Below are 254,642 nucleotides of genomic sequence, written 5' to 3'. Positions count from 1 at the left end.
CAAAGTTTTTCACTTCTTAAACTCAGATACAACTTTTTAAAAATGTTCTCTTAAAGATTTTATTTATTTGAGTGAGAGAGCATGAGCAGGGGGAAGGGGCAGAGGAAGAAGAAAACTCCCTGCTGTTCAGAGAGCCCAATGTGGGGCTCTATTCCAGGACCCTGGGATCATGACCTGAGCTGCAGGTAGAGGTTTAAGTGACTGAGCCACTCAGGCACCCTAAATATAGTTTCATTTATTCTGAAACAGCTTGAATGACATAGAATTCACACACCACCCAGTTGATCCATTTAAAGTATACAACTCAGTGGTTTTTGATATGTTACATTATTTCTTAATTATAATAAATAACATATAAACATAAAAGTTGCCACTTTAACCATTTTGAGTAAAGAATTAGGTGGCATTAATTACATTAACAGTATGTAAACAACACCATCTGTTTCCAAAATGTTTTCATTACCCCTTTGTAACCATTAAGCAATAACTCCTCATTCCCCCTGCCCCAAGCCCTGGTGGTCTCTAAACTGTTTCTCTCTATGGATTTGTCATTTTAGGTACCTCATGTAAATGGATTCATACCATATTTGTCCTTTGTGTCTGTATTATTTCACTTAGCATAAGCTTTTCAGGGTTCAATCAGGTTGTAGTGTGCATCAAAACTTCATTTCTTTTTATGTCTGAGTAATATTCTGTTCTATGTATATATCACATTTTATCCATTTACCTGTTGATGGACACTTGGATTGTTTTTACCTTTTGGACTGCAAATAATGTTTTAATGAACACTGGCATACAAGTATCTGTCCAAGTGCCTTACTTCACTTTGGATATATATTTAGGAGTGGGATTTCTGAATCATATGATAATTCTGTGTTTAGCTTTCTGAGAACCACCAAACTATTTTCCATAGCAACTATACCATTTTACATTGCTAAGTATTTTATTCTTTTGATGCTATTGTAAATAGAATTTGGGCTTTTTTTAAGATTTATTGATTTAATTTAGAGAGAGAGAGTACATGCTCACATGATTGGGGGCTGGGGCAGAATCTGGAGAGGGAGAGACTCTAAAAGAGACCCTGCAGAACAGAGAGCCAGATGTGGGGCTTGATCCCATGACCCTGAGATCATGACCTGAGCACAGATCAAGAGTTGGACACTCAACTGACTGAGCCACCCAGGCACCCTGCAATTGTTTTCTAAATTTGCATTTTATTTGTTCATTGCAAGGGCACAGAAATATAAGTGATTTTTGTGTATTGATTTTGTATGCTATAGGTTTGCTGAATTTGTTTATTAGCTCTAACAGTTTTTTGTGGAATCATGAAGTTTTTCTACATGTAAAGCCATGTCTTCTATGTGCAGAGATAACGTTACTTCCTTTCCAATTTGGATACCTTCTATTTCTCTTACTTTATTTCTCTGGTTTGAACTTCCAGAACTGTGTTGAATAAAAGTGGTGAAAGCTGGCACTTGCTTTATTCCTGACCTTGGAGGGAAAGCTTTCAGTATTTCATGAGTGAGTATGAGGTTAACTGCTGGGTTTTCATAATATGGCTTTTGTCATGTTGAGGTATTTCCCTACTATTTCAGGTTTATTGAGTGTTTTTATATATTTTATCAGATGCTTTTTCTGTATCAATTGAGAAGATTGTTGCCTTTATCCCTTTCTTTCATTAATGTGATTGACTGCATATTTTTTAATATGTCACACCATCCTTGCACTCATAATATGGCTTTTGTCATGTTGAGGTATTTCCCTACTATTTCAGGTTTATTGAGTGTTTTTATATATTTTATCAGATGCTTTTTCTGTATCAATTGAGAAGATTGTTGCCTTTATCCCTTTCTTTCATTAATGTGATTGACTGCATATTTTTTAATATGTCACACCATCCTTGCATTTTAGGGGGAAAAAATCCCATTTGATCATGGGATGGTCTTTTTTGTGGGCTGCTGAATTTTATTTGCTACTATTTTCTTGAGTATTTGCATCTATAGTCATAGAGAATTTTTGTCTATCGTTTTTTTTCTTGTAGTGCCTTTGTAGAGTTTTTGTATCAGGGTAATGTTGTTCTCATAGAGTGAGTTTGGAGGTATTCACTCTTCTTTAGAGTTTGCAAATAAGTGGTATTGATTCTTATGTCCACATTCAGTGAATTCACCAGTAAAGCCACCTGGTTCTAGGATTTTCTTTGTTGTGAGATTTTTCTCCTCACCTATTCAATCTCACCAGTTCAGGCTGCTGTACCAGAATACCACAGAATAAACAAACATTTATTTCTCACAGTCTGGAGGCTGAGAAGTCCAATCAAGGTGCTAGCATACCCAAGGTCTGCTGAGGCCACTCTTTCTGCTTTGCAGATGATGGTCTTCTTGTTGTATCCTCATGCCAGGGAGAATAGAGAGAGAGGACATAAGCTCTCTGGTGTCTTGTCTTATAAGGACACTAATCCTGTTCAGGAGGTTCACCCTAATAACCTAATCATCTCCCAAAGACTTCGCCTCCTATTATCATCTCATTAGGGGTCAGTATTTAGCATATGAATTTTGGGGGTACAGAAACATCAAGTCTATAGCATAAGTCTATTTGGGGTTTCTATTTATGTGCAAGTGTTTGATTTTAATTAAAACTCCTATTTGAGGGGCACCTGGGTGGCTCAGTGGGTTAAGCCTCTGCCTTCAGCTCAGGTCATGATCCCAGGGTCCTGGGATCGAGCCCCACATCTCACTCTCTGCTCAGCAGGGAGGCTGCTTCCTCCTCTCTCTCTCTGCCTGCCTCTCTGCCTACTTGTGATCTCTGTCAAATAAATAAATAAAATCTTTAAAAAATTTTTTAAAAACCCTCCTATTTGAAGGCCTTTAGTTTTGAAGGACTGGAAGGCATTCTATTACCTGTTCTTTCCATTCCTTAAAGGTTTCCATAAGTTTTGGCAAACTCACGTTATCCTCATGACTATGTTTTGGAGGGAATCCAGGTATGTCAGTAGATTCACCATCAATCCACCTCACCAGCACTTAGCATCTTTCTACAATAGGTTGAAACCAGCACATTGCAACTTATGTAAACTGATGGGGCAAGGATTTAGAAGACAGAAGTTGGCTTTTTCTAAGTGGTTGGAACCTCACATTAGCCATATAAGCTCTCAACAGTGTTGTAGTTAATATGTGTTCAATCTCATTAGCTAAAGTCTTATAAGACTGAAGCAGCAAAATACTAGTCATTTAAGGATAGAATAGTTAACAGAAATTGAATGGTCACTGGAAGATGTTTTCTGGAACCTATTTGTTCTTCATATCATGAGCTATAAAAAATCACTGTCATACCATACCTAGTAAAGCTGAATATTTCCATAACATCTGTCAAAGAGGCCTGTCCAAAAGAAGAAAAAAAAATCAATTGATGTTATCCCCACAACAGTACACATCTTCAGGTTTCTTTAAAAAAACAAAAGCAAAAACAACTTCAGGATGTGTTCTGCCAGGATGTGTTTGTGGGTTTTGTGCATTATCATCGACTCTAAAGGTACACCTAGGTGCAGAAACAGTAGGTGGTTACAGGAGTTTTACTGTGAAGCCATAGAACAAATGCTCCATAGTAACCCTCGAGCCATTTAATATATTCCTCACTAGTAATTCTAGTGTTCCCTGAAGATCTAGTATATACCAAACGGACTGTATATAGATAATGCATTTCTTTAGGGAAGGTGTCTTTCTGTAAGTATCATTGAAAAACTGTTCGGGGGCGCCTGGGTGGCTCAGTCATTAAGAGTCTGCCTTTGGCTCATGTCATGGTCCCAGGGTCCTGGGATCGAGTCCCACATCGGACTCCCTGCTTGGCAGGGAGCCTGCTTCTCCCTCTCCCTCTGTTACTCATCTGCTTGTGTTCCCTCTCTTGCTGTGTCTCTCTCTGTCAAATAAATAAATAAAATCTTTAAAAAAAAAAAAAAAGAAAGAAAATATGCTTTGGGTAATATCAATGTAGTTCATTAGTATATAAATATTCTGCTTCTGTACATCTCCATCCCTCCCTCTTTATGTCATTACGGTCACAGATTATAACTTTATACATTGTATACCATTATCATAGATTTCTAATTGTTCCGTGAACTTTCATTTTAAATCATACAGGAGGGACGCCTGGGTGGCTCAGTGGGTTGGGCCGCTGCCTTTGGCTCGGGTCATGATCTCGGGGTCCTGGGATTGAGCCCCACATCGGGCTCTCTGCTTGTTGGGGACCCTGCTTCCCCCTCTCTCTGCCTGCCTCTCTGCCTACTTGTGATCTCTCTCTCTCTGCCCAATACATAAATTTTAAAAATCTTAAATCATATAGGAAAAGGGAAGACATAAAGCAAATCAAAAGTACAATAATAATCCGTTTTAAATTTACCTGTGAAATTACCTTTACTAGTGTTCAGTATTTTCTGATTCTTTTGAGTTGCTTTCTAGTGTCCTTTCATCTCAGCCTGAAGAACTCATTTTAGCATTTCTTACAGGGTTGCTACACTGGTGAACTCCCTCGGCATTTCTGTATCTGGAAGTGTCTTAATTTCTCCAGCTTTCTTGAAGTTTTGCTAGATATAGAATTTTTGGGTGACATGTTTTATTTTAGGACTTTAAGAATGCCATTACACTGCCTTCTGGCCATTATGGTTTCTAACGTGACATCTGCTCCTAACCTGGTTAAGGATCTCCTGTACATGAGAAGTTACTTCTCTCTTGATGCTTTCAAGAGTCTCCCTTTGTCTTTGAGTTTCAGCAACTTGACTGTCATGTATCTAGTGTGAATCCCTGTAAGTTTATCTTGTTTGGAGTTTGCTGAACTTGGATGTGTCTTTCATCAGACTTGGGAAGTTTGGGGCCATTATTTTTTCAAATTTTTTTCTGCCCCTTTCTCTTTCTCTTCTCCTGGGATTCCTACAATGGATATGTTGGTGTGCTTGGTGGTGTCCTCAGCTCCTTAGACTATTCACTTTCTTCATGTTGTTTTTCTTTCTGCTCTTCTGGATAATTAATGTCTAATCTTCAAGTTCAGTGATCCTTTCTTCTACTTGCTCAATCTACTACTGAATCCCACTTATGAGTTTTTCATTTCAGTAATTATACTTTGCCTCTCCAGAATTTTTGGTTTTGGTTGCTCTTTATAACTTCTCTCTTTACTGATATTCTCATTTTGTTCAGACATCATCTTACTGATTTCCTTTAGTTCTTTGTCCATGGATTTCCTTTAGCTCATCAAACACATTTAAGACATTGATGTGTGGGCCACCTGGGTGACTCAGTGGGTTAAGCCTCTGTCTTCGACTCAGATCATGATCCTAGGGTCCTGGGATGGAGCCCCACATCAGGCTCTCTGCTCAGCAGGGAGCCTGCTTCCCCCTGTCTCCCTCTGCCTGCCTCTCTACCTACTTGTGATCTCTGTCAAATAAAGAAGTACAATCTTAAAAAAAAAAAAAAAGACTGTTGATGTAACATCTTCGACTAATAACTCTAATAATGGGCATCTCCAGGGATTATTTCTGTCAAACTCTATTTTCTGTGGATACTCATTTTTCTATCTCTTTGTTTGTCTTATAATTTTCTGTTAAGAAGTGGACATTCTGAGCATCATATTATGGTAACTCTAGAAATCTAATTCTCCCACTTATCAGGGATTGCTGGGTTTTGCTTGTTGGTAGCTGAGATGATCCTTTGTGGCTTTTTCATATGGCATTGCAAAGTGTGTATTTTTTGTTGTATGTGTTCATTGAAGTTGTCTCTATAGTCATCAAGTGACCTAACAAAGATTTCCTTAAATGTGACTCCTGAGAGAGAGAAAAAAATACATCTGTCTTTAAATTCTTTGGTGGCTGGGAGGCACTTCAGCTCATGGGAGTTGAAATAACCACCAACTTTCATGCCTGACACACACTGATCAAAAACAGCAATCAGGATGTACAGCCCTGACTTTTTGAGGACAAAGTTGTTCTTGCCCATTCTGGCTCCAACAAGCCACACCAGGACCATGGGCTGCTGACCCTGTAGCTGCCTGTTCCAGGACTAGAGGTTAAAAAATGGTATCCCCTTTCTCACCAAAGCTACAATTGACAAGATTTACCACCCTCAGCATCACGTTACCTGATTTCAAGCTTTACTACAAAGCTGTGATCACCAAGACAGCATGGTACTGGCATAAAAACAGACACATAGACCAGTGGAACAGAGTGGAGAGCCCAAGTATGGACCCTCAACTCTATGGGCAAATAATCTTCGACAAAACAGGAAAAAATATACAGTGGAAAAAAGTCTCTTCAATAAATGGTGCTGGGAAAACTGGACAGCTATATAGAAGAATGAAACTCGACCATTCTCTTACACTGTACAGAAAGATAAACTCAAAATGGATTAAAGACCTCAACGTGACACAGGAATCCATCAGAATCCTAGAGGAGAACATAGGCAGTAACCTCTTCGATAACAGCCACAGCAACTTCCTTCAAGATACGTCTCCAAAGGCAAAGGAAACAAAAGCAAAGATGAACTTTTGGGACTTCATCAAGATCAAAAGCTTCTGCACAGCAAAGGAAACAGTCAACAAAACAAAGAGGCAACCCATGGAATGGGAGAAGATATTTGCAAATGACAGTACAGACAAAAGGTTGATTGATATCCAGGATCTATAAAGAACCCCTCAAACTCAACACACACAAAACAGATAATCATATCAAAAAATGGGCAGAAGATATGAACAGACACTTCTCCAATGAAGACATACAAATGGCTATCAGACACATGAAAAGATGTTCATCATTACTAGCCATCAGGGAGATTCAAATGAAAACCACATTGAGATACCACCTTATACCAGTTAGAATGGCCAAAATTAGCAAGACAAAAATAACATGTGTTGAAGGGGATGTGGAGAAAGGGGAAACCTCTTACACTGTTGGTGGGAATTCAAGTTGGTACAGCCACTTTGGAGAACAGTGTGGAGATTCCTCAAGAAATTAAAAATAGAGTTTCCCTATGACCCTGCAATTGCACTACTGGGTATTTACCCCAAAGATACAGATGTCGTGAAAAGAAGGGCCATCTGTACCCCAATGTTTATAGCAACAATGGCCACGGCCACCAAACTATGGAAAGAACCAAGATGCCCTTCAACGGATGAATGGATAAGGAAGATGCCATCCATATACACTATAGAGTATTATGCCTCCATCAGAAAGGATGAATACCCAACTTTTGTAGCAACATGGATGGGACTGGAAGAGATTATGCTGAGTGAAATAAGTCAAGCAGAGAGAGTCAATTGTCATATGGTTTCACTTGTTTGTGGAGCATAACAAGTAACATGGAGGACAAGGAGAGATGGAGAGGAGAAGGAAGTTGAGGAAAATTGGAAGGGGAGGTGAACCATGAGAGACTATGGACTCTGAAAAACAATCTGAGGGTTTTGAAGGGGTGGGGGGTGGGAGGTTGGGGGAACCATGTGGTGGCTATTAGAGAGGGCACAGATTGCATGGAGCACTGGGTGTGGTGCAAAAACAATAAATACTGTTACCCTCATCAAATGCTCTGCTGGATGCTACAAGTGTTCTACATACTCCAGAATTACCAGTGTCTAATTTTTCCACAATTTCTTGCCAATCTGATTACTGTTCCAGTGGAGAGAGGGATTCCTGGCACTTCCTACTTGGCCATCTACCCTTATGTCACTATAGTGGATTTTTGTGTATTCATTTTGTGTCCTGTAAACTTGCAAAACTTATTTATAATTTCTAGTGGTTTTTAATGGATCCCTTAAGATTTTCTATATATAAGACCATGTAATCTACAAAGAAAGAGTTTTGCTTTTTCCTTTCCAGTCTAGACACCTTTTATTTCATTTTCTTGTCTAACTGTCTTAGCTATAGCTTTTAGTAAATATTGAATAAAAGTGTTGAGCCGGTATCAAAAGATTGGGATCATTCCCTGCATATTTTCAGACCACAATGCTCTGAAGCTAGAACTCAACCACAAGAGAAAGTTTGGAAAGAACCCAAATACATGGAGACTAAACAGCATCCTTCTAAAGAATGAATGGGTCAACCGGGAAATTAAAGAAGAATTGAAAAAAATCATGGAAACAAATGATAATGAAAATACAACGGTTCAAAATCCGTGGGACACAACAAAGGCAGTCCTGAGAAGAAAATATATAGCGGTACAAGCCTTTCTCAAGAAACAAGAAAGGGCTCAGGTACACAACCTAATGCTACACCTAAAGGAGCTGGAGGAAGAACAAGAAAGAAACCCTAAGCCCAGCAGGAGAAGAGAAATCATAAAAATCAGAGCAGAAATCAATGAAATAGAAACCAAAAAAACAATAGAGCAAATCAACGAAACTAGGAGCTGTTTCTTTGAAAGAATTAATAAAATTGATAAACCCCTGGCCAGACTTATCAAAAAGAAAAGAGAAAGGACCCAAATAAATAAAATCATGAATGAAAGAGGAGAGATCACAACTAACACCAAAGAAATACAAACTATTATAAGAACATACTATGAGCAACTCTACGCCAACAAATTTGACAATCTGGAAGAAATGGATGCATTCCTAGAAACATATAAACTACCACAACTGAACCAGGAAGAAATAGAAAGCCTGAACAGACCCATCACCAGTAAGGAGATTGAAACAGTCATTAAAAATCTCCAAACAAACAAAAGCCCAGGGCCAGACGGCTTCCCGGGGGAATTCTACCAAACATTTAAAGAAGAACTAATTCCTCTTCTCCTGAAACTGTTCCAAAAAATAGAAATGGAAGGAAAACTTCCAAACTCATTTTATGAGGCCAGCATCACCTTGATCCCAAAACCAGACAAGGATCCCATCAAAAAAGAGAGCTATAGACCAATATCCTTGATGAACACAGATGCAAAAATTCTCACCAAAATACTAGCCAATAGGATTCAACAGTACATTAAAAGGATTATTCACCACGACCAAGTGGGATTTATTCCAGGGCTGCAAGGTTGGTTCAACATCCGCAAATCAGTCAATGTGATACAACACATCAATAAAAGAAAGAACAAGAACCATATGATACTCTCAGTAGATGCTGAAAAAGCATTTGACAAAGTACAGCATCCCTTCCTGTTCAAAACTCTTCAAAGTGTAGGGATAGAGGGCACATACCTCAATATCATCAAAGCCATCTATGAAAAACCCACCGCAAATATCATTCTCAATGGAGAAAAACTGAAAGCTTTTCCTCTAAGGTCAGGAACATGGCAGGGATGTCCATTATCACCACTGTTATTCAACATAGTACTAGAAGTCCTAGCCTCAGCAATCAGACAACAAAAGGAAATTAAAGGCATCCAAATCGGCAAAGAAGTCAAATTATCGCTCTTTGCAGATGATATGATACTATATGTGGAAAACCCAAAAGACTCCACTCCAAAACTGCTAGAACTTGTACAGGAATTCAGTCAAGTGTCAGGATATAAAATCAATACACAGAAATCAGTTGCATTTCTCTACACCAACAACAAGACAGAAGAAAGAGAAATTAAGGAGTCAATCCCATTTACAATTGCACCCCAAACCATAAGATACCTAGGAATAAACCTAACCAAAGAGGCACAGAATCTATGCTCATAAAACTATAAAGTACTCATGAAAGAAATTGAGGAAGACACAAAGAAATGGAAAAATGTTCCATGCTCCTGGATTGGAAGAATAAATATTGTGAAAATGTCTATGCTACCTAAAGCAATCTACACATTTAATTCAATTCCTATCAAAGTACCATCCATCTTTTTCAAAGAAATGGAACAAATAATTCCAAAATTTATATGGAACCAGAAAAGACCTCGAATAGCCAAAGGGATATTGAAAAAGAAAGCCAAAGTTGGTGGCATCACAATTCCGGACTTCAAGCTCTATTACAAAGCTGTCATCATCAAGACAGCATGGTACTGGCATAAAAACAGACACATAGATCAATGGAACAGAATAGAGAGCCCAGAAATAGACCCTCAACTCTATGGTCAACTAATCTTCGACAAAGCAGGAAAGAATGCCCAATGGAAAAAAGACAGCCTCTTCAATAAATGGTGCTGGGAAAATTGGACAGCCACATGCAGAAAAATGAAATTGGACCATTTCCTTACACCACACACGAAAATAGACTCAAAATGGATGAAGGACCTCAATGTGCGAAAGGAATCCATCAAAATCCTTGAGGAGAACACAGGCAGCAACCTCTTCGACCTCAGCCGCAGCAACATCTTCCTAGGAACATCGCCAAAGGCAAGGGAAGCAAGGGCAAAAATGAACGATTGGGATTTCATCAAGATCAAAAGCATTTGCACAGCAAAGGAAACAGTTAACAAAATCAAAAGACAACTGACAGAATGGGAGAAGATATTTGCAAACGACATATCAGATAAAGGACTAGTGTCCAAAATCTATAAAGAACTTAGCAAACTCAACACACAAAGAACAAATAATCCAATCAAGAAATGGGCAGAGGACATGAACAGACATTTCTGCAAAGAAGACATCCAGATGGCCAACAGACACATGAAAAAGTGCTCCATATCACTGGGCATCAGGGAAATACAAATCAAAACCACAATGAGATATCACCTCACACCAGTCAGAATGGCTAAAATCAACAAGTCAGGAAATGACAGATGCTGGTGAGGATGCGGAGAAAGGAGAACCCTCCTACACTGTTGGTGGGAATGCAAGCTGGTGCAACCACTCTGGAAAAAATGGAGGTTCCTCAAAATGTTTAAAATAGAACTGCCCTATGACCCAGCAATTGCACTACTGGGTATTTACCCTAAAGATACAAACGTAGTGATCCAAAGGGGCACGTGCACCCGAATGTTTATAGCAGCAATGTCCACAATAGCCAAACTATGGAAAGAACCTAGATGTCCATCAACAGATGAATGGATCAAGAAGATGTGGTATATATACACAATGGAATACTATGCAGCCATCAAAAGAAATGAAATCTTGCCATTTGTGACAACATGGATGGAACTAGAGTGTATCATGCTTAGCGAAATAAGTCAAGCAGAGAAAGACAACTATCATATGATCTCCTTGATATGAGGAAGTGGTGATGCAACATGGGGGCTTAAGTGGGTAGGAGAAGAATCAATGAAACAAGATGGGATTGGGAGGGAGACAAACCATAAGGGACTCTTAATCTCACAAAACAAACTGAGGGTTGCTGGGGGGAAGGGGGTCGGGAGAAGGGGGGTGGGGTTATGGACATTGGGGAGGGTATGTGCTTTGGTGAGTGCTGTGAAGTGTGTAAACCTGGCGATTCACAGACCTGTACCCCTGGGGATAAAAATATATGTTTATAAAAAATAAAAAATTTTAAAAAATGAATAAAAGTGTTGAGGACATCCTTGTCTTTTTCTTGAACTTAGAGGAAAAACAATTAGTATTTCACTATGAGGTGTGGTGTTAGATGTGGGTTTTTCCATAGATATTCTTTATGAGTCGAGTAAGTTGAGTGTTTTTATCATAAAAGGATATTGCATTTTGTCAAGTCTTTTTCCTACATCTATTGAGATGAACGTGTGGATTTTGTTCTTTATCCTATTAATGTGATGTATTATGTTAATTGATTTTCAGATGTTAAATCATCCTTACATTCCTTTGGATACATCCCATTTGATGATTATGTATACTCCTTTCTATTTATAAATGGATTTCATTTGCTAATTTTTGTTTTTAGGTTGGTTTGTTTATTTTAATATATAGCCATGAAAGATACTGCTGTGTGTGTGTGTGTGTGTATGTGTGTGTGTGTGTGTGTGTGTGTGAAATGTCTTTCTCCATTTTGGTATCAGGATAATGCCTCAGAATTCATCAGTGAGGGGCGCCTGGGTGGCTCAGTGGGTTGGGCCATTGCCTTCGGCTCAGGTCGTGATCTCAGGGTCCTGGGATCGAGTCCCGCATTGGGCTCTCTGCTCAGCAGGGAGCCTGCTTCCCTCTCTCTCTCTCTCTGCCTGCCTCTCCATCTACTTGTGATTTCTATCTGTCAAATAAATAAATAAAAACCTTTAAAAAAAAAAAAAAAGAATTCATCAGTGAAGTCATCTATCCTGGGATTTTCTTTGTGGGAAGTTGGGGTTTTTTTTTTTTTTATTGCTATCTCAATTTGCTTACTTACTATAGATCTATTCAGATCTGTTTCTTCTTGAACCAGTGTTAATGGTTTGTATCTTTCTAAGAATTCATCCATTTCATTTAAGTTATCTAATTTTTTGGCTTAAAGTTGTACCTAGTATTCCCTTATGATTCTTCTTTAGTTCTATAATGTTTATAGTTTAATAGCCCCTATTTAATTTCTGATAATAGCAATTTCTGACTTCTATTTTTTCTTTGGTTAGCCTAGTTAGTGTTACAAATCTGATTGATATTTTTAAAGAACCAACTTTTGGGGAGCCAGGGTGGTTCAGTTGATTAAGAATCTGTCTCTTGATCAGGTCATGATCTCAGGGTTGTGAGATTGAGTTGCACATTGACAGGCTCCGCACTCAGCAGGGAGTCTGCCTGAGATTCTCTCTCTCCCTTTACCTCTCCATCTCCCCTCCCCCATGTTCTCTCTCTCTCTCTCTCTCTTTCTCTCTCAAATAAATAAATAAATCTTTAAAAATAAACAACAAATTTTGGGGGACATCTGGGTGTCTCAGTTGGTTAAGCATCTGCCTTTAGCTCAGGTCACGATCTTAGGGTCCTGGGATCAAGGTTTGTGTCAGGCTCCCTGCTCAGTGGGGAGTCTGCCTCTTCCTTTTCCTCTGCCCTTCCCCTGGCCTGTGCTGACTCTCTCTTTCTCTCTCTCAAATAAATAAATAAAATCTTTTTTTAAAAAAAGCTGCACAGTTAAAAAAAAATCTTTTTGTTTTGCTGATTTTCTGCATTGATTTCCTGTTGTCAATTTCATTTATTTCTGCTGTGACTTTAATTATTTCTACTCCTTACTTTAGGATGAAATTGTTATTCTTTCTCTGGTTTCCTAAAGTGGAAGCTTACATTATTTTATTCTTCGGTTTTTTTTTTTCTATCACATGTGTTTAGGGACATCAATTCTCTTCTAAACACTGCTTTCATTGAATTCCACAAATTTTGAAACTTTGTATTTCATTTTCACTCAGTCTAAAATGTTTACTTTCTCTTAGGACTTTTTCTTTGACCCATATGTTATTTTAAAGTGTGTGGTTTAATCCCCAAGTATTTGGGGATTTTCCAGCTATCTTTCTGAAGATAGTCCTTATATCAGTACCTTAGTCCTTTTGTTGTCTGAAACTTGCTCTCTAGCAGATTCCTCAAGAAGGCCTCAGTGACACAGTATTATTCCAGTTCTAGTGTATCACTAATGGTCTGTCCAACCTTTAATAGTTGACTCTCAGCTTGACTGACTTTAATAAAATTCTTGATTCACACATAGTTTACCTTTTTATTTTATTTAAAAAAAAGAAACAGACACTTTACCCAAAAATTCTATATATGTATTTTTCATTCAAACTGACACACAAGTGTTTAAAGTCTCACATATATTAACTTTTATTATTTCAGTAGCATGGGATTGGTATTTTTAAAGCACTCAGGGATTTGGGGGTAGCAGATTGCTGCAATCATTGCATTTGGGATGTGAATCTTTCCTGCTTTTTCTTCTCACCACATCTATCCATATTTCATAGTTTGTTTTCCAAGCTGTATAACAAATTCACAGACACTTAGCAGGTTAAGGGGTGCCTGAGTGGCTCATTTGGTTAAGATCTGACTCCTGATTTCTGCTCAGGTCATGATCTAAGGGTTATGGGATCCAGCCCTGTGTTGAGTTGCACCCTCAGTGGGAGTCTGCTTGAGATTCTCCCCTTCTCCCTTTATCCCTCCCCCCATATTCTCTCTCTCTCTCTTTCTTTCCTTTTTAAAATAAATAAATCTTTTTTTTCAATGTAGGTTAAAAGAACAACACTTATCATTTCAGTTTCCATGCTTCAGGACTCCAGTATAACATAGCTACAGCTTTGATCAGGGTCTCACAAGGCTGCTGTCATGGTATCAGCCAGGGCTGGAAGCTCATCTGAGTCCTCCTCCAGGCCCACAGGTTTTTGGCAGGATTCATTTCCTATTAAACTCAAGGTGACTTGCCTTTTCAAGGCTCAAGGAGTGTTTTTCTGGCTTTACAACATCAAAGGGAAGGTTGGTGTAGTTACCACAAAGGACAGCAGGTCAAAGTAAGCAGAATAGTCTGACTTGTACAGACCAATGGCACTAGCTGGTTAATGATAGTGTTCCTAGGAATGAAATCAATAGGAAGCCTACCAAATTCTTACTTGATCTGTATAAACAGAAAATTCTAGGTCAATTCACAAGTCTAACTCAAATCATAAAATAGAGAGTCACAGCCCCTCAATCAATTCCCAAACTTGAGCCAGTTCACGGATCAGGAATAAAGAGTGGAAATGGATCCCTTTGAGGAGGGACTCCAGTATTCTACTAAAATTTATCCATCTAATCTTTCTCCAAGCCTTCCCCAAAAGGGGCTACAGCCACTTATCAGGACAACTGCAGTGGGGAGAACGAAATGATCAGACCTCCCAGAGACTACTGGACGCTGACTGTGAAGAGACATTGACTCCGGGAGACCTAAAATGTCACTGCAGCCCTCTGGTTGAGTAGGGGCTCAAGGGAGTCAGGTGATCAATGGAGTTGTAACTCAGGTTTGTCAGCGGGCCCCCAAACCCATCTTGTGGTTATTTTCCTGGTTTCAGAGTGCATAATTTGAGCAGACATACCTCACAGCCAGAATCCCCACATTTGTTCTCCAACCTGTGTGTAGTGAGGGTATTACAGTGGGAAAGGCCAAGTGGAAAACATTAGAACTGTACATACCCCAGAAAAATAGCACATGAAAAGAATGTGGCATTCTGGGAGAGACCCAATTTGCTCTCTTTTGCAGGAGATGGATGGGTCTTAGGAAATAACATCAGATTATCATAGCTCAACCAGGTGGTGACTCCAAATGCAGCTCTTGTACCAGCTGTGGTTTCATCATTGTGCAAATTAACATCCCTTGGTGCCTGGTATGCAGCTATTGATCAGGCAAATGACTTTTTCACCATACCTGTCCATAAAGCCCGCCAGAGCCAGCCTTCGGCTGGCAAGACGAGCAGTACACCTGCACTGTCCTACCTTAGGAGGATATCAATGCTCCAACCTCCTTTGATTTTGGAGGCAACATGCTCTTCGTTTGGGTGTGTTACTCTGGCCCATCTACCAAGTGACCAAAAATGCTGCTAGTTTTTTACTGGGGCCCAGAACCATAGAAGGTTCTGCAACACCCCAGGCTGCTGTGCAAGCTGCTCTGCCACTTGGGCCATATGACCCATAGATCCAATAATACTTGAAGTGGCAATGACAGATTGGGATGCTGCCTGGATCCTTTCACGGGTCCCTATAGATTTAGTGCATTGCAGTTCTTTAGGATTTTGGAGTAAGGTCCTGCCATCCTCTGCAGATAGCTACTCTCCTTTCAAGAAATAGCTCTTGGTCTGCTTCTGGGTCCTAGAAAAGACTGAATTCTTGACTACGGGCCATCAAATTATGTGTGACCTCAGCTGCCCATCATAAACTAAGTGTTATCTGACCCACCAAGCCATAAAGTTGGGCATTGGCAGCAATACTCCAGCATCAAATGAAAGTGGTATATATGTGATCAAACCCAGGCAGGCACTGAAGGTGCAAGTAAATTACATGAGGAAGTGGCCCAAATGCCCATAATCCCCACTCCTACTACATGGCCTTGTTGCCTCCATCCTGCACCTATTGCCCCATGGGGAGTTGTATATGATAAACTAACAGAGGAAGAAAAACTCAGGCCTGGTTTACACATGGTTCTGCATGATATGCCAGCACCACCCAGAAGTGGACAGTCATAGTCCAACAGCCCCTTTCTGGGACATCCCTCAAAAACAGTGGTGAAGGGAAACCCTCCTAGTGGGAAGAACTTCAGATAGTGTACCAGCTTGTTCATTTTTCTTGGAAGAAGTGGCAAGATGTGCAATTGTACACTGATTGGTGTCTGAGCCAATGATTAGATTCAATGATCAAAGACTTGGAATACGATTGGAAAATTGGCAACAAAGAAATTTGGGGAAGAGGTACATGAAAAGAACATCTCTGGGTAAAAAAATCATGAATATATTTGTGTCCTATGTGAATGCTCACCAAAGGATGACCATAGCAGAGGAGGATGTTAATAATCAAGTGGATAGGATGACCCATTTTATGAATATCAGTCAGCCTTTCCCCAGCCACCCCTAGTGTCACTTGACTGGCTCATAAACAAAAAGGCCATGATGGTAGAAATGGAGGTTATGCATGGGCTCAGCAACATGGCCTTTCACTCATCAAGGTTGACCTAGCTATAACCACTGCTGAGTGCCCAATCTACCAACAGCAGGGAACAACACTGAGCTCCCAATATGATACCATTCCCCAGGGTGATCAGCCAGCTACCTGGTGGCAAGTTGATTACACTAGACTGCTTCCATCATGAAAGGGACAGTGTTTTGTTCTTACTGGAATAGAAACTCTGGATATGGATTTGCCTTCCATGCATGCAATGTTTTTGCCAAAACTACCATCTGTAGAACTAAAGAATGCCTTATCCACTATCATGGTATTCCACACAGCACTGCCATAGTTCAAGAAACTCACTTCACAGCACAAGAAATGAAGCAATGGGCTCATGCTTGTGGAATTCACTCTTACCATGTCCCCACCATCCTGAAGTAGCTGGCTTTGGAAACTCAGTTACAGCCCCAGCTTGGTGGCAGTACCTTGCAAGACTTGGCAAGGTCCTCCAAAAGGCTGTATATGCCATAAAACAGCAACTAATCAACTAAAACATGGTGCTATTCCTCCCAGAGCCAGGATTTAGGGGTTTAGGAATCAAGGGGTAGAAACGAGAGTGATACCACTCACTATTACCCATGAGCAAAATTTTTCCTTCCTATTCCTGTGACTTTATGTTTTCCTGGACTAGAAGTCTTAGTTCCAAAGGAAGGGGTGCTTCTACTAGGAGACAAAATGATTCCATTGAACTGGAAGTTAAGACTGCCACCCAGCCACTTTGGGCTCCTCGTGCCTCTAGATCAACAGGCAAGGAATGGAGTTACTGGGGAGATTGTTGTGACTACCGAGGGGAAACTGAAGTATTCCATGATGGAGGGAAAGAAGAGCATATCTGGAACTCAGGACACCCTCAGGCCGTCTTTTAGTATTTCCACGTCCTGTGATTACGGGTAATGTAAACTACAACAACCCAACCCAGGCAGGACTAGTCATGATCCAGACCCTTTGGAAATGAAGGTTTAAGTCATCCAACCTGGTAAAGAACCATGACCAACTGAGGTATCAGCTGAAGGCAAAATGAATACAAAAATTGTTAGTAGAAAAAGGAGGTGGGGCGCCTGGGTGGCTCAGTGGGTTAAGCCGCTGCCTTCGGCTCAGGTCATGATCTCAGGGTCCTGGGATCGAGTCCCGCATCGGGCTCTCTGCTCAGCGGGGAGCCTGCTTCCCTATCTCTCTCTCTGCCTGCCTCTCTGACTACTTGTGATTTCTCTCTGTCAAATAAATAAATAAAATCTTTAAAAAAAAAAAAAAAAGAAAAAGGTGGTTATAAACCCCAGCTGTGACCCTATGGCCACTTACAGAAATGAGGACTGTAATTGCTATGAGTATTTCTGCCTTATTTTGTATTCAATACACTTGTGTTTATGTTTATATGTGTAAACACATATAAAAATATATGATATATATTAAAAAAATATCTTTGTTTTCTCTCCTCTCTTATCCTCTTACCATGTAACATAGATATACTGACTTTATATCATGGTGCTAGGTATTGCTAATTCTACATTATATTATTTGAGCTATGGAATATCAAAGTAAAGAATATCACTCAAGGACTTTACCTTCTCTTCTGGGGAATGTAGGCTAGTGGGTTTTGGGTTGTATGCAGGATATGCTAAGTATCATGTTAAGAGGAATTATGACCTTGTTACTGTGTTTCTTTGGAGATTAAGGAGATGTGTGTAATTGACAAGGGGTAGAATCGTGATGGTTAATTTATGTATCACCTTGACTCGGTTTAAAGAATGTCCAAAGAGTTGGTAAATGTTATTCCCGATTGTGTCTGTAAGAGCGTATCTTGGAGAGATTACCATTTGGTTCAGTAGAGATCCACCCTCATTGGTATGGTCAAATACCACCCAATCCATTGAGGGCTCAAATGGAACAAAAATGCAAAAGAAGAGTGTACTCATTCTCTCTTCTTGAGCTGGGCCATCTTTTCCTGCCCTTGGATATTGGCTTGGGTATTGGGCCTTCACACTCTGGGACTTACATCAGCAGCCCCTTGGTTCTCAGGCCTTAATCTTAGACCAAATTATGCCACCAGCTTTCCTGGTTCTTTAGCCTACAGACAGCAGTGTGTGGAATTTCTTGGCCTCCTTAACCGCATGAACAAAGTCCTATAATAAATCTCCTTAGTTAGATAGATAGATAGAGACATTGATCTCCTATTGCAGACATATATATCGGATATAAACAGTAGAAATGTAAATGTATCTCCTGTTGGTTCTTTTTCTCTGGAGAACCCTAATACATGCAATTTCCACGATTCAAGCAGTCAGTACTGGGACCTTGATCAGGGTCTCACAAGGCTACAATGATGGTGTCATCCAGGGTTGGAAGTTCATCTGAATCCTTTTCTAGGCTCACATGTTTTTGGCAGAATTCATTTCCTGTTGAACTAATGGTTTGCCTTTTCGAGGTCCATAGGAGTGCTTCTCTGCCTTCACTTTTCTTGTTTCTGGGAAGTCCTCTTCTAAAGACTTTACCTGCTTAGGTCAGGACCATCCAGGCTGATCTCCCTTTTAATTAACTCAAAGTGACTTTAATTATAGACCTAATTAAATCTGCAAATTCCCTTCATCTTTGCCATATGATGAAACCAAGTCATGGAAGTGAAATCCGGTCATATCCGCATTACCACCCACACTCAGAGTGTAGATTATAAAGAGCATGTACACCAAGGGGAAGGAATCTTGAGGATCATCTTAGACTTCTGCCTACCACAGGTGGATTTAAGAGCAGACTTTTAAAAATATATTTATTTATGTATTTTAGAGAGTGAGAAAGAGAGGGAATGGGGCACCTGAGTGGCTCAGTCGTTAAGCATCTGCCTTTAGTTCAGGTCATGATCTCAAGGTCCTGGGATCAAGTCCCACACCAGGCTCCCCGCTCAGTGGGAAGCCTGCTTCTCCCTCTCCCACTCCCCCTGCATGTGTTCCCTCTCTTGCTGTGTCTCTCTCTGTCAAGTAAATAAATAAAAATCTTTAAAAAAAAAAAGAGAGAGAGAGAGAGAGAGGGTGGGGGGCACCTGGGTGGCTCAGTGGGTTAAAGCCTCTGCCTTCGGCTCAGGTCATAATCCCAGGGTCCTGGAATCGAGCCCCGCGTCGGGCTCTCTGCTCAGCAGGGAGCCTGCTTCCTCCTCTCTCTCTGCCTGCCTCTCTGCCCACTTGTGATCTCTGTCTGTCAAATAAATAAAATCTCTAAAAAGAAAAGGGGGGGAATGGGAGGGGACAATGAGGAGGAGAGGGAGAGAGAGAATCTCAAGCAGACTCCTTACTGAGTATGGAGCCCAATATGGGGCTCAATCTCCCAACCCCAAGATCATGACCTGAGCTGAAATCAAGAGTTGGACGCTCAACCAGCTGAGCCACCAAGGTGCCCAGGAGCAGTTATTTTTAAGTGTATAACGTAATTGCATTTTGGTGGGGTTTTTTTTACAATTTTATTTATATGGCAGAGAGACAGAGAGAGAGAAAAAGAGAGTGAGAAAGCAAACAAGCTGAGAGGCAGGCAGAGACAGCAGGCTCTCCACTGAGCAAGGAGGCTGATACAGGACTCGATCCCAGAACCCTGGGATCATGAGCTGAAGATCTCTGGGCTGAAGGCAGAAGCTTAACTGACTGAGCCACCCAAGTGTCCTAATAATTGCATTTTGGAAAACATGCTGCTTTCTCTTCTGACATCATCATCATCATGCCTTGAATTTCTGATGTGAACAAGGCCTCGGGCTAAGTCTGAGGATAAACAAGTAAAGCACGATTTGTACTTTCCTGGCTGTTTTATACTGTGTATATAAAACGGAAAGGTGGCAAGAGACAGCAGATGTGTTAAGCAGTAAACCAGAAGTATAAAATAAAAGTGCTTTCTGGGTTTAGAGAAGGAAATGATCACAGGAGAGGAGTGAAAGAGGGAGTTAGCAAATGAACTGGATCTTGAAATTGATCATGGAATTGAGCAAACATTTATTAAGCCCTATGTGACACTATGGGGCCAGAAAGATGAATCAATGGCCTTTGCCTTCCATGAATGTATGGTCTGGTGGGAGAGACAAACCCTGAGCCAAACAAAAGTGGGCAGAATAAAAACTTGGTGCACTGGGGTGCCTGGGTGGCTCAGTTAGTTAAGTGTCGTATTCTTGATTTAGACTCAGGTTGTGATCTCAGGGTTGTGAGATTGAACCCCTTGTGGGGCTCCATGCTCTGAAGGAAGTTGGCTTGAGATTTTCTCTCTCCCTCTGCCCCTCCCCCATCTGTGAGTCTGCTTTCTCACTCTCTCTCAAATAAATAAATAAATCTTTAGGGGGAAATGTTGGTACATTGAAGATAGAATACAGAGGAGAGAAATCCCATAAATTTTAAAAGATAACTAGGAGTCTTCCAGGTTACTGAGATTTAAAGTATATTGGTCAACTAATCTTTGACAAAGCAGGAAAAAATGTCCAATGGAAAAAAGACAGTCTCTTCAACAAATGGTGCTGGGAAAATTGGACAGCCACCCAGAATGAAACCGGACCATTTCCTTACACCACACACAAAAGTAGACTCAAAGTGGATAAAAGACCTCAAGACAGGAATCCATCAAAATCCTTGAGGAGAACACAGGCAGCAACCTCTTTGACCTCAGCCACAGCAACTTCTTCCTAGAAACATCCCCAAAGGCAAGGGAAGCAAGGGCAAAAAGGAACTATTGGGACTTCATCAAGATCAAAATCTTTTGCACAGCAAAGGAAACAGTCAACAAAACCAAAAGATAACTGACAGAATGGGAGAAGATATTTGCAAATGACATATCATATAAACGGCTAGTATCCAAAATCTATAAAGAACTTATCAAACTCAACACCCGAAGAACAAATAATCCTATCAAGAAATGGGCAGAAAACATGAACAAACATTTCTTCAAAGAAGACATCCAAATGGCCAACAGACTCATGAAAAAGTGCCCAACATCACTCAGCATTGGGGAAATATAAATCAAAACCACGATGAGATACCATCTCACACCAGTCAGAATGGCTAAAATTAACAAGTCAGGAAACAACGGGTGTCAGCAAGGATGCAGAGAAAGGGGAACACTCCTACATTGCTGGTGGGAATGCAAGCTGGTGCAGCTTCTGGAAAACAGTATAGAGTTTCCTCAAAAAGTTGAAAATAGAGCTACCCTATGACCCAGCAATTACACTACTGGGTATTTACCCCAAAGATACAAATGTAGTGACCTCATGGGGCACATGCACCTGAATGTATATAGCAGCAATGTCCACAATAGCCAAACTATGGAAAGATGTCCATCAACATGGGCAGATGCTACACACACACACACACACACACACACACACACACACACACAATGGAATACTATGCAGCCATCAAAAAACCCCGAAATCTTGCCATTTGCAATGACATGGATGGAACTAGAAGGTATTACGCTAAACAAAATAAGTCAATCAGAGAAAGACAATTATCATATAATTTCACTGATATGAGGAATTTGAAAGGCAGGACAGGGGAGGGTGTAAGGGAAAGAAAAAATGAAACAAGATGGGATCAGGAAGGAGACAAATCATAAGAGACTCTTAATACCACAGAATAAACTGAGGATTGCTGGGGGGGGTGGGGGAGGGATAGGGTGGCTAGGTGATGGACATTGGGGAGGGTATGTGCTATAGTGAGCACTGTGAATTGTGTAAGACTAATGATTCACAGACTTGTATCCCTGAAACAAATAATGCATTATATGTTAATAAAAATAATAATTAAATAATTAAATTAAACTTTAAAAATATCTTTTCAGGGACACCTGGGTGGCTCAGTTAAGCCTCTACCTTCAGCTCATGTCATGATCCCAGGGTTCTGGGATCAAGTCCCACATGGGGTTCCTTGTTAAGGGGAGAGAACTTCTTCTCCCTCTCCCTCTGCCAGTCACTTCCACTGCTTGTACTCTCTCTCTCTCTGACAAATAAATAAATCTTTAAAAATAAATTATCTTTGCAGAATAAGGGAAAGACAAAAAACAACAAAGCAGGGTATAAGGGGAAGAACAAAGGAGAGAGATAATGACAAACATGTGCCAGAGACTAAGTCTTGGGACCTTGTATGTCCTGCTATATAACTGACATAACCATGAGATTCCTGAGAATACTATAAGGGGCTTGGAGAGGAAGTGGAGGACACTAAAAGCACCACCTCGGGGTTTTTTTTTTTTTACTACATTCTGGTGTGAGCTCATGAATATCCCGAAGACTCAATTGCCACATCTGTCAAACTGGGATGATAATAGCTCCTATTTCTGAGGTGTTCATGAGATGGTTGAATGGGACATTCTGTGTGAAGACTTTTAAGATAGCACCACGGGGCCAGCATTCAGACAGTGATGAATATTTGCTGCTTTTATCAGAGGAGAAAGATCTCTAGAATTGAGTAAAATTTTGATTGGGGGGGGCAGGAAATGGGTGAAGGTGGCCAAAAGGTACAAACTTCCAGTTATAAGATAAATAAGTCCTGGGAATGTAATGTGCAACAAGGTGACTGCAGTTAAGAACACTGTATTTGTAGGTTGCTAAGAGAAATCTACTCATCACAAGGAAAAAAAGTTGTAACTGTGTGAAATGATGGGCTTAACTAGATTATTGTGCTCATGATTTTGCAATATTGACAATCAAACTATTATATTGTATTCATGAAACTAATACGATTTCATATTTCAATCATAACTCAATAAAACTAGGGGGAAAGATGCACAAAGTGCACATTTGCAGTGATATTAAGGAATGAAATTGCTTTGAAATGTGTTTGAAAAACTTATGGTAAATTTTTGTCATGAACTTTTATTCTTTTTAATTTTAATTTTATTTTGGTAAGTCTTCGCAAAAGATCTACAGTTTTTATAGATTTTCAGTTGTAGAACACAATAGTGTTAACTATAGGCATAATGTTACACAGCAGATTTCTAGAACCCTTTCATCTTAAAAAAGCATTACTAAAATTTTATACCTCTTGATTAGCAACTCCCTATTTCCCCACCCTATTTTCTCTTGGCAACCACTCTTCTGCTCTATGCTTCTATGAGTTTGACCAATTTAAATAGCTCTTATAAGTAGACTCATGCAGTATTTTTTCCCCTGCAACTGGCTTATTTCACTTAGTTTAATGTCCTTACAGTTTATCCATATTGTAGCATATGACAGGATTTCCTTCCTTTTTAAGGCTGAATAATATTTCACTGTATGTATTTACCAAGCTTTCATTTGTGTGTGTGAGAAAGAGATACAGATTAGAATTTTTTTTAAGATTTTATTTATTTATTTATTTGACAGACAGAGATCACAATCAGGCAGAGAGAGAGAAAGAGGAGGAAGCAGGCTCCCTACAGAGCAGAGGTCCCGATGTGGGGCTCGATCCCTGGACCCTGGGATCATGACCCGAGCCGAAGGCAAAGGCTTTAACCCACTGAGCCACCCGGGCACCCCTAAAGATTTTTGTCTGTATGTGTGTGTGTGTGTGTGTATGTATGTCATGAGTCAAGCCCCACATTGGGTTCCATGCTGGGCGTGGTGTATATATATATGTATGTATATATATATGTATATATATATGTATGTATATACACCACGCCCAGCATGGAACCCAATGTGGGGCTTGAACTCATGACATATATATATATATATACACACACACATAAAATTCTAATCTTTAGGGGCGCCTGGGTGGCTCAGTGGGTTAAAGCCTTTGCCTTCGGCACGGGTCATGATCCCAGGGTCCTGGGATAAAGATTAGAATTTTTTTTTTAAAGATTTTATTTATTTATTTGACAGACAGAGATTACAAGTAGGCAGAGAAGCAGGCAGAGAGAGAGGAAGGGAAGCAGGCCCCCTGCTGAGCTGAGAGCCCGATGTGGGACTCAATCCCAGGACCCTGAGATCATGACCTGAGCCGAAGGCAGCGGCTTAACCCACTGAGCCACCCAGGCGCCCAAAGATTAGAATTTTTTTAAAGATTTTATTTTTTTAAAAAGATTTATATACATATATATATATATACCACGCCCAGCACGGAGCCCAATGTGGGGCTTGCACTCACGACCCTGAGATCAAGAACTGGGCTGAGATCAAGAGTTGGACACTTAGCCACTTGAGCCACCTAGATACCCACAGTCATTACTTGACTTTTATCTAAAATTATACAGGGCACCTGGGTGGCTCAGTCAGTTAAGTGTCTGCCTTCAGCTCAGGTCATGATCCTGGAGTACTGAGATTAAGCCCCACAATGTGCACCCTGCTCAACAGAGAGCTTGCTTCTCCCTCTGCCCCTCACCCTGTTCCTGTTCTCTCTTGCTCACTCACTTGCTCTCTCTCTCTCAAATAAATAAATCTAAAAAATATATATATACATTCTTGGGATGCTGGGTGGCTCAGTGAGTTAAGCATCCAGCTTTGGGTCATGATCTCATGAGTTGTGAGATAAGGGCCCACATCAGGCTCCATTCTCTTGAATGGGGAGTCTGCTTGAAGATTCTCTCCCTCTGCCTTTCCCCTCACTCACTCACTCTCTCTCTCAAATAAATAAATATTTTAAAAATTATAAATTCCCATTCTTTTTAAAAATTAATCCATTTCTAGATACAAAGAAGAAATTGGTAAACATACCAAAACTCTACCATTTATGAAAAAAAATCAGGGTTAATGTTTGGTGATTATAGTTCTAGACATTACAGTAAAAGGAAATAATTGAGATATGAAAGGCAGATAATCATTTTTTAGGCTGGATTTCACCATGAAAGCTATTTTTTAAATGAACAGCATTAAATTTGTTTTGCTTAAATTTAAAGATCAAAAAACTAAAACGAAATAGAGGGAATTACTGAGTTTTAGTACAAGAGATGTTAATTCTTTTTTAAAACTCCTCCTTGAAGGGGAGCAGAATATGCTACTCTACCACTTTGGCATGTGGATTATCTTAAACTGAGGTCAATCAACATCCAGAAGCCCCAGGAAAAAGCTTTTTACCTCCCCCTTAACTGCCTGAAAGAATTTAGATAGAAGATCTGGTCTATCTAAACTAACACCAGAGATAACTACAAAGAATATGGCATAGGCATGGGTAAACTGGGAAGAGGGGTGGACTGGAGATCAAATTCCTCTCTGTCCCACTGTCTCCACAAAGCATGGCAAACATGTTTACCAAACTTCTGCTCTGTCTTCCTATAAATTTTCTTCTTTCCTGCCTTCGAAGTCCCACACCCCTACCCCTTCTCCTCTGCTCAGGACAGCATGTAAGTCTTAATTGCCTGACTGCCTGTGGATTTCATATTCTTTTAAGGCTCCTGTACATGTATCATTAGATTTGTTTTTCCCGGGCGCCTGGGTGGCTCAGTGGGTTAAGCCGCTGCCTTCGGCTCAGGTCATGATCTCAGGGTCCTGGGATCGAGTCCCGCATCGGGCTCTCTGCTCAGCGGGGAGCCTGCTTCCTCCTCTCTCCCTCTCTGCCTGCCTCTCTGCCTACTTGTGATCTCTCTCTGTCAAATAAATAAATAAAATCTTAAAAAAAAAAAAAAAAGATTTGTTTTTCCCTTGTTAATCTGTGCCATGTCAATTTAATTGTTAAGCCAGCCAAAGAACCTGGAAGGGAAGAAGGAGAAGTTTTCCTCCCCTACACTTTCTTGTATATGGGCAAACCTCACTTTATTGCACTTACCTTTATTGTACATCACAGATACTGCATTTTTTACAGATTGAAGATTTGCTGCAACCCTGCATTGGGCAAGTCTCTTAGCACCATTTTCCAAAAGCATCTTCTCATTTTGTGTCTCTGTGTCACATTTTACTAATTCTTGCAATATCTCAAACTTTTTTTCATTATTATTATATTTGTTACAGTGATCTATGATCAGTGATCTTTTATGTTACTAGAGCCATTGCTATTGAGTGTCACAAACCATATCCATATAAAATGGTGAATTTAATGGATACAGGTGTATGTTCTGACTGCTCCACTGACCAGCCACTCCCCTATCTCTCTCCCTCTGCTCAGACCTCCTTATTCCCTAAGACACAACAATATTGAAATCAGTACAATAAGCCTACAATGGTCTCTAAGTGTTCAAGTGAAAGGAAGAGTCGCATATCTCTCACTTTAAATAGGAAACTAGAAATGATTAAGCTTAGTGAGGAAGGTATGTCAGGAGCCAATACAGGTCTAAAGCTAAGGCTCTTATACAAAACAGTCAGCCAAGATGTGTGCAAAGAAAAAGTTCTTGAAGGAAATTAAAAGAGCTACTCCGGAGAACACATGAATGATAAGAAAATGAAACAGCCTTATTGCTGATAAGGAGAAAGTTTGAGTGGTCTGGACAGAATAAACTAGCTACAACATCTCATTAACTACATCCTAGTCCAGAAAAAAAAAAAAAAAACTAATTCTCTTCAGTTCTATGAAGTCTGAGGGAGGTAAAGAAGCTGTAGGGAAAAAAAGTCTGAAGCTAGCAGAGGTTGGTTCATGAGGTTTAAGAAAAGAAGCTGTATCTATAATATCAAACTATAAGGTGAAGCAGCATGTGCTGATGTAGAAGCTGCAGCAAGTTCTCCAAAAGATCCACCTAAGATCATTAATGAAGGTGGCTACACAAAACAACAGATTTTCAGTGCAGACAAACAACCTTCTATTGGAAAAGGATGCCATCTGGGACTTTCATAGCTAGGGAAAAGAAATCAATGCCTGGCTTCAAAGCTTCAAGGAACAGGCTGACTCTCTTGATAGGAGCCAATGGAGCTGGTGACTTTAAGTTGACCTCAGTGCTCATAGACCATTCTGAAAATCCTAGAGCCCTTAAGAATTATGTTTAAATATACTCTATACTCTGCCTGTGCTCTGTAAAAGGAAAAATAAAGCCTGGATGAGAGTACTTCTATTTACAACATGGTTTACTGAGTATTTTAAGCCCACTGTTGAGGCCTACTGCCTACTGTTGAAATAAAGATCTCATTCAAAGTATTACTTCTCAGGTAAGTAATACTTAAGGTGTTAAGGTGGCACCTTCAGTTCAGGTCATGATCTCAGGGTCCTGGGATCAAGCCCTGCATCAGGCTCCCTGCTTAATGGGGAGTCTGCTTCTTCCTCTCCCCTTGCTCCTACCCCTCACTGATTTTCTCTCTCTCTCTCTCTTTCTCTCATAAATAAATAAAATCTTTTTTAAAAAGTATTGGAGTCCCTGGGTGGCTAAGTGGGTCAAACCTCTGCCTTTGGCCCAGGTCCTGATCTCAGGGTCCTGGGATCAAGCTCAGCAGGGAGCCTGCTTCCCCTTGTCTCTCTCTGCCTGCCTCTCTGCCTATTTGTGATCTCTCTCTCTCTGTGTCAAATAAATAAATAAAATCTTTTTAAAAAAATAAAAATAAAAAATTTTAAAAAGGATTACAGCTCATTGAAAATGCATGTGGTCACTCAAGAGCTCTGATGGGTATGTGCAATGAGATTAATGTCGTTTTCATGTCTGCTAACACAACGTCCATTTTGCAGCCCATAGATCAAGGAGTAATTTTAATTTTAAAGTCTTATTATTTCAGTTCATGGATCTAACTGCCATGGTTATTCCTCTGATGGACATGGGAAAAGGTAATTGAAAACCTTCTGGAGGGGCGCCTGGGTGGCTCAGTGGGTTAAGCCGCTGCCTTCGGCTCAGGTCATGATCTCAGGGTCCTGGGATGGAGTCCCGCATCGGGCTCTCTGCTCAGCAGGGAGCCTGCTTCCTTCTCTCTCTCTCTCTCTCTCTCTCTGCCTGCCTCTCAGTGTACTTGTAATTTCTCTCTGTCAAATAAATAAATAAAATCTTTAAAAAAAAATAAAAAAAAAAGAAAACCTTCTGGAAAGGATTCGCCATTCCAGATACCATTAAAAACACTTATGATTCATGAGAAGAGGTTAAAATATCATCATTAACCAGACTTTGAAAGAAAGTGATTTCAGCCCTCATGGATGACTTTGAGGGTTTCCTTCCTCAGTTGAGGAAGTACTGAAGTTGTGGTAGAAATACCAAGAGAATTAGGATCAGAAGTGGAGCCTGAAGGTGCTCTTCGGTGGCTCAGTCACTTAGGTGTCTGACTTCAGCTTGGGTCATGATATTGGGGTCCCGGGATCGAGCCCCATGTAGGGATCTATGCTCAGCGGAGAGCCTGTTTGTCCCTTTGCCCCTCCCCACTCCTCCTCCTCATGATGTCTCTATGTCTGTCTCTCAATAAATAAATAAAATCTTAAAGCAGAAAGAAAGAGGGGCGCCTGGGTGGCTCAGTGGGTTAAGCCTCTGCCTTCGGCTCCGGTCATGATTTCAGGGTCCTGGGATAGAGTCCCATATCGGGCTCTCTGCTTGGTAGGGAACCTGCTTCCTCCTCTCTCTCTCTCTCTGCCTGCCTCTCTGACTACTTGTAATCTCTCTGTGTCAAATAAATAAATAAAATCTTTTTAAAAAAAAAGAAGAAGAAGAAGAAGAAGGAACGAAAGGAAGGAAAGAAGAAAAAGAAATGGAGCCTGGGGCGCCTGGGTGGCTCAGTGGGTTAAGCCGCTGCCTTCGGCTCAGGTCATGATCTCAGAGTCCTGGGATCGAGTCCCGCATCGGGCTCTCTGCTCAGCAGGGAGCCTGCTTCCTCCTCTCTCTCTCTGCCTGCCTCTCTGCCTACTTGTGATCTCTCTCTGTCAAATAAATAAATAAAATCTTAAAAAAAAAAAAAAAAAGAAATGGAGCCTGAAGATGGTACTGAATTGCTGCAATCTCATGATAAAATTTGAACAAATAAGGAGTGGCTTCTTATGGATAAGCAAAGAAAGTGGTTTCTTTTTTTTTTAAGATTTTATTTCTTTATTTGACAGAGACACAGAGAAAGAGGGAACATAGCAGGGGGAGTGGGAGAGAGAGAAAGTAGGCTTCCCGCTGAGCAGGGAGCCCAATGCAGGGCTCAATTCCAGGACCCTGGGATGATGACCTGAGCTGAAGGCAGATGCTTAACGACTAAGCTACCCAGGTGCCCCCCAAAATTGTTTTTTTAAAGATTTTATTTATTTATTTGACAGACAGAAAGAGATCACAAGTAGGCAGAGAGGCAGGCAGAGAGAGAAAGGGGGAAGCAGGCTCCCTGTTGAGCAGAGAGCCCAATGCAGGGCTCTGACCCAGGACCCTGGGATCATGACCTGGGCCAAAGGCAGAGGCTTTAACCCACTGAGTCACCCAGGCACCCCCCATTTTTTGTTTCTTGAGACGGAGCCTATTCCAGGTGAAAATGCTGTAAAGATTGTTGATATGACAACAAAAGATTTAGAATATTAAAAAACTTAGTCAATAAATCAGTGGCCATGTTTGAGAGGATTGACTCCAATTTTGAAAGAAGTTCTACTATAGGTAAAATACTATTTTTGTGGGTGAAATATTATTAAACAACATTGCATATTGGCAGACAAATCATTCATGAAAGGAAGAGTCCACTGATGGCATAGATTCATTGTTGTCTTACTTTAACAAATTGCCACAGCCACCCCCTCTTTCAGTGACCCTGGTCAGCAGCCATAAACATTGAGACAAAACCCTCCACCAGCAAAAAGATTATGACTCACAGAAAGCTCAAATTATGGTTTGCATTTTTTAGCAATCAACTTTTTTAAAATTATATACATAGGGGTTTTTTTAAGATTTTATTTATTTATTTGACAGACAGAAAGAGATCACAAGTAGGCAGAGAGGCAGGCAGAGAGAGAGAGGAGGAAGCAGGCTCCCCGCTGAGCAGAGAGCCCGACGCGGGACTCGATCCCAGGACCCTGAGATCATGACCTGAGCCGAAGGCAGTGGCTTAACCCACTGAGCCACCCAGGCGCCCCTATACATAGGTTTTTAAACACAATGCTATTTCACACTTAATAGTCTACAGTATAGTGTAAATATAACTTTTATATGCACTGGGAAACCAAAAAAATCATTGACTCTCTTTATTGCAATATTTACTTTATTGCAGTAGTCTAAAACCAAGCCTGCAGTATCTCCACCGTATACATACATAGTAGAGTTTTCCCTGAAGTAAACATACTTAAATTGCATGTGAAAGAGACAGACACAAAGAAAAAGTGATACAGAACAATTACCATAAAGACCCTACTTGGGGTGCCTGGCTGGCTCAATTGGTAGAGCATGCAACTCTTGATCTCAGGGTTGTAGGTTCCAGACCGATGTGGAGTATAGGAATTACTTGAAAATAAAATCTTGGGTGCCTGAGTGACTCAGTGAGTTAAGCCTCTGCCTTTGGCTCAGGTCGTGGTCTCAGGGTCCTGGAATCAAGGACCTCAAGACCTCATTGGGCTTTCGGCTCAGCGGGGAGTCTGCTTCCTTCTCTCTCTCTGCCTGCCTCCCTCCCTACTTGTGATCTCTCTCTCTGTCTGTCAAATAAATAAATAAAATCTTTAAGATTAAAAAAAAAGAAAAAAGACCCTAGGGGCACCTGGGTGGCTCAGTCAGTTAAGTGTCTACCTTCAGCTCAGGTCATGATCTCAGAGTCCTGGGATAGAATCCTGCATCAGGCTCCCTGCTCACCGGGGAATCTGCTTCTCTCCGTGATCCTTCCCCTTCTCATTCTCTCTCTGTCTCTCACTCTTTCTCTCTCTCAAATAAATAAAACCTTAAAAAAAAAAAAGACCCTACTTGGTTACATTTCTGAACTGTAAGGATAAACATTTTTTCAGACACTAAGCATAAATTGCAAGCCTTCATGCAAAGACAATTCCATGGGGAAAGAATAGTCTTTTCAATAAATGATACTAAGGTAATTGGATATCCACATATGAAAGGATGGTTTTTGGATCCTTACCTCATTCTATATGCAAAAATTGGATCTAAAGGGCCAAAAAAACCTATATGTAAGAACCAAAATCATAGAACTCTGAGAAGAAAACAGTATATTTAGTTAGGCAATAATTACTTAGCTATAAAACCATGCATACGTGACAATAGAAAAAAATAGGTTGGATTTTATCAAAATTTAAAACTTTTGTACTTCAAGTGACATCACCAAAAAAAAAAAAAGAAAAGGCAATCCACAGAATAGGAGAATACATTTATAAATCTTGTATCTGCTTAGGACTTGTATCTAGAATACTTAAACAACACTTGCAACTCAATAATAAGACAACTCATTTTTTAAATGGGCAAAGGATTTAAATAAACATTTGTTCAAATAAGATGTGAAGGGTACCTGGGTGACTCAGTTGGTTGAGTGACTGCCTGTGGCTCAGGTCATGATCCTGGAGTCCCAGGATCGAGTCTCGCATTGGAGGGGGTTCCTGCTCAGCAGAAAGTCTGCTTCTCCCTCTGATTCTCCTCCTCAGGCTCTCTCATTCTATCTCTCTCTCTCAAATAAATAAATAAAATCTTTTTTCCTCAGGAAATTAAATATAGAACTTCCCTATGACCCTGCCAATGCACTCCTGGGTATTTACCCCAAAGATACAGATGTCATGAAAAGAAGGGCCATCTGTACCCCAATGTTTATAGCAGCAATGGCCACGGTCGCCAAACTGTGGAAAGAACCAAGATGCCCTTCAACGGATGAATGGATAAGGAAGATGTGGTCCATATACACTATGGAGTATTATGCCTCCATCAGAAAGGATGAATACCCAACTTTTGTAGCAACATGGACGGGACTGGAAGAGATTATGCTGAGTGAAATAAGTCAAGCAGAGAGAGTCAATTTTCATATGGTTTCACTTATTTGTGGAGCATAACAAAAAGCATGGAGGACATGGGGAGTTAGAGAGAAGGGGGTTGGGGCAAATTGGAAGGGGAGGTGAATCATGAGAGACTATGGACTCTGAAAAACAATCTGAGGGGTTTGAAGTGGCGGGGGGGGGGGGGAGGTTGGGGTACCAGGTGGTGGGTATTATAGAGGGCACAGATTGCATGGAGCACTGGGTGTGGTGAAAAAATAATGAATACTGTTTTTCTGAAAATAAATAAATTGAAAAAATTTAAAAAAAAGAGAATTGAAACATATGTCCACCCAAAAACTTGATCATGAACTTTCATAATAGAAGTGGGAGCAATCTGGGGCTCCTGGGTGCCTCAGTGAGTAAAGCATCCAGCTTTTGGTTTTGTCTCAAGTCATAATCTCATGGGTTGCAGGATGGAGCCCTGAAACAAGATTTGTACTCAGCAAGGAGTCTGCTTGAAGATTCTCTCTCTGCCCCTCCCCTCACCTAAGTGCACTCTCTTTCAAATAAATTGATCTTAAAAAAATAAAAAATAGGGGCACCTGGGTGGCTCAGTTAGGGCCTCTGCCTTCGGCTCAGGTCATGATCCCAGGGTCCTGGTCTGAGCCCTGCATCGGGCTCTCTGCTCAGCAGGGAGCCTGCTTCCCCCACTCTCTCCCTGACTGCCTCTCTGCCTACTTGTGATCTCTGTCTTTCAAATAAATAAAATCTTTAAAAATAAATAAATAAAAATAAGAGTGAAAACAACTCAAATATCCATCGACTGTTGACTGTGCAAACAAAATGTGCTACAGTGGAATATTACTCGACCATAAACTGGGATGAATTACTGATACATGCTATAACATAAATGAGCCTGGAAAAACATGCTGAGTGAAAGAAGCCAGACACAAAAGACCAAACATTCATGATACCATATATACACAAAATACCTAGAATAGCCAAATTCATACATCAGTGTTTGCCAAGGGCTGGAGGGAGGAGACATTAGGGAATGGATAAGAAGTTTCTCTTTGGGGTGATAAAAATGTTACAAAATTAGATAATGGTAATGGTTGCAAAACTCTAAATATACAGAAATTAAGTTGTATACTTTTAGCAGGTGATTTTATGGCATGTAAATTATATCTCAGTAAAGCTACTTTAAAACAAAAAAAAGTTTCTTCAAGACCTCAAAAATAGGGGCGCCTGGGTGGCTTAGTCAGTTAAGTGTCTTGCCTTCAGCTCTGGTCATGATCCCAGGATCCTGGGTCCGAGTCCCGTATCAGGCTCCCTGCTCAGTGGGGAGCCTGCTTCTCCCTCTGCCCCTGCTTCTCCCTCTGCCTCTGCTTCTCCCCCTGCTTGTGCTCTCTCTCTCTCAAATAAAAAAAATAAAAAAAAAACCTTAAAAAAAAAAAAAAAAGACCTGGGGCACCTGGGTGGCTCAGTGGGTTAAAGCCTCTGCCTTCAACTCAAGTCATGATCCCAGCGTCCTGGGATCGAGCCCCGCATCGGGCTCTCTGCTCAGCAGGGAGCCTGCTTCCTCCTCTCTCTCTGCCTGCCTCTCTGTCTACTTGCAATCTCTGTCAAATAAATAAATAAAATCTTAAAAAAAAAAAAGACCTCAATAAGACTCACCTGACTTCACTGTGCCAAATTCAGTGACACACAGCAATGTCTAACCTCTAAGGGAAAGATTAACCTAAAATTTTTATACACAGTCAAAATGTCTATTCAAATACAAAAGCAACAGGCAGACTGCTGAAAAAGGCACACAAGAGAGAAATCTAGCTAAACAAGAAAGATTGAAACTAAAGAATATGACACCAGAGAAGTGAAGGTAAAAGAATTAGAAGTGAAAATTCAATCAACTTAAATATAGAACAAAGATAAAACAATAGGGAAAACACAGTTTGAATAGAATGTAAATGTTATAAACAAAGAAAGAAAATTGAGTCCTTTCTTTCAGAGATGAGGAGAAAAATATTAAACTACTTTCCTCTTCCCTTCTTTCTGCCTTTTGAGTTTGTTCTCTATATACATGTTTAGTTTTGTTTTTTAACATAGTCAGTATGGCTCTAGTTTACATTGTTCTATGGGAACGAACAACTCCAAAACCTCAGTGGCTCAACAGTACAAGTTTATTCCTTGCTCAGGTCACATATCTAATACTGGTTGTCCCAGGGTTCTGCACTACACACTCACCTTGTGACCTAGACTGACAGAGCTTCACCATCTTGGAGCTGCAGCCCTGAAAATACCTGGCCCTCACGTCAACACACTAGGGGAAAGACTGCTGGACGGTGATCACTGGGCAATAAAAGGCTTCAGTTCAGAGGCAAGACTTGTCACTTTGACTGGCTCCTCTGACTCACAGCCCATTGCCCTGTCTTATCTACAAAGGGACAAAAAATGTAAAGTCCAATGTCCCTGGCAGCAAAGGAGGACTGGATATGGGCAAGCTCTTAAAGGATCAACCTCAGCACAGGATGTGGCTCTGGCCAGTCAAATTTGCCTTCCTTGGACTTGAAGTACATTTCTAAGATGTTAAAGGGTCCTAAATGATAGAGAGTCTTCTGTCTCTAGTCATTTTGAAATAGACCTCCCTTCCTAGGGTCCTAAAGCCAGGAGCACTGTGTCTGGGGATTAGCTTCAGGATCTTATACTGGTCAGTGACACCCTTGCTGTCCTCATAGGACCTGTGGTTAAGTTTCAATTTTGACTGTGGTTTTCCTGTGTGTCTGTAGCCAACCTGTTTCACCAGGTCTCCAAAGATGTCCATGTTTTTCCATAAATTATTTATTTCCCTACAGCAGCCAAAGTGGATTTTTGTCATTTGAAACTGAAAACCCTTCCTGATTGTGGACTGCTATGCATATAGCAATCAGGACAATCACGTGACTGGGAAACCTGCCCATTTTCATTTACTTGTTCTGTGCTTATGGATGAGACTTATGATAGAAAAGCTGTATTTATGGGTTCGGCATAAAGGAATTTACTCCCATTCCCCAAGTGGGGCTATTCCTACCAGAATTACCCTTGTTAGATTGGTCTTTTTTTTTTTTTTTGAAGATTTTATTTACTTATTTGACAGAGAAAGAACACAAGCAGGGGTAGCAGCAGGCAGAGGAAAAGGGAGAAGCAGACTCCCTACTGAGTAAGGAGTCCAATGTGGGGCTTGATCCCTGGACCCTGGGATCATGACCTGAGCCAAAGGCAGCTGCTTAACTGACTGAGCCACCCAGGATCCCCTTGTTTGGCCTTTTGGAGACCTTTATTTCCCTTAAGAGTAAGAACAAAAGAAATAATGTATCCTATCAACTATGATAGGACATTCTTTCTCAAAAGAATTCTCTTCTCATCCCACTTCTTTCTCAAAACTGAGAACTTCGGATATTTTTAAAAGATATTTTATTTATTTATTATAAAGAGAGAGCACAAGCAGGTGGGGGAGGGGCCAAAGGAGAAGGGGAAACAGATACCCCACTGAGCAGGAAGCCCAATGAGATGACACAGGTCTCCATCCCAGGACCCTGAGATCATGACCTGAGCCAAAGACAGATACTCAATCAAGTGGGTCACACAGGTGCCCCCTTTGGATTTTTTTTCATCAGTAATTGAACACTACCTGTAGCTCTACCAGCACTTTAGGGTGAGAGATAGAAATAATTTCTCAAGTACTAAACTGAAGCTAACTGCCAACTCCATTTTGTGAAGAAAAGTATGGTGTCAAGCAACTTCCAGCTACAAAAAGGACACATAAAACCCACAGACCGGGAGGGAATATTTCTAAATCATATATCTGACTTGTATCCAGAGTATATAAAGAATATTTATAACCCAATAATAAAAAGGATTACCCTATTAAAACATGGACAAAGAATTTGATTTTGATATTGCTATATATCTATTATACACATACACACACACACACACACACACACACACACACACATATCAAGGACATATACATTAAAAGATATTAGGAGGGGCGCCTGGGTGGCTCAGTGGGTTAAGCCTCTACCTTCGGCTCAGGTCATGATCCCAGGGTCCTGGGATGGAGAACCTGCATGGGGCTCTCTGCTCAGCAGGGAGACTTCTTACCCCACCTCTCTGCCTGCCTCTCTGCCTACTGTGATCTCTGCCGAATAAATAATAAATAAAATCTTTTTTAAAAAATAAAAATAAAAGATATTAGGAAAATGCAAATCAAAGTCACAATGAGATGGCACATCACACCCAGTAGGATGGCTACAATTATAAAGAGGAACAATAACAAGTATTGTCAGAGATGTGGAGTAACTGGAACACTCTTCCATGGCTGGTGGGAATGGAGGGTGGTGTGGCCAATCTGGAAAACAGTCTGGTGGTTCCTCCTAATGTTAAAGCTAGAGTTACCACATAATCCAGCCAAACCACTGCTCAGTTGACAACCAAGAGAAATGAAATACTTGTCCACAAAATATACTTGTACCCAAATGCTATAGCAGCATTATTCACAGTAGCCAAGAAGCGGAAACACTTTGAATGTCCGTCAACCAGAGAGAGGATAAATACAATGCACTCTATCCACATTGTGGATTGTTATTCTGCAATAAAAAAAGATGGAGAACTGATACATGTTACAACAGGGAGGGACATCGAAAACATGATCCCCAGTGAAAGAAGCCAGTCACAAAGGCCTCATGTTACATCACTGCATTTGTATGAACTCCCCAAAAGAGGAAATCCATAGAGATAGAAAGTAGCTTAGTGGTCACCAGGGCCTGGGGGTAGAGGCCCTGGTGAGAAGGAGCTGCTAACCAGTATGGGTTTTCTTTTTGGAGTGATGAAAATGTTCTAAAATCAATTGTGGCGGTCATACAACTTTGAACCACTGAATTGTATACTTTTCTAAAAGATTTTATTTTTAAGCAATCTCTACATCCAACCTAGGGTTTTCAAACTTACAACCCAAAGATCAAGAGTCACAGGCTGTATGGACTGAGCCAGACAGGTATCCCATGAATTGTATACTTTATTTTGTTTATTTTTTTATTTATTTATTTTTTTAGAGAGAGCGAGACAGAGAACGAGTGCACCGGAGGTGGGGGGGCGGAGGGAGAGAATTTTTTTTAAGATTTTATTTATTTATTTCACAGAGTGAGAGATAGAGAGAGAGCACAAGCAGGGGGAGTGGCAGGCAGAAGGAGAAGCAGGCTCCCCACTGAGCAGGGTGCCCCATGAAGGGCTGTATCCTAGGACCCTGGGATCGTAACCTGAGCTGAAGGCAGAGGCTTTAACACACTGAGCCACCCAGGCGCCTCCAGAAATTTTTTTTAAGATTTTATTTATTTATTTGAGAGAGAAAGAATGAGAGAGAGAGAAAAAACACGAGAAGGGGAGGGCCAGAGGGAGAAGCAGACTCCCAGCCGAGCAGAGAGCCCAATGCGGAAATCTATCCCTGGACTCCGGAATCATGACCTGAGCTGAAGGCAGATACTTAACCAACTGAGCCACCCAGGTGCCCCCAGAAACTTTTTTTTTTTTTAAAGATTTTATTATTTATTTGTCAGAGAGAGAGAGAGAGAGCGAGCACAGGCAGACAGAATGGCAGGCAGAGGCAGAGAGAGAAGCAGGCTCCCTGCCAAGCAAGGAGCCCAATGTGGGACTCGATCCCAGGACGCTGGGATCATGACCTGAGCTGAAGGCAGCTGCTTAACCAACTGAGCCACCCAGGCGTCCCCCCCAGAAACTTTTTTTGAGGCTTGAATAAGTTTGTTATTCTCATTTTCAGCTTTTGAAAGTGATTATGTTGGAAGAAAGGAGATCAGCTTCTTGCCACTAAGAGTGAGTTAGAGTTTTGCCTTGGGGGATAACTGATTAGTTTGGGCCTAAGCCATATGTGGTGCCTGGGTGGCTCAGTCATTAAGTGTCTCAGGTCATGATGTGGGATCAAGCCCCACAACAGGCTCCCTGTAGCAGGCTCCCTGCTCGGCGGGAAGCCTGCTTCTCCCTCTTCCACTCCCTCTGCCCCTCCTTGCTGTGTCTCTGTCAAATAAATAAATAAATAAATAAATAAATAAACCTTTCATATATATATATATATATATATTTTTTTTTTTTTTTCCCAGTGCTTGACACCCTTCCCTTGTTCTCCCTCACCTTGTCCAAGGAGCATCTTCCAAAGACCAAAGTGAGAGCTTAATCATGTTTCCCTACCATCATGTCCAGGATGTGGGTAGAGGAAGGACCTCGAAAACCCTTTTCACTGAAGCCCTGGGACCTAAAGCATTATAGAGAACACTGAAAGGAATTAATGACTCTAGACATTGGCCAAAAAATCAAGGATTTCCTTGCTTGTCCCTCCACCCATTCCTTTCTCCATAGGGCTTCCCCTGGAGGACTGCATCTCAGAATGAGCCAATGCCCTTCAGTGTAACAAGTCTCTCATCTGGAAAGTTCATGTGGTCAAGATAACTAGCACTGGATAGAAGTTGCTGCTTTTTAGGAAAGACAGCTTCTAATACATGGTCGTAAGCACCCACCTGGGGTCTGAGGTCTGGGTGGTGCCCTGGATGGGGCTGGCAACTCTTCGGCAGGATGGCTAGGTCACTCTAATTTTAGGGCCTCAATATCCTTGTCTGTAAAATAAAAAGTTTGGATTGAATAATTTCTAACTCTTGGATTACAGTTTCTTTCATTTATTTATTTATTTGACAGAGTGAGAGAGCACAAGCAGGGGGAGTGGCAGGCAGAGGGAGAAGCACACTCCCCACTAAGGAGGGACCCAAAAGCAGACTCAATCCCAGGACCCAGAAATCATGACCTGAGCCAAAGGCAGACGGTTAACCCACTGAGCCAGCCAGGCACCCCCATACTAGTAATATATAATCTTATCTTATGAAAGGGCAAATGCTTTCAAGGCAGCATTGGCCAATAGGTCCCTAAAAGTGGGCTTCCCACTAACGTGAAGAATCCACGTTTGTCCCTGCCAACTTTCAGGTGAGTGTCTGGAAGGAAAGAAAATGTAGGTCTTCCTGACCTATATCTCCCTCTGCTCCGCATAAGAAACTACTGTTCAGAGGTGTGTGTATCCTTCCCATCTTCTTTTCCACAGAGTGACATGCAGACAGAAAGGCATGTTCAGAGACCAATCACAGTGATTTTAGGTCGTTGGCCTTTTCATTTCACAATTCCTTAGAGAGTTTTCTTTTTCTTTTTTTTAAAGATTTATTTATTCATTTTAGAGAGTGAGTGTCCCTACCCCCACGCATGCACACATGAGTGGGGGTAGGGACAGAGGGAGAGGGAGAGAAGTAGACTCCCTGCTGAATGTGGAACCCTACCTGGGACCCCATCCCACAACCCTGAGATCACCACCCCAGCAGAAATCAAGAACCCAGTGGAAATCAAGAGCCTGGCTCTCAACTAACTGGGTTGCCCAGTCTCCCCTAGAGAGTTTTCTTTATTGGCCGTAGAGCTCCACCAGGCGATTTTTCCCAGATGCAAGGTTTTTTGTTTGGTTGGTTTTTTAACTTTTTTAAAGATGTTATTTATTTGACACAGAGAGACACAGCAAGAGAGGGAACACAAGCAGGGGGAGAGAGAGAGGGAGAAGCAGGCTTCCCAAATATTTGGAAGCCCAATGCAGGGCTCAATCCCAGGACTCTGGGATCATGACCCTAGCCAAAGGCAGAAGCTTAACTGACTGAGCCACCCAGACGCCCCAAGGTTTTTTAACTTTTTATTATTATTTTTAAATAATCGCTACCCTAACATGGGGTTTGAATTCATGAACCTGAGATCAAGAGTCACATGCTCTACTGACTGAGCCAGCCAGGCACAGCCCAGCTGCATGTTTTTATTTCATGAACTCACTTATAATGCATTCTGGATGTATCCTTCCTAATGATGAAATTAGTAGCAAACATTCTCTTTTCTGTCATTAAAAAAAAAAAGCCACATATCCTTGCATTCGTGTTTGTGTGCACATATGCCTGATACCTAGAAACAGGGCTGTGACAAAAGGCAGCTCCCCAGATGCTGACCGTTGCTATGTATCCTTCCAGTCTGTTTTCCAGGCTGTGGCATGAAGATAGAGAAGCATACAGAGAAATATATGCATACATAGAAATATATCCCAGTGTCTGTATTGTAAAAAAGTGAGACTGAGGTTGGATTTTGGATTTTGACAGGTGCTGCCAAGTCACTTTCCCAAAGGCTATATCACACAGTCCCTGCCTCTCCACACTCCCTTATACTGGAAAGTGTTGATAATGTTTACATTTTACCAGCCTAATGATAGAAACATGTTCTTATTTTTAAAATATTTTATTTATTTATTTGAGAGAGAAAGAGAGCATGAGAAGGGAGAGGGTCAGAGGGAGAAGCAGACTCCCTGCTGGGTGGGGAGCCCCATGCGAGGACTCCAGGATCATGACCTGAGGAGAAGGAAGTCACACAACTGACTGAGACACCCAGGCGCCCTGACAGAAACATGTTCTAACTTACAATTTCCTAATTGCCAGTAGGACTGATGGTTTCAGTTTATGTTTATTAGCCATTTGCCTTCCTTACGCTATGCATTGCCTATTTATTATGGTCGACTTCTCTTTGTTTTTGGTTTTTTGGGTTTTTTTTTTCTCTTTCTTATCAATTTGCAATTAGACTATCACCATCGTGGATATTAGCCTTTTGATTATCACTCAGTTTCCCGTTAGCCTGGTTTTCCTAACAATTTTGCTACTACTTCCCTTTTGTTCACCATCATGTTAGCAACCCTTTACCTTGATGTTATCATCTCATTTCAAGAAAACAAAACAAAACAAACACTGAGCTCCTAATTTTCCCTCTTTTAAATATTAAGTTCTTGGGGCACCGGTGTGGCTCAGTGGGTTAAAGCCTCTGCCTTTGGCTCGGATCATGATCTCGAGGTCCTGGGATGGAGCCCCACATCGGGCTCTCTACACAGCGGGAGTCAGCTTCCTCCTCTCTCTCTGCCTGCCTCTCTGCCTGCTTGTGATCTCTCTGTCAAATAAGTAAATAAATAAATCTTTAAAAAAAATTAAGTTCTCGGGGTGCCTGGGTGGCTCAGTGGGTTAAGCCTCTGCCTTTCAGCTCAGGTCATGGTCTCAGGGTCCTGGGATCGAGCCCCACATCGGGCTCTCTGCTATGCGGTGAGCCTGCTTCCCCCTCTCTCTGCCTGCCTCTCTGCCTACTTGTGATCTCTCCTCTCTCTCTGTCAAATAAATAAATAAAATCTTTAAAAAAAATTAAGTTCTCTTATGCCTGGATATGAAATATTCATGCAAGTCAGCAAGGACCTTGAGGTTAGCCAAACAAGTGTTTCCCCCAAAAACATTCAGGAACAATTACTCTGAACCTACCTCGTACACAGCAGCGCAAAGCCACTCCTTCTGAGCACCTTTCTTTCCCCCTCTCTGTGCAGGAAGCGCACATTTGTTCAGGTGGCTTGTCCACAGGCTCCCCTGTGTTCAAAGAGTAGGTCCGCAGAGGCAGAATGCAGGTATTCACTCTAATGTCACTTTATCTAAAGCACATTTGTCTGGCTCTCGGCTTTAGATGCATCTACTTATTCTTGATGTCTGATGTCTATATTCTATGAGTGTATGTTAAGGATCCTGTATATCTAGAAAACTATAACGTGTGGCCTTTTAGCCTTTGCAGGGCCAAGGTGACAGGAGAGAGAATAGGGACTGCAGGAGGTGATGTCCCTTCTCCCTTCTGATGGGTAAGTAAATATTGGGACATATTATTGAGGCTATGCCTGATGTCATGTCTGGGTTATAGCAGGGTCGGAGTAGGTGGTAGCAATCATTACCATGCATGTTAATATAATTTTAAAATCACGTTTCCACAAGTACTTAGTTGTACGGATTTATCTCCTAAAGTACAGCTAAGAGGCATCTTAATCTGCACTGATATCATTTCCTGCTGAGTTTCCTGAAATGTCCAGGCTGAGATGTAGGCACAAGATGCCAGGATTGGCTCTTGTTGGCAGTTAGTAGACAGGAAAAGCTTCCATAAAACATAAAATTGCCATTAGCTTAATTTTTTTAAGGTCACTGAGGAAGGCTGTATTTGGCACCACTGGCTTGGCTCGGCCATTACCAGCAATAAGCTTAATGTGAACACATGGCAGCTGGAACTGCAAATGTTTTCCTTGAAGGTAAGTTGGGAATAGCGTTTCTTGGAAAGTTTAACTTTTTAGAGCAACACTGGAAGTTTTCATCTACAGACACTTAAGGGTTAATGGCCACTGGAGAACCTGTATTTAAAGCTGCCTGCTGATTCTCCTGCCTGTCTGAGATTCAGACTGCAGGAGGGTGGGGTCGGGGTCTGGGGCACAGCACAGCTCCCTGGTCCTCTGCATCACTCTTAGCTCTCACTGAGCTCTGCGGTACATACAGGTAGTGTAGGGACAGGGCCTTTGCGTATGATGCCGTTTAATCTTGGCAACTCACCTTTTGGGCAGTTAGGAAGCTGAGCCTCAGAGAGGTTAAGGGACCTGCTCAGGAGGTGGAAAAGCGAAACATGAACCCCACATCTCTGCGTGTTTTTCCTTGTACTCTTCTGCTCTCTCGGTGGAGGTGGCAGACTGCTGATCTTTCTTTCCTCTCCCAGTTTGGTCATTTCCATGTTCAGGCTTTCACCTAATGAGCTGATAAGAGCTGGAAAATAAATAATGAATGCAGCCTGCCTGCCAAAAACAGGCGCCTTACATCTGAGGTCTCTTAATCCTCACAGTTCTAAGAGGTAAAACTTTGAACTTTTTATTTGAATACTGTCATTGATTTTTTTTTTTGAAGTAGAAATACATACAGAAAAGTACACAAATCCTAAGTATCCAGCCTAATAGGGTTTCACAAAATGTGCCCTTCTGTGTGATCATTGTGGGATTACTAAAAATAAATAAATAAACTTCAAATCAGAATCCTTTTTCTTTTTAAAGATTTTATTTATTTATTTGACAGAGAGATCACAAGTAGGCAGAGAGGCAGGCAGAGATAGAGGGGGAAGCAGGCTCCCTGCCGAGCAGAGAGCCCTATGTGGGGCTCAATCTCAGCACCCTGGGATCACGACCTGAGCTGAAGGCAGAGGCTTTAACCCACTGAGCCACCCAGGCACCCCTCAAATCAGAATCTTTAGTAAAGGCCCCATAACTTTTACTAGAATACCCCAGATGCCCCCATTGCAAGGCAGGTCAGTAATACTTATTTTAATACCTTTTTTTTTTAAGATTTTATTTATTTATTTATTTGACAGACAGAGATCACCAGTAGACAGAGAGGCAGGCAGAGAGAGAGAAAGGAGGAAGCAGGCTCCCTGTGGAGCAGAGAGCCTGATGCGGGGCTTGATCCCAGGACCCTGAGATCACGACCCGAGCTGAAGGCAGAGGCTTCAACCCACTGAGCCACCCAGGTGCCCCTTAATACTTATTTTAAGTAAACATTCTTTCAGCAGGTGACGAGTTCCTAATATGCACCAGATGCACGGAGTGTGCTTGCCTGGCTAGGCTCCTTTCCCGCATATGCCTCCTTTTGGAGCCAGAGAAAGTGCCTGCCTGTCATTATGGTTCTAGATCAACTCTCAGATTTTCTCTGCCGCCAACTGGATATCCAACAACTCAACTCAACTCAGTTCTGACGCTAAGTACTCAGAGTCAGCGGCAGACCCCACAGGTTTAAGGATTCACTGCCACAGAACTAACCCCACTGCAGACGCCAACTGCAAGTCCTGGCCACCCACACTTCTGTTGGAGCACCCCTCCTAAGCTTCTGTGCTTGGCTAGAATGACTCACAGAACTTTCCTTATGTTTACTAGTTTATTATAAAGGATACAATTCAAGAACAGCCTAAAGGTGTTTGGAACTAATATGGAGCACCCACACCTCCAAGCACACCTCCTTCCCAGCACCTCACTATGTTCATGGATCAGGAAGCTTCCAGAACCTGCTGCTTAGAGACTTTTATAGGGATCTCATCACATAGGTATGATTGGTTAAATTATTGGCCAATGGTGATCAAATTCAATCTCCAGCCCCTCTCCCTGCCCCAGAGGTGGAGAGCTCTAAATTCCAACCATCTCATCATGCGGTTGTTTCCCCTGGCAACCAACTGCATCCTGAAGCCATCCTTGGCCTCCAAGAGCCACCTCATTAGCATAAACTCAGGTACGGACAGGCTGACTGGGTGGTTCAGTTGGTTAAGTGTCTGCCTTTGGCTAAGGTCCCTTATATTATGTGTTTTTTACCACAGTTATAAAATATCTAATTGTGAGGACAGTCCTGGCACACATGAAATAAATGAAAGTAAAGGAAGATAATGGCTAATTAAGTACTAAACTGTGAAGTGCTATTGGAGCTTAGAGAATGGAAATGCAATATTAGTTTGATTATTGGAACAGGTTTGAAAGAAAGGTAAAAACTGAATTCAACCTCGAAAGAAGACAGTGGCAACAATACAGAAACCAGTATATTATTAGAGAAATTAAAGTGAAAAAATAAGGTACCTTTTTTACAACCTAAGACAAAGAATTTTCAGTGAGGAATTAATGAACTGATAAACAAGCACATGCTGAGGCTTATCTTCAATCCTCCCTCTCATCTCCGTTTGTTCCTGCTGCTGTAACAGAACCCCACCGACCAAGGGGCTTTAGCAACACATGCTGACTCCTCACAGCTTTGGAGGCTGGGAGCCCAAGATCAAGGCACCAACAGATTGATGTCTAGTAAGGGTTCATTTCCTGGCTCATAAACAGCTGTCTTCTCGCTATGACCTCACGTGGGAGAAGGGGTGAGGAAGCCCTGTGAAGTCCCTTTTAGAAGGGCACTGATCCCATTCATGGGGACTCCACCCTCATAACCTGATCACCTCCCAAAGGCCTCACCTCCTCATACCATCACACTGAGGGTTAGGTTTCAACATACGAATTTTGAGGGGGACACAAACATTCAATCTATGGCACTTCTGTGGTTATAAAGGAATTCATGTAGTGTGTATTTTTAAAAAGCACTTCCTTTACAGTTATTCAAAAGGCATTTAGTTAGGATATCTTGGGGCACGTTCTTTTTTCTGCCGAGGTTCCTGAAATATCTCACAAAAAGTGTCACTTTGTAATGAGAATTTGGCAGAAATTTTCTGCTGGAGTAGTTGAAGTCTATGGGCCTTAATTATAAAGTTGGCTAATATAGCTCATTATAACACAGTAGTTTGGATGGAGGAGCCAGTAGTAAGTCTCACATGGATAAAGGGGAGTGCTTTTCAGCCCAGCTGATTTGTGGCTTCCTTGCGCTTTATTCTGGCCCCATCTCCTCAACATCTCACTCTTCTTGTTAAGAGCCTGGATCAGATCAGGTGACGTGTCATGTGAGGGCACAATGGCCAGCCCCTCAGATAGACAGGAACAACAGCCAGGTCCTCAGAGCCTGCCACTTCTTTGGTATATGCGAATAGAAATGCTGAGCTGGTGATGAAGAACCAGTTTTCTTGAAGCTGCTGAAACAATATTCATGCCTCCTCTCCAGTGAGCTCTGTTTGGAATGTGAGAAACTATAACCTCTCTTAGCTGGGGACCTGTCCCCACTACTTCCTTCCCCCACTGGCTTCCAGGGAAGGGAGGAAGCATTACACATTGCTGTGTATTACCTGTATTTTGTGAGCTTTCTCTTTAGAGGAAAAAGAATGTTTTGTTTTTTTAAATTCTCGTTCTACTGCTAGAACTAAAAAGTTACTCCTTAATGATACTGACACGAAAGAGGGTTAGAAAAATGGGCAGATGCTTGAACAAAAATCTTCTGACTTATTTAGGGATCTTCCATTTTTGTCGAGATGGAAGATGGGGCTTAGGTAACAAAGGATCATTTTTCTCAAATATACTCCTCCTTCCTTTAGGCTCTGGGAGTTTACCAACTCCCTCATTCAGAGTAGAGGCATCTTGTCTCCTGTTATTTGAATTGTTCCAAGGACTCTTTGTAGTTTGTTCTTTTTTTTTTTTTTTTTTTTTTGACAGAGAGGTCACAAGTAGACAGAGAGGCAGGCAGAGAGAGAGAGAAGCAGGCTCCCCGCTGAGCAGAGAGCCCGACATGGGACTCCATCCCAGGACCCCGAGATCATGACCCGAGCGGAAGGCAGCAGCTCAACACACTGAGCCACCCAGGCGCCCCCTAGTTTGTTCTTTTAATAGAAGATGTAATTTATCACATGAGTCTGGGGTAGTTTTACCTTCAGGCATGGACTCTTTCAGAGGTTCAAACAATATACCCAGTGTGGTTCCTTTCCAGCTGCTCCAGGTCATGTGCTACATGGTAGCAAGACAGCAGTCAGCAGTGCCAGGAGAAACACAAGCTATGACTTGCTCAGAAACTGTCTGGCCTGAACTGGGTCATGCGGTCATGCTTGAGCCATTCACTGGGATGGGGAGGACGAGAGATGCCAGGCCTGGATCCTGTCCAGGCAGGGGAGAGTGAAGCAGAGCTGATCTAAGCAGAGGCTGGAAAGCAGTGGATGTGTGCTCCTTGGGCACCTCACCGCACACACCCACCAGCTCCTGCTCAATAATTACCAATAATTACCAATAATTAGTTCGTTTTTACTGCTGAGTAGTATTTCATAGTGTGGACCTATCACAGTTTCTTTCACCATTCACCCATTGAACGAGGTCTGAGCTGTTCGTAGTTTCAGTCTAGTATGAATATAGTGGTTATGGGCAATTTTGTAAAGGTTCTCATGAAGACTTAAGTTTTCGTTTCGCTAGAAATGTCCAGTGGTGTAATTGTTAGGGTGTAGGGTTAAGAAACTGCAAAACTGGGGTGAAAAGGTGGCTCAGTCAGTTAAGTGTCTGCCTTCAGCTCAGGTCATGATCCCAGAGTCCTGGTATCAAGCATCAGGCTCCCCGCTCAACCGAGAGCCTGCTTCTCTCTCTCCCTCTGCTACCCCCCCTGCTTGTGCTCTCTTTCTCTCTGTCAAATGAATAGATAAATTATCTTAAAAAAAAAAAAAAAACAAGAAAGAAAGAAACTGCCAAACTATTTCCAAAGTGGTCGTACAATTTTACATTCCCATGAGCAATGTATGAGCCATCCCATTTTCTCTGCATCCTCGCCAGCATTTTGCATGCCCACTACTTTTTATTTCAGCTGTTCTCGTAGGTGTGTAAGAGATCTCAGTGTGGTCTTAACGTGTCTAATGAAAGTGACATTGAGCATCTTTTCCTGTGCTTGTTTTCCTTCCATATATCCTCTTCAGTGAAATGTTTATTCGTGCATTTTCCCTATATTCTAATTGGATTGTTTGTTTCTTACCATTAAGTTTGAGAGTTCCTTATATATTCTAGAAATGAGCTGTTTATCAGATATGTGGTCTGCAAATATTTTCTCCCAGTCTGCAGCTTATACTTTTACCCTTTTAAGAGGACCTTTCATAGAGAAAAGGTTTTTATGAAGTCCAATTGATTGATTTTTTTTTCTTTTGGATAGTGTTTTTGGTGTCATATCCACAAATTATTCAACAAGCCCAGGTCCTGAAGGTCTTCTGCTGTTTTCTTCTAAATGTTCTATAGTTTTACACTTTACTTTAAAATCTATGATCCATTTTTGAGTCAATTTTTGTAAAAGGGGTTAAGCCAAGGTATTTGGTTTTTTTGTCCATGGATGTCTAGTTACTCCAACACCATGTGTTTGAAAAGACTCTCTTTTCATCCATCAAATTGCTTTTTTATCTTTGTCAGAAACCAATTGGTTGGTCTTATGTAAGCAATCATTTTGTTCTTTATTCTGGGAACTACATGTTTGTCCCTAAGCCAATACAGCAGTTCTGATTACTATACCCATATAAGGAAACCAAATATCAGGTAGAGTGAGTCTTCCTACTTTTTTTTTTTTTTTTCAAAATTCTTTGAGATATTCTAATTCCTGTTTTTTTCTATGAGAACTTCAGAATAAGCTTTTCTATGTTTACCAAAATCCTTGGTAGAATTTTGGTAGGAATTGCATTGTATCTATCTATATATATCGATCAATTTGGACAGAACCAATATCTTTGTTGAGTCTTCCAATCCATGAACACAGTATGTCCTTTCATTTTTTTTACCTTTTTAAAATTTCTTTCAACAACATTTTGTAGTTTTCTTTATATATGCCCTTACATATTTTGTTGGATTTATACCCAAGTGTAAGTGAGGGAGATGTTCTGTTCCCCTCCCCATCCTGGGCCCTGTTTGCCCTTTCTCCCTGCATTTCCCCTTCCTACAGCTTTGTGTGGTTTCGAAGAAAGAAGATCCCTAGTTTGGTATGTCTGGGCTCTGCGAGGGTCCTAAGGCTTTAAAGCTTAGGAACTCAGTTTCTACAGAAGTTAAGATCTCTGCCTTGAGGGCCACCTGGGTGGCTCAGTGGGTTAAAGCCTCTGCCTTCGGCTCAGGTCATGATCCCAGGGCACTGGGATCGGGCCTCACATCAGGCTTTCCACTCAGCGGGGAGGCTGCTTCTCCCTCTCTCTCTGCCTGCCTCTCTGCCTGCTTGTGATTTCTGTCTGTCAAATAAATAAATAAATAATCTTTAAAAAAAAAAAATCTCTGCCCTGAGAAGTAAGAAAATATTCACAGCATGGGTAGCCTTCGAAACTGCTCTGCTATTCACCAGACACATTTGTGGCCAGTGCTGTAGCTACATGGCACGTCACACTTTGACATGTTCATCATACTAGCTGCAGAGCTTCAGCCGGACAGCCTTCATGATCTGGTCAGTAGGGAGGGATGGTGGGGTCAGTGATCAAGGATTCCTGATGCTTTCCAGCATATCCAGCCTCTTTTCCTTTGCATTGGTGTCACCCTCACCACTTCATCTTTTCCATTGCTTCATTATATGTTCAGTGACTTCCAATCAACATGGTTACTTTTTGTTGTTCCTGAGCAAGCCCCAAGCAAATTGTAATCTTCTTCAGCACAAATTAGTATCTGTGCTTGTAGCTTCTCACCAGCTCCTGCTTTCTGGGTCCCATATCTTGCCTTTCCTTTTTTAATTTTTGGGGTTTTCCTTTTTTTCTTTTTTCATTACTTTTTCTCCTTTCCTGCTGTGGTGAGATGTTGTTTATTTAGTCTCATTGTTCCTCCATCTCTGCACATAAAGGTCTCTACTAGAACACTGCAGAGGAAAACGATGGTTGTCTTGAATTGCTCTTGTGTTTCCATCTCTGAGAAATGTAAAGTCACTATATGCAGAAAGGCCTTCGGGTACCTGGGTGGCTCAGTCAGTTAAGTGACCTACTCTTGATTTTGCTCAGGTCATGATCTCAGGGTCTTCAGCTCAAGCCCCAGGTCAGGCTCCACACTGAACATGGAGCCTGCTAAAGATTCTCTCTCTCCCTCTTCCTCTGCCCTGCTTGTGCTCTATTTCTCTCTCTCTAAAAAAAACAAAAACAAACAAACAAAAAAAACCCTTGTACCATTTATAAGGTACTAACTCTTGGAATGTGTCCAACTGACCTCAGAGAGGGCTAAGAAGAAAAAGTAGATCTGACCTCAGGCTCTTTCCTTCCCTTGGTGTATATCGAGTTGCTGCAGCTTTAGGAGGTTTAAGAGCTAGAAGTTCAGGAGCTCCACAAGTCCTAAGGTGCTAGACAATTCAGGGAGGATGACAGCTTTCAGCATTCTTGGGAGAAGGCCCAGAACTTCTAAGTTTTTAACCAGGACCCAAAGGAGTTGCAACAGGCATATTCCTGGGGTCGGGGCGATGGGGGAATTGGGGGAAGGATTTTTATTTTGGTGAAAACTTTAAAATAAAAACTTTATTTTGGTGATGGCTACACTGGTAGTTACCAGGTTACCACGCCAAGCCTGCCCTTCTCAATTACACTCCAGTGATGCTTGGTCTGGCTGTCTGCAAACCACATTTCCCAGAACTCCTTGCCACCTGATTTCCTTTTTCGGCTCTGCTGACAGGAAGTGCTGGTGAGACCCTGGAAGGTGGGAGAAGGTGAGCATCTCTTCCTGTTTGCAGCTACTGTGGTCCTCCTCCAGTAACTGCAGGAAGTTCCAGCTCCCCACTACTTTGGTTCTCTGAGCACCAGCGCAAGGGCACCCCACAAATGTTCAAGGACCAGGCACACAGTACCATTTTAAGAGGTTCCAGCACCAGAGGTAAAATGGTTGTTCAATCCAGCACCAGCCTCTGGGGGCCTATCCTTCAAGGTCCTACATTCTGGTGATGCTAAATCTTCCCTAGTATTCTCTAACCCCTAAAGGTGATAGCTACTTCTTAATTTTGCTAATTTTGGGATCACTTCAACATCTACTTCATACCCTTAGACTGTATAACCAACTCCTTGTATTAAATGCCTTTTGTTTGAAATGCCTAGTGTGATTTCTCGTTCCTGGACCCTAATTGGTATAGTACTTGGTACCAGGATTAGGAGTTATTCCCCACCTCCCAGAACACACATGACTTTCTAATGCATCTAAAGTACTTGCCATCTCCTGCTCATCATGTCCACTCAGCAAGATGTCACCAATGTAATGGATAAGTGTGATGTTCTGTGGAATGCCAGGAAGATTAAGTTCTCTTCAGGCAAGTTTACGGTGAAGAGAAGGATAGGTGACATAACCCTGAGGCTAGACAAGTGAAGACATATTCCTATCTTTGAAATACCTCTTTCCTGACTGGAGCCTGATGGATATAGTAGCCATTTATAACTATTGCAATTTGAGGATGAACCACACAGGGTTCCAAAAAACATGAGATCTTGTAGAAAGTCTTAAATCTCTAGACTCAGAGAAGGAAATAAGATTTTTTTTTTTTTTTTTTTTTTTTTTTTACTGCTGGATAAACACGTTGTGGCATATTCATTCAGTATGTATTGAATGACATAGTACCCAATGCAGCAAAGAAAAGGAATGAATTATGCCTGTACCCAAGCAGAGAGATGCATTTCTGTGACATAATGTTGAGAAAAAGAACCCAGACAAAAAGAATACATACTATATGAGTCTGTTTCTATGATATCCAAAACAAAACTATCTCTGGTGATATAAGTCAAAATAATGGTTATCTTCTGCACAGGGACTAGTACCCGGGTGAAGGCACTTTAAACAAGGGAGCCTGTGAGTTGCTTGAAATATCTACATCTTAATTTGGATGGATTTGTACATTCTAGGGGCACCTAGGTGACTCAGTTGGTTAAGTGTTTGCCTTCGGGAGACACCTGGGTGGCTCAGATGGTTGGGCATCTGTCTTCTGTTCAGGTCAAGATATCCAGGTCCTGGGATCAAGCCCGGCTCAGGCTCCTGACTCAGTGGGGAGTCTGTTTCTCCTTCTCCCTCTGCCTGCTCCTCCCCCAGCTTGTGCACTCTCTGTCTCTCTCTCTCTCTCAAATAATAAACAAAATCTTTAAAAACAAAAGAAAAAAAAAGCTTCTGCCCTCAGCTCAGGTCATGATCCAGTGTCCTGGGCTCCTGCCACGTTGGGCTCCCTGCGAGAGGCCTGTTTCTTCCTCTCCTCCCTACTCATGCTCTCTCTCAGTATCTGTCTCTCTCTCCCAGATAAAAAAGATTTGTGCATTCTACATGTGTATGTTATATCTCAGTAAAAAAGTAATATAAAATTCTCAGCACAGACTAGATATTAAGAGTCTTTATAAAATAAATAGATGTGTGAGTTGCGCTTTCCAACTTGGTTTTATTTATTTTACCAGTAATAGCTAGAAGTTTAGAAACTTCTTGATGTTAAATTGTGTACCCAAGGGACATACAAAGTCTTAAAACACATTTTTTCAGAGTAATGTGGTTTAACTCTACCACAGAGAAAATACCATGGGTCTTACCAGTTTGTCAAGAAATACTATCAGAAATATTTCATACTGGGGCGCCTGGGTGGCTCAGTGGGTTAAAGCCTCTGCCTTCGGCTCAGGTCATGATCTCAGGGTTCTGGGATCGAGTCCCGCATCAGGCTCTCTGCTCAGCAGCGAGCCTGCTTCCTCCTCTCTCTCTCTCTGCCTTCCTCTCTGCCTACTTGTGATCTCTCTCTGTCAAATAAATAAATAAAATCTTTTTAAAAAAGAGAGAGAAATATTTCATACTGTCAGAAACGTATTTCGTATTTCTGAAACACTCAACCCATGTAGACATTGGTATATACAGATAAATATTTATTTATTTCTTTATTTGAGAGAGAGCACATGCATGCATGCGAGCAGGGGAAGGGGCAGAGTGAGAGAATCTTTAAGCAGAATCCCCACTGAGGATGGAGCCCAAAACAGACCTGGGGCTCAATTCTATGACCAATGAGATCAAGACCTGAGCTAAAATCAAGAGTCAGATGGTCAATCCACTGAGTCACCCCTGCAATTCAGTAAACATTTATTTTAATCAAGTTAGAATTTATCCTCCCTTATAAGTACCCAACTGGACGTACCCTGTGGAGGGTACACAAGAGGCAGGCACCATCTCTGAAGCAGATTACAGTCTCTGTGGGCTTGCTTTTTGTGGAGGCCAGAGTACAGATTCAGTCTCTGCATCTCCTCCTAAGACCGGACCCATGTCAGCGTGGAAAGTGGGACAGATGAAATCTGTGTTACCCGTTGAAATCTCTTGCAAAAACTTATTTCATTACTATGGGTTGACAAATGCCTTTAGTGCATCAGTGCATTGCTCATCCAAGGTGCAAATCCAAAAGAATGGGTATGTCTGTTGTACAGGTCAATTTCATGTTTATCGCAACACCCTGATACCAATAAGTTTCACAGTTATTGAGCATCTTTGACATGCTAATCCTATAATAGCTTCATATTTGTAAACTTATTTAAATTAAATAATCACCCTGAGTTGTTATGCTTTAACTTGCTCTAGGTTCACAAGTATTAAGTGTCAGTGCTGGAATTTGAACAGCCTAATTCCAAAGTGCACGCTCTTCATTATTACCATATATAATTTTTTAGATACAGCCACTTTGGAAAACAGTGTGGAGATTCAAAATTGAGCTACCCTATGACCCGGCAATTACACTACTGGGTATTTACCCCAAAGATACAGATGTAGTGAAAAGAAGGGCCAGCTGTACCCCAGTGTTAATAGCAGCAATGGCCACAATCACCAAACTGTGGAAAGAGCCCAGATGCCCTTCAACAGATGAGTGGATAAAGAAGATATGGTTCATATATACAATGGAATATTACTCAGCCATCGGAAAGGATGAATACCCAACTTTTGTATCAACATGGACAGGACTGGAGGAGATTATGCCAAGTGAAATAAATCAAGCAGAGTAATCATATGTAATCATCTCATACGGTTTCAGTTATTTGTGGAACATAAGGAATAACATGGAGGACATTAGGAGAAGGAAAGGTAAAGTGAAGGGGGTGGAAATCAGAGGAGGAGATGAAGCATGAGAGACTGTGGACTCTGAGAAACAAACTGAGGGTTTTAGAGGGGAGGTCAGTGGGGGGATGGGTGAGCCTGCTGGTGGGTATTAAGGAAGGCATGGATTGCACTGGGTGTTATACGTAAACAATGAATCTTGGAACACTACATCAAAAACTAATGATGTATGGTGACTAACATAACACAATAAAAAATTAAAAAATAAATTGAGATATAATTAACATAATACTGTGTAAGTTTAACATGTACAATCTGTTGATTTGATACACTTATATACTGCAATATGAGTATCACTACAGACTTAGCTAACACCTCTATCATGTCACACAATTATCATTTCTTTTATGTGGTGGGAACAATTAAGATCTAGTCTCTTACATTACCATATATTCTTAACCATTCAATGCAAGAAATGATGGGAAGCTGTGCATCTGGAAGCAGATGATTGGAGCTATTTTGATAAGATTAGTGCAGTTAAATCATAGCATATTGAGACGACATTTCAGGATCATGCAGAGGGCTGGAGCCACAGTTCCCTTCCCCAATAACATTACATTCCTATTACTTGCTGGCTTTCTACTCTGCTTATTCGGGTCACAAATAATGAGTGCATGACTCCTATGTACCACGTTTCTCTATTTTGTGTAGGAAATGAGAAAATAAGTAAGACAGCCTCTTCTGTATTTCTGGCATATATTGCCCTCTGTTTCTTCCTCCTGTTCATAATTTCATTCTGCATACTTTTGCTTTAGTTCAAACTGTTGCTTACGGATGGGAGGTGACCTCAAAGTGACTTTTTAAAAGTCAAGACTCTTTGCCTTTTGGCATCAGTTAACAATGGCCACAGCATCTGGATCCTACTTCTCAGTAAAATGCCTCTTCTGACAGCTCAGTGCAAGGTTTGTTTTTGTTTTAATTTGGGAGTGTTTCAAGTCTAACTTAGTTCCATCATTTACTTCCTGACAGCTTGATAACCAGGGAGCAATAACTCCCTTATCTGTGGGCTGTTTAATGATGCTATACTAGAGTCCTGGGAGCAATAGACTTAGGCCCTTTCCAGATGCCATATTTTAAGACTTTCAGCTGGAAAAAACTTCACTATGTGAAATTTATTTGGATTATTTTAAGTCAGGATTTCGTCTTATTTAAAAACAGCAGCGGGCGCCTGGGTGGCTCGGTGGGTTGAGCCACTGCCTTTGGCTCGGGTTGTGATCTCGGGGTCCTGGGATCGAGTCCCGCGTCGGGCTTTCTGCTGAGCAGGGAGCCTGCTTCCTCCTCTCTCTCTCTCTGCCTGCCTCTCTGCCTACTTGTCATCTCTCTCTGTCAAATGGATAAATAAAATCTTAAAAAATAAATAAATAAAAATTAAAAAAAAAATAAAAACAGCAGCAACAACAACAACAACAAAAAACGGACCTCTGGCTTGCTGTCTCCTGTATTTCTGGCTGCAGGCCATATGATATCTAATTTGCAGTTTTTCAGGCAGACAGAGGTTAGAAACAGGCAAACGTGGCCTCACCAGCAGATAAGTGTGTCAAGACTGTGACAGGAGTTGTGAAGACCGCTATAGAAATAGCTTTTTTTTTTTTTAAAGTCGCCTCCTGTTCTCCAAAGCATAGCTGTCTGTTCCTTTCTCTGTTGTCCTTCACCAGGTTCTCTTTGGGAGCTTAGGTCCAAGAGACACCAATCGGATACTCAGTTTCCTCAGTTTTTGTTGCCTACAGGTAATTATGCTAGAAGTCTGTAGTAGTAGATCTGATTATGCTTGAGTACATTATGCATTCTAGAGCAGAAGGTTTTTGCTGGAAAGCTTCACTGTCAGATACGATTTGCATTTTTTACTAGATACTTTTCTTTGCTCCTTGAGGACAAACATGTTAAGGACTCCTTTGTGCATAAACAGAATAGCAAAACACAAAACGGTCTATCTGTGGGCTTGAGTCTTTGTTAACAAGATTGGCAATGCTTTAAAACAGGGCAGGGCCTGTACAGTTTGCGTTTGGAATGGTGAGGGTGTGGGAGCAGGGTGGAAACAAGACTTAGTGCAACTCCATCTGTAATTAACAAAAATGCCAAGTCCTCAAATCAAATAGCAAGTATTGGAAATTGAAGCTATTACTCTTAGTTTTTTTGTTGTTGTTGTTTTTTTAATGTTTTATATTGGTCTTTTTGAGACCCTTGCCCTGCTAATGCTGAGCAATGTTACTGGGCCTATTGAAATCCTGCCCTGTGGGTAATTGCATCGAAGTCCTCTCCTGCTTGGGAATTCGGGGTTTCAAGACAGAAAGATGGACTCCCGATACCAAAGGCTGGGTGCTGTTTGCCCTTCTAGGTCCGTGAAGAGTCTGGCAAGGGGCCTGGAACACCTCCCTAAGGGATGGCCGTCGCCAGTCGGTCAGTTTGATTTACGCGGCTCTGAGCTACCCCGTTCCTGGCTGCTTTTGAAGGCTGCGCCCAGATCGCGTGAGGCAACATGAGGCGTGGGCGCTTGTGGGGGAAGGGCCGTGGGCAGCTGGGTGACGGGTGCTAAGGAGGGCTAGGGCCAGGCCGCAGGGCGGGAAACCCCAGCAGGGCCCCGGCGCCTACAACGCTGCCCGCCCGGGCCCGCACGAAATCTCCCGGCACGCTGCCCGCCCGGGCCCGCACGAAATCTCCCGGCGCGCTGCACGTCCGTTCACAGAGGCCGGGCGGCCCGGCGTGCAATGCGCCGGCCGACCGTTCGCGTGGCTATGCGGGCGGAACGTGGCGCTCAGATATGAGGCCAGCCAGCCGGCGCCTCCGGATCCGCTCGCCGACTACCCTTTTATTCCAACTGCCTGGGACTCGGCCCCACGAAGGGAAAGCAGCCCTCTAAATTCAACCCCGTAGAGTCGGCGCCAGCCAATAAAGTGCGCTGACTCGGACCACGTGACAGTAGCGGGGCGGTACTCTGGCTGCTCCGGGATCTCTATGGTTTTCGCGGCTCGCTAGAGGGCGTGTGGTCCACTGGAGGACTCCCTACATTCTTCCTCCATTACCTCACTGCCTCCGGTTGCTGCTGGGATACTGGAGGACTCGGGTCCCGGCTAGACTCAGTCCTCCAGCAGCCCGGGGAATACCTCTAGCAGTTCTTCCCTGCCGCCACCGCCGCCCCGCCGCTTCCTCCTCCGCTCGCGGCCGGCCTTCTTCGCCCCGCCCCGTCCGCGCCGCGCGTCCGGCCCGCCCGCGGGCCCGCTTCTCTCGGGAGCCTCCACCTAGGCGCATGGCTCCATGAAGCAGGAGAAGAAGGCAGAGCGCGAGAGGTCCCGTCCACCCCAGCTGCGTCTGGGCCAGGAGAAAAGGTGGGAAACTCGGGCTGCGCCGCGCCCTCTTCCTCCTCCCCCGCCGGGCCCGGCCTCCCTCGGGCTGCTGCCGCCGTGCCCGCCGGGCCTTCTCACCCCAGAGCGAGCGGAGGGGCCCGGAACGGGGTCTCTGGGGTCAGCGGCGGGGGTCCCGGGGCAGCGTGGGGGAGGGGCTGTCGGGTGGCGGGGGAAGAAGGCGAGCGGGGCCTGCGTGTCCCCGCCGAGGGCAGGGGGGTCGGGAGGCATTGCTGGGGAGGGGTAGGCGGACGCCCCTGCCCTGGGCCGCGAGGTGAGGTGAGGCGAGGCCAGGCGAGCCTCCAGCTCCTTTCGGCACTCCCTCCAGGAAACAGTCTCGGGTCTATGTAAAGTTTGGTGGTCTCCGGCGCCGCCTGGCGGCCCCCACCCACTGTCCCGCCGCCCCCTCCCCCGCCCGGCGTCTGGATTCCACCCCCGCGGCTCGGCCCTCGTTGCGCTACCCGTCGCTCTGGCGTCTCCCCAACTACCCCCAGAGCCTCGTACTCTCTTTCCCCACCCCTTTTTTTCTTACCTTTCACCTTTCTCTCTGCCTGCTTTGCCCCTCCCTGCTCCGGCCTCTCCTTGCCCACTCTCTCGTCCTTTTCTTGCCTAACTCTCTTTTCACACGCACGCTTTTTCTCCTCTTTCTCTTCTCTTTTTTCCAGGCCCCACCCTCACTCTCTGCTTCCTTATCCACCCATAGCCCCATTTCCATTGCCTCTTCAGCTTAAACTCTTTGGGTTTTATGCCTCTCTCTCCTTTCCGGGCTGTAGGTTTTGCCCTTCGTTCCTTGCCCTCCTCCCTTCCCTGTCCTGATCTGAACTCCTCACTTTGCTACACTCCCTTACCCTCATCCCTCTGGGCCTATCCTCTTTCACTGCCCTCTCCTTGGATAGTGTGGGTGGGGCTTGGAGTCTCCTGTTTACATCTTTGGGAATAGCTTAATTCTCTACTACTTTGGGGTGGGGAGAGTTGTTGAAGAGATTATGAAGAGATTTGTGCAAAACTAGTAGTAAGGATGGATGACTCTTAACAATTATCATGTCCACCTGGGGTGACAAGATGACCTGTTCTCAGGACCCTAGCATGCTGTCCAGTAATTCTTCAACACCATCTTTGCAGAGGATTTGGGAATGTGCTTGTATTCTGAAACCAGTAGAGAGACTTGAAATGGTATATCTTGGCCTGAGAGCAAGTTTTGATCTAAATTAGTGGTGGAGAAGTTTTAATGTGTGTCTCATGTTCAGGTTCAATAAAACCTTTGATCCTCTGTGTCCTCCCTTCTTGGTGATGACGCTAAGGATGAGGTGATTCAGTGCATGGGACTGCCATTGCTACCTTATATTTAGATTTGGAAATGTTTTGAAGTAGGGAGAGCTTGTTCCTAGCTGTTGTTTTCTTTTTCTTTTTTTTTTCTTTTTTCCTAGAAATTGCTCAGTGGAGTTTTAAAAACCGTATCTTACTTCTGGGCTGCCTTGATTTTGTTCATTCACTGCACCTGCATTTCTGTCTTAGGTACAGGAAGAAGGAATGGAATCGGAAGGAAGAAAGTTCATTTCCGAGACAAAATAATTCCTCTCCTCGGTTATAGCTGTTCCCCTGGCAATACAAACTATCTGCTTTCAGTGAGTATTACCTTGGACATATTTAGAATGTTTAGAATTTGTTACTGTTGTTGGTTTTAGTCCTGTGCTAGGACATTAGGATGTAGGTTTACTTTCTCACTTGTATTTTTTTGCTTCCTTGAGTAGGTCCTAATACTAATGAATTTCCTTCCGCTTGCTCTCTTAAAGTAAATTCGTAAAGACAAGTTTATTTTCCATAATCCCAGGAGAGTGACCTAGATAGTGATGTAGTATTATGCTTACCCTTTACGTTTTTTAAAAGTACATAAGGTCTGACTCCCTCCCTTCCCAACTAACTAATTTTTAAGACAACCAAAGATCAAAACTCTGAGGTTAATGCAGTTCCTAATCAAGGTCAGTTATTGGGTCTCTTCCATTTGGTTATAATCTTCAGAGATTTTTGGAACTTTTGCCCTAAATCTGCAGTGGTGATACTATTTTCCGGAAAATTTTTTATTACAGCCGTATCCCCTTGAGTTTATTAAATGTGGTATGCTAAAACTTGTAAGATAGTTTTTCACATTGCTTCACATCTTATTGGAGCCTTACAATCCCTCTGTGAGGGAGACGGGACAAATATTTTCATTTTACAAATGAAAGAACCAAGGCCCAAAAATATCTGGCACTTTGCCATAGATCACACAGTAAAGGGAGAGGAATCTAAAAACAAAACTTCTAACTCCTGTGTTTTTCTTTAAGCTAAGTTGAAATGAGAATATATAGTTCTGTGCATTTTTGTAAATCTGTATAAGTTTTAAAAGCAGTTATGTAGGTAGATCTGTATTTTGCGGGATCACTCTCATCCTAAGATCAAGTGTATTTTGCGGGCAAAATTTTCAGACAGCAAGTATTTGGATATGTGTATGTGTGTATTTTGAGGTTTCAAAAATATAAAAGTGATAGTTTGAAATGATTACCAGAATGTTTATCTGACTATTTCTTGAAATAGTTACATAAGTAGGCCAGAATTACAGTTCAGGTGCCACTTTCCTACTCATACAATATAATTATTGATTTTCGGTTCAACTCTTTATCACGAAGGAAACAACAACCCATTCCCTTCTTTATAAAGCTTGATTTGAACAGACATCTGGACACTAGGTAATAACAAGAAAAACCAGAGACTCTTTTTTTTCTTTGCCTCTTTCCTGCCTCCCAGATCTATTTGTTAGAAGGTCATGCTCCCCAATAAGTTGTTTTAAGCTTATCTTCAAAAGGTGAATCTAGATTTTGTTTTTTCATCTTCAGGCTTTTCTAGACATTTTAATCTGGTTATTGTTTGAGATCTAACTACTTTGACACAGAGGTTCCATTAGTACTCATATGTCAAGATTTCTACAATAAATAAACTATTTAGCAAGTTTCATCTTTTTTTAGTGTGTGTATGTAAGCTTAAGAGAAGACTCTGGTAGATTAGAAGTGTGGGCAAGTCAGGCAGCCCAGTATTCATTCTCTGTATTTTTTGGCATCTCACAGTGGACAGATCAGTGGATGACTTATTAGAAGCCATTGCTCTGCAAAGAGGAAAAACATCAAGGTCATTAGAGTAATAATTTCATGTTAGTGATAGGATCTTTTAGACTACAATGTAGTTCTTAAAGATTTAATTTATTTGACTACAAGGTAGTTGTTAATAGAATTTTGTTATGAGGGCATTTATTTCTCTAGAAATTTTAAGAATTTTAAGCTATTGTTCTTTGTAATATACCCTACCATAGTGGTAGTGTTAATAATACTAGACACTCTAATAAATAATAGTTATGTGTCAAGGAATGCTAGATGCTTTTCATGGCTTATTCATTGAATGGTCACAGATCATCCTCTGTGGTATCAGGAGTCTAAGTCCACAGAGATGTGACAACCTACCTGAGTTTGGGTAGCCAGTACATGACAAGTCAGAGTTAGAATTTGAGCCTAGACTATAATCCCAGAGCCTAGGCTCTGTCCTCTGATGATGGGTGCTGCTCTGTGAAGATGTCAGTGAACTTGAGAAGCATGAGGGAGACCCGAAGCAAGGGAGGAAGGCCATCCTCCCCAGTTAGCCAGATCCGTCGGGGTATCTTCACATCTTCCCCTCAATACCGGTCTCTATACCTTCTTTATAAACATTAGCAGTTTATGAGATACCATTTGTCCTAACTCCTGATATAATAAATTATTTCCCAGGCAAATAATATTCCAGTGCATAGGTCTTAAAGCATCCCATCATTCAAAAAAAAAAACTTATCAAATACAGTTTTAGAAGCTAGGTATGGCCTGTCAGAGGAAGGCCTTGAGCAAATCTAAAGTTAAATACCACCCAGGGCTAAGTCCAGGACTGACCAGTGACTAATGTGTTTTAGCAAAGAAAGCAGCTGTAAGCATAAATCAAACCAAGACATTAATTTAAGGGATATCTGATCTAATTTTTAGAATGAATCGGCCATATTGGATATTCATTTAGCTATGAATTAAACCATTCCTTGGTTTGGGCTGAATAGAGTTGATGTCAATAAGAATACATACTAGTGGGCGCCTGGGTGGCTCAGTGGGTTAAGCCGCTGCCTTCGGCTCGGGTCATGATCTCAGGGTCCTGGGATCGAGTCCCGCATCGGGCTCTCTGCTCAGCAGGGAGCCTGCTTCCCTCTCTCTCTCTCTCTCTGCCTGCCTCTCCGACTACTTGTGATTTCTCTCTGTCAAATAAATAAATAAAATCTTTAAAAAAAAAAAAAAAAAAGAATACATACTAGTAATTCAGTTTCCTTCAGCTTCTAACACACCTCACAGTTGGCACCTCACAGTAGAATCAAAGGTCTAAAGATTAGCTTGTGCCTTAAGCATTCTTTTTATAAAAAAGACAAACCAGTGAAATAACTCAGAGATCTGTAGATAAGATTGTTGGCATGTGGGGTGCCTGGGTGGCTCAGTGGGTTCAAGCTTCTGTCTTTAGCTTAGGTCATGATCCTAGGTCCTAGGAACCAGCCGCACTGGGCTCTCTGCTCAGAAGGGAACCTACTTCCCTGTCTCTCTCTCTGCCTGCCTCTGTGCGTACTTGTGATCTCTCTCTATCAAATAAATAAATAAAATCTTTTAAAAAATTTTAAAAAGATTGTTGGCATGTAAACTGTATGCAGGGCACTGTATTAGGTGTTGTAAAAGAAAACACAAAAAGACCACGCGGCCTCTGAGACTAAAGGTAATGAGTTCAGTGCTGTCTGGAATTGAGGTGGCATGGTAAGTAAGCCACCCAGTGTGGTGCAACAGAGCACTGCTCAGGTTCCCCCACAGAGGGAAGAAGAGTTACCATCTTCTGTTATGGACCCTAATGAAGGTCAAAATGCCTTGACTGTTGCATATCAGATAAAGGGTGTGGTGCCTTTTTCAACAGTAAACATGCTTCCCTATACTTGACACAGGTTAGGAGGTCCTGAAGGAAGAGGTAAACTGTAATTCCTGTTACTTCTTCAGCTTTTGTGGAAGTATGGGTGTTGTCTCCATCTGGTGGAAATCTAGTTTTAATTTGTTCATTCTCATTGATTGGTCTAAAGTAGATAGGCAGTAGGAAAATGAAATCAATGCTGCTGGCTTTTTAATTTTTTATTATTTTTTTAAAGATTTTTTGTTTTATTTATTTATTTGACAGAGAGATCGCAAGTAGGGAGAGGGGAAAGCAGGCTCCCCGCTGAGCAGAGAGCCTGATGCGGGGCTCTATCCCAGGACCCTGAGATCATGACCCCAGCTGGAAGGCAGAGGCTTAACCCACGGAGCCACCCAGGCACCCCATTGCTGGTTTTTTAAAGTGGCCCTCAAGAAGCGCCTGGGTGGCTCAGTGCGTTAAGTGTCTGACTCTTGATTTTGGGTCAGGTCATGATCTCAGGGTCCTGGATGGAGCCCCACATCAGGCTCCATGCTTTGCATGGTGTCTGTTTGTCCCTCTCCCTCCACACCTCCCCGTGTATGTGTGTGCACACAATCTCAAATAAATAAAATATTTTTTAAAAACAATAGCCCTTGAGGCACCTGGGTGGCTCAGTTGGTTAAGCACCTGCTTGGGCTGAGATCATGATTGCAGGTCCTGGGATTGAACCCTGCATTGGGCTCCTTTCTGAGTGGGGAGCCCACTTCTTCCTCTCCTGCCGTTCCCCCTTGTGTGCTCTCTCTGCGTCAAATAAAAAATATCTTTAAAAAAAAGAAATGGCCCTTGAGTTTAGCTTTGAAAGAGTAAACCAGCTAAAGGCTTAGAAGGGTCTCAGTGATATATGTGTTTAATAAAGGTGGTTGATGCGTTCAGTGCTGTCTGGGATTGAGGTGGCATGGTAAGCCACCCAGCCCAGAGCAACAGAGGAAAGAAAAGTTTTTATACCCAATTCCAATTATTTCAGACGAACCGACTTCATAGTTTCCATTCAGGAACTCCTATATCAAAGTACCAATGTTGGTAGTTTACATGAAGTTTGGGGAAAGGGTAAGAACAAATGCACATGCAGCTTTAGAAAAGGTAGAATGCATCATTAGGAGTAATTTGTTTTTAACTGGTTAGTCTGTTGTATTGAAATACTGTTCTGAGTTCTCTTAGGCTGTACTCTCAGAAGCCCAGCTTTTGGAGAAACCAGTATCTCTTAGGTCATTGGAGGGCAGTCCTGGGAGCTGAGTTGGGGACTGCTTTGTTGTGGTGAGATGGCTCACTTTGTTGGAGTAGGATTAAAAGAACCTTAAAGGGAAAGTTACATTTTTGTTGTCATTGTTTTAAGATTTCATTTGTTGGAGAGAAAGAGTGCACAAGCAGGGGAGCAGCAGGCAGAGTGAGAAGCAGGCTCCCTGCTGAGCAAGGAGCCCCATACAGGACTCCATCCCAGGACCCTGCTATCATGACCTGATCCAAAGGCAGACGCTTAACCAATTGAGCCATCCAGGGGATCCCTCAAAGAGAAAGTTTTGATCAAATTGGTAGACAGGGTTGATAATCTAAATAAGTATTTACTAACCGCACTCTCATTTCCTTCACATTCTTCCCCTGTAAGTCACTCATTATTTGCCTTAGGCCAACAGATAAGTAAAATATTGGCCTCCTTAAAAACATGTCTTTAGGGGCGCCTGGGTGGCTCAGTGGGTTAAAGCCTCTGCCTTAGGCTCAGGTCATGGTCTCAGGGTTCTGGGATTGAGCCCCACATTGGGCTCTCTGCTCAGCGGAGAGCCTGCTTTTCCCTCTCCCTCTACCTGCTGCTCTGCCTACTTCTTGTGCTCGCTCTCTATCTGTCAAATAAATAAAATCTTCAAAATTAATTAATTAAGGGGGGGCATGTCTTAAGCCCCCCTACAAGGTAGCCAGTGACATCCACTTCAGACTAATGGCAGTGGCAGGGGCACTGATCATTTTCACGGTCATGGTTTAAGATGTTGGCTTTGGGGGGCGCCTGGGTGGCTCAGTGGGTTAAGCCGCTGCCTTCGGCTCAGGTCATGATCTCAGGGTCCTGGGATCGAGCCCCGCATCGGGCTCTCTGCTCAGCAGGGGGCCTGCTTCCCTTCCTCTCTCTGTGATCTCTTCCCTTCCTCTCTCCTACTGTGATCTCTCTCTGTCAAATAAATAAAATAAAATCTTTAAAAAAAAAAAAAAAAAGATGTTGGCTTTGGGCATAGGTCATTTTTTATGCCATTTTGTTTTATTGTTTTTTTTTTTTTTTAAGGATTTTATTTTATTTATTTGACAGAAATCACAAGTAGTCAGAGAGGCAGGCAGAGAGAGAGAGAGGAGGAAGCAGGCTCCCTGCTGAGCAGAGAGCCCCATGTGGGACTCGATCCCAGGACCCTGAGATCGTGACCTGAGCCGAAGGCAGCAGCTTAACCCACTGAGCCACCCAGGCGCCCTTATTGTTTATTTTTAATTTGTTTAGTAATCTCTGTACCCAAAGTGGGGCTTGAACTCACAATGCTGAGATCAAGAGTTGCATGCTGCTTCAATTGAGCCAGCCAGCACCCCTCCTGCTCTGTTTTTATTGACAGGATTCTGTGAACTATTAAGTTAGTTTTAGTATACCCTTGAATATAATCCAGTGTAATTCAAGCCCTTGGGAAATGACTGAATCCAATGGATATTATTGGCAGACCTCATCTTCTCTGTGACTTTGGTGGAAGGACCCAAGCCTTGGAGGCTGACAGACTGTGGTCCAAATCCTAACTCTGCCACTTAGTGGCAGTTTTGATTTGGGGAGGTTATCCTGCTTCTTAAGCGCAAGTTTCCTCCTTTGTGAAGTGGTAGTAACATCGTCTGCCTTGCTGAATGGTTTCGAGGATTCAGTGTAATATTTAAAGCGTACCTGTTGAGAGCAAGCACTGATCTAAGTGCTAAGTACGTAACGGATTCCTGGCTCTCTAGGATTTCCATCCTAATGGGACAGTGAAATATGAGCCTAGGTGATAAGAGCAGCTAGATATATTGCCACCTACTAGGTACCAGGCACTGTTTGAATCACTTTATGCATATTAAACTAATTTAATTCTCCGAAAACCCCAAGAGGCAAGTAGGAAGTACTATTATTCCCATACTGAGGAAACTGAGTCATAGAGAGCTTGATCCCGGAGGAATCAGAATTTGAACAGACCATTTGGCTCTGGAGGCAGCATTTTTAACCCAAGACAGTTCTCCGTCTTTTAACAGTCTAAACAAGAAAGACAGCAACATCCACACTCAGAAACAAACTTGTCATTGGTGGTGGTGGGAGGTGGTTACTTGTCATTGGTGGTGGAGGGGTAGGTACTTACCTAAGGCTTTCTCAAAAAGAAACCTGTGTCAATTTAGACATTGAAGTGTACAAACTATTACCCCTCAGCTACAAGCAATTTTCATCTCACTAAGAATTGCCCTAAGTACAAAAATAGTATTTTGTTATAGATCAGCATATATCAAGAACAAAAATAGGGGCGCCCGGGTGGCTAAGTCACTTAAGCGTCTGCCTTCAGCTCAGGTCATGCCCACATCGTTCTCCCTGCCCATTGGACAACCTGCTTCTCCCTCTCCCCATGCTTGTGTGTTCCCTCCCTCCCTCCGTCTTCTCTCTCTGTCAAATAAATAAATAAAATCTTTAAAAAAAAAAAAAATCTTGTGAATTTTTTGTATTTCATTCAGCCTAAAGTGACAACTTATTTGTGTAGAGATAATGGCTTTGCAGATGGGCATGTAAATATCTAATTTGATTAAAAGGTTGTAGAATTGGGGCGCCAGGGTGGCTCAGTAGGTTAAAGCCTCTGCCTTCGGCTCAGGTCATGATCCCAGGGTCCTGGGATCGTGCCCCACATCGGGCTCTCTGCTCAGTGGGGAGCCTGCTTCCTCCTCTCTCTCTCTCTGCCTGTCTCTCAGCCTACTTGTGATCTCTGTCTGTCAAATAAATGAATAAAATCTTTAAAAAAAAAAAAAGGTTGTAGAATTTACAACCAAAATACTATATTACAGAGCAGTGCATAAAATGGCAAATTATGTTGTTTTTTTTTTTAAGGCAATTAATGTGTTATATGTCCAAATCACAGAGAGATTTAAGTGTGCTTTTCTCTCAAGTCAGCAGAATTTTACAAACTTTGGTATTATTGACATTGAAATAACTAGGATCTATTTTCCTGATTCTGTTGACTCAGAGAAGGAATATTGGTTGTGTTAAAACTGTCCATTTTTACTTTAGGCTGTTTAAGAAAAAAAATTCAGTAAAAAAAAATTCCTTCCTTCCATTTACATCATCAGATGGGGTGTTCTGGTTTCCTGGCCCATCCGCTGCCACACATTGTTAAGCTGAGTGGCTTTGCATGCATCTGCCTTGCTGTGACAGGGAGGAAATGGCTACCTCACAAAAGGCCTATGAAGCTTGGGTCATTTGTGTGAATAAAGGTTCCTACTAGGTTGTAGCTTTTTTTGAACTGGGGTTTTGAAAGGATAGAAAGATGTGTAGACATTGGAGTGAGTTCAGAGAACCAAAGAAAATGAGCAAGGCATCGGAGAATGAGAGCTGTGAGGATGGAAAGGTGGGAGCCTTGTGTTGGAAGGTGTGCTCTTTTCAGAATGGCAGCTAACTGCTTTTCATATTCACTCGGGTCTAGGGCTGAAATCACAGATTTAGGTTAGTGATGAGTAAAATGCTGAAAGGATGTGGTTAACAAGGAGAAGCATGAAGATTCCTCTGGGACTCTTTAAAAATAGGGTGGTCTAATTTGGAGGCCCTAATAGGTAGAGAACTGCAGTGATGAAAAGTCTGACAGGTCCAGTGCTATCTTGCAATCTTGAAATGTCCTCGTGCAGCTCCACAATGGCTGCCACCCGCCTGCCCTTCTGCCCTAGGGAGTCCTGGGCTAGAGGGGCTGCTCGTTGCTTGCCTCCATCTGTGATGATCATAAGGCTTTATAGAAAAGGAAAAATAGTTCTTTAGGGAAAGGTTAGACGTCCCTAGTCTGCAACTCAGGATCTCTTCCAGTCATGCTGGTCCACAGCCTTTTGTGATCTGGTGACTGGATGAGAAAAAGAATTTGGTGACTTTCTACATAGACGCTTTCTTTTTTATTTTTGTTTTCTCCTTTTAACTAACCTTTTGAATTAATGTGTAACTGTTCTCTTTTTGGTCAGGGTTCTGCAGCATTCCAGACCTCGAGCACTGAATCAGGATGGGAAAAAGACGTTGTGTTCCTCCACTTGAGCCCAAGTTGGCAGCAGGCTGTTGTGGGGTTAAGAAGCCCAAGTTATCTGGAAGTGGAACGCATAGTCACGGGAACCAGTCCACAACTGTCCCCGGCTCTAGTTCAGGACCTCTTCAAAACCACCAGCATGTGGATAGCAGCAGTGGTCGGGAGAATGTGTCGGACTTAACTCTGGGACCTGGAAATTCTCCCATTACACGAATGAATCCCGCATCGGGAGCGCTGAGCCCTCTTCCCCGGCCCAATGGAACTGCCAACACCACCAAGAATCTGGTGGTGACTGCAGAGATGTGCTGCTACTGCTTTGACGTCCTCTACTGTCACCTCTATGGCTTCCCACAGCCACGACTTCCTAGATTCACCAATGACCCCTAGTGAGTAAATCAGTCAGGTGCAGGGGACATTAAGAAAGCCATGATGCTGTCTTTCTTGGGTTGTTCTCTTGAGAGAGTCTGGCACTTATAAAAAGCTTTAGTATCATTCAGGCAGAGGATAATGAGAAATGTCTAGATAATATCTAGAACAATACCTGGATTCAGTAACAGAAGAGGTCTAGGTTACACTTGGCAGAGGTCTAGGTTTGTTTTTAAGGTAATGTTGTAGAAATTAGGATTTTGTTCTTGGTTCTTCTTTTGGTTTGTTGGTTTTATATTGCAGTGGGTAGGTAATTCAACCTCTTGAGTGAAGATACCACACATAACATCATTGTGGACCCAGGTGTTGAAGTCCAAGAGAATTGGAAGTGTCTGAGGGCCAGGCTAGAGAATAGGAGCACATTTATTGGGAGGTATGATGCTCTTAATAAGAGTCCCCTCACTTTGTTCATCAGTAATCCCATGGTGATCCCACATGGCTACTCATACCCCACCAAGAATGTCAGAATCTGCTTTACTGGTTTTTACCACAAGACTCCCATCATTTTTGTCCCGAACGGGGATCAGTGATTTAAACGGAGTATGTATAAAGTGAAGTAATCCATGCCTGTGTTTTCTTCTTCCACAGAATTGGAAGTAACTCTGAGCTACCTGGCCTTCTTTCCTTCCTTTTCTTTTTTTTAATTTAAATTTTAGAGCGTTAGCTTACAGGGCAATATTGGTTTGTGGAGTAGAATATAATGATTGATCATTTATATATAACCCCAGTGCTCATAATAACAAGTGCCCCCCCCCTTTTTTTTTTTAAAGATTTACTTATTTTTTGTAGAGAGAGAGCATGTGAGTGGGGTGGGGGGGTACGCACGGAGAGGGAGAGAGAATCTCAAGCAAACTCCCCAAGCAGAGTCTGACATAGGGCTCAGTCTCACAACCCTGAGATCATGACCTGAGCCAAAACCAACAGTCCGATACTTAGCCACCTGAGCCACCCAGGTGCCCCACAATTACCCTCCTTAATACCCATCACCCATAGGGACACCTTGGATGGCTCAGTTGGTTAAGTGTCTACCTTCTGCTCAGGTCATGATCCATGGTCCTGGGATCAAGCTCCATGTCAGGCTTCCTGCTCAGTGGGGAGCCTGCTTCTCCCTCTCCCTCTGCCGCTCCCCACTGCTTGTGCACATGCACGCATGTGCGCTCGCTCGCTCGCTCTCTCTCTCTAATAAGTAAAAAAAAAAAATGTAAATGTCATTTACATTTTTTTTTTAATTATGAGACACATTGTCCCATCCACCTCCATCCATCAACCTTTAGTTTGTTCTGTACCATTGAGTCTCTTACAGCTTGTTTCTCTCCTTTTTTTCTCCCTTCCCCATATGCTCATCTGTTTTCTTTCTTAAATTCCACATATGAGTGAAATCATAATGGTATTTGTCTTTCTCTGACTGACTTATTTCACTTAGCATAATACACTCTAGCTCCAGCCACGTCATTACAGATGGCAAGATTTCATTCTTTTTGATAGCTGAGTAATATTCCATTGCATATAATATATATCACATTTTTATCCATTTATTAGTCAGGGAACATTTGGGTTTTCTCCATACTTTGGCTGTTGTTGAGGTAGATAGATGTGTGTGTGTGTGTGTGTGTGTGTGTGCGCGCGCGCGTGTGTGTGCGTGTGTATACAATATAAATTTTTTTAAGGTGGTTTTTTTTTTTTTTTTTTAAGATTATTTATTTATTTATTTAACAGAGAGCACAAGCAGGCAGAGAGGAGGGAACCAGGCTCCCTGCTGAGCAGAGAGCCCAACACGGGACTCGATCCCAGAACCCCGGGATCATGACTCGAGCTGAAGGCAGAGGCTTTAACCCACTGAGCCACCCAGGCGCCCCTTAAGATTTTATTTTTAAGTAATCTCCATATGTAACTTGGGGCTGGAGCTCACAACCCTGAGATCAAGAGTCTGTTCCTCTGACCCATCCAGCCAGGTGCCCCTGAACTGGCTTTAAAAGAACACTGAAGAGATGTTTTTGGAGCATTCATTGACCTAAGATCACTCATTCATTCAGCTGTTAATGCCATATTGGAGCAAGCGTAGCCCCACTGGTCAGGGAATGGAGAGGGTATGAAGAAAAAGTCCTCACTTTTGGGAGACTTAACAAGTTGGCAAATCACACACACAAAGCTAAATAATGTGTTATGGCACATTGGACAGAAGTAGAGGGAAAGTTATTCCTGTGCGATTGTGTCAGAGGAAAGAATATGTAGAGAAATGTAACTTTTTAGGGACATATTTCCATGGGATACCGTGGTCAGAAAATTCTTGACTGAACAGGAGGCGATTCTAAGCCTTCATCCTTATGGGATCAGGTGTGTCCCACGCAAGAGAGGGTTGTGGACTTGGAAGAGTAGGTGTGGCTGCAGTGTTGTAGGGAATGGGCTGTTTTATTCAGGGGTTTATATTTCCATCGTGCAGTGAAATTCTTGAGGGGTTTTGAGTAGGTTTGGGGACAAAAACTTTCGTGCTGTTCAGGTGTGTACTATAAGAAAAAGATAGGCAGCAGATCTGCTTAGTAACAGTGACCAAAGTAGATAGCTTTAAAAATTTAAGTTGATTTTTTGAAGTATTTTGCTCAGTCTGAGAAATAAAGGCATAGGAGTACAGAGGAAATACCAGGATGAAGAGACAGCTCTGTAACCTGTTTATAAAAAATTCTGTTATCTCTAGTCTGATGTAGCTTGACAATGACAACGCATGACTTTGGCCAAGAAGTAGAAAGTGATAGCTTCTAATAATAGGCTTTCTTGCAGAAACATTGTTTTTTTTTCCCCCCGAACATTTAAGAGCAGGACAAGGGGCAGAGATAATTAGGGGAGTAATGGGGGGTTGCAGGGAATGGGGGGAAGTTATGCAGGCCCAGTGTCAAGTAACTGGGGAACATGGACACTCCTAAAAATAGAGTAAAGAAAAGGAGAAAGACTTGGAAAATTAGAAGTTGAGTCCTGGCCGGAGGGAAAGGAAAGTAGCACAGACATGTCAAAGTGAATTAAAAGTATCAGCAAGGATCATAGGAAGGGCTGCACAGAGCTCCTTTCTTCACACTGTCTTACTGTGGACTCCCCTCTCTCTCCATCCAGAGACTACACAGTCCCAGAAAGGCAGAGTCCTTCAGATAGCCACAACTCACAAAACAGTCCTTTTGGGGAATAACAGAAATGAATGGGGCAAAAGCAAAGGTTTTGTTACTACCCATGATTGATTTGGGGCTGGAGAATGTTTTTTGTTTTGCTTTTGTAGTCCGCTTTTTGTGACATGGAAGACAGGGCGGGACAAGCGGCTTCGTGGCTGCATTGGGACCTTCTCAGCCATGAATCTTCATTCAGGACTCAGGGAATACACGTTAACCAGGTAATGACACCAGACATAAGCTCTATAGATAAATTGGCTAGAATTGAAACAACTGCCTTACTTTATTTCTTCTAAATGGTAAAGTTTGAGTGTTCTCTTTTTGGTAATCAGGGTGTACGGGGGCTTTAATCTGGTGAGTCACTCAGCTTTTGAAGTGTAGACATTTAATAGCATCAAGTTATTTTTAGCATATTAGTGCGGATAGATAATCAATATTCTCTGCTTAGCTCAGGATTCATAAATTTTCAGGCACATAATGTTGGCTCTCGGTTCCAGAGCAGCCTCACTTATGTTTTCTGTCCCCCTCCAGTGCACTTAAGGACAGCCGATTTCCCCCCTTGACCCGAGAGGAGCTGCCTAAACTTTTCTGCTCTGTCTCCCTCCTTACTAACTTTGAGGATGCCAGTGATTACCTGGACTGGGAGGTGAGAACAGCCGCATTTGGAACTCTGCATCTCTCGTTGCATTTGGGTTCGGGTTAGTACATGGTAATGTATCTCCTTTATTGAAAGAGGGTACAAGAATGTTAAAGCTCAGTTTGGAAGCAGCTGGGGGCCACAAAGGTGATAGGAAAACTGCTGTGATCTTAGAAGTGGGAAGAAATGTGAAGTCTTTCTTTTCCTGTGTTTTCCCAGTCCACTCCTATTCCATAGCCTTCTCCCACGTCTAATAGGATATGATACTGGGGATAAAGAGCATTCCAGATCCCTCCTGTAAGCCCTTGAGTAAGAGTTGTGTGGAGTCATGAGCCTAGATGAAAACCCTGTGGTATGTTCAATGGAATAGATTAAAGGTGGAATAGTTCAGATTATTGGATAAGTGGTTGAGAGAATTTATTTCTATAACCCTCATACTTGGAGAGCTGAAATTACTTTGGCTTCTATACCTGAGGCAAAGAGTTAGTCATGAAAAAGGAGCAGGTCTCCTTTCCTCAGACTTGGATCGAGCTGGTCAGGGGACAGTGTCAATTAAACGTGGTTGCCTGAAGTTCCATTAGAGTAAGTAAATGCTCTTTATTTGATTATTTCTCCTGTAGGTAGGGGTCCATGGGATTCGAATTGAATTCATCAATGAAAAAGGCGTCAAACGTACAGCCACATACTTACCTGAGGTTGCTAAGGAACAAGGTGAGTTTTACAAATGGAATTTCAATGAAGGATACTATTCAGTGTCACCGTTTAAAGGCAGGAAAGTGGCATTTATTGTCTTTGAGCCCAACTGCAACAAAGAATGAGTACCTTTCTTCCTCTTAGTGTCTATCAAAGTTTTATAAAATGAGAAATAAACTCCCAAAATATGCAGGAGCTGGGGAAGAAAAGGGGTAAAGACTTCCCTTACCCTCTTGTTTCACTTCCTCTCAGTGAAAAGTTTTATTCCTTGGCCCCCAAAACTAGAGGTAATTGTAGCAAAATTCCACCCATCAATTGGACCATATTATAGAGTCCATTGTAAAGGGAAGTTGCCCATATCAGTGGATGTTGAATTTTTGATCATTAATTATTAGACAGCGTTATACTTGTTAAAAGGCAAAACATAATCTTCTCTATATTTAGAATACCTTTCAGTGTTGCTTGTGTGCTCTGTGATGTGTAACCCAGTTTCTTTTCTCTCTTCATCCTTCCCACCTTGCCTTCCTCCTCTCCTGTCTGTTTTTGAAAATAACATGTAAAACACAGTATTTATTGGGTGTAAACCTGGAATAAAGAGAAATATCCAGTTCAGTGTATCAGTGAACTAATTATTTGGAGAGTGATTGCCTTATTGGTTTCCATCATGGTTGTGTTTAAACTTCAGAAGCAGTGTGGAGGTAGGATAAAAAGGAAGCCTTTTAGCCACTTTGAGGCCGTAAGTCTAACATTTTTGTACAAAAAGGGACACCATAAATATTTCCTAACAGTGAGATGTGGCAGTAACAGATAATCCGATTACTTGTGCCTTTTGAAAATTTTTTGGCAAAATTTAAAAATTGGGTGTAATTTAGGGGTTTCTCTTTGGTTTTCAGTTTTGATGTGTTTGGTGTTATCTGTTAAAAACGTGCAGGAACAACACGATGTATGTGTGAACAACTTTCCTGTCCTTCGTGAAGGATTGGCATCCTTCCTGCTGTCAGTTCTCTGTAATAGATAACAGGACTCCTAGAAATCATCAAAGTAAAGGAAGGCCACGCAAAGACATACAGGCTACAGAATTTGAATTCTCTCCTCTCACAGAACAGCCTTGGTTACCAGCACTAGACCAGCAGGCCAGTCTTAAGTTGAGACCATGTTTACTCCTAGATAATTAAAGTGGGCTCACATCTGACAAGAAAGACACAAGAGCAGGGGGCCTGGGTACAGCCTTTATGGTGTTTGTCCAGTTATCATCTCATGTCTCCGATTCTACTTGGATGTCACTGAGGCAGACGGGGCTCTAGGGATGTGGGGCCATTGTCCAGAGCTCCCCTTGACCGTAGCATACCTGGCTGCTTCTCTTTTCTTGCCATTTGAGAACATACCCTACTCTTATGTCATCGTGCACTGACCTCAGTGTGCCTCTCTTCTCCTCAGACTGGGATCAGATCCAGACAATAGACTCCTTGCTCAGGAAAGGTGGCTTTAAGGCTCCAATTACCAGTGAATTCAGAAAAACGATCAAACTTACCAGGTAACCCACTGTCTCATTTTCCTTGTCATTTTAATTTAGCTTGGGTTGGATGGAGGATACTTTTGATGGAAAGGACTAGAAAGAATTTTCTCCACTAATGTCCCTCAAATAAAGAGATCTGGGTCAGGTTTAAGCTGGGAGGAAGCATGGCAGCAAAGGCAAAGATTTCCCAGTGTCCTGGGCATCTCTGAAGCTGAGTTGATGGCAGAGCTGGAGCAGAGTTCAAGCCACAATCAGGTCGTGGATGTCTTCACCAGACCCACTGCTTGGGAGACTTAAAGGGGGCAGACTGAGGTCAGCAATGAAGGCTGTCAGCGCAGAGGTCCAGGGTCAGTTGAAGTCACATGCAGTCAGGTGGCAGGAGATACAGGTGGCATGTTAACAGTGAGAGTGTTCACAGAGAGTTACAAGGAAATACCCCTCTCGTTGGGAGAGGGTACCTCAGTGTAGTAGAATGCACACGGACTTGGAGTCTGAATCCCAGCTCCACCACTGCTTAACTGTGTGACACCTAGGCCAGTTACTTACTCTGCCTCTCTGAGGGGGGAGGGGGACTTTCCTGTATGTAAGAAGTGAATGATAATGCCTTGGGGTTGTTTTAGAGTGTGATAAGGTAATGTATGAAGAATTTCTAGCCCAGGGCCTGGCAATAATTATAGGTGGTCAGTAGATGTCAGTTCTCTTGCCATCCCTACTGAAATCGGAAACACTGAGAGGTTTAGCTTCTATGGGCTTCTGTGGGCCTCTGTTGGCCCCCTCATCTGTAAAATACTGAATAATCATATACTAACCTCACAGGTCTATTTGGAAGATAACCCAGTGTTTTTGAAATGCTTTGGATTCCAAAAAAAAAAGAAAGAAAAAAACTTCAAATACAAAGCATTATTATTATTATTATTATTATAATTTATTTGAACAGCCATTTCCCTGTCAAAATTCAGGAATAATCACCTTGCAGTGGAGGAGTGATTACAGTGGGAAAGAGATGGCTCTGGGTAAGGATTGTCACACCCAGCTCCTGTGGTCTGTAGTAGGCTCCATAGGTTTGTAACACCCCATGCTTCGCATCCTGACTCATGGCTCTTTCCAGAGCAAAGCCAAAGTGCTATGAATTCTGTTCTGATGACCCTGTGATATGATATGGCATATTCATCTGGGAATTGAGACCCGTCCTTTATAGCCCCAGGATCCTTTAACCTGCTTCATCAGAATTTGACCCAGAATTAGGTATCTGTGCCCCTTTTAGTTATAAATAACTTGTTTGTTGCTTTTCTGCAAGTTAAGGTTGCATTTCTGTCAAATTTATCACATTTTATGCAGTAGATATGCAGTTTGCGCTGGGCATTGGTATAGCCATCTTCCAGTCTGCCACCCGTGTAATTTGACCTTGACATTCTTCATCCAGACCCCAGTAGCAGATTGCTTAAGAGCAGCCTGATAAGTAGTGTTTAAAGGTGGGATGTGCAGAAAATACATTCTCAGGGGTGAATTGTGATTGTGCTTTTTCATCTTGTTCATTTGTAATAACAACATTGTTTTCTTGTGCTGTCTTTCATTTTCTGTAAGTAAGATTGCTCTTGGTCTTCCATTTTTATTCTTTCAAAATGTGGAATAAGCTTTTGGTTTTCTCTGCTGAGTGACTTTACAGAATGAAGAGTTTGAGGTTCCTAATATCCTTTCCTGTTTCCTTATACAGGTACCGAAGTGAGAAGGTGACAATCAGTTATGCAGAGTATATTGCTTCTCGACAGCACTGTTTCCAGAATGGCACTCTTCATGCCCCGCCCCTCTACAATCATTACTCCTGACACACGGCTGCATGACCAGTCCCACCCCCCTGTGGCCACCAATGGCTATGACATCATTGGAGCAGATGCCTCCTCTTCCTGGTCCAGTTACTTCTATTACTGCACCATTTTATGATGCTAGCTTCCGTTGCCAAGTCTGCCTCCAGCTGACTGAGGGGGGGTGGGGTTATACTGAATGAAACAGAACTTGAGGGGCCCAAGCCTTATCTCAGCCTTTCCTCAATATGGGGTTCCGTTGGATTGGGGCTCCTCCATGACTAGTGAGAATTACCGTGTGGGTTCAGAAGACCCTTGGCATGCAGGTGCCACTGCTGATTTGCTGCCTCTGTGTTGGCCACACAGTGGAAGCCGGAATTGGTGGTTCACGAAGGCTTACCCCACATACACCCCTATAGCCTCCCCAGATCAAGTAGGTGTATTCCCCTGGCAGTCTGGGCAACGGAGACCAACAAGAAACATTTTTAGGTTGTTTTAAATTCCTTTTTTAAACTTCCAGTTTATTGCGTACCAAGAGTTGATTACAACCTCCATGCTTCATAAGTGGACGCCATGTTAGGGTTGAACGTGGGCACCATGAGTCCTCTGAGGCTCCTGGACAGAGACCCACATCAAGATCGGAAGCCCTTTGGATGGCGTGGCAGATCTCATTGCTCAATTAGCCTCGAAGGTTTTAATTCTCATCCCACTCTCAGCTGGATTTTCTGGCACTCTTCCTGCATTGAGTCTCCTGGTATTGAACAGAGCTCTGTGGTGTAGCCTGCTGAGGACTGGACTGGGATGCCCTTGGGAGGTCCTGAAATCATCGCTGCATGCAGTGAGAAAGGAGAGACCTCTTCCTTACCACCCGGCTACCTCACTCCTCTACTGGTAGCAGTGCCTATAGCTGGATCTAGGTTCTCAGAAGGCATAGGTTTTCCAACAAGCACCTGTGTTGGGCTTTAGAAGGACACATTGTCATAGGAGAGAATCCAGGGTCTCCAAGCTGTTTTTCTTTTCAGGCAAACATCCTGAGGGACCTTTAAGCAGAGGAGTTCCTTTGTCTAGTTTGCCTGGAGAAGTGGGAAGACTGTTGCTGTTTCAGTCCTTTCCAGGACTTTAGAACAAAGCAATGTAATTAAACAAAATGAATCTTTATCTTGCCTAACATGCTGGGAATCTTCACCCCACCGTGGCAAAGTTCCAAATAGCTCATTTTATTCTAGGTCATTCAGACTTTCATGTGGCATATTTCCCCTCCCCATTGTTGCTGATTCCAAATAGCTGTCAGCAGGTTTCTCCTCCCTCTTGCCTATTCCTCCCTCATTTGGTGGCAGAGTTCATAGAAGCTGGGGACTTGGAAAATGCTTTGGAAACGTCACAGAGGCACTGCTGAAAAGATTCACAGGAAGAGGTGGCCAATTGGAAGAAAGGACCTGGAGGGTGATACAGTGGTTTTCAAGAACATGCTTAGAGAACTCTTGAAGTGGATTGGGTGTCAATCCGGTGAACACCATTGTTTTGATTTAATTTATTTTTTAAAGTTTATGTGGTGATGGTGTGGCTTTCCAAAATGGGCAAATATCCAAATCAAAAGAAATTTTGAGTTTTCTTCTGCCAGAAATGGGGGAGGGGAAGCAGGGACATAATCCAAGAAACGACACACTTGCCATTCTAGGTATTGCTGTCTCATTTCTTGGGAAGAAATGGATGAGGGTGAGCAGATTTGCTTGGTACCATCCTCTGCTGTTCATGAGGATATGGAATGTGCAAGGGAAGTGGGCTGACTTCAGGATGCCCAGGTCAGGCAGCACCACCCTATCTTAACTGTTGTGCTGCGTTCTTGGCATCCTGCCACTTTTCCCTTGCAAGGTTAATGAAAAAAAGCTTTTGAAGATTAAGGGATTGTTTTGTGATTTCCTGCTGCTGAGAATAATAAATGTCTTGTTCACAAACAGATGTGACGATAGTTACTCTTAGGTGCCATGGATTGATGTCAGGGTGGTCAGCTCTGGTCTAAACCACCCACCTCCAATTTGTACAACAGTATTGATACATAGGGCTACACTCATTACTGTTCAAGTGTTCTCTGTTAAAAGTTGTGTTTAATTTCTAAAGATTAAAAAAAGCAAAAAAAATGGTGCTAAACTTTCACCCCTGAGCACGCTCAGTGAGACTGGTCATGCAAGCATTTACTACAGTGCCATGCTCTTCAAGCCTATTTTTTTCTTGTAGAAATGTTGCCCTATTTGTCTTCCCCAATGTATAGTATGTTTTTTATTTTATTTTATTGAGGGTGGGGTAGGCTACCTGCCGTTTAAGAAATGAACAGAAAATTTTAAAACCCACGAAATGGGGGAAAAAAATCAGTGCACAAGAATTGGGCTGATTAAGCCCAGCACCACACTGAAGTGGGCTCAGTGGTTTTGGAGTGAAGAAGCCTTACTCCCTGCACATTCCCTCATGCTCCCATACAAGTCCAGCAGTGGAGATGCTCAAGTCCCTCTGGTCTGGTCAGGGGGACCCAGGAATCGACCAAGTAAAACTATTTGGCCCCATAAGAAATGCCACTGTCCGTGTCTGTCCTGAATGGGGCCTAGTCAGGAAGCAGTCTGAAAGTGTATGGTCATGGTCACCTCAATAAGATGTGGGGCAGGTGGCTCTCAGGAAAAATACCAAGTCTGGATCATCCATGTGGCAGCTTTGCATAGGGAGATGACGGCTCCGAACTGGAACTGAACTGCCTTCCACACGCTTGACCAAAGCAGTGATGAGGGTGGCCAGTACATGTGGTGTGAGTGGCAGGTGTAAAAAGAAGGGAATGTTTTCTGCTTGGTGTTTACTTTGTCCTTGGGCTGCTCAAGCTGAACAGTATGTAACTGCTGTAAAGGAACCAGCCCATGTTGGCTGGTTCAGTTCGGAGTTTGTTTCATCCCTAGCTGTGAGTGCCTTTTGGTCTGGAAAGTTGGCTTGTCTCATAATACCCACAGCTAGGACATTCTCTCTGTAATTATGAATTGTTCTTGTTTTATGTTAACTAAAAGAGAATGTCTTTGATCACTAGGATTTGTCGGTGTTGGATTGTTTCCACTGTGAGGTTCTTAAACTTTTTCGCTTCATAATATTAAAGCAACTCATGTTAGAGAACCTTTCAGTGTGAAAGGTTTGTAGTTGAGACATTACATATATTTTATTGTTTATAATAAAAATCATCTATACAGAAGTCCTGGGTGTTAATTTTAATATTTGCACAAGACCTGTTTTCCATGATGTGTTAACACCTACACTTTCACTAACTGTTGATGCTATTTTCTATTGAGATTCTGGAGCCTAGGGAGCTATGTGTTTTGTTTTGTTTATTTTCATTCTTACTTCCCTGAAGCAAGAGACTTTGTATGGCCTTTAGTGCAAAGACTTCAGACCAATTCTTTGTATTACACTTGGTTGCCTCTTGGCTATATAACTTCTGAGTGCAAATCATTGAACTCTTTAACAAAGTATTGTAGAGAATAAATCATCATGGGTAAAAATTGTCTTTGTCCCTTTTTTTTTTTTTTTTTGGAATAGTGGCAACAATATTTTTAAGTTTATTTCAGTAATCTCCACCCAACGAGGGTATTGTACTCAAAACCGCAAGACCCAAGAGTTACACCAGTGTGTAGAGGAGTCTCCAGCTGAGTCAGCCAGGCACCCCTCACAGTTACCTTTCTTTTTTTTTTTTTTTTTTTGAAGATTTTGTTTATTAGAGTGCACACAAGCAAGGGGAGCGGCAGGGGAGTTGGGGGTAACAGGCTTGATCCCAGGACTCCGGGATCATGACCTAAACTGTAGGCAGACACATAACTGACAGCCACCCAGACACCCCATCATCTTATTTTTGAAGACAGCCACCCAGGTGGTGTTTTTAGTCAGCCTGTGTTTTGCATGGTGTCCATGATCCTCAACAGTTTGGGTTTTGTTTGTTTTGGTTTTTTTGCCCTTGTATTTTTTGTGTGGTTGGTAGCAATGCCACTGGCCTTTTAGAACCAAATTTCCTAAACTGAGGTTCATGTACCCTTTAAAATTTGGGTCTTTCTAGAAAGAAGGTTCATCATTCTCTTTAGATTTCCCTTTGAAACTGACCTTGTCCAAAAAGCTAAAAAACAAGCAGGGGCTGGGGGTTGGGGAGGTTGCTCAAATTGAAGATCTTCATTTGGTAATGAATTAATCCAACCAAAGACCTTGAGACATACTGGTGTGGTCTAACCTTAAAGGGAAATGTTTATTTTGGAGGGCCCAGAAAGCATGAGATGGGTTTGAAGAAAATGGCCCAGAATAATTTTTCAAACAAATGCACACATGCTGCGATCGTCGTCTTAAGTTATTTGCAAGGATTTGCAAGGATGTTATTTGTTTAAGATACCCAGTTCTGAGGCCCTTACACTCGGCAGAACTCCTAAGCCCTATGGCTATAGATGTCCATGCTGTTGGGGTTAGATAATTTGGAAACAGACTACAAGCAACTGTTTAAACGCAGAAGTTGGTGGTAACACTGGGGTGTCTGAGAAGGATTTTCTGTGTGTTTGGGATTTTTTTAAGATTTATTGAGAGGGATGCCTGGGTGGCTTAGTCGTTAAGCGTCTTCCTTTGGCTCAGGGCATGATCCCAGGGGCCTGGGAAGCCTGCTTCTCCCTCTCCCACTCCCTCTGCTTGTGTTCCCTCTCTCTGCCAAATAAAATCTTTAAAAAAAAAAAAAAGATTTATTGAGAGCAGGGTGAAGGGGCAGAGGAAGAGAGAGAGTCAGACTCTAAGTGTGGAGACTGACATGGGGCTCATGACAAGCCTGGGACCACCACCTGAGCTGAAACCAAGAGTGGGACGCTTAACTGACTGCACCACCCAGGCACCCCAGATTCTCTGTTTCTTAAAGAGAAGATAAATTTTGGTTCTAGAAATTACTTCCATATTATCGTATTGCTTGAAGTTAAATAGCATGGAATTTCATATCATTGGTTTTTTTGTGGGGTTTTTTGTTGATTTTGTGTGTGTGTATGTGTGCACACACACTGGTGGTGGTAAGATGTGTATAACCAAAAATTTGCCATTTTTTACATTTTTTTAAGATTGTATTTATTTGAAAGAGAGCACATACAGAGGGAGAGGGAGAAGCAGACTCCCCACTGAGCAGGAAGCCCAATCCACATCCCAGGACCCCAGGATCATGACCTGAGCAGAAGGCAGACACTTAACTGACTGAGCCACCAACATGCCCCTAAAATGTGCCATTTTAACCATATGAACTAAGCCAGCAGGTCAGAGATCAGTGGAGTTAATTCTAGGGGTAAGGGAGATGCTCTAAAGCTGCTTCCAGATCAATCTAGGGGCTGACCTTGGCTTGAATACCTGGCTTTGAGATACTATTCAGTGAGCTCCTTGAAGGACTTGACTCTGAACCAATACTGTACAAAGAACCATAGTAGTGTCCTAAGGAATGCACTGCAAGTGCTGTTCCTTCTGAGTCTGTTTTCCTTATTCTAAAATGAAGCTCTAACCAGGATTCTGGGATCTCTTCTGGCTCCTTGCTCTCTGATTCCTTGAGGTTCTGTATGCTAGAGCAAATGGGAAAACAAGTGACTCTTCCAGCTTCAAGACTATACCTATTGGTGGGGGAGCTAAACAGGAAAGAGGTCCCAAATTTACCATGAGCCATTCAAGTTTCTGCTGCCAAACTGACTTCCCACCTACTACACCAGTATGGCCATTCTTTCTTTGATCCCACCCTAGTTCCTGATGAAAGAAACTCAGAATGCTGATCCTGGAATCTTTAGGCTGGTGGTCTGATAGGCCTGACCTCCAATCTCGGTCCTGCTGTTTATGAGCCAGACAACTAGTTAATACTCTGAGCCAAATGTTCTACTTTATGACAGGACTGAAACTCCAAAGTAGCCTACTGGAAAGGCTTTGCCCCCAGGCTCCAGCACACTGTTGCAATGACTGGATGACTGACTCTCTGGACTGTTATCCAGTGACAGATGTAGGTGGGGACAACTAGGCAAGTATTCAAACCCTCTCAGAACCCTAAGCTACTCTGGACATGTGAAAGGAGGAAGTTTAACTATCCTCAGCTCTTTAAGTAACAACAGGCTTTCTGAAAGAGGTGGTTGCTGAAGTAAGCCCAGCTTGACCTCAAGAAGAGAGGGCTTTTCAGGTAGAATCTAACAGTGCCAGCACAGGGCACACTGCCCTGTCACATTGCCACAGGCCAGACAAGCTTTAGAATCCAAGAGCGGGACTTCAGGGCAACCCCCTCAAGTTTTCATACCTGGAAGTCAAGGGCTGTTGGCAGAATCACACAACCTTCTACCATCCCCATATATCCCCTTCCTTTCTATCTCTAGAGATTGTATTAATAGTAAAAGGGAGAGGGTTACATGTTTATTCCTTTGACTTCCTCAGTAGCACTTACCAGTGAACTTCCTTCCAGCAGCAGGTGCCAAGAATTTTTTTTTTTAATTTATGAGAGAATAGCATAAATTGGGAGATTCTGTACATTAACTCTTTTTTAAAGATATTTATTTATTTGACAGAGAGAGACAGTGAGAGAGGGAACACAAGCAGAGGGAGTGGGAGAGGAAGAAGCAGGCTTCCCATGCAGGGCTCCATCCCAGGACTCTGGGATCACGACCTGAGCTAAAGGCAGATGCCCAGTGCCGGAGCCACCCAGGCACCCCTATACATTAACTTTCAGTGTACATAGAACTGGGAAACATCATACTATATTAGGGGCAGAAACCTGGGTCCAGGAAAGACATTAGTGATTCAGTCCATAAGAGATTCTTTGAGAAGTACACCAAAAAGTAACAAAAGGTGTAAATTATTACTTGGGTTGAAAAAATTATAAAGCGGCACCTGGATTTCTCAATCAGTTATCTGCCTTCAGCTAGGAAAATGATCCTGGGGTCCTGAGATCAAGCCCCACATTAGGCTCCCTGCTCAGTGGCAGGGAGGGGGGAGAGTCTCTATCTTCCTCTCCTTCTGTCCTCCCCCCTCATGCTCTCTCTCTAGCTCTGCTCTTTCTCTCTCAAAGAAATACAAAAAAAATTTTTTAAGATTTTATTTATTTATCTGAGGGAGCGAATGAGCGAGAGCACAATCAAGGGGAGGAGCAGAGGGAGAGGGAGAAATGTACTGGGCCACCCAGCGTCCCTGTATAAAAATCTTTTTAAAAAAATTTAAGAGGCGTTTGGGTGGCTCAGTGGGTTAAAGCCTCTGCCTTCGGCTCAGGTCATGATCCCAGGGTCCTGGGAGCAAATTCTGCATCAGGTCCCCCCCCATGCTTGAACTTTCTCTCTGTCTCTCTCTCTGACAAATAAATAAAATCTTGTAAAAAAAATTTTTTTTAGGGGCACCTGGGTGGCTCAGTTGGTTGGGCGACTGCCTTCGGCTCAGGTCATGATCCCGGAGTCCTGGGATCCAGTCCCACGTCAGGCTCCCAGCTCCATGGGGAGTCTGTTTCTCCCTCTGACCTCCCCTCTCATGCTCTCTCACTCTGTCTCTCTCTCTCTCTAATAAATAAGTAAAATCTTTAAAAAAATTTTTTTTAAAGATTTTATTTATTTGTCAGAGAGAGAGAGGGAGAGAGAGCAAGGACAGGCAGACAGAATGGCAGGCAGAGACAGAGGGAGAAGCAGGCTCCCCACCGAGCAAGGAGCCCGATGTGGGACTCTATCCCAGGACCCCAGAATCAGGACCTGAGCCGAAGGCAGCCGCTCAACCCACTGAGCCACCCAGGTGTCCCTAAAAAAAGATTTTTAAAGAAAAAACAATGTAGGGGCGCCTGGGTGGCTCAGTGGGTTAAGCCGCTGCCTTCGGCTCAGGTCATGATCTCAGGGTCCTTGGATCGAGTCCCACGTCGGGCTCTCTGCTCAGCGGGGGGCCTGCTTCCCTTCCTCTTTCTCTCTGATCTCTTCCCTTCCTCTCTCCTACTGTGATCTCTCTCTGTCAAATAAATAAATAAAATCTTTAAAAAAAAACACAAAAAAAACGATGTAGTAACAATAAAATATTTATTACAGCAAACATTTGTTCATCTAAGTTCTGTATAATTACGGGTTCTCTTCATTTCTCGAGGATGATATAATGAAAATGACATTTAAGGAAACTGAAATATGAAGTTACCTTAAAGAGTAAATATTCCTCGTATGTACCTGATAATTTCATTCATGTTATGCCTCTTCCATGTCCGTTTGAATAAATGAAAGAGCAGTTCCAAGCCAGCCCCCGGTTCCTCAGATCTCCTATGACACCTACACCCAACCAGAAGTGACTTTTTCACCATGGATCTGAAAGACCCGCGGATCCCCTTACCCAAGAATTCAACACTGCCACAGGATGCAAACAGCAAGAGGTTCTTTACTGTAGCGCGGGCGCCTGCGGGTGGTCAGCAGCTCCTGCTAGCTGAGCACACCAGGCTGGGGTGGTGCAGGATTTTTATAGACAGGTACAAACAAGTTTCGGATGGGGCGGAGCTGATTGGCTGACAATTTGAACATTTGAAAAAGGCATACTTGGTGTTTGCGGATTGGCTTTGGAGGACCCGCGCGCGAAGAAAAAGGCGGGAAGGGGGAGTGAGGAGGGGGAATTGGACCTTATTACTTGGCAGAGAAGCATCCTGCCTACGTGACCATGCCTTGGCTATTGGCAGAAGGTATCTTGTTCAAACAGGAGACAAGTGTCACACCCTAAAAGCCAAGCGGTTACAGAAAGGCAAAAGAGCAGTTAATTAGTTAACAACTGGGGGAAGGGTCTTCGACTTTCTATTTTCTCGGTTAACCAGGTTAACCACTTGCCTCTTTCTTTTATTATGGAAAATAAGTCCAGATCTTGCATCCACTACTTTTGGTGATCTCTTTGTAGGGAAAGATTTAGTCTGAGTCATCTTTTTAACCCCAGGGCTTTCCACATAAGTGTTTATAATGGTTTCCTGAATGAAAATGTTATGGACAAACCACCTTGTGAAACATCACTCTGTGAATCATTTTTCTTTCTTCTTCATCTGTTGATTTCTTCCCTACTGTGTGTGTGTAGAAGATACCAAGTGTTGGGTATCCAGCTAGTTCTTGAGGCAGCACATGGTAAGTTCCAGTAGGTATCAGGTGCTCTGTAAGGGCCTGTTGGATGGATAGATGGGAGAAGGAGGTCTACACTGCGTTCCAGGCCTATTTCTCACACGCAGCTGCTGCATGTCCCCAGACTCATTAGGACTTCCATCCTATGCCCCTAATGAACTATGTAGGAAACCGCTTTGAAACAGTTATTAAGTTCTGCCTATGCTATATAACCTATTATTTTACCCAATACCTTTCTTCTGGTAATACAGAAACAGCAAATTAATTTTGTTAAGAATTATTGTATTTATAAATCAAAAGAGTATAGGTACATACTTATTCTTGTCTGGTAATTTTTTTTTTTTTTTTTTTGTAAACATAGTTTAAATCATACCTAGGTGGGGGCGCCTAGGTGGCTCAGTGGGTAAAACCCCCTGCTTTCGGCTCAGGTCATGATCCCAGGGTCCTTCTATGGATGGAGCCCCACATCAGGCTCTCTGCTCAGCAGGGAGCCTACTTCCACCTCTCTCTCCCTGCCTGCCTCTCTGCCTACTTCTGTTCTCTCTCTGTGTGTCAAATAAATATATAAATATTTTTAAAAAATGATACCTAAATATCGTTCACCACAGAGACAACGCACTGATTACTTCTTTGTTGCAATTTTCTATATTCTCTGAAGTTGAAAACAGCATCGTTTTTCATCTGCCTACTTTTCTATGTATCATCCAAATGTTCCAACAAAGGCCTCTCAGCATCACTTTCCACGCGTTCAGAAGTATCAGAATAATCCACCACCAATCAATTTTTTTAAAAGATTTTATTTTTGACCTCCACACTCAATGTGGGACTCAACCGACTAAACTAGACAGCCACCCCAATCAAATTTTTAAAATATTTAAGCGTTGAAAGAAATTCCACCATGTGATTTTGGAGTCACTAACCCAGCTTTCCATCCACTGGAGTTCCCAGGATCAGTCAGTCACTCTGCACGTTTCCGCATTTCATCTAAACCTTCCCCGGCCTCACGACACTTCAGAGGTGAGGAAGCCGAGGCTCAGAAAGGCCAAATGACCAGACCCACCACGCGCGACAAAGAGATCCTCGTTACCCCCAGAAAGCTCCACAACGCCATCCCCCCACTTGTGTTGGGCTTTCCAGAGGGCCACGCCACTCCCACCAGCCTCCATTCCGGGCCCGCCCACCGAGCCCTCTTCGGCCACGCCCCTTCCGTGGCCGAGACCCGCGCTTCTGCGCTTCCGGCGCGAGGGTACTTCCGGCTTGTGCGGGTGGTTCCGGGCGCGGTAAGGTCTGGCGTGGTGTTGAGATGGCGGCCGGTGGGAGCGACCCGCGGGCCGGCGACGTAGAGGAGGATGCCTCACAGCTTATCTTCCCCAAAGGTGGGGCTGGGACTGCAGGACTGCCCCTGCTGTCCTGCGTGATCGCTGCAGGCCTGGCGTTACCCATGTGTCGTCCTAGGCGGGCAGCCGGGCGGGTCGCCTGCGCGGAGAGGGGCAGGGAGGATGGGGGATGCGGCGGTGAGAGGGGCCCCGGGCGGGGCCGCGGGCGGGCACCGCCGGGCTGCCTCGAGAGGGGCCTGTTGGATTCCACGCCTGCTACCCTGGAAACTTCGGCGCCCAGCTCCACACTGCCCTTGAGCAGCCTCTTCCTACTTGTTTAAGTAATTTATTTTATCCGATAAACCGCGAAGTGCTGCAGGGATGTGGAAAGGATGAACAAAGCCGACAGTAGTTACAGTGGTAAGGACAGATTTTAATAAGTAATACACGATTGTAGGGGCCACTGGCTGGCTCAGTCCGTAGAGCATGCTAGTCTTTTTCTTTCTTCTTCTTCTTCTTCTTCTTAAACATTTTACTTACTTATTTTGAGAGCGAGCGAGCATGGGATTGGGGACGGGGGGCGGGGGGCGCGGAGAGGCGTGAGGCAGAGGGAGAGGACCCGGGGACGCAGGACGCTGATGTGACTTGCGCCGAAAACCGGCGCTTAACGCCGGAGCCAGCGAGGCAACCCTAGCCTTCTAGTCTTGATCTCAGGATCATGAGCGTGGGCACCGAGCCTGCTTTAAAAAAAAAAAAAAAAGTTACTACACGATAGCAGTAGGGAAAGAGGCCAGCGTGTACCGAACTAAATTTCTTTTTTTTTTTTTAATTAAATTAAATTTTATGTATTTATTTGACAGAGACATCACGAGCAAGGGAACACAGGGCAATGGGAGAGGGAGAAGCAGGCTTGCCGCTGAGCAGGGACTCTATCCCAGGACCCTGGGAACACGACCTGAGCGGAAAGCTGTCACTTAACCAACCCAGCCATCTGGGAGCTCCTGAACTCAATTTCTATTTGTAGAGAGGTGACTGGGCGTTTTAAAGGGGAAGTGGAGGGGCTAGCCGGGTCTCTAGGATCAAGGACGTGAAAAATTACTAAATGCGTGAAGGGGAAGTGATTGGTTCGTTTGAACCCATTTGGGTTTTTTAACTGGTGCTTATGGTTTTTTTTTTTTTTTTTTTTAAAGATTTTATTTATTTATTTATTTGTTTGAAAGAGACATAGCGAGAGAGGGGAACACAAGCAGGGGGAGTGGGAAAGGAAGAAGCAGGCTTCCCACCAACCAGGGAGCCCGATGCAGGGCTGGATCCCAGAGACCCTGAAGTCATGACTTCAGCTGAAAGCAGACAGACGCTTAATGTCTGAGCAAGCCAGGTGCCCCAGTACCTACCTGTTTTTAAATTATTTTGTACCTAGTAAAAAAAGTGAAACTCCACACCCTTTATCCAGAGGCAACACTGTAAACAATTTAGTGTTTATTCTTCCAAACTAGTTTTGTTGATTTATAAATAAATAAATATATACACACCCTTTTATTTGTAAGATGAGATTATGCAAATGAATGCTATAGCCTTTCAAAAATTTGACGATCTGTTGTGTAGTCCTTTTTCTTTCTTTTTTAAAACTCTAGGCCCAATGTGGGGCTTGCACTCCTTGACTCTCATGACCTGAGATCAAGTGTCACATGTTCTACTGACTAAGCCAGCCAGACACCTTGTCCTATTCTTTTATTTATTTTTTAATTTTTGAGATTTATTTATTTGTCAGAGAGAGCATGCACACACAAGCAGGGGGACCAGCGGGCAGAGGAGGCAGGGCAGGTGGTGGGAGAATCAGGCTCCCCGCTGAGCAAGGAGCCAGATGTGGGGCTCCATCCCAGGCCCCTGGGATCATGACCTGAGCTGAAGGCAGATACTTAACCAACTGAGGGTTTTCCTCTTTAAACCTAAGTTTGCTCATTGGTATTCTTACTGGTCAAGAGAATTATTTTAGGGGCGTCTGGGTGGCTCAGTGGGTTAAGCCTCTGCCTTTGGCTGGTCATGGTCTCAGGGTCCTGGGATAGAGGTCCAAATCAGGCTCTCTGCTCAGCAGGGAGCCTGCTTCCCTCTGTGTGTCTGCCTGCCTCTCTGCCTGCTTGTGATCTCTCTCTCTTCAAATAAATAAAATCCTAAAAAAAAAAAAAAAAAAGAATTATTTTAAATGAGTATCAGGGGTGAACCCAAATGTCCATCAACTGATGAGCGGATAAAGAAGATGTGGAATGGAATATTGTTCAGCCATAAAAAAGAATGGAATCTTGCCAATTGCAATAACGTGGATGGAGCTAGAGACCATTGTGCTAAGCATAGTAAGTCAGAGAAAGACAATCGTATGATCTTACTCATATGTGGAATTTAAGAAACAAAACAGATGAACATAATGGGAAGAGGGAGCAAACCAGAAAACACTCTTCAGCTATAGAAAAAAAGAGGATTGCTGGAGAGGAGGTGGGGCGGGGGGGGAGTGGATTAAATGGGCGATGGGTAGAGGATATTTGTTGGGTGCCATGTGTAAGTGATGAATCACTTAAATATACCTGAAAATAATATACTGTATGTTAACTCACTGGAATTTAAATAAAAATTTGAAGCTAGGAAAAAATGAGTATGAAGATTTGTGTGATGGCAAATATTTGAAGTAGGTTTAGTTGGGAAACTAGAAGATTATGAAATCTAGAGGGGAGGGAGTTCTGGCCACAGGTCTAATGCCTAGTATGTAATAGGCAGTGATCTGGGTGAATGAGTAAATAGCAGATTTGTACAGGTACAAAAGTAGAACTTGGGACGCATTGTTAATGTGTTTCCAGTTACCCTAAAGTGCCCTCCCTAACATGTAATAATTCTTAAAATTGAGAATGTAATACTAGTATTATGGAACTAGGTTACCACCTCAAGGAAGCTAAAGAGGAGTAATTGTTGGCTGTGCTCTGTATTGAAATCAGTAAATGGCCTCATTAGGATAATGATGTGTAATTAGTTAATAGCACATCCGCATCAGGTTCTTTGATGTTAGAAACTGTCTTGCCAGACTGAGCTAAGTTTTTAGTATTTTATGAACTCTACTGTGCCTTGATAGATCAGTCTAGACAGAGATAAAGCTGTGGGATATGAGGCCTCTGGATTCATGCAAGGATAAAAACTTGCTGTTAGTCTCAAGATAAAATGAACATTTAGACGCTGTCCTTTGAAGGAGTATTTTCAGCTGACATTTGTGCTTCTCACAAATAGAGTTTGAAACAGCTGAGACTCTGCTAAATTCAGAGGTTCATATGCTTCTGGAGCATCGAAAGCAACAGAATGAGAGTGCAGAGGATGAACAGGAGCTTTCTGAGGTCTTCATGAAAACCTTAAATTACACAGCCCGTTTCAGTCGTTTCAAAAACAGAGAGACCATTGCCAGTGTCCGTAGGTGAGTGCTAAAAGAAAGTTTTTGTTAATCCAAACTGTTGAACATCTACATGTAAAATGCTTTTGCCTCCACCACTGCCCTCCCATGGACATCATCTGTACCATTAATTTAAGAAAAATAATGTCTTTGTCAGAAATTTTTTTTTTAATTGCTTGTAAGACCAAAATTCTCTTTGGCCACTTTTCCTTAAACCTGAAATCCCAGTGATCATTCTGCACCGTAACCACTGTTAGTTTATTCTTAGTCTTTGAGATCTTTTCCATGCATTCACATACATACGTTAAACCTATAAAAAACACAGCAGTGTTTGTGGGTTATTGTTGTTTTTAATAAAGTGAGGTAATTTATTACTCACCTGGAATGTCTTCAAGACCTCTATATGTTAATAAATATAAATCAGGAGAATTCTTTCCGAATCTTTGCCCTGTCTACCAGACAGCGGCTTTTAGCATTTTTTCCTAAGGCATTGCTTCTCAAATTGGGTGAGATGGAACTTGGAAAACTGATGTGCTAAGGTATATAGGAGACCATGGGAGAAACATATCTTCAGATACCAGTTTTATTTGATGGTAGGTGATTTAAAACATTTCTACATTAAAATAGATACCAGCATATTGTGGAATAAAACAAAAACATATATGTGAATTCTTTTTTTTTTTTTTTTAAGATTTTATTTATTTATTTGACAGACAGAGATCACAAGCAGGCAGAGAGAGAGGAGGAAGCAGGCTCCCTGCTGAGCAGAGAGCCTGATGTGGGGCTCGATCCCAGGACCCTGAGATCATGGCCTGAGCCGAAGGCAGCGGCCCAACCACTGAGCCACCCAGGCGCCCCTATATGTGAATTCTTGAATTAAATTACAAAGCTTAAATCCTTGCAGATACAGAAAGTCGCTTTAGCCTGTGACTGGAGGTTGCCTAGGGATACTTGTTTGCTCTGCTCCAGTGAAAATGCTTGAGAATTACTGTCCTTAGGAATAGCAGGTATACAAAAAAAAAAAATGTATATACACAGATACTTTTTAGAGAGCTGTTTATCATAGCCAAGGTGGGGGGGAACCCAAAACATTCAGTAGTAACTAAATAAATCGTGGGAACTAATTTGTTGGGCTAATCTATTGTCATTCAAATTGTGGTAGAAAATGGAAGTGTATTTATTTATTTATCTGACATGTTAAGTGTGCAGAAAATGAAGGTGTGAGATTGTATATGAAGTATGTATATAATCTTTCAAAAAAGCAAGTGTGTGTATGTTCTAAAAAGTGTGGGTGTATACATGGAGAAAAGATTAGAGGGAAATGTGCAGAGTTTCCAAGCAAAACTACAAGCCGTTGGGTCTAGGAGATGACCTGGACACATTTATGAATAAAAGGTTTCAGTATTGTAAACATGTTGGTTCGCCCCAAATTAATGTATACATTTAGTACCATTCTGCAACCTCAGGGGAATGGAAAAGGTGACTAATATAATGATCTTAAATTTAAAAAAAAATTTTTTTTAAGATTTTATTTATTTATTTGACAGAGATCACAAGTAGGCAGAGAGGCAGGCAGAGAGAGGGAGGAGGAAGCAGGCTTCCTGCTGAGCAGAGAGCCCGATGCGGAGCTCGATCCCAGGACCGAGGAGGAGGGGACCGAAGGAGAAATATTTTAAAACAAAGTTCGGGGTGCCTGGGTGGCTCAGTGGGTTAAAGCCTCTGCCTTCGGCTCAGGTCATGATCCCAGGGTCCTGGGATTAAGCCCCACAGTCAGGCTCTCTGCTCAGCAGAGAGCCTGCTTCCCCCTCTTTCTGTCTGCTTCTCTGCCTACTTGTGATTTCTCTCTCTTTCTCAAATTAAAAAAAAACCAAAAAAACAAAGTTCGGGGGTTAGGGATAGGGTGGCTGGGTTACGGACATTGGGAAGGGTATGTGCTACAGTGAGTGCTGTGAAATGTGTAAGCCCGATGAGTCACAGACCTGTACCCCTGGGGCAGATAATACTTCATGTTAATAATAAATTTAAATAGGGGCACCTGGGTGGCTCAGAGGGTTAAGCCTCTGCCTTCAGCTCAGGTCATGGTCTCAGGGTCTTGGGATCAAGCCCCGCATCGGGGTCTCTGCTCAGTGGGGAGCCTGCTTCTCCTCTCTGCCTGCCTCTCTGCTTACTTGTGATCTCTCTCTCTCTCTCTCTGTCAAATAAATAAATAAATAAAAATTAAAAAAAAAAAAGTTTAAGCACTATATCTTATACCAAACTTGATTTCTAAGGATTTGAATATAAACCATGGTGAATAAAAGTGCTGTGTGATAATATGAGTAAATGAATGTATTATTTTGGCTATGGTTAGTAAGACTTTAAATGTGGGGAAACTTGGTTGACTAGTTAAATGTAAGCTTTGTGAGGGCAGGAACTTGGTTGTATTCATCACTGTGTTAATCTCATAGGCACAAAATAGTGAATAAGTGAATTTGCATAATTATCTTTAAACTTTGTTACATAAATTAAATGCCATATATAAAATGCAAGTATAAATAATTGGGGAAAAGACTGAAATCCTTAAGTTTTAATGTCCTTAATATTAAAAGCTCCAACAAAGAATTAATAAAGAGATAACACTAGTTTTTAAAAATGGACACAGTCTGCAGTTAGAGGCTCAATTTGAATGAGAACTTCAGATGGCTAGCAAATTCTCTTGAAATAATGCTCATCTTCAAAAAAAAAAATGCTCATCTTCAAGGAAATTGAAATGGTAAAAGAGCTAAGTATATTTGAAAAGATTAAACAGAATGGGACACCTACATGTAATAAGTAGGGGAAATGGGGAAACAGGATTTATTGCCGATGTAAGTGTGTACTGATGAAGCACTTTTAGGGCACTATCTCTCGGGACTCCTGTTCTTTGACTGGATAATTAACTTCCAGGAATTTATCTTTAAAACGCATAGTGACCAGTCTAGTACATAAAGAAGTATACATGGTGTTTGAAAAGCGTTATTTAAAATGGTGAATTGAAGGGACACCTGGGTGGCTCTGTCAGTTGAGCATCGGACTCTTGCTTTAGATTCAGATCATGTTCTCAAGGTCATGAGAATGCACCCCACGTTGGCCTCTGTGCTCAGCAGGGAGTTGGCTTGAAATTCTCGGCCTCTCCCTCTGTCTCTCCCCACTTGCTCATTGTCTCTGAAATAAATTTTTAAAAGAGGGAAAAGACTTGGTTAAAAAAATAAATAAATAAAAAATAAAAGGGTGAATAATTGGAAACAATTGAAATGTTCAACAGCTGGAAATTTGACATATAAATTATAGCACAGTCATTCAGCGGAATGCTGTGTTCAAGGTGGAGTTATATGTAGTACTAATGTGGAAAACAGCTGGTGTTATTGAGTGAAAAAAAATCACAGAATAACATTTGTTACAATTCCTTTTATTTTTGTTTTTTTAATTACATTCTTTCTCAAAAAAAAATTTTTTTTTCTTTCTTTTATAATATAAAGAGGAGTGGTAGTGGATCTCCATGATAGTGTTAACACTAGTTTTTTCTGGATAGGGTTTCAGATTATTTTCACCTTCTGGGGATTTCTTTGTATTGTTTATAAATGAGAATTTTTCATTTTACAACAAAATCCTCCACACAGATACATATAGTACTTTGTAAATCTTTTCCCGTGTAACTAAGTTTATAATATTTTCCTTAGTAAATGAATATAGCTTCACTAAGTGGCAGAAAGTTATGAAACTGAATGTGTGAATTTTTATTCTAAAACAGATAAGTGTTTGGAACAGTACGCTAAGATAATTACTTGATTTTGTGTAGGTAGTGATATGGATAGCTTATTTTTCTGTCCTTTATCTTTGAAATTTTATATACCTAATATGCTTGTAATAGAATAATAAACACAGTAAATATTTTGTTTCTGAACAGATAATTAAGGTCTCTGAAACCAAATTTATCATGGATGACCTCTACTTTTTTTTAAAGATTTTATTTATTTGAGAGAGAGAGAAGCAGACTCCCCACTGAGCAGAGAGCCTGATGTGGGACTTGATCCCAAGGACTTTTGAAATTATGACCTGAGCCAGAGGCAAATGCTTAATGGACAGCCATCCAGATGTCCGGGATGAGCTCTGTTTTAAGAGCTAAATGTGTAAGAAGCCAAGATAGGATTTGACAATGTTTTATATAATTTGAACTAGAATTGCATTTAAAATAAGACAGTTTATACATATTAGTACAACATAAGGTATGCCTATATATTTTTTTACATTTGTGTTGGTTTTGTTCTGTTGTAGGTAAGTTTAAAAAAGAATTTCCTCCAAGTCAGAAATACACAAACATTATGTGTTTGACGTAAAATTAATGACGAAAGAAGCAAGGCAGAGTGATAAGAGCAGAGAATAGCAAAATAAATTATTGAGGGAAAGGGTTGTATAGTCTGTAAGGTATATAATGACTTTTTTTTTTCTTTTTTTTTTAGAGTTTATTTATTTATTTGACAGATAGGGATCACAAGTAGGCAGAGAGGCAGGCAGAGAGAGATAGGGAAGCAGGCTCCCTGCTGAGCAAAGAGCCCCACGTGGGGCTCAATCCCAGGACCCTGGGATCATGACCTGAGCGGAAGGCAGAGGCTTAACCCACTAAGCCACTCAGGCGCCCCTATATAATGACTTTTCAAAGTTATACTAGCAAGGGGTTCTCAGGCCTGATGTGCTCTGCTCACTTTTGTTGTCTGCCTGATTTTATTTTAACTTCCTGTTCTCCAGGCATAGGAACAGGAAGTGATTCGAAAGTGGGATTTTGCAGCCAAGCTAACCATATAGAAAGATTGCAGGTTATCAGACACATGAAGAAAAGTTTGTCATCACTAGCCAGGGAGATTCAAATGAAAACCACATTGAGATATCACCTTACACCAGTTAGAATGGCCAAAATTAGCAAGACAGGAAACAACATGTGTTGGAGAGGATGCGGAGAAAGGGGAACCCTCTTACACTGTTGGTGTGAATGCAAGTTGGTGCAGCCTCTTTGGAGAACAGTGTGGAGATTCCTCAAGAAATTAAAAATAGAACTTCCCTATGACCCTGCCATTGCACTACTGGGTATTTACCCCAAAGATCCAGATGTAGTGAAAAGAAGGGCCATCTGTACCCCAGTGTTCATAGCAGCAATGGCCACGGTCGCCAAACTGTGGAAAGAACCAAGATGTCCTTCAATGGACGAATGGTTAAGGAAGATATGGTCCATATACACTATGGAGTATTATACCGCCATCAGAAAGGATGAATACCCAACTTTTGTAGCAACATGGATGGGACTGGAAGAGATTATGCTGAGTGAAATAAGTCAAGCAGAGTCAATTATCATATGGTTTCACTTGTTTGTGGAGCATAACAAATAGCATGGAGGACATGGGGAGTTAGAGAAGAGAAGGGAGTTGGGGTAAATTGGAAGGGGAGGTGAACCATGAGAGACTATGGACTCTGAAAAACAATCTGAGGTGTTTGAAGTGGCAGGTGGGGGGGAGATTGGGGGAACCAGGTGGTGGGTATTAGGGCACGGATTGCATGGAACACTGGGTGTGGTGCAAAAATAATGAATACTGTTATGCTGAAAATAAAAATAAAAGAAAGATTGCAGGTGCTTTACTTTTTTCTTACTTGCTAAGTACCTTTGATTCTCTTTTTCCGACTCACCAATCTTTGATTTTTTTTTGTTTGTTTGTTTGTTTTGTTTTGTTTTGATTTTCTTCCACATGGTCAGCTTGTTGCTCCAGAAGAAGCTTCATAAGTTTGAGTTGGCCTGTTTGGCCAACCTTTGCCCAGAGACTGCTGAGGAATCAAAGGCGCTGATCCCAAGGTTAGTACTATCACTGTGCTAAGTTCTTTATATTACTTTGTCCTACAAGTAGAATTACTGTTTCTAAAAGGTGTGTGCATTTAAAATTGGGGCATATAGCGCCAACATTGAATGGAGTGCCTTCTTTAACAGGGTATGAACATGATGGTTTTATTGCAAACCAACTGTTAGCAAAAATGTGGAACAGCTGGATTTCTCACACTGGTGGTAAGAGTGCAAATTAGTATAGTCACTTTGAAGAGCAATTTAGCTACATCTAGAGTTAAAGATGATTATACCCTATAACCCGAAAATCCATTCTTGGGTACTTGCCTAAAAGCAGCTCATGCAGTTCCATAAGAAGACATGTATCCTAATGTTTATTACTGCAGTGCTAGTGATAACAGAAACTTGACAGTCTGTCAGTAAACAAGAGGATGGATAAATAAATCATTTATGTAGCAATGAAGAAATTAATGAACTGGAGCAACATGGAATAATAACAGATACCAAGGGACACTTGGATGGCTCAGTCTGTTAATAAGCGTTTGCCTTTAGCGCAGGTCATGATCCCAGAGTCCTGGGATCAAGTCCCATATTGGGCTCCTTGCTCAGTGGGGAGCCTGCTTCTCCCTCTGCCTTCTGCTCCCCTGCTTGTGCTCTCTCTCTGACAAATAAATAAAATCTTAAAAACAAAAACAAATACCAATTTGAAGTGAAAAAAATTTCAGAAGGATATATGTAGTATGATGCCATTTCCTATAAGGTTTAAAAACAGTGCTGTGTATGGCTTATAGATACATTTATGTATGTATATAGTAAGTATAAAAATATGATTAGGAATGGTAAGTACAAATTTAGGAAAATGGTTAATTCTGGGGAAGGTATTGCTCTAGGGGAGCATACGCAGAGCCATTAACTTGTTCCTGTTGTGTTTGTTAAAGAAATTTAGATCAGGGGCACCTGGGTGGCTCGGTGGGTTAAAGCCTCTGCCTTTAGCTCGGGTCATGATCCCAGGGTCCTGAGATTGAGCCCCGCATCGGGCTCTCTGCTTGGCAGGGAGCCAGCTTCCCTCTTTCTCTGCCTGCTTGTGATCTCTCTCTGTCAAATAAATAAATAAAACCTTAAAAAAAAAAAAAGAAATTTAAATCAGGCAGAGGTAATGTTAACTTACTGTCTGCACTTTCTTAAATCTCTGAAACACTTCATATGTTTTTAAAAGAAACGGCAGAAATACAGCTGAAAGGTAAAGGTGTATGTTTATAGGAGAAGTGGACAAGTGGTGCTCAAAGATTAGTGTGCTAGGGGGGCCTGGGTGGCTCAGTGGGTTAAAGCCTCTGTCTTCGGCTTAGGACATGATCTCAGCGTCCTGGGATTGAGCCCTGCATCGGGCTTTCCGCTCAGCGGTGAGCCTGCTTCCCTTCCTCTCTCTCTGCCTCTCTGCCTACTTGTGATCTCTGTCAAATAAATAAAATCTTGAAAAAAAAAAAAAAAAAGAATATGTTGTCCCTCGCTGAGACACTCATTTGTTTTGGTTTCCTTCTTGTAGCCTGGAGGGTCGGTTTGAAGATGAAGAGTTACAGCAGATTCTTGATGACATCCAGACCAAGCGCAGCTTTCAATATTAATCTCCAAATACCACTCTGCTGCTGAAGGAGCTACATCTCAAGCCCAGCACCAGTGTCCTGGTGTCTGGAGCTAACTTACATAGAAATTCCATTGCCGAAGACACTTGGGCTGCCTTTGGATAGAACAACCCAGCTTAGTCTTGGTTTAGGTTGCTATTTCAGACTTGACTATTGAACCATGGTAACCTGACCTTGCCTCTGGGAAGGGTGAGGTGGGGTGATGCGCATATAAGCTACACTACTGACTACCTCAAGCCATGGTTTTGGCCCCTGTGTTTTAAAATATGTTTTAAGATTTTATTTTTTTAAGTAATCTCTACCCCCCAGTGTGGGGCTTGAATTTAAACTACCCCAAGATCAAGAGTGGCGTGCTCCACTGATTGAGCCAGCCAAGCACCCCTTTTTTAAAATTTTATTTTTTTAGCCCACATGTTATTTTTGATTCCTAAGATTTCATGTTTTAGTTTCAATTTGTTTGTAGTTTTTGAAACTACAGGAAACGATAGTCTTACCTAAATGCAAAAGGAAGAATTAAGGGGCATTGGCTGACTCGGTAGAGCACGTGACTCAATCTCAGGGTGAGTTCAAGCCCCACATTGGGCATGGAGCCTAGAAGCAAAAACAAGCAAAAAAAAACAAAACCCCGAATATAAATGCAAAAGGAAGAATTAAACCAGCCCTGTACCATCATCTGAAATCCTTACAGAAAAGATGATACACTAATGACTGAGACAGCATTGGCATCATAGTGCTTAACCCAGAAGTCAAAGAAGAAGCTCACCATGGGAAGCAGTTACACCCAGGATAACTGCCAAGCATGGAGGGCCCTAACATAACCTTGATCAGTACTTGACCTTTTTTCTTAGACTGTTGAAGAATGTAGATTCGGAGGCAGTGGTCCTAAAGTACTATTTCTCACTCCTAAATTAAGATTTTTTTTTCCTTTAGTGGCCAGACTTGAGGGTCTGAACACTTTGAAGACAGACTCCTTGGATGGGGCATCCAGTCCAAACCTTTTTCTTGCTACTTAGTGGCAGGTGATCTCTGATCGGGGGGTGATTGTCTATTTTCATAGGAAGGAAAGCAGAGAGTGTGCACAAAGAAAGCATGCATGTAAGCTAGTAGATTTGGTCATGTGAAGACAAGTATCACTAAGTTCACTAAACTACAGATACTCCCCAGGAACCACATGGTTGGAGCAGGGAGAGAAGTGGGGGTGATGTTCCCAGATGAGGGAAGAGGGTCATGGCAGGTAGTAGAAACAAAAACACCCCACCAAATGGGTCAGGTACCATAAAAATGTCCATACTCTGACCTAGTGATTGTATTTCTGGAAAATGTATACCAAATATCAGAACACAGAGGAAGCTCTATATGTCAGGAAATTATTCTTTTTCCAATAGAGAAATAGTATGGTATGTTATGGTTACTTGTCCATGGACTATTTCTCACCTATTTCTCACCTATTTCACAGGTGAACTTTTTCAGAAGCTAAATGGCTTACAGCCAAAATACTTGGATTCAGATGGACATTGAGGACATTCTGCTACATGAAATGTGAGACAAATACCATATAATCTCACTTATATGTGGAATCTAAAAAACCCAAACTCAGAAGAAACAGAACGGATTGGTGGTTGTCAAAGGATGAAGGGAGGGGTGTGAAATGGGTAAAGGTGGTCAAAAGGTACAGACTCCTAGTTGTAAGATTAATAAGGCATGGGGACATAATACACAGCATGGTGACCATAGTTAATAATACTGTATTGTAGGGATGCCTGGTGACTTAGTTGATTAAGTATCTGGTTCTTGGTTTCAACTCAGGTCATCTCCTGGGTCATGGGACCAGGCCCTTGTTGGACTCTACACTCAGCAGGGAGTCTGCTTGAAGATTCCCTGCCTCTACACCCCGCCTTCACATGCCCTCTCTCTTCTCTCTAAAATAAATAATTAAAAAAGTACTGTATCATATATTTGAAAGTACATATATATGTATATATATGTACATATATATAACTTCTCACTGTAATATATAATCAATACAATGTTCTATGTCAGTTACTTCAATAAGGCTGGGAAAATATATAAAACTTAAAATATTTTTGATTTGGGGGCACCTAGTTGTTTCAGGCAGAAGAGCATGTGACTCCTGATCTTGGGTTGTGAGTTGGAGCTCCCTCCATGTTGGGTGGGAAGACTACTTAAAATAAAGTTTTTTAAAATTTGACTTAAAGTAAAAATGAGACACTTGAATAAACATACAAAAGAGGTAAACATTTGTGCCTTTTTTTTTTTTAAAGCAGTTTTTTGTTTTGTTTTGAGATTTATTTATTTATGTATTTATTTGACAGATGGAGATCACAAGTAGGCAAATAGGCTCCCCGTTGAGCAGAGAGCCCGATTTGGGGTTAGATCCCAGGGTCCTGGGATCACGACCCAAGCCACAGGCAGAGGCTTTAACCCACTGAACCACCCAGGTGCCCCAAAATCTGTGCTTCTAAAAGGGACCTCTGAGGGACGCCTGGGTGGCTCAGTTGGTTAAGCAGCTGCCTTCGGCTCAGGTCATGATCCCGGCGTCCTGGGATCGAGTCCCACATCGGGCTCCTTGCCCTGCAGGGGGCCTGCCTCTCCCTCTGACTCTGCCTGCCACTTTGCCTGTGCGCTCTCTCTCTTTCTTTCTCTCTCTGACAAATAAATAAAATCAAAGGGACCTCCAATAACTGAACTTGCCTTCTCATCCAGGTCAGTTTACCTCAGCTTAGACAGGAGGGTGCTAAGGGCTCAACCCCCCTTCCTCTTAGGGACTTGGGAGCTATGGATCTCAGGCCTGCTGGCCTCTTGCTGGGCCTGCACTCACCTGGATAGACGGGGGCAAAAGACTTCAGCTACCTCCACTCATACCCAGTCCGCCTTTGGGCGCTCTGAACAGTACAAATTGACCAGAGGCCAAAAGAGAGAGAATAAGCCCCAATAAAGCCTTCCAGGCAAGGCTTTATTGGCGCTTATGCTCCTGCACAAAGGAGGCAACACAAGGAATGAGTCCTCAGGCTGGCTCCCAGAGAAAAGGTTACCCAGAGAGCTTTAGAGAGACTCCAGGCAGCAAATGAATGGCAGTAGGAGCAGGAGTTATTCCCCTGCCCCACACTTGCATATTTAAATAAAGTTCATGCTGTACGTGCTGTCCACGTCTAATTAGCATATTACGTTTCCGTCCCTTGGGCGCGAGTTTTAGTATTACAATGAGAGACAAAGTCTGTGAAAGGTGGGGATTGGCATCCATCTTAGCGCTGATCCGTTTGGTCCAGCCCTCCCAGTGGTCTTTCCTCTTAGGGAATAGCCTACTTTTTCCCTACTTTTCCCTGTGAGCTCTTTTACTCGGGGCAGCTCAGCTTCTCCTACAGACCCAGCTGAAGAAAGCTGGATTTTGTGGTTAGGGGTGAGGGGAAGTGAGTCCAATGCCCTGTCTCACAAGGCCCCTGAGAAGGCGTCAGCAGTTTCAGGGCCTCCTCTTCTGGTGCCAACGTGCTTTTGTCCCTCTTAGTCCCCCACAGCCCCTGTACCCTGAACTCGCAGCTGGGGGAACCTCAGCTCTGCATCTGGTATCATGAATTTTCTTTATTTGCATTTCAGGATCTGATGAAGATGATGGCAGTTCTATATGCCTTTGTAAAGTGGAGAAACAAAACCGTTAGCCCTATGTCCTGTTCTTGGTGGATAAAATGGGCTGGTTTAAATAATCATAATCAGGGGTGCCTGGGTGGCTCAGGCGATAAGCGTCTGCCTTCCTCTCAGGTCACGATCCCAGGGCCGAGGGATCCAGCCCCAATTTCCTGCTCATCGGGAAGCCTGCTTCTCCCTCTCCCACCCCCTGCTTGTGTTTCCTCTCTCTTTCAAGTAAATAAATTAAATCTTTTTTAAAAAAAAATAAAAATAATCATAATCATACCTTGTTTCGTTATGTAAGATTGCACAGAGGCTGGGCTTCTGAGTGGCTCAGTGGGTTAATAGTCTGCTTTCAGTTCAGGTCATGATTTTCAGCTCAGGTCATGATGTAGCATCTAGTCCTGCATCAGGCTCAGAGCCTGCTTCTCCCTTGTCCCAACCCTCCCCCCAACTTGTGCAAACTCCTTCTGTCTGTCTTTCTCTCTCTCAAAAATAAAAATAATTTTTTTGTTGTTTTAAAAAGATTGCACAGAGGTAGAGCTTAGCAAAACTGGAATTCTGACTAGGCTCTAATCAGACCTCCTCAGAAACTTGCTTCTGCCAGTTTCTAATTTTCAATGAGCAGGGGTGTTTTGTTTTAAGATTTTATTTACTTATTTGAGGGAGGAAGGTCAGAGAGAAGGAGCAGAGAGAATCCCTAGCGACTCCACCCTGAGCAGGATGTGGGGCTCGATCTCACCAACCTGAGATCAGGACCTGAGCTGAAATCAAGGGTCTGATACTTAACTGACTGAGCCACCCAGGCACTCCTCCATGAGCAGAGTAAGTTTTCAAAATATTTAACAACTTGGGGGCCATTGACTTATGTGCAGTTAGACAGTAAGTTTCTAATTGCCAGATCGGGGTAAGGTCCTGGGGAGGTGGGAGTGGTTAGAGCTTATTTAGAAAAGTATTTCAATATTTTTGTAACTAGGATGACCCTGGGGTACTAACCAGCTGAATCTCCTCTTTTCTTTGAATCTTTCTCACACATGTACACACAAAGGTCTTGTAACTCCAGGTTTTTTTTTTTTTTTTTTTTTTTAAAGATTTTATTTATTTGACAGACAGAGCGGCAGGCAGAGAGAGAGGAGGAAGCAGGCTCCCTTCGAAGCAGAGAGCCCGATGTGGGGCTCGATCCCAGGACCCTGGGATCATGACCTGAGCCGAAGGCAGAGGCTTAACCCACTGAGCCACCCAGGCGCCCCTTGTAACTCCAGGTTTATTTGCATTCAAGATAGAGAAGGAGTCAGGAGAGGCTGCCTTTGAGCTCAGTTGTTTGTGGCTAGGCACTGTTAAGTGTTTTATATATCTTATTGAAACTTCACACACTTAAGAGAATTTTTAAAACACTCTAATACTTTTACAACATTCTCAACATCAGGCCATTTATTCAACACGTTTTACCGAGTGCCCACCATATTAGGTTGGGGTTAAAGGAGAGCAACCTTCTTATCTGAAGGTTCCAGGTCTGCTGCTGCCTACATTCTCGCGGGGGAGAGACAGACAAGAAAAAAACAGCTAAGTAGATTAGCCTGGGAACGAGTATGATATTAGATACAGTGCTTGGGGATGGCATTTTTGAGAAGATGCTATTTGAACTGTCAAGGATAGGAAAATATGGGAGCGTGGGGATGAGAGTTCCAGATCAGGAGAGAATGCTAAGCACAAAAGCATGAATGGGGTAGGGGAATGGGTGCAGAGATAACAAGCCAAAATGGCTGGAGCTTTGTAAATCGGGGAAAAACTATTAGGAGCTGAGATTGCAGATGTAAGCAGACCTTGGATTATGGAAACTGGGTTTTGGATTTTATACTCTGCACGTTGGGAAGCTATTTGGAGATTTTAAGAAAGAAAGAAGATCTGATTTTTTTTTTAAGATTTTATTTATTTATTTTACAGATCACAAGTAGGCAGAGAGGCAGGCAAGAGAGAGAGGAGGAAGCAGGCTCCCTGCTAAGCAGAGCGCCCGTTGTGGGGCTTGATCCCAGGACCCTGAGATTATGACCTGAGCCGAAGGCAGAGGCTTTAACCCACTGAGCCACCCAGGCGCCCCTGATTTTTGTTTTAAACAGGTCATTCTGGGGCACCTGGATGGCTCAGTGGGTTAAAGCCTCTGCCTTCGGCTCAGGTCATGATCCCGGGGTCCTGGGATGGAGCCCCGCATGGGGCTCTCTGCTCAGCAGGGAACCTGCTTCCCCAACTCTCTTTCTGCCTGCCTCTCTGCTTACTTGTGATCTCTGTCAAATAAATAAATAAAATCTGTTAAAAAATAAAATAAACAGGTCATTCTTGCGGGCGCCTGGGTGGCTCGGTGGGTTGGAGCCTCTGCCTTTGGCTCAGGGCATGATCCTGGGGTCCTGGGATTGAGCTCCACGTCAGGCTCTCTGCTCAGCAGGGAGCCTGCTTCCTCCTCTCTCTCTGCCTGCCTCTCTGCATACTTGTGCTGTCTGTCAAATAAATAAATAAAATCTTAAAAATAAATAAACAAACAGGTCATTCTGGCTGCAGTGTAGAAAACTGGAGCTAGGTGGGAGGGGAAACTGAGATGAAAAAGAGAAGTGGGGAGAACAATTAGGTGATTCAAAAGTTCACACAAACATGGTTTGAACTAGAGCCAGGGCCAACAAACTTCCTGTAGAGAGAGAATATTTCAGGCTTTGTGGGTTATGTGTATGTCTTCTGTGATATTTTTAGTCTTTTTTTAACCCTTTACCTATTAATTAAATTAACATAAAACAGATTAATGAGAAAAATAAATTTAATTACACATGTACAGCAGCTCCATAAGAATATGAGATACACATGGGGCAGGGTGCTGCCATGTAGAACACGCACTCTTGATCTCAGGGTCATGAGCTCAAACCCCCACACTGGGCATAGAGCCAATTAAAAAAAATTAAGCCCACCATCAGGCAATTGAGGCTTATATGCTGTGCTGAAGTAAGAAGAGCGTAGGGGTCTGAGACTTCTAAGGGGAGGAAGACAATTTATGGGAAGATCTCTTTGCAGAGACAGTGGGATGCAGAGGAATTCAATCTCCAGGCCCTGCCAGCTTCCCCCACCGTTTGCAGTTATCCCTATACTGTTTGCAGTTATCCCTGGTGATAGTCCTCTTCCTTGAATCATGCCCTCTATCTCATTATTTCAGACAGTTATGGGGGAGGTAAAAAAATCTTCTTGAGTCTTTTGGACCTTGATTGACTTCAGTTCAAAAGTAATCTGCATGCTTAAGTGGCACTTTTTGGAGAAGCTTATTCTGAACCTTTTCAGAGCACTGGAGATATGTGGTCAGATTTGTAATTTATTTTGAAGACTAAGCCATGTTATTCCATTTACCAAGGAAGAACGTGAAACTCAGAAAAATCAGTATTACGCAGTCAGTAAATAAGAAGAGATAAAATGTAAACTCCAGGGGCACCTGGGTGGCTCAGTGGGTTAAAGCCTCTGCCTTCGGCTCAGGTCATGATCCCAGGGTCCTGGGATCGAGCCCTGCATCGGGCTCTCTGCTCAGCGGGGAGCCTGCTTCCTCCTCTCTCTGCCTGCCTCTCTGCCAACTTGTAATCTCTGTCTGTCAAATAAAATAAATAAAATCTTTAAAGAAAATGTAAACTCCAGAAAAAATGTGAACACAGATTTCTGTGGTAATGGGATTCCTAGTGATAGAAAAGTATTGAGGATACAAAATGGGATGAAGTTCTTTTTTTTTTTTTTTAAAGATTTTATTTATCTATTTGTCATAGAGAGAGAAGCGAGAGCAAGCACAGGCAGACAGAGTGGCAGGCAGAGGCAGAGGGAGAAGAAGGCTCCCCACCAAGCAAGGAGCCCGATGTGGGACTCGATCCCAGGACGCTGGGATCATGACCTGAGCCGAAGGCAGCCGCTTAACCAACTGAGCCACCCAGGCGTCCCTGGGATGAAGTTTTAATAGAGGCATTTGGTATGTTCAAAGTGAAGGACAAATCCTGTAATGAGGACTGAGGTCCCTGAATTTAGTCTGTTATGTAGATGACCTCACCAGTGCTGATTAGGTAATTCTTTTTTTTTTTTTTTAAAGATTTTTTAAAAATTTATTTTACAGAGAGAAATCACAAGTAGATGGAGAGGCAGGCAGAGAGAGAGAGGGAAGCAGGCTCCCTGCTGAGCAGAGAGCCTGATGCAGGGCTCGATCCCAGGGCCCTGAGATCATGACCTGAGCTGAAGGCAGCGGCTTTAACCCACTGAGCCACCCAGGCACCCCTGATTAGGTAATTCTGATGGACTGGTTAAAGGTCACATTCCTGGGAAAGACTGAAACAGCAGTTACTTTAGATAGTTAAGTCTCGGTTTGCTGATGTGGGGCTTAGCATAAGCAACTCCATTTTTGGCCTGTTATCTTTTTCTTTCTTTTCTTCTTTTCAGCAGTGGAGGCAATAGAAGCCAGTGTCAGTTCACTGGGTGGTAGAATCAACACTCTGATTCAGGCCTATTGACATGAGGGCCAGTGTTCTTAACCTTTGGCATGCTATGTAGGCCAAATCTGTAGTTGTGTATGTAGTATTCTAACATGAATTTTTCTGAAAGCATTAGAACTGTATATTTAAAGAAACTGTATGCATTACTTTCTTTGGTCTTTTAATTCACACTTTAGCTGGATGGAGAGATTACTTAAATTAATAAATAAACCAAAAAAAAAAAAAGAAAGAACATACGGTGATGGTGATTGCAGTGTTATTTGTATTAGCAGAAGTGCCTGACTGGCATAGTTAGAAGAGCATGCAACTCCTGATCTCGGGGTCATGAGTTTGAGCCCCATGTTGGGGCTAGAAATTACTTAATAAATAAACTTATGGGCGCCTGGGTGGCTCAGTGGGTTAAGCCGCTGCCTTCGGCTCAGGTCATGATCTCAGGGTCCTGGGATCGAGTCCCACAGGGGGCTCTCTGCTCAGCAGGGGGCCTGCTTCCCTTCCTCTCTGCCTGCTTGTGATCTCTGTCTGTCAAATAAATAAAATCTTAAAAAAAAAACTTAAAAAAAATAAATTAAAAAAAGTAACCTAAGTGCTATTAGTAGAGCACTCATTAAGTAAATTAATTAAACTGTTCAGCCATGGTACTCGCTTCGGCAGCACATATACTAAAAACTGTTCAGCCATGCAACAGAAAACCAAGAGGCTATTAAAAGGATGAAGGCTATATCTGTATGTGAATTGAGAAGGAAAAGAGTCAAGATATATTGCCACAGGAGAAGCAAGATAAGTTTGTATAGTATCCTATTTCTGTAGGAAAAGAAATCTTGTGTACAATGTTTTCATATATGTGTCTTTGCAAAGGCAGACTTTGGTGAGTGGCTGCGTCTAGAGAGGTGTCATGGTGTGAGAATGACCATCTTTTTACTGTTTTCCTCCTTGTATCTTTAATTTGGTGCCATTTGCATGTATTAATCCCCCCAAAATAATGAGGCAATTACTCAACCTTTTTTTTTTTTTTTTAAAGATTTTTTTTATTTATTTGAGAGAGAGAGAGAGAGCACGAGAGGGAAGGTCAGAGGGAGAAGCAGACTCCCCAAGGAGCTGGGGGCCTGATGCGGGACTTGATTCAGGGACTCCAGGATCATGACCTGAGCCGAAGGCAGTCGCTTAACCAACTGAGCCATCCAGGTGCCCCTTAAAGATTTTTTTTTAAAAGATTTTTATTTATTTGACAGAGAGAGAGATCACAAGTAGGTAGAGAGGCAGACGAGGGACGGGAAACAGGTTCCCTGCTCAGCAGGGAGCCTGATGTGAGGCTTGATCCCAGGACCCTGAGATCATGACCTGAGCGGAAGGCAGAAGTTTAACCCACTTAACCATCCAGGCACCCCTAAAGATTATTTATTTATTTATTCGAGAAGGAGAGAGCACACAAGAGTATGGAAGCACGAGCAAGAGGGAGGGTCTGAAGGAGAGGGAGTGGCAGGCAGAGGGAGAAGCAGCTCCCCTCGTGATGCAGGACTCGATCCCAAGACCCTGGGATCATGACCAGAGCTAAAGGCAGACGCTTAACCAACTGGGCCACCTAGGCATCTCTAAACCTTTATTTACAGAGAATTTCAGGGTGCCTGGTGGCTCAGTCGTTAAACATCTGCCTTCGGCTCAGGTCATGATCCCAGGGTCCTGGGATCCAGCTCTGCATCAAGCTCCCTGCTCAGTGGGGAGCATGCTTTTTCCTTCCCACTCCCCCTGCCTATGTTCCCTCTCACTCTTTCTGTCAAATAAATAAATAAAATCTTAAAAACAAAAACCCAAAAAAGTGTCCGACTCTTGATTTTGGCTCAGGTCATGATCTCAGGGTTGTGAGGTTGAGCCCCGTGTAAGGCTTTGAGCTCAGTGTGGAGTCTGCTTGGGATTCTTTCTCTCCCTCTCCCTTTGCCCTTCTCCCCCCTACCCTAGCTCATGTGTTCTCTCTAAATAAATAAAATCTTTCTTAAAAAAGGAATAAAGAAAATTTCAAATACATACAAAAACAGAATAGCATAATGAACTCTAATTATCTATCACTTAGCCAACTTGTGTCATCTGTCTCTCTCTTTCCTCCCTTTCCCCCTTAAGGATATTCAGCCATGTAAAACGAACAAACAAAAAATAAGCATTCCTCAAATTGTTGCAAACCCTTAGTTAATTTCTCAAGTTCTGAAGAACTGAAAATGTTGATTTTTTTTTTTAAAGATTTTATTTATTTATTTGACAGACAGGGATCACAAGTAGGCAGAGAGGCAGGCAGAGAGAGAGAGGAGGAAGCAGGATCCCCGCTGAGCAGAGAGCCCGATGCGGGACTCGATCCCAGGACCCGGAGATCATGACCTGAGCCGAAGGCAGCAGCTTAACCCACTGAGCCACCCAGGCGCCCTGAAAATGTTGATTTTGAGAAATTTTTGCCAATGTGTTGTTTTACAAAGGAGAGGTTTTTTTGGATGTCCTTATTTTTTTTTTTTTTAAGATTTATTTATTTATTTACTTATTTGACAGAGAGAGAGAGAGAGAGAGAGAGAGATCACAGGTAGGCAGAGAGGCAGGCAGAGAGAGAGAGAGGAGGAAGCAGGCTCTCTGCTGAGCAGAGAGCCCAATACGGGACTCGATCCCAGGACGCTGGGATCATGACCGGAGCCTAAGGCAGAGGTTTAACCCACTGAGCCACCCAGGTGCCCCTAAAGATTTTTTTTTTTAATTTATTCATTTGAGAGAGAGACAGACAAAGAGGTAGAGAAGGAGAGGGAGAAGCAGACTCTCTGCTGAGCTAGCTGGGAGTCTGATGCTGGGCTCAGTCCTAGAACGTGGAGATCATGACCTGAAGGCAGACACTTTTTTTTTTTTTTTTAAGATTTTATTTATTTATTTGACAGACAGAGATCACAAGTAGGCAGAGAGGCAGGCAGAGAGAGAGGAAGGGAAGCAGGCTCCCTGCTGAGCAGAGAGCCCGAAGTGGGGCTCGATCCCAGGACCCTGGAATCATGACCTGAGCCGAAGGCAGAGGCTTTAACCCACTGAGCCACCCAGGCACCCCTGAAGGCAGACACTTAACCATCTGAGCTACCCAGGCACCCCAAAAAATTGAACAATTTTTTTACTGCCATGTAATATCCACCCATTCCATGTTCACATGTCCTCATTTAACAACAAAAAAAATTTTTTTAAGTCAGTTTGTTAAATTCAGGTTTGAAACAAGAGCACACTTTGCATTGGGTGGTATGTCTCGTTAAGAAGAAAATCACAGCTCCAAAATGGAGTCACTTATGTTAGGCCATGTCACCAATATGGGGTTTAATCCCTAACCTAATTGCAGTTTCAACTTCCTTCAGCAATGTAGTCTTAATTGGTCAGTTAGGGATTCTCTGGTCAGTACCAGTGACATAATCTCTTGTAGGGGTCAAGGTTAAGCCAACCCAAAATGTGTGTTTTTGTTTTTTGCTTAAACATCACCATTTATCACATTGAGTCTGAAATGCAATTCATGACATAATGACAAAAATTTTTTCACAAGTACTGCCTGAAAGAGTAGTGGCTATATTAAGAGAGATCAAATAAATTGACACTCATATGGAACTTTTTAGACAAAAGGGAGTTGTTAAGGGTACCTGGATGGCTCAGTGGGTTAAGCCTCTGCCTTTGGCTTGGGTCATGATCTCAGGATCCTGGGATCCAGCCCCACATCAGGCTCTCTGCTCAGTGGGGAGCCTGCTTCCCTCTTTCTCTCTGCCTGCCACTCTGCCTACTTGTGATCTGTCAGATAAATAAATAAAATCTTAAAAAAAAAAAAAAAGTTGCTCATAAATGTAGGTATTTTTCATTCTCTAACAAGACTTTGTCTTTTTAAAATAAATCAGGTTCTCTTCTTGTTCCCCAAAGATGACGTCCTTTGCGTCCTACCAGGTGATCCAAGTCTTCTTTAAATGGATTGTAGCCTTGTTCCTTTAAACAACGCAGTGCCCAGAAAATCTGGTCCAGAAGAGAAAATTCTTCCCAGGGAACACACTCACACCTTTGATTCTTTTTTAGGCTCTGTTTATCTTTGGTTCCGGGTCATGAGTGATATCTATCTCTCCTTTCCTTAGTACGGTCACATAATGGTAATTTTCTTTCTCAACAAAGAAATTCACAACTAAGGCAAAGAGGATATTTTCCAGGTGAAGAGCTGCTTCTTACCAGTTTTCCCTTTGAGCACATTCTTCCCACGTTTCACCAAACTCCAAATGGCCCCAGGGAGTTAAAAACTATGTCTCCAACTGACCCTTTCCTCTTGCCGGTAGGACACAAAGAGGATGCTGGCTGCTAGTCACCACTACTCCTACGGAGATTCTAGGATGCTGCCTGGGAGGCTCCAGGTGGGCCATCATAGCATGAGGACCCAGCAGAGGCCAGCCAAAATGTGCTACTTTGGCTTACTGATGGTTTTATTTTTATTTATTTATTTATTTATAGCTAGTGAGCAGGGGAAAGGGGCAGAGGGAGAAGGAGAGGGAGAATCCCAAGTAGACTCTATGTTGAGCTCAGAGCCCAGGGCTCAATCTTACAACCCTGAGATCATGACCTGAACCCAAATGAAGACTTGGGACACTTAACCCATCAAGCCACCCAGGTGCCCCTATTTATTTTTGTATAGATTTTATCTATATATTACGGGGGGGAGGAGCAGAGGGAGAGGGACAAGCAGACTTCCCCCTGAGCTTAGAGCCCCATGTGGGACTCCAGCTCATGACCCTGAGGTCATGACTTGAACCAAAATCAAGAGTTGATGCTTAACTGACTGAGCCAGACAGGTGTCCTGTATGCTTATTATTTTATTTTATTTTAAAAGACCCTATTTATTTATTTATTTATTGATTGATTTATTTTTTAAAGATTTTATTTATTTGACAGAGAGAAATCACACGTAGATGGAGAGGCAGGCAGAGAGAGAGAGAGAGGGGGAAGCAGGCTCCCTGCTGAGCAGAGAGCCCGATGCGGGACTCGATCCCAGGACCCCGAGATCATGACCTGAGCCGAAGGCAGCGGCTTAACCCACTGAGCCACCCAGGCGCCCGACCCTATTTATTTATTTGACAGAGATCACAACTAGGCAGAGAGGCAGGCAGAGAGACAAGAAGGGAGCCCCAATGTGGGGCCCGATCCCAGGACCCTGGGATCATGACCTGAGCTGAAGGCAGAGGCTTCAACCCAGTGAGCCACCAGGTGCCCCTATGCTGATTATTTTAAGTCAAATTACTTAAACAGCCAATTAATAAGAACTTTGATGTTCCTTTGTCTCCTGATGCCCTTTTGTCTCCAGGAAACAGGAGATAAATCTCCCACGTGAAAGGTATCCTCTCTGTACCAGGAGGTAAAGATATAGCCTTATCTCCAGAGATATGGAATTTAGACCCGAGAAGCCTATATAAATCATGCTGTTACTTTCTACTAGTTTGCTATCCAACATTAATTCTGTTTAAAATTCCTTATCTAAAAAAATAAATAAATAAAATAAATTAAAAAATTCCTTACCTACTGAAGCTCATGAAGAATTTTCTTTGTCCCGTTAATTGCTCACAGATTTATTGTTTCATTGTCTAGAAACATAAAAAATTTCCTGTCCTAGTCACTTCCTTGGGTCTGAATTTTGTTTTTGGGCTTCCCTGCATATGTAATTAACTTGGCTTTTTTTCCTGTTAATCTGTCTCATGTCAATTTTATTTTGTTTTTGGGCTTCCCTGCATATGTAATTAACTTGGCTTTTTTTCCTGTTAATCTGTCTCATGTCAATTTTACTCTTACACTAGCTTAAAGAATTTTAAGTGGTATAGGAAATTTTTCTTCCCCAACACTGTCACATTGGCCTTCTCCATTCTCCAAAGTTGAGGTTTTCCACTTAGTAAGATTGCCTCTTCCTCAAGACGTGACCTTACCTGAAATAATTCTTACTTTTCTTTTGCCAATTGTCCCACTCCATTTGTTTATAAAAACCTTCATTTTAAAATATTTTAAAATTTTTAAAAAGATTTTATTTATGGCACGCCTGGGTGGCTCAGTGGGTTAAAGCCTCTGCCTTCGGCTCAGGTCATGATCCCAGCGTCCTCCGATCGAGCCCTGCATCAGGCTCTCTGCTCAGCAGGGAGCCTGCTTCCCCCTCTCTCTCTGCCTGCCTCTCTACCTACTTGTGATCTCAAGTAAATAAATAAAATCTTAAAAAAAAAAAGATTTTATTTATTTGACAGATCACAAGTAGGCAGGGACGCAGGCAGAAAGAAGGGGGGGAAGCAGGCTCCCCGCTGAGCTGAGCCCAACACAGGCCTCGATTCCAGGACCCTGAGACCTTGACCTGAGCCGAAGGCAGAGGCTTTAACCCACTGAGCCACCCAGGAGCCCCTAAAAACCTTCTTTTTGTGCAGCTCCTTGGAGTTCCTTTCTTTTGCTGGATGGGATGTTGAAGGATTTATGAATCACTTAACAAACCCAATTAGATCTTTAATTTTGCTCAGTTGATTTTTTCCCCTAAGTCTCTAATCCATAACAGTCTGCAACAGTTTTATGCCTTTCTCTCTCTCTTTTTTTTTGTTTTAAAAAGATTTTATTTATTGGGGCACCTGGGTGGCTCAGTCAGTTAAGCATCTGCCTTTGGCTTAGGTCATGATCCTAGGGTCCTGAGATCAAGTCCCGCATCAAGCTCCTTGCTCAACAAGGAGCCTGCTTTTCCCTCTCCCTCTGCCTGCCCCTTCCCTTGTTTGTACTCCCTCTCTCTGTCAAATAAATGAATGAAACTTTAAAAAAAGCGGGGGTGCGGCCTGGGTGGCTCAGTCGCTTAAGTGGTGAAGCATCTGCCTTTGGCTCAGGTCATGATCCCAGAGTACTGGGATGGAGCCCTGCATTGGGCTCCCTGTTCAATGAGGAGGTTACTTTTTCCTCTCTCTCCGCCTATTGCTCCCCCTATTTGTGCTCTCTCTCTCTCTGTCAAGTAAATAAATAAATAAAATATTAAATTTAATTAAAGTAAATAAATAAAAAATAAATAAATAATTTAAAAAAGGATTTTATTTATTTGAGAGAGAGAACATCAACAGGGGGAGGGGCAGAGGGCAAAGCAAGCTTCTCACTCAGCATGGAGCCTGATGCAGATGGATGGATCCCAGGATTCCAGGATCATGACCATTACCAGAGCTGAAGGTAGCCACTTAAACGACTGAGGCACTTGGGTAACTCCCTCCTCTTTTAAAGTAAGCTCTCTGCCTGGGACGCCTGGGTGGCTCAGTTGGTTAAGCAGCTGCCTTTGGCTCAGATCATGATCCCAGCGTCCTGGGATTGAGTCCCACATCGGGCTCCTTGCTTGGCAGGGAGCCTACTTCTCCTTCTGCCTCTACCTGCCACTCTGTCTGCCTGTGCTGACTCCTGCTCCTCTCTCTCTGACAAATAAATAAAAAAAAAATCTTTAAAAAAAAAATAATAAAGTAAGCTCTCTGCCCAATGTGGGGCTCCAACTCGCAGTCCCAACATCAAGAGTTGTTGTTCTAATGGCAGAGCTAACCAAGTGCCTCGATGTCTCTATTCTTTATTAACTTTTTTTGGAGATAGAAGATCATTTGTACAAATTCTATAGAACACAGAACGTAGAACACCTGGGTGGCTCAGTCAAGCATCTGCCTTCGGCTCAGGTCAAAATCCCAGAGTTCTGGGATCAAGCCCCACACTGGACTTCCTGCTCAGCAAGGAATCTGCTTCTCTCTATGCCCCTCATCCCGCTCGTGCGCTCTCTCTCTCTCAAATAAATAAAATCTTTTTTTATTTTAAAAGATTTTATTTATTTGATGGAGAGAGAAATCACAAGTAGGCAGAGAGGCAGGCAGAGAGAGGGTGGAAGCAGGCTTCCCACTGAGCAGAGCCTAATGTGGGGCTCCATCCCAGGACCCTGAGATCATGACCCGAGCCGAAGGCAGAGGCTCAACCCACTGAGGCACCCAGGTGCCCCAATAAATAAAATCTTAAAAAAAAGGAATACAGAATGTTTGCATACTTGTAGTCCAACTCCTAGTCAATTTAAAAAACAATTTTCCCAGCAGGACTTGGAAGATTAGAGGTATGAAAAGGTTTATTTATTAGATTGATCCTCTAATGCAGCACACCTTGAGAATATTCAAGGACTGGGACACTTTGATATGTTTGAATGCCTTCTCTACCACTTGTTGCTGTAATATCTAGGAACGGACCATTTGCTTGTCACTCTTCTTTTCTACTTTAGAACCCTGCTTAAGGGTGGACTGCTTAGGGTCACTTCCTGACTCGATTCTCCCACTTCAGCTTGTTAGAATCCCACTTTCCTTTAGAGCTTCTGCCATCCTATCCTACGCCTAACCACATGGAACTGGAATTGTCTGTCTCTTGTTCTGCAAGGAACTCTCTTTTGAGAAATGGTTTATTCTGTACCTGGAAGTTAGAGGGAATGCAGGGCAGCACTGTTTCATGCTTAAATAGTGGTCTGTTGACTGAGTTATGAATTCCTCCATACCACCCATCACTGCTCCTCCCACTCCCACCTCTACATATTCTTTTAGGGGGGTATATATACCCCCACATATCCTAGTGTTAAAAACAAGACCACCATAAAATGATGTCACTTATGTTTAGCCCCACATCACCAAAAAGAAGACTTAAGGTAACTGTAATTTGGGTTCTCCCAGAAATGGGATCTTACACCAATCAATCAGTAAATCACCCAATTAGCACTAGTTAGGTAATTTGCCTGATAGACCCCCTGCCATCTTCTAAAGCAAAGTGACTTTGCCATAACAATTAACCTTTTTGTCTAGTATAACTACCTTATTCTCACTCCTATCTGCCTATAAAAACCCTTTCATTAAAAAAAATTTTTTTTTTAAAGATTTTATTTATTTATTTGACAGAGACAGATCACAAGTAGGCAGAGAGGCAGGCAGAGAGAGAGAGAGGAGGAAGCAGGCTCCCTGCTGAGCAGAGAGCCTGATGCGGGACTCGATCCCAGGACCCTGAGACCATGACCTGAGCCGAAGGCAGCGGCTTAACCCACTGAGCTACCCAGGCACCCTAAAACTTTATTTTTTAAGTCAGCTCTCTGCCCAATGTGGAGCTCAAACTCATGACTCAGAGATCAAGAGTTGCATGCTCTAAAGGGAGCCAGGAGACCCAATATTTTAAGGTTCTTGAATCATATTGCCGTATTATTTCCCAGAGGTTAGAAGACCACTTGCTTGGAAGTTGTCTTCTAAACTTCATATAAATGGGATCATTTAGTGTTCTCTTTTGAGCCAACTCAACAGTGTTTGTGATATGCATCCAAATTGTTGTTTTTCAGTAATTATTTCCCGAGGGTGGGTAGTAGTTCACACCCAGTAGAGCCATAATATATTTCATCTACTGGCACAACTACTGATTTGGGTTACCAGTGATTGATTACTCAAATCAAAGCTGCTATGGGGGTGCCTGGATGGCTCAGTGGGTTAAGCCTCTGTCTTTGGCTCAGGTCATGATCTCAGGGTCCTGGGATAGAGTCCTGCATCGGGCTCTCTGCTCAGCAGGGAGCCTGCATCCTCCTCTCTCTGCCTGCCTCTCTGCCTACTTGTGATCTCTCTTTCTCTGTCAAATAAACAAATACAATCTTTAAAAAAAAAAAAAACAAAAACTGCTATGAACACTCCTTAAAGAAAAAAAAGATTTTATTAATTTATTTGACAGAGATCACAAGTAGGCAGAGAGGCAAGCAGAGAGAGGAAGGGAAGCAGGCTCCCCGCCAAGCGGAGAGCCCAATGAGGGGCTTGATTCCAGGGCCCTGAGATCATGACCTGAGCCAAAGGCAGAGGCTTTAACCCACTGAGCTACCCAGGCATCCCATGAACCCTCTTGTACAAGCCCTGGGTAGATGTATGCACTCATTCCATTTGGAGGGAATTGCTGGGTCGCAGGGTGAGTAAGACTTAGCTCTGACAGACACTGTTCAACAGTTTTCCAAAGTGGATGTACTACTGGGTACAGTTTTTACAACTTGGTCTGACTGAGAGGAAAGGAGATAACCTACCGGCGCGATTTGCATTAAGTAATGTAAGCAAGTGGCGCCTCGGTGGCTCAGTGGGTTAAAGCCTCTGCCTTCAGGCTCTGGCTCAGGTCACGATCCAGGGTCCTGGAATCCGGCCCCTCACCGGGCTCTCTGCTCAGCAGGGAGCCTGTACCCCCCCCCACCCCGCCTCTCGGTCTACTTGTGATCTGTCAAATAAATAAATAAAGTCTTAAAAAAAAAAATGTAAGCAACTTCGTGCTTGACTAAGCTGGGTTCTTTCATTTAAAAGCTCAAAATACGAAAACAAAACAAAACAAAACAACCCCAAAATAAAAGCTCAAAATACGGTCTGGCAGAAGCCTCAATTTCATAGACTTGGCAAAGCCAAGTGCCTTGTCCACAATTTCATTGTTGGGGGGTGGAGGGGCGGTGTCTTGGCCACATACTGTAAGTGCCACATCGACCCCGACCCCAGAAGAAATTTCTTTCTTTTAGAGATAATCTACTTACTTATTTGACAGAAGCACAAGCGGGCAGAGAGGCAGGCAGAGGGAAAGGGAAATGCCGGCTCCCGCTGAGCAGGGAGCCCCAGGCGGGGTCCATCCCAGGACAACCCGGATCCGGTCCTGGTCCGAGCCGAAGGCAGCCGCTCAACTAGCCGAGCCACCCAGGCACCCCCTCAGCAAATTTCTTTCTTTCTTTTTTAAGATTTTTTTTTTACTTATTTGACAGAGAGAGAGAGATCACAGGTAGGCAGAGAGACAGGCAGAGAGAGCAGGGGAAGCAGGCTCCTCACTAAGAGAGCCCGATGTGGGGCTCGATCCCAAGACCCTGAGATCATGACCTGAGCCAAAGGCAGAGGCTTAACCCACTGAGCCACCCAGGCGCCCCACCTGAGCAAATTTCTTATTCAAACTTTAAAACGGGGTGTTTCTGAGAGCATTAAGTTTAGCTCACAGAGTGAAGAAAGCACGACAAACCGTCCGGGCCTCTAACGTGCTGCGCCGATTTCCTCTCAGCCGGAACAAAGGAAGCTCTCCCTCAGGCAGCGCAGGATGTCTGGCCGAGTCCCGCCCCTCACCTAAGCCCCTGCGCAGATTTCGGCCGACGGAGCTGAGCGCCAGGCGCGCATGACGTATAACGATCGACGGTGCGTGATGACGCCAGGGCGTGCGCTCGGTGGCTCGTAGGGGAAGATGGCGGCTGCTCTTTTGGAAGAGAGGGATTGAGACGGGTGGAGGGAAAAGGCCAGGCGGGAGAGACGTTCTCGACAGTGAAGACAAACCGTTCGCTCACTATTCATTAGGAGCTCTGCTCAGCGCCGGAGGGTGAGTGTAGCAGCGGCACGGGACCCTTCGCCTGCAGCAGGCGGCGGCACTTTCCGCCATTTTCAAGCTCGGCCGTTGCGTGCTTTGGGGGCCTGGAGGGGCGCCTGGGGACAGGTTGGGAGAAGAGGGAGGATCGTCGTCGGGAGGGCCCATTGAGGCTAGTTCGAGCTTTAGGGGAGGGAGCTGGAGGCTTGAGGCAGAGCGGGGAAGGAGGGCAGGATAGGACTAAGGCTCCTGACTGGGAACCGGTGGCGACAAGTAGACGTAGGTAGCGTAGGCCACGGATAAGACGTAAAGTTTGGAGAAGGGAAACGCGTTAAACAGATTTGGGGCGGGAGTGGAAGGGGTTGAGCCGAGAGTTGAATGGTACGTGGCTTTGGTTGGTTCAAGGGGTCTCGGGAAGTGAATGCGAAACCTGTGAAACAGCGGCAGGTTTAGCCTTGATATTATCGTGGCTTGAAATTGGTGTTTTTAACAGGGATGTGTCCACAGTTTGTCAAGCAAAAACCCTCCTTCTTTGGAAAAGTTACATTTCTGTTTTGTTTGCTTTAGATCATGCTACCTGTCCGTGTCCCTTCAACAACTCCCTCCACATCTCCGGTATTAAATTGCTTTCTGATAACCAGATATTTTAGGATCTTAGAAAACTTTATTTATTTATTTGGAAAAGAAAATAAATATTGATACTAGGTTGTTGTAACCCTTGTGGTTAGTGGCCCTTCCGTGGAAAGAGGAAGGTGGGTCGATAGGGAATTCCGTAATTGGATCAGTTTAAATCAGATCATAAAAGTTACTTGTAGAAAGCCTGTCAGTGTTTTCAAGTAATTTATGCGCATATGACGTTATGTTAACTGTTCAGGAACTTAGGAAGACGTTCGAGTGTGAACAAAAAAGCCCGGGGAATACCTCTTGAGAGAGCTGAGTTGACTTTTAAGTACGCTCTGGAAATCTGGTGCTCGCAGTATATTTTGCCTGTGAGCGTGGTGCGGTGGCAGGTCTGTTTAATTCAAACAAAACTTTTAGAGACTGTTAGTTAAAAGGAAGCATGTTAATTGTTCCCATGGTGGCATTTTTCTTTTCCTAATCTTTTTTTTTTGTTTGTTTGTTTTTTTAAAGATTTTACTTATTTATTTGACGGAGAGAGTGATCACAAGCAGGCAGAGAGGCAGGCAGAGAGAGAGGGAGAAGCAGGCTCCCAGCTGAGCAGAGAGCCCGATGCGGGGCTGGATCCCAGGACCCTGAGATCATGACCCGAGCTGAAGACAGAGGCTCAACCCACTGAGCCACCCAGGCGCCCCTCTTTTCCTAATCTTAATTGCATTTGACATCATTCTTAATCACCATAAAATACTTTTCGCCCTTTTTAATGGTCTGTTTGCCTAAAAGATGAAATACTGTATCGGTTTGAGTTTGTGTAGAGGTTTGAAGTTAAATATTTAGCATATTTTATTGAAATTTACAGAAAAATTTCATCTTTCTGTACTAGTGGTAAGAGTATTGGTAGGAAGTTGGCCTTATATCACAATGAGTTAGTTACAAATAAATTCCTAACTATGATGTTGATGACTTAACTTGCATTCTTTGGTTGGTGAGAAATATTAGAAGGTCAAGATTTTGCCATCACAGTTGTATCTTGACCTACGGCTTTAATTACACTTTTACTAACAACTTAAGGTGCTTATTCATAGTTTTCTTTGCTAAGTAATGTCCACATTTTTCACAGTACTTTGGGAAAACATGTTATTTATTGCCCACATTCAGACTGTTTCATATTTCTGAATAAGGAAGTAAGGTCATAATAAAGCATGCTTGCTTTCTTGCTTTCTTTCTAAAGATTTTATTTACTTGACTTTTTAAAAAATTTTATTCGTTTATTTGACAGATCACAAGTAGGCAGAGAGGCAGGCTCCCCGCTGAGCAGAGAGCCCAATGCAGGGCTTGATCCCCAGGCCCTGGGATCATGACCTGAGCTGAAGGCAGAGGCTAGATTTTCTTTATTTGAGAGAGAGAGTGCATGAAGTGAGGTTTGGGGGTAGAGGGAGAAGCTCATTCCCCACTGAGCAGGGAGTGGAAGGCAGAAGCTTAACTTGCTGAGCCACCCAGGTACCCCCATAGTAAAGCTTTAAAACTACAATCTATATATTGACAGAAATACTAGTGAAAGTCTTTTACTTACAAATAAACATACGGAGTCCTTTTGAGATTGCTTAGCAAAAAATTAGGACCTTTGCGACAGTTTTTAGATAAAGTAGTATTTGTAGTCTGCAGATTAGAAATCTCCATTACCGGGCGCCTGGGTGGCTCAGTGGGTTAAGCCGCTGCCTTCGGCTCAGGTCATGATCTCAGGGTCCTGGGATCGAGTCCCGCATCGGGCTCTCTGCTCAGCAGGGAGCCTGCTTCCTCCTTCTCTCTGCCTGCCTCTCTGCCTACTTGTGATCTCTCTCTGCCAAATAAATAAATAAATCTTAAAAAAAAAAAAAAGAAAAGAAATCTCCATTACCAAAGTAAATTTACTTAAATTCATAAACTTAACACTTGTTTACGCATTTCAGATTTGTTGTAAAATTCTGGATTTTCCTTAGTTTTCTGTCAAACATTATTCCAAGATTTTATTTGTTGAAACTTTTTTTTTTTAAAGATTTTATTTATTTATTTGACACAGAGAGAGATCACAAGTAGGCAGAGAAGCAGGCAGAGAGAGAGAGGAGGAAGCAAGCTCCTTGCCGAGCAGAGAGCCCAATTCGGGGCTCCATCCCAGGACCCTGAGACCATGACCCGAGCTGAAGGCAGAGGCTTAATGCACTGAGCCACCCAGGCGCCCCGAAACATTTCTTTTCTTTTCTTTTTCTTTTTTAAAGATTTTATTTATCCATTTAACAGAGTTCACAAGTAGATGGAGAGGCAGGCAGAGGGAGAGAGAGAGAGAGAGAGAGAGGGAAGCAGGCTCCCCGCCAAGCAGAGAGCTCAATGCGGGACTTGATTCCAGGACCCTGAGATCATGACCTGAGCCGAAGGCAGCGGCCTAACCCACTGAGCCACCCAGGCGCCCCTGTTTGTTGAAACTTTTGCTTGTGAGAGGTGTTAATATCTGGATTTGTGTGTGTCTGTGTGTGGAATGGTGAAAGTTTCTCTGTTGCTGTAATGTGTTGTGTGACAGGTAAGTTGCCAGACCATAGTTTTAATGCTGAAAGATATTTGATCTTTGTCTTTGACAGTGACGTAAGTTAAAACCTTTTCTCCTTGAACACACTCTGGTTGATAACATTTCTTTCCCCGTTGCAAAAGACTTGCATTAACATTGGTCTTAGACACAGAAGCTCTTAAGTATGTTGAAAAAGTCTTACCTGCATTACTCTCTTCCTTTCTGGTCCTTGAACATTTTATGTAGTATTTTCTGTTGGAGGACTGACTTCATAATGTTTGTATTGTACCTTATATGCATAATTTAAGTGCTTATAAATTCTCAGAGCCTGGTTAGTATTGGAAAGGGCATAGCTTTCAGGCATAGATAGCAGTAGACAGGCTTAGGTTTGAGTGCCAGGTTCACCACTAGCCAGCCTTTTTTTTTTTTTTTTTTTTAATTTAATTTATTTATTTGACAGAGGGAGAGAGCTTGTGTGAGCACAAGCAGGGAGAGCAGCAGAGGGAGAGGGAGAAGCAGGCTCCCCACTGAGCAGGGAGCCCTGCAAGGAGCTTGACCCCAGAGCCCTAGGATTATGACCTGAGCCACCCAGTCTCCCCTAGCCAGCTTTTTTATATTGGGTCAGTTAATTAAACTCTGAACTTCAGTTTCATTGTATGTAAAAATGGTAATTATTGTAATAGTTTTTTCATAGGTGAAAGTGATAACGTAGTAAGCATTTATAAAATTTAAAAAAATTTTAAAAATTATTAAATTTTTTCTTTCTGTGACTTGAATTTAATTGGCTAATTCATTTTTCAGGTTTTTTTGAGGCATAATCGAAATGTAACATGATATTAGTTTGAGGTATTTGTATATATTGTAATATTTATATATATTGTATATTGTATGTATATTTGTATATATTGTAAAATATATACAATTTGTATATATTGTAAAATGATCAATTAGTGTAGTTTATATCTTTTTTTTTTTTTAAGGTTTTATTTATTTATTTGAGAGATCACAAGTAGGCAGAGAGGCAGGCAGAGAGAGGAGGAAGCAGGCTCCCTGCTTAGCAGAGAGCCTCATGCGGGGCTTGATCCCAGGACCCTGGGATCATGACCTGAGCTGAAGGCAGAGGCTTAACCCACTGAGCTACTCAGGGGCTCCACCAATTTTTTTTCTTGTGGTAACTTCAAATCTACTCAGCATCTTTCATATATGCAATATAGTATTATTAACTATAGTCACATCCCCATGACTGATTTTTTTTATAACTGGAAGTTTCTACCTTTGACCCACTTTACCTATTTTGCCTCCCCTCTTCCTTTGCAGTTTTTAAAGTTTAACTCATATCTTTGTTAAAGACTTACAGTCTCATTCCTCTGCTAAACTGTCCTTTCTCTGTTATTAAAGCATTTTGTGCATATCTACTTGATGAATTTTGGTTGTGTATCTTCTCCACTCCTTTGTGAACTCTTTGAAGGCAGATGCTTTATTGCCTTATATTTTTGTATTTATAAAGCCTATGCATAGATAGAGTGAGTTTTCTGTGAAAATTTTCCTCATGACTACTGGGATTCGTTTTTACACAGATCTGGTTTATTTCTGCTCCTTGGCCTTTGCTTAAGACCTCTCTGCTTGCCTCCCCACTCTCAGACCATTCATATCCTATCCATTCCTCAAAATCCAGGTAAATCTTATCCTGTTAATGAGGTCTTCAGTGACTTTGTAACTCCTCTCTCCAGTTAACCTAGAGTCTGTGTGACTGCCTTCTGTTACTTTGTGTCCTGTAGTGCTTGGCACTATGTCTTACCCATTTTGAGTAGGTCCTTGGATGGTAAGTGCTGGCTGAGTTTGTTATGGGCACCTGCTCTATTCACTGTCCCATTTGGTAAGATACTTTTAAGGAGCAGTTTCCCCTTTTTTGTATGTGGAATAGTCTGATAAATTTTCCCCTATCTTTGTATGTTATGAAAAATTGTAAACATCCAGAAAACTTGAGAGAATGAACACCTAATACCTTCCATTTCGATTTACCTGTTATTAACATTTAACTATTCTGCTTTAGCCCTCTTTCGCTCCCCTCTCAACAGTCAATTGAAATTATATATCAGGGGCGCCTGGGTGGCTCAGTGGCTTAAGGCACTGCCTTTGGCTCAGGTCATGATCTTAGGGTCCTGGGAACGAGCCCTGCATCTGGCTCTCTGCTCAGCAGAGAGTCTGCTTCCCCCTCTCTCTCTGCCTGCCTCTCTGCCTACTTGTGATCTCCCTCTCTCTCTCTGTCAAGTAAATTAAATAGAAGCTTAAAAAAAAAAAAATTGCAGGGGCACCTGTGTGGCTCAGTGGATTAAAGCCTCTGCCTTCAGCTCGGGTCACGATCCCAGGGTGCTGAGATTGATCCCTGCATCGGGCTCTCTGCTCAGCGGGGAACCTGCTTCTCTGCCTACTTGTAATCTCTGTCTGTCAAATAAATAAGTTAAAAAAAAATCTTAAAAAAAATTGCATGTATCATGCTGTTTGTCCCCTAAATACCTCAGGATGCATCTCTTTAAAATAATGCCATTCTTCTACACTTGATACATTTTTATTTCAAACCAGACTCTACCTAAGGTAATATTAAAAACACAGTACCATTATTATGACTAAGGCAATTAGCATTAAGTATCTGGCACTGACTTCTTAATTTTTAATTTTTTATTATTTATTTCTTTTCTGTCTCTCTTTTTTTTTTTTTTTTAAGAGATTTCATTTAATTGTTTGAGAGAGAGAGAGAGTGCGTGAGCATGAGCTGAGCAGGGAGGCAGACGGAGAGGGAGAAGCAGGCTCCTCTGTGAGCAGGAAGCCTATGCGGGGCTCAGTCCCAGGACCATGGGATCATGAGCTGAGCTGAAGGCAGCCGCTTAACTGACTGAGCCACTCAGGGGCCCCTGGCATTGACTTTTTATTTTATTTATTTTATTTTTTTATTTTTTAAGATTTTATCTATTTATTTGACAGAGAGGTCACAAGTAGGCAGAGAGAGGCAGGCAGAGAGAGGGGGAAACAGGCTCTCGCTTGAGCAGAAAGTCCGATGTGGGGCTCGACCCTGGACCCTGAGATTACGACCTGAGCCGAAGGCAGAGGCTCAACCCTCTGAGCCACCCAGTCACCTTGGCACTGACTTTTTAAAGAATGTTCCACATTTAGAATTTTCTGATTGAATGCTTAAAATGTCATTTAATTTGTTTCTTTAATTCCTGTAAGGTGGAAGTTAAGTCTAGAGAGGCTTTATTAAATTTGGGTCAGATATGTTTGGCACAGATACTTCATAGGTGATGGTATGTAATTTATGTTGCTTTACATCAGGAACAACAGAATGTCTGGTTCTTCTCCTATTGAGGATCCATAAGTAAGGTGTTAGTTTGCCCCATTGTTTACCATGTTAAATTTCCTTGTTTCGTGTGGTGTCCATCAGATTTCTTCATTGGAAAAGTACACTTTCCCCTTTGACCTAATGGTTGATTATTGTTGGTCTAGTCATTTATTTCATTGGGGTTTTCTTTTATTTATTTATTTATTTATTTATTAAAGATTTTATTTATTTATTTGACAGAGAGAGATCACAAGTAGGCAGAGAGGCAGGCAGAGAGAGAGAGGAGGAAACAGGCTCCCTGCTGAGCAGAGAGCCCGATGCGGGACTCGATCCCAGGACCCTGAGATCATGACCTGAGCTGAAGGCAGCGGCTTAACCCACTGAGCCACCCAGGCGCCCCTCATTGGGGTTTTCTAACTCTTTTGTTTACACTTAATAGCTGTTTTCTGTAAAAAAAGAGCTTCCCCCAGGATGCCTGGGTGGCTCAGTCGATTAAGCGGCTGCCCTCGGCTCAGCTTATGGTTCCAGCGTCCTGGCATCGGGTCCCACATCGGGCTCCTTGCTCCTCAGGGAGTCTGCTTCTCCCTCTGCCTGCCACTCTACCTGCCTGTACTCTCTCTGTCTCTCTGACAAATAAATAAAATCTTAAATTAAAAAAAAAAAGCTTCCCCCTTTTCATGTTTTAAACTTTTAGGTTTTTTTCTTTTTAATAATTTAAAGATTTTATTTATTTATTTTTGGGAGAGAGAGAGAGAGAGCACAAGTGTGGCAGAGGGGCAGAGGGAGTAGCAGACTCCCCGATGAGCAGGGAGCCCAGTTTGGGACTCCATCCCAAAACCCTGGGATCATGACTTGAGCTGAAGGCAGACCCTTAACTGATTGAGCCACCCAGGTGCCCAAAACCTTTAAATTTTGAGGGGTGCTGGAGTGGTTCAGTCGTTAAGCTTCTGCCTTCAGCTCAGGTCATGATCCCATGTCCTGGGATTGAACCCCTTGTCTGGCTTCCTGTCATCAGGGAGCCTGCTTCTCCCCTTCTGCCTGCTGCTTCCCCTGCCTGTGCTCTCTCTCCCTCTGTCAAATAAGTAAGTAAAATCGTAAAAAACAAACAAAAAAACCCCTTAAAATTTGAAGTAAATACAGATTTACAGAGTATTCAATGAAAGTACAAAAAACTCCAATATAGTTTTCATCACTATTCACTTATTAACATTTTGTCACATTTGCTTTTCTCTCCTTCCCTTCATTCCTGTTTTCTCCCATGCCGTTCACAGATGTAATGCACCTTTTCCCCTAAAAACATGATTTTCTCTCTCTTTTTTTTTTAAAGCCCTATGTGGGGCATGAACTCATGACCTTGAGGTCAAGACCTGAGTTAAGAACTCCCTATCATCACCTGTGAAGTGTCTGTGTCAAACATACTTGGCTCAAATTTAATCAAGCTCCTCCTGAGTCAGATGCTTAACCGACTCAGCCATCCAGGCACCCCAGAAATACCATTCTCTTAAATACCCACAGTGTTAACAAATTCTACGTGCTTAACATTGATGCAGTATCTTATATTAGGCTTCAGATTTCTTCAGTTTCCTGAGCAATGTCCTTCAGAGATTTTGTGCCTCTTTAAAAAAAATTCAGGATTTAATCTAGATTTTTAAAAAAAGATTTTATTTATTTATTTGACAGAGAGAGAGAGACAGTGAGAGAGGAAACACAAGTGGGAGGAGTGGGAGAGGGAGACGCAGGCTTCCTACCAAGCAGGGCTCTATCCCAGGAACATGGGATCATGACCTGAGCCAAAGGCTGATGTTTAAGTGACTGAGCCACCCAGATGCCCCTCTAGATTTAAAAAAATATATATTTTATTAATTTATTTGAGAAGAGAGCACATGCAGGGGTAGCGGCAGGCAGAGGGAGAGGAAGAAGCAGGCTCTTCACTGAGCAGAGAGCCCAATACGGGGCTTGATCCCAGAGTGCTGGAATCATGACATGAGCCAAAACCAGAGGGTTAACTTACAAGCTACCAAGGGATCCCTCATATCTCTTTAGTCGTTAATCAGGATCAGTTATTTGGCTTTTTTTTGTTTCATGACTGACTTTTTTAAAAAAAAAAAAGATGTTATTTATTTGTCAAAGAGAGAGCAGGAGAGAGCACAAGCATGAGGAGCAGGCAGAGGGAGAAGCAGGCTCCCTGCTGAGAAAGGATGCAGGACTTGATGTCAGGATCCCGGGACCATGACCTGAGCTGAAGGCAGAGGCTTAACCAATGAGCCACCCAGGCATCCCCATAACTGACATTTTTAAGAGTAAAGGCCACTAGTTTTGTTTGCTCTTATTTTGGAGGATATTATTACATACTCAACAGATTTTACTTTTTCTAGTAAGTTACTCAATTAGAATCTTCAGTAGACAAAGCTAGGAAATGTGTTTTCAAAAATCATCAGTTTATATTGGTGTTTTATTTTATTTATTTTTTTTCAAAGATTTTATTTATTTATTTATTTATTTATTTTTTTATTTTTTAAAGATTTTATTTATTTATTTGAGAGAGACAGACAGTGAGAGAGAGCATGAGCGAGGAGCAGGTCAGAGGGAGAAGCAGACTCCCCATGCAGCTGCGAGCCTGATGCGGGACTCGATCCCGGGACTCCGGGATCATGACCTGAGCCAAAGGCAGTCGTCCAACCAACTGAGCCACCCAGGCGTCCCATCTTTTTTTATTTATTTGACAGACAGAGATCCCAGGTAGGCAGACAAGCAGGCGGAGAGAGAGGAGGAAGCAGGTTCCCTGCTGAGCAGAGAGCCTGATGTGGGGCTCGATCCCAGGACCCTGAGATCATGACCTGAGCCGAGGGCAGAGACTTAACCCCCTGAGGCACCCATGCGCCCCTATTGTGTTTTATTTTATTTTATTTTATTTTAAAACTAGGCTTTCTATTTATTTATTTATCTATCTATCTATCTATCTATCTATCTATTTATTTATTTATTTGACAGAGGTCACAAGTAGGCAGAGAGGCAGGCAGAAAGAGAGAGAACAAGGGAGGAGGAAGCAGGTTCCCTGCCCAGCAGACCCTATGCGGGACTCGATCCCAGGACCCTGAGATCATGACCTGAGCCGAAGGCAGAGGCTTAACCCACTGAGCCCCCCAGGCAGCCCTTGGCGTTTTATTTTAATTTAACTTATTTTTTAGAGGAGATTTATTTATTTATTTATTTATTTATTTATTTATTTAATGAGAGAGAAAGAGTGTGTGCCAGGTGGGGAGGAGCAGAGGGAGAGAAACTTAAGCAGACTCTGCACTTTGCATGAAGTCCACTGTGGGGCTGGATCCCATGACTTTGAGATCTCAGTGAGTCAAAACCAGGAGTTGGACGCTTAAGCAGCTGTACCACACAGGTGCCCCTCTTTTTTTTTTTAATTATTTTTTAAGATTTTAGTTTTAAGTAATTTATACATCTAACTTGGGGCTCAAGCTTACAACCCAGAGATCAAGAATTACATGCACCACTGACTGAGCCAGTCAAGTGCCCCTCCCCTACATTGGTATTATATTTTTATTTATTTATTTTTAAGAGAGGGAAGAGACGGAAGAGAGAGTGAGTGAGCTGTGTGTGTGAACAGGGGCAAGGGGCAGAGGGAGAGAGAGGGAATTTTTTTTTTTTTTAAAGATTTTTTTTATTAGAGAGAGAGAGAGAGCCATGCATGCATAGAGGGAAAGGGAGAAGCAGACTCCCTGCTGCACAGAGAGCCTGAAGCCAGGCTTGATCCCGGGACCCTGAGATCACAACTTGAGCTGAAGGCACACTCTTTTTTTTAGAATTTATTCCTTTATCAGAGAGAGAGAAAGAGAGAGAGAGAGAGAGCGAGCGAGCGCGCGCACAAGCAGGCAGAGGGAGAAGTAGGCTTCCCACCAAGCAGGGAGCCTGCGGCGGGACTTGATCCCACAACCCTGGGATCATGACCCGGGCCAAAGGCAGACACTTAACCGACTGAGCCACCCAGGCATTCCCTGAACGCAGACTCTTAAGTGACTGAGCCACCCAGCCACCCTGAAGGAATCTTAAGCTGGGTGTGGAGTGCAGTATGGGCCTCGGTCTCCTTACCCTCAGATCATGATCTGAGCTGAAATCAAGATCTGGAGGCCTGACTCAGCCACCCAGGTGCCCTCTCCCACCCACCTCATACTGGCATGTTTTTTTTCATATTATTTGAAATTCAAAATCACAGTTAACATTATTACTGGATTTCCAACAAAGAAAGTAGAGTCAAATTTACAGTGCCAGTATTATTACTAGCAACCCTACTGAGTATAGGTGATTTCAGTCCTCATTTTCCTTAGAATGTATCCTACTAAAGATGAACAGGTAGAGAACTGTGTTCAGAGTTACTTAAAGTAACACTTAAAAAAAAAAAAAGAGATTATTTATTTATTTATTTATTTGAGAGAGTGATAAGGGGGAGGGGTAGAGGGAGAGACAGAAGAAGACTCTCTTCTGAGCCGATGCAGGGCTTATGACCTGAGTGGAAGGCAGATGCTTAACTGACTGAGCCACCCGGGTGCCTCATAACACTTTTTTTCTACTTGGTCAGTTTGATTTTTTTTTTTAATTATTTTATTTATCTGAGGGAGAGGATGCACATAAGCAGAGGAAAGGAGGGTAGGGGCAGGGGAGAGGGACAAGTAGTCTCTCTGCTAAGTGCAGAGCCCCATGCAGGGCTCAGTCCCAGGATCTTGAGATCGTGACCTAAACCGAAGACAGATATTTAACTCATTAAGCCACCCAGGCTCCCCTGGTTTTATTAGTTTTGATTAGTTTGACTTTGTTTGCATTCATTATTGTGGTATGCCTTTATTCTTTTTTTTTTTAAAGGGAATTTTTTATTTTTTATTTTCTAAAGATTTTGTCTATTTACTTGATTGCTAGAGAAGGAACACAAGCACGGGGAATGGGGGAGTAAGAGAGGGAGAAGCAGGCTTCCCACCAAGCAGGGAGCCCAATGCGGGCTCTATCCCAGGACTCTGGGATCATGACCTGAGCCAAAGGCAGACACTTAACTACGGAGCCACCCAGGCGCCCCGTCCTTTATTCTTTATTGACTTATTAAATCAATAGATTTTAATTTTTAATTTTTTTTGTATATATATATTTTTTAAGTTTTTACTTATTTAAGGGCATAAGTGACAGAAAGAGCAGGAGGAGGGGAAGAGGGAGAGGGAGAAGCAGACTCCCTGCTGAGCATGAAGCCTGAGATGGGGATGTGGGGACTGGGAACAGGACGTGGTGTCCTGGGGATGTGGGGTTCAATCCCAGGACTACGGGATCATGACCTGAGCCGAAGGCAGACTCTTAACTGACTGAGCCACCCAGACTTGATTTAATTTTTTTTATTTTTTGAAGATTTTATTTATTTATTTGACAGAGAGGGACCTAGTGAGAGAGGGAGAAGCAGGCTTCCTGCCGAGAAGGGAACCTGATGTGGGTCTTGATCCCAGGACTCTGGGATCATGACCTGAGCTGAAGGCAGATGCTTAACAACTGAGCCACCCAAGCGCCCTGATTTAATTTTTTATATATCAAATATTTACATGGTTTAAAAGATAAAACCACATTGGAAGAATACTTAAGTCTCTAGGCCTTCCATTCCCATTCTCACTCACCCAATGTATGCATGTATGTATGTATTATTTTTCTTTTGTAAAAACTTGTGACCTTTTTTTAAATTGTAAAGAAATTTATCATCTTAACCATTTTTTTTTTAAAGATTTTATTTATTTATTTGACAGAGAGAGATCACAAGTAGGCAGAGAGGCAGGCAGAGAGAGAGAGGAAGAAGCAGGCTCCCTGCTGAGCAGAGAGCCCCATGCGGGACTCGATCCCAGGACCCTGAGATCATGACCTGAGCCGAAGGCAGCGGCTTAACCCACTGAGCCACCCAGGCGCCCCATCTTAACCATTTTTTAAGTTCAGTAGTGTTAAGTACATTCATTTGTGCCACAGATTTGAGAATTTTTTCATCTTGCAAAATTGAAACTCTTACTTGTGGAACAACTTTCCGTTTCTCCCTCCTCCTGCTCCTGGCAGTCACTTTACTTTATGTTTCTGTGAGTTTGTTTAGTTTAGATACCTCATAATGATTGAAATCATGCATTATTTCTTTTTGTGGCTGGCATATTACACTTACCATAATGTCTGCAAGGTTCATCCATGTTGTAGCATGTGACAGGATTTCCTTCCCTGAACAGCTGAACAATATTCCATTGTATGTATATACCACATTATGTTTATCCATTCATCCATTGCTCATCTACCTTTTGGCTGTAGTGAATAGTGTTGCTATGAGAATGGGTGTCCAATCTGTTCAAGATCCTGAGTTCAGTTCTTTTGGATATATACTCAGAAGTGGGATTTCTGGATCATATTTTTATTATTATTTTATTTTATATTATTATTTTATTATTTTATTCATATTTATATATTTTTAATTTTTTGAGGAGCCTCCATCCCATTTTCTATAGTGATAATACCATTTTACCATCCTACTAATAGTGTAAAAGGGTTCCAGTTTCTTCACATTCTCACTAACACTTATTTCTTTTTTCTTTTTTTTTCTTAGAGATTTTATTTATTTATTTGACAGAGAGTAAGAGATTATAAGTAGGTAGAGAGGCAGGCAGGGGGCGGGAGGAATGCAATGTCCCTTCTGGGCAGAGAGTGCTATGTGGGACTTGATCTCAGGACCCTGAGATCATGACCTGAGCTGAAGGCAAATGCTCAACCACCTGAGCCACCCAGGTGCCCCTTACTTACTTTTTTTTTTTTGATAGTAGTCATTCTAATAGTGTGAGGTGATACCTCATTCTGTGTTTTTGTTTGTTTGTTTGTTTGTTTTTTTTAAAGATCTTATTTGAGAGTGAGAGCTTAGTGCATGAGCAGCAGGGAGGGGCAGAGGGAGAAGCAGCAGACTCCCTGAGCAGGGAGCCCAACATAGGGATCAGTCCTTGGACCCTGAGATAATAACCTGAGCCTAGAGGCACGTGGGTGGCTCATTCAGTTAAGTGTCTGCCTTTAGCTCATGTCATGATCCTGGCTGGGGTCCTGGGATTGAGCTCTGTGTTGGGCTCCTTGCTCAGTGGGTTTTCCACTTCTCCCTTTTCCTTTGCTCTTCCCCTCTGCTTGTGCTGGTGCGCTATCGCTCTCTCTCTCCCTCTCCCTCCTTCTAGAGTAAATAAATAAAATATTTAAAAAAGGAAGTAACCTGAGCCACCTCAGGGTGGGTGGCTCCCTCATTTTGGTTTTAATTTGCATTCATCTCATGATTAGTGTTATTGAGCATCTTTTCATTTGTTCATTGGCCATTTATATCATCTTTAGACAAATGTCTATTCAAGTCCTTTGCCCCAATTTTAACTGGGTTATTTATTTTTTTTTGTTGAGTTGTAGGAGTTTTTTGTCCATTCTGGATAATTAACCCTTTATTGGATATGTGATTTTCAAATACTTTTCCCCATTTTGTAGGTTGCCTTTTCACTCTGTTGATTGTATCCTTTGCTAAACAAACGTTTTCAAGTTTGGTGTTTACCTTTTATGTGTGTGACTCCATTCTTTTTCCACCTAACAATGCATCCGAGAAATCATCCCATATCCAGAGCTTCCCCCTTCCTCAAACCTGCCTCATGATAATGTGATTTATAATAAGAAATGTATATATATGTTGTGTGTGCACTCTCTAGGAGATATCTTTTCAGATACTTTGCCTGTTTAAAAAATTGGGTTGTCTTTTTATTATTGGGTTGTAAGAGTTATCGGTATATTTTAAATGCTACAGGTCCCTTACCAGATCTATGATTTGAAGCATTTTTCTCTCATTTTGTGGATTGTCTTTTTACTTTCTTGATGGTGTTATTGAAGCACAAGAGTAATTTTGGTGATGTTCAGTTTGTCTATTTTTTCTTTTGTTGGTTGTGCTTTTGGTGTCATATCTTTTTTTTTTTCTTTTAAGATTTTATTTTTAAGTAATCTTTTTTTTTTTTTTTTAAGGTTTTATTTATTTATTCGACAGAGAGATCACAAGTAGGCAGAGAGGCAGGCAGAGAGAGAGAGAGAGAGAGAGAGAGAGGGAAGCAGGCTCCCTGCTGAGCAGAGAGCCCGATGCGGGACTCGATCCCAGGACCCTGAGATCATGACCTGAGCCGAAGGCAGCGGTTTAACCCACTGAGCCACCCAGGCGCCCCTATTTTTAAGTAATCTACACCCATCATGGGGCTCAAACTCACAACTTGGAGATCAGGAGTTGCATGCTCTGCCTACTGAGCCAGGCAGACACCCTTTGGTGTCATATTTAAAGAAGGCTTTGTCTAACCTATAGTCATGAATATATATATTTGCTGTATTTAATGCATTTAGCAATTGGTTAAACAGTTGATTTACCCATCCAAGAATGTGGATTGTTGTTCATGGTTGATTATGACTTCAGCTTTTTGGTTAGAAAGTTATAGAGAGTTTTACTTTGTGGTTAGACATCTATAAGCCTTTGGGGCACCTAGGTGACTTTGTTGGTTTAGCATCTGCCGTAGGTGCCTGGGATTGAGCGCCACATCTGGCTGCCTGCTCAGTGGGGAACCTGCTGCTTCCTCTCCTCTCCTGTTCTCTCTCTCTAAATACATAAATTTTTTTTTTCCCTAAGATTTTATTTATTTATTTGACAGACAAATCACAAATAGGCAGAGAGGCAGGCTGTTTTGGGGGCGGGGGAGGCAGGCTCTCTGCTGAGCAGAGAGCCCAATGCGGGGCTCGATCCCAGGACTCCGGGATCATGACCCAAGCCGAAGGCAGAGGCTTAACCCACTGAGCCACCCAGGTGCCCTGGTGTAGTTTTTTTTAGCTTTTTAAATATTTGATTAAGTCTTAGTTTATTGTATCCTTAATAATCACTGTATATTTGAGCTCCAGACTGTTTTGGAGGGAAATACCAAATTAAGATATATGCATCATAGGGTAATTAAAGACATTGTGTATGCCAAATACTGAGGAGTTTGTTAGGCCAATATGGGTTATAGAACTAGAAACTAAGAACTCCTGTTCACAAATCAGGAGGTACTCAAAGCCTTCAGCTTGTCATTTCATCTTGCTGTTGAGAAACTTAAAATATTCAGGACCATCTCTTTAGGATTGTTGCTTTGGGAATGATTTTTTTGTTAAGCACTTTTGTCTGCAATTTAGGTATTTGTTCTTAACCTTCAGTTTAGCTGTTAAACTAGGTTAAAAACGAGCTGCAAGAAACTTTGGAAAATTCTTACCTGCTCTGTATGTAATCTTGAAGTTATAGAATTGTTTTATTTCTGGGGGTCATTAATCTAGACCCTTTAATTGGAAGATAAACAGGATTGAAGAGATTAAATTTATTTGTAGTCACATAGTGGCAGATTCCAGGTCATCTGAATACTAGTTTAGTGTTTTTTTCCACTTTTACAGGAAAACCCAGAGCATTTCATCCTATAACTCGGAAGGGCTTTTTGGTTCATTGTCTTTGGGAGAGAGCTAAAGTTAAAACAGTTACATACCTAGAAGAGCCTTAAGTAGGAAAATCTTCCCATCAGGAATTAAGAAATTACATTGTTTTGTGGTACTTAAATTGTTACATACAGCTGTGTTTAGAATTGGTTACCGGTAAGGACTTGGTGTACTTTTGTTTGAGTAATGCAGTGATTTTCAACTTTTAAATCTGCATTTGGCAGAATATTTCTTGGTAGAGTTTATAAACACACACACCAACCAACCCACCCACATATCCCAAATGTGAATATCCCAAATGAATGCCTCCTTCATGTTTCCTGTACTCAAATTGTAGTTGATATTAATAAAGAGTATTTTTCACCCACGTTTACTGCCCATAGTGCTCATTTCCAGTTATTTTTTTTTACATCTATTTTGTGCCCAGAGTAGATATTTCCAGTTTTGTGTCTGACCATGTTTCTAACACTGTAGTTAGTAGCGTTATTTTTTATAAGTTGTTTTGTTTTTATGCATTCACTCATTCGTGTACAGTATCATGTGTTAAAAAAGGTAAAAGGTACAAGAGGATGTACAGTGAATCTGTCTTCTTCCTGCAGTTGTCTTCTCCTTTTATCTATCTAGTAGCTATCCCTGTTAATAGTTTGTTACAAAATCTTCCAAAGTAATTTTAAGGTATATGTACTGTAGATGTTCCCTTTTTGTTGCTTTTTACATGCACACTAATAATCTATACATTGTTTTATAATTTTTTTTACATAAGAAAGCATTTGAGGTTTAACATGAAATCATACAAATAAAATTTGTATAAACACAAATCCACATCGAGTCATAACACATATAGCAAAAGACAAAGTAAGAATAAAGAAAACTAATTGGTGGCTAAATACAGTTGGACGCAGTTGTATCTTTTATACTAGAAAGTCTTTTACAAAATAATCATCTTAGATCAACAGAAGACCAATCTTCAATGTCTTCCTGCAAGATGGGTTAACTTTTTAGCAGTTTCCTCCTGTTTTCTCCAACGTTCTTCTTTAGTATGGCTGGTAATTGTTTTGGTGATTGCCACCCCCTCGAGATACCTTGACGTAAGTGCTCTGTTGGCCACTGTAGTCTGCATATCCCTGTCCATATCCATAGTTCCCATAGTTATACCCAGTAAAATCATAGCCGTCATAGCCACTAGAGTTTTGATCACTGCCATAGGCACTATTGTAATTTCCATATCCTTGGTCATAATAGCTATTAAATCTTTGGTTCCAGTTTTGGCCCCGACCTTGTCCACCAGCTGCAGCACCTCTTCCTCTTTGTTGCTGCTCTTGCTGTCTATATACCTCTTTGGGTTGTGCAACTTTGATTTCCTACTTCCCAGAACCAATTTGATGATATCTGCTTTCTAACAAAAGGCTCTTTGTCTATATATGTGATAAAACAAAATCCTCTTCTTTCATTTGTTTTTGTATCCATGGGAAGTTCAATATATTCAGTCTCTCCAAAGTCTCCAAAATATTCTTTAATTCGTTCTTCAGAAGTATCTGGGCTCAGTCCACCCACAAAACCCTTTTTGGGCTGTTCTTTCCCTTTTAAAGCTTTGGCCCTTTTGGGGTTCTATCAATTTGCCATCCAGTTTGTGTTCTTTCAGTTCCAAAACCTTACCAACAGTAGCAGCATCTTTGAAAAGCACAATTCCAAATCCTCTTTTTTTTTTTTTTTTTTTTTTTTTTTTTAAAGATTTTATTTATTGATTTGACAGAGAGAGATGACAAGCAGGCAGAGAGGCAGGCAGAGAGAGAGGAGGAAGCAGGCTCCCTGCTGAGCAGAGAGCCCGATGCGGGGCTCGATCCCAGGACCCTGAGATCATGACCTGAGCCGAAGGCAGCGGCTTAACCCACTGAGCCACCCAGGCGCCCCTCAAATCCTCTTGATCTTCCAGTCACCGGATCTGTTTTAATTGTACAGTCTACAAGTTCCCCAAATCCAGACAAATACTCAGTCATCTTTCTTGCTTGTATTCCAGCTCAAGCCTCCAATAAACATTTTACCGTCATCCTACTGATTCTTGCTCGAGTTGATCTTGGATCCCTCTGCAAATTTTTCTCTGTTGCTGTACTGGTTCATGTCCTCTATGGTGGCAGAGTTGTTGGCCGGGGGGTGCTGGCGCGCAGTCCGGGTCACCTGATTTATAATTTTAAAAAAAGATTTTATTTATTTATTTGACAGAGATACAGCAAAACAGGGAACACAAGCAGGGGGAGTGGGAGAGGGAGAAGCAGGATCCCCACCAAGCAGGGAGACTGATATGGGGTCGATTCCAGGACCCCAGGATCGTAACCTGAGCCGAAGGCAGACACTTAACAACTGACCCACCCAGGTGCCACATATACTTTGCTTTTTCTGACTTGATGATATATTTGAAGATCCTAAATAGAACTGACTTCTTTATGATAGTTGCATAATATGCATTGTATGTATATTTTATGGTTTACTTTAATTAGTCCTCTCCTTAACAGACAAGTGTGGTTTCCACTCTTTGGTTATTGCAAAAGGTGCTTCATTGAATAACCTTATGCACATATGATCGCATACATGTAGGGATAAATTTAGGCAAGTGGAATTGCTTGGTCAAAGTATGTGCACTATTAGTGTATGAATATGGTGGTTTTACTCACATTAACACTCATATTATGGTTTTTGCTTTTTTTAACATTTAGTTTTTAGAGAGATTGAGTACACAAGCGGGGTGGGGCAGAGGGAGAGGGACAAGCTGACTCCTTCACAGAGTGAGGAGCCCAATGAGGGTGTCGATCCCAGGACCCTGAGATAATGAGTCGAAGTCAGACATGGAACTGGTGAACCACTCAGGCATCCCTGCTTTTTTTTTTTTTTAAGATTTTATTTTACGTAATCTCTATACCCAGCTTTGGGCTTTAGCTAACAACCTTGAGATCAAGAGTCGCTTCTCCACTGACTGAGCCAGCCAGGTGCCCCTGGATTTTGATTTTTTGTGTGATGTTGCTTCTCAGAAAGTGATGAGGAGTCTTTTTTTTTTTTTTTTTTAAGAATTTTACTTATTTATTTTAGAGAGTGAGCAAGAGTGCATGGGAGTGGGGAGCAGAGGGAGAGAGGGACAAGCAGATTCCATGCTCAGTGTGCAGCCTGGTGTGGGGCTCGATCCTAGGGCCCTGAGACCATGACCTGAGCTGAAACCAAGAGTCAGATGCTCAACTGACTGAGCCACCCAGGCACTCAGAGGAGTCATTCTTTAGCAGGAGTAATGAGGGGAATTTATCCCTTTGTGATAATTTTTATAGGATACATTTTTGCATAGTAGAATGTTATGCAGCTCATTGAATACACTATGTAAGGTAGACCCTTAAAGGCAGTTCATTAGAATCTTATTTTTATAGGCAAAAACTTCAGATTTTATTTTATTTTATTTTTTTTAAGATTTTTTAAAAAAGATTTTTTGTTTATTGACAGAGAGAGAGAGAGAGAGAGAGAGAACAAGCAAGGGGAGCAGCAGAGGGAGAAGCAGGCTCCCTGCTCAGCAGGGAGCCCAAGGCAGGGCTTGATCCCAGGATCCTAAGATCATGACCTGAGCCAAAAGCAGATGCTTAACCGGCTGAGCCACCTAGGTGACCCTTTTTTAAAGATTTTATTTTATTTATTTGGCAGAGAGACAGCGAGAGAGGGAACACAAGCAGTAGGAGAGGGAGAGGAAGAAGCAGACTCGCTGCGGAGCAGGGAGCCCAGTTCAGGGCTCCATTCCAGAACTCTGGGATCACAACCTGAGCTGAAGGCAGACACTTAATGACTGAGCCATCCAGGCGCCCCCAGAACTTTAGATTTTAATAAAATTTTATGAAGAATGTAAAAAATTTAGTGAAAGATTTTAGTAAAAAAATACGCTCATCTTCTTCCTGGATTATTATAGTTGACTGAATTGTTTTCAGGCCTCTTCCTGGTGTTACCTTTCATAGGATAATTCACATTTCTAAAATTCACGCTTTTTTACTTATATTTCTGGGGTGAGTCATCATTGTTTCCAACACTAGTGTTGTACTTTCTGGATCCCATGGGGTATTTTTTTCCCCAGGAAAAATGTAAATATTTGTATTTGAATTTTTGCAGCTTGAGGTAGGGGGTGTCTTTGAAGTCCTTTTGCCTATTTACATATCCATAGACCCCAGGTAAGGCTCCTTGCACTATTTGATAGATTTAGTATGTTTTTAGCATGTCTAGATTGGTGTAGCATGAATTTCAGACTCCAGCTCCAATATATGAACTTAGAGGTTTTCAGCTTCTTCCTCTGCTGCTCCCTCTTAACACCTACCCTGTCCGTGAACCATTTTAATAACTCAGGTGTGGTTAAAGCCTCTGCCTCGGGCTCCGGTCATGATCTCAGGGTCCTGGGATCGAGCCCCAAATGGGGCTCTCTGCTCAGCAGGGAGCCTGCTTCCCCCTCTCTCTCTGCCTGCCTCTCTGTCTACTTGTGATCTCTATCTGATAAATAAATAAAATCTTTAAAAAAAAAAAAAACAAAAAAACTCAGGTGCACCTAAAACGAATACAGTGTTATATGTCAGATGTGTCTCAGTTAAAACAGAAACCTTTTAATCCTGTTGCTATTTCCTCTGCCTGGAATCCACCTCCTCCCCTTTTTCCGGTTTGTATATTCCTTCTTTTATCCCTGCATACATTACTTTGCCCAGAACTTTTCTCTTTTACGTCTGTGCTCCCCCGTTTCTTCCCATAGCATTCCCTCATAGCATTTAAAAAAGATTCCTTCATGGGGCGCCTAGGTCGCTCAGTGGGTTAATACCTTTGCCTTTGGCTTGGGTCATGATGTCAGCGTCCTGGGATCGAGCCCCACATCAGGCTCTTTGCTCGGTGGGGTGCCTGCTTCCTCCTCCCTCTCTCTCTCTGCCTGCTTGCGTACCTGTGATCTCTGTCAAATAAATAAAAATCTTAAAAAATAAAAATAATAATAATAAAAAAAAGATTTCTTCAGGGTGCCTGGGTGGCTCAGTCGGTTAAGGCTTTGTCTTCGGGCAGGTCGTGATCCCAGGGTGCTGGGATTGAGCCCCACATTGGGCTCTGTAATCAGCAGGGAGCCTGCTTCTCTCCCTCCTGCTCCTCCTGCTTGTGCTCTCTCCCTCTCGCTCTGTCAAATAAATAAATAAATAAATAAATCTTAAAAAAAGTAATCTTCAGTATGCATTTATTTTTATTTATTTATTTTTTTTTAGAAGATTTTATTTATTAATTTGACAGACAGAGATCACAAGTAGGCAGAGAAGCAGGCAGAGAGAGAGGGAGAAGCAGGCTCCCCACTGAGCAGAGAGCCCGATGCGGGGCTCGATCCCAGGACCCTGGGATCATGACCTGAGCCGAAGGCAGAGGCTTTAACCCACCAAGCCACCCAGGCGCCCCCCAGTATGCATTTATTAAGGTCACTAGATCATCACTTACTTATTGGGTACGTACTGGGTTCCAGGTCTAGTTTTGTTTGTTTTGGTGTTAAAATATGCTTAACATAAAATTCACCATTTTAACTTTTTTTTCTTCCAGTGAAATTAGCATTTTTAAGTATACACTTGTTTGACATTAAATACGTTAACAATGTTTTATAACCATCTATCTCCAGAACCCTTTCAGCTTCTCTAACGGAAACTTTGTACCCATTAAACATTAACTCCCTGTTCTTCCCTCCCTTAGCCTGTGACAAGCACTTTTCTGTTTTCTGTCTCTATGAGTTTGATTACTCTAGAAACCTCATATAGCAAATGTTTCCTAATTCATTCTCTGAAGCCAGTATTACCCTAATATCAAAACCACATAAAGATCATACAGGAGGAAAACTGTAGGTCATTATTTTTCATGAATATGAATGTAGACATTCTCAACAGAATAACCGGTTGAATTTAATGGTGAATGATAAGAATTATACACATTATGACGATGTGGGGTTTATTTCAGGTATGCAAGCCCTGTTTAGCACTCAAAAATGAGTTGAGTTAATTCATTACATCATATGAGTTATAAAGAAAATTTATATTTAGAGATTAATAAGTCGTGCATTCTATTAATACATGCAGAAAAGCTCCTGACAACTTTCAGCATCTGTTCATGATAAAATGTTCAGCAAAGCAGACATGGTGGGGATATCCTCAGTTTGATATGGTGCATCTACAAAATCTCCACAGCTAACATCATACTTAAAAGTGAGAAATTATGGGGTGCCTGGGTAGCTTAGTCGGTTACACATCTGACTGTGGCTCAGGTCATGATCTTGGAGTTCCAGGATCAAGCCCTGCCTCTGGCTGCCTGGTCAGCAGGGAGTCTGCTTGTCCCTCTCCCCCTGCCCTTCCCCCTGCTCATGCTCCTTGCTCTCTTGTTCTCTCAAATAAATAAATAAAATCCCATCACCTCCCAATTTGTTATAATTTTAAAATATTTTGTTTCTCTATTAGTTTGCTAGGGCTGCCATAACACAAGTGTGGCTTAAATAGTCATTTATTGTCTTAGAGTTCTGAAGAACAACAGGTGACTGAGATCAAGGTGTCAGTAGGGCCTTGTTCCCTCTGATGGTGTTAGGGAAGAATCTGTTCCAGGCCTCTCTCCTAGTTTCTGGTAGTTCCTTAGCTTGTGCCAGTATAACTCCATTCTTTATGTGTGTCCAAATTTCTCCCTTTTATGAGGACACTAATCCTATTGAATTATAGACTCCTCCTGCTCCATATGACTTCATCTTAACTAACGACATCTGGAGTGTCTCTGTGTTCCAATAAGGTGCTAAGGGTTAGGACTTCCAATATGGGGATTTTGAGGAGGGGATGTAATTCAACCAATAACATTCTGTCTCTGCATTCATATGTACATATATACATATATTTTAACTGTTTGAGAGTAATTTCAGACATCATGATACCAAATGCTTCATTCAGTATGCAGTAGCAACATGCAGTATCACATCTAAGAAAATTTGCCCTAATTCCCTATTATTATGTAACATCTGCTCTACATTCAACTGATCTTTGGTAGGCCTTTTTTTTCAAGCCCCAGGACCAGTCATCCTACTTTTTAATTTTTCATACATATACTTTTTTATTTTTAAAATTTTTGTTTTTTCTTAAAGGTTTTTTTTTTGTTTGTTTTGTTTTTGTTTTTAATTTGAGAGAGCGGGTGAGCACAAGCAGGGGAAAGGGGCAGAAGGAGAAGGGAGCTGGATGGCAGGCTGGATCCCAGGGTTCTGGGATCATGACCTGAGTCAAAAGCAGATGCTTAACTGACTGAGCCACCTAGGTGTCCCTCTCTCTCTCTCTCTTTTTTTTTTTTTAAGATATATTCATTTTAGAGAGCGAGCACACTTGTGCACACGCACACATTAATGAGCGGAGGGGCAGAGAGCCTGCCCAATCCACAATCCAGGATGGGAGCTTCATCTCACAACTCTGAGATTATGACCTGAGCCGAAATCAAGAGTCAGATGTTGAACTGACAGAGCCCCCCGTTGGTACCCTCATACCCTGCCTTTTAAGACGTTCTCACTGAGGTATTTCTTTCTTTCTTTTTTTTTTTAAGATTTTATTTATTTAATTTGACAGAGATCACAAGTAGGCAGACAGGCAGGCAGAGAGAGAGAGAGAGGAGGAAGCAGGCTCCCTGCTGAGCAGAGAGCCTGATGCGGGACTCGATCCCAGGACCCTGAGATCATAACCTGAGCCGAAGGCAGTGGCTTAACCCACTGAGCCACCCAGGTGCCCCTCACTGAGGTATTTCAGTAGCAGATCAGGTCTCTATGCTCTGCCAACCTGTTGAGGAGGAGTAGAAACCATTTGTTTTCTCTGTCCAGGAGTCTTAACAAAGGAGACACGTCTCTTGGCGGATAGTTAAGAGCGTGGTTAACGTTAATTAATCGTCTCTGTTAACAGTTATTCCGGCGAATGAATTTTCTCGCTTTGTGTATCTCAAGCATTGTCTCCCCCCACCGAAAAAATGTTTATTTTACATGTGCAGCACATACTCATTATTTTAAGTTTAGATTATCTGGAACATACCTTTTCAATTTGGTGATAATTCTCTTAGCTCATTGCTTATAATATACAAACAGAAAAATTAATGTTCTGTGAGCAAATGCTTTCTACTGCATAGTTAATACTTTTTCCTTTGTAACTAAAAATATCTTGGAGGAGATATCTTGGAATATATTTAAGTATCTTGGAATTATGTAAGTACTTGTTCTCAAGCTTTTGCCCACTAATTTTAACATCCATTGGTGGAACCTGTATGCAGCAAGTATTATTGGGTGTTTTAGTAATGATTTTCTGTTATATATTTTAACGTATATCTGTGATATTTCTTACATGTATGCAAGGCATTGGAAATACAGAGACTAAAAGCATTCAGTCCTGCAGTGAGTGCCTGGGTGGCTCAGTCAGTTAAGGGACTGCCTTTGGGTCAGGTCCTAATCCCAGTGGGGAGCCTGGTTCTCACTCTTCCTCTGCCCCTCCCCCACTGCACACGTGTGTGCATATGCTCATTCTCTTTCAAATAAAATCTTTAAGAAAAATTAGAAACATTCAGTCCTTGCTTACATGTAATTTGCAGTTTAGGCAGAAAGATAGACGTGTGGGGTTTTGCCAGTGAGATACATGTTTTCTAGGATTATGCGTAATATATTTTGGGAGTGTAAAGACTGAATAAATTGAGCATAATAATAATAAATTAACAAAATTAATTTAGAACATCAGTATAGGAATATGCTAACAATGTTTGTTAGAATATTGGGCAAAGTTAGAGATTTTAGAAGACTATTTTATTTATTTATTTATTTATTTATTTTTAAAGAATTTATTTGTTGGAGAGAGAGACAGGGAGAGAGAGAGAAAGTGGGTGAGCACAAGCAGGGCGAGTGGCAGGCAGAGGCAGAAGTGGGCTTCCCGCTGAGCAAGGAACCTGATATGGGACTTGATCCCAGAACTCTGGGATCATGACCTGAGCTGAAGGCAAATGCTTAATGGACTGAGCCACCCAGGTGTTCCCCAGAAGAGTATTTTTTTTTTTTTTTTTTTAAAGATTTTATTTATTTATTTGACAGAGAGAAATCACAAGTAGATGGAGAGGCAGGCAGAGAGAGAGAGAGGGAAGCAGGCTCTCTGCTGAGCAGAGAGCCCGATGCGGGACTCGATCCCAGGACTCTGAGATCATGACCTGAGCCGAAGGCAGCGGCCTAACCCACTGAGCCACCCAGGCGCCCCCAGAAGAGTATTTTAAAAAGAAAAACATTTTAAAACGAAAAACACCTGGGTAGCTCAGTGGGTTCAAGGTCGTGATCCCACATTGGGCTCTCTGTTCGGCAGGGAGCCTGCTTCCTCCCCTCTCTCTGCCTGCCTTTCTGTCTGTGATCTCTTGTCTGTCAAATAAATAAATAAAATCTGTAAAAAAAAAAAATCACTCCTACCTTTTCATAAAAGTGATCCATATCTGTTGTAGATAGTTTGAAAGAACCGAAGGTATAAAGAAGACAGCCAAATTTTACTGTAACTCCCATGCGTTGTTACTTTTCTTTTATGTTCCTTTCTATTTTGAGGGGCTTTTTTGGTTCTGTTTTGTGGAATGTTTCATGAATTTGCATGTCATCCTTGTGCAGGGACCGTGCTAATCTTCTCTGTATTGTTCCCAGTTTTAGTATATGTACTGCTGAAGTGAGCATCCATTTTTTTGGCTTTTGCACAAAAGTGTATATGGTTTCTTTTATTTATTTTTATTTTTATTTTTATTTTTTAAAGATTTTATTTATTTGACAGAGAGAGATCACAAGTAGGCAGAGAGGCAGGCAGAGAGAGAGAGAGAGGAGGAAGCAGGCTCCATGCTAAGCAGAGAGCCCGATGTGGGACTCGATCCCAGGACCCTGAGATCATGACCTGAGCCGAAGGCAGCGGCTTAACCCACTGAGCCACCCAGGCGCCCCATATGGTTTCTTTTAAAGTAATTATAATTATTTACACTCTGATTTTTCCCACTTAACATTGGGTCAAGAAGTTTGTTTAAAACATTTCAAGATTTTTAGTGATTACATAAAATTTCATCTTATAGATAGGCAGAGGTTTTTAGTTATTTCTTTCGGATTGCTTATGCCTATGAACTTGACTGAAAGACTTTTTGTGAAACAAAATATTTTATTAGTCTACATTGATCTCTATTAAATCATAGAATAGTTTTCTGAAATTTATTTTTTAAAAAGATTATTTATCTGAGATAGCACAAGTGGGCAGGGCAGTGGGGAGGGGCAGAGGAAGAGGGAGAAGCAGGCTCCCTGTTGAGCAGGGACATCCATATGGATTTGAGTCATGACTTGAGCTGAAAGCAGACCCTTAACTGACTGAGCCACCCAGGCACTGCTAGTGGTCCTTAATCTTATTCCTTCTTTTTAGGGATCAAAGTGTCAAAAATTTCTCTAGCATAGGCAGGGATCAGAGCCTTAAATAGAGTCCAATTTAGCTTGCCTAGTTTCCTTCTTTGTATTCTAGTGATACTGTATCCCCACCCCCAAAACTTAGGTGTTCTGTGGAGGTGTTGCAAGAAGGCGTTACAAATATATTAGATTGGTACAACTTTGCTGTATATCTTTTTTCCCCCAAAGATTTTACTTATTTATTTGAGAGAGAGAAAGAGTACAAGCAGGGGAGAGGCAGAGGGAGAGGTAGAAGCAGGCTCCCCACTGAGCAGGGAGCCAGACATGGTGCTTAATCCCAGGATCCCAGGATCATGACCTGAGCTGGAGGCAGATGCTTAACTGACTGAGCCACCCAGGTGCCTTTTTGCTGTATGTCTTGAACTTCCTTCTAAGATGTGACTTGAGCTCTACAGGTGCTCCAGTTCTGTTATTTTCCCCATTGAATAGTATAAGTATTTCCAACTCCAGTTGATTATTGTTAATCATGGCAGTTATATTCTGTGATGTTGCAGACACTGAATTAGCAAATACTGAATGGTTTTTTCCAGGGGAAATGCAGAGTTAGATTCCTGTGAGCCTCTGGTGACATTTGCAATAAAGCCAACTGAGACATAATCTTATGTGTGCTTCTGTTTAAAGATACCTTATTTAATGCATATTGTTGATCCATTAACTTTGAATTCATGAGCAGTAGTACTAGTTAGAGCTCATGTCTGAACCAGTCCTGCATACTTTGTCCATTAAGGCACGTCACAGCCTTCTAGAGCTTAGGAACACTAGATAGCACTTCAGCACAACACTTGGAGACAATTTCAAGCAGTGAAATTAGAAAAACAACAACAACAAAATGTGTAAAACTTGACACTCAGTGGATTGCAAAAAGGACACCTGTTTACAGTATGAGAGCTAAAACAAGAAGGCACAGCATTGCCTGGTTAGACCTCGCTGGGAACTTGATCTCTGGGGTCAGTTCAAGTTTTTCTTTACTTTCTATGTCTACAAATGATGCCAGAGATTTGGGGCTACAAGTAGATAAATTTGTAAATGAGGAATCTTTGAATGAAGATCATTCTAGTTTGAGCAAAGGGAAACCATAAAATGTTTTTCCTGTTAAGCTGTTTGTTGTTGTTGTTAACTGCAGGATGTAAGAAGTATGTTTTTTCGTTCAAAATTCAAACAGCTGAATTGTGTACTGAGATTTTCCCCCTGAGCCTAGTCATAAAGGAGGCAAATGACAATGACCTAACTATATATTTATTCCCAAAAGCAGTACACAAAAGGCATGAAGAAAGAATGTAAATGTGCATAGAGGTGAGAGTAAAAGTGGTTAATAAAATGGAAAAAAGTATTTAACCTTTTATTTTTATTTATTTTTTTAAAAGATTTTATTTATTGAGAAAGAGAGAGAGAGAGAGAGAGAGAGAATGTGTGTGTGCGTGCAAGCAGGGGAAGTGGCAGAGGGAAAGGGAGAAGCAGGCTCCCTACTGAGCAGGGAGTCCTATGCGGGGCTCTATCCCAGGACCCTTGGGATCATGACCTGAGCCAGAGGCAGATACTTAACTGAGTGAGCCACCCAGGTGCCTCCAGTATTTAATCTTTTGTTAATAAGAAAACTAAAATAGAGCCTAGAAGAAGTGTTTTCTTTTTTTCCCTAAGACAGCAAAGATTCTTTTGACTTAAAGCTTTATGTACAATGATGATTGGTGCAATTTGAGTTGTAGAGGGATATGTTTTTTTTTTTTTTTAAGATTTTATTTATTTATTTGACGGAGAGAGATCACAAGTAGACAGAGAGGCAGGCAGAGAGAGAGAGAGAGAGGGAAGCAGGCTCCCTGCTGAGCAGAGAGCCCAATGCGGGCCTCGATTCCAGGACCCTGAGATCATGACCTGAGCTGAAGGCAGCGGCTTAACCCACTGAGCCACCCAGGCGCCCTAGAGGGATATGTTTTAAAAACAATTCACGAGGGGCGCCTGAGTGACTCAGTGGGTTAAAGCCTCTGCCTTTGGCTTGGGTCATGATCCTAGGGTCCTGGGATGGAGCCCTACATTGGGTTCTCTGCTCAGTGGGGAGCCTGCTCCCCGCCGCCCTGCCTGCCTCTCTGCCTGCTTGTGATCTGTCTCTGTCAAATAAATAAATAAAATCTTAAGAGAAACAAAAACAAAAAACAATTCACTGGGTGTCTGGGTGGCTCAGTGGGTTAAGCATCTGGTTTTGGCTCAGGTCATGATCCCGGGGTTCTGGGATGGAGCCTCATGTTGGGCTCCCTGCTCAGCGGGAGTCTGCTTTTCCCTTTGCCCCTCCCCTGCTTATGCGCTCTTTCTCTCAAGTAAATAAATAAAATCTTAAAAAACAAAAGAAAACAAAAAAAATTCAAATAAAAAAACTCAAATATCCAGCAATGAGACATGTTTTAAAGGTAAACCATCCAAGTAGTTTCTATTCATTAATATTTATAAATACACAAAGCAGCTTCATTAGAGATTGCAGTTTTCCTCTTCAGTTCTAGAAGGGAGAGGGTTGGGGGATGGGGTAACCTGGTGATGGGTATTAAGGAGGATACGTTTTGTGATGAGCACTGGGTGTTATATGCAACTAATGAATTGTTGAACACACATCAAAAACTAATGATGTACTTACTATATGTCGTCTAATTGAACATAATAATAAAAAAATGAAAAAAATAAAAACCTCATTGTTCATTATCAGTAGGAATAAAGGTATTTTCTTTACCATAGTAGTAACAAAATAAAATTAGCAATAATTACTTAATACTTATTCTGTTTATCTAAAGTAACTAGGTAAATTCTATTTACTTAATTTTATTTACCCAATTTACCTAATTGAACTGTATAAATTCAATAAATAATTTGGTATAACATTATTTTGTGCTGTATTTTTAAAATTGAGGTATCCTTGCATATAATGTCAGTTTCATGTGTACAACATAATGATTTGATATTTTTATATATTGCAGAATGGTCACCACAAATGTAGTTAATAGCCATCACCTTTCAAGTCACAAAGTTTTTTTTTTCTTGTGATAAGAACTTATAATCTACTCAGCTACTTTTTTTTTTTAAAGATTTTATTTATTTATTTGACAGAGAGAGAGCACAGGTAGGCAGAGAGGCAGGCAGAGAGAGAGAGAGAGAGAGAGAGAGAGGAGGAAGCAGGTTCCCTGCCGAGCAGAGAGCCCGATGCGGGGCTCGATCCCAGGACCCTGAGATCATGACCTGAGCTGAAGGCAGAGGCTTAACCCACTGAGCCACCCAGGCGCCCCTACTCTTATTAGCTACTTTCAAATTTGCAGTACGGTATTACTGTTATTTAAAAAAATATTTTATTTATTTATTTGACAGAGAGAGCACAAGCATGGGGAGTGGCAGGCAGAGGGAGAGGGAAAGCATGCTCCCGGCTAAGCAAGGAGCCCAATGTAGGGCTTGATCCAGGATCCTGAGATCATGATGTGAGCCAAAGGCAAATGCTTAACCAACTGAGCCACCCAGGTGCCCTGCAGTGAAGAATAATTAATTAAAAGTTACCCTAGTGTCCATTACATTTCCACAACGTATTTATTTTATAACTAGAAGTTTGTATTTTTTGATTGCCTTCACCCAGTGTCTCCCATTTCCATTCCCCACATCCGGCAACCGCCAGTCTATTTTCTTCAGTCTGTGCATGTGGGTATTTTTATTTGTTTCTGATTCCACATGTATATTTCACCTATACAGTATTTGTCTTTCTCTGATTTATTTCACTTAGCATAATGCCTTCAAGGTTCATCTGTGTTGTCAAAAATGGCAAAATTTCATTCTTTTTTTTTTTTTATCATACTGCGTCGCATATTCTCACACACACACACACACACACACACACACACACACACTTTCTTTATCCACTTTATCTGTTGATGGACACTTGGGAGGTTGTAAACATGGGTGCATATCTTTTTGAATTAGTGTTTTGTTTTTTTCAGAGAAATACTCAGAAGTAGAATTGCTGGATTGTAGAGTAGTTCTGTTTTTAATATTTTGAGGAACCTCTGCACTGCTTTTCATAGTGACTGCACCAATTTGCACCAGTTCACATTCACACCAGCAGGGCACAAGGTATCCCTTTTCTTCACATCCTTGCTGACATTTGTTTAACATTTTTTTTTTTTTAAGTCAGGGTTCCAGGGTGCCTGGGTCCAGGCTCAGTCGGTTAAGCATCTGCTTGAGCTCAGGTCATGATTCCAGTGGGATTGAGCCCTTTCCTTGGGCTCCCTGCTCAGAGGAGAGGCTACTTCTCCCTCTCCTGCTCCCCCTGCTTGTGCTCTCTCTCTCTGTAAAATAAATAAAATCTTAAAAAAAAAAATCATGGTTTCATTAAGGTTAGTTATGTCTCTTTAGTCTCATAATCCAAAATAGGTCTCCCTTTCCTCTCTTCCTCTCAGTATTGCATAAGCACGTGTGAAAGGGCATCTGTTTTTTGGACAGTCACATTTTCCATTTAAAATTAATTTGGGGGGCATGGTGGGAGGCTGAGTCAGTCGAGTGTCCAATTTTTTTTTTTAAGGTTTTATTTATTTATTTGGCAGAGAGATAGAGCACAAGTAGGCAGGGAGGCAGACAGAGATACCATCACTGGTAATGTTTCTGGTATATTTTTCTATAAGTATTATAAGCATTTACAAACATGAGTGTGCTTGTAGTGCCACTGGCCTGCTTTATTCATTCGTTTGTTTCATTACAAGCAAGATAGCCAATCAAGATAGTTTTATTTATTTGTTCTTTCTTAGATTCTGTAATTATTTTTTTTAAAGATTTTATTTACTTATTTGACAGATCACAGTAGGCAAAGAGGCAGGCAGAGAGGGAGGGAGAAGCAGGCTCCTTGCTGAGCAGAGAGCCCGATGCAGGGCTTGATCCCAGGACTCTGAGATCATGACCTGCGCCTAAGGCAGAGGCTTTAACCCACTGAGCCACCCAGGCACCCCTAGATTCTGTAGATTTTTGCATTTCCTTCTGGGTTTATATTTATCGAGTTAAAAGCGTAGCTTGGGTCATTTTTTTTTTTTTAAGAGATTTCATTTGTTTATTTGACAGAGAGAGACACAGCGAGAGGGAACACAAGTGGGGGGAGTGGGAGAGGGAGAGGCAGGCTCCCCACTGAGCAGGGAGCCTGCTGTGGGGCTCAGTCTAAGAACCCTGGGATTAGTTGTGGGATCACAACCTGCGCAAAGGCAGACGCTTAACAACTGAGCCACCCAGGTGCCCCAGGTTTTGTCATTTTTATAAGTTAAATCTGGGAAGGTTAGGAATAGGTCCAGTTTTTAGTGTTGGGTATAGCTCTTGTGAATAATTTGTAATAATACCTTGGATTGCTAATATACTTCGTAGTTTGTAAAAATTTTTTCTGTGCCAGTTATTTGAATTTAACTCTGTATGGCGGTGGTGAGTTTTCAAACTGCAGTCAGAACTGCTTTCTTTCTTTCTTTCTTTCTTTTTTTTAAGATTTTATTTATTTACTTGACAGAGATCACAAATCAGCAGAGAGGCAGACAGACAGAGAGGGGGAAGCAGGCTCCCCACAGAGCAGAGAGCCTGATGTGGGGCTCGATCCCAGGACCGTGGGATCATGACGGGAGCCGAAGGTGGAGGCTTTCCTCCACTGAGCCACCCAGGCGCCTCTCTTAGTACTTTCTTTTTTTTAAAAAATATTTTATTTATTTATTTGAGAGAGAGACAGTGAGAGAGAGCATGAGCGAGGAGAAGGTCAGAGAGAGAAGCAGACTCCCCATGGAGCTGGGAGCCCGATGCGGGACTCGATCTCGGGACTCCGGGATCATGACCTGAGCTGAAGGCAGTCATCCAACCAACTGAGCCACCCAGGCGTCCCTCTTAGTACTTTCTTGATAAAAATTCTTACAGATTAGGAATGGAAGGGTTTTTCTTTTAACTGTTGAAGGGCATCTATAAAAATCTAGCTAATATCACATTTAATAGAGAATACTTAATAGAGAAAGACTGAATGCCTTCTCCTTCAAGACTGAGAACAGTGCAATAAGGCAAGAAAAAGAAATAAAGCTTTTAGAACAGAAAGACATATATTGCCCCTATTTACAGATGACATGATTACCTATGTAGAAAACTCCAAGGAATTGATAAGAAGTCTAGGATCAACATGTGAATTTAGCAAGGTTGCAGAATAAATGGACAGTGTATAAAAATTAATTGTGTTTCTTTATACTGCCAGTGAACATCTGGGAATGAAAATAAGTAAAACACAGTTCCATTTAAATAGCACCAAAACCAGGTATAAATCTGACAAAGCATGTCTGTGTGTCTGAAACTACAAAACATGGTTGAAGCAAATCACAAAAGACCTAAAGAATTAACCTGTTTATGGTTTGATGACAGATATTGTTAAAATATAATTTCTTCTCAGATTGGTCCATAAAGATCAAAATCTCATATTTTTTACGGGTAATAAGCTGCTTTTTTAAAATTATAATATGGCAGGGGCGCCTGGGTGGCTCAGTGGGTTAAAGCCTCTGCCTTCGGCTCGGGTCATGATCCCGGGGTCCTGGGATCGAGCCCCGCGTCGGGCTCTCTGCTCGGCGGGGAGCCTGCTTCCTCCTCTCTCTCTCTCTGCCTGCCTCTCTGCCTACTTGTGATCTCTGTCTGTCAAATAAATAAATAAAATCTTTAAAAAATAAAAAAATTATAATATGGCAAAACAACACAAATTGCTAGATCACTTTTGATGAAGAACAACATAGTTGGGGAATCTGATGAAATGTAGCGGATTTCAAGACATTCTGTAAAGGTAAAGTAATCAGGATATTGAGGTGGATCCACATGAAATACAGTCAGTTGATTTAAGTGAAGGTGTAAAAGCAATTTGGTAGAAAAAAGATAGTCTTTTTCAGTATACAGAGTTGGAACAATTGGACACCATATGAGAAAAAAGAATTTCAAACCATCCCTTATACCTAATACTGAAATGAACTCAAATACATCTAAATGTGAAATGTAAAATAATACAATTGGCAAAGGAGAACAAAGGAGAAAAATCTTTATAATCTTGGTTTAGATGAAGATTTCTAGGGGTACTTGGGTGGCTCAGTGAGTTAATCTTCTGACTTCAGCTCAGGTCTTGATCTCTGGGTCCTGGGATTGAGCCTCATGTCAGGCTCCCTGCTCATTGGGGAGTCTGCCTTTTCCTCTCCCTCTGCCTTTGCCACTCCCCCTACTTGTGCTCTCTCTTTCTCCCTCTCTCTCTGTCAAATAAATAAAAAAGTAAAATCTTAAAAAAAAAAAAAAAAAAAGAACAAACTCCTCTACAATAAGAAAACAACCCAATTAAAGAATGGGGAAAATATTTGAACAGAAACTTTGCTGGACAGGACATATGGGTGGTAAGTAAGGACCAAAAAAATGCTCTATATCATTTGTCTTGAGGGAAATGCAAATTAAAACCACAATGAGGGGTGCCTGGGTGGCTCAGTGGGTTAAGGCCTCTGCCTTGGGCTCAGGTCGTGACCCCAGAGTCCTGGGATTGAGCCCCACATTGCGCTCTCTGCTCTCGCTCAGTAGGGAGGCTGCTTCCCTTCCTCTGTCTCTGCCTGTCTGTGATCTCTGTCAAATAAATAAATAAAATCTTAAAAAAAAAAAACCCACAATGAGATACTACTATATATCTGTTAGGGTGACTAAGAAAACAAACAACTCTTCTCTGCCTAGTTGACAAGTATTAATGAGGACGTAGAGCAACTGGAACTTTCGAAGTTGCTAGTGGGAACGTAAGATGGTATAGGCACTTTGGGAAATCTTTTCACAGTTTCCCGTAAAGTATAAATATAAAGTTACGCGACCCCACACTTTCAATCCTAAATATTTACCCAAGAAAAATGAACACTTAACATTTACACAAAACTACACATGACTGTCAGTAGTAATTTTGTTCAAATGGCCAAGCACTGTGGACGATTCAAGTGTCCCTCAGTTGGTGAATGGAAAAACAAACCGTAAAAAAGGAATTACTGGTACTTGAAACAACATTGGTGAATCTCATAATTATTATGCTAAACGAAAAATGCCAAACTTAAAAGGGTCACAGTGTGTGATTCTCTTTATATGACATTCTACAAAGACATAAACTATAGTTATGGGAAACAAACAAAATGGTTGCCAGGGACTAGGAGTAGTAGTAGAAAATTGGTAACAGGGTGCTGCATTTTGATTTTGGTTATTTTATGATTCTGTGCATTTGTCAAAACCTGGAAATGTTCCAAGTTCTAAATTCTAAAATTTACTTTTTGGTGAATGTAATTTTAAAAATAAGTTAATCAAGAGTATGAGAAGATAGGCCAAAAACTGGGAGATAATACTTACAGAAGATTTATCTGATAAAGGATTGTTGTCCAAAATATACGAAGAACTCTTAAAACAGGGTACCTGGTTGGCTCAGTTGGTTAAGCGTCTGCTTTTGGCTCAGGTCATGATCCCAGAGTCCTGGGGTGGAGTCCTGAGTGGGGCTCCTTGCTTGGCAGGGAGCTTGCTTCTCCATCCCCTTCTGCTGCTCCCTCTGCTTGTGCAGTCTCTCTCAAATAAATAAGTAAAATCTTAAAAACAAAACAAAACAAAAACCTTTTAAAACCTGAGAAAATGAACAACTTGGGCTGCTCAGTTGGTAGAGCATGTGGGTCTCTCTCTCTCTCAAGGTATTCATTTGACAGAGAGAGCACGAGCAGGGGAAGCAACAGTCAGAGGGAGAGGGAGAAGCAGGCTCTCTACAGAGTAAGAAGCCTGATGCAGGGCTCGATCCCAGGACTCTGGGATCATGACTTGAGGTAAAGGCAGACGCTTAGCTCACAGATGCCTCCCTATTTTTTTTTTTTTTTTTTTTTTTAAGATTTGCTTACTTTATTTAAGAGAGTAAGAGAGCCAGCAGGCAGGAGGGGTGGGGCAGAGAGAATCTTAAGCAGATTCCATACTGAGCATGAAGCTGATGCAGGGCTCGATCTTAAGACCCTGAGCAAAAACCAGGTGTTGGACGCTTAACCAACTGTGCCACCTAAGGTGCCTCAAACATGTGGCTCTTGATCTTGGGGTCATGAGATGAGTCCCATGTTGGGTGCGGAGCTTATATTTCAAAAAAAAAAAGGGCAAAATATCTAAACAGACACCTCACTAAAGAAAATACACAGGTGTCAAGCATATGGAAAGATGCCTAGCATCACATATCATCAGGGAACTGATTGATTGCAACACTATACACGTATTGCAATGTCTCAAATCCAAAACACTGATAATAGTAAATGCTGGTAAGGGTATGAAGCAACAAGAACTCTCATTCATTACTGGTGGGAAGGCAATATGGTGTAGTCAGTTTGGATAGCTTTTCATTTTCTTACAAAACTAAGTGTACTCTGTTATCAGAGGATCCAGCAGTCCTCCTTTGTATTTACTCAGGTGAATTGAAAATATGACTATATAGAAACTTGCATATGAATATTTATTGGAGCTTTATTTATTTATAACTGCCAAAATTTAGAAGCAACCAAGACATCCTTCAATGGTAAGCAAAGTGGTACATGCAGACAATGGGATATTAGTGCTAAAAAAATAAATGAATTGGAAAAGACATGGTAGGACTTCAGATACGTACTGCCAGGTGAATAAAGCCAACCTGAATACTGCTTAAAAAAAAAAAGTCCATTACAATATATTAAATGAATTGAAAAGAAAAGAATGATAAGCCATGGCTTTCAAATGAGTACATGGCAGGTATTTTTCTTGAAGGGGAATGTAGGTAGACTGTGCTTCAAGGGAAACAGTTGTCAGCATTTGTTAGTGATAAAAATCGATTTGTAAAGATAAAAGTTGTGAACACTTGTATCTGCCTTGTGAGATTGAGTTTCCCAGTAATTAATAGTTCTTTTTTAAATTATTTTTTTAAGGACAGGTCTGTTTTTCACATGCTTCTGCATATCTGTCTACCAACGCTTGTGTCTTAATGAAAGAAGATGTTGCTTGAAAGGTTTTCACACAGTATAGGTTCAGTGAGATAAGCATATGGCTGTTCTTACATGCTTCTGCACGTAAGTTTACATACACTTACTTATTTATCTATTATTTTAAAAAAGTTTATTTATTTATTTGAGAGAGACACAGCGAGAGAGGGAACATGATCAGGGGGAGTTGGAGAGGGAGAAGCAGGCCTCACGCAGAACAAGGAGCCTGATGTGGGGCTCGATCCCAGGCTCCTGGGATTATGACCTGAGCCGTAGGCAGACACTTAACAACTGAGCCATCCAGGTGCCCCTACACTTATATTTTAATAAATGAAAATATTACTTGAAAGATACTTTAGGGGCACCTGGGTGGCTCATTAAAGCGTCTGCCTTTGGCTTGGGTCATGATGCCGCACCCGGCTCTCTGCTCAGCGGGAGGCCTGCTTTCCCTCTCCTAGTCCAACTGCTTTGTGTTCCCTCTCTTGCTATGTCTCTCTCTGTTAAATAAATAAATAAAATCTTAAAAAAAAAAAAAAGACTCTCTATATGCAGTGTAGTTTCAAAGATGGTTTATACACAGTGTAGTTTCAGTGAGTTAAGCATAGGGCTTTCACATATGTTTATAAACTGGTGCCATATAAAAGATGTTAGTTGAAGGATGCATTAAAAACAGTGTAGTTCAGGGGCGCCTGGGTGGTTGAGCAACTGCCTTCAGCTCAGTTGGTTGAGCAACTGCCTTTGGCTCAGGTCATGATCCTGGAGTCCCAGGATCGAGTCCCACATCGAGCTCCCTGTTGGGCGGGGAGTCTGCTTCTCCTGCTGACCTCTCTACTCCTATGTTCTCTCTCTCTCTCGAATAAATAAATAAAGTGCTTAAAAAAACCAAAAAACAGTGTAGTTCAGATGAGTTAAGCATACTGCTGTTCTCGTATGTCTCTACACATAAGTATAAAAACACATGTAGTATTGATGAAAGAAGTTACTTGAATAGTGGTTAATACAAGCTCTGGTTTTGGGGTGCCTGGGTGGCTCAGTCGGTTAAGCGGCTGCCTTTGGCTCAGGTCATGATCAGGATCCTGGGATTGAGCCTCACATCGGGCTCCCTTCTCCGCAGGGTCTGCTTCTCCCTCTTCCTTTGCCCCTCACCTGGCTCATGCTCTCTCACCTCTCTCTCAAATAAATAAATAAAATCTTAAAAAAAAAAAAGAATACAGACTCTGGTTCAGCGAGTTTAAGTGTATGGCTGTTCCCATATGCTTCCACACATACTTTAACAAACACTTGTATCTTAGTGAAAGAAGATGTTAGTTGAAGACTGGTGGTGATTTTAATAAAAATGATTATTTTGTTTTATAAGAAATGTGAGTTAGATGATATATATAATTCTGTGAAGCCAATGTTTTCTAAATGATCAGTGCATGATGTAAAATCATGCATAGTTAAAAGTTCTAAAGTGCAAAATAAACAAAGGCACTTTAATGTAGCAGAGTACTAAAAGCTTGTTGATGTGATTTATTTTTATATTTTAAAGATTTTGTTTATTTATTTGAGAGAGCAAGAGAGCACGAGCCGGGGGTGGGGGATGAGAAGCAGGCACCCTGCTGATCCAGGACCCTGGGATCATGACTTGAGCTATTGCAGGTGATTTACTGACTGAGTCACCCTGATGCTCCTTATTAATGTGTAGATGCCACATTGTCAAATTTTGTTGGAATATTAAAGAATATGCACAACTTTCTGAGAAAGCTATTTTTTCTAAATATATATCTGTGGGGGTCCATATATTTTTCATATACTTCAGCCCCAATAACACACTGCAGTAGGTTGAATGCAGCTAACATGAGAATCTAGCCGTTTTCATTTAAATTAAGCTAGACATTAAAGAGATTTGAAAAAAATGTAAAAAATAAGTGTCACTCTTTACTAGCTGTTTTGGGGGAAGGGGAAGTAGTTATTATAATGGGTTTTTTTTTTAAATTTTTACAGTGAAAAAAATGTATATTTAGATTTAGCCAGCTGGATCTGTTTAGATGATCCCAATTTTTTTTTTAAGATTTTATTTATTTGACAGAGATCACAAGTAGGCAGAGAGGCAGGCAGAGAGAGAGAGGGGAAAGCAGGCTCCAGTGTAGCATGATACAGGGCTAGATCCCAGGACTCTGGGATCACGATCTGAGCTGAAGGCAGAGCTTTAACCCACTGAGCCACCCAGGCACCCAGTGTTTTGTTTTGTTTATTTTTTTCTTTCCTTCTTTATGATCCCAGTTTTGTTGGCAACGTCTAAAGCATTATAGTCAGGAGCCAGTCCAACATGCTTTCTCTCCATTGGGTCTGTTAAGGGTGTTGACCTTGGCCACATCAGTGTCAGAGTTTCTTCACAGCCTGTTGCTTGTTGGTCTTAACATGTACAGTGAACACAAGTGTGTTGTCTTCAGTTTTCTTCATGGGTGACTCAGTGGTCAGGGGGAACTTAATGATGGCATAGTGATTAAGCTTGTTTCTCCCAGGGATGCTGTTTGAAGAATATGTGGGATGCCTTTGTAGATGTAGTATCTTGGGATGTCAGAATGTAGGTGATGTGCAGATTTCTTTCTGTGACTGGATGCCTTTCAGCACAGCTTTCTTGGCCTTCAAAGCCTTTGCTTTGGCTTTGGCTTTCGCTTTGGGAGAGGCAGGGGCTTTCTTCTTCGTCTTTGGCGTCATCGTTGTGAAAGGAGGGTTTATCATTATTTTAAATATATGTTAAATATTTTGAAGCTTTCTGTTTTAATTTCTAAATGGCAAGTATCTGTAAATATCACAATAAACAAAAATTTAGGGGAATCCTCAAATTTATTTTTTTCAAGATCTTATTTGTCTAAGAGAGAGAGGGGAGGGCGCTTTTAGATGTAGTTTTAGATGTAGTCTAACACAAGATGTAGATGCTTTTAGATGTAGTCTAACATAAGAAGGGGGAGTGGCAGGCAGAGGAAGAAGCAGTCTCCCTGCTGAGCAGGGAGCCCCACATAGGGCTCAGTCCCAGGACCCTGAGATCATGACCTTAGCTAAAGGCAGACAGTTAATGACTGGGCCACCCAGACACCCCAGAATGCTCAATTTTTAAAAGTAAAGGTGTCCTGGGCACCTGGGTGGCTCAGTTGATTAAGGAACTGCCTTCAACTCAGGTCATGATCCTGGAGTCCCAGGATCGGGTGCCACATTGGGCTCCCTGTTCAGTGGAGAGTTTGTTTCTCCCTCTGATCTGTCCCCTCTCATGCTCTCTCTCCCTTCCTCTCTCCCCCGCCCTCTCTCTCATAAATAAATAAATAAATCTTTAAAAAGTAATCTTAAAAAAAAAAAAAAAGTGTCCTGAAATAAAAAGTTTAGGACCTTGCTGTTATAAGGAAACTGTTTAAGAAGTGAACTGTCCAAGTTACTTGGATGTCTCGTGGTTTTCAAATTTTTGCTGCACTTTAATATCATTTGGGAGCTTTTAAAAATCTCTGCTGCCCAATTTATATCCCACACAATTAAATTAGAATAAAGATGAGAGCCTTAAGCCTGGCTTTGGGAAGGGTAGCTTCAGATCATAATTGAATCTTTGAATTCCTTATTCCTAATTTAAGAGGTCACTTTATCAGAAAATGCTGTATTGTTTTTGTTTATTTTTGCAAAGATAAATTCAGTATTCCAGTTAGAATTAGTTTGTCCAGTTTTTATTGGTTAAATACTTGCTAAGTTAATATAATCCATTTTTAAAAACAGTGTAAAAATGAAAAAGCTCTCGCTTTTTATGCTAAGGACAGGGATAAAAACCACATTCACTAATCACTGACTTTATCTTCATTGAAAACAGTTGATGGTATAGGTTTCTTTATCCCAGAATCATACTTTTGAAATATTGAATTGTTACTTTCTAACTAAGCTGAGTGGCGAGAATTGTGGTCATATATGGATTATATGTAAAAGTTAGTTTTTAACTTTGGACACAGAAAACTACATCTAAAAGCACAGGTACAGTATCAAGTAATATGCATCAAACTGGCCCAGTGCAGTATCCATTAAAATGTTTCAGTAACTACAGCTTAAATATGCAATGGAAGCCGCTTTTTTTTTTTTTTTTAAAGATTTTATTTATTTATTTGATAGAGATCACAAGTAGGCAGAGAGGCAGGGAGAGAGGCAGGCAGAGAGAGAGAGAGAGAGAGAGGAGGAAGCAGGCTCCCCGCTGAGCAGAGAGCCCGATGTGGGGCTCGATCCCAGGACCCTGAGATCATGACCTGAGCCGAAGGCAGAGGCTTAACCCATTGAGCCATGCAGGTGCCCCTAAATTTATTTTTTATTGAGATAATTTATATATATATTCAGTGCATTTGTGAGAAATAACACAGAATGATCTGTATACCTTACCTAGTTTGTGCCAGTGGTGGTAATTTTGGAAACTGTAGTACAGTTTCACAAATTGAATATGGACATGGTGTTAATCTCCAGTTTTTACAGAGATTTCCTAAGTTTTATTTGTACTCTTGTGTGTGAGTTCTCTGCAATTTCATTGTGTGTATATATTTGTGTATCTACCACCATGGTCTGGATACAGTTCGTCACTGCAGTAGTTCCCCTTTTATAGTCACACCCCTTCCCCATTCCTAACTCCTGGCAATCACTGATCTGTTTTCCATTTTTGTCATCTTGTTATTTCAAGAATGTCACATAGGGCGCCTGGGTGGCTCAGTGGGTTAAGCCGCTGCCTTCGGCTCAGGTCATGATCCCAGGGTTCTGGGATCGAGTCCCGCATCGGGCTCTCTGCTCAGCAGGGAGCCTGCTTCCCTCTCTCTCTCTCTGCCTGCCTCTCTGTCTACTTGTAATCTCTGTCTGTCAAATAAACAAATAAAAAAAAAAAAAAAAAAATCTTTAAAGAATGTCACATAAATGAAAGTATACAGCATATGACCTTTTGGATAGATTTGTGTATCTAGTACCAGAGTCAAGGTACAGAATCACTTGAACTTTTATTTTTAATTAATTTATTTTTAAGAGATTTTATCTATTTATTTGTCAGAGAGAGAGAGAGAGTGTACACATGCATAAGCAAGGAGAGGGATTGGTGGAGGGAGAAGCAGTCTTCTCACTGAGCAAGGAGGCGGATGTTGGACTCTGTCCTAGAACCCTGGAATCATGACCTGAGCAGAAGGCAAACATTCAACCGATTGAGCCACCCAGTTAGTTGTCCCATGAATCATGTGAACTTATTTTAAAAACTATTTTAACAGTTATCTTCTTGTTTATTCTTTAAAAAACTGAATGGTCTCAGTACTGCTCCTGATTTGTTCAGGATTCGTATTTATTAATGATTGGGCAGTGAAGAAAAAGAGACCGTGATCATTTTTGTTACCGGTCTTGGTTACCACTCATGTAGGTCCCCTCAAAGTTCCGTGACAGATTATATATATCAGATCTCTTTTAGGGTAGATTATTCATCCCAGGACCTACTTACTGGTCTGGAGATAGATTATTTTAAAATAGAGACTTTCAGGCTGGTTTTCTGACAATGGAGTCTAGGTTTGCATTAATGAGAATGGGGATCTTAAAACCTTCTATTACTTTTTTTAAAAAAGATTTTATTTATTTATTTGACAGAGATCACAAGTAGGCAGAGAGATAGGCAAAGAGAGCGGAAGGGAAGCAGGCTCCCTGCTGAGCAGAGAGCCCAATGCGGGCCTCCATCCCAGGACCCTGGGATCATGACCTGAGCCGAAGGCAGAGGCTTTAACCCCGTGAGCCACCCAGGCGCCCCAGAACCTTCTGTTATTTTTTAAAGTTGTACAGTAATTTTACTTGCTATCCTAGCTATTTAATGCATCAATAATTTGTTCTTGGTTAGAATTATTTCATCTCCATTTGGGAAAACAAGCTTTCTTGTGGTAATCAGAAACTCTGATTAGTGGTTGATATGGTAAGAGTTATTTTATTTGATAATTGGACCAGATCCTGGTGCCATAACTACTACCACTTAGGGCATTTGCCACATAGGAATTTCTTTGGCTATGTATATGTGCTGCCGAAGCGAGCACTTTCTTTGGCTATGAATACAACAGTGGTAGCAGAAATTCAGTGATCAAAAGAGGAAGTTGCATAGATAGGAAATCCACAGGAAGAAGATACTTTTTTTTACTTGTGACTCAGTATACACACGTGTACAGCTGAAACAGAAGTTTCACAAAAACAGTTCTTTCTTATAAAACGTACGGTTCAGTATTAGGTGTTCTATTTAAAAAAAATTTTTTTTTATTATTAAAGTACTGTTGTTTGTTAGCCAAGTTGATTTCAGGAATCACCAATACGATGTGACTTCTACTTTAAAGAAAACTGCTTTAGGCCAGTTCGTGACACCAGGTCATGGAGGGCCCCCCCCCCCCTTTTAAGTAAACTCTATACACAACGTGGAGCTTGAACTCATGACTGACTGAGCCAACCAGGTGCCCCAAGTTGTGTGTGTGTGTGTGTGTGTGTGTGTTTTAATTCAGAGCCTCAGTTCTACCCTCTTGAACAGTAGTTTAAAGATCCTTGGGGCTCCTGGATGGCTTAGTCGGTTAAGCATATGACTTGGTTTCGGCTCAGGTCATGATCTTAGGGTCGTGAGGTCGAGCCTGGCATTAGGCTCTGCACTTAGTATGGACTCTGCATGAGATTCTCTTATCTCCCTCTGCCCCTTCTCCCAGTCATGCTCTAGAGTGTGTTCTCTCTCAAAAATAAATAAATTTTAAAAAGATCCTTTCATTTATTCTTTTAGTCAATTATATGAAACATTTAGTAAATCCATTTTGGATTGAACTTGTGGAATTAGTTTTAGCAAGGTTATTTTCCTGTTTAAAATATATATATATAAAATATCTATCTATCTATATCTATATCTATCTGTTTTTCCCCTGTGTTTTAGTTGGATATCAGCTGTGATGGTGAAATTTTCCTAACAGAGTCAGAAATGTTTGGTTGTGGGTGATTATGGTTGATTGGATGTGTGGATGATTTGGTTATGGATGATTATGGTTGTTACTATGTGGATGATTTGGTTGACCCACAACCAAATGTTTGGTTGGGGAAATGATTATGCTGACCCTGGTATGCTGAGTGAATGACAGAGCATTACTTGTTTCCTTTCTTTTCCTCTTTTTTTTTTTTTTTTTTAAAGATTTTTACTTATTTATTTGACGGAGAGTGAGATCACAAGTAGGCAGAGGGGCAGGCAGAGGGGGGGGGGAAGCAGGCTCCCTGCTGAGCAGAGAGCCCGATGTGGGGCTCGATCCCAGGACCCTGAGATGATGACCTGAGCCGAAGGCAGAGGTGCCCCTAATTTATTTCTTTCTTTTTACCGTGTCTTTTCCTATTATTTACCCCTAGCCCACCCCAAATTTTAACATGAGAGTGGCTTGTGCTGTAAGCATCCTGTTATATTCCTGTTGCCTATGATAGATCCGTCCTGGTAAACAGGTATAGTAGATTCTCAGTGTAGTAGTGGATTCTTACATTACTTTCTTTTTGAGTTCTTCTGATCTTATACACTGTCAGTCTTTTGAGAGCAGACTTTGTGTGTGTGTCCATCTTTATTGCCTGTCAAGTAGTTGGTTATCAAGTAGTTGATGCTAATAAGTTATTGAACTGAATTGTGTTTCTCATTATGCTTCCTCATGCCACAGGGATTTTTCATGTATTTCAGAATTTCTGAGTGTGTTTGTACTCATGGTTAGGAACTACCTCAGTGATTTTGGTGGTGCCTGCTTATTACCCAAATTAATTTTTCTATATAATTTCCAGTTTAAGTCTTAACCTGTGTGTGTGTGTGTGTGTGTGTTTTAAAGATTTTTATTTATTTATTTGACAGAGAGAGAAACAGTGAAAGAAGGAACACCAGCTGGGGATAGTGGGAGAGGGAGAAGCAGGCTTCCCGCTGAGCAAGGCACCTGATGTTGGGCTTAATTCCAGGACCCTGGGATCATGACCTGATCTGAAGGCAGACGCTTAATGGCTGAGCCAGCCAGGTGCCCCAAGTCTTAATCTTTCTTAGACATCCCTTCCTGTTCATTCTCTTCATTGTACTATGCATTTCATAATTTTTGAGGCTTTTTTTTTTTTTAACCACTCATATATAGTTTGATTAATTAGAGCTTTTTTTTTTTTTAAAGATTTTATTTATTTATTTGACAGAGAAATCACAAGTAGATGGAGAGGCAGGCAGAGAGAGAGAGAGAGGGAAGCAGGCTCCCTGCTGAGCAGAGAGCCCGATGCGGGCCTCGATCCCAGGACCCTGAGATCATGACCTGAGCCGAAGGCAGCGGCTTAACCCACTGAGCCACCCAGGCGCCCTAGAGCTTTTTTTTTGATTAATTAGAGTTTTAAGTTCAATGGAATGAGCTCTTGTTAGCACAGTTCTTTTTTTTTCTTTTTTAAAATTTTTTAAATTTTTATTTTTTAAAGATTTTATTTATTTATTTGACAGAGATCACAAGTAGGCAGAGAGAGAGAGGAAGAAGCAGGCTCCCTGCGGAGCAGAGAGCCCGATGTGGGGCTTGATCCCAAGACCCTGGGATCATGTGAGGCGAACGTGATAACCACTACACAACGGAAACGACCCTGGGATCATGACCTGAGCTGAAGGCAGGGGCTTTAACCCACTAAGCCACCCAGGGGTCCCAGTTCTTTTTTTGTTTTTCAACAGACTAGTCACTTTGTTGGCTAAGGGAATAATATATTTCATTCAAAATAATATCTGTTGAGCAAAAAGAATCTTGGAAGTTATCTGCATTAGCCTCATTGTCCAGGTGGAGAAAGCATATGGAGAGAAGTTGAGTAGCTTGCTTATTTTGGGGAAGTAGTTGAAAGCTTGAAGGCTAAGGATACGGTGCAAACTTCTGTGAACTCGGGAGTCTGTATTTGTCACGAAGTTCAAAATCTGTTCTGCGAACTTAGACATTATAGTCAGTGAATCAGAATGATAACGCTGTATATGATGTAGAGTATAATATAACGTTGGCACTTGATGAAATGTTGTGATTGCTTGAAACATTGGAGTTTTTTTTTTTTTTTTCTTAAGAATTTATTTATTTATTTGACAGAGATCACAAGTAGGCAGAGAGGCAGGCAGAGAGAGAGAGGAGGAAGCAGCCTCCCCGCTCAGCAGAGAGCCTGATGTGGGACGCGATCCCAGGACCCTGGGATCATGACCTGAGCAGAAGGCAGTGGCTTAACCCACTGAGCCACCCAGGTGCCCCAACATTGAGGTTTTTGTGTATGAGAAAGACATGATAAGTTCATTGTTTCAGGTGGATTTATTTTTCTTAGCTATTTGCTTCTCTTGTTAGTATGTATACCCAAATTACTTGTCCTCTTTCTACCTCAGTTCCTCTGTCTTGTCCCACCTTCCCTCACCCTCTATCCTAGATAGGAAATGAAAATGCTTTGGGACAAACCAGGCTTGTAGTTTAAACGGTAATGTTCTGTTAATGTAGCTTAAGTGCATACTGCAGTAAATTGGAATCACAGTAATTACTTTTATGGAGAATAAAGCTCTTCTTTACTTTTTTTCTTTTAGGATTTTATTATTTATTTGAGAGAGCGAGCGAGAGACTGTGAGTGTGAGTGTGTACACAACCCAGGCGTCAAGGGGGGAGGCAGAGGGAGAGGGAGAAGCAGACTTCCTGCTGAGCAGAGACCCCCAACATGTGGCTCAGTCCCAGGACTCTGGGATCATGACTTGAGCCAAAGGCAGATGCTTAAGCACTGAGCCACACAGGCACCCCACGCTCTTATTTTTCTGCATTTGGTTATATATATATGTATATAAATGTACATGTGCTGCCAAAGGAAGCACTGCATATGTATATATATGTATGTAAAGAAAGATTTCCTTGAAATGTTGTCCTGAGCGAAGCCTAAAGGATAGTTTTAATGACTCGAGTGAAGGTTCTGTCTGGATCACTTATTTTTCAATCTCATGTGTGGAGTTTTCTGCTCTCTCTGTTAGAGAAAACTGTTTTATTATTGCTAGCATCTTTCAGCAGTCCATACTGGTGAGTCAGGAGAGCCAGGCATTTTGCTCTGACTGCCATTGTATTTGTCTGCTAGGGTTGTCATAACAAAGTATAATCTTGGTGGCTTAAACAACAAAAATGTGTTTTTTCACAGATTGGGAAGTTTGAGGCCCAAGATTAAGATTTGAGCAGGGTTGTTTTCTTCTGAGGCCTTTCTCCTTGACATGTAGATGGCTCTTTTCTCCCCGTGTTTTCATACGGCTTTCCTTCTGTGTGTGTGTGTGTGTCTCCTGTCTAATCTCCTCTTACAAGCACACTAGTCATATGGATTAGGGCTCTGTCTCCAAATACAGTCATATTCTGAGGTTTTGGAGGTTAGGACTTCAACATATGAATTTGTGAGGGGACACAGTTCAGTCCATCATAGCTACTAAGAGGCTCTGTTTTGGGGGTGGCTGGGTGGCTCAGTTGTTGTGTCTCCTTTTAGCCCGGGTCATAGTCCCAGGGTCCTGGGATCAAGTCCCACATTGGGCTCTCTCCTCGGCAGGAAGCCTGCTTCCCTCTCTCCCACTCCCTCTGCTTGTGTTTCCTCTCTCGCTGTGTCTCTGACAAATAAATAAATAAAAATCTTAGGAAAAAAGAGGCTTTGTTTTGACTTTGTTAAGTGACAGTGATTTATAGGAAGTGAAGCTGAAGTGAGTGAGGTTTAATGTGAAGACTGGTCATTGTATTGTGAGGAGGTTTGCTTTTATTTTATTTTAAGGCTGGGTCTTGATGTAAAATATAATTGTAATTTTTCTCCCTCTCTTTTTCTTCATGCTGGACCTTTATTTTTAGAACACAAGTAGTACTTGACCATTCATGAAAAGTTAAAAGTTCTTCTTCTTCTTCTTTTTTTTTTTAGAATACAAATTTATAAATGGAAAGGTATCTTTTCCCATCCTCTGTAAGGTCTTAAGTGAAGGAGTAATATTTTTTTTTAGCTTTAACATGTGAATTATTCAACAGTGTTAGTAATAGCATAGTGATTGTTTTATATTTGACTTTATATTTTTTATTCTCCTCCTTAGAAGGTGAATCCTGGATTTGGCTCTTGGTTAATGCTTTGTGTCCATGTACCTATCATCCATCTTCAGCACCGTCAACTTCGTTAATATTTCAACTACCTCACCATCTAAAATTTTTTCCAGTGGATTAAACCCCCCATTTTTTAATGGAGATAAAAGTCACATAACATAAAATTCTCTGTTTTAACCATTTTATTTTTATTTATCTATTTTAACGATTTTATTTATTTATTTTGAGAGGGAGAGAACACAAGCAGGTGAAGCAGCAGAGGGAGCGGGAGAAGCAGGCTCCCTGCTGCCCAATGTAGGGCTGGATCGCAGGATCATGACCTGAGCCAAAGCACACACGTAACTGAGCCACCCAGGCACCCCATATCTGGCTTTTTTCACTTAATATAATGTATTTAAGCAGTTCTTTTTTTTAAAAAAGATTTTATCTACTTACTTTAGAGAGAGGGGGAGATGGAGGGGGCAGAGGGAGAGGGAGAAAATCTCAGGCTGACTCCCTGCCGGAGCCCGATGGAGGGCTCAGTCTCGCAACTCTGAGTTGAAACCAAGAGTGGACACTAAACTGAGTGAGCCACACAGGTGTCCCCTTAACATAATATATTTAAGATTTATCCATGTCGTAGCATGTATCAATGTTATATTCCTTTTTTTTTTTTTTTGCTGAATAAATTTTTTTTTTAAAGATTTTATTTATTTGAAAATGAGAGACAGAGATATCAAGAGAGATCCTGAGTGGGAAGGAGAGGGAGAAGCAGGATCCCCACTGAGCAAGGAGCCTGATGTGGGACTTGATCCCAGGACTGTGGGAATCATGACCTGAGCTGAAGTCAGACACTTTACTGACTGAGCCACCTAGGTGTCCCTGGCTGAATAATTTTTAAGCCTCTTTTGTTACGTGTAACTATGTGGGTTTTTTTGTTTTGTTTTGTTTTTGTTTTTTGTTTTTTAAGTAGGCTCCATGCCCAACGTGGGCCTTGAACTCAAGACCCTGAGATCATGAGTCAGATACTCTACTGACTAACCCCTAAAATGTTATTTTTGTAACATCGTTTTATCATTCATACTTAAGTAAAAAAACTTAATTCTTATTTGATATCAGTAATGTTAGAAAGTAGATTACTAGGATGATTTTATTCTAATAAAGTTAGAAATTTGATGGTTGTAAAGGGAAAAAAATAATTTTAGGATATACTTTTCAAAGCTGTGTTTTTTTATTTATTTTTAAAAATTTTATTAAAAAATTTTTTTTAAAGATTTTGTTTATTTATTGGACAGAGATCACAAGTAGGCAGAGTGGCAGGCAGAGAGAGTGGGGGAAGCAGGCTCCCCGCTGAGCAAAGAGCCAATGCAGGGCTCAATCCCAGGACCCTGAGATCATGACCTGAGCCGAAGGCAGAGGCTTAACCCTCTGAGCCACCCAGGTGCCCCTAAAAATTTTATTTAAGTAATTTGTACACCCAACCATGGGGCTCTAACTCATGACCCTGAGATCAAGAGTCGGACGTTCTTTGACTGAGCCCACCAGGAGCCCCAAAGCTGCATCCTTTTGGAATTACTGGCCTAGACATCTGAATTGAAGCCATTTGTTGAAATCTGGATGCTGAAACTTAGTTGGATTCATGGGATAGCTGAGTAAACAGACACCTTATTATTATTCTTCACCAACATTATGAGGCAAATCCTGAGTGCAGTTTGTACATTCTAATTTAATTCACACATAGCCCTAAAAGAAAGAAAGAATGCTTATCTCATTATAAATTAACTTATGAGAAACCTTCTGGGGTTGTTCCAGAGTAGTGGAAATAATATGTATTAAATGTATATTTTATCACCCGACTTAATTTTGTTGTTTATTTATTTCTCCTATGTTCCCTCTGCCCCCAATCGTATTATCTTTATTAAATGGTTTCAGGAGAGACTAAAGTGACAGGATGAATGTAGTAGTAGTACTAAGAATATATTCATCAAAGGAAATAATAAATTTTGTTCAGGTCCTTATTTAGTGTCTTGAATGAGGAAAGACAAATAAAAGACTATAGAAAAATAATGCAGAGTACAATCTCTCCTGCTGTCAAAACAAAAATAATTGTGGAAATAGCTTTTAACAAACACCTTTTATGTGCTTTTTATCATCTGATTTTTATTTTTATTTTTTTTATTTTTTATTTTTCAAAGATTTTATTTGACAGAGGGAGACAGAAAGAGGGAAGACAAACAGGGGGAATGGGAAGGGAAGGAGCAGGCTCCCCACTGAGCAGGGAGCTCAATGCAGGGCTCCATGCCAAGACCCTGGGATCATGACCTGAGTCGAAGGCAAATGGCTTAACAACTGAGCCACCCAGGTGCCCCATCGTCTGACTTTTAAAATGTGCTTAAAAATGTGTTTTTAGGGGCGCCTGGGTGGCTCAGTAGTTAAGCATCTGCCTTTGGGTCAGGTCATGATCCCAGAGTTCTGGGATCAAGCCCCAAATCGGGCTCGTGCTCAGCAGGAAGCCTGCTTCTCCCTCTCCCATTTCCTGCTTGTGTTTCCTCTCTCACTGGGTCTCTCTCTGTTAAGAGAAGTATAAACAAATAAAATCTTTTAAAAAAATGTGGTTTTCTGTCATGCATTTTTGTGTTATTGGAATATAAATTTAATTAGAGTTGAAAATTGTAAGCTTTTGATATTTTTTCTGTTAAGATGGTAGCTTAATGTTGCCTGTATAAATATATAAATACAGATACTGAGAAATATGGTTCTCTGGTAATTTGATCCTGAAATTATATCTATATACTTAAAAATATTTTTCTTCTTTTTAAAGATTTTGTTTGGAAAGCTGGAGTGTCAGTGGGAGAGGGGGGCAGAGGGAGGGAGACAGTCTCAAGTGGACTCTGTGCTGAGCACAGAGCCAGATGCATGGCTCCATCTCATGACCCTGAGATATATGACCTGAGCCAAAATAAAGGGTGGGATGCTTAACTGATTGTACCACCCAGGCACCCCTGGATGTACATACTTCTAGCATTCATATGAAGTAGGATAGTTTATTCCTTTTTCTGCCCTAGGAAAATTTAGGAATACCTAGGAAAGTTAAATTAAAGGACAAAAAAGTCAGATTTAAAAATTTTGTAGTGACTCTTGCATAAATGAAATGGGATCTAAAAATAAAATTAGTTTTACCATTAAACATCTAAGGAAAACTTCATTTAAAAAATGTGAAGAGGTTTCAGTGATTCTGCCCTATCCCCTCAACACACAGAGTACATAGCATATTCACCCCATGTTGTTATAAATTGTGTTTTTTCCCTCTACCAGGCTGAATTTTACAAAAATCTCATTAGCACTTATTTTGTGAATTGGCCTTTATCAAATGTCTAACTGGTCTCTACCATTAAATCTAATAGTTTGGGATGCCTGGGTGGCTCAGTTGGTTAAGTGTTGGCTCAGGTCAGGATCCTGGTGTCCTGGGGTCCTGTCCCGCATCAGGCTCCTTGCTCGGCAGGGAGCTTGCTGCTTCTGCCTGTTTCTCGCTCTGCTTCTGTGCTCTCTCTCTCTCTCTCTGACAAATAAATAAAATCTTAAAAAAATAATAGCTGGAAATGATATTTACTAGAAAATGGAAGAGAAGTATAAAAAATGTTCATTTTAGAATATTTTCAAGTAATGTTGCAGTGCTGATACTTGTAGTGAAAGTACGTTTTCCTTACTCTAGCCTCCTAGAACGAATACATCACCATGGCTACAGAAATTGGTTCTCCTCCTCGGTTTTTCCATATGCCAAGGTTCCAACACCAAGCACCTCGACAACTATTTTATAAGCGACCTGATTTTGCGCAGCAGCAAGCAATGCAACAGCTCACCTTTGATGGAAAACGGATGAGAAAAGCAGTAAACCGAAAAACCATAGACTATAATCCGTCTGTAATTAAGTATTTGGAGGTAAGTCCTGTTAATGTGCTTCTGATGACCAGACTGTGGCTTTTTCAGAAGAAAGTTTTTAGAATGCAGGATAATAAGTATAACTGTGTTTCTTGAATTTGTGGGGTGAAGTGGAATTTCAGATGAGGCCAGTCACTAGTACTTTGTTTACTTTCTGCATGTATGAATCATCTTCTCAAAAATTATAAAATTTAGGGGCGCCTGGGTGGCTCAGTGGGTTAAGCCGCTGCCTTCGGCTCAGGTCATGATCTCAGGGTTCTGGGATCGAGTCCCGCATCGGGCTCTCTGCTCAGTGGAGAGCCTGCTTCCCTCTCTCTCTCTCTGCCTGCCTCTCCATCTACTTGTGATTTCTCTCTGTCAAATAAATAAATAAAATCTTTAAAAAAAAAAATAAAATTTAAGCTCTGATTTACAGTTTAAACTTTTATCTTTTAAAAACATTTATTTGTCAGAAAGAGAGAGAGAGCGCGTGCACGAGAGTATGAGTGAGCGCACGCATGAAAGCACAAGAGCCACAAGCAGGGGGCTACCAGGCAGAGGGAAAAGGCTCCCCATGGAGCAAGGAGCTGGAAACGGGACTTGATCCCAGGACCCTGGGATCATGACCTGAGCAAAGGCAGAAGCTTTACCAGCTGAGCCACCCAGGCATTCCATAGTTTAAACTTTTAGAACAAAGTTCACAGCAGATCTCAGAAAACGGTCCTTTAATCCTAAGGCCAGCCTTAAAACACTTGTTAAACTCACAGGATATTTGAAGTGTTAAGAGACTACTAACATAGGACTGTTTCTATGAGAACAAATGTTCAGAATAGCAGTTTTGTGTGTCCAAGACACTGGCTGAAGGAAAACTGATTTTTCAAGCCCCCAGTGGTGGATCACTCTGTCAGAGAAAAGGGCTCCACTTCTTTGACATTCAAGCATTTTAGGGTGAGAGCAACCTTGACATGGCACCTAAAGGCCAAATAGACATCTCTCTAAATCTCTGCTTGATATTTCTCCCTTTTGAGTTCTTTATTTACTTGTCTTCACCTAGGAATTAGCCTCTGCAATTTGCTTTCATTACTAACGCTATTACTTTAATCAGGTTTTGATCTGCTCTGGCCTGCTATGAAGAAAATTTGTTTGCTTTTTCTTACCTGAGACTGTTGTTAAAGACCTGTTTGCATATTGGATAATTAGTATGTTGTTTGCAAGAGAAAAATATTCAGAGATGAAGACAAACTTAGGTTTTTCCAGGTAATTCAGGTGGAAAACTAATCTAGGAGAGGTTGAGAGGAATTAAGAAAACCAAAGGTAGGATACCAGGAATTGTTTTGTACTGAGGACTTTTTATTTTATTTTATTTTATTTATTTTATTATTTTATTATTTTATTTTATTTATTTTATTTATTTTTTTTTTCCTTTGAGTTTTTATTTCTTGATTTGACAGAGAGAGACACAGCGCGAGAGGGAACACAAGCAGGGGGAGTGGGAGAGAGAGAAGCAGGCTTCCTGCTGAGTAGGGAGCCCCATGTGGGGCTCTATCCCAGAATTCTGGGATCGTGACCTGAGCCAAAGTCAGACGCTTAACGACTGAGCCACCCAAGAGCCCATGTGCTGAGGATTTTGAAGGAATTGGGAGATGTGTGCCTATCTCTTATCCTTTTTCTTTTTATTAAAGCATGGTCAGTGAGAATGTGCTGGGGTCAGCAGTATCTTGGGTGATTGGTTGGGGATAAGGTGAGTAAAGAGGGAAATTCTAAGTAATGTCAGTAGGATATGGTCTTTTTAAGATACCCACTGTTACCTTTGTTTTAGAACATAATGAAAAAGTTTTAATCCTGTTTTCTCCCCATTTGATAGTAGCTTACATTTTATTAATACTTACTTTAGTTTCCAAACAGAGTATAATTGGACCACATTAATTAATTTGTTTATTTTTAAACAGAATAGAATATGGCAAAGAGACCAGAGAGATATGCGGGCAATTCAGCCTGATGCAGGTTATTATAATGATGTAAGTATTAAGATATGTTATACTAGCTTAAGGTTGCTTGGACATTTGAATGTAAACGTCTTTGCTTGCATATTTGAATGTAATACTGTGTGATCTCAAATGCAGACGTGAATGTTTCTTTCTTTTTTTTTTTTTTTAAGATTTTATTTATTTATTTGACAGACAGAGATCACAAGTAGGCAGAGAGGCAGACGGAGTTGGAGGGGAAGCAGGCTCCCTGATGAGCAGAGAGCCCAATGTGGGGCTCGATCCCAGGACCCTGAGACCATGACCCGAGCCGAAGGCAGAGGCTTTAACCCACTGAGCCACCCAGGCTCCCCTCTTTATACATTTTTATAATTAAAACAAAACATTCTTAAAAGAGAAAATAACATCTCTGTACTCTTTGGGTTATTATTTTTTTAATCTCAGTTAGAATTTTTCTTTTACTTTAATGGTGTAAGAACTTTTGATTTGGGGCTTAAAGAAATGTCCAACACAAGATTGCACTGCCTCAGAGTCTGGAATAGGAAAGTTAATTTTAAATTTGGTTTATTGTGAACATGTTTTATTGTGTTGACCTTGAGAAGTAATTGGAGATACTGCATATTTGATTTTGTTGTTTGTTTAGTAATAATGGACATTTAACTGTCCTGCATCTCAGTTTTCTTCATTTAATTAATACAGACTGATTATAATAATAGTTTTTTGAAAGTCATGTATAGTCCTGAATTTGTCTTTAAATGTTGAAATAACTATCTTGTTCTTTCCCTGGTTTATGCCCTGTGTGTAATCAGAAGCTCTCCAAATCCAATTTTCTCTTTTTGTAGCTGGTCCCACCTATAGGGATGTTGAATAATCCTATGAATGCAGTAACAACAAAATTTGTTCGAACATCAACAAATAAAGTAAAGTGTCCAGTATTTGTTGTTAGGGTAAGTATTTTTTGAAATACTTTTTTGGATATTTTTTTGAAAAATTAATCCTGAGTTAGTCTATACATATTTAACAGGACAAAATTAAATTACTTTAAGCTTATATCTGGGATAAAAATTGGTATGTTTGCTAATAATTTTATTTTGGAATAACCCACCATTTATCCATTACATTCACATTTAGTAAGGTATTGGTTTTTGGATTGTTCTTCATGATGCAATTTCCATAGAATTCTCTGAGTAGGCCATGGATCTATATTGTAGTAGGGCTCAGGCTCACTTTTGAATAGTAGGGTGGCTTCGCTGCTGTTCAGAGAGCAGCATCTCAAAGTTAATGAAAACTGTTTGGTGTCACTAATAAGGAAAACACCTAAAAAGACCTAAGACCAGTGGTTGACCGTAATTTTTAGCTTCATAAAGGTACATAGTAGGTACTCAAGACATTAGCATGAAAAAAGATTTTTTTAAAATAAAGATTTTATTTATTTATTTGACAGAGGGAGAGAGATCACAAGTAGGCAGAGAGGCAGGCAGAGGGAGAAATGGGCTCCCTGCCGAGCAGAATGCCCAATGCAGGGCTTGATCCCAGGACCCTGAGACCATGACCCGAGCCGAAGGCAGAGGCTTAACCCACTGAGCCACCCAGGCGCCCCCCAAAAGTTTAATTTTTAAATAAATAGATTAGTATGGTTTAAAATTTTGAAAATTTGAAGGGGTTTGCAATAAAAGGCCTTCCCATCTTCATCTCCCAGGCATCCAGTTAGTATTACCATTTGTGATAGTATAAGCATTTTCTTTGTGCTTTGCTAAGAATGTACTTCTTGGTTAGCAGTATTTCAAGTCTAGAAATGTAGGATGGAGTTAATAGATTTAAGCAAATAAAAATTGAAAAAAATGGGACAGAGGAAAGATAATAATGGTAAACGTTGTGGCAAATGAGCAAAATAGGCAAGTCCTTGATATTAGAAAGGTACGGTAGAGAGCAGGGAGAACCAAAGTCTGGGGGAAATATTGCAGTTTTAGGTCTCCTGTTTGCTTCAGAGGCCTAAAGCAGTAGAAACATTAGTAAAGAAACACTTATTTTTTTAGAACCAACCAGTATGTAGTGTAATTTTGTTTACCAGGGAATTTGATTAAAAGGGTTGGTGTGCAGCTAATTTTTTATCTTCTTAGAATAATAGAGAAAATTGTTTTGAAATGTATAAAATCGGAGCATTTTGTATCATAATACAGAAGGATAAAATTGTATTTGTTATAGTTCATTTGGTAAATTTCTCATTTGGGGATCAAACTGTAAGGTATCAGGAGACATTTGCACACAGTGGAGACATAGTCCAAATTACAAGGTATCAAGATACAAAGACAGGGTTCCGTTGCCTATAGTTCTGTTGCCTGTAGTATTTACTTGGTTGGGATCCATAACAGATAATAAACTAGGAAAGTAGGATTTTATTCATAATAATCAAAAATCATGTTGTGCTGGTAAGCAATAAAAAGTCAGGTTTTCCAGGACGCCTGGGTGGCTCAGTTGGTTAAGCGGCTGCCTTCAACTCAGGTCATGATCCCACCGACCTGGGATCGAGTTCCGCATCGGGCTCCTTGCTTGGTAGGGAGTCTGCTTCTCCCTCTGCCTCTGCCTGCCACTCTGTCTGCCTGTGCTCTCTCTCGTTTCTCTCTCTATGACAAATAAATAAATAAAATCTTAAAAAAAAAAAAAAAGTCAGGTTTTCCAAATAGTCTTCATTTTACATATCTCATCCTGCTATTTCTATTACCACACTTGTATTTTTCTTTTTTTTTTTTTTAAAGATTTTATTTATTTATTTATTTGACAGAGAGAAATCACAAGTAGATGGAGAGGCAGGCAGAGAGAGAGAGAGGGAAGCAGGCTCCCTGCTGAGCAGAGAGCCCGATGCGGGACTCGATCCCAGGAACCTGAGATCATGACCTGAGCCGAAGGCAGCGGCTTAACCCACTGAGCCACCCAGGCGCCCCACACTTGTATTTTTCAACTGTGTGTGTCATAATTTTTAGTTAAATATATTTAGTTGCCCTGAAAAGTTTGATAACCTTGATGTCCTTAAATTGGTACTCAACTTTTTTCATAAAACACCAGTAACTTTTCTGCCTTCATTGGTCCAATAGCAGATGTAATCCTTCTTTGAGTTGTTTTGATGATTCACCATTTTATTTATGTTAGCCTGCTGTGTATCCTTGGAAAATATGGTCTTTGCATATTTTGCTTTTAAAGGTTTTTTAAAGTGTGTAGATGTGTGTAACTTAAACAGGTATTTTTAATGCATTTACTGTTTTTTTTAATGATTTATTTATTTTGAGAGAGAGAACACTTGAGGGCTGTAAAGGGAGGGGCAAAGGGAGAGGGAGAGAGAGAATCCCAAGCAGACTCCATGCTGAGCATGGAGCCTGACATGGGGCTTGATCTCCCTCATGACCCTGAGATAAGGACCTGAGCCTGAAATCAAGAGTTGGATGCTTAAATGACTGTGTCATCCAGGAGTCCTACGCATTTACTATTTTTAATTTATTTAATGAGCTAAAATACTAATACAGGTTCTTTTCTGACAAAGTACTTGCTTTTAAGTCTGAACTGTGCTTAAGTGGAAGTCAGTATTGTCTGTTGAATATTGATTATTGGATTATTTTATAAATACTTTCTAAGTGTTTTATCAATTAGCTAAGATTCTTTTTTTTCCTTCTCTAGTGGACTCCAGAAGGAAGACGGTTGGTCACTGGAGCTTCTAGTGGAGAATTCACCTTGTGGAATGGACTCACGTTCAATTTTGAAACAATATTACAGGTAACAGTAATCATCAGAGGGTAGCATCCTCCTGTGGTGCTGTAAAGAACTAGAGAGATACAGTTACTTTATTGGCATCTTAAACTTAAAATTGGACAAATCATTCTTGTGAGTTAATATATGCTCCTGTCAAGCCTTCTGTCATATATTCTTCTACATACTGTTTACACATGTTTTAATGTTTTCACAGGCTCATGATAGCCCTGTGAGGGCCATGACTTGGTCACATAATGACATGTGGATGTTGACAGCAGACCATGGAGGATATGTGAAATATTGGCAGTCGAACATGAACAACGTCAAGATGTTCCAGGCACATAAGGAGGCGATTAGAGAGGCCAGGTTTATACACAATATACCATTTTCTGTAGTCCCTATTGTCATGGTTAAATTACTCTCTAAGTGTATTCTGGGTGCAGAGATGCATGGGCTCTGTCAGATTCTGGGATACTTTCTGCACCCTATAAACACAATATTTTTCTTTGTTTTCACACACTCACCATTTCACTGGCACTTTTCTGAAGTAGTGTTGTCCCGGTATCAGCCTTTGCAATATGTTAGAGATGTATTGTCTGCCGCATTTTGCACTGGTTTTCTCTTTTTCATTTATGGTTAATAATGTGTATACGTTATTCCTTTTTACTACCTACTGTGTAAGACAAGAATCTTTCATTCCAAATAAAGAATTCAGTCTTTAATTATACAACTGAATAAAATCTAAAGCCTACAGAAAACACCTTCAGAGTTCACACAGAATACAAGAAAAAAAGGCTTAAGTGAAGACCTGGTTGGCTTGGTTATGCCACGACTTCAAAAGGAAAGTATAGTAGGACTAAAAAGCTCACAAGTAACTCTGGATGTGGCAAACATTAATGGAATAATGAATGGGTTCTTCAAGCTTTGAAACTGTAAGCAAACCATTGTCAAGAAGACTCTAGGACTTCTGATTCACTGTTGAGAACATCAGTTATGAAAATGTATAAGTGGAGTTTAAAATATTTTCAGTGAGTTGTATATTTTTACATATCAGTGAGATATGTAGAGTAAAACTGGAAAAAAAAAATCTTGAAAGCAAGCCTGAAGAATTGCTGCAGCCTCAGAATAAAGCTAAGCAGCATTCTTTACGGGTGTACCGCCCATGCGTGGAAGGAGGTTGACATCTTTATAGAAACATCATCCACTGCAGTCACTTGTTTCTACTTTCAGAATCTTAACAAAAATTGTTGGATAAACATGCTCCTGCAAAAACTGTGCTTTAGTGTCCTGCCCGTACATTGAGTCTCATAGTTGGTTCTTTGTTAGTTACAGGACTCCACAAAGTTCAAGAGAGTTCTTAGAGGTAGATGAGAAACTTGATGGTTTTTCATGACAGGGAGGGAAAGATGGCAAAAATCCTTTGCAGTAGATTATCTCTGGCTTCAAACACAGTCTGAATGTCTCTGTGTTCAAGTTTTCCCAAAAAGGTGCAACATCCATGGAGTAGCTTGTCAGGGAGAATGTGTGAGAGTTTCCCACAGACCATTCAAATAAATGTAAAACATTGTATGTAGGGTATTTAGCAACTAGTCTTTAAGTAGCTTGTCCAGAATTTTCTAGCTTATCGTTTCATGAAGCATCTGAGGTAGAAGCTGATGCTCATTTTTTGAGCGGTATTCTTATGTGATTTCAAAGAGTGTTTAGAGTATTGCAAAAGTACAATTCATTTAGTTTCTACACTAGTTCCACATTTTCTGTTGGTAAGACAGGAAATACCGTACTGTGGGGAGTGTGGGAAGCATTAGACCTAATAATACATTTGTAAAGTTCTGGACTATTGTTGATTGAAAACTAAGAAGCAACTACTCTGTAGAATTCTTCTTTCGATGAGATGCATTTGTTAGCTGACAACGTTCTCTTTAAGGGCTTCTTCACTGTTGGAGTACTTCCCTCTCCTGTTTATAACGCAGCACAGTGTTTTTATTTTTCCCTGTCTGAGAAGCACAGATAATCTGTTAAATGCTGACTTCTTTCCCCTGCTGTGTGTCTTCATGTAACAGTTTCTCACCCACGGATAATAAATTTGCTACATGCTCTGATGACGGCACTGTTAGAATCTGGGACTTTCTTCGTTGCCATGAGGAAAGAATTCTCCGAGGTACGTGTACTAACAGTACTGATTGGAATATTTAAATAGGGAAGGCATTTGTGGTTAAATCATTACAATACCACAATACCAGCTTACATCTCCATTCAGTTTTTTTGCATATACACTGTCTCAGGCTCTTTAAAAAAACCTGAACACTTCTGGTTCACAGTCATTTTGTAGATTTTTACTACTACTGCTGTCTTTGAGTTAGGTTATAAATTACATACAAGTATTCCTCTTCTCTTATCCTGCCACCCCCGCAAATTACTTGCTTACCTGTACTGATCCATTAGGGCCATATTCTTTTCCTGTCTTAGCCAGCATAGCTTTCTCCAACATAGTGGCACTATAATTTTATTTAGATAGCTTACATTCTCCCGGCAGTCCTTCTACAATATGGTTAACTGAGGTAGCAATAGCTACACTTCTCATTATTGCTGTTTCTGAAAGCAGGTGTTGTGTTTTTGATTTTGTTTTTTAAACAGTATACCACATTTGTGTACTACATGGCCCACTAGTTACTAAATTTTTTATTGTTTGCTTTTATCAGTTTCATAATTATAAACTAGTGTCTATCAGTTACTCCCTCCTACAAAAGAAATCCGTATTTTTTACTTGGATTAACTTAGTTTCAGACTTCATTAAGTGGAGCTGTTGAAATACTAACAGTTTATCTCTACCGTTTATGTAAAGTCGGTGCTAGAGTTAGGGAATTAACTCTGTTTATATATGTAATACAGACATTGAAATAGACATTTACATTAATAAAAACATTTAATCTCATTAGTTCATTGTTAACTAGGAAGGTAGTGTTCTGAACTGCTTAATTTGAACTTGTACTGATTTAACAAAGAGTATATGCTACTCTATACTCTTGATTCCAGTATCCCATAAGAGTAACATCTTCCTCTCATAAATGCTGGGTAGGCAAATGGGTGCCACAGACACTGGGTGTCAAGTAATTACTATTTAGAGATTTTCCTTTCTATTCAAGAGTCTTGGTTGAATTTTAACAACACTCCAGAGCTTAATTTACAGCCTGTAATAGTGTTGATGCTTTCTAGATAAGAAAGTAAATGCCCTTAATGTTTAACCCATATTTCAAGCCAGTATTTTTTTTTTCTTTTAATTCATGTTTGTTCACATGTTTCTGGCTTTGCACGTTTTGTGTGGGTTCATCCACAGTGCTTTATGGTGATAGCTAGCATAAGGATATAGTACCTATCATTGAAGGAGTGTACTATGAACATTATAATATTGTACAGTTCAGAACTAGATGGAGTCTTTAGAATCATTTAGCTGGAATTACTTTATGGATGAGAATCATAACCCAGCAGACTTAAGTGACATGTTCAAGGTAAATAAGTTCAGATTCAGGTCTTAGAATCTAGCCTAATGGTATGCTAATATTGCAGCTTTTCTCACTCTTAATGGAAGTCTTAGCTGTTAAACAGACATAAGATGGATAACTTTTTCTAGGTTTGAAAATCCCAAGAAATATAGAGGAAACACAATAATTATACTAAAGTATCAAGACAATTATTTTTATAGTGGACTATAATAATTATGAAGTCTTACATAAAACTACTATGCATCTTGGATTAAATAAAAGAAAACCTATGTGGTAATATTTTTCACTTCCATGTTCCAGTGAAATATTATTCAGTTTTGGTAATGAAACAGTTTCTAGGTAGTACTTAAGAACTTTTCCTCTGAAATTTAGAGTCTATGTGTGAGATACTCTAGCTGCTAAATATTTTCAGATTTGAGTTGAGGCAAATTTGGATAAGATGAAATGGATGCTGAAGTATTATTTGTTATTCCTTTGGCTTAAAAAATAAACCAGCATCCTGCCTGTGTTATTCGATAGCTGAATTTTATTTTTTATGTGGGAAGCTCTTTTTACTTTAATTTTTGCTATGGAATTTTCTAACATGTACAAAAGTGTAATGAATCTCCATGTACTTCTAGGATGCATATTCTAGCTTAGCTTACTCATGATTTTTGCTCCCTTTTTTCTTAGTACCTCAATGGATATCTGGGACCAATATGAATATATAAGCCAAGTTTTATACCACCCAAATAGTAGTTCTAATAGAAAGTCTGGTGTAGTAGATGTTATTAGATTCCAGTTATCCATTTTCTGTTATTCCTCATTTTTCTAAATTCTCTGAGTTTTAGTGGTGATTATAAAACAGTGAAACGGTTAAAATTTTCCTATCCTTCACTTGTGGATTCCAGTTGTCTCAAGCCTGATCTAAAATTCTTCACATAAAATTTCAAGTAAATTTAATTGAGCTTTATACATAGAAAATTGGGTCACAAAGTCAAACAGATAAGGATAGGAGCTTCTACTATCTAAAATGTCAGTTGGGGGGCGCCTGGGTGGCTCAGTGGGTTAAAGCCTCTGCTTTCGGCTCAGGTCATGATCGCAGGGTCCTGGAATTGAGCCCCGCATTGGGCTCTCTGCTCAGCAGGGAGCCTGCTTTCCTTCCTCTCTCTCTGCCTACCTGTGATCTCTGTCAAATAAATTAAAAATAAAATAAAATAAAATAAAATAAAATGTCAGTTGGTCTCTATGAAGGGATGATGTTTAGCTAGCTTACACAGACTTAAACATTGGACAGTTGACCATAGTCTTGCATAATGTTAGTGTTGTACATCAGACCAAAACTTGGGTTTAAGTATTTTTTAAAAGATTATTTATTTATGAGAGAGAGCGAGTGAAAGAGAACAAGGAGGGGAAGCAGGAAAGTGAGAGGGAGAAGCAGGCTCCCCCTGCTCAAGGGAGCCCTACTCGAGGCTTGATCCCAGGAGACTGGGAACATGACCTGAGCTGAATGCAGACTGAGCCACCCAGGCACCCCATCTTGGGTTTAAGTATTAAAATCTAAGAACATTTAATTTTAATTTTAATTTTTAATTTTTAAAAAAGATTTTATTTATTTGACAGAGACACAGTGAGAGAGGGAACAAAAGCAGGGGGAGTGGGAGAGGGAAAAGCAGGCTTACCTCTGAGCAGGGAGCCTGATGCAGGGCTTGATCCTAGGACCCTGGGATCATGACCCAAGCCGAAGGCAGGCACTTAACGACTGAGCCACACAGGCGCCTGAGGGAAAAGCTAAGAACATTTTAAATGAAGGGGATGTTTATGATCATGTAGTTTAGCTCTTTTTATCAAATACTTACCTTTTCTTTGTCATTCCTAACACCCAGTCTTCTATTCATAAACATTTCTAGTTTTACAGTATTCACTACCTTAAGTGATTCTTTTTCCAATTTTTAGATAGCTTTAAGTTTTAGAAAGTTCTTTCATTGTATCAGAAATCTGCTTCTGGGGGCGCCTGGGTGGCTCAGTGGGTTGAGCCACTGCCTTCAGCTCAGGTCATGATCTCAGGGTCCTGGGATCGAGTCCCGCATCGGGCTCTCTGCTCGGCGGGGAGCCTGCTTCCCTCTCTCTCTCTCTCTGCCTGCCTCTCCATCTGCTTGTGATTTCTCTCTGTCAAATAAATAAATAAAATCTTAAAAAAAAAAAAAAGAAAGAAATCTGCTTCTGTATGACTTGTCCTACCTCAGAAACACAAAAAAATTGAGTTTATACTTTCTTCATGGCAGCCCTTTAAGTGTTTGAAGATAACTATCATGTCTTCTTTTTTTAGTACATTTAGTATGCTGAAGCGAGCACTCTGTCATGTCTTCTTAATGTAGACCATCAGCTGTAAGCATACAGGATCCTTGTGCATGGTGGAAGCCATAATACCATACTGTTGACTGCAGAATTTATAGTTGCTTTTTAGTGTCCTTTCTGAGATTGTTTGTGTACTTTTTGGAAAAGGAAGTAGTTACACAAGAGAAAGTCATCAGTATTTTTTAAGGTTCAAATGAGTACAGATTTATTTTTAGGAGATTTGCTACTCAAAAGATCTTGATTGGTCCATAGGTACGAAATTGAATATACTGAAAAATTGAGAAGTATTGTGTGCCACTCATTACTAAAACATATGTAGGTCAGCATAATTTATACACAGTTACCCTTTTTTCCCATTATTACTTAGAGCACTTAATTTGTGGGCTGGGAGTAGAAGAACATTTAAGAACCAGAAGTACACGAATCTAAGTGAGCTTCTAATGTACTGATATTTATTGCATTTGACTCTCAGTGAAATGGAGGCATTAAAATCCATTTATTTAATTAATGACCATATGCTCTATGTATGCTCCCATTAGTAGAAGAATCTTTTTAAGGTACGACACCTTCCCTCATGCTTCTTAAAGTTTAGTAGGGAAGTTATTTTCACACACTGAAGATGGTGGAGAATATAGGAGAAGAGTCTTGATAGTGTTAGAAAGATAGTTTTATCTGTATAGAGTTAGAAGCAGATCACTAGCTGAAATGTACATGAGAAAGGTTGAAAACACAGAATCAAAAAGAAAAATGAAGTAAACTTTAGTGAGAAGCATAATACTCTTCAAAAGAACCCAGTTTACAGAGTTTCAGCATGCTTTCATTTTGTTTTACCTTCTTGGTTTTAACAATAGCTGATACCTTACACTCGTATGTATCAGGCATAGTCTAAGAACTTTTTTTTTTCTTTTACAAGAGAGCATGAGCCAGGGTGGGAGGGTCAGGGGAGGGGTAGAGGAAGAAGCAGAGAGAGAATCTTTTATTTATTTATTTGACAGATTGAGAGCATAAGTAGGTAGAACAGCAGACAGGGCGGAGGGAGAAGTAAGGTCCCTGCTGAGCAGGGATCCCAATGTGGTACCCAGGACCCTGGGATCATGACCTTAGCCGAAGGCAGAGGCTTTAACCCACTGAACCACCCAGGCGCCCCTGAAGGCAGCCTCTTAACTGACTGAGCCACCCAGGTGCCCCTCAGGGAGAGAATCTTAAGCATGGAACCCAGCTTGGGGCTCTGTCTCATGACCCTGAGATCATGACCTGAGTGGAAATAGAGTTGGATGCTTACCCAGCTGAGCCACCCAGGCAGCCCTGTTGTGATAACTTCATTTAATCTTCCTGGTAACCCTATGCTAAATACTGTTTGTTTGACATTTTACAAATGGGTAACCAAGATACAAAAAGTTAAGTAAACTTGCCTTAAGGTCAGGTAGCTTGTAAGAGGTGGGGCTGGGATTTGAACCCAGGTTTTTAGGGCCAGAGTTGATACTGAACCACTGTGTTAAACTGCCTCTTTTCTGTTTGAAAAGTAATATCAGCATGGGTGTAATGTTTTTCTGAGCTGTGATGACAGAATTATAGAGTTTTTTGGTGAGAGGAGAAGGGTGTAGGTAGAGGGAACTGATTTAGGCACTCAAGTTCATTTTATCATTTGTCTTTAAATTTGTCCATGTAGGTGGGACACCTGGGTGGCTCAGTCGGTTAGGTGTCTGCCTTCGGTTCAGGTCATGATCCCAGGGTTCTGGGATCGAGTCCTGAACCTGGGAGTGTATCCTTGCGCAGTGGGGAGCCTGCTTCTCCCTTTGCCTGCTGCTCCCCCTCGTTGTGCTCTTTCTCTTTCTCTCTCATAAATAAATAAATAACAGTCTTCTAAAAAAGCCCAAAACTGTCCATGTAGGTTATAGGAGTTCAGTGTAGGATATATTTAACAATAGAAAAATGATACTACAATGAGTAGTTCAAACTAAATGGGTTATAAGATACATGCTAGTTTATGTAAATAGAACATGGGCATAAGGAGTTATACTGAGACTTACTTAGGAGGTAAGGTCTGTTTTCAGTTTTTGGATATACCCCTCATGGAGAGGAATTGAACCCCTGAGTATGCACAACTTAAGAAAAAGAATATTTTTAGTACCTTTGGTAAGTCTCTGTGTATCCCTTCCTTATTGCATTGACTGTGGTCTTCAATAAATGAGATCAACCCCTTTGCAAAGATGTTTTGGTTCAGCAGTGTGTTTTGAACTATGTGAAGACATGTTTATGAAGTTGAGTGTTCCAGAAATCTTTGATGCTTTTTACTGAAAATAATTTTACTTATTAAAGTAGAATTGGCAAGAGACATAGTTCATGATTAATGGACCTACTTGTACCGTGTTTACAAAACATCCTACAAGAAGATCCTGTCTGTTCTCCCTAAGAAAAGCATAGAAATGCCCAGCTTCCTTTAAAATAGCCTATGTAGGAATAATGCCTTCCGCTAATATAGCATATATCAATATAAAAAGCTCTTCAAGCACATCTTACTTAATCATCCAAAGAATCATGCATAAACCTATTTTACATATGGACGCTGATTTTCTGTCTGTGTTACCTTATTTTGAGGAAGAGTTTGTTTTAAGGCTCGTTTCCCTCTGCTTTCCTGAGAAGATTGGATTATGGTAGGTTCTCATATGTAAAGAATCATCTGAGTATATTATGAGAAGAAAAAGACTTATTACTAAGTCTTAATAACACCCTAAAGCACAGTTGAAGAAATTAGCATGGTAGGGTTCTGAAACGTTCATTTTATATGGTACATTCACATTTTTGCAGGAATTGTTTTAGATTTTTGTATTGGGCTTTGTTCTTTCTATCTCAGTATTTATTTGAAATGCTGCACATAATATAGCAAAAACTTGCTGAAAATAGATTTGTACCTTTCTTGGGATGTCAGATCTGCTCACTGCTGCTGTCATAGTGTGTTAGTTAAGAGTCAAGAGCAATTCCCAGACACACTTGTATATAAAGATGCTGGTTTTCTGACAGTTACAAATCACTGTGAATAATAATTCAGGCATTTGATTTTTAGAAAGAGTCTGCATCTTTGCAGTAATTATTCTATGATTATCTGCTTCAGTTTATTTTGAGTGAGGCCAAAATTTCCATTTGCTGATGAATTAGTTACCTGGTTATATTTTTAGAGCTTCCCAGCTAACTAGGTTTGTAGTAGTTTTTTTTTCTTTAAGATTTTATTCATTTATTTGACAGAGCACAAGCAGAGGGAGCTGCAGGGTGAGGGGGACCTCCAGAGAGAGAGAGGCAGAAGCAGGTTCCCCGCTGAGTAGGGAGCCTAACCTGGGGCTCTATTCCAGGACCCTGGGATCATGACCTGAGCCAAAGGCAGCTGCTTAACCACCCGAGCCACCCAGGCACCCCCTTTGGTAGTTTTTAAAGCTAAAATTCAGAGCTTTGGAAAGAGCCGTAAAATTAGATATATATGTAATATGCTTTTGGCTTTTTCATTTTTAGTTGGTAGATCCTTATGCAACTAAAGTATGGTATCATCAAAAATAGTTACTTATCAGGGCGCCTGGGTGGCTCAGTGGGTTGAGCTTCTGCCTTCGGCTCAGGTCATGATCTCAGGGTCCTGGGATCGAGCCCTGCATTGGGCTCTCTGCTCAGCGGCTAGCCTGCTTCCTCCTCTCTCCCTCTCTGCCTGCCTCTCTGCCTACTTGTGATCTCTGTCAAATAAATAAATGAAATCTTAAAAAAAAAAAAAAAGATTTAAAGAAAAAAATAGTTACTTGTCAATGAGGGCAGTTAAGTACCAAAACAAATACTTTTTTTTTCCTTAAGTCAGTTTTTCCCCTTTACTGTATTTTTAAAATATTTAAAGTATTTTATTTATTTGACAGATAACCAGAGCAGGAACACAAGCAGGAGGAGTAGGAGAGGGAGAAGCAGGCTTCTCACAGAGCAGGGAGCCTAATGTGCTAGGACCCTGGGATCAGGACCTGAGCCAAAGGCAGATGCTTAATGACAGCCACCCAGGCACCCCTTTCCCTTTACTTTAATGATATACTAGAAAACCATTTTATTTAAGGGGTGCATGGGTGGCTCAGTTGGGTGTCTACCTTTAGCTCGGTCATGGTCTTGGGATTCTAGGACCGAGCCCTGTGTGGGGCTCCCTGCTCAGCAGGGAGCCTGCTTCTCCCTCTCCCTCTGCCTGCTGCTCCCCCTAGTCATATTCTCTCTCTGTCAAATAAATAAGTAAAATCTTAAATTAAGTTTAAGTCATATCTCAGGAATTTTTAAGAAGCACCTATGGTGCTATGATCTCTTTAGTTACAGAGACCAGAAAAAGAATTTCTATTTAAAGAAAGAAATGGGGGCTCCTGGGTAGCTTAGTTAGTTAAACATCTGCCTTCCGCTTAGGTCATGATCTGGGACCCTGGGATTGATCCCTGTGTCAGGCTCTGCTTGGTGGAGAGTCTGCTTCTCCCTCTCCCTACCACTCCCCTTGCTTGTACACACTCGCATGTGTGCGTGCTCTGTCAAATAAGTAAATAAAATCTGGGGCGCCTGGGTGGCTCAGTGACTTAAGCCTCTGCCTTTGGCTCAGGTCAGTGATCTCAGGATCCTGGGATTGAGTGGGGTGTAGGGCTCAGTGGGCAGCCTGCCCCCCTCAATCCCCGCCCCCGCCTGGCTCTCTGCCTACCTGTGATCTCTCTCTCTCTGTCAAATAAATAAATAAAATCTTTTTAAGAAAAAGTAAATAAAATAAAAAAGAAACGGTAGTCTCTAGATGATTTATCCTTTTTTTATGATTGTTTTATAAGCTAGTCTTAATTTCTCCCAAGTACACTAATCAGTTTCTCAAAGCCAGTCTGTTGAACCCTCTGTTTTTTTTCCCTTTGTAGATACTTTAATATAATTCTCTTTGAGAGAATGTTACCCTTATTAGGATGGTTTTAGAATATCACATGTTACTTGGATTATTAGCCCAGTGAATTGTATCTGCTTTAACTTGCTGATATTTTAAAATGTTTTATTAGTCCCTAGGGAGCACCAGGAAGGCACAGCCACCATAGGGGGCCTGTGGTGCTTTTGACTAGGGGTAGGTAGAGTTTCTCCTGCTCAGAACCATCCATCTGTAAACGGAATGCCTTTTGTAATCTTTCTGACAGTTGGCAAGCTAAACCTCCCAGTCTGAGCCAAGGAAGGCTTAAGAGCTCAAAGAACAGCTCTTTCTCTTTTCTTTCTATGAAAAAGTTTCCATAATTAAATCCAAATACGATGTCTTAATATCCTCCCTACCCCCTTTATTCTAGATCTGTAGACAGTAAATTTAACCATATCTTTATACATAATCCTTTAAATATTTGAAAATGACAGAATTTCTCTTAAGTCCCTCTTATTCAAGTTGAATACTACATTTCCCTTTACTCTTTTTCATGATTTCCTGATCCTTCACCATTCTGAGCATCTCTCATCAAGAATTAAGGTTCACCATTCTGAATATCCATTCTTACTAAATGACAGAGGGCACAACACCACATGAATTCATACTAATCCTTAAAAGCCTACATTTGTATTTATGTAAACTCATAAACCATTCTAGTAGGCTATAGAATTGAGATCAAAAACCTAAATACTAGACTTAACATTCATCTCTTTAAAATTGTACATGTTAAATTTATGTTTATTAAATTTAACATCATAGTATCTTCTTGAATCCTAACATCTAGAGAACTCCCAGTTTTGGATCACCTGTACTTTGCCAAGCACGCCATCGAGATTAATTTAAAAATGTTAAATAGGACAGAGGCCAAGTAAAGAACCTTGCAGCTCTCTCAACAGTTTTGCCTTACTGGTAACAAACATCCAGTGGAAACTTATGTTGGAAATGGTCTTCAGGTCATGTAGTTATAAAGCCATGATCCTCTGCCATGATCTTCAGACTAGTTCAAAAGATTGCCTATTATGGGGGTGCCTGGGTGGCTCAGTGGGTTAAAGCCTCTGCCTTCGGCTCAGGTCATGGTCCCAGGGTCCTGGGATCGAGCCCCATATTGGGCTCTCTGCTCAGTGTGAGCCTGCTTCCCCCTCTCTCTCTCTGCCTGCCTCTCTGCCTTGTGATTTCTATCTGTCAAATAAATAAATAAATCTTAAAAAAAAAAAAAAGGGGCGCCTGGGTGGCTCAGTGGGTTAAGCCGCTGCCTTTGGCTCAGGTCATGATCCCAGGGTCCTGGGATCGAGCCCCACATCGGGCTCTCTGCTCAGCCGCGAGCCTGCTTCCTCCTCTCTCTCTGCCTGCTTGTGATCTCTCTCTGTCGAATAAATAAATAAAATCTTTAAAAAAAAAAAAAAAAAAGATTGCCTATTATGGTTTGGCTGTAATTTTCTTGAACACCCCTCTAGTAGTTCTTTTTAAAAAAATTTTGTTTTAGAATGACTTAACTCCAAACTACTGATTTTCAGTGGAGGCAGTAATACCCTATAATGAGCATTTTGTAAAGAGTTTTCTCTCAGAGTGTGCACTGGTGTCTGTTTAAAAAAGCTTGATGCAGGTTGCCTGGGTGGCTCAGTCGTTAAGCGTCTGCCTTTGGCTCAGGTCATGATCTCATGGTCCGGGATGGAACCTCCTGCACTGGGTTCCCTGCTCTGCGGGAATCCTGCTTCTTCCTCTTCTACTCCCTGCTTGTGTTCCTCTCTTTCTGTGTCAATTAAATAAAATCTTTAAAACAACAAAATAAAGCTTTATGTATAGTGGACATTATCAGTGAAGATATAGAATATTTACAGCACTCTAAAGATTCCTTCATACTTTTTCTCCATCCAACCCTTTTATTAGGTAATTGAGACATTGAGAGATACCTATTTTCATTAATTTCCCTTTTTCCACTGTTTTTTTTTTTTTTTTGAATTTTCTCTTTTGTCCTTTTGTGGTTTCTTTCATATTCCTTTCCCTTATGTACAGTTGTATTAATTTCCTTGACTTGCCTCTTTTTTAAAAATTAAACATCAGGGCGCCTGGGTGGCTCAGTGGGTTGAGCCGCTGCCTTCGGCTCAGGTCGTGATCCAAGCGTCCTGGGATCGAGTCCTGCATCGGGCTCTCTGCTCAGCAGGGAGCTTGCTTCCCCCTCTCTCTCTGCCTGCTTGTGATCTCTCTCTCTGTCAAATAAATAAAATTTAAAAAAATTAAACATCAAGTTTTAAGAATTTCCCTTAGAAATTTCATTTATTTATTTATTTATTTATTTATGTAAGTACGTAAGCTCTACTCCCAGTGTGGGCTGTACCTCATAACCCCAAGATCAAGAGTGACACGCTCTATCCACTGAGCAAGCGAGGCACCCTGCCTCTGTTTTCAATGTTTTATTATTTTTTCAGATTAACTTCTTTTACTGGTTTCCTGCTACTTAAAGCAACACAACAAAAGTTAGTATATGAAGAGATAGTATTGTGTATTATTACAGTCACAGGCTCTGGAATCTGGATATTAGGTCACAGTTAGCCCTTAGCAGCCATGGAACATTGGGGCATTACTGTGTCTTTATTCCCATCTGTGTAATGGGGATTAGTAATAGTACTGACCTTCTTGAGTAGTTGTGAGAATTAAATAGGTTAATCCATGAGAAGCATTTAGTGCCATAAAGAATATTCAATTAATGTCAGCTATTACCTCATTTCCAAAGCTAATTTCAGAGCCTGCTTCCATCTTTCTGCCCATTTAAGGATAAAAGTGGTTTCTTCAAAAGTGTATTTTACTTTTCTCATCTGAATGTTTTTCAGGGGCACGTGGGTGGCTCAGTGGGTTAAAGCCTCTGCCTTCAGCTCAGGTCATGGTCTCAGGGTCCTGGGATCGAGCCCTGGGATCAAGCCCTGCATCGGGCTCTCTGCTCAGCAGGGAGCCTGCTCCCTCCGACCCCAGCTTCTTTGCCTGCTTGTGATCTCTTGCTCTCTGTCAAATAAATAAATAAAGTCTTTAAAAAAAAAATGTTTTTCAGCCATTATCATTAGTTGTTGGAATTGTACATGTTTCTGTTTTCAGGTAGTCCATAAATATGACCACTTGTTTAAACAAGTTGTCATGATTTTCTAATGTTCTCAGGTGGAAAAAATTCAACACTAAGAATTGGCCTTTTAAAAAAAGATCTCCTATGGAAGCATTTAAAGATTCTATTTTAATTGTTAGATGAATCAATTATTTAATGGTTACCATGTCAATAAAAATTCAAGGCATGGCCTTGTCCCTTCAGCAGCATTTCCAACATTTCCCTAGTTCTTTGATTTCTTCAAATACGTTTTGTCAATTGGGCAAGCACCATGGTGAATGAGAATGCTGAATACACCGAAAATCAAGTCTTCACAGCTCATCCTACTGCCACAGACTGTGGTCATTGGTGTCTAGACTGTTTCATTGGGACAGCATTTATTTTTCTCTGGAGGAAGAACAGTTGTTTTCCTATTGACCAAATTTAATCACAGTAATTAATTTCTAAATCCATTTAGTAATAAAATTGGATTAGCTAGTGATAAATCTGGTAGAATGTCAGTTTCTCTTTGTGATCTTTGACTAGTAAGGGATCAGTAGTAAATTAGGAATCTTGGGGGAACTGTCATTCTATGTATTTTCTGACCCTGGGGGTGAGACTTAAATATAGAAACCTTATATCATCTGTTTGGACCTCCTTATCCACCCACTCTGCCCCATCTCATCAAACTTCTCAGGTGCCAGCATACTGGCTGGGGTGTAACCTGTTCTAGCTCAAAAGTCTTTGGTGGAGGTTGTTGGAGGGTGGGAGCTAAACCCTTACCTAGGATGTAGCAGATAAACTGATAAAGTGATTCTAAGAGCAAATAGGGTGATACTAAAGGAGACATTAGGAATTAAGGAGCACTGTAAGTTTAGTGATTCCTGAACTTAAATTCTGCTTTTTTGAGATCATACAGTATGGTGCCCAGTTGTAATAATGCTCTCTCTGTAGGCCCTGAATGTTAAATACTGGAGAAGTTGGGTGATACTAATATTTTATGTGTTTTTGGAATGGTGAAATTATCATTTTCTAGAAATTTATGGAAACTATTCCATTTGTATTTTTAAAAATGTATTATCTGATTTGTGAGAACATTTTTAGTTTTATAGATTTAATTTTTTAATGTGTTGTACAAGTGTAAATTATTGCCAAGGGTCTTCTGGGTAAAAATAAATGTTTATTAAAACAAAAATCCTTCACGAGAATTTGCTAGGCATTTTTTTTTTTAAGATTTTATTTATTTATCTGACAGAGAGAGATCACAAGTAGGCAGAGAGGCAGGCAGAGAGAGAGGAAGGGAAGCAGGCTCCCTGCTGAGCAGAGAGCCTGATGTGGGACTCGATCCCAGGACCCTGAGATCATGACCTGAGCCGAAGGCAGTGGCTTAACACACTGAGCCACCCAGGCGCCCTGCTAGGCATTTTTTTTTGGTTTATTCTAGCAGAGAAGTTATTAAATCCGTTACTATAAAGTACTTTCACTCCTTGAATGGACTGTTTTAAACTTAGGTTTCTTTATTTTTTAGTATTTCAGACTTCTGAAGATTTTATTTATTTATTTGAGAGAATGAGCACATGATGGGGCACAGGAACAAAGGGGGGAGGGAGAGGGACAAGCAGACTCTTTGCTAAATGTGGAGCCCAGGATAGGACTTGATTCTAGGACCTGAGATCCTGACCTGAGCAAAAATCAAACGTTGGTTGCTTCATCAGCTGAGCCACCCAGGTGCCTCTTGGAATTTTTTTTTTTTTTAAAGAAATGGCACATTTGCATTTTGGGGTTAGGGGAGAGGCAAAAGGAGGGAAAGAACCTTAAGCAGGTTCCACACCCAGTGCAGAGCCCCTCCATCTCACAACCCTGAGATCATGACTTGAAACCGAAATCAAGTCAGATACTTAACCAACTGAGCCCCCCAATTGTTCCTGGATCTTTTTTTTTTAAGCTTTTATTTATTTGATAGAGCACATGAGCTGGGGGGGTGGCAGGGAGAGGGAGAAGCAGAGACTCCCTACTGAGCAGGGAGCATGACTTGGGTCTCGATCCAAGGAACACAGGATCATGACCCGAGGTGCAGGCAGACACTCAACTGACTGAACCACCCAAGTGCCCCACCCCTGGGCCTTTATTTAAGGGGAAAAAAAAGAAAACTGCTGTCCTCCTGCAGTGAGGGAGTAAGAGAATGACCGTTCTGATTTAGGAACTAGGTATTAATGCTTATCAGATGAAAAGTATTTGAAAGAGGAAAGTTGCAGTGCTGAAGGAGGTATGCCATGGACTGTGATTCATCATAAAGGATAAAACTTGGAATTGTTAGGTTTACACTGTAAAGAGACAGTTGCCAACATTTTGGTGTTTTTATTATTGTAGAATCACATTTGAATTAAATGTGCGTAAGTTTACTGGGCCATAAAGCTCTTCTAAAAAAGTTGTAGAAGTAATTTACAGAGGGGGCTAGAGTTAGTGGGAAGGTTGTTCTTAACTGGATTACTGCTACACGTGGAAAGATACATGCCTACTATAAAATGTAACTTAGAATATTTAGCCCATTGTTCTCTGAAAGATCTAATACCTCCTTTACATGGATTCCAGGAGACCACAAACTTTCTTTTTCTACTGTAAGTACACAGGCATTACTTGGTATAATATATATTATCTTTGAACAGCTTTTACGTAATTAAAAAAAAACTGGTTCTCATTGTTACATCGAAGGTATAGTTTTGAATTGCTTGTTGGCATCCCAAGATGAGTTTGAATCATTGCTCCTCCTACTTGTTGGCTAACAAGGTTTTCATGGTTCATAAGAAGTAAGTGGCAATGCCTATCTTAACAGGATTGTAATGTATGTAACACTTTATGTGCTATACAGATAGTATAGTAGTGATGAAAATAGGGCAGTGGTAATGAAAATACTTTCTCTCTCAACCAAAACTCCCAAACAGTGCAGGTTCTAAGAAATTAAGTACCTTTGAAGATAATGACTCTTACGTCATGCTCCAAGCTTAACATCTTCCAGGTCCAGGAAGGACACAATAGGTACTTGGGGAAGTGACATTATACCCCATGTCCCCACCCCAGACATAAAAGTCTTTCAGTTTTATCTGAAAGGTGAGTAATGGGTACTTTATTTTCTTAAGTTTCTAAAAAGCTGATTATACAGTTGATAGTTTAAAACGTGTTTTCTGTCTTATCTTTGGGGCAGAAAGGGGCTTTTAAAAAATTTATTATTCCCCTCAAGTTCTTCAAGACTTTGTTAAACATAAAGTTATGAGTCATCCTGGTGTCAATAGTAGATTTGTTTGTGTTGTAAAAACTTGTTTGTTCTAAGTTGGCATTCTTCGTTTTTATACCTCTGATATGATTCCTACTTACAAAAATAACATTCAGCTGCTAAGTGGGAGATTTTGCCCAGTAAAAAAAAAGTCTTCAGTGAAAGAACGTATACTAAAATCTTGCTTTCCTTGCATATCTAGCCTATTATCCAGATTTATTATACAGTGTTACACAGTAACACTGTAGTGTTACAGTGAACACTACTTAAAGAAAAAGTTATCCTGTTCCACCTTTTCCTTATATCTTTGTCTTTATTGTTGGATATTTTACTGGAGTCCTTGTTTTAAAATACTTCTGCATCTAGGTATAGTCTATATACTTGAGTATGCTTCCCATTGAAATGATTCTTGGTGAACTCCTCCTGCTCATTTTCCTAATTAACATTGCTAGATGGGCTTTTCCTTTATGCTTTAATGATTTTCAGTGTGATTGTCATTAATGCTTTTTATTTTATCTGAACTTTTCAACACAAATATTTTAGCATAGTCATGACATTAAAAGCAGAGTGGAAGAAGTCTTGTACCAAAGTTATCCAAAGCTGCCCTCTCTGTGAATTTTGAGATGTGTATTAGTTAAGCCATATATTAGAGTTATTTTGTAACCAATGTCAGCATGTAGTCTGTTTTCATTCCACCATTAGTATTTTTTTTTAATATTTTATTTATTTATTTGACAGACGCAGATCACAAGTAGGCAGAGAGGCGGGCAGAGAGAGAGGAGGAAGCAGGCTCCCTGCTGAGCAGAGAGCCCGATGCGGGACTCGATCCCAGGACCCTGAGATCATGACCTGAGCTGAAGGCAGTGGCTTTAACCCACTGAGCCACCCAGGCGCCCACCATTAGTATTTAAAAGGGTCAGTACCCTTCATTCAGAGACCACCAGGAACACACTTGTAATTGAACAAGTTGGATTTATACTCTCTGCAGCAAAGAATACAGACCATGGAGATTATATTATAGGATTTGGACATTGGGTAATTTGGGGGAGGGTTCAAGGAAGTGAGGGCTGTCACTCATTTAGTATAAGAAAGATGTTTGGTATTTTGTGGGTTGTATAGTGACCTTGTTTTTGTTTGACTTCATCCTGGTCTCAGAGTTGTCTAGTGGGATCAGGGGAACAAAATGGGTAGCTATAAATGTCAGATCAGTCTGTAATAACATTGAGACTTAATTGTGAGTATCAGATTAGTTCTCAGCGGTCAGGGACTACCTTTTTATTTTTATTATTACTATTTTTTTAATCTTTCTTAAAAGCATTTAAATCCAACTGGCTTTTCACTATATAGGAACCAGTTGGATGGGGGGCAGAGTGAGGTTGGTGTTAGCTCAGGATTCAGTAGCAATGACATTGGGCATGTCACTACAAGCGTCAGTGTTACCAGTAGTTATGTTTTTACAAAATGGCAATTGGGAAGCATGTCATGCATACCAGTTTTCACCTGGCTAGAGCAGTTAATGGGTAAAATATGAGTATGTTCTTTTTTAATAAAAGAAGTAAGATGTGTGAGTTTTTGCATTAGTCTGGGGGATTCTAGGGTTTATCCCACTAAATTTAGTGTCCAGGGATTGGTTCGTAGTGCTTCAGGAGTTTTTTTTTCCATCTGGGAAGAGTCAACTATTCATTTTCTATGTTGTCTATGTTAATACAAGGCAGTAAATACCAAAGAGATTTTAAAGGTTTTAAGACTTAAGAACTCTGTCAAATACTTTACAGTTAAAGATTATAATAATTGTAAAAATTCCTTATGATTGTTAGATTGACTTAAGGTGAACAATGGCCTGTGTTTTCACCGCTCCATTGTCCGTCTTAGTCATGTTCATCAAAGACCATTAAGTGGAAATTTATATTGATTCATTTATTCAAACAGTAGTGTTTATTAAGTGCCAGGCCGTGGATATGGTGGAGGGTGTCAAATAGCCATTCATATCTTCATAAGCAGTACTGTTGATTGCTGATTTTTGTTTTAAAAACATCAGTTTTAATAGTCTTTTCATTTTATATATATTCTAGAATAAGCACTGCATTATTGTATTAATAGTACAGTGAAGACTGCTCCTATGATTAATAAGGTAGTTTTATAGTTTTTGTAACTTTAAAAGTGGTAACTTTTAAAAATCAGATATTTATGGAGCATCTGTTCATACAAATCCAGAGATACCTCTAAATGTGGAGGTATTCAGAAAAAAATTGATACAGTAAACTGCAAGATAGGCTTCTTTTGTATCTTCATTTTGAATAGTAAGTTGAGGGTATTCTCAATACTGAATCTCTTTATCATTTGGTAAAAATTGAGTAAGTTTTAGAGCTAGAAAAGTTATTTTTGTAGTTAATACTTAACTATGAGTACTTTTTTTTAAAAGATTTTATTTATTTATTTGACAGAGATCACAAGTAGGCAGAGAGGCAGGCAGAGAGAGCAGGGAGGAAGCAGGCTCCCTGCTAAGCAGAGAGCCTGATGCGGGGCTCGATTCCAGGACCCTGGGATCATGACCTGAGCCGAAGGCAGAGGCTTTAACCCACTGAGCCACCCAGGCGCCCCTAACTATGAGTACTTATCAAAATTCTAGAGCACATTTGGGTAGAGTCACAATATGAGAGAATGCAAAATGTCCAGTTCTGTTAGACAAAATACATTATAGGCAAACCAGTTTTCTCCATGTGATACTACTAGATTTGGGAATTTTCCTTTAGAAATAAAGAACATAGTCATATTTGGTCATGGAAGTCTATTTTTTTTTAATAGTTTGCATTTTAAAGATTTTATTTATTTATTTGACAGAGAGAAATCACAAGTAGATGGAGAGGCAGGCAGAGAGAGAGAGGGAAGCAGGCTCCCTGCTGAGCAGAGAGCCCGATGCGGGACTCGATCCCAGGACCCTGAGATCATGACCTGAGCTGAAGGCAGCGGCTTAACCCACTGAGCCACCCAGGCGCCCCTCATGGAAGTCTTCATAGCTATATAATAGCTTTGAATGTTTATGAGATCCTTTAAGAAAGGATTTAGACTACAAAACTTTTTATATCTTGGAGCTTTTGGTAGAGCAGTAGTAGCAAATTCTGAGTATGGTTGATTTGGACACAACTAAGGGTGGTAACATTTCAAAATAAGATTTTTCTCCTAAAGACCATTAGAAGAATGTTTTAAGTTTTAAACATACTATATTGGACTATCATTTAGATCTTACTTACCAAGTACAGTACATTGTGCATAGGAAAAGGGATTCCAGAGTTACCACAGATTTCAGGATTAGTAGGGAACTTTTCACATAACCATTTTTTATCAGTGTCTAAATTAGTGTAGATACCAGGACGTGTCTTCATATTATTTAGCCATGTAGGTTTGTGGTACATTCCCTTGGTTAAAGTTCCTGGATAAGGTTTTGTGTTTTGAAAGTAAATCTGTGCAGCAGCCCACTATCATGATCCCCACAGAATTATTTATATATATTATTTATAATAACCAGTAGATTTGCATATATATATCTAATTTATAACTATCCATTTACCAGGAGGATTGATGTAGATTAATTCCAGTTTACTATGTCTTTTTATAATTAATGATGACTACAAGTCTATTTGCATTATGTCATTTTTTTTCCCTATAAAATGGGATGAGTAAATTTTATTTTGTATATTGTTACCTTCAAAATTTAATGATAGGAGAATATATTGTAATTACTGTTTACAGTGGTAAGTGACAAGGAAGCAGAAACTTGCTACTATCGATCCTCTTCTCCAGCTGCTTTAGAATTCTAGGTACAGTCGTAGTTTTTACTTGGGGCAGTCATAACTCATCTGAGAGTTAGCAGTTCTGACTTTGAGTCCCAGCTCTGCCACTGAGCAAGGCAGTCTCTGAGTTTGTGTTTCTTCCTCTGTCAAGTGGGGCTAATGATACCTACCTCACAGGGTTGTTGTGAGGGTCCCAGAAGAAGTACACAGAAGATGCCACTGCTCACGTGGCAGGCATGAAGTAAATGTGTGTTGCTTAAGTTGCATATGTGCAAGGAAAGCTGGTGTAAAGAAAGTGACATATTGAAGTGAATTTGACTTAAAAGGAGTTTGGAACTGATTAGGAAAGTTATTATAAAGGGTTTAAGAGGAGATGATTAGATCAACTGTTGGGATGGGATATTATACACGATCATTCTATTTTCAGTAAGGGTTCTTAGGATTAGAAGTGTCACTGATAAAATCACATGTATTGTAAGCCACATTTAAATAAATAACATTGAAATATAACTATGACTTTTTTTTAAAGCTTTATTTGTACAAGTCCGCATACTTTGCTTCCACTGTCATATCAGAGCCACCGTATTCCCTGAAGGCAACACTTCACTCCCACCATTCCTCTTGCACTGTCCCCCAAATTCTGTTCTTTTCCTTTGTTTATGGCGTGCTTGTTTGCTTTTTGAATACCTAACAATTTGAGTCTTCCTGAGAACCACTAGCTGGTTTTTTTTGAGTTCTAGTTAGGTCAGTTGATACTCAGTGAGCATAAGATACACTGCGTTATTCTACAGATCTATAGCAGAATCTTCCTTTCATTGCTGCCTTTTACTAGGTTTACAGTATCCTGAAAAAATATAAAGTCCAAAAAAATATGATACATCTTTGTGGTGTGAGTTGTTTATTTGGGCTTTTTTTTTTTTTTTTAAAGATTTTATTTATTTGACAGAGAGATCACAAGCAGGCAGAGAGGCAGGCAGAGGGGGAGGGGGAAGCAAGCTCCCCGCTGAGCAGAGAGCAGATGCAGGCCTTGATCCCAGGACCCTGGGATCATGACCTGAGTTCAAGGCAGAGGCTTAACCCACTGAGCCACCCAGGCGCCCCTATTTGGGCATTTTTAATAGACCTTTTAAATTTAGATCGGAATCTACTATTTCATTGTTAGAGATATTTATATAACTGGCACTGTGGTCACTTTGTAAGTCCTCATTTATTCTGTTTAGTCTTCGATTTTTCTCCTTTTATTGTTGTCTTTAAAAATAAGTAGTGAAAGAAAAACTCTTAAAGCACAGTTAAGTTTGCGAAGCCTTTACCTTGCCACATGACTGAATTTTTATTCAGTGTGATGGCTGAAGATGGAAATTCACAGAAACTGAGAACGTCGTGGTCCCACACACCCCAACATCACACTACTCCCACAGAGCGTAGACAGGCAGTGTTGCTGCAGATACTTGGCTAACGAGCATTCTCTCTCTGGGAAACACTGATGACACAATTCAGTGACTGTGGGCAGTCGCTAGCAAAGAAATGTGTAAACTGTGGTCATACATATGCGCACATGTGTTTTTCAGAATACAACCATTAGACTGAAGCCCACTATCAATGTGTTCCCACTAGTTAAAATGGATTTACTTTGTTCTTTCCACATCTTGTTGTCCTGTCCCCAGGAATATGACAGATGATAAAAACAAAAGCAGACTGACCACATAACAAACAGTTAATTGATCTATGTGGGGATATCACTTGCAACCTTGGCTTTATTAGCAGTGTCATTCTGTAACCAACCAAGCTCAAGACTAAATGCAGCATTAAGATGCATTTTTTTCCCATCAGTCATGCATGGCAAGGAGTATATTCTGTGTATCACATGGAAGTAAGATTCGGAGAGTACTGTAAGGTCTGGATTCACACTTTCCCACCATGTGCCGTATGGAAGGCTGAGATCTGTGGTACAACAGTGTTGGGGGAACAGAGGGGTGGAAAGGTAAGGAAAGAACTGGGTGAGATTAATGTGGAAGTTATCTTCTTGAGAATTTTCTTCCTTTACAAAGGTAATTAGTAAACATTCATGGAAAGTTCACACAAATAGAAGTAAAAAGTCAGTGTCTCTACCCTTTTCTAATCTCACATCCAGAGTTCATCACTATTCTATTAATGGTGTGTTTGTTTCCACAGTTTTTAAACCTATACAAGAAGATACTTTAAAACAAACAGACAAACTAAAAAAACTACATGAAATGGGATTATACCACATACATAAATTCTTTGCTGTTTTGCTTTTCTTATAATACAATATATCATAGTCATCTTTTTGTATCATTACTACCCTGGACTTGTTTTGGTAACTATAACATTCCATAGCATGTATCTGCCATAACTTACTTAACCATTCTCATTGATGTTTAGGATTTCCAAGGTTTTTACTAAGAGTTGTATACTAAGCTTTCTGTAATTTGTATTTGCTGCCACTCATGTAAATTTTCCTTTAGTATAGACAGCTATGAACCTGGTGGATCAAAAAGTATGAACCTTTAAACTTTTGGGAGATACTTTTTAGTTGTCCTTATGGTCCTGGAGTCATTAATGATAAAGCTTAAGGATGTTGTGGTCTAGCCAAAAACTAAAGATAATACAGGATTTTTCCACCACTTAAGAATGTAATCTTATTTTTAAAAATTATAATCTGCTCACATGGTAAGGTGTTTTCTCCAACATCATAACAGGATAGAATTTGAAATGTAAAAATCTGCCAATCCTTGACCACTCGCCAGAGATAAGTTTTTAAACTAACTTGTTTTTGTTCCTGTGGTTACCATCAGAATTTAAAATAATACATTTCATGGTATAGCTGTATGACTTGGTGTCTCTTTACTTCTTTTCATGAAAGATGAGGAGTTTTGTGTACTTACACCTCCAACTGTGCCTTCTGCCTCCTGGGTTTTATTACGCATTGTGGTGGCTTTGTTTTCTCTGGCTTTTAATGTTCTTAGTTTGTTAGTTTTTTGGGCCACCAACCTGAGGAACTTCCCTTGACTTACTCACCATTATGGTAATGAAGAAGTCCATGCCCCTCAGTGTCTCTCTACTTCTTTCTCCTCTCCCTTTACTTTTAGACATTGTCAGGAATTTTAGTTTCGCTTCATTTTTCCTTGCAGTTTCTAATTACTTCCTCTTTTTTTGTAATGTCACTAAAAACTCTTATCATAGCTTTTATTTTATTTTTATTTATTTATTTTTTAAAAAAGATTTTATTTATTTATTTGACAGAGATCACAAGCAGGCAGAGGCGAGGAAGCAGGCTCCCCGCTGAGCAGAGAGCCCGATGCGGAGCTTGATCCCAGGACCCTGGGACCATGACCTGAGCCAAAGGCAGAGGCTTTAACCCACTGAGCCACCCAGGCGCCCCTTATCATAGCTTTTTAAAAGACTTTATTTTTGCAGCTATATTACATGGATTTTTTTTTTTTTAATTTTTGAAGACCTTCTGTAGCTGGTTCTCTGACTTTTTGCTCTGCTTTGAATTGTCTTCTGTGCCAGTGTCTGCAGTCATACTGGACATAAAAAAATTTCCTTTAAAGAAACAGTGCTTGGAAGTAAATTTCAAAATTCTTATGTGTGGCGAGATGTATAATTTGCCATCGTGCTTGACTGTTTGTTTGGGTTGTGAATTCTTGGCTCTAAATCCTTTACCTCAGAATTGTGAAGGCCTCCATTATCTATCAATATCAGATGCTGTTCTGATTCTCATTATTTTGTCTATATAATCTGGCATTCCTCTCTGAATGATTTTGAAATGATCTCTCTCTCTGGGAACTTCTGTTTTGCTGTCACCCACACTGAGGTGTAAGTATTTTAGACCTCTGTCTTTTTCCACTCGCTTTAATCTATAATTCCAAATCTTTATTTCATTCAAAGGGTTTTTCTTTTTTCTTTGATTTTCCAGAATACTATCTTCAGTCACGCCTACCCTGTTATCTAGCCCTTCTGATGAAATTTTTATTTTAGCCACTGTGTTTAATTTCCAAGATAGTGGTTCTCTGGTATTTTCATTTTTCATAGTGACTTGTTTTGTTGTTTGTTTTAAATGAATATACCCCTTCACACTTTTAGCATAAGAATTGAGGTATTTGAGTGGTTTGGTTTGGTCTTATTCTGATTTGTTTTCCCTTAATCTTTTTCCTGGCCTTTCTCTTTCTTCCTGTTTGACTTTTTTTCAAATGTCTAGTGATCCCTGGTTGGTTACATTTGAATGAAGATTTGTATTGGTAGATAAGTAGCTCTTCCATTTCTTTTACAGTTTGAGTAAGGCCATTTACCCAAAAGGCTTTTCCCCTGGATAGTAGCCCTCACCATGGACTCTGTGTGTGTGTGTGTGTGTGTGTGTGTGTGTGTGTGTGTGTGTGTGTTTTAGTGAGCTGGGTGGGAGGAGTATGTGGTAACTGCCACAGGCCACAGTTAAGTGGATTGTATTGTGAGGTGGAATGCTTGGTTTACATCACTCTCAGAGGGGATGGCTTTCTCCTCTCTCCCTCATCTTTCTCTCTACTGTCTCTTCTCTATTGCTCTTTCCTTCTGTTCTTCCTTCAGGTCTTAGCATTGGCACAAGCTTTGTGCTGCTTTCTTCTCCAGTCTTAAATCCTATTGCGTTTCTTCCAAGACTTACATTGCTTTGTTTAGAAAGCACTTGTCTGGCTTTAGCTGAGGGTAGCTGTTTTATATAAATGAGAAGTCAGCAGGGGCCTGGACAAGTGGCTTTATAGAGGGTTCTGTAATTATCCTCATTACAACATCACACCCTTTGTCACTGAGCTGTCATGGAGCTTAGAGCCTCCTCCCCTCCCCCCAGGTTTATCCCTTTTGGGGTTTAAATTCATCACCCTGAGATCAAGAGTCACATGCTTTTCTGATTGAGTTAACCAGGCGCTCCTGTCTTTTTAAGGCCTCTAACAGTCTTCTCTGTGTTTTGGATTTTATTTTTTTCCATTCTGGTTTATTCCTCAGTAATAAGCCCATTTCTTTTTGGAAAATGCTTACATTTGGGTTAAATTTCTTTGAATTTTTTAAAAAAGATTTTATTTATTTATTTGACAGAGAGAGACCAAGCAGAGAGAGACCAAGCAGAGAGCCCGATGTGGGACTCGATCCCAGGACCCTGAGATCATGACCTGAGCCGAAGGCAGAGGCTTAACCCACTGAGCCACCCAGGCGCCCAATTTTTTTGAAATTTTAATAAAATTAGTGGTCAGTATCAGTCTTGGGAAATAAGTACATCCACTGTAAACCTTTGAAAGTAACTTTGGAAGGGCCTTGCATACACCATTTCATTTAGTACTAAAATCATCATTTATTTCAAGATAAAATTTCTTTTTCACATTAGTGACCTTGAAACAATTTATTACTTTCCTACTGGTATTCCTACTTGTATCGTTTTTCCATTCTTAAGAAATGATACATATTTACTTTTAAAAAAAAATATTTTATTTATTTATTAGAGAGAGAAAGAGAAAGAGAGTATGAGAGGGGAGGAGTCAGAGTGAGAAGCAGACTCCCCGCTGATCAGGGAGCCGGATGTGGGACTTGATCCTGGGGCTCCAGGATCATGACCTGAGCCAAAGGCAGTTGCTTAACCAACTGAGCCACCCAGGTGCTCCCGTATTTAAGTTTTTAATCATGTATTTGAAGGTTGAAAGAATTCATGGCAATGGGTGATTTAGAGGTAAGTAATTAATTAAAGTCACTGAAAGACACTTGAGTTAAACCTCATATCTTTCCTGTAGGTCTCTTTCTCCCTAGAAATGAGTTAATATTCTTTAAAAATAGAAAAAAATGTAGAGAGAATCATTGAACATTTACTCCATAAATATAAAAATAAGTCTGTTTTGGAGACTGCATTTTAGGCTAGTGGAATCAATAGTTACCTGAAAATATTACCCATCTTTCTTAGTTACTTAAAACATAGACAAAGTAATAAAGGCAATGGTGACTCCCATTTTAGACTTTCCAGTTCTGAGAGAGAAATGGTATTAGATCCAGGCTAATCTTGGATGGGTTGGATGTTGGTAGTTAGAGCTCAGTGTTCTTTTCTCAGAGGTCATTTGAAAACTGAAATTTAGCAAAGTCTTAAGAAGTCTTACTTTGTGGGAGTATTTTTAAATCAAGCCATTTTCTGCTTTCCTATCCTCTGTCATCGTAGGAACAGGTCTTGCTGGATAACTAACTATGGAAATATCTGTCCCCATGGTGAAATTTTTGAAGGCAGAGATTGGATCAAAATAAGAGCTTTTATTTATTGTCTATTCAAAATGGGTACCAGGCATGACACTGAATTATTTATATATCTCATTTATTTTCTGAAATAACCTGTTAGTTGAGTAACCTACATTTTACACTTGAAAATATTAAGACTTAGCAAGGGTTAAATAAATTACAGAAGCCCATAACTGGTTAAATGACATCCAATTTTTTTTTTCTTTTAAAGATTTTTATTTATTTATTCGACAGACAGAGATCACAAGTAGGCAGAGAGGCAGGCAGAGAGAGAGGGAGAAGCAGGCTCCCTGCTGAGCAGAGAGCCCGATGCAGGGCTCGATCCCAGGCCCCTGGGATCATGACCTGAGCCGAAGGCAGAGGCTTTAACCCACTGAGCCACCCAGGTGCCCTGACATCCAATGTTTAAATAGGTCAGGTTTAGTCCAAATTTTTTACTATCAAGCTTTGTATAGCATATGAGCACTAAACAACATACCAGTATGAATTAAAGTATATTAAACATATCCTTTCTTTGATTTCAAATAATACTGTACCTGTGCTCCTATTGGACAAAGCTAATTTCATCTCTTGTTTTTTTCTTCCTATGAGAGGGAAAGTACAGTATAGTAGAGTTTATGTAGAAATGACAATATTTGTGAATCGGTCTTGATGGTGCCCAGAGAGGAGGGCAGAATTAAACATTGATCTGTTTTCCCTAAGAATATAGTTTTGGTTTTTAATACAGTATGCATAGATGTATTTTTTGTTCTTTTGGCATTTCATAATTCATTCATTCATTCAGTAAAATACAAGAAGATGGCACATTTTAATTACCTCCACAAGGAAATGCTGGTATTCCTTATAAAATGTCAAGTTTAACTTAAGGTAGCCTGGATTTTCACATTTCCTAGTAAGTATTTATTACTTGGTTTCCACATTTGTAGAATGGTAAAGAGTTCTTTTTTTCTTTCTGAGATCTATGGAGAAATTAAAATATTATTTATCTTCATTTCATGCTTTTGTTTATAATGAGGCATTGGCTGGGTAGTGAATTAAGTTTCCCCCCACGTCGGCACTGTCAGGATCTTTTTCCAGTCTTCTTGGAGCCAGTGTTTTGATGAGAAATTTTATGATAGTTTGTAGAATGTCATGCAATTGGGATTTATCTGATGTGTTTCTCATGATTGGTTTTGGTTTTATGGGATTTGGGGAAGAGGATCACAGAATAAAGTGTCATTTCATCACATCACAGCAAGGATATACATTATCAACATGATCTGATGTTGACCTTGGTCACCAGGTTGAGGCCATGTTGGAGTTCTCCAGTGTAAGGCTACTCTTTCCCCCTTTTTTCATAGTGTACTCTTAGGAAGGAAGTCATGAAGCAGAACCCACACTTAAGGGGTGGGGAGTTACGCTCCACATTCTTGAGGGTGGATTAACTATGTAAGTTATTTGGAATTTTCACGCACAAGAGGCTCAACTCTTTTCCTCCTTCTTGTTTTTATTCAGTTATTTATATCATTGTGAACTAATGGGTATTTATTTATTGTTTTTGCTATGATGGAAGCTAAGTAATATAACCAGCTCCCAGTTAACTTTATTTCTGCTTTGAAACATAAAGGGAAAAAATTGTCAAGATCCAATTGGAGTGTAATGCCATCTCAGATTACTTACGTATAGAAAAAGTTCTTAATAATAGCTTGAAATTCTGGGAATTGTACAATAGACCCTGCCTCTAGCAGTTATTTAGGGGTTCATATAACCTTATTCTGATACAGGTAAATTTCTTTAACTTTGTAACTGTTACCTTCCTTAGTAGTAGATGAATAAGATTATATAGGAAGCCACATTTCCCCAAAATGCAAATACACCCAAGTACATTCTGGCAAAACAGAGATTCAAAATATAGTTGTGCATGGCTATGATTACCATGGGGGCTAATTAATTACTTATAGTTTGGCCAGGATTGTGCATTGCTCTCATGTAACTAAACCTCCGATTTTAAAACACAGTGTCCTTATTCTGGCCAACTGAGGGTGATTAACCAGTTTACTGTTTTAATATGTTTTTTTCAGAAGGAATGCTTCCCCTAGAAATGCCCTTAAGTACCATTTAAAATTTCTTGTTTTCCTTTTTGATCCTGCTTTGTCTTCTTTATTAAGGCTTTCTTTCAGTCATGGTTTCTTTTCATTCTTGGCCAAGGAGTCTGCTGGCACCGATGACTATTGTTAAGGTAGCAAAGAGCATAATGTAGCATACTGCTCTTTTTGCTAGTCTTGGTATTGCCAAACCTTCCCATCATTCTTTTAAAGTTTTTGTTTTTGCTTTTGTTTTTTACACTTTCTTTCTGGTTTTTCAAGTGATGATTATATGCTTCTTTTCTTGACTCTTTAAGACTGTTATACCATCTATATATTACTATTTAATTAACGAATGTGTGCAGAAATGTTTGCTAGAAAACCTTGACGTCTGATTACACACATACACACACACTCTCCCACTCCCACTCTGTGCACACTTTCTTATAAAGGACTTTGTAGTTGGTTTCTACCTTGTGTTTGGGATACAGGTATTTCTAACCTCAGACTAATGGCTGATGTGCTTTGTGATACTGGTTGTTAATATTTGGGACAGTACAATAACAATGAAGGTTGAAAGAATATTCAGTTGTTGCATTCCTTCCCTTTAAACGTCTTTGATGAATATTCTCCAAACTAGCTTTTTTAAAAAAAAAATCCTTTTAATTAAAATCTTAAAAAAAAAAGGGCTACAAAGGGTAATTTGCTGTTGGGCAGGAAACATGCTGCAGAGTCACTTCTTTCTGGTTATTACAACAGAAGAATATAGAGGATCAACATTCATTCTATATACTCTCAGGCAATGGGTTGAGAAAGAAATGGAGATTTTCCTGTTGCATCAGTCATCTGATTATTTTTCTCCCTTTCGTAGTTTTCAAGATTTTTCTAAATACAATTTTTAAAATTGACTCAAATGGAAATTGTGCTTTTCTCTGTTATGTCCTCCCCCCACATTATTGTATAAGTTTAGTAGCAGTCTGAAATGTAAGTTTCAGCAAAACTTACGGCTGCATATGTTCTTATTGGACCAGGAATTATTTACATGTCATATATTCATTAAAAATTTTCACGTTGATGCCAGAAGTAGTTACATGGCATTAATCTTATGAGATGTATGCTTACTTACAGTTTTTTTAAGAAAAAGATTTTGGAGAGAGAGACAGAGCAGGGGGAGGGGAGGGGCAGAGGGAGAGAGGAAACAGAATCCCAAAACGACTCAGGCTCATCCCAGGACCCTGAGGTCACGGCCCAAGCCAAAATAAAGAGTTAGATGCTTAAGCGACTCTGGCACTCCTTAATTTCAGTTTTTTTTTTTTTTTAAAGATTTTATTTATTTATTTGACAGACAGAAATCACAAGTAGGCAGAGAGGCAGGCAGAGAGAGGAGGAAGCAGGCTCCCCGCAAGCAGAGAGCCCGATGCGGGGCTCGATCCCAGGACCCCGGGATCATGACTCGAGCCGAAGGCAGAGGCTTTAACCCACTGAGCCACCCAGGCGCCCCTTAATTTCAGTTTTTAACCTACTTGACAGTTTCTTTTGGTTCAGCCTTTGTCAGTCTTCCATGAAATACATAGTACAGCTAAATAGAAACCATTTACTTGCATATGCAAATTACATGTGTGACTTAAGTAGGAATCTGGCAAATTTATTATGTTTCTACATTCTTGTTTCATTTGAGTTTTTTTGTTTGTATACTGGATACTCTCTGACAGCATACATTTCACATTTTTTTTTATAACCTGATAAACACTTTTGTGTTACCATTCAACTGTGTCAAATCCTTACATTTTGGCCATGCTGATTTCTGAAAATTTTTTAAAAAAGAATCCATTACAGATATGGTTAAAAGTCCATTTGTGCACCTCTCCCTAGTGCCTTTCCTCTTTTTCCCCAGAGGTGTCTACTCTTCTGGATTTAAGCTCTTCATTGCCAGACAACAAAATAAGCTAGCATTTCATCTTCTGAGGGATTTGGAAGTGCTTTGAGGAAAAAAGACTCATGGTCACATTCTCACCTGCAGATTTGTAATTTATATTGAAAGCACTGAAGGCTCTCAGACATGGAAAAAAAAACCTGTTAATTTTTAAAATTCAGCACTGTACAACTCTTTGACCACAGAACCCCTTCACCCAAGATTTCGTGCTCTGTTGTGGCTTTGAACATGCTTCCTGAAAAACACTGCCTAGAGGTATACTGTTCCATGATTGACTTTCCATTTAATTTTATAGATTTTTACTAATGTCACTTTCTAGATTTGGATGAGAGAAATACTAATACTATCACTTTCAGTTGATAATGACTGTTGGATTAAGCTTAAAATTACTTTGCAAAAAAGGGAGGTAAAATGATAATAAATTGCATATTCGTTGGCCAGGGTACAAGTTAATTATGCTGTTTCATTTTTTTAAATTCTTGAGTCTGCTAATCTATTGAATACTGAAATGTCTGGCTGTGGACCATGGCAACAAATATCCTTTGCCTTAAACTGATCTGTTACATTTTATGTTCCTGTGGCTGGAAGTAGACCGAATTTGTTGTTAATGTTTGACACATTTTCTTGAATAACAGTTCTTCAACTGTTAATGTACAAGATGGTACTTGAAATCTTTGTTTGCTTTTTTCTTCCTGTATTAGAAAATCTGGTGCTTTTTGTAAGTTATGTATAAAAGAAATTTTTCTTAAGATTTGTTCGTATTACTGGTTTGATCCAGGAAAAATAAAATGGGAAAATGGACACCATTTTTGACCTTCAAATAAAACTATATATTGGTTTTCAGACTGTTCACCGAGCCTTGGGGTCATACGCATTGTCTTAAGGCAGGACGTTTTGCCTCTGTGGGATGATAGGTCCCTTAGGATCTCATGAGAATGTGGAGGAGAGATGAGGTTCTTGAAAAATACACAGAGGGACAGTTTTTACATACAATATCGCAGAAACCGGGGAACCTCTTCCTTGAAGGAAGAGTCCAAAAACAGACCTCTTTCCCTTGCTGGCTTGTAACTCTCACTACACCTTATGGTTCTGAGATAGGAAATGATAAACAGGAAGCCTCCACTTTCTACAAAAACACATCTGGAACTGTTCACCAAATATCTAAAGACTAAAACATCAGCCCTGCTGTTAGAATTTTAGGTTTTATTAAGGAGTCTCTGCATTTTATTTCTAGGATCTCCCTTAAAACACACACACACACACACACACCCCCACACACACCCAAGCAGGTTTTGTTTTCATTAGTTAGGAAAAATTGTTTTTCATTCTGTACCTTGCTATTTTAGGCATAGTTGTGTAACATTTTTGTTTTTTAGTTTTTAAAAAAATATTTAAGAGTGAGTGAGCACCAATGGATGGAGGAGCAGAGGATGAGGGAGAAAGACTCTCTGCTGAGCAGAGAGCCTGATGCAAGGCTGCATCCCAGGACCCTGGGATCATGACCTGAGCTGAAGGCAGACCCCTTAAGTGATTGAGCGACCCAGGCGCCCAGTGTAACATTTTTTAGAAGAGATTTTTCTGTTTTTACTTGTGGAGAAAAATCTCTAAAGACCCTGCACTAGTTGTTTTGTTAGCTTAATTCAGTCTTTATTCTGAAAATTTTTATTCTAGGTATTAACTTTCTTTTTTTTTAATTTTTTTTATTTTTTAATTTTTTTTTGAAGATTTTATTTATTTATTTGACAGAGAGAAATCACAAGTAGATGGAGAGGCAGGCAGAGAGAGAGAGAGGAGGAAGCAGGCTCCCTGCTGAGCAGAGAGCCCCATGCGGGACTCGATCCCAGGACCCTGAGATCATGACCTGAGCCGAAGGCAGCAGTTTAACCCACTGAGCCACCCAGGCGCCCCTAGGTATTAACTTTCTTAAAAGTTATTGTACCTGCACTATATGATTCTACAAATATTTCCCCAGTGTTCAGTCTTCATTTTGTTTGGTGATCACATATTTTAGAGATCAAGCATCCAAAATAGGAGCCCAATGAAGGTTGCTGTTATGCACACTTATTTTGAATTAATGAGCCAGTGAAAGAGCACATAAATGAGCATGTAAAGGAATGATCAAGTGGAATAAGTAAAATCATTTTCCTCCCATTTGGTATAAATTCTAATGTACAATTAATTGGGTTTTTTTGCAGTTGATTATTCTGAAGTAGTAAGTTAAACAACCCTCAGTCAGATACAGTTCACAAACCAATGCCACCAGCCTCCGAAATGATGCTAATTCTGTTACTATTCATTTAGTTAGGACCAAAGAGAGTGTAAGCTAGCTAAGAAATATGCAGAATTCACTCCCTCCAAAGCTTAATATCTAAAAGTAACCCCATATGGTGAGATTAATTTATAATTTCTTTGGGTGGGGTTGGGGCATGGTTGCCACATTCCTTTCTTCTTTTTTTCTCCTCACATTCCTTTATTTTTAACAAGACCCCGCTCTTCAGAATCAGTCTAATTACTTCTTAGAAAGGTAAAAGAAGTAATTTTTTTGGTCAGTACCATTCAGCTTTATTTATATTTATTTATTTTTATTATTATTTTTTTATTAACATATAATGTATTATTAGCCCCAGGGGTACAGGTCTTTGAATCACCAGATTTACACACTTCACAGCACTCACCATAGCACATACCCTCCCCAATGTTCATAACCCAACCACTCTCTCCCTACCTGCCCCTCCACCCCCACAACCCTCAGTTTGTTTTGTGAGATTAAGAGTCTAAAAGAAGTAATTCTTATTTATGTATTTATTTTTAAATTTTAACCCTAAATTCTTTCCCTATGTAGTTCTGAGACTTGGAAAGGTGTACAGAATTTTGTCTACTACAACCTCCTCAGTTACATTTGATTAATAAATGAAACAAAAGGAACTACAGTTGACCCTTGCCACAACAGGGGTTTAGGAGTGCTGATCCCTTCACTGCAGTCTAAAAACCTCGTATAATTTTTGATTCCCTAAAAACTTAACTACTGATAACCTACTGTTGACCAGAAAGCCTTACTGATAATATAAATAGTTGATTAACACATATTTTGTGTATTATATGCTGTTTTTACAATAAAGTAAGCTACAGAAAAAAATGTTAGCAAGAAAGTAAGAAATAGAAAACCATTTATAGTACTGTACTGTATATCAAAAAATATTTGCATGTAAGTGACCCTGTGCTGTTCCAACCCCTGTTCAAGAGTCAGCTGTATTTTGCCACTTAATTTTGATGTTATATTTAGTGAGGTGAAGGGAAGATAGGAATAGGAAGAAAATTCGGGGCACTTCTGGGCATTGGCTTAGCCCTTTTAGGCCTCAGTTTTCTCTTAGGTAACAATTTCAGGGCTGGATACCTTTGCAGGTCTTCCCTAGTTCTAGTAGCAATTGAAGATACTTTTTTGTTGTTGTTCATTATGTAGCAGAATGAATAATACAATCATGAGAGTGTAAGTAGAAACTTCCTTTAAAATGGCTAATTTTAGTTTAAATGAATGTTGTCCAGTAGGACTTTTTCTGATGATGGAACTATTCTAGATCTGTGTTATCCAGTATACTAGCCAATAGTCACATGTGACCTTTGAGCACTTGAAATAATGCTATAGAGAGTGAATGAGGAACCTAAATTTTAACTTGGATTAAGACAAATTTAGGTAGCCACGTGGCTGATAAGTTACTGTATTCAACAGTGCAGGTGAGATTCTTAAGTATTTGTAAATATTTAAAGGGAATTCCACACATAGATTTATTATGACACTCTTGATCTTTATGTAATGATTTGCACTCGGAATCTCTTAATTTTAGAAATTGGCAGTTGCACCTCCAACTTTAAATATTTAAATCTTTCTTCCAGCATATCCTCCCTTTCTAATTGCAGTCAAGAATGGATAGGTACTATGACCTTTACCAGGGATCCTGGAGTCTTGGTAGTAGCAATGTGCCTGTATTGCTAGCTTTTTAAAGCTGTTAACCTACCAAGAGTTTATGTGTTTACCACAGTCTCCCTGTAGACGCCTGTCAGTTCCCTGCAAGGCTACACCTTATCCTGTGTTAGGCTTTGTAGTATCTGGAGAGGGTTTGATGTTGAGAATTTTATCTTTATATTGTCTTATGGGCTTGATTCTGAAATGTTTTAATTAAGGGCCACTTTACAAAATGTTGGATCTTCCACTGACAAGCAGTTTTTAGTCTTAAAATCTTGAACTATCAGCAAGATGTTGTTAGTACTAAAATATCTAGGTCACTGGACCATAAATTTACTTGAATGAATTTTGTAGTAAGTCTGTGTTAATTGCTTCAGTATTGCAAACACTAATTACATTCTTGAAATTTCCATGTTTGGGGGTCACAAAGAATTTTGAATGGTTCTTTTCTGAACTTCTGGACCTTTGAAGTGATAAAAATTAGTATAGAGACATTCTTTTGGGTTAATGGTTAAATTGATAAGCTATGTGTTTGGGTCTTCAAACAGTTATTCTGTGAGAGAATAATTCGTTTAAAATTAAGTTTTAATATATGGCACTTAGCTCACAAAACCCATTATATTCTTGAAACTTCATTTAGTGATACTGAGTCTGAGAACTGTCTGAAAAAGTGCATCCCCACTGAGGCTTTGAAGCACATCTTTCTGGGACCACAAGCACTGGTTCTGTATTGGCAAACAAAGACGCTAATTAGTATCAGTCATTCTTGAGGCTTGAAATGAGAGAAACCAAAGGCAGTTGCCATTAATTAAAGTAATAAAAGAGCGTTTAAAAACTTCATGCAGTCCAAGAGTAAATGCCTTCTTATTCTCATAGCATTTCTTCTCCCTAAAAAACTATTAACAGCTTAACTTTTATTTTTTACAAATTGGACTAAATTACATCTTGCTTTTCTGTTTGTACTTTTAATTTTATTTATTTTTTCAAAGATTTTATTTATTCATCAGATGGAAATCACAAGTAGGCAGAGAGGCAGGCAGAGAGGGGGGGGAAGCAGGCTCGCCACTGAGCAGAGAGCCTGATGCAGGGGTCAATCCCAGGACCCTGAGATCATGACCAGAGGCTTTAACCCATTGAGCTACCCAGGCGACCCTGTTTGTACTTATTGAGGTATAAGTTACATGTGGTAACATTCAGCCTTTTCTTAGTTATACAGTTCAATGAACTTTGACAAATACATATACTGTAATAAAGGTATGTAACATTTCAGTCCCTTCAAAAAGTTGTCTCTGCTTCATTTTTGTAACCACCACCATAATCAGGATATAGAGCATTTCCATCATCCCCCAAAAGTTCCCTCTTCCTGCCTCAGTTTTAACAGCTTTATAGTACTTTATAGTACTCAGTTATATGGATTTACCTTAATATTCTTAAATAACCCCTCATTGATTTTTAGGTGTTTCCAGTCTTCGAATTCAAGCAAGGTGAAACAAACGATCTTTGAAAAATTTTGGTGTGATTTTACAGCTACAGACATAGGGTAAATTCCTAGCAGAATTAAGACCTGTAACATTTTGATAGATACGGCCAGATGGCCTCCCTCCAAAATTGTACCAATTTACTTTCCAACCAGCTGTGGATGACATTGTCTGTTCCTCTCTTATTATCACTGTGTCACCAAATTTAATTTTTGCTAGTTTGATAGAGAAAATATAACCTAGCAAAGTTCCTTTTTTCCCTCAATTTATTTCTCAATTTAATTTCTTATTTTTTTTCTCATTTTAAAAACATCAGAATTTATACACACACATAAATCTAACCTGTGTTATTTGTGATGATAAATACAATGTAACATTAGAGAAAATGTGAAAACTTCACCTCTGTTTCTGGTATTTCAATATAGTTTTCATTTGCTACTTATTTGCATCTACATTTTTGAACCTATACATTTTTATAATCAGCCCCATGGCATATGCACGGTTTATGCATGTATTAGTTTGTTTGCTGTTTTATTATTTATTTATTTTTAAGATTTTATTTAAAAAATTCATTTATTTTTAAAGATTTATTTACTTATTTTAGAGGGAGCGTATACATGAGCAGTGGGGGGGAGGGTAGAGGGAGAGAGAATCCTGAAGCAGACTCCCCGCTGACTGTTAAGCCCTGAGCCCAGATATAGGGCTGGATCCCAGGACCCTGAGATCATGACTTCAGCTGAAATCAAGAGTTGGACACTTAACTGACTGAGTCACCCAGGCGCCCCTGAGATTTTATTTTTGAGTAATCTCTAGACCCAGCGTGGGGCTTCAACTCAGAACCCTGGGATCAAGAGTCGCAAGTCCCACGGACTGAGCCAGCGGGGCACCTCTTGTTTGCTGTTTTTTTTTTTTTGTTGTTGTTGTTGTTGTTTTTAAAGATTTTATTTATTTATTTGACAAGGAGAGAGAGATCACAAGTAGACAGAGAGGCAGGCAGAGAGAGGTGGGGAGGCAGGTTCCCTGCTGAGCAAAGAGCCCGATGTGGGGCTCGATCCCACGCCCCTGAGATCATGACCTGAGCCGAAGGCAGAGGCTTAACCCACCGAGCCACCCAGGTGATCCTTGTTTGCTGTTTTAAAATGCACTTTAGGGGCACCTGGGTGGCTCAGTGGGTTAAAGCTTCTGCCTTCGGCTCAGGTCGTGATCCCAGGGTCCTGGGATCGAGCCCCGCATTGGGTTCTCTGCTCAGTAGGGAGCCTGCTTCCTCCTCTCTCTCTGCATGCCTCTCTGCCTACTTGTGATCTCTGTCTGCCAAATAAATAAAATCTTAAAAAAAAAAGGCACTTTATTTCATGAGCATTTTCTTTTGTTCTAGAATCCTCATTTTAATAGTTTTTTGTTCTTTTTTTGGTCCATGACACAGTTCATTTAATTTATCCCACCTCTGAAATTTGTTTTCATTATTTTGAGCAAAGTTTCAACTGCCATCTTTTAAATATAAAAGTTAAAAAAAAATCCTTTAAGTTACTTTCTTAGGATAAATTTCTATTGGTCTCATTGTTCTGGATCTAAATGTGACATGAGAGGGTACAGTTTTATTGTTTGAAATAGTTTTTCTCACTTCATTGGGAATTCAGTAACTTTTTTTTACTAAAGAAGAAAGCAGTTGCAAATCAGTTGCAAAGTTGTGCATCTGTGCCAGGTTAAGCTATTTATTTTTCCTCCTTTTCATTTGAAAAAATATAAAAGTGATATGTGCTTCTTGTAATGATTTCATATCCACTTTACAGAGCAAACAGTCCTTTGCTATTTAGTAAATTAAATTTTTTTCATTGATTTTTTTTCCCCCCAATGGATTATTCCTGTGTTTCAGTATTTAAAAATTAACAAACAGCATACAGTGAAGTCTCCTTACCCAGTTCCCTCTCTTGGGGGCAATTAATGTGATGATTCTTCTGTTTTCTTTCTGTTTTTCACATTTTATGCATATTTGAGCAAATGCATGTGTGTGCTTTGTGTATGTGTATGTCTCTTTTTAAGCCATAAATGTTAGCATGATGCACATTTTTTGTACATACTTTCTTAAATAAGTCTTTTATTTGTATTTAATTTTTAAAAAGTAGATGACCCATGCATGTGGTTCAAAAATAAAGTAATGTCAAGACTTGAATAGCTGCCCTCCCATCTGTTCCCTGTCTGCTATCTCTCAATGAGTCTTTGTGCATATAGAAGCAAATAGGAAGAGACTTATTTTCTTTTCCTCCTGTAACTCTTAGACTAACCTTTCCACATCTAAGGAGGCAGAATAGAATAGGCATTAAGAGCTATGGATTGGGGGCCAGCTCCCTGCATTCAAGGTGTCTGCTCTGCCACATACCAGCTGTGTGATCCTGGGCAGATTGCCTAACCTGTCTGTACTTTGTAATTTTCATTTGTAAAGTACTAGTCAGTATACATACTTTGCTTTGAATAGTACCATACATGTAAGAAGTATGTGTGCTCACTAGTAGTAGCAGTATTTTTATTATTAAGGACAGTAACCAATAAAATAATATCCTAGAATCTGTACCAATCAGTTGGATTTATATTTAGTGATATGTATGGATTTAGGTAAATTCATTTAGCAGAATAGGATAGATGAGATTCCTCACTTGCTTAGGTTCTACTTGAATACTTTTTATTTTATTTAAAAACTTTTAGGGCGCCTGGGTGGCTCAGTGGGTTAAGCCGCTGCCTTCGGCTCAGGTCATGATCTCAGGGTCCTGGGATCGAGTCCTGCATCGGGCTCCCTGCTCAGCAGAGAGCCTGCTTCCCTCTCTCTCTCTCTGCCTGCCTCTCTGCCTACTTGTGATCTCTCTCTGTCAAATAAATAAATAAAATCTTTAAAAAAAAAAAAAAACTTTTAGAAAAGATTTTATTTATTTGACAGAGAGAGACACAACACAGCAAGAGAGGGAACACAAGCAGGGGGAGTGGGAGAGGGAAAAGCAGGCTTCCTGTTGTGCAGGGAGCCCAGTGCAGGGCTTGATCCCAGGATCCCGAGATCATGACCTGAGCCAAAGGCAGTGCTTAACAACTGAGCCACCCAGGCGCCCTTATTTAAAAAAAAAAAAAAAAAAAAAAATTAAAGGTTTATTTATTAGAGAGACAGAGGGTTGGGGGAGGGGCGGAGGAAGAGTGAGAAAGAAACTTAAGAAGTCTCCCCGTGAGCATGGGGCCTGACACTGGGCTCAGTCTCATAACTCTGAGATCATGACCTGAGCTGAAACCAAGTGTTGGACACCTAACCGACTGTACCACCCAAGCACCCCCCAGATACATTTTAGAAAATGTCAGAAAACAATTCAAAGCAGCTCAGATGTATTTTTGTTGTTCCTTTTTTTTTTAGCGGGGTTTTTTAAATCTTTTTTTTTTGCATACAGTTCTTTAAACTAAACATACTTTTATAACAAAAGCATCTCAGAAAAGGTGAGGGTAGAGGTGGCTGCTAAGAGTATGAATTTTTTCTCCATAATGCATCACATTTTAAAAGTGTTTTCTCATGTATTTTCCAAATTTGTTTAAAATACACACATATCTCTACATAATACTTAATTTTGAGTGATAGTGACCCATAAAGCTTTTTTAAAATTCCCTGGCCATATCTTTTTAGGGTCAAATTGTTAATGGCATTAAAAGTTCTTAGGATGGGGGCGCCTGGATGGCTCAGTGGGTTAAGCCTCTGCCTTCAGCCCAGGTCATGACAGGGTCCTGGGATCGAGCCCCACGTCGGGCTCTCTCCTTGGCGGGGAGCCTGCTTCTCCCCCTCTCTCTGCCTGCCTCTCCGCCTACTTGTGATCTCTCTGTCTCTAAATGTATCTTTTTATCTAAAGATAAAAAAATCTTTTTAAAAAATTGTTCATTTATTTATTTATTTGACAGAGAGAGAGGGAGAAATCACAAGTAGGCCGAGAGGCAGGCAGAGAGAGGAAGGGAAGCAGGCTCCCTGCTGAGCAGAGAGCCCGATGCGGGACTCTATCCCAGGACCCTGGGATCATGACCCGAGCCGAAGGCAGAGGCTTAACCCACTGAGCCACCCAGTAGCCCCTAAAGAAAAAAAATCTTTAACAAAAAATAAAAAAGTTCTTAGGATGCCTGGTTGGCTATGTCAGGAGAGGATATGATTCTTGATCTTGGCCTAGTGAGTTCAAGCCCCACAATGGGTGTTGAGATTACTTAAATAAATTAAAAACAATAGCAACAACCCTGAAAAAAAAGTTCTTAAGCCAAGCAAGGACTGAAAGACTGAATTGTATTTCTATTTAATCTTTCCATCCTCAGTTCTTTTTCTTGATAAAATCAAAGCAACACAACACCTCTTTCCCTTTTCGCATCTTCAGATCCCAGTTATAAAATATATGTTCACTGTAGAAGATATAAAAACAAACAAAAAACCCCAAAAGAAAACATAAAAACAGAACAGGGAAATAAGAATAACCATATTACCTCTACTCAGCTTAGTATTATTTCTGTTTAACAGTTTGGTGTCTAGACTTCCATTTTTCTCTACATAGGTGTGCATGCACACTCATGGTACTGATCTCCCTTTTACAGTGGTGGCATTAGGAATGCTGCACACACTGGGGTTTTTCTTTTTTCAATCGTATCATGAATATTTTAATTAACAAATTAGTATAGTATCATTTATAACAGGTGCATCATATTCCATTGAGCACATATGCCATACTGAAATATATTTTGTAATATGTTTCCTATTCAAGGCATTTAAAAATAAACTGTCATTAAACATTTGTGTAGGCAAATCTTTTTCGACATTTGTTATTTCCTCAGGATAAATTCTGAGGTATGAGGTTCTCAGGTTGTAGGATAGGCATGTTTCTCATGCTTTGGCACACATGGTCAAACTGTTGTCCAGGCAGTTGGTATCTCCCTACATACTTGCCAGCATGGGGTCTTTTCTTAAGTCCATGCCTATTTGAGAAACAAATTACTCCCCTTCTGAATTGGTGCAAATTCACTTCCCATTGCCTCTAAAATCATCTCTTCACTCTTCCTTCTTCCCTCTCTTGCTATTCTTCCATATCCTTCCTCCTTCCCACCTCAGATTTCATAGAAGCTGGATTTGGTCCTGGTTGGAGAGGGACCAGTTTCAAATACTCTTCACCTCACTTTTTACCTGCATTGTAGGGCATTTGCTATATAAAATCTTTCTGAGGCTTTTTCTGGACAGCCCTGATTTTTCAAAAATTAGTTACTAATTTCTTTCAATTGTAGAAGTTCTGATTTTCACTTTTGTGATTTTTAGTATCAGTTAATGTGTTCCATTTGTTAAGTGACCCTATGCGTTAGCACAGTGATTGAGAGAACTATTTCTGGAATCCTGTAGATCAGGTTCAGATTCCAGCTCCTGTTCTTGTTGACTAGCTTTAGAAACTAGGATGTCTTACTTAATCCCTGCAGTCCTTCTGTTTCTTTTCTTCACTTGTAAAACAGATAAAATGATAATACCTTCCTCAGGATTTTGTGAGGATTTATAAAGGTGATGATTTTAAATATTCCATCATGCCCTAACATATTAGTAAGCACTAGTGTAAATGAAGCAGGAATTGTTTTTCTCCTTTTTCATTTTAGTAAATGGAATTCCATCAGAAAGATAGAATATTTTTCCTACTGCCACATCTAGAAAGCGCTGGCATGTGAACCTGAATTTAGGACTTTTTTTTTTTTTTTTAAAGATTTTATTTATTTATTTGACAGAGAGAGATCACAAGTAGGCAGAGAGGCAGGCAGAGAGAGAGAGAGGAGGAAGCAGGCTCCCTGCTGAGCAGAGATCCCAATGTGGGACTCGATCCCAGGACCCTGAGATCATGACCTGAGCCGAAGGCAGCGGCTTAACCCACTGAGCCACCCAGGCGCCCTGAATTTAGGACTTTTGATCTATAAGGACTACTTCAAAGTGGGAAAACTATAGAGTGAATGACAAGAATTGTGCCTAGTAATTAGGATCATCCAGAAAAACATGATAAGCTTTAAATATGGGGCTTGAGTGACACTGCTTCTAAAAAGCTTTGGCCAGCCAGAAGTAGGCAAGAAGATGAGCTTAGTTGCCTGAGAAGAGGAACTGTTCCTGTGCATCTTGACCTCAAAAGAGGTTGCTCTATTCAAAAGTCTTCCCTTTCCTTCTTTTGAAAAAAAGGTTAAGGTGATGGAGTACTAGGATCAAAACGTTTAATAAGTTTGTCTGCTTTGGTTTAAATTAGAATGGAGTGCTGCTTTAAATATATGACTGATTAGGTTTTATTTCTACTTGTTTCCAACAGGGCATGGTGCAGATGTGAAATGTGTAGACTGGCATCCAACAAAAGGGTTAGTTGTTTCAGGAAGTAAAGATAGTCAACAGCCAATCAAGTTCTGGGATCCCAAGACTGGGCAGAGTCTTGCAACGCTGTAAGTGATAGGAACCACACCTTGGTCCCTAAACAAAGGGGAACAAGACTGTATTTTTTAACTTTGAGCCTTCTCTCGTCCTGTGTATTCATGAAAAACTAGGGTACACAACAGATGAACTTGTACCTAGGGTCTAATTATTAATTAAATATGATTTTTGTTCTTCCATGTGTATCTAAATTTAATTTGGGTGTCCCTGGGAGTGGGGCAAGGATGAAGATGAAGAAAAGGTGGTTCTCACTATCCTAGGTTGTGGTGTCCTTGTGATACATTTTGGCACTCTATGTAGCTAAGGTGGCACCCACTTACTTACTAGATACAGCCCAGTCTTCTTCATCTTACCACATCTATTTGTAGAGGAAATTTCCCCCCAGTTTTGAATCAGTTCTCATTTTCTGTTTGAGGTGCTTACTTACGATGCAGCCTCATAATAAAGTTTTGTCTTTTTAAAATTACTTATTATTATTATATTTTATATTACAATATATATTTTATATTATTATATTTTACATGATTATTTTTTATTATTATCTGTCACTGTTCATAGTTAAATAAACATATTATTAACATGTGTTTTGACCACACCCCTGCATCCTGGTCCTTCGGACTGGAACGTGAGCCAAATCCAGAGCTGGTTGGAGCAAGGCTGCCTTGTTACATAACTCCAGTGGCCACAACCAAATAGGACACATTATGACTCCTTGGAGATGTGCATTTTGTAGGCCTTGATTTGTAGTGTTTTTAGTTCAAATTAACCCTCAAACTATCCTGTGCTCTTTTTTAAATGTTTGTCTTAATGAGAGGAGTGTCACTGAATTTTGAAAATTTAATGAGCTTTATTGAATATTAATTTATGTGTTCAAGTGCTTCCCCTGCTTTACAGATAAGCTTTTCTATACAGTTGAAGCTCTGCTGCTGTTTTCATTGGTTAATGAAAACTGTACTTAGATAATGGACATTAAGAAGCAATAAAGCTTGTAACATAACAAGATCATGTTAAAAGTACACTTGAAAGAAATAGGTCAGCCACAAAAATAATGTCCAAACCTCTTGCCAAGAGGCCCAACCTCTTGTGTCTTGACCCATGTGCTTTTTAACAAAAATGGCTGTTGTGTCGATTTATCCTTGTTTTGAATTCTGACAGATTATTTTCTTGGTACTTTGTTTCTAGTCATGCCCATAAAAACACAGTAATGGAAGTGAAATTAAATCTCAATGGCAATTGGCTACTCACTGCATCACGTGACCACCTCTGTAAACTTTTTGATATCCGAAACCTGAAAGAAGAGCTTCAAGTCTTCCGAGGTCATAAGAAAGAAGCCACAGGTCAGTGGTTGTGGCATGCTTCTCATTCTATTACCTGTAGTCTGTTGAGATCCTAACAGTTTTGCCTTTGCCCACGTTTTTGTTTCACAGCTGTGGCCTGGCATCCTGTTCATGAAGGACTTTTTGCCAGTGGAGGGTCCGATGGCTCTTTATTATTCTGGCATGTGGGGTATGTGATAACTTATCATGTAAAGAAATTGTATATTTTATGAAGAGAGCACCTAAAAGTGTAAAACATAATGTCTTTTTCCTGAGTGTTCATATGTCCTATATCAGAGACTTCCTGCAGTTTTCAATTCTGTAAACTCAGCTTGGAATAGAAAAATTAGCACCTTTATTTTCAGATCTAGAAGTCATTAAGGGAGATTAAAGCAGATTTCTTTGTTTCTTATTGGTGAATTCATTCTCCAACCACTTTTCCCTCTGAAATACTCCTCAGTAAAAGAATACAAAGGAACTGACCAGATTCAAAGTAACAGGCTTTGGTAGATTTACCAAAGCAAAAGAAAATGTCCAGCATTTGTTAGAGCAAAAGAAAATGTCCCTTTTTTTTCTTCCTTTTTCGTAACTTTTGTGAAAAGACTTCTTTCTGTGATGCTATTACAGGGTAGAGAAGGAAGTGGGTGGGATGGAGATGGCCCACGAAGGAATGATCTGGAGTCTGGCTTGGCATCCTCTTGGACATATTCTCTGCTCAGGTTCAAATGACCATACTAGGTAAGCTTTCTATAAGAAATAACAAGGACTTACTCTCTTCATGGAGCAGCAGAAAATGAAGATTTAGATTTATTGATAGATTAATATATTTGTAGTCCAACTTCCTAGGAACATGTAGTGGTTTATTGTTAAGTATGTAATAATAAGAAATAATGTATTGAGAATGACTTTGTTACATGGATTTTGGTTTGCCTTCTTACTAAAAAAATATTTTGACATCTTAAATTTTTAGAAGAAAGTCACTATAAAACTTTGTTATGTTTACTGGTGGGTTGTTTGGTACTCTTAAGTGCCCAGAAATATACTGAAACCGTCCTCCTCCCCTTACCCCTCCAATCACTTTTATTTTGACAGCAAATTCTGGACCCGAAACCGACCAGGTGATAAAATGCGAGATCGATATAATCTCAACCTATTGCCTGGAATGTCTGAAGATGGAGTAGAATATGGTAAGATTCACATATTTATCCTTCTTTGAAATGTGATATACTCTTATTAAAGTGTTATGGAAAAGATTATATAAAACTAAATTTAGTTTCATAGTTTACTGATTGATAAGGTTTTATTTTTATAAAGTGTTCATTTATTGGGCCACTATGTTTATAAAATCTCTGTTGATAATAGATGTATTCCTATTTATAGATGACCTTGAACCTAATAGCCTGGCAGTAATTCCAGGAATGGGAATACCAGAACAACTAAAATTAGCTATGGAACAAGAGCAGATGGGTAAGAGACATTGTACCTATGTGTTTTATTTTTATAAAATTTTGGGAGGCGCCTGGGTGGCTCAGTAGGTTAAAGCCTCTGCCTTCGGCTCAGGTCATGATCCCAGGATCCTGGGATTGAGCCTCACATCTGGCTCTCTGCTCTGCAGGGAGCCTGCTTCCTCCTCTCCTCTCTCTCTCTCTGCCTCTTTGCCTACTTGTGATCTTTGTCTGTCAAATACATAAATAAAATGTTAAAAAAAAAATTTTTTTTTGTAGACCTGTTTCTTACCTTCATGATACTAGATTATTTTAAAAATGCCAAAATAGTTTATGTTGAGACATGTTGATAAAAGTGATATAAACTACATATTTAAAGTCTGTTCTTTCAAAAATGTGGTTTTCTCTTTTTTTTTCTTTTTTCTTTTCAGTGTTCCAGAATTCATTGTTTATGCACCACACCCAGTGCTCCATGCAATACGTGCCCTCCGTAATACCTACCCCCAGGCTCACCCAACCCCCCACCTCCTCCCCCCAAAACCCTGTTTGTTTCTCAGAGTCCACAGTCTCTCATGGTTCATCTCCCCTCCAATTTCTCCCAACTCACTTCTCTCCATCTCCCCATGTCCTCCGTGTTATTTCTTATGCTCCACAAATAAGTGAGACCATATGATAATTGACTCTCTCTGCTTGACTTATTTCACTCAGCATAATCTCTTCCAGTCCCGTTCATGTTGGTACAAAAGTTGGGGATTCATCCTTTCTGATGGAGGCATAATACTCCATAGTGTATATGGACCACATCATTTTTATCCATTTGTCCATTGAGGATCATCTTGGTTCTTTCCACAGTTTGGCAACCGTGGCCATTGCTGCTATGAACATCGGGGTACAGATGGCCCTTCTTTTCACTACATCTGTATCTTTGGGGTAAATACCCAGTAGTGCAATTGCAGGTCATAGGGAAGCTCTATTTTTAATTTCTTAAGGAATCTCCACACTGTTTCCAAAGTGGCTGCACCCACTTGCATTCCCACCAAAAGTGTAAGAGGATTCCCCTTTCTCCACATTCTCTCCAACACTTGTTGTTTACTGTCTTGTTAATTTTGGCCATTCTAACTGGTGTAAGGTGGTATCTCAATGTGGTTTTGATTTGAATTTTCCTAATGGCTAATAATGAACATTTTTTCATGTGTTTGTTAGCCATTTGTATGTCTTCTTTGGAGAGGTGTCTATTCATGTCTTCTGCCCATTTTTTGATGTGTGATTATCTGTTTTGTGTGTGTTCAAATTGAGTTCTTTATAGATCTTGTATATCAGCCCTTTGTCTGTACTGTTATTTATAAATATCTTCTGCCATTCTGTGGGTTACCTCTTTGTTTTGTTGACTGTTTCCTTTGCTGTGCAGAAGCTTTTGATCTTGATGAAGTCCCAAAAGTTAATTTTCACTTTTGTTTCCTTTGCCTTTGGAGACACATCTTGAAAGAAGTTGCTGCAACCGATGTCAAAGAGGTTACTGCCTATGTTCTCTTCTAGGATTCAGATAGATTCCTGCCTTATCTTGAGGTTTTTTTAAAATCCATTTTGAGTTTATCTTTGTGTATGGTGTGAGAGAATGGTCGAGTTTCATTCTTCTACACATAGCTGTCCAATTATCCCAGCACCATTTATTGAAGAGACTGTCTTTTTTCCACTGTATATTTTTTCCTGCTTTGTCGAAGATTATTTGACCATAGAGTTGAGGGTCCATATCTAGGCTCTTCACTCTGTTCCACTGGTCTGTGTGTCTGTTTTTGTGCCAGCACCATGCTATCTTAGTGATCACAGCTTTGTAGTAAAGCTTGAAATCAGGCAGTGTGATGCTCCCAGTTTTGTTTTTCTTTTTCAACATTTCCTTAGCAATTCAGGGTCTCTTCTGATCCCATACAAATTTTAGGATTGTTTGCTCCAGCTCTTTGAAAAATGCTGGTGGACTTTTGATAGGAATGAAAGTACAGATTGCTCTAGGCAGTATAGACAGTTTATCAATGTTTATTCTTCTTATCCATGAGCGTGGAATGCTTTTCCATCTTTTTGTGTCTTCTTCAATTTCTTTCATGAATGTTCTGTAGTTCCTTTACCTCTTTGGTTAGGTTTATTCCCAGGTTATCTTATGGTTCTTGGTTCTATAGTAAATGGAATAGATTCTTTAATTTCCCTTTCTGTATTTTCATTGTTAGTGTATAAGAAAGCAATTGATTTTGTATCCTGCCACATTACTGAATTGCTGTATTACTACTAGTTTGGGGGTGGAGTCTTTGAGGTTTTCCATATAAAGTATCATGTCATCTGCAAAGAGAGAGCATTGACTTCTTCATTGCCAATTTGAATACTTTTTATTTCTTTTTGTTGTCTGATTGCTGTTGCTAGGACTTCTACTACTGTGTTGAATGAGAGTGTGGAGAGTGGGCATCTTTGTCGTGTTCCCGATCTCAAAGGGAAGGCTGTCAGCTTTTCCCCGTTCAAAAATGTGTTTATTGATGACGTGGCCATTTGCTCTCATTTCCTTGGCTAACTGCTTTTTTTTTGTGGTTATAGGGAAAGATGAATCAAATGAAATTGAAATGACGATTCCAGGTTTGGACTGGGGAATGGAGGAGGTGATGCAAAAGGATCAGAAAAAAGTTCCTCAGAAGAAAGTTCCTTATGCAAAACCTATTCCTGCTCAGTTCCAGCAGGTGAGTAACTAGTAGCAGTCCCAACTTGTCCACGCACTGTGGGGTTCTGCTTCTTGAGTGCCTCTTGCATTGTCTCATCTATGGAAAGTATTTCTATACCACAGACTTCTTTGGAGTATTCTTCAACAGGATTCCCATCTGCTGCTCTGCAGTTAGTGCTGAGTTGGTCATGATTCATGTAGCTCTTCTTTTTTTCTCACCTACTTCTTATTGTCCAAGCTATCAGAGGAAGGAGAAGAAGCATGGAGCAGAGAGAGTATGTTGACTCTCTTCTTCATTTGTCTGTCTTTTGCTTTATTTGTCCCCTCAACACAAAGTACACGTGCCCTTTTGAAGAGGTGGGCAGGCTTTTCATTCTCAATAACATGTAAGATCTTACAGTGTTTTTCAGGTTAGTAGTTTCTACCCGATACTGTGCTTTCCTGACTCATTCTCGTTATAGGAAGGAGCATTATAAATAAAGACTATACAAGTTTGGCTGGCTTGTATTTGGCAAGTTGGAATGAGCTAGTGACATTACAGAATGTTTTTCTCATTCTCTCACTGTAATATACATACTTAGGGTGTATTTTAATATTCTCTTCTTTCCCAAGGCTTGGATGCAAAATAAAGTTCCAATTCCTGCCCCAAATGAGGTACTGAATGACAGAAAAGAGGACATTAAATTGGAAGAGAAGAAGAAAACACAAGCAGAAATTGAGCAAGAAATGGCCACATTACAGTATACTAACCCACAGCTTCTGGAGGTGTGTGATACTCTTTAGGGTTCAAGATGATCCAAGAAAATAGTGATAATATTTTTTATTGATACGCTCTTACAGAGAAGGCAAGGGCTTCTCAGATGGGTCTTATGAACACCACCATTTCTTTATGTTTTTCGAATTTTCTATAATTGACATACAATTTCATAATAGTTTCAGGTGTGAAAGGATTCTGTTTCTAACACTTTTAAAACAAAATCAGTCAAGCAGTGAGTAGAACTAAGTTAAATATACATTTAAAAAAAAAGATTTATTTATTTGAGAGAGAGAGAATCAGTGTGAGCAAGCAGGGGGAGGGGCAGTGGGAGAGGTTAGAGAGAGAATCTGGAGCAGACTTGATACTGAGCACAGAGCCTGATGCAGGACTTGATCCCACAATCCTGAGATCATGATCTGAGCCAAAATCAAGAGTCAGACACTTAACCTACTGAGCCACCCAGTCTCTCCTTCATATACATTTTTTTTTTTAAGATTTTATTTATTTATTTGACAGACAGAGATCACAAGTAGGCAGAGAGGCAGGCAGAGAGAGAGAGAGAGAGAGAGGAGGAAGTAGACTCCCTACAGAGCAGAGAGCCCTATGTGGGGCTCGATCCCAGGACCTTGGGATCATGACCTGAGCGGAAGGCAGAGGCTTTAACCCAATGAGCCACCCAGGTGTCCCCTTCATATACATTTTTTAATAGGAAAGATAAAACCAACATAGTTTTAACTTGATTCATGTATTTATTGACAGATAAAATAATTTTTCTGTCAACTCTAGAGCAGGTGGTGTGCTCTTATTTCTTTTCACCTTTGACAGTTAACCAAAAATGAGAAAACATTAGTAAATTTTTGAATGTAATAAGATGATTATAAATAATCCTGACTTCTGTTTTCCCAGTATTTAAAAAGAAGAAGTCTAGAGAGCCGGGGTGGCTTAGTTGGTTAAGTGACTTCCTTCCAGTCAGTTCATGATCCTGGGGTCCTGGGATCAAGTCCCATATCAGGCTTCCCCTGCCCAGTGGGGAGCGTGCTTCTCCCTCCACCTCTGCTTGCCACTTCCCCTGCTTGTGTTCTCTCTCTCTGCCAAATAAATAAATAAAATATTTTTTAAAAATATAAGAAGGTATCTAGAGTGAGTCTGGAAGTTTGTGTGCTCTCAGAATATCTGAATGTTATATGAATTCTTGTTACTGTGGAGTGTTGAAAGGTTGATGTCTTATGTTTGTCTTGAGGCTCCCCCAGTGGAATAAATGATAGCAGTATGTCATCTTCAGGGGTCTGGTATATTTACCAATATTTTTTTTTTCCTTTCTTTCCAGCAACTTAAAATTGAAAGACTTGCGCAGAAACAGGCTGAGCAAATTCAGCCTCCTCCTTCATCTGGCACCCCTCTCCTCGGACCCCAGCCCTTTCCAGGACAAGGTCCAATGTCTCAGATTCCTCAAGGTTTTCAGCAGCCCCATCCATCTCAGCAGATGCCAATGAACATGGCTCAAATGGGGCCTCCAGGTCCACAGGGACAGTTTAGACCCCCTGGACCCCAGGGACAAATGGGGCCACAAGGTCCTCCGCTGCATCAGGGAGGTGGGGGGCCACAAGGATTCATGGGACCACAAGGGCCCCAGGGCCCGCCCCAGGGGTTGCCAAGGCCTCAGGACATGCACGGGCCCCAAGGAATGCAGAGGCATCCTGGACCTCATGGCCCTTTGGGACCTCAAGGACCACCTGGACCACAGGGTAATTCTGGTCCTCAAGGTCATATGGGTCCTCAGGGTCCACCTGGCCCACAAGGTCACATAGGCCCTCAAGGCCCACCTGGTCCCCAGGGTCACTTGGGTCCTCAGGGGCCTCCTGGTACTCAAGGTATGCAGGGACCACCTGGTCCCAGAGGAATGCAAGGACCTCCTCATCCTCATGGGATACAAGGTGGGCCAGGGTCTCAAGGGATCCAGGGTCCTGTGTCTCAGGGACCTCTGATGGGATTGAATCCAAGAGGAATGCAGGGTCCTCCAGGCCCCCGAGAAAATCAGGGTCCTGCTCCCCAAGGGATGATGATGGGCCATCCGCCTCAAGAGATGCGAGGACCTCACCCTCCAAGTGGACTGCTGGGACATGGCCCTCAGGAGATGCGAGGCCCTCAGGAGATGCGAGGCATGCAGGGGCCTCCAGCCCAAGGGTCCATGCTGGGCCCCCCCCAGGAATTGCGAGGGCCTCCAGGCTCACAGGGTCAGCAGGGGCCGCCCCAGGGCTCTTTGGGGCCTCCACCCCAGGGTGGCATGCAAGGGCCCCCTGGACCTCAGGGACAGCAGAACCCGGCAAGAGGGCCACATCCATCTCAAGGGCCAATACCATTCCAGCAACAGAAAACAGCTCTGCTAGGTGATGGACCCCGGGCCCCCTTCAATCAGGTATTATTTATTTCTAACTTACAGGCATTGCACATTGGGAAAATAAGCTCTGCACGGAGGTGGCACTTCCAGATGCTGTGGAAGGCAGTCACAGCTTGTATCACTGTCTCTCAAGTAGTCACAGTGGCTTGAGAACAGCATCATGGCTGAAGAAGGAAATGAGAGTAAACAAGACCATTGAATATATTGTAATATGAATCTTTTCAATAGAAATCATTCCAGAAAAGATCAACTTTCAGTTGAATACCATTCATAATTGTCCCCAGGCTCTAAAAGAGCTGTGGCCCTGAGGAGGAAGCAGGGGTGGCCCTAGGCCTGTTAGATCCCCGTTTCCTGGGCTCTTTAGTTTGTAGCCTGGGGTTTCATGGGCTAATCCACCTGCCGGCTCTACTCTTTAAGATAGGATGGAGTATTTAACTCACAAGTGTATGGTAAACTCTGATCTCACTATTTTCATTTCAGTGAATGCTTTTAGAGATCTCTGAATCCAGAATTGTGCATTCTCAGATGGTGACCCCCTGGACAAAATGCTGTTCAAGTTGTTTTCCACTCACATGTAAATTTATTCACTGGAAGGAGTAATTCTGTAGAAATTGTCTTGGCCCTTTTCTGAGGATTCTGTTTTTGTTAGCTGAGTTTTATTACCCATTTGCTGGGCTTGTGCTTGAGAAGTAGTGTGAGGAGGGTTCAGGTTTTGTGTGGGAATTACAGAAAGACTGCATTAGCACGAATGGATTTACCACTCTTTGCTCTGTGGTTTTGATATTTTTCTGAGGTTGATAGTCTGGAAGCATTATTTGGGTATGAAGCACTGGGTTTGGAGAGGATATGCTGCATGTGATAAACAACAGTCTGTTTTTGCTTTTTCTAACACCTCTGAGAATCTGTCCTGTGAAGATGACATTGGGTTTACCAAATTAAAATAACCAGCAGAATAAGCAGGTTAGGCATTACTCTTCCCTAGATCTTCCAGGACTTACAAGTGTCACAGCAGTGAAGAGTAGTTGAGTTTATTTCCAAAATCTGTTGGACATTTTTTAGAATTTATGATGAGAGGAATAAATCTAGGTTTATTGTCCTGAACTGCCCTAAAATGTGCAGTGTTGTATGTTTTATTAATACACAACATTTGTATATGTGTACAGTATCAGTTCCCTAACCTTACAGTAATGAATAGCTTTCTTTGGGAGGACAAAAACAGCGATGAACTTTAGTTACGTTATGACTGAAATTAAAAACATGTCAGATTCAAGAGGATAGGCCTGAGTTTCTGGGACAATTCAGTTAGAGTTTTTATTATATTAAGTAGTAAAAGATATTATACATGAAAAACACAATGGCTGTAAAGATTTAGTTGACCTATAGAATGAGTATAAAGGTTGATGCATTATAGGACATTTCAGATCTCAAGCTTTGACTGATTAAATCTTTACTCCTATTTTTTATGTGCTGAAATCTGACTTCTTCACTTTGATAAGGCTAATTATTTAAGCCAGTTGTTTCAGTTGCTTTAATTTAGAGGAATTGCTTTCTGGTGTTAAAGTAATAGCATGAAAGATGTTGATAAGAGCAGTCCTTGGGCGAAGAGGACAGTAACCAAAGGAAGACAGAAATTACAGGTATTGAATTAATGATAGTCATTTGTAGCTACAATGCTGGGTGTCCTAACAAGGCTGCTCTTTCATGTAGCTAGTTTGGAATGTGCAAGCCATTTTGCTATGGATGGTTTTGAAACTCTGCTATTTTTATAATAGGCCCAGTTACCAAGTGCATTTTTTTAAGTAAAGAAATGTATTTTTTTAATTTTATTTAAAGATTTTATTTATTTGACAGAGATCACAAGTAGGCAGAGAGGCAGGCAGAGACAGAGAGAGGGGGAAGCAGGCTCCCCGCTGAGCAGAAAGCCTGATTCGGGGCCAGGACTCCGGGATCATGACCTGAGCCGAAGGCAGAGGCTTTAACCCACTGAGCCACCCATGTGCCCCAGAAATGTCCTTGTTAAGAGACCTGATCCAAGGTCACTGGACAGTGTGGAGACTCAGAATTTAGACATGGCTAGGTTAAGAAAAACATAATCTTAGAGACAAGCTGGGATGAGGTCTGGGGTTCCAGAACATGGAGACACAGAAGAGGTTTGTATCTGCAGGGACCCAAGGGATCCAGCTGGATCACAGGTGACTCACCTGGGAATGAGCCATAGGGTGCTGAGGATGGGGAAATGCTGAGGTAGAGAAGAGGGAGGTAAAGCCAGCGTGAACATCTCATCTTGAAACACTTTCATGTTCTTCTCCCTCTTCAAACCCAGCCCTAGCCTCTTAAGAGGAGTAGTTATTTTCTGTAGCTGGAAAAGAGTCCCAAGTGTGAGAGCCAAGTTTACCTGTTCTGGCGGATTTCCAGATCTTTACTTTTGCCAGAAGTTCCTCCTTTGTGCAGAGTGTTAATGTTATGATTTCTGACTTTCCATTGAGGTTCTTACTTGGCATCACAGGTAAAGATCTAGCTTTAAATAAAACCTGTCATCAGGTTTAAAATAAAAGTGTTATCTTTTGTTATGGTAAGAGAAGTATCTCCTTCCCCCAATTTAAGGATGATTTTACTATGATGTCACTAGCTGTATGTTTACTGCTGGAGGCGTTGGGACAAATTAGTGTTTTTGTCTTGTCACATTATGATAAAACTGCTATTTATGAAGCACAAGCCTATGATTTCACACCCCCGCTTTAAAAACATCTTTTCAGGAAGGACAGAACGCAGGCCCCCCACCCCTGATACCAGGCCTAGGGCAGCAGGGAGCACAAGGTCGCATCCCCCCTCTTAACCCTGGACAAGGACCTGGCCCTAACAAAGGTAAATATCTGCTCGGCTGAATAAGAGTTGTATTTTACCACCTCTTGGTAAATCTTACAATAAATAGTTTATTGGTAAGTAATGGATAGAATGGTCATTTGAACCCTGTAGGAAAAATAGGAGCACTGTCATTTCAGGTAAAGGCTTTGTCTTCATGTTGTTTTCACAGACTTGCTTTAGTTAGCTAAAAATGCTGCCCTGAGGAGGTAAGCTCCTCACCACCTGAAGCTGGCGGTGAAAGTGCTGGGACAACCGCTAGTAGAAGGGCCTGGGCCACAGGCCGGCCTTATCCATGTCTGGGGAATGGGAGTGGGTCCTGTGCTCACTGAATGCAAGTGCATGTCATTTGTATCCTGGAAATCTTCCACTTAGTTTTTGATGAGATAAAGAATTTAGAGATTTTAATAGTGTTTTTAGTATTATCCCCTTCTCCCCCCAAATTGTGTCATGTATGGAATTCTTTAGCTGGTTATATTGTTCTGCACAATTTGACAAGAAGAAAGCAATGTACTGATGTATCCAGTTCTTGATACTATGGAAAGCACAGAAATGAGAACTGTCAGTATTTAGATGTGAGTCTGTTTGGAAGTTGAGTTAATTTCAGGAGTTGAAAGCACAGAGGCAGTCCCTTGTGCTGAGGTGTTCTGCTGTCACAGGGGAAGGGGCTGGAGCTGGAGTGAGGGGTGGTAGACTGCTGGCTAGAGAGGGTGAGGGCAGGACTGAGTGATGTGGATGGAGGGAAGGTTGGAGATGGGAGTTGTTCAAGTCGGTGCACTGTTTCTTACAGGGAGGACACAAGCCAGAGATCCAGGAGTATTGTGGAGGTTGCACTTCAAAGAATTTAACTCCTTTTAATTTTTAATTAGCTGAGCCCACAGCACTCTGTGGCACATGTTACATTTCTTGCCCTCTTTTGATCAGATTAAGAAGAGTTTTCATTCGCATTTTATAGCCCTAGGACTTTGGGAGAAGCAGGACATCCTAGGAAAGGGAGCAGAAAAGGAATTAGGAGAATCTTTATTATAGTCTCATTGCATGAAAGTGGTGGCCAATAGGGAAAAAGAGAAAGCAAGAATCCATCTTTGGAATTTGGGGACCCTAAGAAAAGAAGAGTCTGTTACCCACAAGGTACAGCTATCAACAAACTGAGAGCCTGCCTCTCTTCCTCTCCCCTACCTTGTGTCTGTCTCCACCTATTTCCCTCTCCACCTTGCTCTTCCCCTTTTCTCTTTACCTCTCTCTCTCTCTTCCTCCTCTCTTTCTCCTCCCAGGGACCAAAGGGAGAAGGGAGAGCCGAGAAAGTGGCCCTGCCATCCCCTACTGGATTAACCAACGCCGCCGCCCCATCACCGGTGGCCACATCCCTTCTAATTTGTAGTGGTGGGTTTCTTTCCTTGGAGGAGCCAGGGTACTTTTAAACAGATAGAGGTAATGGGAGGATTATTATTCATAGGTAAGTCCAAATGGAATGTGTTCAGCTTCCTCAGGTCAAAGTCTGCTGTGTCTGAGATCACACCAAGTTCAAGCAACATAAAATCAGAGAAGAAGTCACTAGCTGCAGGAACCCACTGAGAAGTGAGGAGCTCTCTTTACCACAAGGAGAGGGACCTGGGATATTTGCAAACTGACTGAACAAAGAGGCAACTTAGAAGGTGCTTTCCTCAGCTGGGAGAGGACTGGTTTAATGAAGGAAAGACTAGGAGGCAGAAGGCACAGGAAGAGCTTGAGAGAAGAGAGAAACCTTCTAATGGTGTTTTTTTATACTGACCTTTCCAACTTTTTTATATGTGTTGAATGGTGAGGAGGGATTGAAATGGCCAAAAGAAGGGAACAAAAAGGGAAGAGGAAGGGCATTGGGAGGGGAAGAATCCTGGCTGACTGTAATGTGAGGGAAGGAAGTTTGTCTTTACTGCCAAGGGAGAAGGAGGGAAAGACACGAGCGGGGCAGGTGGAGGAATTTCATCTTAAAAATGTAGTTGTTTTTAGAGCAGGAGGGTCCCTTTGCTACCTACTTTTAAAAAGTGCTTGAATTGTATGTTGATGGAAAATAGGTACATATTTTCAATGGCTGCACAGTAGCCAGGAGAGCAAACCCCTTCAAGGTTCAGAACTAAGCTAAGTTAACCATCACAACTTTAGTTGGCCTGTTTCTAGTTTTATTCAGGACTTGGAATATTTTACATATGTTAAAATGTTCTCAAAAAATTTTTAGCAGGTTTCCAAACACTGTGTGCAGTGAATAGTGATAATTTTTATAGTTGAGGGATATATATCATTCATCCATGCAAAGGGTGGAAAATATGTTAATATAACCCCGAAACTAAATTTTAAGCAAGGGCTGTTTGGTCACCAAGCAGTTATTAGGCCCATGGTTCCATGTGCAGTAGGAGGTTTTTGTTAAGGATCAAAGTGTGCTTTTGTTACAGACCCAAGCTGTCCACTTCCCTGAGGGGTTTGAATGAAGTATTCCGTGTCTTAAAAAAAAAAAAAAAAGAATCAAAGTGTGAGTTAACGAATCAAGTTGAATGAACTAGGGGTTAAAGAAGCAGCATCAGGGATGGTGGCAGCATAGCCTCAGCACCTGCCCTTTGCAGGTGCAGAGGTGAATTGCCTGTGCGTGGCTTCCTGGCCAGCAGCATAAATTTTCTCTGTTGTCTCCTCCCTGGCTATGGAGCAGACAGGCCTAATGAAGTCCTAGAACAATGGGGAAAGGGAATGGATGCTCATTCTTACGCCTGTGAGACTGTCATGTTTTCTCAATTAATCCTCACAGCAGCAAGTAGTTGCTAATCTCATTTGAGACTAGTAATTTGCCCGAGGTGGAGGTGCTTAGTGAGTGGGTGATGAAGTTGAAATCTGCACCCAAAACCTGTGTTTTTCCATTAGATAGTGCCTTAGGGATTTGTCTCCTAAGTATGCTAGAACTAAGGAGGGAAAATATTCTAAATACAAGAATGCATTCTCAAATTGTAAAATGCTGAATATCAGACCTGTGCTGGTGGGATTCCTGGAAGACAAGGTAAAAATCAGCTTTGTTTCCTTTAGGTGACTCACGCGGCCCTCCAAACCATCACATGGGCCCCATGTCAGAGAGGCGGCATGAGCAGAGCAGCGGCCCTGAGCACGGGCCTGAGAGGGGGCCTTTCCGGGGCAGCCAGGACTGCAGGGGTCCCCCTGATAGGCGTGGCCCTCACCCCGACTTCCCTGATGACTTCAGCAGACCAGATGACTTCCATCCGGACAAGCGCTTTGGCCACCGATTACGTGAATTTGAGGGGCGAGGAGGACCTTTACCACAAGAAGAGAAGTGGAGGCGTGGGGGCCCTGGGCCTCCGTTTCCGCCTGATCACAGGGAATTCAGCGAGGGGGATGGCCGGGGAGCAGCCCGGGGCCCTCCGGGGGCTTGGGAAGGCCGCAGACCTGGAGATGAACGATTCCCCCGGGATCCTGAGGACCCGCGTTTTCGAGGGCGCAGAGAAGAAAGGTGGGACAGATGCTTTGTGGGTCTAGTTCTTCCCTGGAGCTGTTGAACTCTTCTACAAAAGTCTCTTTCCTCTTTTGCTTGGGCAGAGGGCACTATATTGATTACTGGTTCTATCCAATCTAAATTTTGCGTTTAGACTTTAAGCAAGTAATTATGCTTTTTAACATTTTTGTGTCTTTTTACCTTTACAATTTAGATATCTTTTTATTTTTGCTTATTTTTTGGTCCTTTGTGAGGATCAGTATAGTATGAAGTTTCTGGAACCTGATTAGAAGTTGCCAGATTCTCTTGGTTAGAATGATGTACTATGACACATCTGGGTTGAGAATAAAAGAATTATGAGTTAGTTTTTGTATAATTGCCTAAAGATCTTAACACAATCAATTCAAACTGAAAATTAGTCTTGCTGTTCAGTTAGGTCAAGGTCAGGGTTAAACACTTAGCTTACCGTGGGTAAAATAGGCCCTGAAGAAATGAGAGGAAACCAGCATTAGTGAATCTCAGAGGAGACTGAGACTCCTCCCGTGGTGGTGATGATTGAGTATTTCTGTGTGCCAGTGAATTATGAGACCCGTGTTCTTGTCAGCAGTTTGCAGATGAGGGGCGATGATGAGGCTCCACACAGTTGACTCTTGGCCAGCTGGAGGTGTGGAAGCAGCTTCAGGCCGGGCTGGTGGACCGCCGTGCACATGCCCATGCTGTGCGGCACTCCCACTGTATGGCGCTCCCACTGTATGGCCATGGCGTTGCCTATCCCATCTCTCTTGACCGTTGCTAGTGGTGGGGGACTGAGTTCAGGGTTGGATCCCAATCCTCATGGGATTTGTTAGAAAAGAAGGGCTGATAACATGGCCAAGGGGGGTAAAATCAAGGGGTTCAAGAAAGCAGCTTCCAGAGGAGTGTTTTTAAAGGATTTAAGGGCTCCTAGTTTTCTCAAGGGCCTCTCTCAGAGGTATCCAAGGATTCATTCTTTGAAATGTCTTTATATTAGTCTGCAAGAGCCTCATTTTCAATGGCTCTGACCTCAGTGGAACTTTCATTGATTTCTTGAACCTTTGCATCTTGTGCAGTTTCAGATTTTACTGTGCCTCAATTTTATATATTTCCTCTGTCAGTGACAGACCCACAGCCCAGACTCTTGTGCTGTTGACAGCTTTCTGTTGCTCTTCAGATATGCCCAACGTGTTCCTTTTCCTGTTGTGCTTGCTGTTTTCTCTGCCCGGAACACAGTCTCCCAGATGCTTTTGGCTCACTCTGGTTAGATCCCTCCTCCTGTTAGCCCAGTTCCTTTACCCTGCTTCCTATTTCTTCATAGCACTTAGCACTGCTTGACATTAAACGATGTGTTTATTTCTTTATTATGTGTATCTGCAAGGACCATGATGGCTTCCCTAGGGCACAGGGACTTTGTTTCTTTACCTCTGTGTCCCCAGGACCCAGTGGTAGTGGAGACACAGTGTAGGTGCTTAGTAACAAAATGAGTTTGTTAAATGGGGAAGGAGAGTCAGTTTATCAGGAGATGATCTAGTCAGCTTGGACTGCCATAACAAGGTACCATGGGCTGGGAATGTGAAACAACATGAATCTATTTTCTCGAAGTTCTGGAGGCTCGAAGTCATGGATCATGATCCAGCAGGGTGCGGTTTTGGTCAGACTTCTCTTCCTGGCTTGTGGGCAGCCAGCTGCTTTCTCCCTGAGTCTTGGCCTGGTGGAGAGAGAATGCTTCTTCTCATCAGGGTACTAATCCCGTCACAAGGCCCCCACCCTCGTAACCTCTTCTAAGTTTTTTCCCCCTAAGACTTTATTTATTTGAGAGAATGCGAGCTTGCACATGCATACACATGGGGTAGGGGTGGGAAGAAGGAGAAGCAGACTCCCCACTCTGCAGGGAGCTGGATGGGGGGTTGATCTTGGGACCCTGGGATTATGACCTGAGAGGAAGGAAGACTCTTAACTGACAGAAGCACCCAGGTGCCCCATGATCTCCTCTAAACTTAAATTACCCCTCAAAGGCCCATCTCCAGATACCATCCCATTGAGGACTAGGGCTTCAACATACAAGTTTAGTGGGGAACACAAACATTTAGTCCTTAATACTAAGGCCTTAATACTAAGCTACTTTCTTTCTTTTTTTAAGAGTTTATTTATTTATTTGGCAGACAGAGATCATAATATAGGCAGAGAGGCAGACAGAGAGAGAGGGGGAAGCAGTTGCCCTGCTGAGCAGAGAGCCTAATGTGGGGCCCCATCCCAGGACTGTGAGATCATGACCTAAGCCGAAGGCAGAAGCTTAACCTGCTGAGCCACTGAGACGCCCCTAGAAGCCACTTTCTAATGAGGGCATGATAGATTCTCTTTCTTTTCGAAACTAGGACGATCATGTAATGGATGCCTTGACAAATGAATCCTGTTGCGTTTGCAGGGGTGGGATGCTCCCTGACTCTGTCCCAGGAACACAGCGCCCCCTGCTGTTCTCTTCCTGCTCCATTCATCTTTCAGCCAATTCCACCTTTACCTTAAGTTGTTATTTCAGTCAGTGTCCTTGTAGGAGCGTGGGTCATCATGGTACCTCAGGACCAAGAAAGTTTTAAGAAGTTAGCTGGAATGGTGGAGTGAGAACGGGAAAGCTCTTTTTGTAATAAAATACAAAGTTATCAATGTAGGAGGAGGGATGGGATTAGAAAGTCACTTCTTTATAAGCTGTCAGTGTCCTAATTGATTCAGGCCAGGATTATCAGTGGATGCTAAAACCACTGGTAGAAGATCGTGGAGAAGTAGGATATTCTCTTGTGCCAAAACATAACCTGCAGATGACTTAATTGTGAAGGAAACAAAGTATACCTTTGCTACAGTGAAATTTGGTCCCCACATCACTTTTACATCATAAACAGGGAGACAGACTGGCATCTGTGAGAAGGTATAAGCAGTTTTGTTAAAAAGGTTTAACCTGAGTCTAATCATGAGGAAATAATCAGATAAATTCAAATTGTGGTACATTCTATAAAATAGCTGCATGGATCCTTCAAACACATCAGGGTCATGAAAGATAAACTATAGAAGGGTTCTAGATAAAGTAGACAAAGAGACATGGCCATTAATAACAGTATATGATTGGGATTGAAATCTGTATTTAAAAACAACTGTAAAGGACATTTTGAAGACAACTGGAGAAGTTTGAATTGGATTATATTATATAATATCATGTTATTTGAGTAGTAATAGTATTGTGTAGGAAGAAATCCTTGTTCTTAGAAGAAATGTATTGAGGTATTATGGATGAGGTTCATGTTGTTGGCAGCTGATTTTGAAATGGTTTAGAAGGTGGATTTATTAAATAGATGAGAGAGAAGAGGCACGTGTGGCAGTATATCTTAACTGATTAAACAAACATAGATGGACACATAAATATTTGTTGTTCTCTTCTTTCAACTTTGCTATAAGTTTGAAATTTTGCAAAGTGAATCATTGGAATAAAAGATGACTAAATGGAGACTCAAGACAAAGTGGAAGGCCTGGCCACTCGTGCAGACTGGCCCCATGCCCTTGCTCCTTCTGATCCTTTCTCCAGCCCCAAGGCCTTTCTCTTTGTGCTCATGTACCTTTCCTACTTGGAGGCCCCTTTTCTGCTTCCCCAGTGGCCTCCTCTGGCTTGGGTGCTTCCTCTCAATGGCTGTGCTTTGGCAGTACTCCTGGCCAATTCGGCCTCCAGTCTAGAATCCTGAGGGACAGTGAACCTGTCGACCAGCCAGGGCCCCAGGCTGCCAGCTAGCCAGTGGGGGGAACTGCATGTATACCAAGTGCCTGCCTGTTACAGCAGTCTGCTGTGGAGGGGTTCTGTGGGTGAAGTTCATGGCCAGCCCTGCGTAGAGGCTGTGAGCTGGGCAGATGGGAGAGCAGGTGCTCCCGAAGGATTTTGGTATAGTTGGCAGGTATGAATCTGTACCTGTATGAATCTATATCTGATTATAACTAATAAATGTTCATTATAAAAATGTAAATGATAATGAAAAATATTTGGGAGGCAGTGGTAAAAAGCCTGGGCTGGAGTCAAGACTGGCTGAGTTCAAATCCCAAGACTTACTGTGTGTCCTTAAATAAATGACTTCACCTCTCTGTGCCTCAGTGTACTCATGGGTAGAATGGAGTTAATGATGTGGTGGTGGTGAGGATAAAATAAAATGATATATGTGAAGCACTTGGCATGATTATTAGCACTTAAAACTTATTGACTGCTATTATTATTCATAAAAGCTTTAGGAGAAAATGAATACAACCCTACATTTACCTGTTTTTGCCTGTAATGTTGGGATTATAATATGTGTACTTAAAAAATACATAATTTTTTCTCCCATTTAACATGAATATCATATTTTCTTATACTATATGCTTCTTTGAAACATGAACTCAGAGCTGTATTCCATTAGGTGGGTATTTTGCTGTTTTTTTCCCTGACAGCTTTAGAAGAGGAGCACCCCCAAGACATGAGGGCCGTGCCCCTCCCAGAGGGAGGGACAGTTTTCCTGGTCCTGAGGACTTTGGTCCAGAGGAGAATTTTGATCCTTCTGATGAAGCAGCCCGAGGAAGAGATCTCAGAGGTCGAGGTCGGGGTACCCCACGAGGTGAGCGTGTCCTGAGGACACTGATTCTAGCAAGGACAGGTTGTTGGGGACATACATGAAACAGTCTGTGAGTGTGGTGTTATGTTGTTGTGTTGTGTAGGAGGAAGGAAGGGTTTACTCCCCACTCCTGATGAGTTCCCTCGCTTTGAAGGAGGACGGAAACCAGACTCCTGGGATGGAAATAGAGAGCCAGGTAAGGAAGGACAACTGGTATGGCTTCTGGTGACTTGAGCCCAGCAGTTCCCAGAGTGTGGTCCAAGAACCCCTGGGGATGGGTGTTTACCAAAGTCCTCGGTTTTCTGACTTGTATCTCTGTGAGTCCACATCTCAGCTGGACTGTCCGCAAATCCTTCAGTCAGCAGCAATTTATCGTGGTAGACTGAAAGCAGAAACAGCTGGGAGAGTCCAGGTTTCTTCTTCTGAGCCAGACATCAGACGGATTTGCCTAAGTAGAAAACAGTACTTCTCCTTTCACTAAATTATTTTGTTCTTGGAAAGTACAGTTAAAAGAATTGAAGTTTTCTCAGTTTTAATTGCTAATTTGGCAAATATTATTAGATATGTCTCATAAATTAAATCTCAATAATTTTTTAAAAAAGATTTTATTTGACAGAGAGAGAGAGAAAGATCACAGGTAGGCAGAGAGAGGGGGGAAAAGCAGGCTTCCCGCTGAGCAGAGAGCCCAATGCGGGGCTCGATCCCAGGACCCTGAGATCATGACCCGAGCCGAAGGCAGAGGCTTAACCCACTGAGCCACCCAGGCGCCCCTAAATCTCAATATTTTTTAAGAGTGTAAAAACATTCTAAGACTAAAAAGAATGAGAATACTATTTTGGACCTTACCTGTCTCTTATTTTAAGAGGTCTTTTGATTTCTAATCAAGTCTTGACCTTTTTCATGTACTCGTGATGTGACTTGACCTGGCCTCTGGTGGGTTTGCAAATGTTTCTTGCATGAATAAACATTGGTTCTCAAGTTGCTATTCTATTTATCTATTTAATATTACTTTTTACACTTTTATTTGTTCTAGAGAGAGATAGAGTATGAGCAGGAGGGGCAGAGGGAGAGGGAGAGAGAGAATCCCAAGCAGACTCTGAGCTGAGTGCAGAGCCCTATGCCAGGCTCACTCACGGTGCTGAGGTCATGACCTGAGCCAAAACCAAGAGTCAGATGCTCAAGTGCCTGAGCCACCCAGGTGCCCCATTGCTACTTATTCCTAACAGTACAATCTCTCTGCTTTTGGTCACACTGTACTTCAACATAGGTTTGTAGATTCTTAGCCTTGTGAACCTGTGTTTCCTGTTTCAGGTCCAGGTCATGAACATTTCCGTGATGCTCCTCGCCCTGATCATCCCCCTCACGATGGTCATTCCCCAGCTAGCAGAGAACGTTCCTCTTCTCTCCAGGGCATGGACATGGCATCCTTGCCACCCCGAAAGCGTCCCTGGCATGATGGGCCAGGGACCTCAGAGCACAGAGAAATGGAAGCCCCAGGGGGTCCTTCTGAGGATCGAGGAGGCAAAGGTAAGTGGAGGTCAGTGACACAGTTCCAGGAGCTGTGGTTGCCACAGTTCTGCCAAGAAAGCTGCGGGGACCATGCGAGGCCTCATCGCCAGGACACCTGCATCCCTATGATCCTGTTCCGTCTGTTACTGACAGGATATCCAGGGTCCTTTCTCCATTTCTACCCTGTAAGGCTTAGGCTGTGCAATGGCGCATGTTCCCAAGTATGGTGCAAATGCAGCTTGTTTGGACTCACACCGTAGCCAGTCAGAACCTTTACTCAGGTGACTACAAGCTCAGCCTCCTCCACGTGCCTCCAAGAATTCCCTTCCCTGGTTCATTCAAGTGTTTTTCCAACTCTTTGTCAAGGTGCCCCAGAGCAGGAGAGAGACTCCTGCTCTCATTGGCACACATGCTCTTCACCACTGGCTGCTCTTAGCCCTCAAGGGTGTCCTCAGTGACAGAAAAACTGTCTTTCCAGGTGCTGTTTTGTTTTAGCCTGGGTCCAGGAGGAACTGCTAATGCCCAGAGTCACAAAGACTTTGAGGAATATGGTCTGGAAAGGGTTGTTTTTAGGGGGGCAGTAGATTATTTCTACAGCTTGAGACTTTGGATCTTTTAGAGGTAGCACTAACTTTCACCCAGGAGCAGGAGCCACCCTGTGGTCTCAGGTTAGGCTGGGCCACGGCCTGTATCTTAGTTTGGAGGCTGCTAGGAAGCAGGCCTAGTTAACCTGCCTCATGTTTATAATCTCTTCATTACAAAGTTTTGCTTTCCATTTTTGGTGGTGGTTTGGTTCTTCTCAAAGCAAAACTGTCAGAAACTACCTCATGTCATCAGTAGATCTCACCACCTAAGTACACACATGTTGGTCAGTATGGGCACTCAGGACACCTGTGTAGGTCCTAGCCAAGGCCACATGGCTGGTGTGGAAATGACTTCCTAGGTGACATCTTCTCTGCCCAGGTACCTTCAGGTGGGCCTAGGCTACCTTTATAGGAAAAGCAGTCAACATTTTTCCTTTGGCTAGCTTTCCTAACCACCTTATTTTACCTAGATTCAAATTCCACTCAGAAAGTTAAGACAGAGGGCACCCGTGTGGCTTAGTGGGTTAAGCCTCTGCCTTCAGCTCAGGTCATGATCTCAGGATCCTGGGATCGAGGCCCACATCAGGCTCTCTGCTCAGCAGAGAGCCTGCTTACTCCTGTCTCTGCCTCCTTGTGATCACTCTCTGTGTCACGTAAATAAAATCTTAAAAAACAAAACAAAACAAAAAACAAGTTAAGACAAAAATAGGGCACCTGGGTTGCTCAGTTGGTTAAGCATCTGCTTTTGGCTTGGGTCATGTTTCCAGGGTCCTGGGATTGAGCCCCATGTCAGGCTCCCTGCTTGTTGGGAGCCTGCTTCTCCCTCTCCTCCCCGTTTGTGCTCTCTCTTGATATTTCTGTCACTATTTGTTTCTCTCTCTCAAATAAATATATAAATAAAATCTTAAGAAGAAGGTTAAGACAAATAAGGTCAGCAACAGTCTTCTGGTAGTATATTATGGGAGATAACGGCCAAATCCTGTTAGCTCATGAGAAAATTTTAAGTCAGAATTCTAATATACTTAAAAAGATTTGTGTGTCCAAGTGTGGAACAAATAAAACTGTCCCTGGGAGAAATAATTCTAAAAGCTAGGTGGTTGGTTTTTTTTTTAAATGCTTTTGTGTTTAAAGAAATACTTTATTTCACTATTTGAAAGGAAAACAAAAAATGCCACATGGTTGTGGAATAATGATAGTAAGACCCATTGTAATTAACACGAGCAGTTCGTTGTTTTTTAATTTTTTCAGTGTTCCAAGATTCATTGTTTATACACCACACCCAGTGCTCCATGCAATACTTGCCCTCCTTAATACCCGCCACCAGGCTCACCCATCCCCCCCACCCCCGCCCCTCCAAAGCCCTCAGTTTATCTTAGTTGCTTCCAAAGTCCAGTCTGTGCTTTTCAAGCCTTCCTCCACAATAGAGTAACACCCCCCCTTGACCACCCCCCTACCCCCCACTGGCATAGGAGGTTGAAGATGCCCTTGCTCAAGTAGAGACATGGCTCAGTGTGGTCTGTGACTCCCAGAGGTGTTCCAAGTTCACTTCTGGGTTTCCCATCATTTCTGTCACACAGTCTCTGGGAACATGTCTGGTCACCTGGGTGGGAGGGAATGAGAGTCATTGATGAGAGGGTGGAGGCACAGCTCTTAATGCTCTGAATGATACTGCTGATATCCTCAGAACTATGTTAAGACCCAGAACATTCCACTGTGTTATTGAGCTTGTGCTGGGAGTTACTAACAGTCTCTGATACAAAAAGAAAGTAACATGAAATTATTTTGATTCATTTTAGGCCGAGGGGGCCCAGGACCTTCCCAGAGAGTGCCAAAATCCGGGCGTTCCAGCTCCTTGGATGGAGACCACCATGACAGCTACCACAGAGATGAACCTTTTGGGGGCCCTCCAGGCAGTGGTACTCCTTCCAGAGGGGGCCGAAGTGGCAGTAACTGGGGTAGAGGGAGTAACATGAACTCTGGCCCACCAAGGCGAGGAACTTCAAGGGGTGGTGGAAGGGGTAGGTAGAAGCTGATTCCCAGGAGGCCTCTCCGGACAGTATTTAAGAACTTCTTGTGGACTTACCAAGACAAACAAAAGGAAGACTGCACCATGTAGCCCTGAACTTTTTCTGGGGCAGCTGCATCCCAGGAGCCCCTAGTGAGGTCTTCAAGATGAAGAGACTGCTGCTGGCTACCCAGAGTAGCTGGCTTTGTTCTGTCCTGTCCACCCTCACTGCCCTAACTCCCATTGTTTTGTGAAGATAAAAGCTGGAATCTTTTTTTTTTTTAAAGTGTCATGAGACATGGAGCACCTCCACAAATTTAAGTTCATGTCCCATTGGAAATTTGTTTCTATATGTACAGTTTGTCAGAGAAAAAACATTAAGTTGTTTTTGTATGAATACAGAATGTGATTTACGCAAGAATTAACAGAAAACTAGTTGTGGCTTGCTTGCCTTAAGGAAACCCTTTGTTTCCATTGCATCCAATCAGCTGAGGGGGGGTACAATTATTGCTTCTTTTTACGTGCACAATTGGTGGGTACCTCTGAGCCATCTAAGCTAATTTCATCCCTGTACTTGGTCTTAAATTCTCATCTACCCATTCGGTTATACTTATTTTTGTAACAGAGTGAAATACTTTGAAACTATTAACAGTTTGAAGTAGATTCAAAGCTTTAGTTGCCACCTGCTATGACAAGTGGGAAATTATACTCTGAAGAAAAAAAATCTGGCTGTCCAAGTGGGTGTTCTCCCTTGGGTGCATCTCCTCCTGGTAATCACACCTTAGACTTGAATTCCCTTGTTTCTGATGAGAGGTAAACCAGAAATTAATTGCATGCACCCTTCTGATTGATTACATCATGTCACAAATTAAGTTGAGAAGGAATGAACCAAGGATCTCCTAAAACAATTCTGCAACACCTTCTCTTACACCAGCATTTAAGGACGAGGATAGTTCTAGCTTAAAGCCAGGAAGTTCACATCCACAACAAATTTCGTTAGTTTTTTTATTTTATTTTTATTTTTTTTTAAGATTTTATTTATTTATTTGAGAGAGAGAGAGAGTGAGAGAGAGCGTGAGTGAGGAGAAGGTCAGAGGGAGAAGCAGACTCCCCATGGAGCTGGGAGCCCGATGCGGGACTCGATTCCCCGACTCAGGGATCATGACCTGAGCCGAAGGCAGTCCAACCGAGCCACCCAGGCGTCCCAAATTTCGTTAGTTTTAAATAAATGTAACATTTGGCCCAGTTTGGATTGGAAGCCAAAATTCAGTTTGATAATCCTGTATTTTCTCTACTATTTATTTTGTTAAGAAAGCTTTTATTATTCTAAGGATATTTCTGTGGCCACCCTAACATCTTTAGCACTGGAGACAGGTTTACTTGGCAAATGTGGTGGAAGTCTCACAGTTGCTTAAGACAAGGGATGCTGGCATAGGTGGACAGCATATAAAAACCTCTTCATTAGTTCTCTATTAATGCAAAGCATGGTAAAAGCTGAGTTATTTCTGCAGTGAGAAAATGTCAACTACACACAGCTTTTTAGGGTGTTAAAACCTAGAGACTACAAGTGATTCATTTTTTTAAAAGATTTTATTTATTTATTTGACAGAGATCACAAGTAGGCAGAGAGGCAGGCAGAGGGGGAGGGGGAAGGAGGCTCCCCGCTGAGCAGAAAGCCCACTGCGGGGGCTCGATCCCAGGACCCTTAGCTCATGACCTGAGCTGAAGGCAGAGGCTTAACCCATTGAGCCACCCAGTTACCCCCAAGTGAATCATTTTCACTTTGTTTTGAAATTAAAAACATTTATCGCCATGTCAGTATAAACGCATGATTAGGAGGCTCAAGAAGGCTTCAAATTTGTGGAATATTCTTTATTTGCCCTCCACTGGCACAGCTTAAAAAGTTGTAATCAAATTCTGATTAAGGTAAAATGGGATCCAGAGACTGAACCCATATGACATTAGGCTCCTTTTTCTGAGACTGATGTGTTAAGAAATTTATCATGTTAACATTTTAGGCTTCAACTTTAGAAACAGTACCTTAGCAAGCAGATAACCAGATCACATTTTGAGAAACAATTCCTTTAGGAAAAACCTGAAATCTCTACACTGTAATTTATTAAATATTTAGAATATTTTAAAACATCATTACCAAAATACATACAAGGTATTGTGCTTTGAATTTTACAAATGCTAGATTTTCAGTGTTCGAATTCTTGAGACAATGTTTGGGAAACAATTTTAAAAATATAACAGCATCAACATAAAAATGTACTGAACACTGTAAAATCTTCCAATGTGCAAATTCTAGAGAAATGGAGAACTAGAACAGATATTTAACTGAGGGACAGAAGGAGCAGTCAATGGCCCAAGTTTTTCCAGTTACAATAGTACTCCCTGAAAACGGTACATTTGCTTTTACTACAAATACCCTCTTGGTTTTCCTCTTGAGGTAGATAAGTAACCCTGTTTACTGATAACAGGATAGGGCAGTAATTAGAGAATACTGGGTTGGGGGCCTCATGAAGTTGGGGCAGGGCTTAGGACACTGATCAGGATCCAGGAATATAAATAACTGAGTCTGAACAAAGAGGCAATGCTCCATTGCTGCCTGACACACCTGTTTAGGCAACAGTCAACTCCAGCCCCAGAAAATAATTATTTTCAAATCGTGCAATCCAATGCACAGAAAAAAGTGGTTCTCAACTTTAGTTCAACATGGAATCATCTGGAGAGCTCTAAAAAAATACTGATGCCTGGGTCTGCCCCCACCCTACCACCCACCCCAAAGATTCTGAATGAGCTGATCTGAGGTTTTGCTCTTCAAGTAATTCTGATGTGAACTGAGAACCACTGACACAATTTAAAAATTCTAAGTACTCCACTTCCTAGTTAATAATATATAGATACTAACAAAACATGTAGTTTTTTGGACTCATCAGAATATCCAGTCCGAACTTTCTGGCAATACATTAGCATATACAATAAAGTCAGAGACAAGAGTCAATGCTGAATTTAAAAGGAACCTAAAAGGAAAAGCATCTTACGGTGCATTGGAATTAGCCTACAAAATGTAAATTATACCTTAAAAAGCAGGTAATAAAACTAGGAATGATAATTAGGCTTTATAGAAATCCATGGTTTCCGTCAAATATTTAACTTTGGATGTAGAATTATCTCGTCCAGCAGGAGTCCTCAGCCCAAGTTCTGCCCAGGGACATCTCTCATAGAACTGAAATGTCCTACTTCTTGGGGAAGACATTTTCCTTTTAGGTCCATTGCTTTTATGGTCTAATACAGAGTCAATCTTTAATTTTGTAAGGCACCATATTTACAATTTCACTAAAAAATGAAAAAACCGACGTAAGCTATCTTAACTAAAGTACTTGAATAAAAGCCGGTGAATAAATTTAGTGTTTAATTTGATACGCTTAAAAATCCACTCCATGAATCAGGAAAAAATTTCTAAGCCAAAGAAAACAAAAGCGTATTGTAGCTAACCAACTACAATCTACCACTGGATTTTTTTAATCGACAAGGTAAAAGAAGTCTGAGGAAAGCCACAAGGGCAGCTAATTAAAACTGAGGAGCCATTCTTTTTTTACTGCGCTCAATCTAAAACTACGGTTAACGCAAAAGCAATTTACCATAAATTTTTCACAGCATATCCCAAGTCAACTACAACATCTCGTTTTATAGCACATGCTACCGAGAAAGACGGGAAAACGCTGAAACCGAAGAGGTTCCGAACCGGCTCGAGTCTCAGTTTTAGGACGGCCACTCCAAGACGCTGACAGGTTCGCTGGCACAATAACCGAGCAGCCTTTACCCAGCGCGATCGGGAAACTGGCGGGTGCAGTGCTGGGCTCGGTCCGCGATGCACCCCGGGCGGGCTCCCGGTGGTCTCCCGACGGCACATCCCGGGGCAGGGCTCCGCGCCATCTCCGGGGGCGCGGGCCCTGGGGTTCTCACACCGGCAGCGCCTTGGCGAGGCTGGCGCCGGGAACCAGGCGTCCGAGCGCTACTCGCAGCGCGGTGCCCGCGCCCCAGGGCAGGAGCCCGAACAGCACGGTCAGCAGCGCGCCCACCTGCAGGCAGGCGCCCAGCGCCGTGAGCAACGTGCTGCGCAGCCCGAGCGCCGCGTACAGCGTGGCTCCCAGCGCGGCCACGTAGAGCAGCGCGGGCCGCGACGGCGTCTCCTCGCCGCGCAACAGGCGCCCGCACGCCGCGCCGCCCCGCAGCAGCATGCCGCCCACGAGCGCCAGCGCCGAGCCCAGAGACCAGAGCAGCGCGAACTTGCGGGCGCGCAGCAGCAGCACGGGCGCGTAGAGCGCGGCCAGGCCGAAGCAGAGCGCGGCCAGCAGCAGGCACACGCCGCTGGCCGCCAGCCGCTGTGCGCGCGTCACACTCGGCAAGCACGCTGGGCCTGTCGCCACCGTTGGCTCCGCTGGGCCCCGCGCCCACGTCCAGCGCAGGCCCGCGCGGCCCAGCCACGCCCCCGCCGGCCCGCCCCCTGCCGGGGGCTCCTCAGTCTTTTCCGCAGCGAGCAGCGGCTCGGCGGCCGTCAGCCCGCCGGCTTTACCCTGCGCCAGGTACTCCTGCAGCTGGCGGTGGAGGTCCGCCATGTTGGCCGGAGCGGCCGCGGGACGCGAGGGCTGGTGTCCACTTCCGGTTTTCCTCGGTTGCTGGCGGAAGCGGCTACGCCCTCGGCGGGAGGGGTGGGACCTGCGGCCCTTGCGGAAGAGGCGGGGTTGCTTTCCTGCAGACTTGGGGCGGCGCGGTTACCGGCAGTCGGTTTTACGGGTTTACAGTCCCCCTGCATTGACCATCTTGGCGCCTGGCGTTATTCCTGTTGGGCGCTGTTACGGACTGAATTAATTATGTCGGCATTAAAAGTTAGTTGGAGGGCGGGGTGCGTGTGGTTATAAAAGGTTACATGAGGGACCCTTGTGGTGGTGATGGGACAGTTCTGTATCTTGAGCTTATGGGTATCAGTATCCTGCTTGTTATACAGCCCTGTAATTTTGCAAGATGTCGCCATTGGGGGACTCTCTCCCTGTTCTTAAAACTGTATGCTAATCTGCAGTTCCTCTCAATAAATTTAATCTTTTAAAAAGTTCAAATCTGCAGGACTTAAACGTGGTTTCTTTGGAAAGGCTACCGAAGTTGATGAAGGATTTAACCCCCCTCTCCACAACCAGCTTATCTTCTGTTCCCCCTTTCAGCAGAGGCCTGGCAATATTCTTGACTCCTTCAAGCCCCATGTACAAGACTTGTAGGTGCCCATTTTTTACATTTTTGGTTCACCTTTTTGTGCTCCTGACATCTCTGGGTCCAGTGACTTGGGCAGATCACTGATAAGCTTGCCGGATCTCCAATCAATTCCTGATGTGTCCTGATGTGGCTCCCAGGGATCCTGCTCTTACTTAGAGCCTTTTTGAGGTCTCCTCCAGGGCTTTTGTGTCACTTGTTTGGGCCTGGGTAGTTTCTACTCCTGGACATTTAGATGGAGCAGCGCCTCCAGCTACTTCTGATGTTCTCACCTTTCCCAATTTGTGAAAATTTACTTGTTTATGTATTTGCCAGCAACTTGAGCACAGGGTCTCTTTCATGTCCCTTTTCCTAGGACCTTAAAGGCTGCTGCAAATGCATGGAGCTGTCAATTCATTGTCGTAAAGGTGCTTGAAAGGCTCTAGATCCTGCCTGAAGCCATTGATTGAAACACCTTTTTTGCTTGACTTTATAAATGCCTCTTGTGAACTTAAATGTGATGGCACAGGAGTCCTTTTGTAATATGAAGTGCAATATAGGTAAGTTGCACAGCAGTCTACTGTTGAATAGGTCTTTGGCTTTCTTGCTCCAGAAGACCATTCCTTCCTTTGTCCTGGGGATGGGAGGCAGTGCCTATCGCTGCAGGCTGTTTCTAGTAATCCTCTGTCACCTGGCTTTGGAGACACTGACACAGAGAGGCCAGGGTATATTCTTTTGGCTCTTCTTATCACCTTGGTACTGGCTTCCCCATGACCGCATGACCTGGTACCACCCAGTGGGCAGGTGACATTGCTTTGTCCTCTACCCTTGGAAGAGGTAGGTGTTCCTGTCTTTCTGCTATTGTCATTTCTGGCTTCTCAGCCTTTCTGTTAACCTGTGTAACCAGTTTCCCCATTAAATTCCCCTGGATACCTTTTTCCTGGTTGAATCCTGACATACAGTGTTCTTTTTCAACATATATTACAGTTGTTATCTCACTTGTGGCAACCTGAAGAGGTAAACTGAGGCAAGCTTGAATTACCAGAAATTGAGTTTATTTGGGAATGGCGTAAGAACTACAGTTTGGGAAATGCAAACTATAGCAAGCTATAGGTGACTCCCATTGAGGATTTGGGGGGTGGGGAGCTGTATTTATGGTAAGGAGTGCAAAGATGGGGGAATTCAGCCATAGTCCGAATGGTAAGTTCACTGGCCTCTGGATAAAGAGAGATTCTTTTTTTTTTTTCTTAAAGATTTTAGAGATAGAGAGAGTGTATGTGCATGAGTTGGGGAAGGGGCAGAGGGAGAGAGAATTCCAAGCAGACTCCATGTAGAGCTCAGAACCTGATGTGTGGCTTCATCCCAGGACCCTGAGGTCATGACCTGAGCTGAAACCAAGAGTTGGACGCTTCACCAACTGAGCCACCCAGGCACCCCAGGAAGAAATTCTTGGTGGATATTCATTGGTCAGGAGATAAATTTCCATCTTCTGTGAATCGAGGATTTAAAGGAAGTCAGCTTTTCAGTTTTTTCTTTTTCTTTTTTTTTTTTTTAAGATTTTATTTATTTGAGAGAGAGCAAGCACAAGCAGGGGGAGCATCAGAGGGGTAGGGTTGAGCAGGGAGCCTGGGACTGGATCCCAGGACCCTGGGATCATGATCTGAGCCAAAGGCAGATGCTTAACCAGCTGAATCACCCAGGCGCCCTTCTTTTTGGTTCTTAAGTTTTGCTGAGGGCACATCCATTTCGTATCCTCTGGTTCCATTTTAGATTGAAATTCTTTTGCACATGTAATAATAGTGATCATCCTGATCACTTACCATGGGCAAAGCCATTAGGGTGGCTACTGTCAAAACACAGACAATAACGAGTGTTGACCTGGAACTGGAGCAATTGCAGCTATGAGATGTAAAAGTCAGGATTGTTCCGCTCATTGTACCGATGAGGGAAAACAGAAATATGGGGAAGTTAACCTACTTGAGGTCACCCCAAAAGTTGGTGGTAGAGCAAGACAACAGGTTGTGTGATGGAGTTTTAAACATAAGGAGATCCTCCCTAGGAATAGAATTGTATAAAACCAGAAAACCTGTTCAGGGTTGGTTCCCACACTGATAGATGGACATAATAAAACCATCTCTAGGGGCGCCTGGGTGGCTCAGTGCATTAAGCCTCTGCCTTCAGCTCAGGTCATGATCTCAGGGTCCTGGGATCGAGCCCTGCATCGGGCTCTCTGCTCAGCGGGGAGCCTGCTTCCCTTCCACTCTCTCTGCCTGTCTCTCTGCCTGCTTGTCATCTCTCTCTGTCAAATAAATAAATAAAATATTAAAAAAAAAAACCATCTCTAGATACCTGCTCCCCTCTAGCTACTACAGCAGAATTCACTTAAAGAATCTGAAACCCCATGTCTCCACTTAACCCTATTCTTCCTTGAATCCCCTTCATCCCCTTGTGCCCGCAAAATGGTTCGCAACCAGGTCACCAAATATTTCTGTGGCCAAGTACAGTAAAATTTCAGTCCCTAGCCTCCTTAACTTCCAGCAGGACATGACACAGTTGTGCCCTCCCTCCTGAGAGCATCGCTTCCAGAACAGCACATGGTACAAGCAGCGGGGCCCCAGCTCTCCTGGGTTTGCTCTACATGGGGTGCCCAGGCCTCCCTGCTCTTTCGTACATGCCCTGTGTTGTTGCAAACCATCTTATGCAGGACCTTGGGCAGATCCCTCCCTCACTTCTCCACTGGATATCCAATAGACATCTTGAAGATGACATATAAAATGAAACTTCTGATTCCCAATTTCTCCTCCAAATCCCCCAAAACCTGTAACTGCTACCCCGCTCTTCCTTCTCGTTTCAGGAAGTCACACACCCTCTCGCACCCTGCAGCTCTACTTGGGTAGTCCATGTGGTGCCTGGGCCACCGCATCTCCTCCATGACTGACCCTTCCTCTGGTCTGGCCAGCTGGCCAATGCCCCCCTGTCCCAGGACTCTGTCTCAGTACCCCTTTTGGTCCAGGCCTCCTAGCTGTTCATACAACAGCTGGGGGCACCCTCACTTCCTCTGATGCTTCCCTGCTTTCACAGGAACCATATCCTTTTGTTGCCCCGTAACCCCTCCCACCCACCACACCCTTCTACCACCTCTCCCATGACTCTCCCCTCCCTCATTCTGGCCCAGATACAGTGGTCTGAGTTGTTTCTGGGTATGTCAAAATCATTCCACCTCAGTGCCCTTTTTCCTTGTTCTCAGCCTAGAGCATTCCTCCCCACACCCCATCCTCAAATACTTTCCAGCTTACACCCTTTGTTCAGGTCTCAGTTTGAATGTCCCTCTTCAGAATGTCCTCTGACCATCCTAAAACAGCACCTCCTGTCACTCTCTACCCTTGATGCTGACAAACAAATGTGTAATTACTTCCTTGGTAGTGTAATGCATCTGAAGAGAATCAAAAATACAAATCCCACACCATCATTCTGAGCACCAATTTGCAGTAGATTGTTGTGGATTGAGATAGGAAGCAGCAAGAGACTCTGACAAACACAAGAGATCCCTGGAAATTGTTACTTTGTTTTTAAACCAAATCCTTGTTCTGAAGCCCTAATCTGTGTTTTCTGTGGTGGCAGATAACTTTGCTTCACATGGTCAGAGGCCAGACAGGGACTGACGTCAACCTCTTGGAGGTATCAGACCCAGAAGTATTGGGAAGGGACTTATTGTCCAGTATTGGTCAGTGCCTGTCACACATCCAGTAGGTGGGCGGTCTCTCTTTTTTAAAAGATTTTATGTATGTATGTATGTTTGTGAGAGAGAGAGCAGGGGAAGGGGCAGAGGGGGAGGGTAAGGGAGAGGGAGAGAATCCCAAGCAGACTCTGCACTGAGTGGTGGAGCCTGATGACACAGGCCTTGATCTCATGTCCGTGAGACCATGACCCAAGCCAAAACCAACAATCTGATGCTTAACTGCTGAAATTATTGAGCTACCCAGGCAACCCTCGGGGTGTGGGGGAGGGGTCCCTCAATGGCTGCTCTTCCCTTCCCACTGTAGTCGATCTCAGTACAATATCAGGTGGATCCCAGCTCCAACCACCCAGAGGGGGAAGGGGATAGAGTAAGCCTTTTGCTTTGTTTTATTTTATTTTATTATTTTTTGTGGAGACTTGGGAGTTGGAGAGCCCAGCATGGAGCCCATTGAGGGGCTTGATCTCATGACCCCGAGGTCATGACCTGAGCCAAAATCAAGAGTCAGGTGCCTGTCTGAGCCATGCAAGTGCCTTTTCCTCCAGAACCAGGCAGTTGCAAGTGTTAATCCATGGCTCCTTCTAGGTGTTTTCAAGGTGGCATCTCCCTTTCTTCTCTGTTTTGGCCATCCCTGCTCAGCAAGGTCTTGCTTGACATGGAACTTGATCCCATAACCCTGAGATCATGACCAGAGCTGAAATCAAGAGTTGGATGCCCAGCCAACTGGGCCATCTAAGCACCCCTAAAAATTAAATTTCAAATTCGTTATCTGGCATTTTAGGCCTGCCCCTCTAGGCCCCAGCAGCTCTCACCCTGCCCTGTGGAGCTCTCTTTGGGGCCACTGGGCCCTAGCAACAGGGTGACTCTGCTCTTCTGTGGCTTTGCTAATGTAGGCCCTTCCCTTGGGCTGACCTCCTCCCCCACCTGCACACATCTGCCCTTCTCTTCCCTCCTGAGTTCCCCCTGTTTCGGGGTCACCCCTTCACAGTCCATATAGCACAGTGGTCCCCTGTGCACCAACTGTGACACTTCCAAGGCCTTGAGTTTCCTTTTTCATTTATTAAAAGTAATACTGTCTAGATGCTTATCTTCTCAAGTCTTATTTCTTCACATCCTGCTCCTTGGCCCCCAATACTCTGTCTAGCTTGTGTTGGATTTTCTGGGGACCTTGCGTTGGTTAGACACAAGGCTGTGTGACACAAGAGGTGCGTTGCACAGCGTCACTGGGCCATACCACCATCTGCAGGTCACTGTTCAGAGCCGAGGGTCTGGCCCTGTTCACATCCCCCAGGCAGCGGGGCAGGGGCCTTGCCGATCCATCCTGGTGGCCTGCAGCTGGGGGCAGCAGAGCCACTAGGGGTATGTTGTTCATAGACCTCATGCTGTAATTGTGGAAATGCTCCAGACCTGTGCTGTCCAGTTCAGAGCTGCTGAAACACCACGTGTAGCTCTAAGTGCCTGGAAATCTGCTGGTGAGACTGGGAAACTGAATTTTTAATCTTAATTCATTATTCATAATATGTTATGATTTACACATATTTTTGTGGTAATACATAAAATATAGTATTACTTCATAATGTATTTTAATTTCTATCTCCTTACATAAATATGATCATACTATATTTATAGTAGCTGCAAGTGGCCGACAGCTGCTGTTTTGGATGGGGCAGCTTGGGCATGCTGGAAACACTTGGGGGCATTTTGGTTGTCATGACCTGGTATGGCTACAGACATTGGTGGGTTGGGGAAAGGCTGAATGTCTGGCTTGCGGCTTGCTCCCCCCACAAGGGGGCTCTAGCTGAGCATCCCATCTGAGGGTGCTGTGCACTTAGCTCTGCAGACGCTGCTGCCTGCCCCCAGACCTTGCCTTTGGTTTGTCTCCTTAAGCTTCCTCGGGGAAGCCAAGGAAACAGGCCATCTCACACAGGCATTCCCTTGGTCAGGGCATAACTGAAGGACCTCACATGGGATTTCTCACTGTTGAGCAAGGCCTTGTGGTGTTTGGCCTCCTTAACCTAAGGGTGTCTGCGCTGTTGCCTGTGGGGTCGGGGCGTGGGGGTTGCCTGGGGCACTGACACCCTTGTGGGGGGACCTGGGAGCAGTGAAGTGGGCGCTGGCTGAGTGGAAACACACAAGCTAAACTGGGGAGGCCTTTCTATTGGCCAGACAGTGAACATAGCAGATCTTGTGTATTGAACTTGCTGTTTTTAGAAGTACACATTGTCTGGACGCCTGGATGTCTCAGTCGATTAAGTGTCTGCTTTCGGTTTAGGGTCTTGGGATCCAGTCCTGGGATCAAATCCCATGTCAGGCTCCTTGCTCAGTGCGGAGCTTGCATCTGTCTCTCTCTCTCTCTCTGACAAATAAGTAAATTAAAAAAAAAAAAGTAAACATTGTCTTCTTATTTGGCAATATTATTATTTTTTTCAGAAATTTATACATTTTACATTTTTTATGTACAACAAATCTGTCCAGGAGAAAATTCATCAGTTCATCTACAAAATGGTTTATGACACTGTCCATTTCTTTAAAACCTCACCAACACAAGGTAGTATCATTCTATTAAGTTTTGACAGTCTGATGCTCAGTCAAAAAATATTTACTGAGGCGCACCTGGGTGACTCAGTGGGTTAAAGCCCCTGCCTTCAGCTCAGGTCATGATCCCAGGGTCTGGGATTGAGCCCCAGACTGCTCAGTGGGGAGCCTGCTTCCCTCCCTCCACTGCCTGCCTCTCTGCTTACTTGTGATCTCTGTCTGTCAAATAAATATGTTTTAAAAAAATGTCAAATAAAAATTTTTAAAAAAATTTACTGAGAGCCTACTGTAGTGCAGTGTCAGTCTAAGTTCTGAGAATTATCAGTCATCATAATCTCTGCCTTCAAGGAATTTACATTCTAGTAGAGAGAAGCTCATAATAAACAAATAGAAACTAGAAAATTTATAATATGTTAAATAATACATATAGTATGTTGGAAGTTGGTTTCACTATGAAGAAAAATGAAATGAAATAGACAGTAGGGAGTGCGGTCTTAGTGGTGGGACTTTTCCGTAAAAATGATATCCCAGGGACACCTGGGTGGCTCAGTTGGTTAAGCAGCTGCCTCCAGCTCAGGTCATGATCCCAGCGTCCTGGGATTGAGTCCCACATCGGGCTCCTTGCTTGGTGGAAAGCCAGCTTCTCCCTCTGCCTCTGCTGCCACTCTGCCTGCCTGTGCTCGCTTGCTCTTTCTCTCTCTGGCAAATAAATAAATAAAATCTTAAAAAAAAAATAGTATCCCACACACTTCTTTTTTTTCCCTAAAGATTTATTTATTTTATAGAGAGAAGAGGGAGTGCATGAGCTGGGGGAGGGGCAGAAGGAGAGAGGGGAACCAAATTCCCCTCTGAGCATGGGGCCTGATCCAGAACTTGATTCCAGGATCCTGAAATCATGACCTGAGCAGAAATCAAGAGTTGGACGCTTAACCCACTGAGCCACCCCGACACCCTCCCCCCGCACACTTATTTATATAAATTCCTTTTATTGCTTATTAGGTCTATATTCCCTATGTTGTACTTTTCATCTCCACAACTTCGTTATTTTATAACTTGAAAGTTTATACCTTTTAATCCCCTTTATCTATTTCATCAGTTCTCTCATCCACCTCCCCTCTGGCAACCATCAGTTTGTTCTCTGTATTTTAAGAGTGTGTGTGTTGGTTGGTTTTCTTTTCTAGATTACATATACAAGTGAAATCATATATTTGTCTTTCTCTGATTTATTTTACTTACCATAATACCCTCTGGGTCCATCCATGTGTTGCAAAAGGCAAGATTTCATTCTTTTGATGTCTGAGTAATGTTCCATTGTCTATATACCACATCTTTTTTTTTTTTTAAGATTTTATTTATTTATTTGTCAGAGAGAGAGAGCACAAGCAGGCAGAGAGGCAGGCAGAGGCAGAGAGAGAAGCAGGCTCCCCACTGAGCAAGGAGCCTGATGCAGGACTCAATCCAAGATCCTGGGATCATGACTTGGGCTGAAGGCAGCAGCTTAACCAACTGAGCCACCCAGGCATCCCTATATATCACATCTTCTTAATCCATTCATCTGTTGGTAGACACTTGGGTTGCTTCCGTATTCTGGCTATTGTACATGATCCTGAAGTAAATATAGGGGTGCATATTGCTTTTCAAGTTAGTGTTTTTGTTTTCTTTGGATAAATACTTGTTAGTGGCATTACTGGATCACATGGTATTTCCATTCTTAATTTTTTGAGGAAATTCCATACTGTTTTCCACAGCAGCTGCAACTCTACATTCCCAACAACAGTGCACAAAAGTTCCCTTTTTCCACATCCTTGCCAACATTTGTTATTTCCTGGGTTTGTTTGTTTGTTTGTTTTAATATTAGCCATTCTGGCAGGTGTGAGGTAGTATCTCATTGTGGTTTTCCGGCTGCTTAGAGACATTGTGCATCTCTTTATGTGTCTGTTGGCCAGCTGTGTGTCTTCTTTGGAATATGGCTATTCAGGTCCTCTGCCTATTTTTTTTAAAGATTTATTTAAGAGAGAGTGAACAGTAGGAACAGGAGAGGGAGAAAGAGAAAGAGTCTCAAGCAGATTCTGTGCCGAGCGGGGAACCGATGTGGAGCTTGATCTCAGGACCCTAAGACCAGACCCGAACAGAGATCAAGAGTCAGACGCTTAACTGACTGCACCACCCAGGTGCCCCCTCTGCTTCTTTTTAAATCAGATTGTTTGTGTTTATGGTGTTGAGTCATATAACTTCTTTATATATTAAATATTTTGGATATTAGCCACTTACCAACGTATGATTTGCAAATGCCTTCTCCCATTCAGTAGTTTTGCCTTTTCATTTTGTTCATGGTTTCCTTCACTGTGCAAAAGCTTTTTATTTTGTTGTAGTTTGAATAGTTTATTTTTTCTTTTATTTCCCTTGCTTGAGGACACATATCTATAAATATGTTGCTAAGGTTGATGTCCAAGAGATTACTGCCTATGTTTTCTTCTAGGAGTTTTATGGTCTCACATTTCAGTCTTTTTTTCTTTTTTTAGATCACATTTCAGTCTTTAATCCAGTTTGGGTTTACTTTTGTGCATGGTGTAAGGAAATGGTCTGGGTTCATTTTTTTGCATGTAGCTGTCCAGTTTTCCCAACACCATTTATTGAAAAGACTGACATCACCCCATTGTATATTCTTGCCTCCTTTGTTATAGAGTAATTGACCATATAAACATGGGTTTATTTCTGGACACTGTTTGGTTCCATTGATCTATGTGTGTGTATTTTTGTGCCAGTACCATGCTTGTTTGATTACTGTAACTTTGTAGTATCTCTTGAAGTCTGGGATTGTGATACCTCTAGTTTTATCTTTCTCAAGATTGCTTTCACTATTTGGGGTCTTTTGTGGTTCCATATCAATTTTAGGATTTTTTTGTTCTATTTCTGTTAAAAATGCTATTGATATTTTGGCAGGGATTACACTGGATCTGTAGATTGCTTTGGGCAGTATGGGCATTTTAACAATATTTGTTCTTCCAGTCCATGAACATGGAATGTCTTTCCATTTATTTATGTCATCTTCAATTTCT

General features: G+C 41.4%; 4 protein-coding genes, 1 non-coding gene and 3 pseudogenes across 16 annotated transcripts; 3 read left to right on the top strand and 5 right to left on the bottom strand.

The window, feature by feature from the left end:
- Positions 1–2,864: 2,864 nt before the first annotated feature.
- On the bottom strand, positions 2,865–5,978 carry LOC116597108 (annotated as a pseudogene).
- A 50,485-nt stretch (positions 5,979–56,463) lies between these two features.
- Positions 56,464–77,295, top strand: AMMECR1L (AMMECR1 like). Of its 4 annotated transcripts, XM_032354020.1 has the most exons (9): positions 56,464–56,834; positions 58,365–58,474; positions 67,056–67,500; positions 70,803–70,913; positions 71,224–71,338; positions 71,950–72,040; positions 73,460–73,556; positions 74,498–74,551; positions 75,253–75,359. In XM_032354020.1, exons 3-8 carry the CDS (start codon positions 67,094–67,096, stop codon positions 74,523–74,525), a joined length of 849 nt encoding a protein of 282 aa, XP_032209911.1. In that variant the 5' UTR covers positions 56,464–56,834; positions 58,365–58,474; positions 67,056–67,093; the 3' UTR covers positions 74,526–74,551; positions 75,253–75,359. The 4 variants fall into 4 exon arrangements, with proteins under 4 accessions (XP_032209911.1, XP_032209912.1, XP_032209910.1 ...); XM_032354019.1 differs by lacking the exon at positions 74,498–74,551 and having other exon boundaries at positions 56,467–56,834; positions 67,051–67,500; positions 75,253–77,295; XM_032354018.1 differs by lacking the exon at positions 74,498–74,551 and having other exon boundaries at positions 56,468–56,834; positions 75,253–77,295.
- Positions 77,296–85,660: 8,365 nt separating this feature from the next.
- POLR2D (RNA polymerase II subunit D) lies at positions 85,661–97,183 on the top strand. Of its 2 annotated transcripts, none has more exons than XM_032354005.1 (4): positions 85,661–85,823; positions 89,034–89,214; positions 94,952–95,047; positions 96,576–97,183. In XM_032354005.1, exons 1-4 carry the CDS (start codon positions 85,751–85,753, stop codon positions 96,652–96,654), a joined length of 429 nt encoding a protein of 142 aa, XP_032209896.1. In that variant the 5' UTR covers positions 85,661–85,750; the 3' UTR covers positions 96,655–97,183. The 2 variants fall into 2 exon arrangements, with proteins under 2 accessions (XP_032209896.1, XP_032209897.1); XM_032354006.1 differs by lacking the exon at positions 85,661–85,823 and adding an exon at positions 85,830–86,183.
- Positions 97,184–108,680: 11,497 nt separating this feature from the next.
- On the bottom strand, positions 108,681–109,204 carry LOC116597107 (annotated as a pseudogene).
- A 6,800-nt stretch (positions 109,205–116,004) lies between these two features.
- WDR33 (WD repeat domain 33) lies at positions 116,005–240,483 on the top strand. 8 transcript variants are annotated; one of them, XM_032353998.1, is made up of 23 exons: positions 116,005–116,189; positions 116,742–116,789; positions 167,411–167,637; positions 169,566–169,634; positions 170,444–170,548; positions 173,271–173,366; positions 173,557–173,708; positions 175,403–175,500; positions 216,270–216,396; positions 217,568–217,722; positions 217,813–217,891; positions 218,329–218,439; positions 218,794–218,888; positions 219,082–219,168; positions 221,724–221,863; positions 222,457–222,609; positions 223,929–225,017; positions 227,756–227,864; positions 230,910–231,348; positions 235,804–235,967; positions 236,068–236,160; positions 237,276–237,491; positions 239,854–240,483. In XM_032353998.1, the coding sequence occupies exons 3-23, from the start codon at positions 167,434–167,436 to the stop codon at positions 240,081–240,083; spliced, it is 4,011 nt and encodes a 1,336-aa protein (XP_032209889.1). In that variant the 5' UTR covers positions 116,005–116,189; positions 116,742–116,789; positions 167,411–167,433; the 3' UTR covers positions 240,084–240,483. The 8 variants fall into 8 exon arrangements, 7 of the variants coding, with proteins under 7 accessions (XP_032209889.1, XP_032209888.1, XP_032209891.1 ...); XM_032353997.1 differs by lacking the exon at positions 116,742–116,789; XM_032354000.1 differs by lacking the exons at positions 116,742–116,789; positions 167,411–167,637.
- On the bottom strand, positions 132,960–134,311 carry LOC116596816 (annotated as a pseudogene).
- On the bottom strand, positions 141,786–141,893 carry LOC116597974. Its single transcript, XR_004288887.1, has one exon. It is a non-coding gene; the product is annotated as a U6 spliceosomal RNA (small nuclear RNA).
- Positions 240,484–241,919: 1,436 nt separating the features above from the next.
- SFT2D3 (SFT2 domain containing 3) lies at positions 241,920–244,770 on the bottom strand. The gene has a single exon (XM_032353996.1). It carries the CDS (start codon positions 244,685–244,687, stop codon positions 244,031–244,033), a length of 657 nt encoding a protein of 218 aa, XP_032209887.1. The 5' UTR covers positions 244,688–244,770; the 3' UTR covers positions 241,920–244,030.
- Between the last annotated feature and the right edge of the window lie 9,872 nt (positions 244,771–254,642).

Source organism: Mustela erminea, chromosome 8 (assembly GCF_009829155.1).
Source record: "Mustela erminea isolate mMusErm1 chromosome 8, mMusErm1.Pri, whole genome shotgun sequence".
Taxonomy (NCBI): domain Eukaryota; kingdom Metazoa; phylum Chordata; class Mammalia; order Carnivora; family Mustelidae; genus Mustela; species Mustela erminea.
Note: the sequence above shows the minus strand (reverse complement) of the source record. Positions and strands in the feature narration are given on the sequence as shown.

What these genes read in the sequence shown, in the direction of transcription:
- SFT2D3 (XM_032353996.1), bottom strand. Translation starts at nt 244,687, where the DNA reads ATGGCGGACCTCCACCGCCAGCTGCAGGAGTACCTGGCGCAGGGTAAA.
- WDR33 (XM_032353997.1), top strand. Translation starts at nt 167,434, where the DNA reads ATGGCTACAGAAATTGGTTCTCCTCCTCGGTTTTTCCATATGCCAAGG. An exon ending in ATTTTGAAACAATATTACAG is followed by an intron (nt 173,367 to 173,556) that starts GTAACAGTAATC and finishes ATGTTTTCACAG; the next exon opens with GCTCATGATAGCCCTGTGAG. An exon ending in GGGCAGAGTCTTGCAACGCT is followed by an intron (nt 216,397 to 217,567) that starts GTAAGTGATAGG and finishes CTTTGTTTCTAG; the next exon opens with TCATGCCCATAAAAACACAG.
- AMMECR1L (XM_032354019.1), top strand. Translation starts at nt 67,094, where the DNA reads ATGGGAAAAAGACGTTGTGTTCCTCCACTTGAGCCCAAGTTGGCAGCA. An exon ending in GTGATTACCTGGACTGGGAG is followed by an intron (nt 71,339 to 71,949) that starts GTGAGAACAGCC and finishes TTTCTCCTGTAG; the next exon opens with GTAGGGGTCCATGGGATTCG. An exon ending in TGAGGTTGCTAAGGAACAAG is followed by an intron (nt 72,041 to 73,459) that starts GTGAGTTTTACA and finishes TCTTCTCCTCAG; the next exon opens with ACTGGGATCAGATCCAGACA.
- POLR2D (XM_032354005.1), top strand. Translation starts at nt 85,751, where the DNA reads ATGGCGGCCGGTGGGAGCGACCCGCGGGCCGGCGACGTAGAGGAGGAT. An exon ending in ACAGCTTATCTTCCCCAAAG is followed by an intron (nt 85,824 to 89,033) that starts GTGGGGCTGGGA and finishes TCTCACAAATAG; the next exon opens with AGTTTGAAACAGCTGAGACT. An exon ending in ACCATTGCCAGTGTCCGTAG is followed by an intron (nt 89,215 to 94,951) that starts GTGAGTGCTAAA and finishes CCACATGGTCAG; the next exon opens with CTTGTTGCTCCAGAAGAAGC.